The sequence below is a fragment of the Camelus dromedarius genome, unplaced genomic scaffold (assembly GCF_036321535.1).
Source record: "Camelus dromedarius isolate mCamDro1 unplaced genomic scaffold, mCamDro1.pat HAP1_SCAFFOLD_180, whole genome shotgun sequence".
Taxonomy (NCBI): domain Eukaryota; kingdom Metazoa; phylum Chordata; class Mammalia; order Artiodactyla; family Camelidae; genus Camelus; species Camelus dromedarius.
Genome location: NW_026989839.1, coordinates 11 through 264,267, shown reverse-complemented (window position 1 = coordinate 264,267; position 264,257 = coordinate 11). Strand labels below are relative to the sequence as shown.

Genomic DNA, 264,257 nt, shown 5'->3' with positions numbered 1-264,257 from the left:
AGCCCCTTATGGCAAGGGATGGACCCAGCATTGGGAAGAAAAGGGTCAGGCTAGTGATCAGAGTCTGGGAATCAGCTCTCCCCTCACGCTCACTTTCTTTGCAGGACTCCCCTGTGTCTGGGAATTCTAATTTTGAACCTGGCCTTCCTGCTTATAATAAATATATATTTGTAAAGGCAGGACTTTAGAACCTACTGCACTTAAAATGTTTAGATATATAGGATGTGAGCTCCCAGGTATGTTCTGGAACTGCACTTCCAAAGGTCCAGAGCATTTATGTTGGCTCTACTGAGACTGTAAGTGGCAAAGACCGTCTCCAGCGACGAAGGGCTCCTGCTTCACGCTCCGAAGTCAGGATCTTCTGAGCGGATAAAACAATGGACACTGAGACCCTCAATTGTAAATTGATTTAGAATAATGCCAAAGGAGGTTATGACGTGTGTGTGCGCTCGAATGCACCTGGGGAATTTTGTGGTACATGACTGTGAGTGTGTATGTGGCTGTGCACAGGCGCCCCTGGGGATATATGTGGTTGTGTGCATGCTATGTGTGTGTGTGGTACATGAGTCCATGTACGTGTGTGTGTAGGGATGTATGTGGATCAGAGTCAGTGTGTCTGCACGTGTATTTGTGTGTACGTTCATGCATTAGTTTTAACAGTAGAAGCTGTCCTTTAGAATTCTGAAGTAGTAAAATTTGTATGATGTCTTTCGCTGTATAATTCAAAATTTAGAAAATCTTCAGTCATCAGAAATTTATTCCGCCCCGATTCTGATTTTTTTTTTTACCATATTGATATGTCTTCATTTTACTGTTGAGGAAACTTAGCTTAGAGATGTTAACTGACTCAACCAAGGGCATGGAACTCGCGCGCCAAGGGCCAGGACGCAGTCCAAGCCACGCTGCTCCAGAGGCCTGGAGCCCTGCTCACGATCACGCGTGGCCTCATGGCAGGGGAACAGATTTTGATGGGCTGTGGCCAGCGTGCAGGCTGCCCAATCCGGGGACTCGGGAAGCCGGGCAGAGTACCAGACAGCAGACAAGAGTGAAGCCGTGCTCAGAAATCAGATAGGTTCCTAGGTCTTGGATGAGTAAGGAGGCTTACTGCTCATCCTTGATCCCTTTGCTGGTGGCCAAAATGGACCAAGGCCCACGAGAGCACTTCTGGGAGCTGTCTGCCAAGATCTGGAAAAGGACTGCTCAGGACTGGCTCTGCAGTAGGAGCAGAGGAAGGAAATGACGCCTCTTGGTGGACATTATTGGTGATGGCAGTAGGAGGCCTAGCAGCCTTGTTATGGGGGTGGCAGGACAGGGTCCTAGTGGATGATCGTTTCACCTCTCTTAAAAATCATTGCTTCATATATTGTATCCATTTTGTGGTTTAATTTAGGATGGTAAATACTCCATATTAGCTGGATTGATAATTTTTTTTATTGTTAATTTTCTCTTCAATGATTTGGAAGCTATATTGCCTTTTAATGAAAATTCTCTCTAAATTTTTATAAATCATTTCTAAGTTCATAACTTTCTATGTAATTGGACCAGTATTCCTATAACACTATCAAAAATGAAATATTCTATTAGATCCTGTTCCACAATAATGATAAATTTAGCATATTTTACCTCTCTGCTGCTCCAGATTGTGTGTGTGTGCGTTTGTGTGTGTGTGTGTGTGTGTGTAAGTGTCCTCCAGTTACTACTTTTTGACAGTTGCTTTCAGTTTGTTATATTAACAATGAAAATATAGGTATAAACTTCTTGGATTTCATTGCTCACTATCACTATTTAATACCATGTCTTTCCCACTTTTGAGTTATTTACTTATCGGGATTTTCAAATCAACTGGACACATGATTGGCTAAGTTTTCCGAGCGGTGGACTTGGAAACCATTCATGTCTATATGCAGCTTTATGTTCTCCTCCTCAACAACTCTCAGCGTGTTGTTGATGGCCCAAGCCTTGTTTTAAATTATGGCATTGTTTATCATCACCAAAAAACAAAAACAGTTTTCTTGATTTAAAGTGCTGTCTTTTTATGACTGGCTAGTCTTGTCTGCTGGATAGAGATTTCCTTAACCTTCCTCCTTCTTTTCGCCATAACTCAGATTCATTGAGATGCATGTTTTTACCATTTCTCAGATGGGCTTCCACTTTGACTTCCGCTTTAAACCATCACCCCACTCTTTTTCTCCATGCTTATTCCTGAAAAAGTGAGCTCTCTATTGGATTAAAGATGGTTCCCATCCGAGATGTGTGGCTCCCTGTCCAAAGGTCCAAATGAAGAGAAAAGGAAAGATTCCTGTTTCTGGTGGTTACATTTTGTCAGCTTAGAGATCTAGTTATCCGTGTGGCTGCGGTGGAATCTGCAATATCTTGGCACAGAGTTTCCTTTTTCTGGCTTACTAGGGGAGCCGCATTAGCTGGGGTCACGGCGTTGTGGCCGTTGTCAGGATCCCGGGGCTGAGGCAGCCCCTCTCCCTCCTTGTTATTTTGATCCTACAAACTGGGTCCCAGCTATGTGAACCCTGCACCTGGCGGCCAGGATCGCCCCCCATGCACCGTGTTCCCAGTTCCTCGTCGTCCCTCACTGCTATCAGCTAGTTCCAGTAAGAGTACGAGATGGCTTCTGCTGCGGTCCTTCCTCCTTCCTCTCCAGGCAGGCCCTCCTTTCCCACTAGTTGGCCCTAAGCCTTCTCTCCTGCGCTACATACGCTGACGGAATTCCTCAGGGTTTCCAGCAGGTAGATGGCGCTCTTCTATGTTTGGACCCCTTCAGTGCTTGCAGTGGAAATTTAGGAGGTGGGAAGGAGGAGCTTGGGGGTTCTCCGTATCTAGGGGCTCCCTATCCAGCAGATTCAACTAACTGTGGATTGAAAATCCTCGGGAAAAAAACACAAAGTTTCAAAAAGCAACACTTGAATTTGCCATACACTGGCAACTACTTACATAGCATTCATGTTGTATTAGATACCAGAAGTAACCTAGAGATAATTTAAAGTACACAGGAGGACACAGCAAAAGAGAAAGTGACAACAAATATACGTGTATATTCATGTATATCTGAAAACTTCTGCTCTATGCTGGAATTTGATACAATGTTTTAAAATGACTATATCTCAATAAAAAAAGTTTGTATATATATTGAAAAAGTACACGGGAGGGTGCACATAAGTTCCATGCAAGTCCTATGCCATTTTATACAAGAGGCGTCAGCATCCATGGATGTTGACGTCGGGGGAGTCCTGGAAACAATGCCCCATGATTACCAAGGGATGACTGGAAGTCCAGGCTCCTTATCCCAGCCTGTCATGTCCCCACGTGGTCTGAATCCTACCTGTACCACACTTCCCTTGTCACTCTCCTCCAGACCTGGCAGACTGCCCTCTTATTCTTGAACAGGCCACACTCACTGCGCTTCATGTCTGGCCCCTAGAAATACCAGTTACTTTCTGAGAATGGTCTGCTTTCACAAAATGGGCTGCATTTTCACTAGAGAAGACAGTGTGGAATTTCCTTTAAAAGCTGAAAATAGACTTAACTCATGATCCAGCCTTCTCACTCCCGGGTATATGTCAGAAGAAAACTCTAATTCAAAAAGTCACATGCACCTCAATGCTTACTGCAGCACTATTTATAATAGCCAGGACATGACAACAACCCAAATGTCCATCGACAGCTGACTGGATAAATATATTGTAGTATATTTATACAAAGGTATACTGCTCAGCCATTAAAAAGAACAAAATAATGCCATTTGCAGCAACAAGGATGGACGTAGAGATAGTCATTCTAAGTGAAGTAAGCCAGAAAAAGAGAAAAATGCCATATGATTTCAATTATATGTGGAATCAAAAAAGACACAAATGAACTTAACTACAAAAGAGAAACAGACCCACAGACATAGAGAAACAAACTTACGGTTACCAGGGAGAGAAGGGGATGGGAAGGGATAAATATGGGAATTGGAAAAGTGTCCCTCTTGGGGAGTTACGGAAATGTTAGCTATCTTGATTGTGGTGATGGTTTTCTGGGTGTAGACATCTATCAAATTCATCAAATAGTACATGTGAAATATGTGTAATTTACTATACAGGAAACATACCACAATAAAGGTGCCTGTTAAAAAAAAAAAAAAAAAAACAAGAAAAGATTGGGGCCATTGTGTCCTACGTTTTTATGTGTCTTTAGTGAGTGGGTCTTCAAGTTTCTGGTCTGCCATATTTTCTGAACCAGAAGTGCCCTCCTTCCCTTTTCTTTGATAAAATGTCAGTGGGTGGCATTTATTCCCGTGGCTTCAACTGCTCTCTGTCCACTGATTAACTGTCAAATCTTTTCCAGCAAGGACATCTCAGTTCAGTCCCAGAAATATACTTATAATTGACAAGTAGACATTCCCACTTGATTAGCCCATAAAAATCTCAAGCTCTGTGTGTTTGAATTTACACTCGCTCAGAAGTAGGTTTACTTCTTCAAACAATGGCATCACTATCCCATCTGTTTTCCGTGCCATACATCTGGGAGTTTTCCTTTACTTTTCCACTCCCTCACCCCCGTCAGTACTACAATTCTATTCCTTAATATCCCCCAACTAAGTCCACGCCCCTCACTCCCCAGTGCATTAATTCCCACCCCTTGCTAGTCTCCCCAGTGCTGTTCTTTAGAGTGAACAATCCACTTTGTTCACTTTTAATGGCTAATCTGTGTCACTCTCCTCCTTAAAACCCCAAAGAATTCCCCGCTGCATAAGTTAGGAAGTCCAAGCTCCCTGATTTAACGTCACACCTTCTCATAACCTAGTTGCTGCTTTTTTTCAGCCTCAGTTTCCGTTAGTTCCTCACAGCCTCTAGCCTCACTGATCTTCCTTCCCTAATTGCAAAGTGCTGTTAGACACGACCAGACCTCTGCACGAGACACACAAGCTGCTGAGAATCCCGTCCCCACCACGCACTCTCCTGGTCTGCAGATTTGCTGGAATCCTTCAGATGTCAGTGCAGAAAGCATTTCCTCTCTGACACCTTCCCTACCTTCTAGAACCCTGCCCCAGGCAGTGCAAAAGCCCCTCTGAACATACAGTATACATGATGCCAAGTGAATCTTAACACATTGTTTTGAAAACCTATTTAAATTTGTCTCTTCCATGCCACACTGTGATCTCCTTGAGGGATGGGGATCTGTGTGGTATTTGTCTAGACAGCTAATGTCTGGCACAGACCCCGGGCCATCGGAAACAGTCTGCTGACTCATCAAGAAGAATTGTTGCCTTTGCGACGTAAGAAAGACTACATGATCTCTGATCTTACACCATTCGGCAAGGGTCAATATAATTTCACATAGAGCTACACAGGAAAAATATGTGTATTCTTTTTCTCTCTGTGAGCCCAAGATCATAGGCAGCCTGGAACAGAGGTGTCACTCTAAGCTGTCTGTCCCCTAGGCTGTCACGTCCAACTTCAACATATTTTTTAGAAGTTGTAGGGATACGTGTACATCACCCCGTCATAGAGTAAACGGTGCTTCATCCTGACCCAGTTTAATGTCCATATGAAAATCAGAAATCTTCCAAACTGAAGCCTGAGGAAATATTTCCCATCTCTCCTTCCAGTCTGTCTGCCATCTTCATCCCACATCCCCACTGCTCACCTGCGTCAGACCACCTTCCATCTATAAACATTTTCAGTGGGACAATTGGATGAGAACTAATTACAGCAGTAATGAAAATGGTCCCATGAACGTAGGCTCTGCACAACAAGGATGCTTTGACCGGAGGCCTCAGCTGTGGCCTGCAGTGTCTGTTCACGTTTTCTGCCTGGCTTCCCTGCAGACGTTGTGCAGAAAATCAAGCCTGCAGTCAAAGTCATAGAATGCCCAAGAAATCCAGAAAAATAGAGTGAGAGTCATCTCCTTGGGAATATTTTTGAAAACCATCCACTAATAGGAAGAAGAGCTTTAAGACGGTCATTTCAGATCAGATGATGTCCAACTGCAGGTGGGTCAGTTTTGTCATTGTTTCTCGCTAGTTGGCTTTCTGCTGCTTCTAACACGTCTCTGTTTAGAGAAGTGGCCTGAGTCTACCCTCAGAGCAGAAAGGTGAGCTGGGCCTGGCGACAGCCTAGCTTCTGTGCTGTGTAGTACCCCACTGAGAATGAAGTGATGGCCCAGGGCTTCCTCTGACTCTCTCCCTCAGTTATAAACTCTCTGAAGGGAAAATGGAGTAAAAAATTCTTAATTCAGTATGGTATTGTCAAAGTATAAAAATAATTGTCTTTGGAGGGGAGGGTATAGTTCAAGGGGTAGAGTACGTGCTGGGTTCAATTCCCAGTACCTCAATGTAAAAAAATAATAAGGAAAATTCTGTTTTAACAAAAGAAAAAGAACAAAGAAGAAAAGAGATCTCAAACAATCCAACTTTAAAAGAAAAAAACATTTTTTACATAGTAATCAGCTCAGTCTTTTGCTAGATTAGGAGTTTGGGATTAACAGATACACACTACAATGAATAAAATAAATAACCAACTCCCACGTCCTTAATAACCTAGTTCAACCTGAATTCTTTCTCTTTTTTCCCCTAAGCAACCCGTGGAAACCTCTGAAATTCTCACCTTATAAAAGAATTCATTTAAAGGTGGCATGAAAGTTACTGGTTAAAACAGTTATTTGTGGTTCCATGAATATAAGTCTAGTAAGAAAGATAGACAATAAGCCAGTAAGCAAATAAATATATTATGTACTGCCAGGTGCTTATAATTGCCACAAAGAAACAAAACTTATTAGGAGAGAAAATGATTGAATAAGAAATATGTGTGTGCTATTTTAAATAATGTGGTCAGATAAGTCCTTTCTGTGGGTAAAATAATTTGAACAAAGTCCTGAATGAAGCAAAAGAATAAGCCACGTAGGTACCAGACAAGAAAAGCCTCCCAGGCGGGGAGAAGTGTAGGTACGAGACTTGGAGTTACAAACACAGCTGTCCCAGTGGGGACCATCTGGGCGGTGAAGATGGGCTGGAGCAGAACGGTGAGACCTGAGGCTGCAGAGACAGGTGAGGGACCGGATCACACAGGGCCTTGGTAGGGACTCCGGATATCCTTCTGAACACAACGGAAAATCACGAGAGTATTTTGCAAAGCAGAACAACTTGATCTGATTCATACTTTAATAAGACCGCTGTGGGTAACATATGGGGAATAAGCAATGGAAGCAGGGCAAGGTAAGCTGATGGGAAGGCACTGGGAAGAGTGCTGCTGACCTGGAGAGAGACACTGAGGTTGGGCTGGGATGATGGGGGGAGACGGGCTGAAATGGGGACACGATTTGACAGTAACGGTCACAGGCCTTAATGCTCGAGTTGGACACAGACACAGAGTGGTTCAGGGTGATGGGTATGTGATATTTGGGGCTGAGCCACAGTTTTTGTACAGAGACCTGACAGGAGAATAAAGTGGGGACTTTGACGTTGGTAAGAAGGGTTGGTGGGTGTTTAATTCCCCCTAGAGCCGCGTCTCTGTTTCTCTGTAGATGAAGTCAGCAGAGCAGGGATGGGTGTTCCTACTTCTGCAGAGAATTGCGTGTCTTCCTCATCGACAAATTCGAGAGGCCGACCTGCCCATCCAATTGCAACATCTTGAATCTGCTTCTTTCTATCCAGGAGGAGATTTCCAACTAAGATGCCTATCAAAATTCCCCGTGTCCACAGTTAGAGCTGTGTGCCTTTGGAATGATCTCAGAGATGCCTCCACAGAGGCTCCGTGTGCTCTCTCTCACTCAGAGCACACAGTTCCCTTCAGTCCACTGGGTCTCAGCAGAGAAGATTTCACAAGTAGCCCCTCTCAGGCCCTGGGGACCAACCTCCCGCTTGGCCGAGCTCTGAAAATGAGCATGAGTTCCGGGCAAAGGGCCTTCTCCAGGGCGCCATCTGGCAGATTACATGAGGACAGTGTAAAAAGAGTGGGAGGGTTGATGGTATAAATGGATATTAATTTTTGCTCTGAATCTGATTTTGTCCTTCCGTTTTATTAAGGAAGTGTTCTTAGGCCAGACATGATTCTCCTTTTTTCTTTCTATTTGATCATCCAAGAGGTTTAGATAGGGTATTTGTTTTAGGGTAAGAATCTTTAAAAAAAAAAAAAAAAAACCTTGCAAATAGCGTCTTGTTAGGCATTTGGACAAGACAACCAGTAAATTCTCCCAGCAGTATTGAACCCCATTGTTCCTCCAGGGGGTCTCCAAAGGTATACATGTTCCAAATCTGGCCCAAAACCAATGAGCTTTTCTTTTTTTTTTAATCACTTCACCATGGACAAAAGATATCACTAAAGAAGGTTAGAAAAGAGCAGGTCCCCAACATCCAGAGTCCCTCCCAAAGAGCCCACAGAAGTAAAGAGGAGATGAACGAGAGAAACGGTTTATTTATACACACGTAGGAGCCAACCAGAAAAGTAACTACCATGTTAAATGGTGAAATTTGAAGGCTTTTTTTATCAACCTAACTTAATAGGGCAAATGGAGAGGAGAAAATTGGTTTCCATGACAGGTTTTCTTCTACATCTATTGAATCTCAGGTATCTTCAGCTAAAGTGCTTTTGTATTAACCGTGGTTTCCATCTGACTTTCCATTCCTCGAAGTTTGTTCTTCTTTTTTAAGATTCACTCATGTATTCTGAGCCCCTGGGTTTTCCACGTGAATTTTATATTGATTGTCAATTCCTGCAAAACACCACCTGGGATTTGGGTAGGCATACTTTGAATCCTTACATCTATTCATGGACTACTGTCATCTTAGTAGAATGAAGCCTTCTGCTCCATGAATATGGGATTATTCTCTGTGAATGTAGGTCTTAATTTCTCTTGACAGAATCTCTCATCTATTGTAATCTTCAGTGTCCAAGTCTGGTACTTCTTCCTCACCTCTATTGGATGCTGATTCAGAAGAGACACGACCTCCTGGAGAACCTCTACTGCCATGGAGCTGACATGGAACTGAGTCCTGAGAAGACTTTATATTCTTTTAAAAATAGGATTAATGTACTTTAATTACTCCATAGATGAGCAATGAATGGGTCACATTAACATAGGATTTTAATCCTTTTAGAATTAGTAGAGTAATAAAGACACAGTATGAAAAATTGAAATACTGCCTAAAAGAGAAGAGATTTGTAATTCCCACCCACAGAGGTGACTGTCATGAATGATTTGGTGCTTATGTCTCAGTCTCTGTGTCTCTCAGTATGTCTTTCTCCATCTCTGTCTCTCGCACACTCACAATCAGATCAGTTTACATCTATACTGATTTCACACATATGTGGTCATGCAGATGGGACCCTGGATGCAGACAGTGGGTCTGCATACTTCCACCCTGAGGCCTCCCTTGACTTTGGGTTGAGACCAGACACCCACTTTTCCAACTGCACAGCATTCATTCATCCACATGAACCAGAACGAGTGGACCCAATCCCCTCTCCATCAACATTAGTGTTGCTTTAATTCCGACTGTTGCAACCAGTGCTGTGATGAATACCCTTGAAAAGGCATCTTTGAATAGGTGTGTAAGGATTTTAGTGGGATGAACTGTAAGGATCATAACTTCTGGGGAAGAGATGCGTCTGTGGCCCTTTGATGCGTCCTGCACCCTGTTCTCCTGAAGAGGAGCATCCCTTCACTCTTCCCTCCAGGGGATCTGCTGGAGCCTCTGCCTGCTTACATTGTCACCAGGGCTGGTTGTCACCTGACTAAAGACCCACCAGTGTTATGGTGACCGGTGTTGTCTCTGCAGTGTTTCTGTCTGCCTGTGTTCTCACCTGAGAGGTCAAGCATCTCTAACACACACAGGCCACCTGCATTGCCTCTCATTGGAACTGACCATGTCTGTTCTGTTTCCGTTTAGAACACTGCGTTTTGAAAGATTTTTGGACTACAGGGATGGGAAACCTTTCTCCAAACTTGAGTTATGAACAATGCTTTTTCCAGGTTGTGGTTTGTCTTTCAAGCAGTTTTTCTGGGCTTTTGCTAATTTTTTTGATTTGTTTGGTTTTGTTTTTGCCACAGGAAGAGCTAAGCATCTCCCTTCTGTATTCTGGCTGTGGTGTCACAGGGGGAACAGCAGTGTCTACCCTGAGATTATGCACAGAGTTACTAAAATGGCTTCATTTTGTACATCACATCTTTAATCCCCCTGTATATCCCCTTAAAATAATAAAAATGCTGTTTCAAGTGAAAACTGAAAAACCAGCAGCCCCTGCTGAAAACATGTGGGAAGGCACAAAAAGCCAACTATCATAAAGTTTCATTGAAAGGGAACACCCATCAGAGGTAAAGACACGCAGAAGGAAAGAGGACTTGGGGTTGTCAGGGGCTGGGCGAAGAGGGAGGGGAGTGCGCTCTCTGGATCCATGGTTTCACTTTGAGGAAAGAAATAGTGTGAAACTAGATGTTAGTGATGGTCTCACAACATTGTCAATGCCCATAATGCTCATGAATTGCACAATTTAAAAGGGGAAAAGTCTATATTTTATTACATGAAACTCTAAAAAGAAAAATAAAGGATGCCATAAATGATGTGAAACAAAGAAAGGAAACTAAAGAAAACCAAACAAAAACATCTCTAGCGGAAGGGACGGCAAGTTTGGGGGGGGGGGACAGACGGTGGGATTTTGGAATACATTTTGGAGAAGAAGGTGTTGGTGGGTGCAGAGGGGGCTCTGCCCCAGGGGGTGGTGATGCCTGAACTGGTTCTCCGTTGCCCAGCAGTCCAGGTGCAGATGCAGTTTCAGGAGGAGCTGCAGGAGTGGCAGGAGGGAGCTCGGGGTCTCCTGCTGGATCCAGATCGTCCTTTTTTTGGTCTCTGACATCTTCCCCTGCCCCTGCCTCCTCTGTAACTATTGGATGTGGAGAGAGTTTTAAGTCTTGTGGAAGAGCTTATGCTGTGAGAGGAAAAATTTATCCACCTGCCTCCTTTTCCATATGCCTCTTTAAAGACAGAAACCTTCCCAGAGCTTTCCAGACAGCTCCCACCCAGAAAGTGCCCACACGATGTGTTCTGTGACTGAATTCTTCCAGACAGGTGGTCTGAGGCCATTTTTTGCTCTGGTCTCAACGGTAACCTCTGGGGACACCTCCCTGTGTGGCCCAGCCCTCTACCCTCCCCCACCTGCACACATGCACCAGCCCTGTATTTCTGACCTTCGGGCTCTGCTTCGGGGGCTCCTGGTCCTCCACCTTACTTGCAGTGAGGTGGGCACGGTGCTCCAGGTCAGAGCCGGGTGTGCTGAGTAACCCGTCTGCTCCGGACAGGTCCCTGGGGGGAGCCCTGGGTGTTGTCTGGGTCGGAGGCCTGCCCCACTGATTACTGGGCCATGGTGGTGGGGACCCCTCATTATTCAGACCCACCTGGATCCTGCGCTGGCCCTCAGAAGAGTGGCACATCAGCCCTTCACTTGGGGAGGGGGCGTTGGTGTTCTTATTCATCAGCTGCTGTTCAATATATGGTATCTAGCTCTGCAATGACAGTGACCAGCAGCTGACCCGGCCTGGAAGTCTCAGAGCCCTGACCGGCCAGGAAAACTCCTGCTTCTGTCCACTCGACCCTCTGCTGCCAGATCAGACCGAAACCTTGTTCAGCTCAGACACCCGGGAGGGAAAAGACATACCCAGAATGCATGGGCTCCACCTTGGGCAGCAGGACCATTCCCTGGCTCTCCACATCCCAGCCAGCCAGCTTTGCCCTGGGCTGTGGATGTGACCGGCCCACCAGGCCTCTGAACTGCTCTTGCTTGAGGCAGAAACCCATCCCCAGCGTGACTGCTCCACCTCCACCAGCCAGGACGGGGCCGTGGGGATACCTGGGTGGGATCTGAGTGGTGGCCCGGCCTGGGCAGGCCTGCTGTGGGCCTCCCTGTGTTACCTTTGGGTCTCTCTGGCCAAAAGTCCAGAGGAACCTTGGGTGAGAGATGACCCAGCGCTGGCAGCGTTCGTACAGCCCCTCGCTGCGGGCTTTCCGGGAGCTGCAGCCTCGGGATAATGGGATGCAGCAGAACATGCCTCTGTCTCCAATCAAGTGAGCTGAGTAGGGACTTCTCTACAGAGTGGGTGCCTGGTGACTTTGGTTCCAAATTCTGTTGGGCTCTATTGCCAGGGAAGTGAGGTCACTTCCTGGGGTCCACTTACCCAAGCTTCCTCCTGACACATAGCTCCCCAAGGGCCTTTCTGGGCTGCCAATCTCTCATTTCTCACTCCATGCCATGTCCACACACAGTGACACCAACTCAGCCCCCCTCATAGCCCTGGGGAGGCCTGGATGCAGCCAAGGCTGCAGCTCTGAAGACACAGCTGGGTTCAGACATGGCTCCCCCCACTCAGCAGTGCTATCAACATGGAAAAGCCATGTGCCTCTCAGGGTCTCCCCAATCTCCCATCAGCACACTGGGGATCATTCTGGCCCCTGTTTCCTAGAGAAGCCATCCTGTCTCTAGACCTAGAAACACCTACTGCATCTGTCACACCCACGGGCTGGCATCACAGGGAGCTCATGCACAGACTCAGCAAATGAAGGACCCCACAGAGGGCTGGCGGAGCGCAGAGCAGATACCACACAGGCCTGGGTCTGCCCTGAGGTCTGGAGAAAGTCACTTTCCTTATTGCTTGCTTCCCAGCTCCCAGTCGTGCGACTAAATTTAAATACAACTCTGACATCATCCGCTCTGGCATACAACCTCCTAGGTCATTCTGTCATGTTGACATACAGGCCCAGTGTCCCATCTCGGCCTCTGTGGTGGGCTGCCCCACAATGGCTTCATATTTTTTGCCTTCTGTTCCCACGCCCTTGTGTGATCCCCACACTCTCCTCTGGAGGGTGGATGGACTTTGAGACCAGGTTCTGACCTGCAGACTGACTTGTGAAAATGTGCGTGAGTTCCACTCCTTCACAGCTCCAGTGTTCCTTCTATCTGTCTCTGTTTCTCAGTGCCACTCTCTCTGTTTTGTCTCTCTCTCTGTTTCTCTGTCTCCCCTGCTTCTCTGTGTTTCAGTCTGTCTGTCTCTTTTCCTGTATGTATGTGTGTATATATTTATGTGTATATGTGTGTATTTATGTGTGTGTATTTTTCGGGCCCAGGGCAGGTCACTTCTGAAAATCCCTTGATGACATATTGATTATTTTGAATTCATGTTACTAAAGAAAAATTATCTTTGAAAATTGTGCAAACACTTTGGTGGGATCTTATCTAAGGACCAGCACTGCTAGGGAAGGGATGTTCCTGTGGCACTTTGATGTATCCTGTACCTTGTTCTGCCGGAGAGGAGCGTCCATTTGATCTTCCCTCCAGGGGACCTCCTGGGGCCTCTGCCTGCTCACGTTGTCACCAGGGCTGGTTGTCACCGGGCTAAAGACCTACCAGTGTGATGGTGGCCAATGCTGTCTCTGCAGTCTGTCCATCTGCCTATGTCCTCACCTTACAGGTCGAGCATCTCTAGCACACACTGGCCACCTGCACTGCCTCTCGTTGGAACTGCCTGTGTGTGTTTTGTTTCTTTTCAGAACACTGGGCTTCAAGAGGTTTTTGCACCACAGCGATGTGAAGCTTTTCTCCGACCTTAGGTCTTGAGGAAAGCTTTTTCCAGGCTGTGTTTTTTCTTTCCAGCTGTCTTTCTTGGCCTTTGTTTTCTGCTTTAGTTTGGTTTTATTTTGCCACAAGAAGAGCTAAGCATCTCCCTTCTGGCTCTGGTTTCACACATAGAACAGCAGTGCCTACCACGAGATTATGCACAGAGTTACCAAAAGGGCGTCATTTGGTACGTCTCATCTTTAATCTATCTGGATTTTCCTCTCAAAATACAAAAATGCTAATTAACATGAAAACAAATAAACAAAAAATTCACCCGTCCCTACTTAAGATATGTGGGCAGCAAGAAAAAAAAAAACACCTTTTATATGATTTCATTGATTGGGAACCTCCAGGATAGGTAAAGAAATAGAGAGAGAAAGGGGATTAGTGCTTCTCATGGGCTGGGGGAGGTAGGATGTGGGGTGCGCTTTGTATACAAGCTTTTAGTTTGAGAAGGCAATTGTCTAAACCAGTGGTATTGGTCTCACAGCATTGTGAATGCACTTAATGCTCCTTAAAATTGCACAATTTAAAATGGGAAAAGGCTAAACTTTATTCTTATAAACTTAAAACAAAAATAGAATATAGTATAATAGAAAAGAAAAAAATCTGACTCCATAGAAGATCGGTCATTTTGGCTTTAACCCTGTGCCCTCTTTTCTAGGCTTAATCTTACTAGCTCTGCACCTTTTGTAAAACAATGTTGCCTTTAGCCTGAAATATACAGGAGAGCCTGTTTTCAAGGCTCTGATCTTTAAGGATATTAATACTTTTGCACTTATATAAAGATGACAAGTTGCAGAATAGAAAATAACTTTTGTTTTGTTAGAGGTTTTACAGAGGCACTATGACCTGGTCTACGTAGACAGCTTCAGACCAAGATAATGGCAGACTAATATCTTGGAGAACCATCTTCCCCAAGTCAGACTTTAGGCTCCTTTTCTAGTAAATAGGGGAGAGGCTGTGGTTGGTTGTTGCAAACTTGTTGGTGTAGGATTACTTTGTTCTTTGGAATCCTTTGCAGCTGTCCACGTGGGTCAGATCATGGTGTTCCTGTAAAACCTGCAACAAAACAAACTTTCTATTCTGCAACTTGTTATCTTTATAGGAGTGCAAAAGTGTTAATATCCTTAAAGGTCAGAGTTTTGAGAATAGGCTCTCCTGTTTATTTCAGGCTAAAGGCAACATTGTTTTACAAAAGGTGCAGAGCTAGCAAGAGTAAGCCTAGAAAACACGGCAGAGGTTTAAAGGAAAAGGCACAGATCCAATATGGAGTCAGATTTGTTCTTCTTTATTACAGTGCCTTTGGGTGAGAGCTAAGAGTATGATTCCTGGGTGGTTCCTCTACTGTCCCAGGATGGAGTTCAGGCAGGAACCCTGCCAGATTCACCATGACTTTGGACCTGATCTCCCGCAGAGAAAGTGACAATTATTGGATTAAAATTACCTGTCAAAATCCCTTCAATTGCCTGTAAACTATACCACAGCAGGGGATGTCCCATTGGCCAGTCAACTGCCAGTCTCCCCTGATGCAAGGGACCAGCGTCGCGGCGGGCTCCATGGTGGCCAGGCCAGTGCACCTTCCTACTTTTCTCTCCAGCCTTAGCTTCCTAACTTTGACGCTTTAAAATCTCCAGTCCCTCTTCCCTCTGGCCTGGTGTGAATGAACAATATCCCTGCACCCACCTGGGCTGAGGCCAGGCCACACACACAGCTCCATGCACACAGCCCACCATCTGCTGTCTACCCCTGGGCTCAAGTGCACCCTCTGAACTCCCCCACCCCAAAGGTCCGCATGCCCAGTGCCTCCGCCCTAGGGGTCCAGACCACCATCAGGACCATCAACCACCCAAGGCCCACAGGCCAGTGGCTGGCAGCCTGGGATCACCTTGACCCATCGGGTCAGATGAGACACAGGGTGCGGGGATCAGGGTGCCAGGGCAGGAATTGGAACCGCCTTCAGCCCAGCCTGCCTCGCCCTGTAGCCTCAGACATTAAATATGAAGGTGCACACTAGGCTGGATCCCCCAATTGTGGCAGTAGTCATCATTCCTGGAGCCCGGATTTCCCCACCCCAACCACAGGGTGAGGGGTGAGGGAGTGAGCTCAGGTTAGGGGTGTGCTCAGAGTGAAGGGGATCCCATGGTGAGGGGGTACAGGTTGTGGGGTGTGGGGCCCGCTTAGAATGGAACTGACCTGGCTGAGAGGTGAGGGTGACAATTTCATGATGTTGTGCGTCCTGTGGTGAGGCATGAGGGGTAAGATTGTGGGTGTAGGGGCCATAGGTTAGGACCTAGCAGGTTGGAGTGTCAGGGCAGGGACCTCGGTGTGAGGAGAAGGAGCCCTGTCTTCAAGGTCTGGTGGGAGACTGGGCCTGGCCAGGGGTGGGAGGGTAGTAACAGGGAGGGGAAGGTCAGCAGGGGAAGTGGGGCTGGCGGGGTGTGGCCTGGCTCAGGGCAGTCGTGGTTCTATTTCAGTGCCAGGACCCAGTCGGTGGCGGGGTGAAGGCTCTGGGGATGGAGACCCGGCGGGACGAGCAGGAGGGGCCCCACCTGGCTCCTCCCGGCCCCAGTGGCCTGGTCCGGTAAAGCAGGAGACCCACACGAGCAGTTTGCGCTGCAGGCGGGAGGAGGAGGCGCGCGCACGCGCAGACGCACAGATGCGCGGACGCCGGAAGCCGCCCAGAACGCGTGGAAGCTGGCGGGAGCCGGTTGTTCCTGGACCAGCTCCTGGAAGAGGAACACGGCCTGGGGTCTGGGCCGCCGCTTGCCCTCGGTTCGGCTGCCGCTGCTGGGCAGTTAAGGGGGCTCTGGTGGGGGCGCGCTGCTCGGGGAGCCGGCGGGTGACACCTGGGCTGTGCGGCTGGGGAGGCGTACAGGGAGGGGTGCGGAGGTGAAGTCCAGGCCGCGCGTCCCGTTAGGACCCTGAGGCGGGTCCCAGCCGCCGCTGTAGTTCGTAGTAATCCCGCTATTAGTAGTTCCTGAACCCCGCGTTTTTTGCCGCCGCTTATGTCCGTGTTTAGGAGAGCAGGCACAGCCCCGGGAGGTGGGAGGGCACCGGACGGCTCTGGAGCATCTCCGACTGGCCCTCAGACAATGGCCTGCTCCTGGAAGGCGGGTGCGGTGCGGTCGCGGGGCCTCGGATGGAATGGGGGCTGCCCCATGAGAGCCCCTGGATTTGCTCCCATCTTCCCCGCGGCCTGACCTTGGGGGCGGCCTCTAAATCCCCAGGATCTTGTGACTCAGGTTACAGGTCAGGCTGCTCCTGGGAGGTGGGCGCGGTGCGATCAGTGTGCTGGGATGGCTGCAGCAGCAGCGGGAAGTGGTTGCAACCCCTGCGCTTTCACAAGGCAGCCCCAATCCCGCCATCGCAGCCGCCGCCATTCCCTGACAGCACAGCACCCGACTTCCAGGAGCAGGCTGACCTGTAACCTGAGTTCCACGAACCTGGGGCAGCAGAGGCCAAGCTCAGGCCATGTGCTGGGGAGTTTGAAGCAAATCCACAGGCACACATGGGCGGACCCCATAACCAGCCACTGCCTTCGACCACACCGCGCCCTCCTCCCGGGAGCAGGCTGACCTGGGGACCGTGCCTGGAGCAGCAGAGGCCGAACCCTGGACAGGCCGTGGGGGAGATGGGGGCAAATCGACCAGTTTGCCAGGTCGCTGCCCATCTCCCTGCCGCTGCCCCAGGTTCGTGGACCACTTGTTTTCAAGTCAGTGGGTTCCTGAGAGGCAGGAGCGGTGCAGTCAGGAGGCGGGGTCTGCTGGGAGGGGTGCTGCCCCAGGGGGAGCAGGTGGACTTGCTCCCATCTCCCCCAGGGCCAGACCTGGATACGGCCTCTGCTGCCTCAGGTTTGCAGGACATATATCATGTCAGCCTGTCCCTGGGAGGAGGGTTCAGGTTACTTGGGGCAGCCTCAGTGGCTGAGAAGGATTTTAGAAGAGGGCTCTAGCCCAGCATAACTAACTCCTTTCTTGCTTCCTCAGTTGGTGGCTGTATCGGCTTTTTCATTATAGGTTATTGCTGGATAATGAACATAGGTTTCTGTGCTATACAGAAGAAACTTTATTTAAAATCTATTTTTATATATAGTGGCTAAAATTTGTAAATCTCCCAGATTTATCCCTTCCCATCCCCTTTCCCTGGTAACCTTAAGATTGTTTACTAAGTCTGCAAGTCTGTTTCTGTTTTGTAAATGTGTTCACAGTGTCTTTTTCTCTCTTTTTTTAGATTGCACATCTGAGTGGTATCATTTGGTATTTTTCTGTTTCTGGCTGCTTTCACTTAGAATGACGATCTCTAGATCCATCCATGTTGCTGCAAATGGTTTTATTTTGTCCTTTTCATGGTAGAGTAGTATTCCAGTATATAAATATACCACAACTTCTTTATCCAGTCATCTGTTGCTACATTTAGCTTGCCTCCATGTCTCAGCTATTGTATACAGTGGTGCTATGAATACTGGGGTGCAGGTATCTTTTCACATTGGAGTTCCTTCCAGTTATATACCCAGAAATGGGATTGCTGGGTCATAGGGTAAGTCTACTTTTAGTTTTTTGAGGGATTTCCATGCTTTCCATAATGAGTACACCAAACTGGATTCCCACCAGCAGTGTAAGAGGGTACCCTACACTCTTCTGCCTCTCTAGCATTTATCATTCATGAAATTCTGAGTGATGGCCATTCTGACTGGTGTGGGCTGATACCTCATTGTAGTTTTGATTTGCATTTCTCAGTTTATTAGTGATACTGAGCATTTTTTCATGTATCTATTGGACATTAGTGTCTTCATTGCAGAAATGCTTGTTTAGGTCTTCTGCCTATTTTTGGATTGAGTTTTTTTGTTGTTGTTGTTGTTGTTAAGTTGTATGAGCTGTTTATATATTCTGAAAATTAAGCCTTTGTTAGTCGTATCATTTGCAAATATTTTCTCCCATTCGTAGGTTTATGTTTTCTTTTACTTATGGTTGCCTTTGCTGTGAAGGAAATTATAAGTTTAATTACGTCCCATTTGTTTGTTTTTTTCTCTTATTTCCATTGCCTGGGTAGATTGCCCTAGGAGAACGTTGCTAAGATTTATGTCAGATAATGTTTTGCCTATGTTTTCTTTTAGGAGATTTATCAAGTCTTGTCCATCTGCAGCTTAAGCCTGTACTCTAGATCTGTGCTTCAGTTTTGAATTTTGAGCTTCTTAGAGAACACCTACTCTTAGCTCATATGTCAGATTCAACATGTCTAAAGCTGATTTCATAATCATTTTTCTTGCAGCGTATCCATTTATTCAGTGGCATAATCATTCTTCTGGTCTTGAATACCCAAAGGCTTGGAATGGTCTTTGATTTATATTTCTCTCACCACCCTCCACATATTCTTGGCTTCTGGAACTGTATGTTTTTGGTTTCAAATGTCTATTCTGATTGCTGATACTCTGATGAAGAGCGTTCATCCCTGATACATGAATTTTTCCTTCTGTTGAATTCTTGGATATTCTCTCCCCCCCTTTCAGTCAACCTTCAGTTTTGACCCTCCAACATCTAGAGTCAAGTCAAAGACTTACCATAACCAGATCTCAGCCAGGTAGTCTTGACACTTAATCACTTTGGCTTTACCTTATATGTTCCAATCATTATGTGACTTAGCCTCCTAGGGTAACCTGTGCCTTATTAAAAACCAGGAGTCACCAGCTTTTTCCTATCCAGTCCTCAGTTAAAACAGCTTAGAATTGCCCTGAGAACTAGTTGGATCCCCATCCCCTTCATTGAGTCTTCCCTATTTACTCCAAATACTTCTAGCTCCTCTTTGTATTTCTGCACTGTTCATGATCGGTAGCCTGTAATCTAGGCTTTGAGTACTGACTTGGTACCATTGCCGGTTGGTTTCCAATGTGTCTCCTCACTTAGCTGGTAACTGGAGAAGACTCCCTTGTTCAGCCTCCTTTATACCCTCACCCTGCTTAGCATCGGGCAATAGCAGGCATCCAGGCAGTGCTAACCTACTTTATTTATTCGCAGGGGTGGTGGTGTGGAGTATAGCTAATAACTATTAATTCAGTGTTGCAATTAAAAAAGAAAGCCAAGAAAATCCATAAAACTTTATCTCCATGTTCAGTTTAGCGCTTTACCTGAACAGTTTTCTTAACTCTGTGTTTACATTCACATAGTGTTCAGTGCTTGTACAGTTCCCTGAGGCAAGCAGGTGAGATGTCATTATGTTTGACTTTCACGTTACATTTCATATTGGATATATTTGTGCAATGACAGAACCTTCTTTTATAAGTAAACAGCCGGAAGCCCAGAGAGACTAACAGCCTAACCCAGGGTCACCTGGTTAGTGTTTGGCACAGGCCAGGACCGCGGTTCACATCTTCCAGCTGCTCCTCTTCCAGTGCCTTTTCATTCCAGTGCTGGGAAATGTAGCCCCATCAGCCAAACGGCCAAGTCTCATTGCTGCCCCTTTACCTGCCAGTGATGGCAGTGCTACAAAACGTGGCAAAGGAAAGGTCAGAGATAGGAGTGATAAAAGACATGGAAGTGCTGGAAATGGATCCTCAACCTCTTCCTCCCTATTTGAGCGCCTCAAAAGTGTCCCACTCTGACACTGCTGTTCATTGATTATAACACAGTCTTTAAAATCAGACTGATCTTTTGTAGGACATGCTTTTATCCTGGTCCCTTTCCTGCTAGTAGTCACCGTCATGGGCAGAAAGTGCCTGACTGTGCTCTGTTTGTCACGTAGGTGGGAGGGGAAGTGGGAGAGGAAGCGGGTTGAACTGAAGCCGAGCTTTTTACAGCTCTGTTGTTCTAGGACCAGAGCAGTTCCACTCCTGCTTTCATCACCTCTCCACATCTGAGTCCCAGCCACCCACTCCTGCCTGCTTCCCCACATGCCACGTCCTGGGGGAGGACAGTGTGTTTGGCAATGCCCCCTCCACCCTCCGCCTTCCGCCCTGGGAGGTGCAGGAGTCTGCTTCAACTTTTGAGCTGTTTTGGTAGTTGGGCTATTCCAGCCTTTCTAGGCATCTGCTTTCCAGCTCTGGGAAATTGGAGATGTAACTTAACCATACAAGTTCTATACTAATGTATTCAGTGGCATTAATGTGATGTTGTCTTTAAGGTGTTCTGGGACTGGATAGGAGGTTTTTAACACAGGATGCTTCACATCCAATTCTAAAGGCCTACAGGATGCAGGTGTAATTCAAGTTCTTACATGGCTGTAAGGCAGACATGGACATTATTTTATAATATGACCATATGTTCATAGATTACGGTTAGTCCGCCGGCTCTGTATCTAATAAAAGTTTAAATTCCAAACGCTTGAAGAAAATTTGCGGGCCATGTCTTTTTGCCTGTAACTAGTTGCAAAAACTGAATTCAAGACTCTACCACAAGCCAATGTTTCCCAGTAGAGAAACCCTCTACTTTTACAACCTCTAAGTAATGCGGTGGTTCTTTGGGTGAGATGAGGGATGCCAGAGTATTTTGTTGGGACACTAGAGTGGCATGACAAGTATTCTGGGACTGGTTACAGTTGAATCTCTGCTTCCTATATCCTGGACTGATTACAGAGTCAATGTTAGTGCGTTAACCAGCTTCTGAATGCAAGTGTAGCTAGGAAGACAACAGAGAAAATAGAAGGATATAAAGTAATGGAGAGACTTCAGAGCAGTACAAATGGTGACTTTGACACCACCAGCTGCTGACGTGAACTTGGCAGGAATTTGTGAGAAATGGTGGGTGTCACTGCAAGCAGGAGAGTCCTGCAGCTTTTGGGGTGAACAGGCAAAGGGGAGAGCAGATATGGTGACCAATCGGGGGCTGATTATTTGTGTCCTGAATGTGAAAATGTCTGGTCTTCTGTTCAATTTTGCAGCCACAACTTCACGTGACTCAGGGCATTATTTCCACCAGAAAACCATAAAAACGTAAACAACCTCTGTTTCCCAAAGTGTTTGTTCTCGATCTGAGATGATTGTCCTGTGGTGGGAGGTAAGTGGGCGGTGGGTCCTATTACATCACTCCCTTTCACTAAAAGTCTACCTCGCTGCTTTTCACCCTACTGCTAGAGGTGCTGCCATTCTGTTACACCTAGACCTATAAGACAGGCTTGACTGAATCCTCACGTGAGGAGGGATAGTTATGTGCAGTTTTAAATAATTGCTTGGGTCATGTGGTCCTTTGTTCCCTCCATTGGAAATCACTATTCCAGAGCAAATAGTATGAATCTTTATAAACTATATTGTTTGTAAGTTGTCTTCAGAAGTTTTGCAGTAGGTTTAAATATTTGCTTGGTGATGGCATCTTGATTGTTTCAAGGAGGCAACCCTCACTAGGGGCTTTGTTGGCTCCCTTAGATTTCCCTTACTGGCAGTAGAGTGTTCGTAGGCAGAGTTAGAAAGTTTACTGTGCTGAGAAGCCAAATTTGCCCTCAGCTGGGAATTGGCAGAAGAGTCAGTTATGGAAGGAAGGCTTTAGGATTATCTGGTAGCAGAGTTGTGGGATCCAAGCCCTGGGAAACCTCAGCTTTTTTAGAGTATGTTCTGTAACAATAGGCTATTGGATAATTTTAACACTTGTTATGGGATGTAGAGTTGGGGAAAGACTTAAAAGTGAAAGAACCTTAAAAAAGAATCTCCAAATATTTTAAAGAAAACAATACTCAGAATGAGAGCTTTTCTGGAAAAGACTAGTTCTTCACTTCACAGGGGAAGCAGGGAGAAGGTGTAACTGCACTTACGGTAACTTAAAAGGTAAACCTTACCCTCCCACTTAGCTGTTTCCTGGTGTAAGTTCATATTCCACATCTGTAGTTTTAGACATGATGTGTCATTTTCTGGTACTCCATTCTGCTTCTGAGTGAGAGACTGACGCAAAGTCACATAGCAATTGAAATATTGCACAAAAGTCTTTATCGTTAAAAATGTAGATATGTGGCAGGGTGCTGCATTTGCAAATGACTTTCAGTACAGAGAACACTTAAAAGAATGCAGTGTTATTTCTTTTTTTATTCCTTTAAGCCTTTGAATAGAAGGTTTTCTTTGCAGAGTTTCTGGAGTACATCAGAACAAGCAGGAACTAAAAATAGCTTTAAGAAAGCACCAGTATAGATGTTGCTTATAGTATGGTATCTGTCTTAAAGTTAACTCTTTAAAGCAGGAAGTTGTAACTCTCAATTTCTTAAGCAAATATAAACATTCTTGACTCATAATGACATTCTTTGTGGGGTGAAGCCGCTTTTGCTTCCATTCTGAGCATTGAAAGGCCTTCTAGGATAATTCTACCAGTCCTCAATATTTTATTTTCCCTCTGTTGTGAACTTGTTATTAAACTTGAAGCAGATATAAATATCATTAACTTGCTACATATGTAGATATTTAGTGTTACATAGTCAGAAAGTTTGTGTACATCACACGTATCTACATAATTCCCCAGTTTCCAACTGTGTTCCTGATGAAAGGATGGTGGGAAATGGCATTATGGGGATATGTATTACAGTACACAGTGTTTCCCCTGTTCCCTCTTCCAGATCTGGATGTTCTTTCATCTTTCGGCTTCTAGAATTTCTAGCTCTTTTTCTTATGACAGGTGTAACTCATCCCCCTGCTCACACAAACATGCGTACACACACACACACACACACACACAATCTGCCGTAGGGAGTAGCGTGCACCATCCCATTCTCCGACTCCAGCTCTGATCCCACCCACTGGAGGCAGTGTCTTGCACGAATTCATTTCTAAGTTCCTTTTTAAAACTCGAGTGGTCGGGAAATAGGACTTATATCCACACCTAGTAGGCAGGCCCTCAAGGATAACTTCTATGGTTAATGCAAGGTTATCTTAATGTTTGAGTACCTGGGTTTCATGGCTTCCTGTACCACCTGTGTGACCCATGATTCCCACAGTTCTGTCTCCCGTTAGACTTTTTCTCTCCAACTCTGGACTCTTATAATATTCTGCTGATTTGACATCTTCACTTGGAACTCTGATATCTTAAAACCAACGTGTGTAAAAACTGAGCTCTTGGTCCTCCTACCCCCCAAACTGGTTCTTTATGAAGCCTCCCCCATTCAGTTAGTGGAAACTTAATCCTTCCAGCTGCTTGGGTCAAAAATCTTGGAGTTATTTTGACTTTCACTGACATACCACATGAATTCTGTCAATAGATCTGGTTTAACACTGCCTTTAAAACATATCCAGAACCCAGCCACTTCTCACCATGGCTCCTGCCTCCACTGCTGCTTCCCTTCCCTGAGCCACTGTCCTCTCCTCCTCCATAGCCCTTCTCAGTAGCTTCCCACCTTTCATCTCTGACCCGTTTGCACTATTCTCACCCGGCAGTCAAGTGAGCCTTGAAAACCTAAGTTAGATTGTGTCGTCCTTCTGCAGTGCCTCCCCATTTCACTCCTGGTAAAAGCCACAGTCCTTACAATGTCCTCCAAGGCCATACAGGATCTGCACTGACCCTTCTCCGCAGCTCCAGCTGTGCCCCCATTCTGGAACATGCGAGGTCACGCTGGCCTTGGTGATGGTTATTCCGTCCACCTGGGACTTCTCACCTCCTAGTTTTAATTCTAACCTCAGTTCACAGTGTGCCCTGCTCTGGTATTTAATACAACATCACCCTCATCCTATACCCTCAACTCTCTTTACTTTGCCCTTTTTACTTTTTTCCATGGTTCCTCTTTCCTAGCATGCCACCTCCTCTGCTGCTCTGTTGTGTGAATTGTCATCTCCACCCCCCACCCCAGCTAGACTCCAACCAAGCTCCGTGAGGACAGGACTTTTGTTTTGTTTATTGATCTATTCCAAGTGCCTAGAGTAGTCCTGGGTACATAGTAGGCCGTCAAAAATTATTTGCTGAATAAATTAAAAGGCTATTTTAAAAATGAATCATCCTTTCAGGAACAGGTGAGGAAAGGAAGCTGCATGAAGGAAAATGGTGCAGTAAATAATGATATTTGCCTGTTGTACTATGTGTGATATATATATGTGTTTTAGTCTTAATTTGGTATCTCAGTTTCTTAATTTAATAGCTGTATTAAGGTGTAATTTACAGGCCATAAAATTCACATATTATAATTGTACAAGTCAGCCATTTTAGCTATTTCTAGAGTTGTGCAACTGTGTCCTCAAAAAGTCCCCTTGTGTCCATCCATATGCAGTTCGCCCTCCCCTCTGTGGCACCCTGATTTTTTTTGTTTTTGTTTTTTTGGCAATCACATCTCAAAAGAATAATTTACACAGCAGTACTAATATAGCTTTGCACTTTTAGAAATTACACACTTAAATATGAAATCAGCGGTCATTGCTGAATGTAGGCAGCAGTATCAGACATCGGTGAGAAGAATGGACTTGAGTGTCAGACTGGCTGCGATATTACCCAGCTCCACCATTTACCAAGTTACCCAAATTATTTTCTGCCTCAAGCTCTTTATCTGTTATATGGGGGTAATAATAGCAGCTTACAGAGTTGTTGTGAGGATTAAGCAAACAGGGAAACAAAATTTAGTATAGTGGCCAGCTTATGTTATTACCTAAGAAATAGCCTTGCAGGTAGAGAGCAAAATTCAAATCAGTTTCTAAAGTATGTGTAAAATATGATCCAGTTCCTGCCTGGTTTGTAAACACGTATGCCTACTGCAGAATATAAAAGCAGGCTAATTTCCAACAGAAAAGATCATTTCTCAGCATTTCTTTCAAAGGTAGTTGCAAAATAATTTTTACTAAATTTTCTGTGCCCATCTCTGACAGAGCTTTGACACCAGGGAAGTAATTATCTACATTTTTGTTAAAATAATGCTGACCATCAGGAAGTGTTCCAAATTATATTTTAGCCTTTATGTTGGGAAATATTGTGAAACTTCTTCTAAATTAATGGGGGAGGGGCATTCATTGTAGCTCTTGTAGCCTGATAAGGCTTCACTAAATTATCCTTTGTTAAATTTTAATTAAAATAATTAATTAATTTTTTGCAGGGTGTGGTAATAAGTTTTTATTTATTTTATTTTTATAAGAAGTTCTGGGGATTGAACCCAGGCCCTTGTGCATGCTAAGAATATGATCTTTCACTTGAGCTATACCCCCTAAATTATCTTTAATAAGGTCTTTTTCTCTGTTTTGTTATTTTCTTTTATGTACAGATGCACAAAGCAGGGTCATCAGAAGCCTCTCAATTCCAAAGATGATTATAGTGAAAAACATTGCACAGTGACAGTGAATCCTTGGAATATGAAGAAAGATTGTAAAGTCCTGAATGAATTAAGAAGGAATTGTTACATTAACTTACATGTAACCATGGCTCTCTTACCTTTATTTTTCACTTTATAATGAAGATATTCCTCACCCGTCAAGGTTGCTTTGTTAGATATAGGGAATATCTAAAGCCTTTTCTGCAAGTTTTTTAAATAAGTAAGAGCAGGTAATTTATGAGAAGTGTGAATGGTGTAATCTGCTCTGTCTAGTATGGTAGCCACCAGCCACATGTGGCTATTGTGAAATGAGATGTTGTATAAGTGGAAAATACATAATAGATTTTCAAGACTTTGTACAACAAAAATAATGTAAAATATTTATTAATAAGTTTTAAAAGTGTTAATCACAGTTTTGAAATGATAGTATATTGGATATTTTGGGATAAATATAATTATTCCTGGAATTAAGTACACTTGTTCCTTTTTATTGTCTAAATGGGATTACTGGAAAATCGTGACTTGCACTATGTTTCTATTGACAGTGCTGGCTTCTAACTTATTGCAAATAATATGAAAAAACTTTGATTAAATATTTTATAATTGAGTAGTTGATTTCCATCATATTATTTTCAGGTGTACAACACAGAGGCTCAACATCTTTATATATTATATTCCATTTAATGTCACCATAAAATAATGGCTATATTTCCCTGTGCTGTATGATACAGCCCTATAACCTATCCATTTTATACATAGTACTTTTTACTTCTCAATCCCTTACCCCCTTCCTGCCTCCCTCTCCTCCTTCTCCCCATTGGTAACCACCAGTCTGTTCTGTGTACCTGTGAGTCTATTTCTGTTTTATTATAGTAATTAATTTGTTTTATTTTTTAGATATACATATAAGTTAATACATAGAATATTTGTTTTTCTTTCTCTGACTTATTTCACTTAGCATAATACCCTGTAGGTCCATCCATGTTATTGCAAAAGACATTATTTAATTTTTTAATGGCTGAGCAGTATTCCATTGTGTGTGTGTGTTCATGTGTATATATGTGTGTGTATATGCGTGTATATATGTAAATATACATATATATATAATATACCACAACTTCTTTATCCAGTCATCTGCCAGTGAACATTTGGGTTGTTTCAGTGTGTTGGCTATTGTAAATAGTGCTGCTGTGAACACTGGGGTGCATGTGTCTTTTTGAATTATATTTTTCTCCAGACATATACCCATGAATGGGATTGCTGGATCACACGGAAGTATATTTTCAGTTTTTTAAGGAAACTCTATACTGTCCTCCATGGTGGCTGCAACATTTACATTCCCACCAACCGAGTAGGAGGGTTCCTTTTTCTCTTAAAAGGTCAAAAATTCTCTACATTTATATACTTTCCTTACAGTTTAGGACACAATTTGGCAAAAGCCAGATAGAATTTAATAGGAGTAAATACAGTATTTTTTCAAATGTCCATGCATTATGGATAGATATGTTATTGATGAGTTGGTTCCCTATTTTTGTAGATGCAGAAGTTTTTATAGCTTCACAGACATTTCAGTCTTGCAGAAAGAAAAATGTCTTTGCATTTTGCTGAACTTGTCCGGGTGGCTTTATCGAATTTGGTCCAGGCCTACAGAGGTGAATACACATCCAAACCTGAACCATTTGAATGTCTGCAAGATTTTAAGAGTCTAGAATGTCAGATCTGGACTATAACTCTGGTGAATGACATCAGTGAGTGGACTCAAGAAAACTCCATTTGAGTGCAAAGCCTTTCATAAGCCAAAAAAGGCTTTGAAATTGTGGCAAAGCCAGAGACTTTTGTGCACCACATATGGCCACAAACCCATGGGGATAACCACAGGCCTTCTGGAGTGCCAAGGGAATTCCATGTGAGGAGTCCAGCACTCACAGTAATCCAACAAGTCCCTGCCAGCCAGATCACCTTCATTGCTACTGTGGTATTTTGAGCAAATGTCTTTTCTTCAGGTTCAAATTGGTTTGTTGTTTTTTTTTTTAATAAAAGAAAATCAAACAACTTCTTGTTCCCTTGGTGAAAGTAAAAGCCTAACATTTTCTGATTTCTTTTGACAGAGAAAACTTGAGCCTATGAATCTAAACTCATCTGTGATGGCCTGCAGCTGGGAGCAAGCAGATCAGTGTCAGTCCCTTTGCAGCCGTTGGCTGGGAGCCTGCATGTTCCCTGGAATGATATTTGAAACATGTCACCCTAGCCGTGCCTTCACTCTGGACTGGGAGGCGAGTCAGTCAGAATATGTATTATGGAATGTATGTTTCAGATCCAAAGCTAGGAGATCTTTTTTTAATAGCCAGAGAATATAGTCATAAATATATCTATTAAAGTATTTATGCAAGAACAATTTTAAGGTTTTTTTATTATAAAAATTTCCCCCCAAAATTGAAAATGAAAGAACATTGGAATTAAAATCCAATGGAATTAAAAACAGTGGAATTAAAAATCATCTGTACCTTAGTTATACATAAAGAATCTTAAAATCCTTCTAAACATTTTTTTTTGTTGAAATGTAGATTTTTTCTCTTCCAAAAATGAAAATTATTATTTCACATTTTTTTCTTTTTCCTTTTATTATATATTCCATATCAATAAATATAATTCTTTTAAATCCCTTTTAATGACTGTTTAACATTATATTGAACAGATATGTAAATAGACCTAGGTTTAAGAAATTTAAAAAATTGTCATTACAATGCCCCTGCAAAGAATATTTTCGTGTTTCTATTTTTAGTTACTAATTTGGACTGAAAGTTAACAAGTTTACTTTTCTTCATCTAAAACATTGGTTATTTTATGAATGAATTGTAAGGATTTTAAATAACTTTTCAGTAATTTCAACAAAGAAATTAACTTTAAGGCAAAAATGTATGATGGTTTGCAAATCTATTTTTATTATATCTTCACTTTTACCAGTGTCATATCTGTATGTGTTTGCACAAGTGCTTTAACTACCAGCAATGTAAGAAAAATCTGTGTACTAAAAATGTGAAAATAGTTTCCTGGTTTGTGTTTTCATTCTCCCAATATAGGTTTTGGATGACAAGCTTGTATTTGCAAAAATACACACCCTGTGGGATGTGCTCTGTACATACGCTGAGATACTGTACATAAAATTGCCTCTGAATCCCAATCATCTGAAAACCCTGTTCTCAGCCTTTGATACCTTCAGCTGTTTTATGAAAGTCCTCCAAGTGGATGAAAGTATCAACAACCGGAACAAGAGTTTTTCATTGCCCTATTTGAGAAGAGCTGCGTGAACGACTTTTATATTCAGGATAGAGATACATTCATCAATCCAACCACCAGGAGCCGCACTGTAAGTCTAAACCGAGTTTAGCTGCTGTCTTGGGGGTGATTTAGAACCTGCTGTTGAATTATAAGTGATTTGGTTTTGTTGGTTTGGTTTGGTTTTTAAAAGCTGCCCATAAAAAGGAAAAAAGAGAAAGAAAAGAAATATGCCTACAGATTCCTGTTAGGATAGTAAACAGTGGCTGGTTATTTACCCTGTATAAACCACACGCTCTCTTAGAATCTATTTAGGTTTACTTCATCCTTTCTCAGATCAAGTATCAAGTAAGGGACAGTTTTAAAAAAAAATTCAGGATTAACAGGCTTGTGAGCTCCGGGATCTGCAAGGCAGCTTTCCCTTCCCATGGTGTAAGTCAAATGGCAGAAATAAAATAAAGCACTTCATGTATCCTCCGGTGTTAACAGGAAAAGGTGAGTCTTCTTGACCTTGTTTCTTCCTGGGTAAAATGAAGATAATATGTCAGGAGTCGACAAGCCCATTTAGGGCAGGAAACATGTTGTCTTGTTCACTGCTGAATCCCAGGCACCAGGAAGGCTGAGTTTAACAAGTGAGTGAATGAATGAACTGTAGTTCCCCCAGAGTTACCATGTGGGGCAGTGTGGATTAGCAGCTAAGAGCATAGACTCGAGAGGTGAGGGTACAGCTCAAGTGATGGGGCGCATGCTTAGCACGCATAAAGTCCTGGGTTCAGCCCCCAACACCTCCTCTAAAATAGACAAATAACCCTAATTACCTCCCCACCCCCCACCAGAATTAACTTATTATCTCCCTGCCACCAAAAAAAAAAAAAAAGGTAGAAGTGGCCAAGAGCGTAGACTCAGGCTGGAACACTTGTGCTGGTTTCTCGCTGTCTACCTTGTAAAAGTCATTTAGCCTCTGTGTTTATCAAGTTCCTCATCAATAAAATGGGGATAATAATAGTACCCACCTCGTAGAGATGCTATGGGGATTAATGAATCTGCTTGAATTTTAGAACAGCCCTGGCTAATAGTAAGTACTATGCATCTGCCAGCTCTTTTCATAATTACTGACAGATGTTATTATCAACCAAAGAAGTATTAGTTCTTTGTAAGGGAAATGCATGTTAGACAATTTCATTTATCATTTTCTGTAATTCAGGCTTTTTCCCTCTGAAATACCATTTTCTGTCTGTGCACTAGTAAATCACAGGGCTTTCCAAATTTCATCTGTCTGAGTTCTTGTCATGATGACAATACTGCAGAGTTTTGACATTTTTTAGGGACTCCATCTGAGATGACAGCAACCCCTCAAATTCAGAAGCACTTCTCTAACTGACAACATCTCACATGAAATGAAGTTTGTAAAATGTAAGAGCTTCAGACGCTAAATGATACCATAAATGCAAAGATGTTATATCTAAGCTCTTTAAATAAATCCTGTCATTGAGATAAAGGAAATACTATATTATAGCGCTCTATGACTTTGTTACCTTGCTATCCGTTTATCTGACTCTCTAAGACAAAAGAAAGCAAAGACTGAGATTGATCATTACTACTGTGTGGTACACGTATTTGTGGATGAAGACCATACTGAAATGCACTGTCTAAGATATTAAAATGGACACTAAACAGCTGCTTGATGCACATGCATGAACAGAACAGGGAGCTGGTTGCAGGGAGCAGACACTGAGCTTCCTGGATCAGAGACTCAGCATAGCAGTCCAGCCCAGCAGTCCACATGTTTTATATTTATATCCCAGCAAAATTAGCAGTGAGAGTCTGAAATGAACTTTGGGGACACTTGCAAACAGCTGTCATGATTACTAATGTGGGACACCAGGATTCTACAGTGTTTAGTTGGCATCTGCACACAACCATTTCTTTTCCACTAAAGCCTGTTGTAAATGCTGGTTCCACATCCAGGCTGAGGAATCATCTCATGTGGTGTTTGGGAGGGAGGTAAGTGGAGTCAGGACCCATGCTAAGGCTGTGTGGGTAATAATCTGGTTCTAGTACAGGAGAAAGGAAAGTAGGTCAGGTGGGAAGGAGAATGACTGGATTTAAATTTTGTTTCTTGAGTAAGCTAAATATATAACATCATGTCAAGTTTCTTTATTGTTTATATTCCATGTGCTGTCACCGAATAACTACTGAATTGTGGGGACAAAATAGCCTGGGTTTTAGAATTGACCCTGCCCCTAAACAGCCAGAGTCCAGGTTCCTCTGGGTGTCCAAGGAGGGGGCTGCTGCCTCCACTGAAGCAGTTTGGGCACTTGGGTGGCCTAGTTTTTTTTGCTGTGGAAGACTGGCCCGGTTGTAGGACATTAAGCATCTGCAAGGCCCTCACCCGGTACCCACGGTGGTCCCAGGACTGTAACATCCAAGTGTTCCTTTCCAGCCACGTTTGCAAATGACCCTCAAGGGGTTAGTATTAATCCTCGGTGAGAATTATGAAAAATTATATGGTACCTCCATCCCTTCTGGCAAAGGAGGGCCCCTTATTTACAAATGACCACAAAGTGTTAGCACCACATTTTATTAGCAGAACATGTGAACATGTGGTGACAGTGACACTCACCTGTTTGCTTCTGCTTCCCAGTGCAACTTCAGCCTCCATCAGAGGACCTCAGCTGCCCCAGCGAACAGGGCCTTCTGTACAGGGAATGTGCTCCTCCTCGAAGCATAGACAAGAAGCAGCCCTTAGATCTCATCAGGTGAGCTGTTGTGGAGAGCACTCCAGTGGGAAGGGCTCAGGGTTGCCCTCATGGCTTCTGAGTGTGACAGTTCTCAAAGAGTGTTATCAACCAGGAAGCTCACAGGAGCTCTGAGCTTTGTTGCCCCAAGTTGTTACTGGAGGCTTTATTAAAAGACATGATTTATTGGGTCACTACTGACATGGCTACCCCAAACACTAACTGTAAGTCAAAGCCCTAACATTTGAGCCCCTACCTCTCCTGATGGTCAGTCACTTGTAACAAAGCTCAAAGCCCCACTCCTCTAATCACATGGTTGGTGTCTCTGGCTGGCCAGTCCCCATCCTGAGTCATCTCATGAACACAAGCCATCCAAGGGTCCACCATGAATAGTAAAGACACCCCTATCTTGGGAAATTTCAAGGCTTTAGGGGTTGCCGTCCAGGAACTGGGAACAAAGACCTACCAAATTCTTCATTAAACAGGAGTAAATGTTAGGTTTCCCTTAAATTATAAAATAAGAGAAGTATTCTCACTGCTTAGCTGTATCTGCTGTTCAACACCGTTTCACTACACCAAGTGACTGTAATGTCGCGCTCAGCATGTGTATTCTCAGAGCATCAGCGCCGGCTGCTCCCCGGGAGCTTATGCTATTTGTGCAAGGCTGCTGGGAGGAGGGAGGCCAAGGACAACTAAGCAAACAAAAATAATCGGGCTAATAAGGAAACAATTTCAGATTGAAATGAAGGAAATAATACAGTGTTGAGATGGGAGACTTGGGGGGAAGTGAGTCAAGAAAGCTATCTTTGAGTAGGTTACATGTGAGCTGAGATGGTGATAAGGAGGCTGGACTTTGAGGATCTGGGATAAGTCACCCCAGGAATAGAGGCAGCTTGTCCATTGCCCCGAGGCACAAATGTGCTCAGCAGGTTTGAGGAGATCCTGGAGCCAGCGCTGGTGAGAGTGATGAGACGCGAGGTTTAGAAGGGCATCAGGAGCACGGAAAGTAGTGTAGACTCTAAGTGCAGTGAGAAGCAGTCATGATAGTTTAAGCACTAATGTAATTTTCTCTCACATGTTGCAAAGATAATGTGGAGAATGAATTGCAGGGACCCAGGAAGCAGGGAGGCCTGGTCGGAGGCTCTTGGAGTGGGCCAGATGAGAGATGGTGGGAGCCAGGGAGAATGCGTTTGGGGAGTGGAGCTGACAGGATGCAGTTATGGGCTGGCTGTGGATGGTGAGGAGAAGAGAAGGGTCAAGGTAGCCCCAGGTCGGCCTGGAGCCAGGTGCCTGATCTTCCTAATCTCAGTGCCCCATTCAGATGCCCACCTACTTGGGCAAACCGCTTAACCTTCCAAGTGAGGGTTTTAAATCACTGAAGTCTTTTTGTTTGTTTCACATTTTATGGAAAGATTCAAACACGTACAGAAGTAGAGAGAACAGCACAGCCAGCCTGTCTGTATCAGTCACCCATCTCCAGAATTATCAACTCAGAGTCACTGTTGTTGCATCTTTCATCTCCACCTCTTCCCCTCCCCCACTTCGGGATCATTTTGAAGGCAATCCTACATAGCTTAACCTTTCATTAGTGAAATAACAAGGTCTCTTTCTAATACAATTGGAATATTCTTTTTTTTTTAGGGTTACAAAATAATTCCCTGATTGTCACAAAAATACACTTTTAAGCAGTTTTGGGGTTGAAATCAGGATCCAGACTAAGTTCACACATTGCAGCTAGCATATCTCTCAAGTGGGTTCTAATCTATAATTTTCCTGTTTCTCATTTTCCTTGAAATTGCTGAGGGATTTCTCTATTTCCTGTTTGGTTGATTTCATTCTCCCCTGTGGTTAGACTTATTTCTCCATCCTATGTATTGGCTTTAGCTAAGTGATTTGATCCTCCCCTAAAAGCTTGATCTGATTGAGGTTCAACTCTGTGCAAGAATATTTGTTATATGAAGTTTTGTACTCCTGTCATAAGGTACATAATGTCCAGTTGACTCTCTTTTTTGTGATGACAGCAGCCAATAATGATTGTCACCCGGGATCATTATTTCATAAGGGGTTTTATTTCATGTGGTCATACTCTAATTTCCTCCCACAATTATCAGCAGGATCACAGTCATGAAGAGGCACTTTCTCATTAACCCAGATTATCCTGTAGAACAGTTTTAAAAGAGGAAGTTTATATATTTGTAAATATTTAAAGTTGATACATTTTTCTATTGTTTCTAATGTTTTTTTCTAATGGAGGTACTGAAGATTGAATCTAGGACCTTATGCTTGCTGAGCACACACTCTGCCACTGAGTGTACCCCATCCCCCTTGAGATTCATATTTATATGATATATTCCTTCTGTTATTTTTGTTTTATGTTATACAGAATTTGATGGCAGGGCAATGGGTTTGATGGCTATTTAATCATTCTTTATGGGCTTTTGGGGTTGGTGTGTGTGTTTGTGTTTGTAAAGAAAACAATTTTCCCACTGTTTTAAGTATGTTTTGTAAAGGAAATTATGTTGATCTGTTCCCTTCTCCTGGTCCATGTATTCCCTTGTTGCTTCCCACTAGTGGCCCCTTGAGCTCTGTGACAAGACTAGCATATCGTTAATCCAGGTTGAAGGAGATCTGAAGAGATTTATTCAAGGAGATGAAATTTGTAGACAATGAATTGGAAAGTATTGAGGAAGTTATTCATTAGGAGAAGGTATGGGGTTGAATTGTTAAGCGCAGAGAAATCTAAGCTATGAACCACCAAGACAATTATTAACTCCAGGAAAAACAAAGTAGGGAATAAAAAAGTAAGCCTAGCAGACAACTTGCTACAGCTGTGAACAGTCTGTACAGAGTCCTAATAATGTAAAGCAAGGATACTGAGCTGATCAAAATTATAATGTATTTGTATCAAAAGGTTGGAAGAATGAAGGTTTGGGTGTGTAGAAGAGATGTGGTTTGAAAGAGAGCTTAATATTCATTTTCCAAAATAGAAAGTTAAATAGGTGATACATAAAGCTGAAAAAGTCAGTAGGCTCTGTTACAAGGATATTAGTCAGAGATAGGGAGTTTTTATTCCAAGAGTCAGCAGTAGGAGCTGAACATTGTTGCTTCTGACCAGGAAATGGGGCGGTTGTTGGGAACTGCTCCTTTTTACAATCGGTGTTCGAGAACTGTTTGACTCTTTAATGAATGTATGGTATAAGTTTGATAAAAAGAAATCAAAGCTGAATTTTGAAAATTTGATGTTAAGAATTGGGGTGTTTTTGACAGAGATAACAATCAGACAAAACTACATTTGAAGGGATCCTCATTATTTCTAGCCTTTCAGCAAGGACTAGGGGGCAGACATCTGTTTAAGGTTCAAAAGTTCTTTCTGACATTCTTGCCGACATGTAACTTTTGGAAGTAATGAACTCTCCGTCATTGTAAATATGCAGGCAGAGGCTGCCTGACCAGCTCTCTAACTGTAGCAGGGTGTGTTTACCATTGGCCAGTTGGAGCAAGCAACTTCTAACATTCTTTCAGTTTTGAATGTGGCATTTTCAGGATGGATAGTTGATAAGAATATATTACAAAAAGCTTAACAAGAAAGAGTCCAAGACATCTCAAACCCATTGCCAGGGTTTTCTCTGCCAGACACCATCCTGAGCCTGCCATCTGTGAGCCAGGCCACAAAGACCAGTCACATGAGAATGAACACACTTTGTCCCTCCTATCTGATTTGGCATCGGGCTCAGCCATTTCCCCCATGGAATGGTCCACGCCCAGGTCTCTGACGATGGAGCTGGTCTCACAGCAGCCCTGTGAGCGCTGGTCCAGCCCTAGGGGTTCCTGCGTGAAGTTTCTCAGGACTCCAGGCTGTTCTCAGAGCTGAGTCCCCCCTAGGCTAAGCCCTCGGAGCTCATCTCAGCTCCAGACTGAGCCGGAAGCTTCCGAGAGAACTCAGAGCTGAGGAAAGTCACAGGTTTTACCCAGCACTGCCGTGTCAGCAGTGCTCCAGCTGAGGGAAGTAGCAGCAGCAGCAAACACACCTGAGCCGCCGCCTCATTGTTCCGCCTCATCCCTAAGCCCTCTGTGTCTGCCTGTCTGTGTCTGTGTCCCTTTCAGGACCAGCCTGGCACCGCTTCGTGCCCTGCCTCCTTTCTTCTAATCTTGCCTCCCTGGCCTGTTCCGTCTACTCCAGATTAACTGAGTAACATTGAAGGGTTTTTGAAACCTAGGAACAGCCGATGTGCTAGATACAAAGAATACAGGGCAGTTCCTTACTCAGCCACATCCCTCCTGCCCTCTCCCATTCCCACATGAGTTTTATAAATATTTTGTCAGAGGGACATTGCACTCCCAGTTGTTATCATTATCAGCCATTTCCTTATTATCTGTGGTTTACGATGCATTTGCTCCAGGGAAGTTCCCGAGATAAGGCAGACGCAGATGACTGAGCCAGTAGTTGAAGTCCACTTGTGTCAAGCCTGTTAAGAATGATCTTTGGTGGGATTTGTTGAATGTGCCAGACTGTCCAGTGAGTGGTGATGATCCCCTGCATCTGCTCCGGAGTCAGCCTCGTCCCCTCCTTTGCTCTGTTCTCATTTATCTCTCTTCAGCAGGTGAACCAGTGATCTGTATTTCTATGATACGTAAAATACTTCTTATTTCACGGTAGAATTTGGGGGCTGCTGTGAAAACGCATATGTTTTAAGTGTGAATTTAGTCAGAGGTTTAAACTTAAAGCCCCCTTGATTTAGAATCAGAAATTAGTATGATGGAAGGAGGGTATAACTCAGTGGTAGAGTGAATGCCTAGCATGCATGAGGTACTGGGTTCAATCCCCAATGCCTCCATTTAAAAAACAAATAAATAAACCTAATTATGCCCCACCAAAAAACAAAGAAAAAAGAAATTAACATGAGGATGAAGCTACAGAGTGAATATGTGTGTCTTCTGAAACTACCTTCTGTCTTTCTGCAGGAAATTCTACGGAGAGAAGGTCGGAATCTACTTTGCTTGGGCTGGGCTATTACATTCAGATGCTCCTCCTGGCAGCAGTCGTGGGGGTGACTTGCTTTCTGTATTTATATTTTAATCAAAATAACTGTACTTAGAGGTAACTTCTCTTTATTCCTTGTTACGGTGCTTACTTAACTTAGAATGACATTCTCCAGGAGCATCCACGTTGCTGCAAATGGCCCTATATTGTCAGTTTTTATAGCCGAGTAGTTTTCCATTGTATAAATATACCACTTCTTTAGCCAGTCATCCGTTGATGGACATTTAGGCTATCTCCATGTCTTGGCTATTGTAAATAGTGCTGCTATGTATATTGGGGTGCAGCTGTCATCCTGAAGTAGGGTTCCTTCAGGATATATGCACAGGAGTGGGATTCCTGTGTCATATGGCAATTCTATTCCTAGTCTTTTGAGGAAACTCAATACTGTTTCCACAGTGGCTGCACCAAACTGCATTCCCACCAGAAGTGTCGGAGGTTTCCCTTTGTCCACAGCCTCTCTAGCATATGTCATTTGTGGATTTTTGAATGATGGCCATTCTGACTGGTTTGAGGTGATACCTCATTGTAATTTTGATTTGCATTTCTCTGATAATTAGTGATATTGAGCATTTTTTCATGTGCCCATTGATCATTTGTATATCTTCCTTGGAGAATTGCTTGTTTTGGTCTTCTGCCCATGTTTGGATTGGGTTATTTGGTTGTTTCTTAGTAAGTCATATGAGCTGCTTATATATTCTGGAGATCAAGCCTTTGTTAGTTTCATTTGCAAAAATGTTCTCCCATTCTGTAGGTTGTCTTTTTGTTTTACTTAAGGTGTCCTTTGCTGTGCAGAAGCTTGTAAGTTTCATTAGGTCCCATTTGTTTATTCTTGCTTTTATTTCTATTGCTTGGGTAGACTGCCCTAGGGGAAGATTTCTGAGATGTATGTCAGATATTTTGCCTGTATTTTCTCCTAGGAGTTTTATTGTATCTTGTCTTATGTTTAACTTGCTGAAGAGACTATCTTTATTCCATTGTATATTCTTGCCTCCTTTGTTGAATATTAGTTGACCAAAAGTATTTGGGCTCATTTCTGGGCTCTCTATTCTGTTCCATTTGGCTGTATGTCTGTTTTTGTACTAATACCATGCTGTCTTGACGACTGTAAATCTATAGTATTGTCTCAAGTCTGGGACAGTTATTTTTCCAGCCTCTTTCTTTTTTTCTTCAGTAATGCCCTGGAAATTCTATGTCTTTGATGGTTCCATATAAATTTTATTGTGATTTGTTCTAGTTCTATGGAATATGTCCAGGATAATTTGGTAGGGATTGCATTAAATCTGTAGATTGCCTTGGGCAGTGTGACCATTTTAACAATATTGATTCTTGCAATCCAAGGGCATGGGATACCTTTCCATTTTTTAAAGTCTTCTTTAATTTCCTTCACCAATGGTTTATAGTTTTCTGTGTATAATTCTCTCACATCTGTGGTTAGATTTATTCCTAGATATTTTATTACTTTGGGTGCTATTTTAAAGGGGATTGTTTCTTTACTTTCTTTTTCTGTTGACTCATCATTTGTGTAAAGAAATGCAACTGATTTTTGAACATTAATCTTGTAACCTGCTACTTTGCTAAATTCTTCGATCAGCTCTAGTAGTTTTTGTGTGGACCTTTTATGGTTTTCTATATATATTGTCGTGTCATCTGCATATAGTGACACTTTTACCTCTTCTTTTCCAATTTAGACCCCTTTTACTTCTGTTACTTTCCTGATTGCTGTGGCCAGGACTTCCAAGACTATGTTGAATAGGAGTGGTGATAGTGGTCATCCTTGACTTGTCCCAGAATTTAGTGGGAAACTTTTGAGGTTTTCACCGTTGAGTGCTATGCTGGCTGTAGGTTTGTCATATATAGCTTTTATGATCTTGAGATTTGTTCCCTCAATACCCACTTTGGTGAGAATTTTTATCATAAATGGGTGTTGAATTTTATCAAAAGTTTTCTGCATCTATTGAGATGATCATGTGGTTTTTGTCCTTTCTCTTGTTGATGTGAAGTATTACATTGATTGATTTTCATATGTTGAACCACCCTTGTGTCCCTGAGATGAACCCCACTTGAGCATGATATATTATCTTTTTTATGTGCTGTTGGATTTTATTTACTAGTATTTTGGTAAGGACCTTTTTCATCTGTGTTCATCAGTGATATTGGTCTGTAATTCTCTTTTTTGGTGGTGTCTTTGCCTGGTTTTGGTATCAGGGTAATAGTGGCTTCATAGAATGAGTTTGGGAATATTCCTTCTTTTCAATCTTCTGGAAGAGTTTGAGAAGGACTGGTATGAGTTCTTCTTTGTATGTGTGGTAGAACTCCCCGGTGAAGCTGTCCAGTCCTGGACTTTTATTTGTAGGGAGGTTTTTTATTGTTAATTCAATTTCATTCCTAGTGATCCATTTGTTCAAGTGGATAGTTTCTTCTTGATTCAGTCTTAGTGGACTGTATGTTTCCAGAAACTTGTCCATCTCCACTAGGTTATCCATTTTTTTCCATGTAGTTCGTCATGATATTCTCATATGATATTCTGTATTTCTGTTATTTGTTGTAATTTCTCCATTTTCCTTTCTTATTTTGCAAATTTGTGCTCTCTCTTTATTCTTCTTTGTGAGTTTGGCCAGAGGATTGTCGATTTTATTTATTCTTTCAAAAAACTAGCTTTTGGTTTGATTGATTATTTTCTCTATTTTTTTAATCTTTATTTTATTTATTTCCTCCGTGATATTTATTATTTCCTTCCTTCTGCTGACTTTTGTGTGTTTTTGCTCTTCTGTTTCTAGTTCTTTCAGCTGGTGGGTTAGATTGTTTATTTGGTATTGTTCTTCTTTTTTGAGGAAGGCCTGCATTACCCTAAACTTTCCTCTTAGCACTGCTTTTGCTGTGTCCCATATGTTTTGTGTGGTTGTGTTTTCATTTTCATTTGTCTCAAGGTATTTTTTAATTTCAACTTTGATTACATCATTGACCCAATGGTTTTCTAATAGCATGTTGTTTAATCTCAATGCTTTCCTTCCTTTCTCCTTTGTTTCTCTGAAGTTGATTTCTAGTTTCCATGGCATTGTGGTCAGTAAAGATGCTTGAGATAATTTCTATCTTCTTAAAATTGTTGAGGCTTCTTTTGTGACTAAGTACATGATCAATCCTAGAAAATGTTCCACACATATTTTAAGAGATTGTTTATTCTGTTATGGGGGATTGTAATGCTCTGAAAATATCCACTAAATCCAATTATTCTCTTGCATCATTTAATTTCTCTGTTGCCTTATTTATTTTCTGTCTGGAAGATCTGTCTAGTGATGTTAATGTGGTGTTAAAATTTCTGACAATGATTGTATTCCCATCAATTTCCCCCTTTATCTCTGTTAGTAGTTGTTTAATGTACTTAGGTGCTCATGTTGGGTGCATATATATTAATGATTGTAATATCTTCATCTTGTATTGATCCTTTAATCATTATAAAATGTCTTTATTTATCTTTCTTTATGGCCCTTGTTTTAAAGTCTATTTTGTCTGAAATCAATACTGCTACACGTGCTTTTATGGCATTTCCATTTGCATGGAATATCCTTTTCCGTCCATTCACTCTCAATCTATATGTGTCCTTCTCCCTAAAGTGTGTCTCTTGTATGCAGTGTATTGAAGGTTCTTGTTTTATTATCCAGTCTGCTACTCTGTCTTTGACTGGAGCATTTAGACCATTAACATTTGCAGTAATTAATGATAGATGAGAGTTTATTGCTATTTTGAACTTATTTTTGCAGTTGATTTGGTATTTCTTCTTGGTTCCTTTCTTCTTCCTTTTGTGGTATGGTAATTTTCCTTTGTATTGTATTTAGTTTTTGTGACTCACTTGTAAGATTTTGGCTTGTGATTACACTTTTTTGTAAGTCTGTTAACCAATTACTGTAACTGTGTGTACTAAACAGATATTAATGTAATCTCAAACCCATCCTACTGAGAACAAGATTTAAAAAAAAAAAAAGAAAGGAAAAATACTCTCACAGTCATGAATTCTCATTTCTGTAGCATCCTGCTTCTTTACTATTTAGAGTAGACCTTTCAATATTTCTTTTAGCATGGGTTTAGTGTTGCTAAATTCTTTTAGTATTTGCTTCTCTGTGAAATTCTTTCTCTCTCCTTCTATTCTAAAGGATAGCCTTGCTGGAGCAAGTATCCTAGGCTGCATCTTTTTTTTTTTCATTCAGGACTTTGAATATATCTTGCCACTCCTTCTGGCCTGTAGTGTTTCTGTAGAGAAATCAGCTGAGAGCCTTCTCTTGTAACTCACTCTTTGTTTTTCTCTTGCTGCCTTTAGGATCATTTCTTTATCCTTCAGTCTGGCCATCTTGATTTATGATATATCTTGGCGTGTTTCTCTTTGGGCTCTTCCTGTTTGGGACCCTCTGAGCCTCCTGTGCTTGGGTGTCTGATTCCTTCTTTAGGTTTGGGAAGTTTTCAGTCATGATTTCTTTAATTACCTTTTCCATCCCCTTTGTTCTTTCTTCCCCTTCTGGAACCCCTATTATGCATAGATTGGCATGCTTTATATTATCCCATAGGTTCCTTATATTGTTTTCATTGTTTTATATTTGTTTTTCTCTCAGCTGTTCTGATTGGGTGCTTTCTGTTGTCCTGTCTTCTAGGTCACTTATTCGTTCTGCTGCATTATCTAGCCTGCTTTGTACAGCCTTTAGGTCAGATCTCATTTCAGCCAATGAATTTACCAATTCTACTTGGCTCTTCTTTATAGCTTCTATTTTGTTTTTGATATATTTTATGTCTCTAAAGACTATCTCTTTTAGTTCCTTCAGTAATTTGATCACTTCTTTTTTGAAATCTTGATCTAGTAGGCCATCAATGTCTATTTTATTGATCGTTCTTTGAGGGGATTTCTCTTGCTATTTTAATTGGCAGGACTTCCTCTGCTTCTTCATTCTGCTCATATCTCTCTGGCCCTGTGGCTTAAGGAGTATCAGTTATCTATTGTGGTCCTTAAAGGAGTTTATTTATCTATTTATTTATCTATCTAAAGCCTATGTGGGAATAATACTTAAAAGAGAGAGAGAGAGAATTTTAAAAGAATGGAGGAAAAGAAGGTTTGAAAACACTGTATAATCAATAATAGAAGAGCAAGTTGAAGCAGAATAGGAATCGAGTTGAGATATCTTTTAAGAATCTTAATAAAAAGAAGAGAAAATTCAAAATACAATATTTGAAACCTGTGACTAATAAATAACAGATCAAAACCAAGAGAATTAAAAATGAAATGAGAATTGTAAACATATAGGACTGTTTAAAAATAAAGATTAAAAATATAATAGGAATAAAACAGATATAAAAAGATTTTAAAAACAAAGATGTGTTCTCCTAGAGACTGTGCTCTTAATGGTTTTATTGAGAGGCCTTTGTGTCTTCGCCCTGTTTCACAAACTCACCTTGCTCTGTTTGCCCCCTTGTCTGTTCTGCTCACAGTGTCTGTCGGCAAGAAGATTGCACCCCTCCAACACTGGGTCAGGTGATCCTCTTCTTTGTGGTGAGTGGGTGGGTCACTCCCCCTCCAGATGCTGCAGTCAGTGCTGGGCCAGTTGCTCCATATGTGGGCTCAGCTTCAAAAGTAACAGCTTTATGGAGATATAATTCACAAACCATAAAATGCAGCCTTTGAAATTGTGCATTAGGGTTTTAAGTACATTTCAGGGTTTTGTAGTCATCACTCCCAAAAGGAACCAGTAACCTTTAGTAAGTCACTCCCTAAACTCCCATTCCCTTAGACCCCAGCAGCCACCACTCTACTTTCTGTCTCTACGGATTTGCCTGTTCTGGGCATTTCATATAAGTAGAACCATACAGTATGCTGCCTTTTTTGATTGTCGTCTTTCATTTAGTGTGACGTTGTCAAGGCTCATCCATGGTGTAGCACATATCAGTACCCAAAGTCCTTTTTGTGTTCAAATAATATGCCATTGTTATAAATACACCACTTTGCTTATCCATCCATCAGTTGATGATGAATAATTCTGCTGTAAATGCTCATGGACAAGTTTTTGTGTGAACACATATTTTCAGTTCTTCTCAGGATATATCAAAAAATGGAATTGCTGGGATGTATTCTACTTTTAACATTTTGAGGAATTGCTAAAGTAGTTTTTAAAGTGACTGCACCATTTTATATTTCCAGTAGTAATGTATGAGGAGTCCAGTTTCTCCACATCCTCATCAACACTTTTTATTACTGGGTTTATAGATACATATTTATATATCATATATCATATATATTTGTCATCCTATTTGGTATGAAGTGGCATGTCATTGTGCTTTTGATTTCTGTTTCCCTAATGCCTACTGATGTTGAACATCTTTTTATGTGCTTATTTCCCATTCGTATGTCTTCTTTGGAGAAACATCTATTCAAATTCTTTGCCCATTTTAATTGTATTTGTCTTTGTATTGTCATGTTTTAAGTCTCCTTTGTCTATTCTGGATAAAAAGTCCCTTATCAGGGAAAATATTGGAAATATTTTCACCCATTCTGTGGATTGTCTTCTTACTTTCTTGATGAAGTCCTTTGAAGCACAGAAGTGTTTAATTTTACTGAAGTCCAGTTTACTTGATATATTTTCTTTTGTTGTTTGTGCTTTTGCTGTCATATCTTAGAAGTATTTGTACTTCAAAATCCTGAAGATTTTCTCATTGTTCATTTTCTAAAAGTTTTATAATTTCAGGTCTGTGATTTATTTTGAGTTAATTTTCATAAATGGTGTTAAGATAAAAGTTCAGTTTTCTTTCTTTCCAGGTGTATGTTCAGGTGTCCCAGCATCATTTTTGTAAAAATTACTTTTTCCCCATTGGATTGTCATGGAACCTTTATGAAAAATTAACTGGCTACATGTAAGAGTTTGTTTATGGACTCTCAGTTCTTTTCTCTCAATCTATTTGTGTGTCCTTTATGCAAGTACCACACTGTATGGATTACCATTTTGTTACTGAGTTTTGAATTTGGAAACTTCAAAACTTTGTTCTTTTTCAAGATTGTTTTGACTATTCTGGGTATCTTGCATTTCCATAGTTTTAGGAACAGTTTGCTCATTTCTCCCAAAAAGCCAGATTTGCATTGAATCTATAGGTCATTTTGAGGACAAATGCCATCCTAACAATAATAAGGCTTCTGATCCATGAACACAGAAGAGCTTTCCATTTATTTTAGGTCATTTTTAACTTCTATCAGTAGTATTTTAGTTTTCAATATACAAGTTTCAGACATTTTCCTCAGTATTCCACATATTTTTCTTAATATTCCTAAGTATTTTATTCTTTTTGATGCTATTGTAAATGAAAATGTTTCCTACATTTTATTTTTAGATTATTCACTGCTGTTGTATAGAAATATAACTACTTTTTTATATATTGATTTGTGTCTTACAATTTTGGTCAAACTATGTTGTTAATTCTAATAGTTTTTTTTCTCTCTCTCTCTCTCTCTCTTTTCTTTGTGGATTCCTTGTGATTTCAATGTATAATATCATGTCATCTGGAATTGAAATTGTTTTATTTCTTTCTTTCTAATCTAGAGGCTTTATTTTCTTTGTCTGTTTGCTTTGACTAGAACCTCTAGTACAATGTTGATTTTGGGAGGAAATAATTCAGTCTTTCACCATTATGTATGATCTTTGCTCCAGGTTTTTCATAGATGTTCTCTGTCAAGTTGAGGAACTTCTCTTCTATTCCTAGTTTTTATCTATTATTCTATTAATATGGCATATTACATGAATTGACTTTTGTATGTTGAAGTGCCTTTGCATACCTGGATACATCCCACTGAATTGTGGTCTATTTTATATGTTACTGGATTGGATTTGCTTGTATTCTGTTGAGGACTTTTGCATTTATATCCATAAGAGATAGTCTTTAGTTTTCTTGTGATGCCTTTGTCTGGTTTTGGTATCAGTGTGATACTCGTGTCATTGAATGAATTGGGAAGTGTGCCTACCTCTTTATTTTTAGACGAGTTTGTGAAGCATTTTTTTGTTTGTTTGTTTTTTTGTTTTTGTTTTTTCTTTAAGTAGTTGATGGAATTCACCAGCAAAGCCATACTGGCCTAGCATTTCCTTGTGGGAATGTTTTGGATTACTATTTCAGTCACTTCTTATTGTAGGATTATTTGAGTTTTCTATCTCTCCTTGAATTAGATTTAGTCACATATCCTTCTAGGAATTTATCCATTTCATCTAGATTATCTCATTTATTGGCTATACAAGTATTCATGGTATTCCTTTATATTCCTTGTTATTTTTGTAAGGGCAGTAGTGACATCCTTCCTTTCATTTCTCATCTTAGTAATTTGAACCTTCTCTCTTTTTTTCTTCAGTACTAGCTAAAAATTTGTCAATTTTCTTGATCTTTTCAAAGAACCAACTTTTCTTTTTGTTGATTATACCCTGTTATTCATCTATTCTCTATTCCATTTATTTCTGCCTTTACTATTTTGATTAGAATATTTCATTCATTTACATTAATGTAATTTCTTATCAGGTTGAAGTTACATCTGCTATCTGCTTTCTATATGTCTTTTTATTTCCCCAATGCTCTATTACTACACTTTTTTGTACAAAGTAGGCATTTTCAAGTGTGCCATTTTAATTTGTTGTTTATTTTATCTTTTTCTTCTCCTCCTCCTCCTCCTCTTCCTCCTCCTCCTTCTCCTCCATTGCCCTGGAGATTATTATTAACATCTTGTTTTAAAGCAATCTAGTTCACATGAATGCCAACTTAATTTCAATAGTACGCAAAAACTTTGCTTTGATATCAATCTTTTCCCTCCCCCTCCTCATGCTGTCACTGTCATACAAGTTACAATTTTATGCATTTATAAGTGCATCTACACTGTTTCATAAGTATTGTTTTATGTAGTTGTCTTTTACATCAAATAGAAGAAAACACGTACATGTAATACTGTATTTATACTGTTTTATTTTCTTACTCATGTAGTAGTGCTCTTTATTTTTCAGGTGAGTGTCTTTTCATTTACACCTGCTGGACTATCCTTAGTATTTCTTGTAGGGCACGCCTGCTAGCAATGGATCCTTTCAGATTTTGTAGGAGTGTGTTAATTTCTTCTTTTTTTTTTTGAAGAATCATTTTGCTGGCTATAAAATACTTGGTGACAGTATTTTCCTTTTATCACTTTGACGATACCATCCCACTGCCTTCTGGTCTCCATGGTTTTTGATGAGAAATCAACTGTCTTACTGAGGAGCCTTTGAATATGTTGAGCCTCTTTTCTCTTTCTGCTGTCAAGATTCTTTGTTCTTCTCTTTTGACACACTTAGTCTGATGTGCCTATTTTCGATGTCTCTACGTTTATACCACGTGGAGTTTGTTGAGCTGCTGGGATGTACAAATTAATGTTTTCATCAAATTTGGGAAGTTTTCAGCCATTATTTCTTTATATACTTTTTCTACCCCTTTTTTTCTCTCCTTCCTTCTGGCGCTCACATTATATGTGTATTGGTATTGTTGATGGTGTCCAACCTATCTCTGACACAGTGTTCATTTTTTTCTTTCCTTTTTCTTTCTGTTCCACAGACAGGATAATCTCAGTAGTTTTAAATTAACTGACCTTTTCTTCAACAATTTCATATCTACAGAGAAATCTCTTAATGAATTTTTCATTTTAGTCATTATATTTGTATCTCTAGAATGTCCAGTTGGTTTTTAATGTAAATTTTATCTATTGATATTCTCTGTACAATGAGATGTTCACATACATAAATTCTTTAGGCATGGTTTCGGTTAGCTCTTTGATCACATGTGTAATTCCTTATTTATGTCTTTGTCTAGTAAGTCCAGTGTCTGGGTTTCCTCAGGGAGTTTCTATTGACTACTTTCTCCCCTGTGTTATGGCCAAACTTTTCTGTTTCTTTGTACATCTTGTAATTTTCTGTTGAAAACTGGACATTTAAAATATTACAAAATGGCAGATCTGAAAGCCAGATTTTCCTCATCTCCCGGGTTTATCGTTGTTTCCATTGTCATTGCTGCTGCAGCTATTTATTTAGTTACTTTCCTGAACAAATTCTGTAAAGTCTGTATTCTTTATCATGCATGGCCATGAGATCTGTATGTGTGCAGAAAGCCTAGTTGTCATCACTGTAATAATGATTGGACAGTGAATTCTTTCAATGCCTGGAGCCAATCGTTTGAGCTGTTGCCAGGTGGCTGTGTGCCTGCATGCTGAGGGATGCCCTCAGCACCGGCAGGCAGTCTGCAGCTATTCTGTAGCCTTTAGTTCTTGCTTATGCAGAACCTCAAGTTCAGCCAGAGTTGAAGGCTTAAGATTTTCTCAGATCTTTCCTTGCCATGTGCCACACATGTGTACGGCCTTCTACAATTCTCAGAATCTTTTGGAGCTATTTAACCCTACCTCCACCCCCAGAAAGTCTCAATACTCAATTTTGCCTTCTAAGTTTCCTAGTCAGCATCTAATTAGCCTGTACTGGTACCACTGCCTCAGGCAGTTGTAAAGTTACTCACTGCTGATTGTTTTCCACAAACACTCTGGGGACAGGCTGTTTGCACAGCATGAGTTTGAGATAGGTGAATTAGTGACAGCTCTCTGGGGGCGGATTTTTTGGGTAACTTCAAATCACTTCTGCCCCTTCCTTGATTGTGAGACTGTTGCTTTTAAAGGCCACCATTTAGGTGAGGATATGGGGATGGGGGTAGATCAATTTACGATATGACAAAACTGACTATCTTTATGGAGATTTAGCTGTTATTTTTTCTCAAATAAACATTCCCCGTATTGCTGGAAGCCTTGGTTAAATTTCCAGAGTTCTGCAGAGGTTAATTTTGACAAATTTTGCCATTGTCATTGCTTAACAGAGGAGTAAGTTTTCCAAGATTTTTACTCAGATATTGTAGAAGTGTATCCCATTTGCATTTGTTTTTAACTGAGTTACTTGCAAGAGTAACTAATTCTACAGCTCCAGCCCCATTCACATAAGAGTCCATCTGCATGGCTTCTCCTACAGGGAGAAGTGTGCAACCTGTTGTCCGTTTGTTGTTTTACTTATTAAAGTGTAGGGGTTTTAAGAATATGCTCATGAATAGCCCTTTGTCATTTTTACACGTTACAAATCTTCCATTAGTCTGTGGCTATTTTTTTCCCTTTCTTTTAGTTGTTTTAATGAAGTTCTCAGTTTTAAGGATTTTCAGTATAGCAATATGTGGATGCTGATTACACGGGTGAGGCATTTAACTACTGTCTAAACCTCAGTCTTTGCTCTGATTCACTGTCTAGAACATCTGAACATATCTACTGAACCCCATATACCAATGGACACTGACAGTCCTAATTAAAAAAATGCTTTTTAAGTAAAGCAAAAAATATTATCTTTGACACTGGAAAAGACAAATTTCAAATTTACTAGCTGATTTTGTTTTCTGTGATCATTAGCTACATCATGTTTATAGAGCCGAGAGGCATATTGAGCTACTGATTTTATTTCATCGGATTTTAGAATGTAGAACACATTTCAGGCCCACTTATAGCACCATATGTGTATCTTTAAGGATATGTACATATGATGATGTCTTTATTATAAGTACCTTATTTTATTTTAAGTACCAACTGCTGTGAACCTCATTAAGGAAACCTTGGAACTGCGGGACTGAAATTTTTCACACCACCACCATCCCGTAGCATCTCTTTTGCACTTAGATGTTGTGTGGCAGAGTATTTTTCTGCTCCCTAGAAATGATCAATGTTGAAGGGGGAAAAAATCCCTCCTCTAATAAATAAAGTCCAAATCACATATTTATCTGAACAATGGCCACCATTTTAGCCCACACCAATCCATCTACTCATACTGACTCAGAGTCCTTAACACAGACAATCCACCACTGTAGTCAGGGTCCTCAGCCCATGTTGTATCCCCTCCCCATTCTTTATTGATTCTGACCTACTTTTGTCCAACAAGTCCTGCCAGCCTCTTCGCTACCTTACTGCAGTTTTTAATTTTTACCTTTGAGTCCCAGGCTGTGCCTAGTGATTTCCAGAGAAACGCGAGACACCTGGCTCATCAGGAGGGGTGGGGAGGATTTCAGGAAGCTATTACCCTAACTCACTTGCAGATCGGTAAGTGGCTGTTGTAAGCATTCCTTCTAGATCTCTGCCATGCCCGCTGCATCCATCCCAGCAAAATAACGTAGCTCCTCCACCCACCTTTGCCTCCATTCATCTGGTTTTCTGCTTTAAGTGACACTCAGAAGCTGCTGATGGGCATTATATATATATATTTATATATATTTTTTTATTTGAAGTACAGTCAGTTACAATGTGTCAATTTCTGATGTACAGCACAATGTTCCAGTCATTCATATACACATATATATGTATGAATTCCTTTCCATATTATTTTTCATTAAAAGTTATTACAAGATATTAAATATAGTTCCCTGTGCTATACAGAAGAAATTCAGTTTTTTTAGCTATTTTTATATATAGTAGTTAATATTTGCAAATCTCAATCTCTGATGGGCATTTTTAAAGCCACATCTGGAACCCTTGCTGCAGAAGAGTCTGAGAAATATATTTTCAACCTCATAACATTTTGGTTAGGAAGTTGGAATAAAGGCTGAGCTGGGTCACCTAACTTGTCTGCCTTTGTGAGTAAAGAGGTCTGGAGATTCAAGGCCCAATGAAATGTCCCAGCCCTTCAGTAGCAAACTCTGAAAGCAACCAAAATGCTCCCATCTGCCAGAGCATGACTTGTCCTTAGATACTGCTGGCCATAACCACCAACGCTGTCTAATGCATCGTCTTCATCTGGTGCACACTTTCTTTAGATGTCGAATATCCTGATTAAGAGGACAAGCTGGTTTGGATTCCCAAGGTCACAGGCAGCCTTCTGCCTGACTTTGGTGTATATATGTTCATTGAAGAGTCCTCTCTCAGATCAGCTAGAGCTGCCTGGTGTGTGGTTTGCCAGAGAATGTGGGTATATTGCTCCCCACCAGAGTCCTACCAGTTGTTTTATTGCAGGAAGAGATAAAGCAATAGAGACAGAACAGAAAGTTCTTTTCCAGCCTCAAACACAGTCACCCCTGCCCAGGGCTCTTGCTCTGGGACACAAAGAAGTACAGGTCAGCAGCGACGTGGCCCTGGTGTACTCCAAAACATGGTGTGGTTTTACTGGGCTATCTGTGTCTTTCATGGACCCTGCAAAGTTCTCCCCATTTGTGAAATGGGGAACCAAGGAACTCCCATCCATGCCTGTAGCTCCCAGGGTTTGCACCCTTATGGGTTTTGAGGATTTGCTGGCAACTCATTCTTTTTCACCAGGTCATTTCTCTGTTACACAGCAGTCCTGTGACTTCCTCATCAGAACTACTCCTTAAGTTCGGGATTCAGTGAAAGATGCCATTCATGTTCAGGGAGGAGGAGGAAGACAGCACAGATCAGAATTGCTGTTTTGCTTTTTTTGTTGTTGTTGTTTTCATAAGCCGTCTCCAGTTGTCGAATAGACCCTGAGCAAATGAATGACTGTTACACTCCCATTTGAAGGATGAGGAAAATGACACTCAGGGAGAGGAGGCAAATATCCTGAGGTTCCAAAGACAAAAAGGGATGAGCACAGAATAAGATCCCTGAAAATTTCTTGGCTGTCATCAGCCTTTAGGTCAGTGACAGAGTGCCGTGTGTAGTAGTAAAGTTGTAGCGTGCATTTAGAAGGGTGCAGATGTTCTTGTTTTAGTTGATACAATCACACTGCTTTTTCTGGGACTCTGAAAAAGAGAAATGGGTTAGAAAATGTTGGTTTCTCATCCTTGGTCCTTCCTCACCCTCACAGATACGGACCCTTCCATCTGTAGCTGGAATAATACAGCCCCAGCCTTCCCGTCTCATGAGATCAGTACTCATTCATTTCATCCCTGCCCACCTGTAGGTGATAAAGCACAGCATGATTTTCATGTCCTGCTTCACTGATTCTTGTGAAATTAGGTGTTTGAAGATAGGAAGTCATGAAAGGAAGCTGCTTTTTTTAAATAAAATGCAGTAATTTTCTTAGCAGTGTAGGAAATTGAGGATTTTCTTCATTGAAAATCAATAGAGATTTCAAGAATATCTGTATTTCTGATGTGTAGATTAAAATGACAAAATCTAGAGGGATTACAGAAACACAAGGAAGATACAAAAAGTATCTTTAAAGAGCTTTCCTAAGACTGGGCTTGTAAAGAGACTGTTAGTTGACAGAGACCCTCTTCTCACCCATAGTCCCTCTCCTTAGGTTGCAAAGGGCCAGCGTTTCCCCTGTGTGCAGTCCTGGTGCTTCAAGTGAGTTGTGGGGTAGGGCGGTGCACATGGTGCTGCCTTCAGTTTGTCCATCCTAAGTAACCTCTAACAGTCAAGGGGCGAGTGTTGCAACGGCATGAACCATGCGCCATGCTCTCCGGGGTGTGTGCCCATCTCAGCTCATCCCAGCTCAGGTGATGGCAGAGCAGAGAGTGGTGGCAAGAGGTCAGCCATGAGTAGCAGGGAGCACCTGTAGTCAGCTGGGACCCAAGAGGCTAGGAGTTCCAGGTGGAAATCACAGGACTTCCCACAGCTCATTCATTCAGCTAATACTTCTCCAGCACCTGTGATGTGCTGGTGCTTCCTTTGTGAACAGAACCAAATCCCTGTCCTCCTGAAGTTGATGTTCTAGTGGAAATAAGAAATGATACACGCAGGAGCAGATCCTGGTCAGGACACATAAGTGCTGTCTATTTTGGAGTGCATAAGGTGAGATACTTTGGGAAGGAATGTATGATACAGGAAAATGTGGGGGAGAGGATGGCCATATCCCAGGTCGTATTTGGGTCCCTGGGATGCACCTCACCAAGTGTGGGTCCTTGGTTTGCCCAGCAACGAATTCGAGAGCCACAGTTCAGTAAAAGTAGATTTATTCAGAGAGATATATACACCATAGACAGAGTGGGCTGTTTCAGAAGGCAACAGAAAGGCCATGAGGCGTGGGGGTTGGGTGCTCCAGTTTAAAGTAAAAGTAGATACACACTCCACAGTGTGTGGGCTGTCTCTCTCAGCAGAGAGAGCAACCACGAGGTGTGGGATTGTTAGATTTTATGCACTCAGTATCTTCATATGCTAATAAGTGGGAGGAATATTCCAACTGCTTTGGGAAAGGTGTTGGGATTCCCAGAAATTGGGCCACCACTCACCCTTTGACATTTTATGGTCAGCCTTGAACCTGTCCTGGGACCTGTGGGAGTGCCATTTAGCATCCTGCTGTATTTCGGTGAGTGTGTATTGAAGCTCAAGATCTACTGGGAGTTGACTTTTCCACCATCTTGGTGCTAAAGGCTGTGCCATTCCTTTATTGGATTTGCCCGGCCCCTTCCTTCCTGTCTCATGAGGGAGCTCTGGACTGATTGCACAATTGCAGAGCAGGGGACACAGTGGAAAGAACTTCATAAGTGGAAGGTGGAAGGCAGTGTTGGCAGTAGAATTCTCAAGTCAATTACAAAGTAAGGGTCTTCTTTTTGCTGGGGGTACATGGTGTCACATGAGGGAACTGTGAGCCTTGGATACTGTAGTGAGTGGGTGGCTCACTGTGTATACTGTGTTGCTTCTTAGGCGGCCCGAGGACAGTTGGCTTATAGGTGACCCATTCCCTCAAGCAGGGGTCTCTTTGGGGATTTTCTGCATGTGAGGATAACATGGGTCACTTGGGGGGCAGGACCAGCCAGTCACAGCTTGGTCCACAGTCACCTAGTGCCCTCGAGGCTTTCACCCCATGGATGCATCACCTCCCCCTGGATGGGGACAAGGGCAGAAGTGGTGGGGCAGCTTCTCAGTGGTGGAGGCATTGCTCTCCAGACCCGACACTCAACAGCGTGGACCCCTGGTTTTGGCCACAGTCTTGGCTAGATGAGGCTGTTCGGTAGCTGAGCTCATGAGACGTGGGTGCCATGCTTCCATTCTCAGCAAGAGCTCTAGTTTTGAAGGTTCTCGTCAGACAGCCACAAATACTCCATAGCCCATAAACAAAGAACAGTCTCCTTCAATCGGGGAAGGGCACACAGAAGGAGAACGGATGATCCCGAGAGCAGGAGAGGACAAATCCGTCCTGCCATCAGGGATCTGACAGACGAGCCAGCTCAGTTCCTCTTTCTAGTTGTTTACTTGGAGGATCTGGGGTATTTGGGTGACCTGCAAGTGTCAGGAAATAGTACACGAGGGCTTTGTAGATTTTCTGGTCTGGTGTTAACTCACCCCTTTGTAGCTGTTGTGCAAGGAAACAAAACTTGGTGGACAACAGGCCATGGCCTCTGCTCCCTGGTGGAGCCAGGAGATTACAATGTTAAGTACGACTGCGGGGGCATCATTTCTATGTTGAGAGGCCAGATGGCCTTACATAACTCTCATGCTGGATGTCTAAGTTGCAGAGGGAAACTGGATTCCATCCAGCTCTCCAGCCAAGGAGGATACCAGAAGTGGCCTCCGCAACCAACTGTGAGCTCTTTGCCTCCATTGACAGCAGCATCTATAGCAAAAAGCTGGGCTGCCACCTGCGTTTCCGTGTAAACATCCGAGTACCCACAGCAATGGCCTCGTGAGGGTTGGTGTGCCCAAGGAAGCGGTGTGTGAGATGGAGGGAGCAGTGCCGGGGTCAGACACCGGGCGGGCAGGCAGGCAGTGACGACATCTGTGCAGTGCAGGCCCCATGGAACTGAGCCAAAGGGAGGCGGGTTTTGGAGCAGGGAACCTGGGCAGTGCCGTGTTATTCGTAAGAAGATCCTGGGCTCTGGATCCACGAAGTCATTGGCTTGATTCCTGACCCTAAACTTCATCTTGGGCAAATGTTTGAAGCTTTCTGTGACTCTGTTTCTTGGTGTCCCAAATGGGGACAATAGTAGCAATTACCTCTGAGAGTCAGGAGTGCCTTTATAGTTGTCATTTCATTACGCTCACAGCAGCCCACTAGCACGGTTCTAGGTCCCCCAGTTTACACGTGGCAGACCGGTAACCTTTTAATCAGTAATCACGCAGCTAAGAATGGTCAGAACCAGCATTTGAATTTGATCCCTGTGTCCAGATTATTTCTATTCTCACCCAGTATTACTGGAAAAGTAGTAAACTCAGAAGAAACACTGCTGGGAAGTGGGTGCTTGAAACATGTTTGTCATTGGGGAGTGTTGAGTTCACGTTCCTCACAGCCCATCCGAGGCTCCCTGCATCTCCGGCTGCCCCTGCTGGGGTCTGCAGGGCTCTGGGAAGCTTCTCCTTGATCTCTACCCCAAGGCTCTCTGCTCTCTACAGGTTGATCCTCAACCCTGACTGCTCAGTAGAGCTAATGTCTAAAAACACAAAAAAGGTGGGGAGGGTATGGCTCAGTGGCTGAGCACTTGCTTAGCATGCAAGAGATCCTGGGTTCAATTCCAAGTACCTCCATTAAAATAAATAAAGCTAACTACCCCCCCAAAAAAGGAAAGTATTTAAAAAACAATAAACAGTACAAAGGCCCCACACCAGGCTGGGGCGCACTATGTTTTAAAGGCTCCCAGATGCTTCCCATGTGCAGGACGGTGAGAGCTATCCCTCTACATCTCTTCTCGTGAGCTTGTCCACTCACACCCATTAGCCTCTTGAAGCAGGAAAACTACTTGGCTCAGCCTAGAACTTTCTCCCGATTTCTAGACTTTTATTTGCCTACTGGACATCTCTCCTGGAGCCCACAGGCACCCAGCCAGAACTGAATCAGTTGTCTCCTCTCACGACTTGCTCCTCTTCCTGCCCTTCTTGTTTTAGGAAATGGCACTATAATTTAGGACACTGCCAAAGTCAGAAAGCTGGCCGGCATCTTTGACCTCTTCCTGCCCTTCCATCACATCTGTGGCCAATCCGTCCACCTGCTGAAATGTTTTCTTCTCTCTCCTCCTGGCGGGGCCTCAGCAGGCCTTCACATGAACCTGCCAATAGTTCTCCCTGCCTCTATCTTTTTTCTTTCTAGATCACTTTGCATGTCTCCTCTACCTTGGAGGCACACAGAGTCCTGTGTGATGTGCACCTGTGATCTCTCCACCTGGTTGCCTCACCTGCCTCCCACACCCTGTGCTCACTTCTAGACTATTTGCAGTTCCTGGAAGTGACCTGGCTCTCTTTGGCCTCCCTCCTTTGCATGTGCAGCTCCCCAGGGAGAAATGGCCTTAACATTATACATTCACCTGATCACTTCTAGGGCATCTCAGAACTCACCACAGTGGTTCCCTCCTCTGGGAGAGCCTTGGCTACAGTTCCGGCTCTCTGCCCCGAGCACCCACTGCTGAACGTTATCCAAGCCCTCTTAACACGCCTCCTCAGACATCATTTCATGATGAGTCCTGTGCACCTAGGAGCTCCCAGAAGCAGGGACTGTGTCTTTTTTCTCTTTATTCTCAGAGCATGGTAGAGACTCAGGTATAATGGTGGAGGTAACAGTGGTTATTCTGGAATTTCTCTAGAGTTAGGGCCTAGAGGTAACAGTCTGGTTGGAAGAAGGGCTTAGGGGATTTACCATGAAGCCACATTTTTCAATAAACATTTCATGTTGTTTTTGTCTACTATTTGAAGTTACGAGTCTTAAAACAGATTGACGATTTCTAAAAATTACTTTACCGAAGATTGGGAAAAATGGCAGTTTTCCATATTTAAGAATATTATTTTAATTTTGTGTGACTGGGGTGGTGGAAAATAGAAATGCAAGGGTTACTAAAGCATTGTTATCCCCTTCCCCACCCTCAGGTCCTTTGGACAGAAGAGACAGGGATGTGAGGAGAAGGCTTGGAGGGTGGACCGTGCACTGCTTTTAAATTGTGACAGTTACTTTTACTTTTTTTAATTTTCTTTTTTAACGGAGGTACTGGGGTTGAACCCAGGACCTTGTACATGCTTAGCACGTGCTCTACCACTGAGCTATACCCATCCCCCTGATATTTGTGTTTTTAGTGGGCATAATGTGCTGGTAGCAGGTACTTTAGCATCAGACACAGTCACCTGCGTCTGACCATCACGTTAATACCTTTTTCATGAGCTAGAGAGCTAGTCTGTTTCCAAAAGTTCAATAAATAATCTACATTTTCTTTTTTCTTAAAAAAAGGCATTAACTCATGTTTCTCTTTAGTATCGCCTATAAATAAATGTGATTTTATTAACCGTTTACCAAAGTGTTAAGGGTAATAAATATTAAGTACAGGTTTCTGAAGCATCAGTCATCACTGAAGATCCACATTCTGCTGTTATCTCTCTCTGTTAGTCACCTTACTTCTGGAGTTCTGGAAGCGGCGCCAGGCAGAACTTGAGTACAAATGGGACACGGTTGAGCAGGAAGAACAAGTCCAGCCAGAATAGGAGGCGCGGTGTCCCCACGTGGAGACAAATGAGATTACCCAGGAAAAGCGGGCGCTGTTTAGATGCACTTTAGTCTGTTTACTTCTGGGCTTGTCAGCCTTGGCTGCATGTTGGAATCACCAAGGGATCTTAAAAAATGTTGGTGCCTGGATTCGATCACTGCTAACTCTGATGGTACTTAGTGGCCTGGGGTACATTCTGGCATAGGGAAGTTTTTAAAGTTCCTCTTGTTATTATAATGTGCAGCCAAGGTGAAGGAGCACTGCCTGGAATGGTGGACACAGAAGAGAACTGAGGTCCTACATTCATATTAACAGTAAAAAGGGGGAAAAGAAAAGGTCTGGTACAAGTGTATGAGAAAAGAGGCATTGGCTTGTATCCTCTCATAACACCAATAAATAGATGCAAAATATAAATTAGCTGCTATGACATAGATGTAGGAGGAAAGACACATTGGTTTTTATAGTTGAATCCCATTTTTTCACATGTGCCTTCATTATTGCCGCCTCCTTTTCATCGTAGACTAGGTGCCCCTTTGTCTTTAACTAAGTCGCGGTCACTGCTCCCCCTTCCGGTTGGGATGTGAACAAAGCAGCATGGCTCTCATCCTAAAGTCAGAGAAAGGGTAGAACAAGCAGGGAAACATTTGTTGAGGTGCCATCAGTGTTTGAGCAGTGTTTGAGCTAGGCATTTTACATAATTGGAAATGTAAATTTATTGCTGCCACTCCTGCTGCAAAATTAAAAAAATAAAACTATATATCTTTGTATCAACATTCCAGAGCTATGAAAAGATGATTTTTTGAGTCATCTGTATTATTGCTTCTTTCCATCAGCTGAGATAATTTAGAGCTAATGGTACTTGCAGTCAGCAGCAGCAGGACAGTAGGTTGTGAGCATGAATAACTCTTGGAAAGAAAATGCTTTTACTAGGAGCATCTGAAAATGTCTCCAACTATAGATTTAATAAATTGAATCACAGATCTACAGAATGTTGGCACTGAAAAGTTCTGGAAGGAGCAGGTCAAACACTTCTTTTTATAAATGGAAAGAAATGAGGTTCAGCTACCAATAGAAAGTGACATTTGTCTTTTACAATGTAATAAGCTTCTAATAATCCCCATTATGAATATTTCCCATTGTTTACAACTGAAGATGGGAGTCAAAGCATATGTTGGTAAAAGACTGTACATTCAGAGTTGAAAGCTGAAACTTAGACAAAATTAGATGTTCATAATGCTTTTGAGTCCTGAAAAACAAAAACATATCATATTGGCAGCATACAAAAAAATACTGAAGAAAAGTTTTTTGGTCATTTAAACTGCCAATTTTAAATTTAAAATTGCCAGCTAATAAGTTTAAATTTTCAGTAGAACATGCTTGTTGAAAAATTGAAGATGAAAACTCATTTCACTTTATTGTTCTTCCTTATTTAAAAAATTGCCTAATTTTTTTGTTTAGTTTTTTAATTGAAGCATTTTACTTTACTTGCGAAAGTATGCTCCATTGTTTAGAGAGGCCAGCGTTGTGGTAGTGAAAGCTTGGAAATGAAGTTGCCTAAATTCATATTTGAACACAGCAGCTTGCTTCCTGAGTGATCTTGGACAACTTAATTTCTCTGTACCATAGTTTCCTATAAAATCAGAATAAGAGAGTTGCTTCCTCATGACTATGGTAAGGACGGGTTGAATTTATGTGCAGAATATACTTGGAAGACTTCCTGGCACAGAGGAAAGGCCATGTACTTAGTGACAGCTATTATTATACTCTATCTGCTTTCATTATCCAGGTAAAACTTGAGTCTTACTGATTTCATATCTAAAAATGAAATATAAATATAAACTCTAAAATGGAAACTCTAAAACTTCATAGTTGTTGCCAATAAACACATAAAGCTCAACAAAGGAACACACAGTGGAGACCAGTTAGCTGCCGACACCTGTGAAACATTCTGTCCTGCACGGACTCTGCTGTCACTAGCGTCACTTCTGAAATCTAAGGCCAGCTCAGGAGTAGAGCTTTACAGCTTGGCCTCGTCAGGTACCCAGATCCCCAAGCTCAGACAATGGCAGGGAAACAGTTTACTGTTCACATATGCATTTTCAAAAAAGAGTATTAAAATGAACTCTGTACGTATTTTGTTGTTTGTTTGACATCGTTAACAGAAAAGAAAAGAAAAAAAAAACAGGAAAAAACCCATGCAATTACAAATAATGAGGCTAGGTCTGAAAATTATTTTTTTTAAATTATGTTTAGGATTTATTGACCAGTTAGGAGAAAAGTCATTTCATAGGTGTAATCCCTTGATTGACTTAACTTGTTTTTTTAATTAGGAAGAAGAGCGTGTTCCATTTACCACCTGGGGAAAGTGTATACATATAACCCTTTGTGCAAGTGCTCTTTTTCTGGGTAAGAACCTGCCACAGACTTTTTAAAATCTAATGTGAAATCCTGAGAAAACTGAAAATCAAGCTGGGAACTATGAAGTCTCATAGAGAAAACTTTTTCCAGAGAAAATCTGAACCAATGCAGGGCGCCACTCTGGAGGTTCCACAGGCTCTTCTGCTCACAGTGCTTGCCCCAATTCTTTTCACCTCATTTGTTCAAATCAGATCAGTGGTTTAGGATTCTCCAGGGTCTGATTAAGAGACCAGATGGAGGCATTAAGATTTCTAAAATTTTCCAAGAGTAACAACCAAGGTAAAATGTCTAAGAATAACCTAAGAAAAGGATAGTAGGAACTATCATAAAATAAAAGTAAAAACTACTGAAAGATATAAAAGAAGCTTTAATCACATGATTCTAGATTAAAATATCATATCTCCAAAATATCAGAAGTTATAAAATTGATTTGGGGTTTATTGTGAATAAAATCATATTAGTAATATAATAATTAATAAGATAATGAGACTTTTAGTAGTTCAAGAATAGCCAGATTAGAAAATAGGACAGGAAGTCCAGATATGGGCTCTGATATCAATAATAATTTAATATAAGAGATGGAAGGCATTACAAATCAGGGAGATAAATAAAGGTTATTCAGTGAATGGAACACTCGTTAGCTACTTGGGGGGAAAAGAAAAGATTGAAATCATACAGTGAACCATATATTGTGATAAATTCCAGAAACATTTAAAAATTAACACAATTAGAAAAAAACTAGAAATAAATATGGATGTTTACACAAACTCTAGATGAGCAGTAAGTTTCTGAGGAAAGTATACAAAGATTTCCATGCATCAGAAGCATCCTAATTTTAAACAAAACACCAGAGGATGTTATTTGTTTACAAATCCAACAAGGGGCTAATTCCTTCAATACATAGAGAGTTCAGATCACTTCAAAGGTAACATCAAAAAATCTCAGGAGCATAGAAGGCAGAGAAAAGGAACACACATTCACAAAGAAAAAATAGATGTCACACTCCAATGGTAATTCACTCAGTGCACATCAAAATGAAGTAGTTTTCCACCTCTCAAGTGACACAGCTCTGTTTATGAGGATGAAATGCCAGTGATCACCAATCCCATGCCTAGGTTACTGGATATTTTTTGTGAAGTATGGTTGATTTACAATGCTGTGTTAATTTCTGGTGTACTCCTCAAGCTTTCTTAGAAAGCAGTCTGGCAGTTGATATCAAGAGTCAAAAATATTCATATGCTTTAATCCACTAATTCAGCTTTGAAAAACTTTTAATCAGGAAGTATTTCAAAATGGCAGGGAAAAGTCAGTATGGATGCAAGTCACAGACATACTTTTATATGTATATATATATATATATATATAAAATCTCAGCCAAAATATTCTTCCAACCCTTCACAAAGTAGAACAATATTCAGCCATGAAAAAGTGTGTCCATGAAAATATTTTATGGCATGTCAAAGTGTTATGCTTACGATAGGCTTGAGAATAAAATTAATATATAAAATGATTTGTAATATACAAACAATGAACACTTCTGAAGGAATTATGTCTATAGGTAGAAGCATTTTTCTTATTTTATTTTTTATTCATTTTCAGAGTTGGAGTCTTTTCATTGTAGGTGACAAAATCAATTTCCAATGTGTTTAAACAACACCCAAAAAATGGGGATGCATGGGATTTATTGGTTCCTGTAAATGAAAACCTCAGATCTGAGGTCTGGCTTCAGTCAAGGAGAGATACTGTAGCCCAAATGATGTCAAGGGCTGGTCTTGTCCTGTCTTCATTCTGTGTCCAATGATGTCTCAGCATGCTGCTTCTAGGCACTCAGCATCCCAGATCATCCATCCAAACCGAGAGGTCTCTTTTGGCAGCTTCCTCTCTTGATAGAGGAAGCTTATCATTCACATGGGCACAAGTACGTATCTCCTCACATAATAGTGGCTCTTACTGGGTTATTTGCCAATTCTCCAATCATGTGCGAGGCCAATACAATGAGGGGTATTATTTGTCTTAAACCAACTGAGATCTACCTCTGGTGCTTCAGAAAGAGTGGGTTAATTGAGCTTAAATCACAGGACTAAAAACAAAAGGGAGGTTATTTATCCTAAAGCAAAATCTGGGTCCTCTTCTAAGACTGGGGACAGATCCAGGACAACAGTTCTGTCCACTACTGAGTACTTTCAAATTTTCTTTAATGAGCAAATGTTAAAGTTATGATCAGAAAAGATGATAAATACGAAGAAACTTGAGGAAGGAGAATGGAAAGCTTTCCTGTTTCATAAGAAATATTGAACCCATTAAGTGCTTGGAAGAAAAATGGAAATGTGTCAAGTTTGTAAAAGTTCTGAAATGAATTACAATTAATTTCACAGACCATGTAGGAGACAGTGCTATACAGTTAGTGTGTCTTTGGGCTCTTTGAGTATTTCAGTTCTTTCACTTAATAGTTGCTTCATTTGGGGAAATTGCATCATCTCCACATGGCTCTATTTCCTCATCTGTAAAAGAGATATAATATTACCTTCCCAACAGGGTGATTGTGAGGATTTAGAAAAACAGACGTGTGCTGAAGCAATAGTAAGCATTTAAAGAGTCTTAACTATTAAGATTACTTAATAAATAATTAAAAAATTATTATGCAGACTTTTTAAAAATGCATAGCATTTAAATGGCCTATATGTGCTGTACAAGTGGGAAAGGCTTTATATACCTTCTATAATACATTTTTCTCAGCCTTAACTAATTTTCACATTTAATCACACACACACCAAAAAGTTATACCTTTCACAATCATGAAGACTTACTGTGAAGAAAAGGATGATGAAAGAGAGTAGAGGAGAAAATAAAATGCTTTCTCTACAAACTGATGGCTTAAAAACTAAGAAAAACACCTTTTTAAGACTTTGGTCACCATATTCATAGCTAATACTTAGGTAGAGTTTTTCACATGCCTGTGGTTAATGTTCTAATTGTTTTCACAATTAGTAAATCATTGACTCATGACAATAGTCCTATAAATTGCTATTATTATCCCCCCATTATATGGGTGAGGAGATTGAAGCCTCTAGAAGTTAAGAAATTTACACAAGGCCCCACAGCTAGCATCGGAGCTGGGATCCAGATGCAGGAGTGTGGCTCCAGGAGGGGCTTGTAAACACTCCATCTGCTCTCCCTTGCAGGTGCAAGCCAGCCTCCCGCTGTTACTGTAAATAACATGATGTGGTTCACTTAGTCTTGAAATTCACATTCTTTGTAGCTTTCTCTCTGGGGCAGCCATCAGGAGCGGCCACGGACACTGAGTTCATGCTTCTGGACTATGACCAAGAACGTAGATGGAAGGAAAACAGTTTAAAAATGGGAACTTTAATGTGCATTCTTCAGTGGGCAGAAAAATACCTGCCTAGTGAGGAGCTGAAACACTATCAGCCACGTGCAAATTATGCTTCAGACACCCCCGTTGCCCTTGGGTCCACACAGTCAAACTACAATGGATCAGGGACATGAAACTTGTGCAAATGCAGGGAGTATGAATACCTGCCATTTTAAGATCTCAAGGAGTATGAAAAGCATGTGAAGCTTTCATCAGCAGAGACCTGCTGTCACTTCCACTATTTCCCTCAGGGCATGTCCACAGCTTCACTGGTCCTATTCAGAATGAAGATGACAGCTAGCACCTGCTGACCCCTGAATCAGTGATAGGTTCTCCCTTGAAAGGAAGCATATCCCCTTCATAGGTTACAACTAGTTCATAACCTAAGTAATTCTATAGATGTAGAAGGGATATTTTCATTGGTTCTGCTATCACAGACTTGTCTCCCAAAGAACATGCTACCAGTGACTCCATTTTCAGCCATTTAAAGATATACTTAACAGGCTTCCTTCTTTAGTGCAGTTTTAGGTTTACAGAAAAATTCACAGAAATTGGAGTCCCCATCTATTCCCTATGCCCTGCACACAGCTGCTCCTGCTGTCAGCATGTTACATTAGTGGATGCACTCATTCTTTTTGACATCCTTCATTCCTCCTCCCCTAAAGTTTAACATGCCGGATATTCACGTCTCTTGTGGCATTTATGTGAGATTTACATCACTTCTCACGTTTATGTGAGGTTTAGAGCACATGCATGTTGTCTGTTTAAGCGTGGGTTGTGGGCAGTTTTCTGTGTAAAATTATGGTCATTAGTGAGTCTCATGCTGCTGGGTTTTTGGGTTGTCAGGCCCTGTTGACCATTGCTTGTGTTATTGGGATCATTGTCTACGGACTTTCAGTGTTCATTGTATTTTCTGCAAAACTTCCCTAGAACCTGAATGGAGGCGACCAGTTCCGGAAGTACTTGACTGTGCAGGTGGGCCATGCCCATCACTGCTTCCCTCATCAGTTTTATCATCATCGTGACCCTGAACGCCATATATGAGAAAGTGGCAATCATGATGACTGACTCTGGTAAGCTCCTCCTGTGGCTGAGGTCATTTCTACACCAGTTTTAGAACCAAGTCAAAACAGAGACTGTATCTTTTAGGCACTTCAATTCCAGTACATTAGAGTCTTTAGAAAAGTTCAAGTGTAAACATATTTTCTCTAGCCTATGTGAGAATTGAATTAGCTCCAGTTTTGCATTAGTAAAAGGGACAAACGAAGCATTAGAATGTCCAAACTCTGTGTAAACAGGTCAGTGCTTAATAATAACTTCAATTACATTAGATCATGTACCCTATTGTTGAAAGTAAATAGTCTCTCTATTGCAAATAAGTGGAAGAGGGTCGTGGTTCCAGTGGCAGATTTGCTTGTGCGTTACGGAGAGGACAAGTAATCACACTGTTATGTGTCCTCCCCCCATGCTGTTCCTGTTAGTGTAGCTCCATTCTCATCAGCTGTGGCTTCTATAACAAATGTTTCTTCTCTCTGGCTTGTATCCCAGCCAGCGGCTTAGCGGCCCTAGTTAACTGCTTCCCACACGCTGCATGTGGCTGGGTCATTCTCCCAGTTGTCTGCTCAGTGGTCATCTTCTGAAAACACTAAGACCAATTCAAATTTTGAACTAGGAGGATGTTTTATGTTCCCCAAATGCTTCTAGCAAGTTGCCCCGTGTTTTGTTTGTTTTCTTCAATAGTCCTACCTTCCTGCCGTTCAGGGAAACAAGAGAATTTCATTTAGCAGGATGTTTAGAAGTAGCTTTCTTTCAACTTACACATGACAGAGGGCAGTTCTTGCCCATTGGATACTGTTGTGCTTATAAATTTTAAAGAATGGGTGACTTTGTTTTTTTTTTTTGCCTTGTGTGATATTGCATTCATAGTGGGAGAAACTCTTACAACAGTGTGTACAGTTGGAATTAACATAGTAGCTATGTTAAGGAATTCAAAACTGCTTATATGAAAAAAGTGTGAATTGTGTGTATATATATATATATATACATATTTAGCGTGTTAACTCATGTGTCCATGGCTTTGATTATGGTCTCAAAGCTGTTCACAGTTTTACAGACTTAACTTTTCTTTATTCTAGCTGCAGAGATCCCAAGGACCAGACTGACTGTGGGAACAACCTAGCCATGAAGGTGTTCTTCTTCCAGTTTGTCAACTACTACTCCTCGTGTTTCTACATCACATTCTTTAAGGGCAGATTTGTGACTTATCCTGGAGATCTGGTGTATTGGCTGTGAAAATACAGAAATGAAGACGTGTGAATACAGCTTTGTGTTCGGACAGTCTAACCTGTTTCATGTTTTCTCTTAGTTGCCCAATGAAGAGTGTCTTTACTCTCTGTTCCTTAGATATTTTTAGGCATAAAATAATGACTTTATTTCATGTTAGAGCTATCTAAAATTTAAATGAGATTTTCTTTCTAATATTCCAGTGTGACCCAGGTGGCTGTCTCCTTGAACTGATGATGCAGCTGACAATAATCATGGGAGGACAGTCCATCTGGAATAACATACAAGAGGTGTTACTTCCGTGAGTACTAAGTCATGTGATCTTGGGGTGAGAACGGCCCACCCATCCAAGTAATTTTCCTGCATGCCCATCTCTAAAACAGGGGAGACTCTCTGCTTATTAAAGCTCTCCAGATAAGATGATCCAGCCAACAGTGTAAACATACCTCCTGTTTAATAATTATGTTTAAATATCTTCCTTTTTATGTTTAAATTAAATCCTCAAGTGCTATAGTTTCTGCTTATTAGCCCATCACTGGGGACTGACTGATCAGAGCCCGTTGAGAGATGGCCCTTTTTGGGGCCGTGAACTAAGTTTTCCCACAACTTCCTGCAACTTTCTCCTCCTTTTATACATGCATTTAAAAATCCATAACAGGAATTTGTTGAGTGCCTAGTATGTGTTAGTCACTGTATTAAATGTTGTACATATATGTGTGTGTGTGTGTACAATTTAATCACCCAAACAATCCTTATTCTTATCTTCCTTTTCAAATGAAGATCCTGTGGCTTAAAGAGGGTAAATGATTTGCCCAAGTTCTCATTGCCAATAAGAGACCACTGTGGGACTCAGATGTAAGACCGTATCTCACGGAATTCATGTTCTTCTAAGAACAGAGACTCTCTTGGTGTCCTAAGGCACAGGGCTACATAATGTTTTAAGAGACACTTGTCTAAAATAATAACTACAGAGGTTTTGACTTACTGTTCTCTTCGTAAAAATGAGAAAAACAGATGTTAGCAAAGGTCACACTCTCCTTTGGATTTTCACATAAGCCCAATCCCATATCAAAGTGGACAGTCCAGTGTTATCTGCAATTTCTGAACATTTCAAGGAGCTTAGTGTATTCGCTTTCTGTTGTAACATGTATCCCCAAATGACATGGTAGTAGGAAGAAAAAAGAAATAGTCTCCACTAAACAACACAAATTTAACCTTGTAGGGTTCTTGAACGCAGGAGCCTGCTGAAGTAAAAATATTGGCACGGCTGTTTCTGAAGGCCTCAGGGGAAACTGTATCTTTGACTTTTCTGGCTTCCAGAGGCCACCTACGTCTCTTGGCCTGTGACCTCTTTTCCTTCTCTCAAGGTCAGCATGGTTGTGTGCCCCTGACTCTGATCCTGTGGTCAAATCTCCTCTCCTCTCTCCCCTCTTCTGTCTCCCTCTTCCTACTTTAATGACCCTGGTGATTACAATGGGCTCAACTCTATAATCCAGCTCGTCTCTCTTAGAGTAGGCTGGTTAGCAACGTTAACCGCATCTGAAACCATAGACCCCCTTTGCAAGGGAAACTGACCTCTTCCTATTTTCTGGTGATAAGGACATAGACATATTGGGGGGGAACATTTTTCTGCCCACCACACTAAGCTTTTTAAGATAATTTCTGGCTTTGAGTTTCTGTCCTCATGAAACTGTTGATCTCTCTTCTGTCTTGCCTTCCACAAAAGCATTCTGCTCCTGGCCAACCTAACTGCATTGCTCACCACTCTCTGTGGTGTCCCCCAAAACCAATTACACAAGCAATTCTTACTGTTGTTTGGAGCATGGAGGAGAAACTCAAACAACTTGAATTTTGAAATAAAAACCTCCATCATTTTAAAATCTTCCATGCCACTATAAAAAAAATTATTTTTTTAACTTCATTTTTTAATTTTTAAACTATATTAAACTTTGTAACTTTTTTTAAACTTTACTTTTTTTCTTATCATCCTTCATTGTAAGCTCCAGAAACCTGCTACTCTGCCCACCGCATCCAAGTTCCCTTTCACTGTTTCTCCTCCCTTCCCTAACTTTCCTTCACTCTCCCTTATTACCAATTTTCTGTCCATTCTCTTTATAGGGCAGTTAAATTATTTTTTCTTTCCTTCTTTCTGTTTTTGCAGAGTGAACACATTTGGGTGTCAGTGTGTCCTTCCACATTTCTTCACAAGGTCTTCATCTTTCAGCTTCAGGATGGATTACTGTGGTCTGTCTCTAAACAAAGGCATTTCCCTTGTCCCCCAGCTCACCATGCCCCTCAAAAAAAAGATTCTGATCTTTGCTGTGAAGTGAATCTTTTTTTCCCTACTGTGCAGTAGACAACTCTTACCCTGAGCTCACAGATTTCTCCAGAGGAGTAAAAGTAGCTCATGTGCAAGTAATACTACTTTTCTCTGTGAAAAGAAATAGATCAGATAGAGGAAATACTTAACTCAGATTACTCAAAAGCATTTCCTGAAGGAAATAGGTTAATTATTTAACACTAAATTTTGTTGAATCTGGTTATCAGTGAGCTATTTTTACCAATCAAGAAGGATATATTTCCTAAATTGGTACTGAGCAATTCATGTGAAATGAAACTTGCTCACATGAACTAGTTTAAAGTAAAGGATGCATTATAGTATCTGTGGTCTGTTTATACCTTCGCTTAAGTAAGCACATTGTTGTAGGTTCCAGTGAGCTGAACTTTGCCTACATGTATTTTTACTCTGGGCTAAAATATTTAGGGAAAATATTTTGAATTATGTTTCCCTTTTTTGAATACCAGAAATTCTGAATGGTAGCCAAGTTCGAGGGTGGCTTGTGTTTTCCTCACTGCCTCTTCTCTTTGTATAAGGTGTCAGTTTCCTTCTTAATTTTTCATAGAAAATCCTAACATACCAAAGATCTATCAATTACTCTTGCTGCACCAAAACTATACCCATCCTCAAAAATACATACGAAGGGAAAAGAAAACTTATCAAAGTTAGTGACTATTTTCATGCTATTTAAATATGTCTAAAGGAACATAATGAAATGAATTTTACCATATCTCACCTGCCTCCACCCCCCAATCCCATGTGGGTTTGTTGAGTAGGATTCTGGGAGCAAATGAAGAAGGACAGTGATGCCGTGATCCAGGCTCCCTCTGGGGTCTCCCCAGCACTTGGATCGGCACCTGGTATAAAGTAGGTCTCAGCCCGAGCCAGCTGAGTGAGTGAGTGACTCACAGGCATCTAATGCATAACATCAGTGAATTAACAGCATTCTTTGTAGGACTCAGAGAATAAGCTGAGTGCCCTATGGCCTTCCCAGCCTCACATACTATTTTGATGTTGGGGTCATTTCTGGGAATGTTATTCTGTACTTGACAAAAGTCTAGTACAATTCCAGGGTTAAGTAACTTGCCCTAGGGAAATTTTATGATAAAATATTAAGAAAAATGGTTAAAAGCCCAACATGACATAGCATTGTCCTTTGGTGTTTAGATAATGTATGGCTGTAATTTTCTTATATATGCTTTCTACATTTTCTACAGTGTGTACGCACTTCTATATAATAAGAAAAAACAAATGTTTAAAAGAGAAAATCTCTCTTCTCCAGATATGATTTGGTTAGAGGATGAGTCAGATAGATATAATAAGAGAATCTTAAATACATGTGTCCATAATTCACTCTTTAAATCCAGGTACAGGAAACTCAGGAATGAAATAGATTAAGAGAATCAAAGATAATTGAATTCAAGATTAGCAAGTAGGAGTGTCCTCAACAGAAATGGTGATTATCTATAATTCAGGGATTAAATGTGATAATGAACGTACAAAGACAACATGAAGTAGAAAATGCCACGTGGCAAGCACTGAGTAAAGGGCAATTTACCATGATTATGCCAATATGTGTGGTCAATTCCCAAGCAAATGATTGTGTAACCCCTGCTAGAGGGAGAAAGCTTCCAGCCTTGGCTGGAGAGTGGGGAGGATCCAGTGTCTGTATTTTTTAAAATGTCTACAGGTGCTTCTCATGTGTAAGTTGGTATCCCTGCACGAGAACCATAAATCAACAGAAAACCCAAAAGACCGAGGACAATGATGGGTAGACGACAGCCCAAGCTTTTCTGCCACAGAAGAGTGGTTCCACTCAGGAAGACTGAAAAAGAGGCTCAGAGCCTTAGCTAAGGACAAGCAAGTCGGGACTTCTAATACGACCTAATGCCATCGACGGGGGAGGGCAGTTCAGCACAAGAAGGGAGCACCGGGTGAGTTAACATGGAAGTTACATCCTGGATCCAAACCGTGATGGATTTGGGTCCCGGAGGGTTAAAGCCCTCCTTCCGTGGGGCTTGGACCGCATTCCACAAGAGGCTGAGACAGGAATTATGAGGCAGAGAAAAATTCCCCCAGGAGACTCCCGAGTCTGGGTGCCTGGAAGGGTGATGGACGAGCGCGGTCCCAGCTCCACCCGCACCGCAGGGCTCCGAGTGGCTGTGGAGCTGCGCGCTCCCTGCCGGACCTCAGACCTGACTGCAGCACTCCGGGCTGCGGCCTGGGGATCGGCGTCAGGAGCAGGCTGTCCCCGTCATTCCCGTAAGTGCTGCAGTGACCCCCACCCTTGTGGCCACGGTGTTCCCAAGCCAAGGGTCTAAGTGACTTCAACCTTATTTACAGGTGACCACAGCCGGTTAGCCTGTGCTGCTCAAAAAGAAGATCCCATATGGGGTTTTGATGTGTTAGGGGGTTTGCTAATACCTGGCCTGCTTTGAATCGTTTCATCCTGACAGCAGCCTGGGCAGGGGAAGTTTCATCTCCCAATTTTATTTCAACTTTTTTGTTGAAAGTATAGTTGGTGTACAAGATTGTGTTAATTCTTGGTGTACAGCATAGTGATTCACTTATACATACATATATATATATATATATATTCCTTGTCATATACTTTTCCACTATAGGCTATTAAAAGTTATTGAATGTAGTTCCCTGTGCTATACAGTAGGATCTTGTTGTTTGAAACAAAAATTACTAAACAAAGTAACAAAGGAAGCAGACTAAACCTAGCCATGTATACGGCACAGTTGAGTTTATCTCAGGATTTAAATGTGGTTTTGATCTCCAGGATCTCTTTATCAACTTATCATATGTAAAGTGCCTGTGGAACACTTCTCAGAAAAATGTTTAAAAATCATAAGATTTAGAGAATAAAGAAGGAAGATAATTATACTGAAAAGCAGGTATCAAAATATAGAAATGGGCATTTGTGATACAGTAATATCTGAATTATTGGAAGGACGTGTTGAATAAGAGGATCCAGTGGTGGGTCTACTGACCGCAACATTCTGCCACAGTAGTGAGTGTAAATCAACTTCTGAGATCTGCAACAATTGCATTTTGAATGTAAATAAAGTTAAATAACAAATAAGCCATGAAGTGTGGATTCAGATTCAGGGGTATCTCGAGTCCATATCCCCACCCCTTCACAGAGCTCCCTGCTCTTCCCCTAATGTCATTGAAAGAATTGGGGAAAGTTTGTGAAGCGAAGGGCATGTTCCATTGCAAAGAAATCTCGTAGCAACCCTGGGAGCATGGCCAGGGAAAGGTTAACGCTGAGATCAGAGGCAGTGGGAAACCTAGCAGGGGCAGCTCTTTAAAAGTCACATCATATACTCTGTATGTGTCCCGTGTGTGTGCATACAGACGTGTGGGCATGTATGATGTATACACCTGCCTTTCGTGTGAAGCCGCCTCACTGTCCAAATTTGAAATCCATCCAAACGTGCAGTGCAGTCAGCCGAAGCTCCGCCAGATGCTAAGTTGTCTGTTGTTGCTCTGTCTCTTCTGCTGAACTCCACGAGTAAACCACGCGCCAGCTGTTGCTTTCAGGGACAACAGCTCTGTAGGCTACAGGTCCATGCCTTGTTTCACTGCCAACTCCGAATTCCTTTCAGGACAAATTGCCATTTGAAAAAGGGGGAAGCATTCAGTTGTCCCACAAGCCTCTGAGTGAGGAAAAAATATAACCTTATAGACAGCTCTGTGAGACAACATCCAGAAGGGGGCAGAGCACTGGGCTGCAAGTCGAGGCTGTTTATTTCAAGCTCTGCACTGAATTTGAGGTGGCATGTCACTTCTTTGGCCCTTGATTTGTTCAGCTTAAATTAGGGTCTTGGACCTGTTCGATCCAACGTTTGACTATCACTTTTCTGCTCAGTGATCCTCCATGGCTCCACAATTCCTTCAGAGGGAAAAATGCCCACATCCTCACAGCAGCCTCTAAGGCTCCACCCCCCAAAACCACCACTTATTTCCTATTCACTCTGGCCCACACCAGCCTCCATGCTGTCTGTCCAGCGTGAGGGACCTCAAGGCCTGTGATCACTGTTCCCTCTGCCCACCCCTTTGCCTCCGTCTTTGCCTTATTCAAAGGTCACTTGCCCCATCCACACTCCTCCCTACCACACATTCCTCGCCCTCCTTTATTTTCCTCTGCAGCACTTATCACCAGCTCACAGACCCTGTATTTCTTTCTTTTACTTATTTTGTCTGACAATTAACAGACTGGAAAGGCCATGGTGGATAATAGCAGAGAAATGGGGGAAAAAACAAATGAGGGTAGGTATCTTCTAAAAGCTAAAGTGCCTACCTGAAAAGGAGGTAGGAGATAAAGTAGTAGTAGTCGTTACAATTTTGGTAAACCCAAGGTACGTATTCAGGGCTAGTTTTCACAATACTTGAGGGTAGGGAGGCAGCAATAAAAAGAAATTTATCCTGAAAACAAGAAATTAAATTCTTGGGAAGATGATGTGTTCAGCTTGAAATGTCAGTAATACTTTTATGACCTTGGTCTGATAATATCTTGCCTTATAATTTGATCTGTTTGGCAGCTGGGTCATGAATCTAATGATGCCACAGTTTCGGGAGCAGAACATACCACCCCACGATGGGAATGGGACAACAATCTGTATCCCACGGGCAAACTGGGGTTATTTTATGAATACCCTGAAATGAGTAAGTCATCAGTGGAGATTTCTGTGCTGTCGGTTATACTAGAATATGCTTTGGGTCTCAGAAGCATCGGTTACCAAGCCAAACAAAGACCTAGCATACCGAAACGGAGCCCGCTTTTCTCAATTAGATGCAATTATGCAGTCAGGCTTTCAAATAGGTTGCCTGTGTATATCTTTGTCAATATTTATGTTGTACAAAGCTGAAGGTTTACTGCCAAAGAATGAAATGGAATACTCATTCAGGTAAGTCTCCATCATTGATTCTCAGATCCTTCTGGTCATGTCGTCTAAGGATGAACTCAGAACCGTTACTAGATGTGACTCAGCTCGGGCTGCAGCCCGTGTGGCACAGCTGTTGGCTGATATCCTTCTAAACAGAGTCATGTGAGCCAGCCAGCCTGTGCAGAAAGCCCACAAGAGCATCCTGCCTCATGGCAGCAAGGGTCACAGGGTCAACCCTTCCACACCTCACACCTGCCTTTGACATTTTTTCTATTTCTTCTGGCAGATGGTTTCTGCCTGGTTCCTTGAGTGACCTCATGGCACATCACTGGCTTGAATTCAGGATGAATTTGCTGATTTGGAGTATTGGTAGAACACAGATCCCCTCCTTCTCCAATGTCTTTGTCCATTTCTGTACATTTGCTTGGCCTTTGTTTCTCTTTGTTTGAACTTGGTTTTGAGCTCTCGTTTGCCTTTAAATTGTTGCATCTCAAAATAGATTTCCATAGGAAACTTCATCTTTTCTATTATGCATGGTGCACTTTTATCTACTAGAAGGCTGATGATGTGCACGTTTTGTATCTGAGCCCTTTCAGCTCACCACTGCCTTGAATTACTTTTTTTTTTTAAGCTTAGGAGACAGGAAAGTATTTTGGTCAATAGGCTTTGCATTTATGCATGCGGGTTCATGTCTGCAAGACACCCCATTGGGCTTCCTGTTTATAAGTCTACAGAAAGAGGTAGTTTTCTTTTTCCTAAATTACATGCTATATATATAATAATTGCTTTTAAAATATATAATATACATAGAAACGCATCTGATTCCCTCGGTGAATGAAAGGTCATTTTGTGGCATCTTCAGTCAGCTATGTTTTGTGGCCTGGTGTCTGATTTGAGTTTCATCTTTGTTTTGTTGTGCTTAGTGACCAGGTTCGATTAAGGGTGCAGCTCCTGTCCCTGGTGTAGAAATTATGTTCGTTTTTTCTGCTTATTTTCAAAAGGACTTTAAGCCAATGACCTGTTATTCCAAAATGAGTTGTAATTGTTAATATTTCTTATTGGGGCTATTATCAGCATTAATAATAACAACAACATTCTGAGGGCAGCATATCATTTGGTATTTTAACACACACGAAAAAAGCCTTGGAAAATAGTTATTGTTCTATTTAAGTCAAATAAAGGTCATTGAAAGGAAAAGTTGTACGCTTTTGGGAGAAATGGATAAGACTTTTAGAACTTTATAGTCTCATTAAAATACTAATTAAATAATTCAGCCTAACTCTACCCTACATAACAGGATGGAGTAACAGCTATTCTAGAGAGATTGTTCAGATTTATTCGTTTTCCTATTCTCTAAATAATCCCTAACGAATTAGAAAATTCAATCCATTTCTGAGAGTACGCAGTCTGTTATTCTATATTCAACGCTGGATTGAAACTTATTTTGTGTTCTTTTCATTCATGGGAGATATAATTTCCAAGTGCTTTTTGAATTATTTTTGTTCCTCTCAAATAAAGTGCCTTTGATGGTGATCTCCTGACCTTAGTTTCCTCCTCCCAGTTTTCCCCATGATCATTAATGACACCCCACCTGCCTTTTTAGTTATGCCTCTTAGCTGCTGAAGGGGAACAGCTTCTGACAGATGACCCTGGAGCCCTCCACCCTTGCTTCTTTAGGCCTCACACCCAGCCACCATCCCTAGTCTCCTTCGCCAGAAGTATCTTTCTCTGCTTTTCTGCCAGGAAGGAATCTTGCCAAGCCTTGGCAGGAAACCCTCCACTTTTTAGAGATTTTCTGCTCTCCTCTCTAAACATGAATTACAGTTGATTCTTGCCTTGATGGTGCTTGATCGTGTCCGTGTCCATTGCGCTCCCCGGCTGGACTGATCCTGTCGGAGGCAGTAGTCAGGCTTTTCATCTTCCCGTGCATGTCTGGAGCACCACAGCCTGGACCCTGTTTGTCATACGTGTTTAAGTGACTTGAGCATGGAGTTTCAACACACTCACATACAACTGTTAGATGAGTTGGCGGTAACATTACCCCCAAGGCCCCCACAAGGTTCTATAGGGCATATGTTTTTTCTGAGTGAAATTTCTCTTTTATTTGTTTTAGTGATTTTCCCACTGTCCTTTTAGATTATTAGAGTAACCCTGAGTTATTAACCACAATAGCTCACCCCCAGAAGCAAAAGATCCTGCTGTTTGAGAACTCAGACACGGGACATAAGAGAAATAATCTATCAGTCTTAAAATCTGGAAGCCATAAGATACAGTTTTGTACTTAGAGCACCCACAGCACAAACACCAGTCTCTCAAGAACTTGGCACTGCCTTCCCAGAGGGCGGGTGCCGTAAGTGAAATGCAGTGAGTGATGAAGTGAGAGCTCTTCGTCTCTGGTACTGCCTTTTCCATCCTTGCTGTGTTAACTTGATCTTCCCTTCATTTATTATGTTCTCTATTTAATTTACTGCATTTAATATCAGTTGTTCTTCAACATCTCCTTGCACCGGCCCCCTCCATTCCCTCTCTCTCCAGTGCTCTCCCACCCACGCCTCTCCTGCGCTCTCCAGGACCACCTTTCTCTCCCACGCCCTCACCTCTGTTCTGTCTGCTCACCACCTGCACTGACATTTCCTTAACTCCGCAGAATGAACTTTCCAAAATGGCAGCTGAATAACTGGGGGGATTGTAGACCTCTCATCTCTTTACTGATTCATTCGTTTATCTATCCAACAAACACTGAGCACCTGCTATGCCAAACACTGTATCAACTGCTGGGGAGACCAAGACAGGCAAGACATGGTGTCTGCACTCCACAGGGCAGGCGAGACTTGGCGAGTAGTTGATGGATTGCTAAGCAGGTGAACACACATTGGACTTCATAGATCTGGAAATATTTGAACTGAATTTTGAAAGGTGAAAGGAAGTTAGCTCTCTAATGTGTGGTAGAGGGAGTGGACACTTCATGCAGAGAGGTAGAGACATATAAGAGTACACAGCATGAAGCGGCTTGGCCAGACTGAAGAACAACAAGTAGGGTTAGAACAAAGTATCCATAGGTGGCAATATCAGGTGCACAAGGCCTCTGTCACAATGGGTCTTGTGTGCTTAGACTTGAATGTATCCTTAAAGAAACAGCGCTATATTGGAATATAAGTAAGCAAGAGAATTGCATAATGATTATGTTAAAGAAGATCTGGTTATACTGGCAGCAGAATGGAAAATAATATTTTTGGGGGGAGGCCCATATTTTGGTGGGAAAGGATATTTCGGGGGCCACTCCAGGTAATCCAGACAAGTGGCACATGCCTGCAGAGAGGCCCTGGGCAGAGGGAGAGAGACGTGGGCGGCAGAAGTGGTGACTGCTGCAGAGGGGACTGCAGGGCCGCGGCGGCGGGCCGCAGAGCTGCTGAGGTGAATTTCCAGTGACCCATCTGGAGAGCGGATCTGCAGGGGGAGTGTAAGGGGAGGAGATGGTTTCAAGGAGATTGTTCTGTGTGTGGCATTTTGATTGCAAAGTGTCTATGGGACATCTGAGGAGTGATGCCCGTTGTTAAGCTGGATTCAACAGTCAGGAGCTCAGAGGAGCTGCGGGTGAGGCCGTGGGGGCGATTCATTCCTGCCAAGTGAAGGATTGAGGACGAGGCCCTGGGGAAAAGGGCCATGTACATGGCACATGGGAGAAGAGAAATCCAGCAAGAGAAAGAATAATATCAGAGCAGTTGGGAGAAACTAGTTGAGGCAACACAGAGAAGGCTGTAACCTGGCTTCAGAGGGATTTGAACACTGACTAAAAGGAGCATAGTGAGAAAGGGGGTGTGTGTGGGGCAAAAAATCAAGAGCTAAAACCCAGCTTTAATTGCCAAGACTGGGGAAAAGGCAGAGGAGGACTATACTTAGGTAGACTTTAAAAAACAGATCTGTGTGTATCTGTGTGTGTGCATATGTGCACACACAATTTTCTATCTGGGCTTTTTAAATTTATTTAAGTAAAACAAAAATTAAGGGGGGAAAATATTCCACTGAGAGGAAAATATTTGTCCACGACAAAAGCTAACTGGTAATCAAATAAATAGGAGCTGAAAGTGCCGACTAGTTTGAAACACGCAGCCACCGGCAGTGCAACTCCTGTCTCAGTGCTGCGATGAGGGCCGTGGGGAATGCAGGGCTCTGAGCCCTGGAGAAGTCTTCAGCGCAGGTACTTCTCCAAGAAACTGGACTTTAAAGGGAAGAAGAAAGTGTAGAAATTATCAGACAGCAACACAGGACCGTGAGAGATGGTTGGGCGAGGGTTAGTTTTGTTTTACAGTGGGCGTTTCTGGCCTTGCTGAGTTGCTGGGCCTTTGCTCTTTTTGGTCTTTGTTCCAAAAGCTTTTTAGAAAGTTCTTCTCGCTTGAAAATCTGAACAGATTAAATCATGTTGGGTTATTTCTGGTGTTTTATTTTTTAATTAAAAAATTATCTGGAATTTATTTTAATGTCATAAATGAGGACACTGTACCAGGGCTTCCAATGATTTAGCTAATTACTGCAGTACTTGAATCCACTGATTTGAAGTGTCAGTTTTATAATATTACTAAAATCTCATAAATATCCACGTCTATTCTTGAAATGTAATCTATTTCATTCATACTCTCAGTGCACTATTTCTATACTGTTTCCATGAACATAGATTAATACCTCCTAGAGTTGGTCCTGTTTTATCCTTTTCCAGAATGTCTCTAATACTACAAATTCAAACATCCCTCCTCATTATTTTATTTGTATATATGGGTATATTTCTGGAATACATTTAGGATCACCTTTCAGATTTTTTTCTTAAATCCATTTGGGATTAATAACTAAATTTGCATTCAGATACTAAATTTATTTTGGAGAAAAAATGTTCTATGTCCCCCAAATTTGAGTCTGCCCACTGAAGAGGGTGGTGCATTCTACTGTTCATTCAATCATCTTTTTTTTTCTTTTTTTAAATCATTTATCAGAATCTTCTTAATATTTTCATTAATTTATTTCTGAATAGTCTGTGCCTTCTTTGTCATTATAAAATGATATCTTTTCTGGGTTTTGATCTGGGTTGATTGCTAATAAACTCTTAATTTCTGGTTTCTCTTGAATAAGAAGGAGATCTGACACCATGAGGCCCTATTTCCAATATGGTGACGGTGAGCATTGCGTTTCCTTTGGATGCCCACTTGCCAATTTGCCAGTGGCTGCACCCACTCCACACATTTCTACTACTTACCTGCCCCCTTAGGCAGATGAACTCATGTAGGGTTAGGTGGGTTATGGGACGCAGATACTGACATCACAGCTGCCACGCTACTGACCCTGTGGCGTCACTAACTCTGGTTCTTGCTCTCTGACCTCCCTGAATATGACAGCTCCTTTTGGGCTGTGGACCTGCTGCATCTTTCCAGCACTATCGGCTTTTCTGCAACACAACCCTGCCTCTCAGGTCAGAAGCAAATGTCAGCTTCTCCTACCCATCCACAACATCCACGGTCTTGCCGTTCCTGGCCAGAGTGGTCCCTACCCCTTGACTGAGCACTAACACTAAAGGGACTATAAATTTGCCTCTCATCCACTCTCTTAGTTACATACATGTGCTAGTTTGCTTTAAAGGTCTGCCAGTTAGGAGGGGAGGGTCTAAAAGTCTTTTAGATCTCTGACCTTATCATTTCTAACTGCTCCACCACCCTATGGAACAGCTTACCACAGATCTCTGCTGCCCCATCTGTAGCATTGCCCTGTAAATTACACACAGAGAGAAAAGAACTTCTAAGCCACCACCATAACTTTGACTTCCTGTGACCTCACAGACCATAGAAATATCAAGATAAAAATTCCTGAAGAAGAATATTTTGCTTAGGAAGACACTTTAATTGCATACCTTTCTGTGACTTGTAATAACTTCATAGACCCTCTGAATGTGCTGCACTCACCTTCCCAGACTCAAGGGAGCTTGCTCACTTGCCTATATTCAGTGTATTTCTTCCAACGTTCTCTATGCATACCTTTCCCAAAGGTACATTTCTTATTTCTATTTAAATTGTTAGATACATCCACAATATTCTTTTTTTAATCCTCAAATAAAAATCATCTTCCAAGATTGTATTATTTCCACACTGAGAGTGAATAATATGCTTCAAGATTCCCAAGTTTATTATCAGCAAATAACTATGGTTGGTTGAAGATTTTTAAGTATGTTATTCCTACTAAGGGTATATATGTGAAAGAAACAGGTTGTAATGAGTCTTCTTCCCAGAGATTTTATATTTGCCTTTTGTTTGGATTCTTTCACTGTTGAACATTATTATTACCATGAATGTCTTTTCTCTTTGGGATTTAGTTCACCATTTCCCCCTCTCTCTTTACAGGAGTAAAAGAAGTTATTTTGTCCTTCCATCCTTCCACCACTCCATGTTGTGTGTCCATTCCTTCAACAGGTATTCAGTTTGGATTCACCACAGTATATGTGGCCTCTTTCCAGTGGCCCCTCTGTTGGCTCTGGAGAACAATATATTGGAAATCAGAGTGGGTACATGGAACCTTGACTACCCAGTATAGACGTATGGTGCCAGAAAAAGCCCAGAACATCTCAGCATGGCAGCCAACCATGCAAGGAACAGCAATTCTGGCTGTGGTGGACCAATGTGAATAAAATGGCTTCATTGGGTGAAGACTTAGAAAAGTCGAAAAATGCATTGGCGTTGCTTCCTACGGAATCCAGTGTTGGGTACTGTTTAATATGAGAGGGAGATGCTAACACTATCATCGTTATAAACAACATAGTTGTTGTAACTGTAATTGTTATTATTTTTAATATATTTTCTTTATAATTATTATTTGTGACTTACAAGACCCTTACAGAGGCAGTTGTTAAGGAGCGTGGCCGTTATACTCTTGCTGAAGTGTTAATTCAGTAGAAGCATGGTAATAGCATTAATAAGTACTCACTCTTTTGATCCTCACATGACTCTAAAAGTCACCCAGCAGTGCTTGTATAATGGAGATAGAAATCTATCCGTTTAATTGTTTGTAGAACCTAAAATAAGAGCAGTCATTCCACCGCATTTGACCATATATTCCAGACTATCAGTTTAAAGTAGGAACTACCTGATGAGGCCATAGAAACCCTTTGTGCCTCCCCAATCGTTCATTACCTTCCTGTCCCCTGGGGCAGAGTTTATTCCATAAGGTGGCCCCATCTCTCCTCCCCACCCCACTCTTGGCCTTTGCTACCCACTGTTGGTCATTAGCTAAGCATCCTCATGTTCTGCATGTGTCTGAGCTCTGAGGGAACAGAACTCAGCTGTTTACAAACTCTATTGACTATAAATAGTCTGAACAGCCTCTCTCCTTCCCTGCCCACAACCCCACAGGGCAACAGGGGGCTCACAACCACAGCGATTCCCATGCCAGCCCATCAGGGAACCTTTTTCCCTAGAAATATTCTTACAACCAGGGCTGTTTCCTCCCTTACTTCACTGCCAGTTTCACTCCCAAGTTACAGTCCCCAACAAAAGGCTATCCCAGTTTGAATTTCTTAATCAAGTCGCATTGACCCTGAGTACCTGGCATTTTCACATGAGCACTCATAGAAATAGAACAGGGCCTGGCAGTGGCTGTGGGCCAGGTTCCTGGGTGAGGGGACTTGGTTCTGTAGCCTGGCCCGAGCTGAGCTCCCAGCACGGCGTCTTCCCATCTGCATTATTTCGGGCCAGGCTTCAACAGTTCAGAGTTTCATTTTATCATCTGCAAACAGAATAATTCCCTGCTGCATATTTTAAGACTGTTATGTACCACAAAGGGTGCTTAGGGAATTCAGTGAGTCAATGCATAGAAGTCACATAACCTGGTCCTCAGGAAATGTTAGTTATCTTCATTATGCACCATCGATAAATTTGGCTCACAGACTCGGCCAGGTATCAAAGCTACAGGCACAGGAATTTGACAATGTTTTACTGTCTGGATCATAGTCACAATTTTACACAGTGAAACAAGCTACCTGGGACCACCCAGCTGTCAGCCCACCCGACTCCCCACCCCAGGATCCCTCAATTTATCTGATTTGCTTGCTACCCCTACTTTTTGGAGAAAGTTGGCAAATCACAGTCAATGGCTGCTAGGTTATGTCCATTCCCATTCACTCAAATTGCCCCATTTTCAGTATCCACTGTGCTGCAAAACATAGACTAATGTTCAGAAATATGACAGCAAGGCCTTTCCCGTTCCACAGTCAGAGAACTACGAATCTGTCATGTTTAATATGCCATGTGACACTAAGCAAGGCAGGAAAACAGGCTCCTGTGCTTTAAGAAAGTTTTTAACAATGACGTTTGAAACTAAAAGTGTTTTTGTTTGACCTTCAGCTAACCAGAATATTCAATTGACTCCTATTACCCATTACTCAGATGTCCTGGTTTGATTGTATTAGGCACTTTTTCCTCATCTCCCCAGCATGATTTGGCTCCATCAGCACAGATGGAGTGTCTCCAAGGCTGCTCCGTGTGCATGGGCGTGTGAGTGCACACATGTGCACCCACTGAATGGTGCCACTGATTCATATCCAGGAGTTGTTCTGTCTTATAACTCAAGCATTGCTTTATTATATCCTAGAAAACTGCTTTTAGATCATTGATTTAACTATAGACCATCCTCTTGCCCACATTAGGAATTGACATCTTCCAAGACACAGGTCCTATGTGTTTGTATATATGTATAAGTAAGAATTAAATATGTATGTCATCCCCTCACATATTTAATTTGTGCCTTCCCAATTGAATGTGCACAGTAAAGGCTAACTTCCCATAACAGGAGAACTTTTAGGAAGTAAGAAGAAGGAATTAGCCACCAGGGAGAAGACAGGTTATCAAGCAGGAGTTTGGTATAAAGTCATTTATTCTAAAGCTGCTCTGGCTCAATAAATAAGTGGAATTGACATTGTTGTATCATGGCAGAGCATCTGAAATTGAAGACCAATTTTAATTTACTTTGATATAAGTGGAAAATTGTGTCAGAACAGCATGGGAAATGAAGAACACTGCATCTATCTGTACTCCTGAAGTGTGTTTCAGAGCTGCTCAATTTTGAGGAAAATTATCTTTTCTGGAGACAATCGAATTATTTTCATTTTTGGAATTATTGTAGCTTCCAGAAGCACATCAGCAGGTGATTCTGTAAAAGTCTAGAGTTGACTTAAATAGCAGGAAATTTTAGCCTATTGAAATCAGGAGAAGTGAAATGTTTTTGCCTACCACCACCACTACAACCACCACCACCAGGCAAGCACTTGTACACCCAGAGAGATTTCACATCAGAGGGAATAACAAAGCTGGTTCTGTTACCGAGGCCAAACTTGTTCTGCTCACTGCACAACAGTGATAAATAAATAAATCAGGAGACAAGGTTTTGGGGCAAGGAATAGTAACTTTATTCAGAAAACTGGCAGACCAAGAAGATGGGGGACTAATATCCTGGAGAATCATCTTTCCCAAGTCAGAATTAAGGCTCCTTTTGAACTAAAAAGGGGAAGGGGTGTGGTTGGTTGTGCAAACTTCTTGCTGCCGGCATTCTTTGTTCTTGCAGCCATCCATGTGGCTCAGGCTATTGTGTCCCTGTAAGCCTGCAACAAAACAAAGGTTATTCTCTATTTTGCAACTTGCCATCTCTGCGTAAGTGCAGAAGTGCTAACATCCTTAAAGGTCAGAGCCCCGAGAATAGGCTTTCCTGTAGGTTTTAGGCTAAAGGAAACGTTGTTTTACAAAAGGTTCAGAGCCAGCAAGATTAAGCCTGGAAAACAGGTCACAGGGCTTCAAACTGAAGGAACAGATCCAATATGGCGTCAGATTTGTTCTCAATTACAGTTTTAGTTAGGGGAAATTTTGCAGCAGAAAATCCCCTCAGTTGTTTTTCTTGCTTTGCCTGAGATCTTGTTTGTTGGCTTGTGGTCTCATGGTGTCAAAACCGTATGTTAAGATGAGTACTATTAAAATCATATGGTGCAGAAAACATATCTATTCTGCTTCAAAAGATGACTGAAACATTTAGCTTTGTTTATTCCCATAGAATTTGGATTGAATCTATTCTCGACTTCCTTCTTCTTCAAACCAGTTTTTTACTGGAGGGTTTAAAGCCCAAATTAAAGAATTTTGGAGAAGACTCATGTAATTTATAAGACGTTTACTTCCGAATTTAAGACTGACCCATACTTGTACTTTTAATCAAGGAACACAATAAACTTTTTTAGTCGATCATTTATGACGTTTTATACTTTGTCCATGTAATCTTTTGGAAGTTGAGAGGCTTAGACAATTGATATAACAGAACAGGTATCATTGCTCAACACTGTGAATGAAAGAATCCCAGTATAGTTTCCTGAAAGTATATTTTATTAAAAATAATAAAGAATTCTTGCTCTCTAATAAAGCAACAGACAGAAGCACATACTGAGTGTTTAAAATAAATAATACTATGGGAAAAATTATCTAAGCAACTCAAGATAGTATAGAGAAAAAGTATAAACTTGAAGGAAAATACATATTGTGCAATTAATATCTTATTTTTAAGAAGCAAATGATAAAAAATACACAATTTTTAAATGATTTATCGAAAAAGGAGTTATATAAAGCCAACTTATTTTCATAAGTGTTACATAAAATGGGGCTATCTAAATCTATATTATTAAAGAATAAAATATATGCAATATATCTCCAAGGTTAATTGATTTTCATAATATTATAATTTTTCTAAATATAACTTACATATACATATCCAAGCAGCTCTTGAGATAAACACTGTACCCTAGTATACATTTATACCTATTCCACATAAAAAATGAAAAGGCAAGGATAATGCCCTTGCTTACGAACTGCCACTGGACTTCTGGATATTCCTTTAGGTTAAAGACCAAAAGCAAAGTAACTAGTCTACTTTGAAGCGGTCACTAAAGATTTTAAGATATTCAATATCTATATCCAGTTACAGGAAAGACTTAAGTTTTCTGAGGTTTAAAAAAAAAGAAATCAACTGCTGAAAACGAAATTCTGTAATGTCTCATGGCCATAACTATAAAAGCTCTAAATTAATGCTCCCTTAATTGTTTTTTTTACAAGCACAGGTCATGATCATCACTTTCAAATTCCATTTATGCTAGATGAACGAACGTCTCCCCACATGCTCAATTCTGAGAGTTAAGTGTGTGTGAAAGCCGTCAGTCACCTACCTTATTGGGAAAACACAGTTTCATTTAAGTGGGAAACAACACTACATACATACATATGGGGAGGAACAAGTTCAAACTGGGAATTACAGTGAAAACTGCAGGAACTTAAAATCGGCAGAGGAAACATACTGAGAATCCAGAGTAAGTGTTTTAACTGCAACCCACTTCCCTTAAGCTAGATGAACGAACGTCTTTCCACATGATCAATTCTGAGATTTAAGTGTGTGTGAAAAAAGTCAATCACGTAGCTTGTTGGGAACACAGCTTCTTTTCAGTGGGAAAATACACTACATACATATATATGAGGAAGTTCTAGCTGGAAATCTGTTTTACAGTAAAAACTGCATGAACTTCCAACAGGCACTAGGAAACATACTGAAACCAGTGTAAGTGATTCTACTGAATCTCACTTCATTTCAGCTAGATGAACGAATGTCTCTCCACATGCTATGGTCTGAGATATAAGTGTGTGTGAAAGCCGATATTCACTTAGCTCTTTAGGAACACAAATTTCTTTTCAGTTGGATTCTACACTACATAAACATATATTTATCGTTACTACCTCGAACTCGGGTTTACAGTGAAAATTGCATGAATTAAGAAACGGAATTTGGAAACAGAATGAGAAAACAGAGTAAGTGATCCTACAGCATTCAATTCCGTTTGTGCTACATGAAAGAACATCTCTACAAATGCTCAGTTCTCAGGTATAATTGTGTGTGTCGCCGTCCATCATCTAGCTTGTTGGGAACATAATTTTTCTTTAATTTGGAAGCTACACGACAGAGATATATGTGGGGAGGTGCAAGCTCCAACTCGGTTTTACACTGAAAACTGCATGAACTTCAAAACGGCACTAGGAAAAATACTGAGAAACCACAGTAAGGGATTTTAAAGCAACCCATTTCCTTTGAGCTAGATGAACGAACGTCTCGCCACATGATCAGTTCTAAGAGATAAGTATGTGTGAAAGACGACATTCACATAGTTGGATGGAAAAAAAAAGTTTCTTTTCAGTTGGAAAAAACAAAATATATATATGTGCGGAGGTACAAGATCCAACAGGGTTTTAAGGTGAAAACTGCATTAATTTCAAACCAGCACTAGGAAACATACTGAGAAAGCAGAATAAGTGTTTCTATGGCAACCACTTCCATTTCAGCTAAATTATCGAACGTCACTCCACAAGCTCAGTTTCGAAAGGTAAATTTGTGTGAAAGCCGTCCTTCACGTAGACTATAGGGAACATACAGCTCCATTTCAGTTGGAAATTACACTCCATAGCTATATATGGGTTGTTTCTACCTCCAACACGGTATTACAGTGAAAAATTTAAAGTTCAAACCGGAAATAGGAAACAGACTGAGTAACCAGAGTAAGTGTTTCTCAATCAAACCGTTCCCTCTGTGCTAGATGAACGAACGTTTCTACACATGCTCACTTGTAAGAGTTAAGTGTGTGTGAAAGCCGAACTTCACCTAGCTTGGTGGGAACACAGATTCTTTTCAGTTGCAAATTTCAATCCATACATATATATGGGGAGGTACTAGCTAGATCTCTGTTTTACAGTGAAAACTGCAGGAAATTCAAACCGGCACTAGGAAACAGCCTGAGAAACCAGAGTATTTCCTTCTCCTGCAAACCGTTCGCATTGTGCTACATGAAAGAAAGTCTCTCAACATACTCAGTTCTGAGAGATAATTGTGGGTGAAAGCCGTCCTTCAACTATCTTGTTGGGAACATAAAGTTTATTTCAGTAAGAAACTACATTATATACATAAATATGTTGTATTAGCTCCAACACGGGTTTACAGTGAAAACTGCAGGAACATCAAACCGGCAGTAGGAAACAGACTGAGAAAACAGAGTAAGTGTTTATCCTGAAAACAGTTCCATTTCTACTACATGAGCGAACGTCTCTCCACATGCTCAGTTCTGAAAGATAACTGTGTGTGAAAGCCGTCCTTCATCTATCTTGTTGGGAACACAAAGTTTCTTTTCAGTTGCTAAATACACTATACACATATATATGAGGAAGTACTACCCCCAACTCAGTTTTAAAGTGAAAACTGCAGGGATTTTAAACCGGCAATATGAAACAGACTGAGATACCATAGTAATTATTTCTTCTGTAAATGGTTCCCTTTGTGCTAGATGAACGAACGTCTCTCCACATGGTCTTTTCGTAGAGATAAGTGCATGTGAAAGCCGCCCTTCACATAACTTGTTGGCAACACAATGTTTCTTTTCATTTGAAAACTACACTACTTACACATATATGGGGAGGTAGTAGTTCCAACTCGGTTTTACAGTGAAAACTGCAGGAATTTCAAACTGACAGAATGAAAAAACTTAGAAAGCAAAGTGTTTCTCCTATAACACGTTCCCTTCGTGCTAGATGAACGAAAGTCTCTCAAAATGCTCAGTTCTGTGAGATAAGTATGTGTGAAATGCGCACTTTACCTAAGTTGTTGGGAAGACAAATGTTCTTTACAGTTAGAAATTACACTACATATATTTATATTTGTGGAGGTACTAGCTTCAACTCTGTTTTCAGTGAAAACTGCAGGAACTTGAAACAGGCACTAGGAAACTGAGAAACCAGAGAAAGTGTTTCACCTGCAAACCTTTACCTTTGTTCTCGGTGAAAGAACATCTCTCCACATGCTCAGTTGTGAGAGAAAATTGTGTGTGGAAGCCGTCCTTCACATAACTTGTTGGGAACTTAAAGTTTCCTTTCATTCGGAAACTACACTATATACATATATATGTTGAGGCACTAGCTCCAACTCGGTTTTACAGTGAATACTGCAGGAACCTCAAACCGGCACTAGGAAACTGACTGACAATACACAGTGGGTGTTTCTTGTGCACCTGTCCTGTTTGTACTATATGAAATAAGGTCTCTCGACATGCTCATGTCTGAGAGATATTTGTGTGTGTAATCCATCCTTCACCTAGCTTGTTGGGAAGACAAATATTCTTTTCAGTTGGAGAATACACTACATACATATATTTGGGGATGTAATAGCTCAAACTCGGATTTACAGTGAAAACTGCAGGAATATCAAACCGGAACTAGGAAACAGACTGAGAAAGCAGAGTAAGTGTTCCTCCTGCATCCAATTCCCTTTGTGCTAGATGAACGAACGTCTCTCCAAATGCTCATTTCTGAGAGATAAGTGTATGGGAAAGCCGTCCTTCACCTAGCTTGTCGGTAACACAAAGGTTCTTTTTAGTTGGAAACTACACTACATACATATATATGGGGAGTTAATAGCTCAAACTCAGATTTACAGTGAAATCTGCAGGAATTTCATTCCGGCACTACAAAACAGTCTGAGAAACCAGAGTAGTTGTTTGTCCTGCAATCCGTCCCCTTTGTTCTAGATGAAAGAACTTCTCTCCACATGCTCATTTCTCAGATAATGGTGTGTGAAAGCCGTCCTTCCCATAGCTTGTTGGAAACACAAATATTCTTTACAGTTGCAATCTATTCTCCATACATATATATGGGGAGGTACTAGCTCCAACTCGATTTTACATTGAAAACCGCATGAACTTCAAACAGGCACTAGGAGACAGACTGAGAAACCAGAATATTTCTTTCTTCTAGAAACCACTCCCTTTAAGCTAAATGAACAAACGTCTGTCTATATGTTTAATACTGAGTGTTAAGTGTGTGGGAAGTCTTCTATCTTCTAGCTCTTTTGGAACACATTTTCTTTTTACTGGGTAAATGCACTGCATAAATACATATGTGGAATTACTATCTCCAACTCGGCTTTACAGAGTAAACTTCATGAATTTCTAAAGGGCATTAGAGAAAGATTCTGAGAAACCAGTGTAATTTTTTCTGCTACAATCCATTCCATTATTGCTAGATGAAACATCGTCTCACCACATGCTCTATTCTGAGACATAAATGATTTTGCAAGCCATCAAAAACCTTACTTGTTTGGAACACATTTTGATTTCATTGGGTATCTACACTACATGCATACATGTGGGGAGGTATAGCTCCAACTCGGTTTTACAGGGAAACTGCATCAATTTCAAAGCGGCACTAGGAAACATAATGTGAGTCCAGGGTAAGTGTTTCTATTTCAACCCTTTACCTTTGTGTAGATGAACGAATGTCTCTCCACTTGCTCAATTATGAGAGTTAAGTGTGTGGGAAACCTTCAATCACCTAGCTTGTTGAGTTCACACAGTTTCGTTAGAGCCGGGAAATTCACTGCTTACGTATATAATGGGAGGTACTATCTCCAATTCGGTGTTACAGTGAAAACTTCATGAACTTCAATCTGGCACGAGGAAAACATACTGAAAACCCAGTAGAAATCTTTCTAGTAGAAACCATTCCATTTAAGCTAGATGAACGAACGTCTCTCCACATTCTCATTTATGAGATTTAATTGTGAAGTCATCAATCTCCTTGCTTGTTGGAAACACACAGTTTCTTTTATTTTGGGACTACACTACTTATATATGTATATGGATGTAGTAGCTCAAATTCGGTTTTACCGTGAAAACTGCATGAACTTCAAACTGGCAGTAGAAAACATACTGAGAAACCTGAGTACGTGTTTCTACACACCCATTCCCTTTATGCTAGATTATCGAACGTCTCTTCACATTTTCAATTCTGACACTTAAATGAGTATGAATGCCGTCAATCACGTAGCTTGTTGGGAACACACAGTTTCTTTTGTGTGGAAAACTAAGCTAAATAAATATATTTTGGGAGGTACAAGCTCCAACTCGGTTTTTCAGTGAGAACTGCATGAATCTCCAACCGGCACTAGGAAAACATACTGAGAAACCAGAGCAAGTGTTTCTACTGCAACCCATTCCCTTCATGCTAGATGAATGAACGTCTCTCCACTTGCACAATTCTGAGAGTTAAGTTGTGTGAAAGTCTTCAATCAGCTAGCTTGTTGGGAACACAGTTTCTTATGAGTGGGTAAATTCACTACATTTGTGTAAATGTGAAGGTACTAGTTCCAACTGGGATTTACAATGAAAACTGCATGAAATTCAAACCAGCACTAGGAAGCTTACTGAGAATCCAGTGTAGGTGTTTCTACTGCAAACCATTCCCTTTATTATAGACAAACGAATGTCTCTCCACATTCTCAATATTCAGAACTGAATGAGTGTTGAAGCCATACTTCACCTACCTTGTGGGAAACCCAGAGTTTCAGTCCAGTGGAAACTACGCTTCTTTCATATATATGGGGACTTTCTAGCACGGACTCGGTTTTACACTGCAAACAGCTTTTATTTGAAACCGGCTTTGAGAAACATGCTGACAAGTCAGAAAATGTGTTTCTGTATACCATTTAACCTTCAATGCTGGATGAAAAAATGCCTCTCCACAGGCTTACTTCTGACATCTGAATTTGTTTTGGAGACGTCCTTCAACTATCTTGTTGGAAAACCAGAGTTTCTGGTATAGGGGAACTACGCTACTTACATATCTAAGGGGAGGCACTCGCTCCAACGTGGTTTTCCACACTAAATCGCTTTTACATTGAAAACGGCATTAGGAAACTTGCTGAAATTTTAGAGAATGTGTGTCTATAATACCTCTGCATTTTATGCTACATGAAGGAACTCCTCTCAACATGCTCAATTTTCATAACTGTATGAGTGTGGAAGCCGCATTTCACCCAGCCTGTTGGAAACCCAGAGTTCCAGTCCAAGGTAAACTACGCTCCTTCCATATATATCGGGACGTACTAGTACGAAATCGATTTTACAGTGCAAACCGCCTTTACTTGAAACCGGCTATGAGAAACATGCATAGAAATCAGAGTATTTCTTTCTGTATGTCCCTTAACCTTCAATGCTGGATGAAGGAACGCCACTCCACAAGCTCACTTCGGATATCTGAATGTGTCTTGGAGCCATTCTTCAACTAATTTGTTGGAAACGCAGAGTTTGTAGTATAGAGGAATTAAGCTGCTTACATATCTAAGGGGAGGCACTTGCTCCAACTTGGTTTTCCACAGCAAACCGGTTTTACATTGAAAACGGCGGTAGGAAACCTGCTGAGATATCAGAGAGTGTGTGTGAAGAATACCTCTGCATTTTATGCTGCATGAAAGAACGTCTCTCCACATGCTCAATTTTCAGAGCTGTATGATTTTGGAAGCCGTACTTCACCTAGGTTGTTGGAAATCCTGAGTTACAGTTAAGGTAAACTAAGCTGCTTTCACATATATAGGGACGAACAAGCACGAACTCGGTTTTACACAGCAAACGGCTTTTAGTTGAAACCGGCCTTGAGAAGCATGCCGAGAAATCAGAGTAAATGTTTATGTAAGTCACGTAACCTTTAATGCTGGATAAAAGAACGCCTCTTCACAAGATCACCTCTGACATCTGTATTTGTGTTGGAGCCGTCCTTCACCTAACTAGTTGGAAACCCAAAGTTTCTTGTATAGGGGAACTACGCTTCTTACATATGGAAGGGGATGCACTCGCTCTAAAGCGGTTTTCCACAGCAAACCGCTTTTACATTGAAAACGGTGTTAGGAAACATGGTGAGACATCACAGATTGTGTGTGTAGACTATCTCTGCCTTTTATGCTGCATGAAGGAACGCCTCTCAACATGCTCAGTTTTGAGAAATGTATGAGTATGGAAGCCGTACTTCAACTAGCTTGTTGGAAACCCAGAGTTTCAGTCCAAGGTAAACTACGCTGCTTTCATATATATGGGGACGTACTGGCACCAACAAGGTTTTTCACTGTAAACCACTTTTATTTCAAACCGACTTTGAGAAATATGCTGAGAAATCAGAGTAATTATTTCTGTCACTTAACCTTCAATGCTGGATGAAAGAAAGCCTCCCCACAAGCTCACTTCTGACATCTGAGTTTGTGTTGGAGCCGTCCTTCAGCTAACTTGTTGGAAACCCAGAGTTTCTGTTATAGGGGAACTACGCCACTTACATAACTAAGGGGAGGCACTCGCTCCAACGCGGTTTTCCACAGCAAACTGGATTTACATTGAAAAAGGCGTTAGGAAACATGTTTAGAAATACAGAGAATTTGTGTCTAGAATACCTCTGCCTTTAATGCTGCATGAAGGAACGCCTCTCAACATAAACAATTATCAGATCTGTATGAGTGTGAAAGCCGTTCTTCACCTAGCTTTTTGGAAACCCAGTGTTTCAGTCCAAGGTAAACTACGCTGCTTTCCAATATATGGGGATGTACTAGCACGAACTAGATTTTTTCACTGCAAACGGCTTTTACTTGAAAACGGCTTTGAGAAACATGCTGAGAAATCAGAGTACTTGTTTCTGTATGTAACTTAACCTTCAAGGCTTGATGAAAGAAGCCTCTCCACAAGCTCACTTTTGACATCTGAATTTCTAGTGGAGCCGTCCTTCACCTAACTTGTTGGAACCCCTGAGTTTCTTGTATAGAGGAACTATGCTACTTACATATGTAAGGGGGGGCTCTCGCTCCAACTTCGTTTTCCAGATCAAACCACTTTTACATTGAAACCGGCGTAAAAACACGGTCAGAAATCAGAGAATGTGTGTCTAGAAGTCCCTCTGCCTTTTATGCTGAAGGAACGCCTCTCCACATGCTCAATTTTCAGGAATGTAGGAGTGTGGAAGCCGCATTTCACCTAGCTTGTTGGAAACCCAGATTTTCAGTCCAATGTAAACTTAGCTGCTTTCATATATATGGGGATGTACTAGCACGAACTCAGTTTTTCACTGCAAACCGCTTTTACTTGAAACCGGGTTTAAGAAACATACTGAGAAATCAGAGAACGTGTTTGTACATCTCACTCTGCCTTTTATGTTTACTGTGAAATGATGGTTTCAAAAAAATTACTTTGCTTTGGTAAACTGTTTTGAATCGTGTTCCTCTGCTTTGATATGTAAATTGGGTAGTTCCCGTATTCCAGAAACTCTGGTTTTCCAACATGTTAGGAGAAGGACGTCTCCAACACAAATTCAAATGTCAGAAGTGATGTTGTGGAGAGGCGTTCTTTCATCCAGCATTGAAGGTTAAGTGACATACAGAAATACTTATTCTGAATTCTCAGCATGTTTCCTAATGCCAGTTTCTAAGGAAGAGTGGTTTGCTGTGGAAAACCGCTTTGGAGCGAGAGCCTCTGCTTAGATAATGTAAGCAGCGTAGTTCCCCTAGACCAGAAACCCTTGTTCTCGAAGAAGTAATGTGAAGAATGGCTCCAACTCACATTTAGATGTCAGAAGTGAGCATGTAGGGAGGCGTTCCTTCTTCCACCATTGAGGGTTAAGTGACATACTGAAACACTCACTCTGATTTCTTAGCATGTTTCTGAAATCCGTTTCAAGTAAAAACGTTTTGCAGTGGAAATGTGAGTTGGTGCTAGGACGTCCCCAAATATAAGAAAGCAGCGTAGTTCCCCTAGTCCTGAAACTATGGTTCCCAACATGTTAGGTGAAAGACGGCTTCCATACATGTACAGATTTGAAAATAGAGCATGTGGAGTGGCGTTCTTTCATCCATCATAAAAGGCAGAGTGACATGTAGAAACACATTCTCTGATTTCTCAGCTTGTTTACTAACGCTGGTTTCAAAGTAAAAGTGGTTTGCTTAGGAAAACCACGTTGGAGCGAGTGCCTCCGGTTAGATATGTAAGTAGCGTAGTTCCCCTAGACCAGAAACTCTGGGTTTCCAACATGTTAGGAGAAGGACGTCTCCAACACAAATTCAAATGTCAGAAGTGATCTTGTGGAGAGGCGTTCTTTCATCCAGCATTGAAGGTTAAGTGACATACAGAAACACTTACTCTGATTTCTCAGTATGTTTTTCAGAGCCGGTTGCAAGTAATCGCGGTTTGCAGTGTAAAACCGTTTTGGTACTATAGATATGTATGTAGCGTAGTTTCCCTATCCCAGAAACTGTGGGGTCCCAATTAGCTAGTTGAATGATGGCTTCGAAACTCATACATATCTAAAAATAGATCATGTGGTGTGGAGTTCTTTCATACAGCATAAAAGGTGGAGTGACATATAGAAACACTAACTCTGATTTCTCAGCATGATTCTGAAAGCCGGTTTCAAGTGAAAGCTCTTTGGAATGGAAAAGCCTCCTGGAGATTGTGCCTCCCCTTATATATGTAAGTACCATAATCCCCCGAGGCCAGAAACTCTGGGTCCTCAAAAACCTAGGTGAAGGTAGGCTTCCACTCACATATGTTTCAAAAATGGAACAAGTGTAGAAGAATACCTTTATCTCACCTAAACAGCAAGGCTAAATCTCAAGCACTTACCATGATTTCTCTGCATGTTTACTTGAGTAGATTTAAAGCTAAAAGCATTTTTCGCTCAGAAACCTAGTTAGAGCTTATACCTGCTGTTATATATATCGGTCGGGCAGTGCCCCAACACCACAATTCTGTGTTTCCAGTAGTGTTGGTGAAGGATGGCTTCCACACACTTTCGGTTTTCTCTCCTCCTCACTCTTCTGCTTAGACATCAATGCAGGTTGTGTATTGTGGAAGCCAAGGATTTTTTTTTCATTTAGGATCATCCTCGGAGAAAACTGAGACCTGCTTCTGCTTCTTTTCCCTGCTAGATTTCCCCTTGGTGCATTTCAAATTCTCAAGATTGTGTTCCTTTAAACAAGTAATTATTTCAAAAAAAATGAGCAGGTTTCCATAGGGCCATTACTTCTTTTATATTCTTGCTTTTTAATACCTCTCTTCCATCTCTTTATCTCTAGGTGTCTTATTTCTATGTCCTTTGGTTTGGGCTGATGGCTAATCAGCATTAGTGTAGAAATTGTTGCTTGATATTACTGATCTATATTCTTTCCATGGATATTTGATTTATCATTGGATTTTAGGGAAGATAGTTTCTTTAAAAAAATTCTGGTAAGTAACTTGTGGGGGATTCTGATTCTCTTGGCCTAGAATTATAATGCTTAATTTCTGAATAAGTGATACTTTCATAGAGCTCAAAATTCCAAAGGTTTGAGTGCCACCACTGTCCCGAAGCCTTTTATAATTTTCTTTGGGGGCACCCAGAACTGAGTGTGTGTGTGTGTGTGTGTGTCCTTCTGGACTTAGTTTAGCCTGAAATGAGCAAAAGGAAGTACCCCTCTTTTTACACAGACGACTTTCACAAATTGATACCTTTTAAAAATTTATGAACTGTAATGTTGTAGAATTTTACAAGAGGCAGTGACCTTCAGGGCTGTCAGCAATGGAGGCAGAACAGTTGGAGGGACAGCAGGTGCTCGTGCTCAGTGGCTGAAGTCACACAACATCCACGGCCACCTCTGGTTAATCTTATAGAGTTGGTGCTGTCTGCAGGCATTCAGGGCTGTGCCCTCCTCCCCACCATACATATATATTAGGAAAAGTGGTGAGACTCAGTATAAGAAACAATAAAGAATGAGTAAGGGAAATTGAGTTTATTGTTTTTAAAAAGAAAAATTAGCATCCATGTAGTTTAATTTCAGCTCCTAATAGATTGATGTGTTGACATTCACAAGGATGCGTAAACACCTGCAAGATCTTGTGGCGGCACCGGAGACTCTGAAGCAGCAATCACCACACACAAAGTTCACTGCTGCCCTTGACAGCCTTATAGATTTACTTGATTAAGAAAAGGCCATAGATGTTAAATATCATCATTTTGAGAAACGAGTTCTTTTGAAATCTTATATACTAATGTAACTGAATTGGATAAAGAAATGCTAAATGTGTAATAAAGTATCCAAAGAGGAAATGATTACTGAAAACACCACAAATTGAAGAGGACCACAGCATAATGTGCATATATATTTTAATGATCTGGAAGATTCAGCTCAGCAGTGTATTCAAGACATCTAGATATGATGTCAAAAGGGGGTGTCTTTGGATAGCTTTTTGTGAATGTTAGAGTGAAGTCAGGGTCAGGTACACAAATTAGGTTTAAAAGCAAAAGGTGAACCAGATTTCTTTTCAAAAATCTATTGTGTCTGTTTAGAAATCATCAAATCCATGGGTCAAGGTAAGAAAAGAAAAAAAAAAAAACTAGTGACCACGTGACTGTTTCAGGAGCTGGTTGTAAAATGACAGTTGACAATTGTGTAAATTAGATATGATCTTGATGTCCAACTGACCCAAAGAATTTTAGTCCATGTGCCAAAAATATATCAAGGAATAAATAGTGATCTATGTTTTGTCAGATCTTTTATCCCCCCTTCAAGCCTGCATTGTGATTGGGAAACTAAGAACTTCTACTGCAGGGAGGGGGATTTTCAGAAATGGAATGTCCCCCAACCGAGAAAATAAAGAAAATGTAGCCATACAATGTAGAGACACAGGGAGATCTGTTGAGCCAGATGACACTTGCTTTACTGTCAACTAGTAGGAGGTGCAGGTTTTGATGAATTGGGTACAATGTTGCTGCCTTTCTCAAGGTATTGCCCAAGGCTCTTGAGAAGCGATGAATTGGGGCCAAGGAATTAGCCTCCGATTGCCCTTTGCCATGGATGTTGTCTGTATTCTCCACTTTTAAGCTTTAGCTTAGACAAGTTGTAGCGTTTTGCCAAGTGAGCTACAGACAGGAAGTGAGTCTTGAAGCACACGGCTCTTTCCTCCTCACTGCAGCAGAGAACCTCTGCATTGGAGCTTCCTGAGATGTCATCGATGGTCATTTTTCATGTTAGGAATCAGTAAGAATGCTATGTCCATATGGATGAGGAGGGTAAGATTTCAGTCTCTAAAGTGGTAATGATGGGTTGACATTTTCACTTAAAGAGACTCACATCAACAAATGCGTGTCTGTTCTGGACCAAGAAGAAGCAAGTGTTTGAAAAAGAATAGCTTGAAAGGTCAGTGGGACATGTCAGGCATCTTCTTCATGTCTTCAAGTTCGGGTATCAAAAATGCTTTTCCTATCCTGAGTGATACTGACAATTTGCCGTGCTCTGTGCCTCATGAATACCAAAGGCTTTCCTAAATAAAAATCTAGAAATGGTAACATTCTTGATATGTGTTAAACCAGGGGAGATGAAGTAATTAAAATTAGTTCCAAATTCTGATTTTTTTAAGGACATCAATTTTATAGAAACTTTTGAAGAATTAAAGTGACAGAAAATTACAAAGCACTTTTCCTTCTGGTAAGAAAGGGTTCTGTGTTCCTTTATTGATGAGTGTAACATAGAATCAGTACTAATATTGTTTGTATTGTACTTAGTGTTTACAGAGTGATTCACAGATATTCTCCTATTTCATCTGTGCAATGACCTCTGGAAGGTAAGATTTCCTAGTTATGCTTTTTAATGTCTATTTTTAGCTCTGTCTAAAAGCAGATTGATTGAGCTCCATTTGCTCAATTTAGAAGGCTGGACTGATTAATTGTGTCAGAAAATTCCAGGAGGCAGAGGAAAGGAAGAGACATGGGTTCTACACGATGGAAGCTGCTCCTGAAATGATTTGACCAGCAGTCTTATCCATTTTTCCCAAGGCTGGAAACAGAACACAACCCAAGACATGGATAACAGGGAGCCCATGTGACTCCAGCCTTGGCATGTATAGTCACGGCTGTACTCCTGTGCCTTGGAGAGGAGGATGCTTTGGGTCTCTGTTCTACAAAATCTGTTTTGCTTCATCTCCGCAGTGTCTTGTTTTATTGGCATATGCTGAAACTTGATTTACATTTCATAGCATTAAAACAAAAATCAAGATCTCTTTATAATTTATTAACTATTTGGTAAATAGTTTTTGGTGAATATTGAACTTTATTATTAGGTCTTACCATGGCAATGTACAACACCTAGTTCCCCAGATAACAGCAGTGGCTTAAACATGCTAAAATTGTATTTCCCTCTTACATAAAGAAGTCAAGCAATCGGTAGCCCAGGGCTGGTTTGCATGATGGCCCCTGGGTCAGAGAACAAGATGCCTGTTATCTTCAGCCCATCAACCTGATGGCTCAAAATGGCTGCCTGAGGGTCAACCATCAGGTCCACATTCCAGGAGCAGAAAGGAGGGAAGAAATGTGCTTCAGTTCCCTTTTGGGATAGTTCTGTAAAGTCCCTTGTAGCTTTCCTGCTTTTATTTTGCTTTAGACAGAGGGCTGAGAGACAGCTTTCTATGAGGTAAGATCAACTCACGACCAGCCATCTCCCTTGAGAGGAGTGGAGGGAGTGGGCGGGAAGGAACCGATCATCCTGCACATGGTGTAAGACACCACGATGAGCCGCCGGGGGCCTCTGCAGTCCGTCCATTGCTTCGGGCTGCACTGAGCAGTTGGTAACGGTTGAGATTTTCACGTAGAGGTGCGTGTATGCTGGAACAATTGCTCGGTTCATTTAAACTAGTGGCGACCAAAGCACGTTGGAGAACACATTTGTTCTCACCTTCTAGCCAGTGACCCTCCCGCCAGGTTTCTGTCCTGCTGTTCATTTCCACGTTATTTTCCAAGACTTCCGGAGGAAATGTAAGCAGCCTGATGCTCAAATGCTTTTCTGTGTGATTACACCCTTGTTCTTTGCAGGAACAATAATTTACCTAGAAAAGAGTGGACGAAATTCCAACCCTCCATTTCTTTAAAGCTCTGAGATTTGGTGTTAGGAAATAGAAGAAAATTCCAGAAACACCCTTAAGAAACATTATTCTTTCAAATGTGATATGGAACAGCAAAAGACAATATATTTTATAGAACAATTTTTAAGACAACTGAATTGGCAGTAAGTTCACATAATGAAACTTCCAACAATTCTTTATATTTCTCCTGGAAATTCCTTGGTACTTGGTGTAAATTATTAGTAATTAATATCAGCTTTCTATTCTTTCTCTTCCTGTAGTTGTAGAGTTAACATGAAAATAGCTTCTTGTGTAACTGAGAAAGCCTCCTGGTCAGTCTTCTAGTTAAACAGCATGTGTGCATTTCGGTGGCAGGTGTGCTAAATAGTAGTTTTCAGGCCCTTGAGGGATGCCCATCACACCAGCACTGCGGGAGCCTATTTCTCACCCACGACCAGGTGAGACCCTCCTTCCTTCCGCTGCCTTGCCCAGGCCCCAGCATTCTGGTTCTTTCTCATGACCCATTTTCATAAAGTTCAGCCCTGCACCAGCCGAGCAAGCCTTGGTTTCTCAAAGACCAGGGTCTTAGTTCTAGGCTTTCTGTTAAAGGACAGTGTATAAAATCAGGAAACTTTATATGTCTTTTGAGGCCTCAGGATCTCTGCAATTAAAACAAGAACTTGAGTTACAATACTATTCTTTTCCACTTCTGAATTTCTAAAACTCCACACAATAGCTTTTTTATTAATTAGCTAAAAATTTTTCCAGAATATATTTTTCGAAGGTTCACAAATATCTGTTAATTTATATTTAAAGATGCTATATTTAAGAAATGGAATAATTATTTACTTTTAAAAAGTAATTTAAGTCAAGAAATGTTTGATACTGAATGTTTACTATGAGTTCAAGTATGTAAGCTTAATTTTTGTGGTACTGTCAATAAACCACACAATGTGAGAGTTCTGGGTTAAGTTTTATCTGGGGCAAAATGAGGACCAGAACCCAGGTGACAGCATCTCAGAGAGCTCGGAGTAACTGCTCTGAAGATGAGGGGGATCTCAGCATAATATGAGATTTCATTGAAGTGGGATGTGCCGTCAACTATACATTAAGTCAGAGGCTGCTGCTAGTCGAGGAACAGGTGTCTCTGTTAATGATTTTAGTGCTTTTCTAGATAGGAGGAAATGCAAGAAATTGGGCTCTTAATGTTTCCTGAAAATGTCTATCTGAAAGTTTTCTGCCCATTTTCCCAGAGCACAGAGCGCCCCATTCCTGATCTCCACACAGATCTACTTTCAGAGGGTGTTGAAGGTCAGCAGCTGCAGTGGCTCATGACTTAATCAAATCAGAGGCAGATGGCAAGTGCCAATTTTTAGTTGACAATATGTATATATTGTAGGAAAAAATGTTACTTTCCAACCCTACCCGTGTTCTAGTTTTAGTTAGAGATCAACGGATAACTGTGTTTGATGACTTAGGTCAGACGAGGGGGCGACGGGGTCGTCTCGTGAGCCGGCCAGTGCTCTATGTCAGCCTCCTTGATCACATTCAATTTTCTTTCTCTTCAAACAGCATGCATCTGATTTTATGAAGTTTGGAGCCTGTCCTGAGCACATGGGGTCTGGAAGTGGCCCTGTTCCTGTGGTCTTTGTTTATTCTGTGAATTATGGTGTGAATCTTTATGTGCCCAAGCTTCATCATAATTTCAAACTTAAAGGATTTAAATATGGGAGATGGATGCCAAGTTCTGGGAATAGATTTTCAGGATAACAGCCAGGATTGGTAAAAAGTAGGGAGAATGGATACAGCCTTTAAAAAGAAATGTTATTTTACAATTTCTGGCAGATAAATTAAAGTGTTTGTTGGGATTCTGTCAGGAATGTTTAATTGGGAGACCTACCTCCCATTTTCATGAAATAAAATAATTTTATTATTTGTTTAGTGCCTACTGCCTAACAAATAAGTATCCCCTATGCATATAGTTTTATCGTTTAATCTCTACAAAGATTCCCTGGAGAACACAAGTGTCACAGGTGAGGGAACCAAGATCGTCCAGGGTATGTGGCTGGAAGGCAGATGGGCTGGATGGCTTACCCTCCAGGCTGAGACAGGGACACCAAGGTTTATTGACAAGCGTGTTGTTGAAGTGGTTTATTTAATACTTTGCTTCCTTGATGAAGTGGATCTCTTGAAATTGTTTATGTCTGGATTATCTTCCCCTCTCTCCTCTGCCTCAGGACTTCTCCTCATAAGTAGTATGAATTCAGCCTGAACTGATTCAGGAAAATCAGAAAATAAAAAATTAGCCCACACAAATGCCTGATAAGTCTTTGTATTTCAGTACTTCTTAAAACTCTTAGAAACGCAAGGAAGGTGTGTTACCTCGGGGACTGAGTGCATTTGAAGTGTGAGAAATGTAAGTGTGATCTGGTAAAGGCACAGGCTCTATAGACAGTGATCCGGGTTTGGATACTGGCTCCCCTAAGTACTGGAAACATGACCACCCAGAGCCTCAGTTTCTTCATGTGTTAAATGGGCTGATGGAGCTCACTTCCAAGTGGCTAGGTCAAAATGAGATGGTACGAGTGACTCTCAGGCAGAATGCTTGTAACAGTGCTAGTTGCTCTTGCTGCTTTATACTGTCTTCTTAGGTAATTCCGTTGTCCATTGGCTTGCAAATACCTCCTCATTTGCTTTAAAAAAATAGCGTGCCCTAAAAATTTTAAAAATAAGGAATGAAGATTCACTGATTAATGCTGGTTGTATTTTTATAGGTCATTTATTAAAAAAAAATTAGGAGTTCTCTAAAGAGAATTTATTCTGTGTGCCTAGAATATGATTCAGTTAAAAATGATTTTCCTTTAAATACTTTTCAGAAATTATCTGTGATATTTTTCTTGAATAGTAGTTTAAGCTTTCTGAGGAGGTTTTATATTTAGAAAAGTTTATTCTTGTAACAATTGACACGTTAAATAAATGTATCAAACCCTGGACAGCATAAAGCCCTTGCTTTTTTTTTAAATATATATAATTTTGGTGGTTAGTGCTATGACATATTATTATTTATTAACGGTTTTTATTTTGCTTCTGGGTTGTCCTAGATTTCGGCGCATGTTCCTGGGAAGGCCTCTCGGGCAAAGATGGTTATTTAAGAAGGTTGTCATTGTAAATGCTCTCAAGAGGATTAAACAAATTCCACAGCAAATAAATGAACATGTTTGGAAGGTTTTCCACCCTCATGTAATTTCCAGAAAACAGACATGATTCACTTGCTAAACCAAACACACAGGTACAGTAATGAGCCTGGCTCACATGACTGGACAGCACGGAGGGAGCCTCATCTATTGGCCTGGGTTACGCTGCAGGAAGCGCAACTGAAATTTTAATTAGAATTTATTTCCAGCGAGTGCTGCTTCCGTGTTTTTCTCCCCAATATAAGGAAGTGCCCTCTTTGCCTGGCCATCAGTCTGCAGAGCCCCTCGTCTCACACACTCCCCTGTTCATCAGAAGGCTGATGGAGCCAGTTTGCTTAGACACACTTAGCTACACTCGCAGCGGGGATCATCAGTCTCTTCTGTGTGTTCACCTCCACGTGCAGGGGAGAAAATCGACTTTTGCTGCCGACAAACGCTAATTGACTACCAGTTGTTTCAGAGGGACTGTGATGTTGAAAACTGGTGTCCCTTTCATTTTTATATGTTGGATGCTGACAAATTGCACGGCCACACCCCCACTGTAAGTACACCCACCAGGGAGGGTGTCGGAGCTTGAATCTGTGTGTTTTAGTATTCTGATTATGGCACTTGTCAGCTTTCAGTGTTCTCGCTGGGTTTGGGAGACTATTTCTCAAGCGATTTCTTTGGCTACCAATAAATTTGCAAAGCCGTCTCCTTCAGTGGAGTTCCGATGAGCTGAGTTGGGAGGGGCATGTGAAATTGAGGCTGGCAGAGAGGTGCAATGAAAACTAGCCACCATCTGGTTACCTCTCATTTTTTATGGGCCAAAGATGCTTGTCTTCTTTTCTTTCCTCCTCCATCCATCCCTTCAGGTCAGGGAGTCGTCTTCAAGAATTTCATCCTAAAATGTAAAGTAATGATGAAGGCATTGTGTTTCTGTTGTTGATTTCATTTGATTTGCATTCATTGTTAAAGATTTTCTGGTGAGGTTCTTATGAGCTCTTAAAAGCTGGAAGAGCAGCACAACCAAGGAGAGAAAGTCAGAGAAACGAGTCAGCGGCCCCTGTGAGATCTGCGGGACGAAGGCAGGAGGTGGGGCAGAGGCAGCACCGTGGCCTCCCCTGCAGCCCTGAAGGCAACGTGCGCATGTAAAGCCAGCGTCTCTTGTCACCATGTGTTCTAACAGGACTCCCACTAAAGGAATGCGAGGAGATTTGGGGAGGCCTTACCTTTTACCGTCTGGTCAAACATCTTTAATGCTGACTTTATTTATTCAAGATGACACAGAGATCACCTGCAGAGCGTGAGGGAGTGGTGCTTGCTTCCTGTCTTGCCCGCCCCAGGCTCACTCATCTGACACCTGATCCTCGTAGGCACTGCAGTGCCCGTGGGGGGAGCTCTGCTCCTCGAGGAGCTGGGCACGGGAGTGTGCACATTGGAGCCGGCTGCACCAGCGCTGATACATCTCTATATGTTGAGCCCTTTGTGTAAGTAGTAGAGGTGGGATCCAGAGTCTTCCTGTGTCTATGGAGTTCTCCAGCAAAGCCAACTTGGAGGAAAGAAAGAAAATGCCTACTGTTCCATGACTGTGTCCTAAGGGTTTAAAGCTCATGCGGAGCACACGTGAGATCTCATTCAGTAAATACTCTGGGGTCTTTACTCTGACTTGTCATGAATTTGGCATTCTCATAATGTTATTTCTCTTAAAACATGTCTAAGCAACCATTTTTGTGTGATGGTTATTGTGCGTAAGTGTCCTGAAGAAACTGTTGTGGATGGAAGTGTGGGCATCAGTGGTACAAGAATGTTTGGTGGCCCTGGGGGCTGCCCGAGCTCCACACCATTTGTTACCAGCAGTCTTTCAGATTGCATCTTATTCCAGAGCTCACCGGGGCTCCCATCTCTCACTACGTGTCTTGAGAGAATATTTGTTCAGAGGGGAGGGGACAGGATGCTTCCAAGTCTGGGTTCTGGGGTTCCCTGTCTAAAGGTGGCACTGGCACAAATCCTTTATTCATGGAGTAATGAAGCCCCCCAGTCTCGTGGCTAATTGGGACTCCCTGTCCTTCTTCATGTTAGGAGACTGAGGGCTTGGGTTAGGCCCCCAAACCTGTTTTTGGTGAGCTTTCAGCCCTATCACACCACCTGTGTTTTCCCATTTCAGTCACATGACTTTGATTTTTGCAGGTAGGTGTGAATCCTGGACATTACCTGGGACATCCAGGTTTCCCCTACAGTAGGGACAGTGAAGAAAGTTCACCCCGTATGGTGTGTTCGGTGTCCTCGAGGACAAGTAGGGACCCACAGATAGATGTCTGGATGGGTGGTGATCAGGCCCGAGTCTTGAAAGAACCGAGATTCCATTACTGTTTTAAAAGTGAAATTGAGGGATTAATTCTGGAAGGTCTGATGCAACTGAGATTAAAATTATTATATGGTTTTTATTGTTAGCAGAAGTGGTTTTTAACCCTTAGACCCAGTCCCCCCTATTTATAATAAATATTTTGTAACCTTTCTTTTCTGGTGCCCGGAAGTGAACGTCATAGAAAATGTAACCTAACTATAAGTATGATAAACAAATAGACAGGTAGATGGAAAGATGGGATACCCAAATTCTTATATTATGGGGTATTTTATATTCTACGCTAATTATTGACCTCTCAGGACAAAAGGCACATACAAAGGGAGTCACTTCTAATAAACTATTTTTCCAACCCTTACCTAACTGGGAAACAAGTGGCTTCACAATGAGCACCTCCCAGGTCCCCGGGGAAATCTTCTTGTCAGAGTTACACTTGCTTATGGTGTCCTGTGCCAAGTGCAAGCAGATGCGGTTTGGAAGCTGCCCGGAGGCTGACTCCGGGGATTCCTTCTCCATCGCAGCTGTGAGGGAGCCTTGCCTTTCCTGACCACAACAACAGAGGCGATTTTGAATCTCTTAAAACTGCCATACCAGTGTATATCACAACCCTCACAAGATACGTTGAATAAAGTAGAAAACTTTAAGTGTTTCCTTTAGGATAGAAATAGGGTATAAAAGAAATCATGAATTAAAAAATTCTAGTGCCCGAATAAGTGCTACATTACACTGGCTGCATCATAAGGTTAGAAAACTTCATTACCACTTTAAATACCACATCTTATAGTTAGATTTTATTAATGTTTTTTCCCTAAAGAAAAAAAAATCATTTCATGAGTTCTTGCGTCATAGATGACGAGCAGAGTGCAAGTGTAAAACCAGGAATCTTGATGCTGGTTAGTCTAGACCATCTCCGTCACTGCGCAGATCATCTTTACTCATTTTACTGCACTTTTTAGAATCACCTTCTCACTTGGAAAAACCCCTGTGACAGTTGGATTTTTTAGTAAAACAATTCTTTTTCTTACCTAGAACATCAGTGATGTTTTCAAGATGATAAAAAAAATTTGCCCATGGCATTTAAACAGTTGCTAGTTCTCGTAATTTATGGCTCACTGTCTCGTATTTATCACAATTGGAGAACTGTGTTTACTTTCTGCAAATTCTCATTGCTTTGGTGACGCAGGGACACGTGTCCTTACTGGATGGATTATGATAGTAGTTGTTTGCATTCTCTCCCTAAATTGGAGTCCTGTGTTATGTTTCCTGTTAACTTAAAAAATAGGAATATTGTTAATTACCTAAATATCTAACCTCACACCAGTGATGCATATCAAATTGGTCCAAATAGGAATTCCAACTTTAAATGAGGCAGTAATTTCACAACCCACTTTTCCAAAAATTTGGATTGATGGTTCAATTATACCAGGGACATTAGCTGTTTTAATTGAATCAATCATTGCTTTCTTCAATAAAATTTTCCATTCCATCTGCTCTTTTGGTTAATTGTTCTTCAGTGTTTCATTTGCTTTCTTTCCCAAAAATATATGATTTTGGCTTTTGTCATTGAAAATCCTTGCTGGTTTTGCTACCTCATGCTGGAGAGGAAGGCTTGTGACTGTTTTATAGTCACTGGTTTCATGTTTGTATGAGTGCTTAATGCCACGTTGCAGGGGTGTGGAGACCTAATGAAGTGTGTACATAAAAGGCTTATTCTACACTGAGTGCAGGGTTAGTGTTCACAGCCCATGTCATCAGTATCATAATTAATCCATTAAAATCATCATCTCTTAATCAGTGTTTTCCTTCTAACGTCTCCAGGAGAGGAAATGTAGTAGTCTAAATGCAAATCTTTGCCAAACTTTCAGTCAATTCAATACCTTTAAAGCTTTGCTTTCAATAGGACTGTGTGCCTTCTATCCCTAATTCTGCTCCTCCTGACCCAGGACGCAGTCCCCACAGCTGATGATCCATGAGGTACTGGATTCTTGATCTCATGGCTCTGTGTGTTCTGAGACATCTGGGGACTTCAGCACTGTTTTAGGGGCTTTGGGTCCCACCTGTTCATAGCATTGCTGAGATGAGATCTGTGGGTTCACCCTCATTCTTGACTGTATGGTGCATTTTTTCTAGAACCAACACACGCCACCGTGGCAGCACTACTTTGAACACGTGCTGGGGCAGCGTGTGCTTGTCAGTTCTTGGGTTTAAATTTTCTGTTCTAATTTCTATAATGGGGTATATTGACAGATAAACTCCATGTAAACAGAAGCTCTGTGGGGTTTTCAGCAACTTCTAAGAACATAAATATTCCTGAAGCAGCTAATCTTCCTCCCAACAAGTGAGGAGCAAGCCGGCAAGTCCTGGGGGCCTGTGGCGGCCAAGCTGTGCAGCCCAGGCTGCTCACCGAGGAACAAGGAGAAAATCTTAAAAACCTCCTTCCATGCTGTCTTTCACAGAATCTCAGAAATGAAAGTTTTAATATCTAAAGAGGGGTGATTTTTTAAAATAAATTTTTTATTTTTTTCCTTTTTCAGTTTTATTAGGTAGAATTTTTACAGTTCAACTTCACATAAACATATTGCATGTAAATACATGTATAGAGCATACTGCATTTTTTAGTTTACATATATGTACTAATTATTGTTTCTAAGAACAGATTAGAGCTTTAGATTTTTAAAATTAGTTACCAGAGGATTAAGGACATCTACAAAAGAATAAACAGAATATGGTAATCCAATCACAAAGGACAGTCAGATGTGCTTGCATATATTCAAAAAATCAAAACAATATTTAGTTCATTTGTGGTCTTATTATTATTGCTATTAATTTTAGATTACTCATAAATGAAATCATATGGAATTTTTCTTTCTCTTTCCACCCCACTTCACTTAGAATGACAGTCTTCAGGTCCATCCATATTGCTGCAAATGGTATCTTTTATGGCTGAGTAGTATTCCATTGTATATATGTATCACCTCGTCTTTATCCAGTCATGTGCTGATGGACATTTGTGTTGTTTACATGTTCCTTGTTCTATGTCTCTTCTGGCAACAATTACGGATTTTAAATATTTTCCACCTTAAAATCCTTCCTGAAGGAGATGTGGTAACTGGAATCAAAAACAGTTACAGCACAGGGTTGTGTGTGATGGGCCCTGGGGGCTTGGTAGAAAGGTTGGCAGAAAGGATTTCAGATTCTGATCAAATGAGTTCTCCTCTTGTAGCCCTGCTGACCGCCTCTCTCACGGCCTGCCCTACAAGTCTGACCAGTCCCTTCTGTGAATCCTACTGTATTGTGCACAAATTTTGTCCAATTGATGTCATCCAGAAGGGACCTTAAGTGAGGCACCCAAGCTCCTGTGTTGGTTTCTTCCATCAGCCCTTAACTTCCTTGGGAGCCAGGACTGTCTCATTGCCCCAAGGATCCCTAATGCCTAGTGAGATGCCTGATAAAGCTGATACTTAACGAGCACATGGGTCAAATGGAAAAACCTGATCAAAAAAAGGCCCTCATTTTTCAGACATGCCTACTTGAGCACATAGGGTAAAATGACATGTCTTCTTGGATTTGCTGTCAAGTACTTCAACAAAGGACAAATAAAAGAACAAAGGTCTGAATAAAGGAAATATGGAAAAGTTTGTGAATACCTTAATCTGGGTGATGGGCTGATTGTACTATACTTACTGATGTACACTTAATTTAGTTTATAATTTTACTGTCATTAGCTGAATAGCAAGTATTAATACGTATTAATTGAAATCCTTAGAACTGAATAAACTTACCCCACACAAAATCCTTAATATCCTAGTAGTTTGTCTTTCAGAAATCTTTTCCCATAAAGACAGGAAAAAAGGGAAATGCAGATCCGTGGACTATTTCCACGTTGTCAAAAAACCAAAGGCCGATACAAAAGAAGAGATTGTAAAAAAGATAAAGAGGCTGAAATCAATGTCCGGAAAACCTAGCTAACAATCCTAAATGGCCCAACTTAACTAACCTCAGCACTGCTGCATCAAGAATGGGGCAAATAGCACCTAGTGGATTTTTTTTTTTAATAAATAAATAATGATCCAGTTCCTACCACAGGCAATTACGATAAGACTGAGTATAAGTTCTAACACCAACTAGTGTACAAATCATAATTTCTACTTGATTCAAACTGCTTCTTCTATAAAATTTGAATCTTTTTATTCTTAAGACAGATTTGTGGCCTATGACCTAGTGATAGAATTTTCAACTGGCTTGTATTAAAAAAGTTCACCATAGTGAGAATTTATTACATCAAGTATTCCTTTTTGGGAAACCCATGTGCCTTGTCACTCTCTTTCATAAGATTTCCTGTGGAAAATTCAATCCTTCATTCAGGAAAAGGCTGAGCAATATATCTCATGGAAAACCTTCATAAACTGCAACACAAGAAAATGAAAATGAAAGTGAGCAGCCCGTGAAGCCAGCAGAAACACAGCGCACGGCTGTGTTCTCGCCTCGAATTTCTGTAACCAGCAGGGAAAATGTGCATTTCAAGAAATAGACATAAACAATTTTCAGGACCTGAGCACACAATTTCCCTTTCAGGGTTTAGTGGGCTTCCATTTAATTCTATGAGAAATGTTTAAAACAACAGAACAACACCTGAGATAGGGTTTAAAGTAACTTTTATGTCTTAGTGAAAATAAAGCCAACTGATAGTTATCATTTTTACTTTATTTGATCTCACTCTCTTACTTTACCTCCCCAACCTCCTCCACAAAATGATGGTGAACATCCCCTCCTGGGTCAGAAGGCTAAGTGGAAAGTACCAATCAAATGGAGGTGTGCTTTGTTGTTTATTTTTCAAAACAAACAAGTTTCATTCATGTGATTTAATAATTAAGATCAGAAACAAAGTCTACTCAATAAATGGTAGCCAACACATGTCATCATAGCTGCTCATCAGGTTTGGCCCCACGTTACACACTTTTACATGGACATGTGCCATGTGCTGTCATGGGAAACGGTGAGTGGGGACAGGGCCTCTGCTCTCACAGGGCACACAGCCTGGTGGGGGAGGTGGTGTTCAATCATTGCCCTTTTTTTTTAATGTACTTACAAATTATGGGAAATGCTATTTAAAAACAACAAAATGAGTCAATGAAAGTGAAAAATACAAGGACAGTATTTAGGCTGAGGGAAGACAGGGAACCTCTTTGAAGAGCTGACACTCCACTGAGACCCAAAGGACAACTCCGGTGCTGCAGGTGAAGGGCAGGGACACATTGATAAAGGGCTGATATCCAGAATATACCAAAATCTCTTTAAACTCAACAAGAAGGATGAACAACCTGATTAAAAAATGAGCAAAATGCCTGAACACACACCTCATCAAAGAAGAAATCTAGATGCCAAAGAAGTCTATGGAAAGATGCTCCACAGCATCTGTCATCAAGGGGATGCAGACTGAAACAGCGAGGTATCACTGCACACCTGTCAGAACTGCCAAAACGCAGAACACTGAAAGCACCGAATGCTGGTGAGGATGTGGAGCGTCAGGAATTCTCATGCATTGCTGGTGGGAATGTAAAATGGCCCAGATATTTTGGAAGACGGTCTGTCAATTTTTTACAAAACTAAACGTACTCCTAACATATGATCCGGCAACTGTGCTCCTTGGTGTTTACTCGACGAAATGGAAACTTATGTCCACAAAGAAATCTGCATACAGATGTTAATAGCAGCTTTATTCATAATCACCAGAACTCAGAAACAACTAAGCTGTTCTTCAGTAGGTGAATGGATAAACTGTGGTCCAGCCAGAAAATGGACTATTATTTGGTGCTAAAATGAAATGAGTTATCAAGGCATGGAAAAGACATGGAGGAACCTTAAATGCATATTACTAAGTGAAAGAAGCCAATCTGGGAAGGTTCCGCAAATGTCTGATTCCAACTGTATGGTGTTCTGGGAAAGGGAACACCAAAGAGACTAAAAGATCAGTGGCTGTCAGAGGCTAGAGGGGAAGGAGCAATGAATGAGGTGCAGCACGGAGCATTTTAAGGTCACTAAGACAGACTACTCTGTATGATGCTGTGACGGCGGATACATGTCATTGCACATCTGTCCAAACCCACAGAGTGCACACCACCAAGTGTAAATCCTAGTGTCAAGTCTGGGCTCTGGGTGATGATGACGTGTCAGTGCAGGTTCACCCATTGTCGCAAATGCACGCTCTGGTGCAGGCGTCAATAGTGAGGAGCTGTGGGGACAAACTGCAGTTCATACACCGAATCCAGCCCCAGCCAACGCTGTTAATAAAACTCTGTGTGTGTGTGGAATGTCCGGCTGCTCTGGCGTCTGAACAGCAGAGCTGAGCAGCTGCACCAGAGATCAGGAGGTTTGCAGACACTGAAATACTCCCAAGCCCTTGACAGAAAAAGTCTGCTAAGCCCTGTTCTAAACGAATCAGGATTCACCCTGATGAGGCAAGACAGCAGGGCCCAAACCAGGCATGGTTAATGGGACTGAAGCAATGTTTTAGTTCCAACACCTTTGCTGAAGTCCTGCAGATCCAGCGACAGACTGTAGCCAGGAAGCGTCTGCAGAAGGAGTCGGTAGCAGGCCTTCCCGCCAGGCTCCGTGATGCCGGGGGCCGCGCGCTGCACGGGGGCCACCCGCTTGCAGAAGGCGGACTTGCGGTGGAAGCCGATCAACTCATAGAACTCGGAGAGGATGCTGCACTGCTGAATTCTCTCCTAGGAATGCTGAAGCACAGGGAGAAAAGCAACAAGCATCTGAACGAAACATGTAAGTGAAAAAAACCCGTAAAAAATTTTCCCTTAAAACAGAGACCCAATGACACAGGAAGGAAGAGGAAGGCTGACTTCGTGCACTGATGGGACCGGATGCAGAAATGCAGGGAAGCAGCGCTGTGCAGACGCTCCAGACCCCCTCTGGGCCCCACCTTTCCGCGTTCCTCCTCTCCTTTTATTAGAAAGGCCCGTATTACCTGAAACAGAGGAATCTGCTACCTAAACATGGGACACAGAGAAGGGAAAGAGGAAAAGGACGGGAAAGTAAAGGAACAACAGTTCATCTAGACCCTAGGGTTTGGGCGGGAATTTCACCAAACACACAACCTCTCAAAACACAGAGCACACAGTGAGAGGCTGACAGAGTGACTGCGACTTCTGCTCCTTAAACACCAGCTACCTGCCAGCACACGCTGTGACCGTTACAGAATCATTACAATCATTTCAGAAAATATTACTACCCCGGCTCACAGGCAAGGAAATCTGAATCTCGGGGAGGATTTATTATCATCCTGGACAAATTCCCACTGCCCAGAAGTGTCAGAGCCTCCGGCAGACCCTGGACTAAAATGCTCCTCATCACCACGGGCACTGAGTCTCAGGCTGAGGCCACGTTAGGTCTGCACGGGCCCAGAGCATGAGTCTGTGGGACAGGGAGTGGTCCCACTCGAAGTGCCAGGCCAAGGCCCTCAGGAACCTATGTAATGAAACCAAATACCCAAACTCATTTCCAACCCGCTGCCCTGTCCGGGAGGACTGCTCGGCACATCTGTGCTGTCACCTGTGCACAGGCTGTGCAAGGGGCCCAGACAGTGACGTGACGTCCCAATGGAAGTGGCTCGGAGACCGCTTCATCACAGGACAGACTCTCCCGGCTTCCAACGTTAACTCTCCATTCCATTTCCAACTGGAAAGTAAGTTTAGACTTGTTTTCCTCTCCGGAAACAGAGTGGTAACATCAGCGGGAAACTCAAGACTGAGGAAGAGTCTCCTGGCCATTTGGAAGGATAGGCTGGGGAGGGAACAGAGACAGGGATCAGAAAGACCCGTGTTCCAGTCCAAAGTCTGCACGTCACTCGCTTTCACAGTTTCCTTATTAATACAGGTGATAAAATCTAATTATGATTGTTGGGAAAACTAAATGAAATAACGTATGCCCCTAGCATAGGTGTAAAATCCTAAATGAGTGTTCCAGAAATGGACGTGACCATGGTTAGATACTGTCTGCCAAGTCTTGTGTGCTAAGCTCACATCAGCCAGCCAGAGATGTGCCAGAGAATGCCTCAACAGCCAGCAGCCTTCTCCAACTTGGAAACTCACAGTGTCCGAAGAACAGGCAGTGGTGGATGCTTTGGGACACTCTGGAGGTAGCACTCCAGTGATGACTTTAAAAAGCTGGGGAGAATTTAGGGGACCATACAGTTCAAATACAGTAAACTCATTCCATGTCTACAAATATTCATCTCTAGCCATGATGATTCAGAGAGGAAATACATATTCAAACGTACATCATTTTCCCACATAAGTGCATCAAAACAATTTGGAAAGAATGTAACTTTCTTCTCTAGATCACACAGTGGGGATTACGAGGTTTGTACTGAAAGCCTTATGTGTAAATCATCTGCAAAAGTAACTGGGTCCATTATCAGTCATCATCATTCGAAGGGAAGGATGGAAAAAAACAAAGCCAAGCTAATACGCTCCGGTATTTTGTTGGGTTACGTTGTCACAGAGGAGACGGACAGGTCATCAAGGAACCACTCGGCCGTGATCACGGAACCAGGGAGCGGGATGGGAGGCAAGATGTAAGGCGCAGCCGTAGCTGTGCCCGCGCTTCTAGGCAGGTACAAGGTGTCAAAATAGTATGCCCACGTCCTCATCACCTGTCATGCATTAAAGAGAAATGGAAACCTATAAACGGCCAATAACCTCGGTGGGTACACCGTCCAAAGAGCAACGTCACAGTTTGACAACTGGCCATCCCGGTTCCCTGGTTCATTCTTGAAGAACCTTAAAAACCACTCCTCTGTCCTCAAGAAGTGCTGCCTACTTGTCCTATCTTTGGCTCAGGGATACAGCACGTTCACGTGGACTTTAATGTCTGCACAAATTTGACTGTCTTTTTCCAGGTTCACTTGTCCATTCTGAAGAGGCCTGAGTTAAGTCCAAACTCCATAAGATCAATTCCCTCCAGTGACAACTCAACGAGCCTGCAATTACAAACCAACTGAACAGGACTGTCCTCAGCTAAAAATGTCACCCGCCCTTCACTGCTTTCTTAATCTCCTATCCTGGCTAATTGCAACAGACTAACACCACCCTCCACCAAGTTCCCCAACTATGTCAAATAGAAAGTAAAGTCCATAAAAGAGGAGACAACTCCATAGTCACCTCTGAATTCCTAGCATATATTAATGTCAATAAATAGAACTATGATTATGGCTTCTTTCCTTTAAAACCTTTCTGGTTATTTAAATGAGACCATGGAAGGGAGGAGTTTGGGTCCAGTATCTTGATCCAGAAGACTCTGGAGATCTTTTTCGGAATGGCTGCCCACTGATTCATTCAAAACACAACTTCTCTTCCGGGAGAAGCTGTGATTTTCTGCCAGGAGTTTGTTGTCACTCTCATGCCAGAACAGATTTAAACTAAATACTTACATTGGATATGTTATTTTTCCCCGCTTCCAAAAAAATTGACTTTCCTTACTTCCTTGCCTTGAGGAATGCTTTTTTAATTTTCTTTCTAATTCACCCTTTTATAAAGCAGAATTCTCAGGATGTGCTTGGCCTTACATAAGAACAGCCATCCAACTCCCAGTGTGAGAGTCCTGGGGCTCACCTCCTGCCCTCCTGTCAAGGCAACTGAAACTCAGTTCAGGAGCCAACTGTTCCCCAGGGCTTCTAAGGCTCACGTATCTCCCAGAATCCCTGCTTTCTGGTTTGACTTGGCTTCTGAGGATTTCCCCTCACTTTCTTGACAATTAGCTGTGCAGCTTGAAAGATGAGGAAGGAAGGTATAATTTCTTAATCAGCATTTTAAGGAACTTATGTAATGAAGGTTTTCAAGAGTTTCTAGAACCCTCAAATGCCGAGACAGAAAACACACTAGATATATTCTAAATCTAGCTATCATGTGCATTTTTTATTTGCTTTTGTTTTCTAAACTGCTAACAGACATTTTTTAATTAAAAAATAAAATAAGGCCCCAAATAGGATAGAACATTGAAGAGGAAACAAAATTAAAGGACAAAGACAGAAAAATGATAAGTACTCTAGAAAGTTAATAGAAAAAATACACTATAGATCAGATCAGCAGTTCTCAGTAACAGCTAATTGAAACCTGACCATGAGGTAAAATGTCTCTCCTGTCAGGAGACGGCCAACAGAAAACAGAATTAAATCAACAAACTAAAATTCTAAGTCTGGCGAAGTAGAGAAGTCTACCAGCTAAATGTGTTTTCTTCTGGAAAAGAGGGAGACTCACAAGATCTTTTCTGTGGAGCCTGAGCCCAGGTGAGGATGGTGAAGTGAGCTCTGTAAGTACCCAATTAGCAAAGTGAGTGATGAATAAAGAGACCTGAGCTTTGATGACAGAGATGATACTTACTATTCACTTGTCCTGTAAGTATGTCTTCACGTTCAATGACCAATAACTTGGCGTCCTCAGGGATTGAGATTATAGGAAAATGCACAGCCCGGGCCTAGACCTCCTCTGTGATTGTGGAACTGCACTTAGATGTTTCAAGGGAACCTCCAACTCCACCTGCAAATAGCTGACTTCACGGTGCTCCTCCCATAGCGGTCCTGCCCAGGGCCTCTTGTCGGGGGGCAAGGTCTCTCTGCCTCTCCCAGCTCAGTCCCATCACTCACAGATGTGACTGGACCCCTCCTTCAGGGCCCAATTTCCTCAGTCAACGAGTCACACCACCCAAACCTCACCTACCAGGTTCTCACTGGCACTCCCTCAGCACTGACTCTGTGCTGGGGACTACGCTGCACATTGTGCACACGTTACCTCACTGGATCTCCACAGAAGTCCTGGGAAGTCGGTATATCACTGCTTCAATTAATAAGATAAATTGTTTCACTTCCTTGAGTGCGTCATCCAAAGTGACACGGCTACTGAGCCACAAACCTGGGACTGAAAACCACTTGAAAATTGAACACTGCTACACCAAAGAGCCACCCTACTCTGACTTATCACATCACCTCCTGCCGAGCCTTCTAAATGTTTCTAAGCATTCTACAAGACAAAAGTGATCTACGAGAGCACCTCTCTCCCCTACTTAAAATCTGACAATGACTTTCCACTTCCCTTAGGAGAAAGCACCACTGATCCTGAGCACAGACCAACGGCCCGGCATCCGCGTTCCCTGCGCGGCCTCGCTGCCTCACCCACCACGCAGCACTACACGTGCCTTGACCAGGACAGGGATGCTGACTCTGTACAACCCGTGGCTCGTCTTACTCAAACAATGATCACCCTCTTCAGTGCTGACTCTCAGAAAAATGTTTTCTCTGGATGAATCAGTATCTTTTTCCTTACAACTTCCCATCATTGATAATGAGCTCCCCCCAAAAGAGAGAAAACCTAATCCTCAGACTCCTTATCTGTAAAGTGTGAATAACAAGGAAATATGAGAGGTTTTAAGCGAAATAATATTCATGTGAAGCAAAGGGACAATTCCCAACATACAGTAAGCACTCAATATGTGCTTACTTAATATTAATAAAATAGATTCCATTCCAGCAACCTTAAATCAATGCTTTATGGCTTTGTCCAAAAGACTACCGACAAACTATTGGACAAACCCCTTTGAGCAGATCCGCCCAAGCGTACTGGGATAGGTAAGACTTGACTCCAGTTACAGCTGCAGCCAACCAGCACTACGGGGCAGGGGCAGTTTGCTCAAACTCTTACATTTTGTTTGTGCATTTAGTTGTAGTTATTGAATAAAGACAGGTATTATATAGTCAAAGCTCCTGAAACATAAATCTTCAAAGATTGATGCAAATTAGTTTCAAGTACAACACTCTCACTAGAAATTATTTGAAAATTATAGTCTTAGCTCCTCCACACATCGAAAGGGCATTTTCTTAATGTATCTGACTATATACACTGAAAGGATTGTTTAAAAGAAATTAAGATGAAGCCATAATGAATAAGCTTTCAGTATAATCTGCACAAAGCCCCAAACAAGGGTCTCACTTCTCACTTCCACATAGGTGTTCAGGTAGCTTAACCTGGGTCTTGGTTTCTTATGACACGGGGGTGGGAAGAATTGTGGATAGATTTATGTAGCAAATATAAATCTAGGGTATTTGCTGTGTGGGAATCCTAGAAATAAATAAATTGATATATAGTCCCACCCTTAGGAAGCTCAGCCTTTCCAATTACAACAGCATTAAAAATAAAATGAGAGATATATTTAACAAAATTTTACAAGATTTGCACATTGAACATTTTGAAGTATCACCAAAAAAATTTAAAAGATCTACATATATGGAAGGCATCCCATGTTCATGGAATGGTAGACAATATTGTTAAAAATGTTAAGACTCCCGAAAGTGATCTACAAATTTAATGGAATCCCTATCAAAATTCCAGCTGACTTCTTTGCAAAAATTGAAGAACTGATGCCAAAATTCATATGGAAGTGCAAGGGACCCAGGTCAGCCAAAACAATCTTGAAAAAGAAGAGCAAAGTTGGAGGACTCACTCAAAGGTTACTACAAATCTATAGTACTCAAGTCATTATGGTACTGGCATAAGTTTGGATGCATAAATCTATGAGACACAATAAAAAATCTAGGGGGGAAACTTACATTTACAGTCATTTTTCCAGAAATGTGCCAACAAAACTCCATTGAAAGAATAGTCTATTCAACAAATGGTGCAGAGACACCTGGGTATCTGAAGGCAAAAGAATTAATCTGGAATCTGGACCCCCGTATTTTATATAACAAATAAAATATTAATTCAAAATGGATCACAGACGGAAACGTAAAAACTAAATATATAAACTTTCTAATAAAGACATAGTTTAAATCCTTGTGGTTCAAGGATATGCTATGGCTTCCTAGATACAATACCAAGAGCACAAGTGAAAAACAAGAAAGATAAAATGGACTTCATCACAATTAAAACCATTTGTTACAAAGGACATCATCAAGAAAGTGAAATGAAGGGGAAGGGGGTAGCTCAAGTGATAGAGTGCGTGCTTAGCAAGAAAAATAAAATGAATAAATCTAATTACCTCCCCTAGAAAGAAATTGTTTTAATGTTTAAAAAAACTAAAGTGAAACGACAATCTGCAGAATAGGAGAAAAATTTTGCAAAGCCTATATCTAATAAGAGACTAGTATCCAGGATATAAAACAAATGCTTACAACTGACCAATACAAAGAAAATCGACCCAAATTTAAATATGCCAAGTATTTAAATAGATACACAATTGGCCAATAAGCATATGAAAAGATGCTCAGCATCACTAGCGAAATCAACATCAAAATGATATCTGATTTTACACTCACTAGGATGGTTATAATCAAAACATGGACAATAAAAAGTGTCGGTCAGGAGGCAGAGAAATGGGAACCCTCAATACGCAGCCATTGGAAAGGGGCAATGGTGCAGCTTCTTTGGAAAAGCCTGGTGTTTCCTCAAAAGGTTAGAATTATATGGCACAGCAATTCCACTCCTACATATAGAGTCATTCCTCAGTATCCTCGGGGGGTTCGTTTCAGGAAACCCCCACCCTGGATACCATAATCCAAGGATGTTCGAGTCCCTTTACAATCAGCCATCTGGATCCATAAAGTGGAAACTACAGATATGGCGGGCCAACTGTACAGCCAACAGAATGAAAATATATTCTCACAAAAAGTTGCACCTCAATATTCATGGCAGTATCATTCAGAGTAACCAAAGGTTACAAACAATATCCATCCATCAATGAACGGATAAACAAAATTACCAAGAATAGTCCCACAAACTTTTGGTCATTGAATCTTTGACAAAGGAGGTGAGAACATACAATGGAGTAAAGACAGCCTCTTCAGAAAATGGTGTAGGGAAAAGTGGACAGCTGCATGTAAATCAATGAAGTTAGTCTACTCCCTCACAGCATACACAAAAATAAATTTATAATGGCTTAAAGACTTAAACATGTAGACAAGACACTATAAACCTCTTAGAAGAAAACATAGGCAAAACATCTGACATACATCTCAACAATGTTTTCCTGGAGCAGTCTACTCAAGCAATAGAAATACAAGCAAAATAATACAAGTAGGATCTAATTAAACTTACAAGCTTTTGCACAGAAAAGGAAACAAAAAGCAAAACAAAAAGACAATCTATGGAATGAGAGAAAATAGTTGCAATAAATGAAATTGACAAGGGCTTAATTCCCAGAATATGTAAACAGCTTTTACACTTAATAAGAAAGAAAAACAAACAATTCAATTCAAAAATGGGCAGAAGTCCTAAAGAAACTTTTCTCCAATGAAGACATACAAATGGCCAATAGGCACATGAAAAAAATGCTCAATATCATTATCAAAGAAATGCAAATCAAAACTGCAATCAAGACTCACCTCTCACCAATCCGAATAGCCATCATTCAGAAGTTCACAGACAGTAAATGCTGGAGAGGCTACGGAGAATTGGGAACCCTCCTGCACTGTGGTGGGAATGCAGTTTGGTGGAGCCATTGGGGAAAACTGTACAGAGGTTCCTAAAAAGACAAAAAATTGACCTCCCATATGACCCAGCAATCCCACTCCTGGACATATATCCAGAAGGAACCCTAACTCAAAAAGACACTTTCACCCCAATGTTCACAGCAGCACTATTTACAATAGCAAGACATGGAAACAACCTAAATATCCACTGAAAGATGACTGGATAAAGAGACTGTAGTATATTTCTCCAATAAACTACTATTCAGCCATAAAATAATAATAAAGTAATGCCATTTGCAGCAACATGAATGGACCTGGAGAATGTCATTCAAAGAAAAGTAAGCCCGAAAGACAAAGAAAAATACCATATGAGATCGCTAACATGTGGAATCTTAAAAAAAAAAAAAATCAAAAAACAAAGACACAAAAAGATAAACTTATCTACAGAACAGAAACAGACACAGAGACATAGAAACCAAACTATGGTTACCAGAGGGGAGAGGGTGTGGGAAGGAATATATTGGGAGTTCAAGATTTGCAGATACTGAGTATGTATAGAATAAACCGCAAGTTTATACTGTATAGCACAGGAGAATATATTTAATATCTTATAGTAACTTATGTTTAAAAGAATATGAAAATGAATACAGGTATGTTCCTATTTAACTGAATTGTTGTGCTGTACACAAGAAACTGACACAACATTATAAACTGACTAGACTTCAATGAAAATATTTTTAAATAGACCAAAAACGAAAAAAAAGAAAAAGGATATTATGAAACCAAAAGAATAAAGTACTGACTCAGGCTACAATATGGATGAACCTTGAAACTTTATGTTAAAATAAGCCAGACACAAAAGGACAAATAGTGCCCTTTAAGGTGAACTGTATCTAAGCGTTTACTATACTACTCCTGTAAATTTTCCGGAGGTTTGAAGTTTATCAATATCAAAATAAAATGTATTATTCATTAAAATCATAAAACGCTTCCTCACAGGAGGGCTTTAATTATTAAATGCAGAAATGCATGTAAAGCTCCTGGAAAAACACTTTGCACGTCCACACACAGACACTGCTGTCACTGCCGCTCAGAGGGTGGTGCCAGCGCTGATGAGGGCTGCCTCCACTCGCTGCCCTGCAGACAGGAGTGAGGGCCTGGGCTCTGACAGGCAGGGTGAGCGTGACCCTGGGTCAGACACAGCCATGCCCCAGACTCTGCGTTACCCAACTTTCTTATACAAACTGCAACAAGTTATGTAAACACGCTACAGGGATGTATCTTACAACACAGGGAATACAGCCAATGTTTACAGTAACTATAAATGGAGCATCTATTGTACACCTGAAACATATCATATTTTAAATCAGCTATATCTTTGTAAAAAATTAAAAAATAACTTAAAAATGTTATCACTTTAATATTCAATTCGGTTTTTAAGTAACTACTAAACAGCTTAGAATGTATAAAAGCATTTAAGTGTGCTGTTTGTTTACATATTTATTTACTTTCAGCCTCCTGCTAAAAGAGAAATTAAACAATTTTTTAAACACACCTTAACAACCATAACAACAAAAAGGCAAAACTGAAAGTGAAGAGAAATTGGAGATTCAATACTTAAATGAAACCTGGGGGAGGTAAAGTCATAAAAATGGATTCCCTGGAGTCAGGGCAAGTGTTAAAGCCCGACTAGAAATTCAGCTGTAAGATTCTTGGCAGCTAAAGCAAAAAGAAAAGATCATGGGGGGGTGGTAGAGGGTGTGCTTAGCGTGCACGGGGTCCCGGGTTCAAGCCCCAGGGCTTCCACTAACAGATAAATACACCTAATTACCTACCCCCCAAAAAGAGTCCCAAAGAAAAGAAAAAGAGAAATTTCTTTCCAAAAAAACCTGATATTAAATTTGAATTAAATACTTAAAAAAAAAAAAAAAGAAATATAGAAAAGATGAATGACACTGTGAAGGAAAAGCCCAGCTGGGTTAACGAGCTAAGTCACAAATCTAAGTGTGATAAATGTCGGTTTACTGATCTAAGTATTGCTGGGCTAAATCGTAAATCTGAAGTTTAGTGTCAGTTGACTGGGCTAATAAGCTAACTCGTAAATCCAAGGTCAACAATTGTCAGTAAAGTGATCTGTTCCAAATTCATAAGCTTCAGTGTACTGATTCCTTGCTTTTTGTTGTTTGAGCCTTATTGGCTAATAGCCCCTTACTTGTAACTAACCCTATAGAACCTCATGTGCAGGTCTTGGAGGTGCTCAGAGCTTCGGAACAGAAGCCCCTCTGAGCCCGCCGGCGTAATAAATCTCAGTGCATGTTTCTTGGCTGGCCTGTTGTTTCCGTAACAACACAAGCGATAATGCCCTTGAGATAAATCTGTGATGGCTGCTGGCAGGTCCCCATGTCTCACGTGGCAAAATCTGAAACACCTTTCTAACTACTCAGAGTCATCATAAGCCCACTCCACACATCCTGCTGTTAAATGCAGGAGCACAGGCAGGGCCCTGCCTTTGCTCTCTCTGTGTCATCATAGTGAGACAGGATGGAAGAGGCAGAGCACAGCCATTCAAGGAAAGCCACAGCAATTAACATCAAAATGGTGAAGGATTCAAACCCCAGTAGGCCTTGAGGTTCAGGATGAAGAGATTTAACTTCTAGCAGAGCTTGAGCATCATTATACACCCATTGTAATAGTAACATGGTGAATAACATGCCCCAAGGCACCATGGCAGTCCCAAGGCTAGCCACAAAAGGTCAAAGGGTGGGAAATGGCCAACTCCCTGGGAATCCCAGCCCCTTGCCCTTAGGCTGCTTCTTCTATATATTAGCAAATGAAACCACCAAGCCCAAGAAAACGAGCAACACAGCGCCACCTCGCGGGCACCCCTCTCTCTCCCTCTTCGGAGAAAGCCCACACTCTGTGGAGTGTGTACCTAGTTTTAATCTGAGCACCCAAACCCCACACCTCGTGGCCTTTCTCTTGCCTTTCAATGTGTCTCTGTGAATAAATCTACCTTTCCTCAACACTGGCTTGCTCTTGAATACTTTACTGCACAAAGCCAAGGAACAAAATCTGGTGGGACACATCCCAGGGGCTCAACAAAAGCCTGGGAAACAGCCCTTCTCATGCCTCACGTTTTTTTCCTTGTATCAACAGGACTGGGTTGTGAAGGGAGCTCTGAGGCCCCAGCTAAGGGACAGAAGCTGCCCCCAGGGCTCGAATTGGAGGGCAGCCTCTTCCCCAGCAGGGGCCTTGGGGTCTGCACGGTTCTCTGTGTTTCTCTGTTGTGCTGACTCCCCAGCCACAGAGCGTTCTCCCTAGGCCTGTCCCCACAAAACCCTTCTCTCCAAAATACAAGCACATCATGTCACAATCCTCTTGTTCAACCAGGAAATGCTTAACCCACTTTTTCCCTCCACAGTAAAGTACCTAACTGTCCTCCCTCCCATCACAACTCTTCTTTCTTTGTGAGAACTCTGCACTCCCCACACACCACCCTGAACGCAGGTGCCTTGCTGGCTGGGAACGAGATGTTTCAGTCTCACACAGCCTGCATCCTTTCACTTTCCCCTTGTTACCATAAAAAAGCCTTTCCTGAGTCACCCACAAATCTGATTCTGAACTTCATAAAGTGCTGAGTTTGCAGTCACTGTGTGCATACCTCCCAGGTTTTGACTAAGTTTCCTTCACGAGATCTTCATTAAGGAGCTGCATCAAGAAGTCGAAAGAGGATATTCTTACATCTGAGCGGAGGAGCCTGCAAGAAATTTAAATGGCTTTCAAGACAGAGTTAACCAGGGACAGAGAGGTCGCAGGTCCTAGTCAACAATGTCATGAGGCAAAATGTTCTTCAAAGACTCAGAGTGGCTTCTGAACGTAGAGTCGGCAGGGAGGAGGTGACACGCAGTGAGTGGGGTGAGTGACACAGGGTACGCTCCCCCAGCTGGGGAAGAATTGGATTTTGTTCTAGTTTTCCAAACAATTTCTTAATAGCTTTTTCACCTATTGTCACATACCATTTCCTATGAATTAAGAATATCAATGTCAGTCATTTGGGCCGCTTGGGAGAGGCAACATGATGCCATTCACAGGGCTGGGACATGACAGCCACACCAGTCTAGGTTGAAAGACCAGTGGGGGTATTTCCATGGTGATCACGGGCATGCAGCAAACTCCCCAGCTTCAATGACCTCATCTCAAAGGTGGGGCAATAAAACTACCAAGAAAAGTGCGTGATGATTATGGAAGACATCTGTTTACTAGGTAAGTGCCCGTGACAGCTGCAGCTTAATGGGGAATGTGTATGATTAACAAGGCCCTGTCTACCTGGCCACACGCTCCCTGCCTTCCTGCCTTGGTGGAGCAGCAGAGTTTGTTTAGCTGAGATGAAAGCCCCCAGAGCAGCCCCGACGGGAAAGCTCACAGCTCTGCATTGTGAGGCGTGTTCCTTTCCTTCTCAGTGCTGATCACAGTTTGCTGTCATCTGTTTTTATGTTTATCCCTTTTGTAATTTCCTCTCCTCCGGAGTTTTTGCTCAAGCAGCGCAGGGCCAGGTGTGTCTTGCGGCCTGCCCGATATTCTGGGCTGGGAAAGAGCCGATCACACATCTGGCTTTGGTGCTGAACGGAGAGGGCAGAAGGCCCTGGGGCCCATGCTGAACCGAGGCCCATGCACCCAAAATTATGGTCTGACTTTGGGCAAATTACACAGTCTTCTTTACCCTGAGATTCCTCATCTGTCCATGAAAATAACTGCCCATGGCACACAGAGTTACCAAGATTAAAGGAAATCACCAAATTCACAACATATTCAAGGGGCTACCAGTGCATCCTCAACAGACAAATGCTGCCTTTACGGCTCTGACACACGCCAAGCGGGGCGGCCACACACAGTGAACACTGCTAAGTGCTTCATGTGTGCTACAATACACTTTAGAACTTACAACAATCCCAGGAAGAAACGAATATTATCATGCCCATTTCACAGATTCACCAACAGGTTAAGAGAGGTTGCATTCTAGTCCAAGGCCGTATGGTGAGGAAATGGCGATTTAAACCGGAATCTGGGCCCAGGCCTAGGCTCCATCTCTCTCCCATCCACCTGACCATTTGCCTATGAATTCCACCTGTCCAATACACAAGTTTGCAGCCGGCCAGCTCTTAAATGCAATGTGTGCCACCATTTGTAAATGTTGGTTAATTACCATAAACTGTTCTCAGAAACCACTACAGAAAAAAAAGGTGGACTTAAGGAATTCTGCATTGCGTTCTCCTGTAATGTGCAGAAACCCTTCCCTACACCACCAAATCCAAATGTATGCTTCCTCCATGTTTATGTTTGCACACGGCTTATTAAAGAAGAAGGTACCTGCAGTAATTCCATCTCGGTTCCTTTCCAAGGTTGCAGATTATCCATAATCTGTCCGTGAATGAAAATACTACAATGTGAATGAAAATACTGCAACCATGTCAGTAAACAAAGAGTGCTGAAACCAAGTCATTAGCGGCTGCCGCCAACTCCCAGCGAGGACAGGCCTGCAGCCCAGCAGCTGCAGCAACTCACAATGGTGCCCTCTGAGCAGACTCAGAATAAGAAAGGACAGGATACTGGCCCTAGGTAGCTAGGTGCTTGTTTAAAGAATGAATTCAGGGAGTCCAAAATATTTGCTTCCTCCCATACATAGAAAAGCACTAAATTCTTGAACTTGAGATACCTGGCTTTCTTTAGATAACAAGCAATCTTTTACTGTTCCAACAACCTGGTCTTTGTTGTAAAGCTCCTATATATCCTAGCTCCTCCTCAACCTCTTGGGAGCAGTCCCTCAGAGAGATCTGAGAGGCTGTCATCATGGCTCGAGTCGTCTCGCCAAATAAATCATAACTCTTAACCTTTAGGCTGCACATGTATTTCAGTCAACAGTTTTGGACATCATGAAGGGACCCAGAGCAGACTTTCTCCACCTGAACTCTCCGAGTATCTGGAGCCTTGGTACCATAAGTGGCCCTTTGTGCCCATCTGCCTCCTCGGGGAGTCCAGATGAATTTGGGTGAGTCTCTCTTGTTTCTTGGAAATCACATATTGTTTGATGATCCTGAGTTTTATTTGGCGGAGTTTCCAGGTAACTGGCCCTCCAGTTGAAAGATACTGGGGTGAATTACCCACCCAGTGGAGACATACTGGGTGGGGCCTGGTTGAAATATAATGGGAAATACCCACCTTGCAGAGACGTCCGAAGTGGGGCTGGTGGAAACATACCAGGAAAATACTCACCCAGTGGAGACGTCCCGAGTGTGTCCAAGTTGAAGGACACTGGGTTCAGGGCTGAGTGGTTAGGTAAGAGGTTGTTCTAATGTTTTCCTCAATTTGGTTACCTCCATTGAATTTTTCAGGATAAAAGTAAAACTCTTATGAGTAACCTTTCAACTCCAAAAATGGGACCCTCCTCCTGGCTGGTAACAGCTTTCTCTGGTGACAGAGAATCTTGCAGGAGTGGTAGAGGCAAAGACTTCATGCCATAGAGTTGTCCCTGAGGGAAATCTTACTAGCAAATTTATTCTGAGAACCCGAACTTACAATGTGGAATAGAACTTTCAAAAAAAATAAAAAACAGAAAAGAAAAGAAAAAATGACAGATTGCCAGCCTCCAACTATTACCCCAGCCAGGTTTATGTACATACAAAACTTACAGCATTAATTGGGAATTAGAAAAAAAAAAAAAAAAAAACTCACTATGAAAGTAACTAACCAGGCCTGATAAAAATATTTTTTGGAATTCTGAACTTATAAAAACAAAATCCCCGTTAGGGGGAACTTAGATTTCTCTTCCTGTGTCCTTGAAATGTAAATGTTTTATCTTTCTCTGGGTGTTTTATATGTGTGTATGTATGTATATATAAGTTTACTTTTTTTTAAAGGAAACCTTGGACTCTGCCATACAAAAGGTTCAAGTATTGTGTACATATGGTGGCCACGCAAATAAATTGGGATTCTAAGCAATTCTTTGTACCAATTGTCAGATATTTTGCCATCTTAAACTTTGTTTCATCAGCCTGGACCACAAAGGCCTTTAGCTTTTGAAGAGTAAACCTTTGAATTTTATTTAGGCAACACCCCCACTCTCATGTGGAAGAGCCTCTTCATCTTATTGGTTTAAAATCACTATATATATATTATATATATATTGTATAATAATAATATATATATTATTATATATATATATATAAAATGATGGCCATATGATGGATCCTTTAATTTGGAAAAACTTTTAAATTGGTGAAAGTTGAAAGAGATCTCATTATAAACAGCTGTTTTATTGGTATCTATTAAAATCAATTTTAAAGGTAGAAAAATATATCTAATGTTTAAGCTAAGAACTTAGTGAAAAAAATAAAACTGGTTTGAAAAGCTACATTTGTGTTTTTCCTTTCCGATAAATGGTTCTAGGGATGCTAATAAAATCTTAGAATAATTAATGTTAATTAGGTTGAATAACTGGAAAAAGGATTGTTAAAAGGTCGAAAAATAAAAGATAAGGGGCTTATCCCAAGTGGATAAATATTTTTATATGGTTATTTTGAATGAGATAAATAAAATGGACATTTTTGGATTTAGGTACAAGGTTTTGATACTACACTACATAAAGTAAAAAAAAGGGCCAAAGAGATCACCTACTGCCCCCCAACATTAAAGTTCAAACAAGTCCGTTTTATTTGCCGCAGTTTAAAATATATATATATATAGACTGAAATATTTGATCAATGATTGGGACAACAGACCAATTAATCAAAGTAAAAATTGAGAGGGGTCTAAGCTCTTTGGCTGAAACTTGGGCATCCTAGAGACTTTTCTATAAAATTAGATACAATGCACAAAAAAAAAAAAAAAAAAGGCTTCTGGCACTCCTTCTAGAAATAAGAATTATTGATTAAAACATAAATATAAAAATTAAAGGTATAAGATTTAATAAAATTGAGATAAAAGTTTGTAAAATTGGTATATTTAAATGGTCTTTATATAAAACTTTTGCTTAATTATGTTGTGGGATAGATATGTTTCAATGGAAAAACGCGTCCCCTTCTTGGTGTTGTAAGTCTGGGCACAAATCTGTCCCTCAGAAAATATTAATTGAACAAAGTAAAAGAAACCAACAGAGTTACATGAGCTGTCCAGTATAACGTAAAACTAAAAACTAATATTCAGTGGCTAATAAAAAAATATATTAAGAGGTTTACCCTGGGTTTAACTTATAACTCAAGAAAAAGAGACCTTACTAAATGCCTTATGCAAGCTTTGGAAAACATGATAAATTAAACCTTAAGGTTTTAAAACACGGAATTCTTTGTTTACAGCTCTTCTCACTGATAAAAAATGCCAATTAAGGAGGGAAAATTGGGTCTGGGTGACAGAGCAGTTCTCTGGGGAATTGGAAGATTGTGTCTTTGTCTTGCAGATCAGAAATGTAAATACAGCAAACAATGACCTAAGACTGAGCCTAATTAGCTCAACGAAATAAAATTTAAGGCCAAGAAATTTTTGGCATTTTAAAACTTAGAACTCAGAACTCTGACGTGTCCTTCAGACTTTGTCAAGAAATCTTAAATGTCTGTTTCATAAATAGCAAGCCTTAGTGATTTGAGCAAGCAAATTCACTTTACTCCAACTATTATTATACCTATCTTATAAGTAAGTTTTAAAGTGAAGCTATGAGATCTCTAGCTTTTGTCTGTTTATAAGACTGTGTACACATTATTGATGTGAGATATTTCTACAGGTAAAAAAATCAAAGTCAAAGAGATCTGCTTAATTGACGTAAAAAATAGGAGCTTGAAAATTAAGTATTTTTAAAATAAAAACTGAACAAATTGACTTTCAGCGTCACGTGAACTGGAAAATATTCAATATTAAGATAATATTTGATACTGTTTAGTTTAAGAATGTCCTAATTAATATAGACATCTTTAAAGTCATCAATATTAAGTATAATGCTTTTACTGTACCTAGGTTTAATGAAAGTCAAATAAGATCCTGTTATATCTGTTGCAGATATGTCAAGAAAAAAAAACAGTAATGTGGTGTGGTAAAATTTTAAGTAAATTAAATGCAAATGAGATGAGAGCTTTGGGTAAATTTTTAAAATATATTTTTAAAATGTATGCTTAAGATAATCTCTAAATGTTTGGTAACTTTAAATTCTAGAGTTGTGCTAAATTAAGTCAAATGATAGGATTTTATTAAATAGCTATGCCATTTTCAGATAAAATAAGATTGAAATATGAATTACTTAACATGTAACTTCCTCTTACAGAGAAAATAAAGGTGTTTAGAAATACTAATAAATGGATGATGCCACCCTGAAATAGTCTCTATTATTAAGGGAATGATCTCAGTATCCTAGGAAAGTAAGATAAATGTGTAAAGGAAGATATAAGAATGGAATTATATTTTGTTAATGAAAAATAGTGGATTTCTCCTGAAGCTGGTTACTTCTGAATGGAAGAGAAAATAAGGGACACACTAATATGAGTATAGAAAGCTATGGAAGGCTTGTGGAAGTGGAACCCTGAGGAAAGAGTTTCATACGTGGTCAGAATTGGCTAAGTTTAGAATCAACTTGGGCAAAGTAAATGAATCTTAGAAGTAAGCAGGTACAAGACTAGATTTGGTTTTCTCGCTGTTAAGAGGAAAAAATTTTCTTAAAATGTTAATCCACCTTCAGTAACAGATTGTAAAACTTCTTATACCACTTAACTGATCTGTTCTGCCATTACCTTTGACGCATTTTCTTGTTAATGAATTAGTTCTACGTTACAGTGATCTATATGTTTATCTGACCAAGTGTTCTGAAATCTTTAAACAAGCTCCCCAAATATCAATTTCTAATTAAAGTTATTTTAATCTCCAGTTAAGTTTGGGATGCTACAGAGGGCCCCTGAAACATCCCAAAGAGAGATTTTAATCTAGTAAATTTCATTTGGCATGTTAAATAACATGGTATTGTCAAATGAATAATAAAACTTCTAAGGTTATATTGTATGAGAAAATGTTATTAATATAGATATTGTAGAAATTATATGGACTCCCTAACATTCTGGTATATCTGAAATGTTACCAGTGATAATTCTGGGTATAGTGACCAGGTTCCTTTATCGATTATAGTGTAACGGTGTTTAACCATGATTTTAAATCTTTTGTCATTTATAGACAGTTAATGGTTGTCTTCTGATGGTTTTGCAAAATGCTTGCTCTTCAAGGAGATTTACTGATTTCTAAAAAATTTCAAACTATAGCAGTGAAATAAACTGGGTAAGAAATTTTAAATTTCCAATGAAAACTGTGATTAAAAGAATTAATTACATGGGACTGAGTAAACTGGTGAATATGGTTATAATTTTTGATTTTGTTTAAAATACTACTGGCTTTTAACCTGTTTCCCAGACATAAAGAATCTCTTCTCTTTAAGCTAGCTATGATTCACAGCAATTTGATAAATTATACCTATGTAATCAGACTTGGAACAGTTATCTTTTCTCTCAATCTGATCCCTCAATAGACTAAAAACTCTTAGGTCCCCAGTGGCTCTATCAGACAAATGAGGAAGTTCATCTCCTAACAGATATAGGAATCTCAAGGTATTTTAAGGATTTTAAAGAGAAAAGAATTTACCTAAATCTGTAAGGCAGAAATCCATGACAAGCCCTTGACGGGTCTTTCCTGGCCTTAGCAAACCTTATTAACATTCTACCCTGAGACTCCTAATTAAAAGTTCCAACACAGCCAATTTAAAAAAGCTTATATGATCAAATAATCAGACAACTTGTAAAGCAATTAATCTTGACATGGCTTTATTTGAGAAAAATGAGGGTAACTTTAGAGAGAAAAAAGATTATATTTTAGTGGATATTAAATTCTAGTTTTGTTGACGTCCGTATTTACTAACACACTTCCCAACCATTCCTTGCTGTTATGTCACATTGCTGTACAGTTTAACTGAATTATTAATAGGATACTCTAGCTTTGTTTCTGAAGCTCACTAATCTATCCTTGGGTAAAATTCCAATGCCCCATGACCTGCAGCCAGGGGATTATACAAACTGGAACAGGCATGACTTAAAGAACTGTCTCCAACCTGAATGGAAGGACCCTTTATCAGGTACTCTTAAATAGACCATACACACCAAAGCTGAAGGAAACGGACTTTCGGGTTCATTTCCTATCAGAAATAGCCCCTGCAATGCACTGGCCTATAGAGCACTGCTCACCTTAAAACAATGCCCAAATGGAGAAAAAGCTACCAGGCCAGGATGACAAGAAGACGATATCTGAGGTAGACAGCTGACCCAAGACACCGTACCAGGCCTGCATAAAAATTACTGTGATAATTTCTCCTACCTTTGATTATGAACTACTCCAATTGTTAAGTTTATGGTAAATTACCTATGTCTAGTTCTTCTGTGTTACCTTGGTGGGTTTCCCTACTCCAAGTCTCTAACTAGATAGCCCTCAGAAACGTTATTCTAAAAAGAAATTATAGTTCTGTTTAGACCTCTGTTGATCTTACAAGGTGGGAGACGTCACCTGACCAATTAATACCTGCTCTGAGACTGACCATAAATATGAATTTTCCCATAAGATCACTCAAACTCAATCAGAAACACAAGCAAAATTTTAACCCCAAAATACAACTTCCCGATTATTAAATTCTTAATCATGACTTTATTAACGTTACTAGCTGTATTACTTATATCCTGTCTATTTTATAAAATTGTCTGTTACATTTCCCAAAGTGTAACTAGGCCTACAAAATTGATGATGGCTAAACATCTTGAAGAAATAGAAAAAATTTATAACCCTGAATAAAGTAATTGTAATAGTGTGATTCTAGTTATGGGAATGAGCAATGAAGGGAAAACACTTCCTGGATCATAACAAACAAGTAAGACAGGTGATCCAGAGAATTTTTAGTATCAACAGGGCATCCCCGCCCCTTTTTAGTATAAAAGTGGACTGATTTCTGACTTGGGGGAGACGGTTCTCCAGCATGTCATTCAGCCATCTTCTGGGTCTGCCAGCTTTTCAAATAAAGTCACTATTCCTTGCTCCAACACCTCAATCTCCCGATTTATTGGCCTGTCATACAGCAAGCAGTACGAGTTTCGACTTGGTAACAAGATGACTGCATTGGAGGTAGTATGTCTCCACTTTTTCCTCGTTTCCAATATGTAACATGCACATCATTTATGATCTAGTGCAAATAATTCATCAAAGACAACCACAAAAAGAAACTACACTCACCTAGCTATCAACACTGAAGTCACAACCTATCAATTTTATATGCTGTTTAACAACACAACTAAAAAACCTAACATAGGGAATTGATTCCACAGAAATAAAATTATTTCTACTCCTTCAAAACCTTTTTTTCTTTTTTATTTTCTTTTGTTTTGCATATTGAAAAGAAAATAAAAGACAAATCATTTTATTTCACGTATTTTGTTATAGCTACATAATATAAATACTACAAAGATATTTAAATTGCAATAAAAATTGTTCATATATTGTACAAAGATATATACACAATCAATGTGGATAAGGAAAGGAATGGATATTTACTAAAAATCCACTGCACATCCAGTCTTTTACAAGCATATCCTGGAATATAAGCTCTATGATCCAGGGGTCCACCACCTGCATTCTCACTGTTGAGTCCCTTAGTAATCTTCTACCAAGGCACCAGCATAGAACCACGCGATCAGTATTTTAGGTATAAATGAGGAAATTAGCTCATTCAGTTCTAAAACAAAAACCCTAAAGTAAATACTGAACTTATTTACAGATAAAGAAAATTGGACACAAACAAGTACAGTTTCTTCCCCAAGTTCACAAAGCTAATAACTGGTAAAGGCAAGATTTGAACTCATCTGTCTGATTCCAAAAACTAAGTTTGAAATCCCTTTCGAATGGGAAGGGTCCAGCAGCACAGCCTATCACCCTATCTTTGTTCAGATCTAGCCTTAGACAGCCTGAGACAGCACCCCATTCCTATGGAACTTGAGGGCAAATGATAACAATAAGGATTTTATATCCAGTAGTTTCTTAGGTATCATTTATATAAACTGTCAGCAGGACAGCAGAAAAACTCTGGGAAATATGAGTGGGTCCAGGGCTTTTTGCTGATTAGAAACTCAGTCTTTCAGGACAGAGTGACCTTCCCATGAGAGGCCACACGGACCTAAACTAAAGGCAGCTGAGCAATGAAAACTAGCAAGACCCTGGAACTCAAGCAAGAAGGATCCCTGCCATCTCCCGCCCTGTTGCCTCTTCATCTACGTGGACACGAAGACAGAAGACCCAGGTTCTTGTCCAAGTTACACCATCATGGATTCTCACCCATAAAAAGTTACGACTCTATGCTGTCCTAAGTCCTTTCCAACTCAAATATGTTGACACCAATATCACAGCAGAATGTCCACAAACTCTCTTCTATAAGAATAGTTCTATGGCCACAAAGCAGAAATCCAATTAAAAACACCATGCACTAAGCAAGGTGAAAGTCTGCGTAAGAGACTTTGCTCTCACGCTCAGTGAATGAAAACTCAGAAAAATTGGTCCTTCTCCCTCAGCAAGTTGTAGGTAGGCTGATTGTGTGTGTGTGTGGGTGTGCATGTGTGTGTGTAAATCAAATACAATGACGTCTGGGATCTGTACAGATTTTTTTTATGTTACTGTCATATCATGAGGATGAGACACCCTTTAAAGTAATTTGAATCTAGTTTTCTGAGAGAGTCTCAGGATCTTTTGGTGGAGGAGGGAAAAGGAAAGGAGGAAAGAAGTAAATGAAGCAAAGGAGTAAGAATACTGCAAGGGAAAGGCAAGACATTAATTTTGTTCCTCATTGCATCACAAACAAATTACGGACTGGCTTTGCCCCGATGTCCTGTCGAGCACTGAGTTGCAGATGAAGAGGTGACAGCCCATTTCTCACTGAGCTTGTGACTGTACGTGGCATCTTATAGAAACAAATCACTTACCCTGATCAAACACTCTAGCAGCAGGCCGTAATTCTCCTATTTTGAGAGATAAGAAAATAGGAGTTCAAAGAGGGTAGATAACTTGACAAAAGTCAGAGGACCAGTAAATAAGAGAGGATGAATTCAAACTCAGATCTGAATGCAGAGTCTGATCTTCCCACTCCAAGGACTGGAAAATCCTTAACACACAGACTCCCCAGCTCCCCTGCAGTGTTCCTGGCGCCAAGCATTTCCCATGGTGATGGACTCCAGTTCTCACAGACACAGCGCTCTGTGCAGCCAATGACCTTGATCAGACCTTGATCATCTACCTGCCACGCCCACCAGGCTTCACCATACAGGTAGGAAAGCTGGCTTTCAAGTGCATACAAAGCCACCCCTGGTCTAACCTGGGCTCTTCTGGGGCTTCTCCAGCCTAAAGGCAGCCATGAAAGTGCTCACAGTTTGTACATGAGCCACACTACCTCTCTCCATCTGTCTCCACACCTATACTTCTTAGCTATGACCATTTTGATAATATTGGAAACAAATTTTTAAAAACACAAAAGAAAGGATCCTCGAACAATTACTTAATACTTACAATTTTAAATGATTTGTTACAAAGTGAGTATTTACAAACCGAATCTGCCTTCCTAGGTGTCAGTTTAAACAGTTAAAAAATATAATAGCAAAAAATTCTCACTTACAAAATTAACAAAAACATCAACAATAATCTGGAATAAACTCAAAATTAATGCCCATGTTGTACATGGAGAAAACTACAGGACTGTACTGAGGGGTAAATAAGAGGTATGAATGTAGAGACATCAACATATTGCATGGAGGAAAACAGTTTTGTAAAGATGTAAGTTCTCCTAAAAATAATTCAAAACTTAATAAAAATCCCATGAATACTCTTATCTGACTTTTTTTTAACTTGAACAAAATATTTTAGAATTCTTCAGGAATAATAAAGTCATAATAATAGCCAAGAAATTTTGGGATGGAAGAAAAGAACAAAAAAATATCACACTGTCAGATAATAATTAATTTTTACAATATGTAAGATATGGCGCTGGATTAAGGAAGTAAGATTGACAGAAATATAGCCTGAGCTCAAAAAGAGACTCTAGTGTACATAAGTATTTTGTGCATGTGGGATTTCAAATCAAAGAGCAAAGTATGAATTCAATAATTCTCCTGGGACAATCAGAGAATCACCTGGAAAGAACAAATTCTATTCCTGTCATAATGACCACAAAAAAAATTACAGATAGTTGTTTAAATATTAAAATACTAATAACAGCAAATACAACTCTTTGCTCACATTAATTCAAGTTCTCCTCACTATAACAAGTACTATTATCATCTCCATCTTAGACATTAAATAAACCTACATAAGAGATTTATACCATTATAAGAAAGTATTTCTAAGAATAATAACAAAGATAAAACCCAAAAGGAAGACATTTACTATCTTAAGAATATTTTGAGCCACAACGAAAATAAAAAACCTACTGAACAAAATGAAAGGCAAGAAATGACAAGATAAAGCTCTGTGATACATGTTGATGAAGACAAGGGGTTAATGTTCATAACATACAAAGAGCTGTCACAAAGCAACAAGAAGCTCCCTCACTTAAATGTGTGCAAAGGACAAAAGGGATCATTCACTTTTAAAAAGTCAGATGACTAATGAGTGAAAAATGCTCAATAACTCACTGGTCATCAAATAGAAACTAAAACAATGAAAAAGCAATTTTGCTCATCATATCGGCAAATATTTGTAAAAGATATTCTAGCTAGTGTCCATCTGTGAGAGAACAAACTGTGAGCGACATTTTGGAGGACGACATGTCAATGGATATGTAAACTCTGAAAAACGTGTGTACACACAGACTCAACTCAACTTCTAGGAATCATTTCATTTAGAAAAAAAATCAGTTCAAAAGATGTACTCATCAGAGCATTTACACAGCACTGTTTACAATGGTGGGATGAAAAGCTGAAGTGAAATCATATCCTGTGATAGAGAATTGGTTACATAAGTTATTCTACAGATTTTCATTCCCCACTGGAGAAGCAATTTCTAGTCACTTGAAAGGAGCCTGTGATGAATGTAAATATCACATCCAGGGACAAAATTTCCAGAAGCCTTAACTAAAGGAATACTCATACAAGATCACAGGTATGTTTGTACAAGAGGGATGCCAGTCAAACATCCTTTCTGAAAGTGGAAAATGGAGAAAACTTAAGGGTCCAACATCAAGAAAATGATGCGGTAAATCACGGCGAGACGTGGGCTCTGAAGGGGCCGGCGATTCGGCATTGTCCAGGGCCTTGTCCACATCACTCTCCCACCAAAAGTGTCCTTGCACAAGAGACCACACCTGCACATCAGGAGACCCCTCCATTCTATCTGAAAGGACCGGGTGAGTCTGGAGTGGGAGGACGTCTATGATATACCCGTGAGTGAATAAAGCGAGCTGCAGAACACATATAGTACGGTCTTATTTTTCAATAAAGCATATATATACACACATATACATAGATTTCTCATATACGTGTATGTATGTAGGTATGTATGTATTTATGTGTATATATATATATGTCATAGGCATAAAGGTCATGAAATATATACACCACATTGTCAACAGCTTTTACACTCAGGAAATAAGGGGAAGGGAGTTAGGGGCCTTTAAGTACCACCACAGTTCCCTTTTCAGTATTTCAGTTAAGTATACTTGAATTTAAAAGTTTATTTAAGTCCGAAGTAAAATGGACGATGCCTCCACAAGACAAAATGCTATACTGGTCATTAAAAATTATGCCAGGGGAGATAGAATATTGCAGAAAAACATGTAATAAGCCGAATGGAAAATGGAGGTCTCCACACAGTAAACAGGCACAGAGTGATCGCTGGTTTTTATGACAGAGGTGATACACACTGATGAAAAGAACAGAAAATAGAAGTTAAAGTGTTAATTACTGTCTCTGAGTAGTGGGACAAGGATACCCTATTTTGCCCCTTTTTTCAGACTTATTATATTAAATACACATTATTTTTCATCTGAAAAAATCATTTTTAGATGTCTAGTACCATGCATTGGAGAAAATACATGAGTACTTACATAAATAAATAACTAGGAGACACCGCAGCAGCGTCACACAACGTAGAATGGGCGATCCTGAATAACAACGCACAGTTACATAAGGACCCACAAAGTGAGAGCACCTGCTGTAACAGGGCATGGCCCCCTTCTATTTGTCAGTTGTATCTTCAGGGCTGAGGCAGTTCTGAGCACGGCCAGTGTCAGTGCTGGTGTCTGGATGGATGCCACTGGAGGTGAGGGCACCTGCAAGCCGAGAGGAAGAACAGAAATCATCCTCTGCTTTTTCTGTCTTGTTTCTTTGTTACTTTTAAAGAGAGGCATAAATAAGATAAACTAAATCTTCCCTGCTGAAATTTAAGTAATGAAACATTTTTTAAAGTCTTCACAGCTTATATTCTGCCTATAACTGTCTTTACAACAAAGCATCATATTTATTACATGTTAATTAACTCAATTAACTCCCTGTTGAAGCCTATTAAAGAACATGAAATGCACTACGTGAAAGCACCACGCCTGCAGTGACTACCTCAGCTGTCTTGAAGGCAGTGCAGTCAGCCCCCACCATCCCGTGGCCCTGAGCTCCTGATGCTGCTAAGAGAGCATGCTGCCGCCTCAGATGGAGAGGAACTGTGAAAGCATATTCTGAAGTCATCAGCACTGACAAAACATAACTGACAAATCCCAGGCTTCTTGGAGGATGTCATTTTCGGTTTCTGGCCAACACCCGTCAATGAGCAGAACCACCCCATTCCGAGCCATGGGACACACGTGGGAAGCAGTTTTGGAGAAATTTCCATGTATAGAATGTAACCAACTATACATAGAACTCTGAAAAAGGAAAAGATGAAATACTCTGATTTTGGAAGACACTCAAAATATTCTCCTAAACCTTAGTAGCTGGAAAGGCTGGGCTTCTCCTCAGCCACTTATTTATTTCACAGCCAGTGAGCATCTCCCACACACCCTGTTTCCCTGTGTCTGCTGGGAGCCTCAGGCACACTGTTGCTGTCGATCTTATAAGTCACAGGGCAGACGCGTGTCTCTCATGCCTGCCACCCTCACACAGGCTCGCCTCCTAGCCTCACTGTCTGAACTTGGCCCCATTTTCTCACCTGCTTATTTGGTATCTGTTCTTCTGTAAGCTGCCTGAAATGCTTTTTGGAACAAGTCAGAAGAATGAGTGGGTAGAGAAATGGACAGTTGGACAGGTGAGAGGTGGGCAGACAGACAGAGAGACTCCAAGAAAAGGGGAACAAAGAAAATTCCCTATGCAGAACCCTCTTCTAGTCAGGGAAGAAAACCGCCACGGAGACGTGTGAAGAGGCAGGTGGCTTAGGGCTGTTTCCTGGATTCCATGAAAAGTCCCACCAAGAGAGAGGGTAGAACTATAAAGAATAAAAGAAAAAAGCATGCATGCTTGAAAAATATATCTACAATATGTACTTTCTAAAGAATAGATTCAAATCAGCAGGGCCCAATAACACAATCCTTGGGTATTTACAGAAGTGAGAATCCCATCTCCAAACCACAAGGCATCCCTTAGGAGCACTGAGAGTCTTCACGGGGCGGTCATAAAGCCGTCACCGCAAAAGCTATGCTCTCCTGCACTTACGAGGAACGAGCAGCTGTGCTAGGGCTGCCCACGTGCGTCACTTACACCCCCCAGCACCTCTACGGGGGGGACGCCTAGCGAGCCCCATCTCTGCAGGACAGAAAACTAGTCCGAGAGACGCTAAGCCGGCCTACCAGTTCTCCATCTCACAGGACTGGTCATTCCAGAGCAGGACTCGAACTAGGACCCACGTTTTTAATCACGGTTCTACCGTGATTTGTGTGCTTATTTTGTGTATAATACATTTGTTTCTGGCATGAAAGGATATTTAATAAATGATCGGTTGTCTTGTCTATCTCATTAGCTCACAATCTTTATATTTTTGAATTGTACTCTTTTCCCCTGGAGAAAGGAACGGAAAGAACAGTGGTCAGAATGTGCTGGGGCTCCATTCTTTATCTGTTACCTCATCTCATCCAAGTCCCCAACCAGGGAGAAGGATCAAATGTCCTCCTCATCTTTAAAAGCGTGGTCTCCAGTGATGGTGACTTACTCAATTCCAAAACCAAGTCTGGGGGAAGGGCACATGCAGCAACCAGAGCAGTATCATGTGTAGGAAGGTGAAAAGAGCTCAGGGGGTCAGCCTGATTTAATTTCAATAGATAAAAGAATACCACACACTAAAAATACTAGCATGCAATGGATTGGTTCTTTCTTGACATCTAGCAAGTTTCCACAGCCCACATGTAACATTATCGTGAACTAGTGAAAGGAAGAGTCCACAGATAGGGAAAATCAATGCCACAGGCAGGCTGAAACCCAGGCTGGAGGAAAGGAAGAGAAAGGGCATAGTTAAGAAAAGGGGAATGTCTGGGAAAACGATATCATCACAAGGACTCTCAAGCATCATTCAACAATCATAAAATCATTCATTCAAGAAAGAGTTACTTAGGTCCTATTTTGTGCAAGATTTTACAGAGGGCAAAGAAAGACCGCAGCGTCCATTGTAGCAGCAAATGTTGGGGCTATAATACAGTTCTGATTCCGGTACGTTGCACACTTTTACTCAGTATAAAGGGAAAAAATAAATAAAATAATACTATGTAAACTCTACACATTGTTGAAAAAAAATTAAAGAAGACCTAAATACCTGGACAGACACACCACGCACATTCCTGGATCAGATGACAGCGCTCTTGGAATGTCAGTGCTCCACAGAGCGATCCACATATTCAACGTGGTCTCGATCACAATCCCAGTGGGCTCCTCTGCAGTAACTGGCTAGCTGCTGCTACAATTCATATGGGAATTCGAGTGTCTCAGTAACCAAAACGTACTTGAAAAAGAAGAAAAACGTGAGAGGACTTGTAATTCTCAATTTCAAACCTTACAACTGTATCTCCAGGTGAGATTAGAGGCCATTTTAAGTTATTACTGTGTTTATCCTTATTTTATAAATTCTCTACAACGAATATAACTGTTAGAATAAGAAAAGTAAAAAGTAAGGTTTTTTAAAACATGCACAACGATTCATTCATTGGGAAAAAATTTATTTTAACTATAAAGAGATAAACTAATATCTAGTGAAAAAGGACTACTTAAAAACAAGGGTGCATTTACATTTTTCATAAATTGAAAACTGAAAAGCACAAACACATCAAGTTTCTAGGGAGACCTGTGAAACATATTAGTAGTTATTTTCAAAAATTCTAATTGAAGAATGAAAACTCAAGAAAGGGAAAATCGTGATTGACAGCCAACTGCAAACACATGGAGAGCAAAGGCCTAGAAATCACAGTTCCTTTAAATCTGCTACTAACTCAATAGGAGTGGAAATTCCTCCCTGAGGGGACAGTGGAATCCCATGCATAAGAAAGGATACACAGTACAAACTGCAGTAGTATTGGGAGTGAATTTCTTAGAAGAATTCTAAAGTTACAACATTGCTGAAAAACTATAAAAACACTGGCAGACAGATTAAAACACACAGTCATATGTATTATAAAGAAACATATGAAGTCTGCTCCCATGTTGCATAGAAATACAAACATATTTGTGCATTTATAGGCACTGATTACTTTATCTCAGATAGAATATTTCAACTAAAACAAAAAATCAATAATACACACCTCTTGTCAAATCTACTTGATAAGTTACTCTGCTATGTAACCATAATGTGTCTAAGATATATCTAAAATTAGTGAAAAAGATCTTTGTATGGTTTCTTGAATTCTTCTCAAAATTCCAAGCTTAATTTTAAAATAGATCTGAGCAGTATTTCTATATTATCTTTTCCCTTGGGAAATGAACAACATAGTCTGTTGTCAAAATTCTGTCCTTACAATGATTCACGAGCACCGTATCCTCACAAAACTGCTGGACAGCAAGGCGCTATCCAGACACTGTGACCAAACAAATGAAACACAAGGAAGACAGTGACCCTATTCTGGAGGGCTTATAATCTGTGTCAACACCGGGTTTTCATTTGATTGGTTTGATTGGGTAGCAAGATGAAATCAATCAAGTACTTTCTTCTTTAAGCATTCTTTAAGTCATGACACTTTTCAGTGTCATGAGCAGGAAAGAGTTAAGCATGACTTGATTAGGTTAAATAGCAACAATCATCATCGGAGAGTGAGTAATAAAGAAGTTAACTGATAGCAATACTTCTGCCTACATGAGACCTAAAATAAATCTACACTGATATCCGAAAGGAAAATGAGGAGATGAGGTCACCAAAGAGAAAACAAACTAACAAGAAATCAAAAACGGAAAAACTTTTTCATTAACGATTCCAGGAAGGAGTGGAGCATGTTGGTGAAAAGCACAGATGTTGGGGACAAACATGAGGGTCTGAACACCCACAGCACTGGGTAGCTGTGACACTGATATGTCAGTGAAATTTTCTACATCTCAGTCTCCTATCCATACACTGGGGACAACAACCGCACCCATCTCCTAGAACGGTCCTACGAATTAAGTTATTTTATATATAAAATTTTAAATAAAATACCTCAGATTTTAAATAATACCCCAAAAGCACAAGGAACAAAGAAAACAGAGATAAATTGGAGTTCCTCAAAATTTAAAACTTTGCTTCAAAGAGCACCATAAAGAAAGTGAAAAACCAATACACAGGAGAAAATTTTTTCAAATCATTTATCTCATTAGGAATTTGTATCTCCAAATGAAAAAAAAAAAAAACCCTACAACTCAACAATAAAAAGGCAACTCAATTAAAAGGTCAATAAAGGATCTGAAAAGGTATTTTTCAAGGAAAATATACAAATGGCCAATAAGCACAAAGAAACGATGTTCAATATCATTAGCTCTAAGGGAAATCAAGTCAAAACCACTAGAAGAAACCACTTCACACCCACAACAATAGGTTATAATAAAAAAAAAAAATAACAAGCACTAATGAGGACACAGAGGAAGCGGAGCTCGCAGCAGTTGCTGGTGAGGACGTAACATATAGTGGCCACTTTGGTAAACAGACTGGCAGGTCCTCAGGGTGTTGAACATTTGGTTTCTGAATGACCCAGCAATTCTGCTGTCTGGGCACACACGTAAGAGAACTGAAAACAAATGTCCACATAAAAACTCCTAAAGGAATGTTCGCGGCGACACTACTCATCACAGCCAAAAAGCAGAAACAACACAAATGCCTATCACGTGATGAATGGGTAAAAAGTGGGGCCCAGCCATACAGTGGAATATTATTCAGCAATAGCAAAGCATAGAGTACTGACCCAGGCCACAACGTGGACAAACATTGAAAACGTTACTCAGTGTGAAAGAAGTCAGTCACAATAGACGGTTCCACTTACATGAAGTGACTCGATTTAAATGAAATGTCCAGTACAGGCAAATCCACAGAGAGAGAAGAGTGGCTCATTGGGGAAGGGGGAGGATGGGGAAGATGGGAATATCTGCTTATGCATACGGGGCTTCCTGTTGGGGGGAAGAAAATGTTCTAAGATTGAATGGGATGCACAATTCTGGGCATAGAGTAAAAACCGCTGTACATTTTAATGGGTGAATTGTATTAAAATTGTTAAGAAAAAAAGCACCTCGGGCCAGTACCTTCCCATAGTAAATGCAAATTGCTAAATTTTATTACAGGAAGAAGAAACTGCCCTCAGCATGAAAGCAGGAGATCAGCAAATGTGAGTTAACCGAAATTGGACAAGAGCATTTCACTTGAAACAGTTGCTGAGTGTACACAAAATATTAAGACATGACAAGGAAAATCAGTTTGACATCACGAAGAAGCATTCTGCTTCAAATGCAGATCAAGGATTCGGCAAGCCCAGCTGCTAGAAATGACCAGAGAAGAAACCTGGCTCTTTAAACAAGCACCAGAGCCAACAAGGAAATAGTGGTGAGGAAAGCAGGCGGCCGAAAATCTGGAACAATTTGCTACAAATAATTTCTCCACTGAAAATTCAAAAATAAAATGAAAGTTATGTAATGCTCTGTTGACCTCACGTGAATGGGCTTCCTTCGGTTCTCGACTGTTCTGTAACCCCGATTGAGAGACTCAGGAGAATCAGCATGGCTCCTGGGAGTCCCCAAATGACTGCCCACCAGCACGCTGACCACAATCACATCTGCCAGGGTTGAATTGCAGAGAACAGACCAAATTCTGAAAGGAAATGTTGACAAGGGAAGGAAAGGCTGCAGTCAGTCCTGGGACAGAGACCCTCTGAGCAGAAGCCAGAAGGCTTCAGGTGAGCTGCAGTGGCCCTTGGGCAGGAAGGGACCACGGGGGAGCATATCTCAATTCTCTCCTCTCTCTCCCTCGGGTAGGAGAGATAAAGCCTGCATACTTCTCACCTTGAACTGTGGCATCTGGCTGGCAGAAGTCTTACCAGCACGGAATGATTATTCAAGACTCTGTGTAAAAAGTCAAGAAATCGAGAGGGAGTCGGGAGTCAACTCCACGAGCCTCTCAAATGCTCCCATATTTATTGTGTATAATCAAAGGAAAAATTCATCAACAGTTGTGAGATAGTAAGGAGGAACTTCGGGAAAGACGGGATGAGGCAGAGATTGTAAAATCCACAATGAGTACAAAGGATTAGTGTATCTTTAGGGAAGTCATGGGGTGAGGGGAACAAGATACATTTTTAGATATGTGAATTACAAAGCAGACCACCAGACCAGCCAGGTCCTTGTTTTGGGGATAATAGGCTATCTAACAGCACACAAGCCCAGCCTTTATAGCTGAGGGCCACGGTCCTTGCTTTGCAACCAGCAGAGTGCTATCTAAAACCTCAACTATGCAAGCAAAGCATTGTCTCTGCTTTTTAAGGCAAGGAGACTGGTGTGAGGATGCACAGGCACTTGCTTACAAAGCAGTTTCTAAGCATATTTTTTTCTTATCAAAGTTCACAGGCGGCTGGGGTGTGTTACAGTTTGTTAAACCAGTCATGGGCTTTCACATGGAACCATTATGGAGGACACCCTAGGATGACAAATCCTGCCTCTGGGTCTTTTCCTGCCATCTTCAGCTACTCTAGCAGGGTCTAGGCACATCCGTGAATAACGATCCTACAGAACCATCCACACTCTTAAATCCTGGTTCTTGAAACTTAATTTTAGCTCTACACAACTTACCGTAGAAAAGTTTCAGAAATAAAAGATATGATATCCCTTTTATATCTCATCATATTACTGATTTTTCTGATTGCTCTAAGCTGCTTCTACTTGGTAAAGCACATAATTCTACAGGTGAACTCAGTAATTTCCATTGGGCATATCTATCCATTTTGGGCTCGCTAACTACTATTGGTAAAATATCGATACACTTAATTGATTTATTTATTTATCAGGAGGAGAGGGAGTGTCACTCTTTTCCTCAGCCCACCCTCAACTCTTTTCTCATCAACTCAGGACTCCTGAAAACAAAACAAAGTATTTGTTTCCCTTCTACTCTTTCCACAAACACAACAGGAAACATCAGCCTGGAGAAAGAATTCAACACAAATGTTAAAACAAAAATCTACAAACCTGAAGCAACTCCATCTACGAATCATGATACACAATGAAATGAGAGTAAGTGTGTCAGGCACAAAGCATGCGTGAGCCTGACCACCTCATTTCTATTCTTCAAAGAAGGAAGGTTTTTGTATTTTTTTTATCATTCTTTGTCTTTGTTTCTGAATATGCCAAAAATAGTTTATGAAATAATTATGCACTGCAATAACTGATTTTTATTGTATCAATTATAGATGGCATTCAGAGGGGATAGGAAAACCCAGCTCTGTAAAAAATGCAAAATTTCTTCCCCTGTTAAGAACACGTATACAAAATGCAACAGAGTATTCAAATTCTTGTGGAGAGGAGCAAAAGCCACAGAACAAAAGCAAAGTCATTACAATGAGTCGATTCAAAATTCACTGGACAAACATGATCAATGCATTCAAAGAATTTTAAAGGCACACTGCAAACCATTCACTTAATGATCTGCAGGCTAGAGGAAGCATTTCCCTCTTTAACAGACAACAGAAATCAATAAGGTGCCCCAACAAACAAGGACCAAAGAACAATCAGGTTTTTAACGGTTCTCATATATCAGCATGTTCTAAACATCAAAATCCAGAAATTTTAAACATTCATTCAAACCACAATGAAACAAGCATTTCAAAAAAAAAAAAAAAAAAACTAAGCACACAGATCATATACATAGATTAATAAGCATGTCTTGTACCGCTGGAAGAAAGAACAGGCTATAGCTTTTACTTGAAAAATAAAACAACTTTTAAAGATAACTGCTAAAACACATTTCATCATTCAAGTTGCCTTCAAAAATCTGAGGCACTTGTATCTGATCAGAATAGCAATTCTGAGTAATAGTATGTTACAATTCAGCGCCAGTTTGCTTTAGAAGAAAAAAGAAAAGCTACTGTTCCTCAAATCCTTCACAGAGTGTGAAGTGCCTCCCGGCCTCTTTCTCCTCCCGTTTTCTAAGCTCATGCTCCCCAACTCTTCTGAAACAAGTATGACAACCTCTTATTCCCAAAATGCCAAATGACAAAAGAATATCAATTTATTTGTGTAAATATATGCCTACACCTTGAACTGGAGGAAAAAGGTATCAGAAGTCTATATGGAACTTATTTCTACTTTCCTGAAATCACACACACAAACGTTCACACAGACACAGACACATACCCCCTGGATTACTGGACACTTCAAAAGCTTAGGAATTCCAACTTCTAGAAGATAACTTTGTAGTTAGTTTAAAATACAATTCTGTCAGCTTTTGAAAGCCTTGATCATCTGCTAAACCATCCAAATATCAAAGAGACCCAATTAGACTTCTCTGTAGAATGTAATTTCCATTGATGGCAAAACAGACCCTAAGAAGTACTGGATCAAAGACTCGTGTTTATCACTACCTATGATCGTTTTTAAGCACATTAACAGATTCAGAAATGTATGTCTCAACATTTATTCTTATTGAAATAGCATACGTGTTCAATTGTCTATAAATAGACTAGGTCCCATGATGGTGTTTAAGATCTGTTTTGTGTATTGCAATATTTATTTTCAAGTGCAGACAAGGAGGGTGTGTATTACTCAGTTGTAGAGCACCTACTTAGCATGCACAATGTCCTGGATTCAGTCCCCAGTACCTCCAAAATAATAAATAAAAATAAGTGCATATTTAAAAATAAGAATAAAGTTATAAAAAAATACAGACTAAAAACCACTGCAATCTAGCTGCTACAATTATACTAAAAAAACAAGGGTTTCTATCAAACACTGACTATATGCCAATCACAGAGACAATCACAAATCACACCTGACAACCATCACGTGTGATTCTCAGCAAACCTACTAAGTAGACACGGATGAGCAACCCGGCACTGCGGATGAGGAGACGGATCTCGGAGGAGCCGTGGACGCTGACCGTCCTGCTCCCCGTGACACCACGTCAGCCCAGGATGAGCGCTGACAGAGCTGCTCTGATGGGACACCCAGCTGCATGGAGCCTTGGGGCACTGGGGAGTCCCAGAAAACACTAAAAATTGTTCAGTGATAAACCAGCTCAAATATACTACATTGTGCCACATACTTTAAACAGGGAATATGACTGAGACTTTTTGATGCCTCCGTGTCCTTTCCGCCATCATCAATTATTTGCCCTCTCAGCGTGACCAGTGATGAACTGGACCCCATATGAAGTGCACTCAGATGGCAGAGCATTTAAAGCTGTTTTATGAAGTTTGTAAGACTCTGTCTATGCCTCACACAGGCGGTCATCCATCACTTCTCACCGGTGGGGACGTACCACCTGAAATCACTCCTTTCTCCTTTTTAAAATCCCTTCATCTAATCCAGACTTTTCAACAGCAAAGCACACGTCGAGCGCTGCGTGACAGCTTCTCACCAAATGGACTCGAACAGCCCATCGGACTACCTGGAAGCCCTTTTCTTCTATTAAGCCCACTTCCGGGTACTTCATCATTTTCTGATTGGTGGACTTGGCCACCGACTGGCCAACTCATAGAGCTCCCAGCCTCACATCTGGGGGTGGGAGAGGACCCTGCTGTTTGGAGAAATCAGTGAGGAAGGCGGACATACTCCAGCCAGGTCTGCACGGGTAGAAGTGCGACAGTGTGCTCAGAAATTATACCTTTAGCTTCCCTGGGCTCCCATGGACTGGTTTCACATTAACCAAACTTATGACACACTGATGCAAGAAAACCAGAAACTTATTAATGTAACAGAAGAAGTGAAACTATAAACCAGACTGAAATATCAGAGTTCAACCATGAGTATATTTTCTCCTCCACAGCCCAATCACGGGCAGGCAGTCACATGGCAACCATGGACAGAAGCAGAGCAGGAAGGGTTTGTAGATTAACTGAATGGACTAAATTTCTGTTATACGAACAGATCTACTGCCTAGAAAATAATTAACGCTAATCACAGTGCACACTTCGTGGACAGTGGCCGAGACATGACAGTGAGCACCTGTGTAACTCTCCTTTCCCTGTCCTTTCTGAGCTAACTGATGCAAAGTGGTACAAAGATTCAGGGATGCAGATACCTCTAAACACCCAAAGCCCATCTCTGGGAGCCTCAAAACCAGACAGCCAGGGTTTAAATACCAGCTCTGCCACTTACTAGCTCTGTGACCTTGGCCAACTTACTTACCCTCTCCGTGCTGAAATTTCCACACTATAAAACTGGGATAACAATCAAACCTTCCTTACTCGCTTGTTGAGAAGATTGAAGGATTCATTTCTGTAAAACTCTCAGAAAAGAATGTAGCACATTTTTGTTGTTCAACAAATGTCAACTTAATATAAAAGTGATTTACAAGTCTCCCTTCTAATAATATTATGTGTTTCCTGGCTAGAATAAGTCCCAAAGAAAATCCTTATTTCTCCTTTTATAAACTCTTGGGGAGCACCCTCCCATTCCATTCCACCACCTGTTTAAACTAGGTAGGGGATGCCTCCTCCTCATTCCTCTGGGCCATGGAGAGTGCTTCTCCCTTCATACCCCTGGCCGCTGGATCACAGCTAGCCCTCGTCACACTAACAGGGTGAGGTGTGAATCCGGGGAGACAAGCAGGGAATGTGAAACCCTATCTTTCCCTCCAGTGTTGGTCACCATTGGGAAGCACCTGGGATGCTCAGCTCCATGTCAGGACAGCCCTGTGCATGAAGGGGCAGGTCCTCTCAAGGGAAGGCTCGCTGTGGCCCAGAGCTACCTGGGACAGGGTGAGTCTCTAATTCTGGGACACAGTATCATGACACACATTTTCCCACAGCCCTGAAGTTCATGGAGAACGTGGCTTCATCAGTAACAAAGAAGACATTTATCGCCTGCACACACTTTTGTGTCATCTCTCAGTTGGCTGCTGGAGACAACATGCATATAAGTATTGAATCCCCTTAGGCCCCAACATATATGAAGTAACAAAAAATTCTGTGGCTTAATGTTGATTCAGGGTGACTGTGTAACACTTCTGACTCTGCTGATGCTTAATTATGGGTATAGGAACTATGGAACCTCCTCAAATATCTTTCATCATAAACCAGCTTTTCTTGTTTTCCTGTTTCTTAGTAATTGACAAAGACTATAAAATGATGGCTTCACACCAAACAGCAGCTAAAGATTATGAGCCCTCTTGACATACCCACTGTGGTAAACAATTTACATAATTTCTAATTCTCACAATTCTACAAAGCAGATACCAACGTCCCAAACTCACAGACGAGGGAAAAACTCAGAACGAACTGACTCAGGCTCACATGGCTCAGTGGCAGCGCGTGCACGCAAACCCAAGTCAAAGAACTACACCCCTTCCTATATGTACCAAATGTCCTACCACCAATTAACACACAGCAGCGGGGTCAATACTCAGGGAACTCAGTACACTTTTCAGCTATAAGGTTCTCCAGAGGCCGCTACTGGCTGTTTTATAAGTTCCCGGCTCACTGGTTTCTAACACTGGAAGAAAGTCCAATTTTGCCACTGTTCACACAGCAAGTCTGAGATGTTCACAGCGAGATGACAGAATAAAACTAAAATATAAGCAGAACAATTTTTCCACGTAGACAGACATAATGGACATTGTGCTATTCTGAAGCATCAAGCAAAGAAATCAAAACAAAATAACGTTGTTTAAGCCTTCTTTAACAAACAGGAAAATTAAGACGGTAAGAAGGGGCAACAAGCGCCACCTATGGCTAAAAAGACCTTCCAGGTTGCCAGGAAGCATGCAACACAAAAATTGCCTGTAGGATAAGAAACGAGAATCAGATAACTAAAAGCTTCTGTAGCACATACTGCACTTTGCTTCGGGGGAAGCGAGGGTAACTCAGTATTTAATCTGATATTGCTAATACTCCTGAATATAAACAAAAGACACAGGCTCATGGAAACTCATCTTAGAAGAGGAAAGAATCCAGTCCAGCCACTTCATTTTACAGGAGGGGAGACTGAGACATGGGATCTGTCCTCCTTGCAATCGGCAACAAATCTCTCCTAGGCCTCATGTCTTGCACTGTAGCAAAAATGAACAGATCTGTACTAGGCCTATATTCATAAAAGTCGCGTCTGTATTTTTCCAAAATTAGGATATCTAAGTATCTTGCAACATACTTCTCAAAATCCAGGAAATCATACGTTTGTTAAAATACAAAAACATTTATTTACATAATAAAACATCATGAGCTTTATTGTCTCTATTAAAAAAGTTACATGTCAAATCAATGTTTTGATATTTTACACCTGTTAAGAGTGCAGGAAAAAAGATCAAAATTTTCTTAAATCACAAAAGGGAGAAGCTTATTCCCTGAAAATGATCAATGTGGATGTCAGAATCCAACGAATTTAAATGTCTGAGTGGATGGTTACACGGCAACATGACATCTGAGTTCTAACAATACAAATTCTGTGTAAATAATCTTCAAGGTCGTCTGCTTAAAGCAATTTAACTAGTCCCTGTCTCACTAGAATGATACAGATTTCATTAAAACTTCATAGTGCACTAAAAAATAAATGAATCCTTGTTACTTTAAGCCATATTCATATATATCATATATATACATATTAAATATGCATCAGTAATAAGCCACCCCCTTTAGTATTCAGAGTTGATCCTTCTAAAATATCTGTCATTTTGACAGCACATTTTTACTAAACACCTCTTGGGTTCTTTGTATACATGGCTACTAACTATCACAGTCAGACAAGTTAAACGATATTACTCAAATTTCACAAATGAGGAAATGTACTTAAGCCATGAAAACAACTTATATATACATCATCAGGAAAGAAAAGAATAAAGATTTTCTTAAAATATTCACTGACAATCTTTTCTTCCATATTAAGACTACATAAAACCAATTCAGACTTTGTAAGTATTTCTGTCAATAAGGGCCACTAGAGAAAAACAAGTAATATCATCAGCAGTGGTTGGACTTTCAAAGCCCCCTTCTCATTTGCACTATAATTATTTTTAATGTTTTGTTTTTAGTGCTTACAGAGCACTAAAATACATAAAAATTAACTTTTTATGCCACTATCTGAGAATTAAACATCTGTGAAAATGTACAATTTTAATTTATGCCACTCTGTCTCACATTCTCACTGGTGTCTCCCCTTTGAAGGCCTCATCAGGCTGAGATCACTAAAATCGGCCATTTATGGAGTCACAGGAGTTCGGGTAACCACTAAACGGGAGGCTGATTAGAGGAGCAATTAAGAATGCATCCTGTGCAGCCTGGGTTCCAGCACCGAGCTAGCCACCGCCAGCTGCGTGTGATTTGGGACAAGCTGCTCCATCTCTCAATCCCTCAGCTGCAAAAAAGGAGACACTGATACCTACCGTCAAACACCTGCTATGAAGTAAAACATGAGGAAAGTATTTTAGCCTTAGGTAGGTGTCCACTCAGAGCGAGTTTGGTCATTATGATGATGAGGATATCTGTTAATAAATTGAGCTAGACCAAAAAGGAGAAATCACATTAAAGGAGAAATATTTTAAGCCAATGAACATTTCCTTTTGGGTGGATTGCAGAATATACTATTCATTTTTTTAATAAACCAAGTTTCGTCCATTAATAATAGATTTACAGGTTCATGGACAAGTCTCCAGAAAAAAATTAGAGGCCTCTAACCTCTGAATACTAAGAAAGTAAATTTAAAAAAAAATCAGGGGGGAGATTATACCTCATTTGGGAGAGTATGTGCTTAGCATGCATGAGGCCCGCAGTTCAGTCCCCACTAACTCAATTTAAAAACTTTTTTTTTTAAGAAATGGAGAATTAAAGCAAAAAGATGGAGGGATACGGAAATTTTTTAGAGACTCATCTCAGATTTAAGATGGGGAAAAAACCATCCATTTCTCAGAGGAAATCTTGAGAACTATGTAAACTGAATCTGAGATGTCCAGTCTTCTAACATTATTCATGAATTCATATTACCAAGTCTTAAAACTACTTGATAACCCACAGTTGTGATACTGACCATAACAGCTGCCAACACGGATCTAGCTCTGGCTAGGAATGCTCTGTTCTGACATCTCTGCCCCTGAGGCCTCACCAGGCTGAGAGCACTAAATTCAGTCATTCGTGAGCATCTCCTGTAAGTCCTTCCTTTGTGCTCCTCACTCTCCCCTCACCAGCCCCTCTGAGGGAAACACTGTTATCATCATCCCCACCCGAAGATAAGGCCACTGAGGCACAGAGACTAAACCTGCTCCAGGTCATATTGGCATTAAAGGACGTCTGTATTTCTGCTGTTTTGCTTTTGACAAAGGAATCTGAGATATCAATTCAAGGGAGACTGTTAAATAATAAACTCTGTCAGGTCTTCACCTCAAAGAGCAGATAATATAAATTCCCGATGTAGGATGAGGCTGCCGCCACAAAATGACTCAGCTTGAAATTAATATCCAAGATGAAGCAGCGGATACACGTAAATTCTCACTATTGTCAACTCCGCTCACGGGTCTGGGCCCTTCACTGCCTGAACTGGGGTGAATAGTCCACCCGTGTCAGGGAGGGAAGCGCGGCTTTTCCAGGTCTCCCCAAGGCTTCACGGGCTATTTCCCCCCACAGACTGTCCTCAACAATTAAAAAGCTCTCAAGATTTTTACACCATGCAAAACTGAAATACATTTCTGCAGATGGAGCACTTTCTCAGGCTTAAAATTATTTTGCCTACACTCAGCAGGGGGGGAAAAAGAAACAAGTCTCTGCAAAGTCTCTGATTCTCACCACTCACACTAGTAGAAAGGCAACTGCACAAGATGTCTCTTCAGAGTGCAGGGTGAGAAGAAAATAAAGCCGCCCCCAACCACAGGCACTCCCAGAGACAGAGCTCAGCAGTCTTCTGCACACTCACGGTTGTGCAGCCCTCATCACCATCTATTTCCAGAACACTTCATCACCCCAGAAGAACACCCCTGTCACTAGCAGTCACTCCCTAACCCCCCTCCACCTAGCCCTTTGCAACCATCACCTGGTCTCCGCCTCTGCATGTGCCTATTCTGGGCATTTCAGATCACTGAAGTCAATATGTGGCCGTGTGTGTCTGCTTCCTTTCACTTAACATGCTCTTGTCAAGTCTCGTCCATGTTGAAGTGGTATCAGCATCTCTTTTTTTTTTGAAAACGTTAAAGTTTATTAGAGGGTTTTAAGTACTATCAAAAAGAGTAGAGTGGAGCATAAGTGATTGTGTTTCAAAGGGAAAAGGGCGGGTTGAGCAGTCAGAGTGGACTTCCCAGAAGAGGTGGCCTTTTTCATTTTCCTCTTTTTCTTTTTTATTCACTCTTACGTCTGAATAATGTTTCACTAAATGGAGATTCTACATTCTGTTCATCCATTCAGCAGCTATGTATGGACGAGGTCCAGAAGGATGAGTGTAAGAGGCGACTTGCAGGGATGGCATTTAAGCAAAGGGCAAGATGTGCTTTCAAAAAAAAGCCAACAGAGGCGCAAGGAAATTCAGTGCGTTTCTGAACAAAGTGCATGCTTGCTTCGGCAGGACAACCGTGCAGGGCTGGGGTGGATATTGGCAGGAATCACGGCGTGGGAGTCACCTGAGGAGACTCCCCACTGCACGCAGCTCAGCCAAATCTCCTCCCTCATCCTGTATTGTTAGAGCCATGTTTCTAGGTTTATCTTATTTCAAGTAATAGCACTTTAACTACATATCTGATCATCTGCATCAGACCACTTTACCTCCAAGGCACAGAAAATTATTCACTAACCGGAGCAGCTCCAGGACATAACGGTGATGGATTAGGGAGTCCTGCAGCATCCCAGCCTGCATGCACAAACCCCACATGTGCCCTGGTGATGTCCGGAAAATTAAACGCATTGGAAATATCTCACTGCTGGTACACGACATCTGCCTTCAAATTGCCCCAAACTCATGCTGGAAAAGCACTACTCAGCCCTCTTACTACAAAAGAAAAAAAAATGCTAAGAAGGCAAATTTAGGCTCTTCCATTGAAAACCAGCAACCATCAATTCCAGTATCTGAGCTGGAATGCTCCTGACTTCTAAAACCACTGCACCGTTACTTTTCAAATGAGGAAGTCATATATGTATACCACGTAGATGATATTACAGTAGGATTTTTCTTTTCAAAATTTCCAGTTGCAACATTAGCACAAGAAAGTTTATGTTTCTGCTTTAATAAAATCAATTATCTTCCACTTTCTTAATTTTGAACCTATTATTATTTTATAAATGGAGCTATGCTGCATAATATAAACAAACTGTTTGAAATCTGCAAACAAGACCTTTATGACCTCACTATTTCAGAGCAAACTTTAATGATGTTTTGAGAGGTGGGGCCTGGGGTGCTCACTAACACCTCTTTAAATACTGACAAGGATGTGCTATTAAGTAATGCAAAGGCTCTAACTCCACATTAGCTCAGAAACCAAAGAAACTACACCAAAGCCTTACTTTATAATTTTTAAATTTGGTATTCTTTGGAATATTAAATTTCTTTAAAGATATGATTTTTTTTTTGAGAAAGACAACAGCTGTATTAAATTTCCTCTCACCAAGAAAGCAAACTTTATCAAGAATAAATACCCCATGGAAATCGAAATGACGGGAGGTTTCTAGCTAAGTGAACATGCAGATCTGAACAGAAATCTAAATCCTATCAGATCTCACTCGAAAGAGCTCAACAAACTCCTGGGCTACCCTGGAACTTAGCTCTTCTGTTCCAAAAGTTGGCTGAGCTAAGATCATCACACAAGGCAGGGAAGGAGAGAAGAGGAAAGTCCACTTGGCAGCCTCCATCTCTTTTCTTCCAGCCAAAAGTCGCCTCTCGGGCGACCCCGATAACAAGCCATCCCCATAAGGAAATCCGGCATCCACACTGCCCCTGCCGTCCCCAAGCAGACCTGATGCCCCTCTCCCAGCCTGTGAATGGTCTTCTAGTGGCCCCCCAGTTGGTGGCACCCTCCCCTTCTTCCCCGCTACACACACACACACACACCCAGAGCAACGGCAGCCTTCCCAAATCACAAAGTTGACTACATCACCCCACTTCAAACCCTTCAGAGGCTCCCTGGTGGAATTCTAGCTCCGCCCCCGACACTGCTCACCCAGCCTCACCCCAGTTCCCAGGTCCCCAGTGACCTCAGGGACCCCCTGTCCTGCTCCTACTTCCCACTTGCCTCCAGGCTCATTTTGATTGTTTCCCAAGGAAGACTTCCCTCCCTCCAACCTCCGCAACTTTTTCCTCTATTCCTAGAACATTCTAGGCTAAGTCAACTTCTGACACTGCTAAGCTCACAAGAAGCAAATACATTTTGCTTACTAATGTGGGTCCACCCACTCTCCCTTAGACACACAGAAGTGCGCGTGTTATGAATAAATGAATGACGGGGTGGGTCTCAAAGGGACAGACAGACCTGCTCTCGCCCGTCCCGACCCTTCTGTCTGTAGAATATCAGAAGCAAAACCAGAAGTACCTTTCCTGAGGGTCACTTCCTGCTGACACCCTTCACTGCCTCCAGTGTCTGTTCAAATAAAACCCAACGTCTTCCAAAGCCCTTCACCCCAGGCTCTCTCCAGGGTCCTCCCAAGCAGGGGAACACTCCACCCTGGACCACACAGGGCACTCTTCCCAGGTCCCCAACCCGCAAGCCTCCAGGCCTCTGCCCGGGCTACACCTGCCACATGAGCCACACTCTTGACTCCTTTTCCTGGCTGACACTTACTCTGTCCTCACGATTGAATGTAGAGCCCATTTCTTCCAGGAAGTCCTCTCTGATAATGTCCTTTAGGTCTTGGCAGGGCTCCATCTATAGCAACAGTACATGGTGACCAACTGGGTGTTTGCCCACTCCTTTGAAACCACAAACTCTTGGGGGCCACGTGGGAAGGAGTGAGAGATTACAAGAGGGGTGGGGGAAGCAAAAAGCAAAAATCACAGCCCAAGTCCCAAATTCAAGGATTCTTTCTCAGAAAAAATTATAAACTTTCACACCTGTGCAATTTGGCTACTATTTTTGTGGCTTGTGAACAGCAAGAGCTTGGTGTTCTAGTCCAAAACCCAGATTACATGCAAAGAAATGTATATATTCATATCCAAAGGAAACCAGAGCTGTTCAAAAACAGTTTGCAGTTAGAATAGAAAGGAACTTTGATAAAGGCAATCTCTCTCTCCCTCTTCTTTCTTTTCTGGCATCATATAATTTTAGAAGTATTTGCGTGACTAAGAGATGGCTACAGCCCGTGATTCTGCACTGGAGTGTTTGGGGCTGAGGAAGCCGAGATTACATTCACTGCGTAAATGCAATCACACCAACACACTGATAGTTGCCGTGGTGGTGGAGCTGATGTTCCAAAGCAGGCAACCTTACTCTGTAAGAGAACTCTAAATAAAAAGTAAGAATTGCAATGTTCTGTACTCAATTTCATTCAACATATGGGTCATTAACTGATAGAATATCTTCACTAATGTAACCCAAAAACAAATTGTCAAAGTCGATTTTCTTCATCTGACCGTTTTATGCTAACTTTGGATATCAAACCCTCACTCCATATGGAAAGCTCAGGCCTACGCTGCAGCAGTTACATCCCGTGGAAGAAAGTCGATCAAGGGAGAACTGGAGAGTTTCCCTTCAGAAGCTGCTAAGTCTGGTTTTGCACCTGTACGTCATTTGCAACCACGTCAGCGTCAAAGGAGTAAGACCTTACCACTGTGGGGCGAAAAGCACTGCGGTGCTTCTGAACCATTAAAGAACACTGAGCTTTGTGAAACAGTCCTGAGGCACTTAAATCGTATTTTTTATGAAAGGCTCAAAAACTGACCCAATTCACCAATCCAGGTACAACAGGGAGGTACCGGAATTAGTAGAGAGAACATGCACTTGAAGTCTGACAAGGCCCTGCTTGAATCCTGCTACAGCATTTACTAGCCGCTAAACGGACCAATTCCTTAACCCCTCTAAGAAGGCTTCCCAATCCGCAAAAGGGGGCTGCCACCGCCCACCTGGGAGGCATGGATGAGAATGCAACACGCAAGTAGGGCTGCCGACTGGTATCTGACACGGGGCCTGACTAGCTTCCCTCCGCTGCCCTTCTTCCCCATTAAACTTTCACTGTTCCCCCTGGTAAGGATCAAACCCCTGGATAAGACTGCCCGAATCTTCTGTGTATCCCTGAATACATGCATTACCCTTAGGAGGCCAGAAAAACAACTGCCTCCTCCCCAGTCACTATCAAAGTTCTTAAGAGTCTGGGTATTTTTAACTCAATTTTTCAGGGAGACTATTCCAGAACTTTGGAAGCACCATTCTCCAGGTTGGCTCCCCTCCCAGTACCCATCTCTTCTCACCTCAGATCCTCTGTCTGATTGCCTTCTGTTCATTGGAAAGCGAGTCCAGTAAGGTGGCGACTCCCAAAGACGCCCTCCCTCCCTCACAGGTGAGTGTGACTACTTTCTCACCACTACAACTCCAGCTTCTTATAAGTCTACCTTCCCGGACCCTGCAGACTCTGCATCATCCCAAGACACACACGTGGCCACGACCATCCTTTCAGATTTCTTCCAGGCTGGTCCTGCCCAACCCCAGGCCCCTTAAGGATAAATGGCATTAGTCTGAAAATCGCAAACGCCGCAGACTGACACACCAAAGTTGCATGGTCTGGGCATTCCTCCAACCCAGGCACAGCCCTGTCCCGCCTCAGCCTCAGTCTGCAGCTCTCCAGATGATCTAATTCACATGCGCGTCTGTGAACACCAGCTAAGAATGACGACTCCCAACGTGTATCTCTAGTCCGGCTCCTTCACCTGAGCCCCAGGGCCATAGACCCGAGTGCCTCTTTGAAGTCCTAACTTGGATGACAAATGGAATCTTAAAAATGCCTCATGTCCGCCATTTACTCTGGAATTCGATTCCTGGCAGGTACCTCCCAGACACCCCATTTTAGTAACAGCCCCAGCACCCACCTATGTGTTTGAGGTCACATTCAATTTCCACTGTTCCCTCCCCCAAGCCCTGCCCTGGAATCAGTCCTGTTATATCCGTCACTAAGCCCATCTCAAGTCTGGTTCTGCAGGGACCACGGCCGGAAACCCACAAGCTCACAGCATGGTGCACTGAGTCACAGTCCTCCAAAGGGTGCTCCCTGGAGGGGGAGGCATCTCCTGCCACTGGTCACCTCAGAAGGCACTGTATTCTCACAAAGGAGGCCCAGGAGAAGGGACTCAAGGTTCTCCCGTGGTCTGAGTTTTGAAGGGCCCGAGGTGTGGGGGAGCTCCTAATTAGCAGACACAGTTGTCAGTAAGCAGACGAGGATGGAGGAACCCAGGCAAGGCTGTTCTCACTCCGACCCCTGGGCTCTCGGGAGCCACAGGAAAGGCCTGTGTCCAGGGCATAGCCCGGCCATCACAGATCCCAGCCTGCATTTGCCAACCCGGACAGACTAGACTCCTTCTACTTACGACATTTACTTCTGATCTGTTCCCCACCCACAATGTGATGGACTCCTTCAGATATTCTCTCCTGTCTGAAGCGAGACAAATTCAGTGAAAAATGAAGTGTCCACATTTGGACCAGAGCATGAAAGGAGAAACAAGGCCTCATGGTCAGCATGATGGTGGTGGCCGAACACTTTCACCGGGTGAGATGAACCATGGTGGGGGTGAGAATCCAAGGTCCTAGGTCGGCCAAAGCATCTTCCTTCACAGTTGACTGGGGTGTTGGAGACTCACTCCCGCAAACTAACGACAAGGCCGAAAGAGGTGGACGTCAGCTGCAACAGACACGGAGTCAGCTATTTACTGCCAACATGGGTTAAAAGTAAAGGCCGGTGCAGGGAGGCCTGCACGGCTGCTGAGGCAAACCACAGACCCGGCTCTGAATGCCCACTGGCTGGAGCAGGGTGGAAGCTACGGTCCCCTTTAGCAGTCCCTATGTCCACCAGATCCAGGTGAACCAGCTACTTAGGAGAAGGACATGTTGCCCTGATACTCAGATAAACCAGCCTCGTAAAGGGAACAAAAGTGTGGCATGGATTTTAGACCAAATTCTGCCTCTTTGTGAAGGCAAAGTAAAGTAAATGGCACGGGAAGTAAAATGCAAAAAAAAAAAATTAAATAACAAAACGGTGACTGCTTCCTCCAACAGCTGCTCACCCCCGAGCCTGCCACTTCCTCACCAGTGACCGCCGGCCAGGCAGCGCCGTCACGCGCGTCACACAGCGACAGCCAGGAACCGAGTGCCAAGCACGTTTGTGTAAAAGAAGGAATGGAGCAAGATGCTGCAGAATTTGACTTTACAAGATTAAATACTCCATGAAAAATATCCCTCAGCAGCCGCCTAAATGAATTCGCATCTCACTTCTTCAAAACAATCAAACAAATTTAATAAGGGCGCATTTGTCACCAAATATAAGGAGGACCAAACTGGTTCCTTAAAGCAAGGATTTTAAGAGGTATCAAACAACAGTGGGTGATGTGCTAAAAAAAATTAGAAAATAAAAAGATGACAAGGATAATACATGGATTAAGGCAGCTGTTAAGTTTTTGCTTTTTAAAGCAATGGAGACAGCACGGAGGGCGATCTAGCTATTTCCAATGCAGGGTGTGCACAGCCCACATTTTCAGACGCAACAACATGCTCACAGGGCAGTACAAGAGAAAAAGGAATAAAGAAAAAGGAAAAGAGGAACAAGAGAAAATTAGAAACACACAAGAACAAAAATGGCTTTGACAGCACGTACAAGAATTTACGTGAGTGTGTGAGGCCAGGGACGCGGGGATGGTGAGACCCACCCTCACCTCCTGCTCCAGGGAGAGCAGGTGCCTGAGGGGAGCGGCGCTGCCGGGGGACCCCAACGTGGTCAGCGCCCCTAACCAAAACTCCACATACATGGGTCTAGGCAGGTCTTAAGCTACAAATTGTGGTCACATTTCAGGCTGGACAGTTTTACGCACTTCCACCAAGAGTAGCAGGAGAAAATTAGGCTCTGTTCCTGCACCAAAGCATTGTTTAAAAAATTAATGTCTGCGGAATAGTAAAAGCAACAATGGAGTAAAAGTGACTGGAGGAGAACGTGCTTGACCCTAGCTCACTGGCCGGTTTATCTCACTGACGTTAAGATGCTGGCTGAGACCTTACGGTACCAAAACAGACAGACGCACCAGGAGGGAGGTTTAATGCGCTGCTATATTTTGATGCCGGGAGCCATGCCTGGTACACGAGGTTCTGGGTAAACAATGGTGACTGTGTCAACCACTATGGGCTAAGCACATATCCAGCTACTCCTCCAAATCCCAAGGGCAGACTTCAAAAGGCAAAAACAAGCAGGAATTCTCTGGTGGGTCCGCAGACCCAGAGCCAAGCAGTTGCTGAGCAATAATGTCACCAGTGCCTCCTGTGACAAAAGAGGAGGCACTGGCCTGAGGGCTTGGGCAGGGCTCCAGGCTTCCACTGCTCACCCACCAGTCTGTCCAGGGGGAGAAGGTGGTCCCTGCTTACGTTGCACCGATGCACCTACGTTGACTGACGCCTGGGGGATCAGCAGGCGGTGACATGTGAGGTTTACGGAGCCAGCTTCTGTGTAGCCCGGTGCTGGCAGCTGTGCCCTCAGCAGTGCCCAGGCTCCTAAACCTGACACCTCATCTCCAAGGAGCAGATGGGAGCGCGGGCTTGTAGATCACAGGGCCCTGTGAGGACAAGAACAGATCATGGCCACGACATGCCTTGCCCCTTCCTTAAGCATGTCCGGGAGAAACAGGAAATTCATCCAGAGCCCGCTAGGCACCTCACGCAGGTGGGACTCGGGTCCTCTTGCCTATCACTCACAGGGCTGATCTGGATATTCGTTTTATCAATTCTCTGGCATCTTCTCCTCCAACTTCCCAACAACCAGAAAGTAGAATCTGATCTTAATTAAGTTCAAGAATCACAGAGCACCGCCTCCACAGCGGGCCAGGCAGCAAGTGCAAGGTCGTCCGACCATCACCTGTGGGACCGCCATGAGCCCTCTCCAGACTCAAGGACCGAGGCCGTAGGCCGGGGGTACAAAGATTCCCTCACTCTCCCCAGCAAAGGGGGACCACCTCTCGGCAAAGGCATCTCACCCTCTTCTGCCCGAGGGACAGCACAATAGATACACGGGGAAACAGAGCAGAAGTTGGGGGGTTAGGCAGCCCAGAAGAGCTCGTCTGTAATTCCGAGGCAAAGTGGGGACGTTGACTTAATCACAGGGACAAAGTGAGGATGAACATTTCTCTGCTCTTTCCCATCCTCCGTGATACGCCTTTCCCTGCATAAGGAGTTCATTCGGAGTTCCCTGGCGGTGTTTCTGATATCCTAACATGGCATGCTGCCTGTCGGGCAGGAAGAGAGGGCCTGAGCCGAACAGGTGCTGAGCCTGGGAGGCAGGAGACACTGGCTCCAAGCCAGCTCAACCAGCGCCTCGTTCTGCCTCTCGGGATTCAGCATCTCATCTATAAGCAAAGGGATGAGACTGTCCCAGGAAACGCTGCCCAACAGAAATGAAATGAGAGCCATGTAAAGAAAGTTTCCCAGTTGCCACATTTAAAACGGTAAACAAAGAAACAAACCAACAAACAAAAAACAAGTACTAGAAACTGATTTTAAGAACATATATTACATAATCTACTGTATGTAAAATACTATCATTTTGACATGTAATCAATAGAGGAAGTAACAAGATAGTTTATATGCTTTTAGTAGACAAGCCTCAGCGTCTCATGTGCATTTGAACTACAGCACATCTCAGCTCAGACCAGCCTCCTCCCCAGTGCTCCTAGCATCAGTGGCTGTGGCTACTCTATTGAACAGCAACTCCAGGGGTCCCACCAGGGTCCTGGCTGAAAAGCAGGAGTAAGTGCTCTAAAACTATCACTAAAAGGATCTCTCTGAAACAAAGGCGGATTCACTTTTAAATGTCTGTAAACCGGCGGGCTGCACCTCCCTCCCCCCTTGGATACAAAAGAGTCCTATTCCTTGCTGATCCCTTTCTGGATGGAGAGAAGAAACCCGGCACACAGCCAGGGTGGACTGGCCTCCAGGTAAACTTACCTGCTGTCTGTGTCCAGTCCCATGAAGTCCTCCTTCTCAAACGGCATGCAGAGGAGTGGGATATGGTCCCCAGGCTTGTCAGGGGCCCCATCCAGCCACTTGGACTTGAGCAAGATGAAGAGTGACTCAGTGAAGTCCTCGATCCTCTTCTCCACCACCCTGCAGTCCTCGTAGATTGAAGGCCACGTCGGTGCGCGGCTGCTTGGCTTACCTCCCCATGCAGCACAAAGACAAAGAGCTGAGAGTCATTAAGCGTGATGCCATACAGCTCCTCTGCACGTGGAGCTTCTCGAAGGCCTTGGCCGAGAGGCAGTCGGTAATGGTGACAAGGCCCACAACCATGCGGTGGGTCTGGAAGACGCTCCATCCATTCTTGGGCGCATAGTGGTGCCTGTAGTGCGTACAGAGTGCGCCCTGGGAGCTGCACGGGCTGATCTGGCTCACCAAGGAGATTCGCTTATAGATGCAAAAGAAATTCTCCTCTGAGATGATCCCCACTGGTTTGACCACCACGGGAAGAGCCTCATAGTCCTCAGCACACTGCACGTAGTCAGGAATGCTCATGTTGCAGGCCCTGCCGAGAGGGGAGAGGAGATAGTGGTAAATATTGTGCTGTGTGCTGTGGGCGCCTCTGGGTTGCGGTGACCTGGTGTGTACCAGCCAGAAGGCAGGGGAAGCCCAAGCAAATCCAGGGGTACAGTTTGTCCTTCAGAGCCTGCACATGGCTACCGTAGCTCGGATCACTTTACCCAGCTTTTGGTCTAGGCTTCCTGCCCCTGCAGAGAAGGGTCATTTCTTGTTTTCTGTTTCAAAGCACCTAGCAAGTCTAGCAAGGACCTGATGCAAAGTCACTGCTCAAAAATGCGGAATAAAGAAATGAAAAAAGGAACTGCTTTCCGCAACCCCCTTCAGCAGAATATAAAGAAAAGGACAACAGTAGGAGCAAAAGATGTGGATTTCAATTCCAATTTAATTGAACCCCTAAGCTGCAGAATAATGGATAAGAAAACTTGCCTTGGGGAGGAGGGTACAGTTCAGTGGTAGAGCACATGCTTATCATGTACGAGGTCCCAGTACCTCATTTTAATAAATGAAACAAATAAATAAACCTAATTACCCTCCTCAAAAAATACTTTTTAATTCAAAATTCAAAAAACACCTTGCAATTGACACAACACTGTAAACTTGACTATACTTCAATTAAAAAAATAAATCCTTGCCTTACAAGAATATATCTGGATTACGGAAGTGCGCAAATGTAAAATGCCTAGGGTACCACCTGCATAAAAACGGGTGACGACAAATTTACTATCCCTCCTTTATGAGCTATATTTCCTTCGGGGGGGGGTAATAAACTCTCTGAGCTAATTTTCTCAGATTTAAAAAAGCGTAAATATTACCTGATTCTCAGTACTGCTGAAGAATCAGATAACCCTATGAAAGCATCTGACCCACAGAGGTTACTCAATAAATGTTTGTTGAATGAATGAATAAACAAGCAAAATGAATGCTGCTCCCTGCCACAGACCATCATAATGGTACTGCTTGGAAATCCCAAGCCCACGTTCCACCCGTCTCTACACTAACCATGTGGGTGACCTGGGCAGGCATGTGTGCTTCTCTAAGCCCCAGTTTAATCGTGAATAGAAATGATGGCAATAACACAAACCTCAAATTGTTAGTGAGTCAGTAATTAATCGTACCCCAACTTTGCAAGATGGAACCATTAAGGAAAACTGGGAAAAGGGTCCATAGGCCCTCTCCATATTATCTCTTACAACTACATGGGAATCTACATTATATCTCAAAATAAAATTTCTACTTTTTTAAAGAAGGTATTGAGGTTAAATGTGCTCACTGTCTCAAAAAAGGAACACACAGAAAAAATAGGACAATGCCCAGCACATGAGATACACTCAGTTAACATTCCCACTGAACCCACAGGTCCCTCCAAATTCAGAGCAAGAGGATGGGTCCTCGTGGCAAGAGGCCACTGCACCTGAAGCTAACAAAGCTAATGGTGCTCACTTCCAAGAGTCCCTGTCACCACCCTTGTTCTAATTTTCTATTTGTAATTTTTTTCCTTTTTATTACATAGAAACTCCCAATTGCATAGCCTTCACCTGACTAGACATCAAGATGGCATCCCTTCAAAACCTGACCACAGAGATCATGATGGCAGCCCTTCTTGGTGAAACAATAAAATGAAAAGCCATTTCCACAAGACCTCTGTGTAAATCTACTAGGGAACTTCATCCTGGACTGAGGAAGAGGACTGGGGAGGAGGGGGCAATCTGGGGCATAGAGAACTATGGGCCACCTGTCCCACGATGGACTTTAGACTCAACCATCACCGTCCAGGAAATTTAAAATACACAGCGACATAGTGCTATGGGCAAGATTTTTTTTTTTAAATCCCTGAATCCCTTGCAGGTCTTGTTTCTACTGAGACACAAATAGATTATGTGTATATTGTTTCACAAAAGCCTTAAAATATTATCACCCCAACTTGACACATCAAGAAACTGAGGTAGAGAGGTTTGTCACATTGTGCAAGATTAAAGAGAGGCCACGACAGACACCATATTTAAATCCAAGCCCCTGCTCCAGTGCTCACACTACAAAGTGTGACATACTGCCCCTTTTCTGCCCTCTCCCTGCAATAAATCTCTGAAGAGTATTTTCTGTGCAACCTGGAATCACAATCACATCAATTTTCCACAAAGAGCTATGTGACTCCTTGCAGGAAGTAACAAAATCTAAAGTGTTGGGATGGGAGGAGAGATTTGCATTTTCTGTTTCTCAAAGGAAACATGGCTTTAAAAGAAACTGAAAAGCACTTATCTAGTCTAAGCCCTCATTGTGCAGAGAAAGAAACGGAGGGTCAGAAGAGATGAGGAAAGTGCTTTATTAACAAATATTTCCTCAGCACAACAACAAGCCAGCGCTGGGAACTACTGGGGGAGGATCTGGGAGGCCCAGGAGAATGAGTGTTAGAAAACGGAAAGAGAAGAAGCATACAAGGCCCTGTCTCTACACCACCATACCATGAAATTCCACCAAATTACCCAGTATGGGGGCAGCCAATAATAAGGTGGGGTAAACAGGTTACAGAAACCTGGAAGTCTCAACCATAGTGGAAATTCCAACATTTACTATGTTTTTTTTCCCAGTTCAAGCATCAACTCAGTGGGCACTCTGTACCAGGGACTACACGAGGCCTGGAGTTCTCCCAAATACAGATCTCTATTACCACGTGTGCAAAGCACATAAAGGCCACCAGAAGAAAAGCGCTCACAGATAACATGGAATTACTGAAACTGAAAGCAGCCAAAGAGCATAGATTACTAGGAAAAATGGTGCTGCTACAAATGGACTCATGGACATAGAAAGCAAACTGTGCTTAGCAGGCAGGAAAGGGGAGATTAACAGATACACGTTAATAAATATAAAATAAATGACAAGAGCCTACTATATAGCACAGGGAACTATATTCAATTTCTTGTAATGAGTTCTACTAAAAACAATATAATACATATGTATATACATATGCATATGTTTATAACTGAATCTCTGCTGTACACCTGAAACTAACATTGTAAATTGACTACACTTCAATAAAAAATAAATTAAAAAAATAATTAAAAATAAAAGCAACGCCATTAAGAAAAAAAAAAGAATACTGTAATCCCCTTAGCTGTAGGTGCTGGAGAATCCTGGTTGCAAGCACCAAGTCCACTGGATCACTCCAGCACTGGCTGTCACTCTTTCTGACCATTAGAGAGTCACTTGGCTTCACTGAGGTTACTTTTCTCTTCTGTGAAAGGCTACAGTAGCAACTAACGATGTATAGAATCTCATCATTCACAAGCCCAACAATTAGTGAGGACTTCCCATGGGCCAGGCTCTGGAGAGATGAAAAGATACAGTCCCAGATATATTCATGGGTAGAAGAAATTTATGCCATAAAGACATTAATTCTTCCTGTTTTGATAAACAGATTCATTGCAATTCTGATTAGAATTCCTACCAGATATTTCATGGAATGTAACAAGTTATTTTATGGTCAGGAATAGGCATGAAACTTCTTTAGAAACACCACTGAGGAGGGGTGGGTATGTCACTCATTTTCACTGGTCTTTCTGATGTGATGAAAACGTTCTGGAATAATAATTGTTGCACCACTGTGAATATGCTAAAAGTTGCTGAATTGTACCATTTAAATGGATGGACTTCATGGTGTGTGAACAATATCACAATAAAGCTGTTATATGAAAAAATATTTCTTGACAATTATTTTTCCCTCTATACTACTAGTCTGCCCCACGATTTAAGAAAAACAAAAAACCAAAACAAACCAAACTGTGCCAGGAGCTCTTTAGGACTGCAATGTTCCTGGGTCTCCAACGCCTCTGGTGGTGCTGTTCCTGTTAACGCACCCTAGCTGGGCTGGGCTAGTTAGGGACTGTAACTATCTTTTTAAAATCGACGGTTACACGTTTCACCCTGGGAGTGGGAAGGAAGGAGCATGTCACAGCCTCATGCCTTCAGCTCATTTTTAAATGAACCAAGCCCTGCTTTCAACACTGTAATCCCTGGCACTATAAAAACACGTGACATCAACAAGCACCGCCATCATTACACCTGAAAGTGTTCAAGGTACTTACCTGGGGCAGAAACACTGAGGGAGGAGACAGAAGCTCGCTCAGCACTGAGGATCCACTTTCCCGACCCCACCAGATGCTGCGCTTTACAGCCGGAGGCTCTCAGCCCAGGGAGCAGCGCCCACGCCGCTGAGCTTGTCCTCAGGGAGCAGGAAAGGAAGAGCAGGGCAGCCCCGGGGTCGCGGGGCAGGGAAAGCGGGGGGGGGGGGGGTTGGTGGAAACGCGGGCTGCAGCCCCGCTCGGAGGCCAGCCCCAGCCCCAGCCGCCTGCCCCCGTTCGGGTCCGCAGACCCCACCCGCCCGGGACACAGCCCGCCCAGGGGCGAGGACGGGCCGGCGGCCGAGGAGAGGCAGCCCGGGAGGAGAGGACTCACGGGCGGGAGAGGGGAAGGGGACGCCAGCCACGGACTGAGGGGTTCCCGGCTGGGTGAGATGCTGCAGGTGCACACCTGGCCATGGACAGGTGTGGCCGGGGCGCCGGGGTAGGTGGCGCGGGCAGAGGGGTCTGGCCAGAGCAATTCAGCTGAACACAGGCTGACTGGCGCCCTGGGGGGCTGTGACATGCCGACCGCCCTCCCGCAGCCGCCTGACCCCTTTCCCGGGAGCCCCCCACCTTGCACTTCCACAGCCAGAGGCCCCGGCCCCGTGCAGGATCTAAAGGCCTACCGGTCGACAGAGCTGAGAAGCCTTTGGGGCCGATCCCCGGCTCGGAGCTGGAGCTTCCAACCCGCGGTCCAGCTGGCACCGACTGCCCATGAGCAAGAGGGCCAGCGATCCACTCTGGGTTCTGCGAGAGAAGGTGGGGCAGCGAGGGAGGAAGAAGATGGGAGGGGGAGGAGAGGAGGGGAAAAGTGGAGGGAGACAGATGGACCGGAAGAGCAGAGAAAAGGGATGGATCTGGAGAGGGGAGGGTCGTAGCGGAGATGGAGAGAAAAAGCTTTACCTCTGGGGGCACCCCGAAGGAGGCGGCAGTCTTGCCTCTGTACCATTCTGTTACCCTTCACGGCCCGCAGCTCATGTTTTAACTCTCGGATCCAGCCCTCCATCCGATGCTTCTGCAGAAACCCTATGGGTATCACACCCGTTGCCCCCACGCGGAGCTGGGTTTTCTGTTGCTCTGGGAACCAAGCACCCGCAGGTGTTGTCGCTCAGAACTACCTTGGGAAGAGTACCTATTCCCCTTTTACACGCTGGGAAACAGGCAGGCATGATCTCTGCCTTAGTTCCACTCTCCCAGGTGTTGGGCTGGGGGGGAGCGGGGTGGTACAAGATCAGAGCCCCAGACAGAGCAGACTGCCTGAGTGTTGGTGCACAGTCCCCATCCCTCCTGGGTAAACCACACCCCACCCTAGTGGAACCATCAAGGGCTCACAGTAGTTCCCTGGGTGTGGGAGAGCTATCCTCATGTAAAGGAAAAGCCCAGCTGGGCTAACAAGCTAAGTCACAAATCTAAGTGTGATAAGTGTCGATTTACTGATCTAAATTCTGCTGGGCTAACTCGTAAATCTGAAGTTTAGTGTCAGTTTACTGGGCTAACAAGCTAACTCGTAAATCCAACCTCAACATGTGTCAGTAACGTGATCTATTACAAGTTGATAAGCTCCAGTGTACTGATTCCTTGCTTTATGTTGTTTGAGCCTTATTGGCTAATACCCCTTACTTGTAATTAACCCTTTAAAACCTCATGTGCATGTCTTGGAGTTGCTCAGAACTTCGGAGCAGAAGCCCCTCTGAGCCCGCCGGCATAATAAATCTGAGTACTCCAACCCTCCCAGTGGTGCTTGTTTCTTGGCTGGCCTGTTGTTTCCATAACACTCAGTTCCAGTGCCCTGCTTGCTAGGTAGATAGGAGTGTTACCGAGTCCAAAATAATTCTTCTCAGTGCAGGACAGGCCAATAAGTTGGGAGACCAGGTGTTGGGGCAAGGAATAGCAAGTCTCTGTAGACCTAGATGGCAAACTAATGTCCTGGAAAACCATCTCCCCAAGTCAGAATTCAGGCTCCTTTCCTACGTGCTTGGTTGTTGCAATCTTCCTGGTGTAGGAATTCCTTGTTGTTAGAATCCTTTGTTCTTGCAGCTATCTGCCTGGGTCAAATCTCTGTAAACCTTGAACAAAACAAACGTTATTTTCTATTCTGTAATTTGTTATCTTTTTATGAATGAAAAAGTGTTAAATATCCTTAAAGTTCAGAGCCTTCAGAATAGGCTCTCCTGTATATTTCAGGCTCTAAGCAACATTGTTTTACAAGCAAGATGAAGCCTAGGAGACAGAGCATAGTGTTTAAGTCAAATGAAAAGATCTAATATGGAGTCAGATTTGTTCTGTTCTATTACCCGGGCAGAAGCCACTTGAGGATTTAAATCCCTTTAAGTTAAAAATAACTAAAACTTTAAAGGAATTTACATACATATTTGGGAATGTGCATAGCATATCTGGAAAATCATCCAAAGGATAGTAAACAGTGGCATCTCCAGGGAGGGCTGGAAGAACAGAGGATGAGGGAAAACTTCTTTCACTTGTGTAGTTTTGTGCTCTGTTTGAATTTTTTTTAACCATTTGCATGTATTTCTTTTTCAGTTAAAAAAATGTGTAATGGAGGAAAGGAGTAATTAGCTCAGCAAATACAGCAGCCATGGAATCACTGAGTCATCACTTTTGACTTAAGCCAGGAAGCATTTATTGACTCTCTCCAATGTGCCCAGTGCTGTTTTAAGAATTCTTTTATTAATATTATTTATTATTATTATTACTATTATTATTATTATTGTTATTTTTATTTTATGAAATAATAACAAGGTATCCCCCACCCCTGGCAATGGCTGGTGGAAAACCAACTGAGTTTTTATTGAGTTGTTTTCCAAGGAGTAGATATGAGTTATAAACTGAACACATCTTCAGGGCAAAACAGGCGGAGTGGTTTTACAGCACTCCAGACAGCTATGAAGGGTTTTCAATAAAGGTGCCCAGAGCCTGAGAGAGAAAGCCTCTAGGGCCCTAGAAAAAGCTGCCCAAACTGCCTTCTCCATGGCACTACTGAAGTAGGAAAAAACAAATCTGACTCCATATTTGATCTGTTCCTTTGAATTTAAGAAAACCACGTTAATATGCTCCGGTATTTTCATGGGTAATGATGTCACAGAGGAGACGGACAGGTAAACAAGGGACCACTCTGCCGTGATCACTGAGCCGGGGAACGGGATGGGCGGCAAGATGTATGACGCAGCCATAGTAGTGCCCGTGCTTCTAGGCAGGTAACCAAAGTCGCCTCGACAAGGTGTCAGATACTTGTGCCCACGTCCTAATCACCTGACGTGTATTAAAGAGAAATGGAAACTTATAAAAGTCCAATACCCTTGGTGGGTACACCGTCCAAAGAGCAAAGTCACAGTTTGACAACTGGCCATCCCGGTTCCCTGGGATTCATTCTTGGAGAATCTTAGAAACCACTCCTCTGTCCTTAAGAAGTGCTGCATATTTGTCCTATCTTTGGCTCAGGGATGGAGCATGTTCAAGTGAACTTTAATGTCTGCACAGATTTGACTGTCTTTCTCCAGTTTCACGTGTCCATTCTAAAGAGGCCTGAGCTAAGTCCATCCTCCGAAATATCTATTCCCTCCAGTGACAGCTCATTGAACCTGCAATTAAAAGCCAACTGAACAAGACTGTCTGTCCTCAGCTAAAAAGTTCACCCACCCTTCACTGCTTTCTTAATCTCCTCTCCTGGCTAATTGCAACAGACTAACACCTCCCTCTACCAAGCTCCCCAACTATGTCAGTTTTTCTCCCCAAAGAGAAAGTAAGGTCCATAAATGAGGAGTCAACTCCATAGTCACCTCTGAATTCCTAGCATATAGTAATGTTAATAAATAGAACTATGATTATGGCTTCTTTCCTTTAAAACATTTCTGGTTATTTGAATGAGACCTTGGAAGAGAGGTGTTTGCCGTCCAGTATCTTGATCCACAAGACTCTGGAGGCCTTTTTCGGAATGGCTGCTCACTGATTCATTCAAACCACAGCTTCTCATTCCAGGAGTAGCTGTGCTTCTCTGCCAGGAGTTTGTGGTCACTCTCATGCCAGAAGAGCTTTAAACTATATCCTTACTTTGGATTTGTAATTTTTCCCCTCTTCCAACAAAATTGACTTTCCTTACTGTCTTGCCTTGAGGAATTTTTTTTTCCTAGTTCACCCTTAAGTAAACCATGCTTCTCGGAATGGGCTTGGCCTTACATATGATCAGTCATCCAACTCCCAGTGTGAGAGGCTTCGGGCTCACCTCCTGCCCTACTGTCAAGGCAACTGAAACTCAGTACAGGAGCCAACAGACACCCCAGGGCTTCTAAGGCTCATGTATCACCCAGAATCCCTGCTTTCTGGTTTGTCTTGGCTTCTGAGGATTTCCCCTCAGTTTCTTGACAATTAGCTGTGCAGCTTGAAAGATGAGGAAGGAAGGTTTTATTTCTTAATCCGCATTTTAAGAAACTTGTGTAATGAAGGTTTTCACAAGTTTCTACAACCCTCCATTGCCGAGACAGAAAACACACTAGATATTTTCTATGTTTAGCTATCATGTGTATTTTTTCTTTTGTTTTCTTAACTGCAAACAGACATCTTTTAATTAAAAAAAATTAAGGCCCCAAATAGGATAGAGAAAGGGCATACAAAATTAAAGGGCAAAGACAGAAAAATGATAAGTACTCTACAAGGTTAATATAATACTTACTCTATGGATCAGATCAGCAATTCTCAGTAACAGCTATTTGAATTATTACCATGAGGTAAAAGGTCTCCCTTGTCAGGAGATGGCTAATAGAAAATAGAATTAAATCAACAAACTAAAATTCTAAGTCTGGCGAGGTACAGAAGGCTACCAGCTAAATGTGTCGTCTTCTGGAAAGGAGGGAGGCTCACCAGCTCTTTACTGTGGAGCCTGAGCCCATGGGAGGACGGTGAAGTGAGCTCTGTAAGTACCCAATTAGCAAAGTGGGTGATGAATAAAGAGACGTGAGCTTTGATGACAGAGATGATACTACTATTCACTTGTCCTGTAAAGTATGTCTTCACGTTCAGTGATCACTACCTCAGCGTCCTCAGGGATTAAGTTTATAGGAAAATTCACAGCCTGGGCCCAGACCTCCTCTTTGAGCTCGTGACGCTGCACTTAGATGTCGCAAGGGCAACTCCAACTCCACCTGCAAAGAGCTGACTTCATGATTCTCCTCTCATAGCCGTCCTGCCTAGGGCCCCTGGTCGGGGGGCAAGGTGTCTCTGCCTCTCCGAGCTCAGGCCCATCACTCACAGGTGTGACTGGACCCCTCCTTCAGGGCCCAGATTTCCTCAGTCACCGAGTCCAACCACCCACACCTGTCCTACCAGATACTCACTGGCACTCACTCAGCACTGACTCTGTGCTGGGTACCATGCTGCACACTGTGGACACGTTATCTCACTGGATCTCCACAGCAGTCCTGGGAGGTCGGTACATCACTGCATTTATTGATTAGATAAATTGTTTCTCTTCCTTGAGTGCATCATCCAAAGTGACACGGCTACTGAGCCACAAAACTGGGACTGAAAACCACTTGAAAATTCTACACTCCTACACCTGGCAGCCACCCTAATCTGACTCATCACATCACCTCCAGCTGAGCCTTCTAAATGTTTCTAAGCATTCTACAAGACAAAAGTGATCTACGAGAGCACCCCACTCCCCTACTTAAAATCTGTCAATGACTGTCCACTGCCCTTAGGAGAAAGCCCCACCGGGCCTGAGCACAGCCCAATGGCCCGGCATCTGCGTTCCCTGCGCGGCATCGCCCCCTCACCCACCACACAGCTCTACACTGGCTGTGTCCAGGACAGGGATGCTGACTCCGTACAACCCGGGGCTCGTCTCAATCGAACAATGATCACCTTCTTCAGTGTCCACCTTCTTCACTGCTGACTCTCAGAAAAATGTTTTCTCAGGATGAATCAATATCTTTTACCTTACAACTTCCCGTCATTGATAATGAGCTCCACCCAAAGAGAGAAGACTTAATTCTCAGTCTCCTTATCTGTAAAGTGAGAATAACAAGAAAATATGTGAGGTTTTAAGAGAAATAATATTCATGTGAGGCTGAGGGACAATTCCCGACATACAGTAAGCACTCAATATGTGCTTACTTATTATTAATAAGAATATAATGCATTCCAGCAACCTTAACTCAATGTTTTATGGCTATGTCCAACAGACTACAGACACACTGTTGGACGAACCGCTTTGAGCGGATCAGCACAAGCATACTGGGAAAGGTAAGCGCTGACTCCGGTTACAGCTGCAGCCACCCAGCACTACGGGGCGGGGGCAGTTTCTCAGACTATTACATGTTGCTTGAGCATTTAATTGTCACTAATGAATAAAGACAGGTGTTCTTCAGTCAAAGCTCCTGAAACATAAATCTTCAAAGATTGATGCAAATTAGATTTCAAGTACAACACTCTCTCTAGAAATTATTTGATAATAGTCTTAGCTCCTCTGCACATCAAAAGGGCATGTTCTTAATATATCTGACTACACCGAAAGTGTTGTTTAAAAGAAATTAAGATGAAGCCATCCTAAATAAGCTCTCAGTATCATCTTCACAAAGCCCCACCCAAGGGTCTCATTTCTCACTTCCACATAGGTGTTCAGGTAGCTTAACCTGGGTCTTGGTTTCTTATAACATGGGGGTGGGAAGAGTTGTGGATAGATTTATGTTGCAAATATAAACCTAGGGTAGTTGCTGCATAGAAATCCTAGAAATAAACAAAATGATATATAGTCCTACCTCAAGAAGCTCAGACTTTCCATTTACAACAGCATTAAAAATTAAATGAGAGATACATTTAACAAAAATTTACAAGATTTGTACATTGAATATTTTGAAGTATCACCAAAACATTTTAAAAGATCTACATATATGGAAGACATCTCATGTTGATGGAATGGTAGACAATATTGTTAAAAATGTTAAGACTCCCCAAAGTGATTTACAAATTCAGTGGAATCCCTATCAAAATTCCAGCTGACTTCTTTGCAAAAATTTAAAAACTTAACCCAAAATTCATATGGAAGTGCAAGGGGCCCAGGACAGCCAAAGCAATCTTGAAGAAGCAGAGCAAAGTGGGATGACTCACTTTAAAGTGTACTAAAAAGCTATAGTACTAAGTCAGTATGGTACTGGCATAAGTTTGGATAAATAAATCTATGAGACACAATAAAATCCCAGGGGGAAAAAACTTACATTTACAGTCAGTTTTCCACAAGGGTGCCAACAACACTCCATGGAAAGAATTGTCTATTCAACAAATGGTGCAGGGAAAGCTGGGTATCTGCAGGCAAAAGAATGAATCTGGAATCTGGACCCCCATATTTTATATAACAAATAAAAATTAATTCAAAATGGATCAGAGACAGAAACGTAAAAATTAAACCTATAAACTTTCTAAAAGAAGACACAGTATAAATCTTTGAGGTCCTAGGATAGGCTTTGGTTTCCTAGATACAATACGAAGAGCACAATTGATAGAAGAAAAAAGCAGATAAACTGGGCTTCATCAAAATTAAAACCTTTTTGTTACAGAGGACATCATCAAGAAAGGGAAATGACAGGGGAAGGGGGTATCTCAACTGATAGAGGGCGTGCTTAGCAAGAAAAATAAAATAAATCACTACATCTAATTACCTCACCTGTAAAGAAATTGTTTTAATGTTTAAAAGAACTAAAGTGAAAGCACAATCTGCAGAATAGGAGAAAAATTTTACAAAGCATGTATCTAATAAGAGACTAGTATTCAGGATATATAACAAATGCTTACACCTGAACAATACAAAGAAAATCGACCCAATTTTTAAAATTTCCAAGGATTTAAAAAAATACACAAATGGCCAATAAGCATATGAAAAGAAGCTCAGCATCACTAGCCATATCAAAATGAAAATGAGATCTTATTTTACAACCACCAGGATGGTTATAATCAAAACATGCACAATAACAAGTGTTGTTCAGGAAGCAGAGATACCTCATATGCGGCCAGTGGAAAGGGACAATGGTGCAGCTTCTTTGGAGAAGTCTGTTGTTTCCTCAAAAGGTTAGAGTTATATGGCTCAGCAATTTCACTCCTACATGTAGAGTCATCCCTTAGTATCCTCGAGGGGTTGGTTTCAGGAACCCTCCATCCTGGATTCCATAATCCAAGGATGTTCGAGTCCCTTTACAATCAGCCATCTGGATCCATGAAGTGGAAACTGCAGATATGGCGGGCCAACTGTACAGCCAACAGAATGAAAACATATTCTCACAAAAACTTGCACATCAATATTCATGGCAGTATCATTCAGAGTAGCCAAAGGTTACAAACAATATCCATCCATCAATGAACGGATAAACAAAATTACCAAGAATAGTCCCACAAACTTTTGGTCATTGAATCTTTGACAAAGGAGGTGAGAACATACAATGGAATAAAGACAGCCTCTTCAGAAAATGGTGTAGGGAAAACTGGACAGCTGCATGTAAATCAATGAAGTTAGACTACTCCCTCACAGCATACACAAAAATAAATTCAAAATGGCTTAAAGACTTAAACATGTAGACAAGACACTATAAACCTCTTAGAAGAAAACATAGGCAAAACATCAGGCATACATCTCAGCAATGTTCTCCTAGAGCAGTCTACTCAAGCAATAGAAATACAAGCAAAAATATACAAGTGGGATGTAATTAAACTTACAAGCTTTTTCACAGCAAAGGAAACAGTAAGCAAAACAAAAAGACAACCTATGGAATGAGAGAAAATATTTGCAATAAATGAGACTGACAAGGGCTTAATTCCCAGAATATATAAACAGCTTTTACACTTCATAAGAAAGAAAAACAAACAACTCAATCCAAAAATGGGCAGAAGACCTAAAGAGACTTTTCTCCAATGAAGACATACAAATGGCCGATAGGCACATGAAAAAATGCTCAATATCATTATCAGAGAAATGCAAATCAAAACTGCAATCAAATATCACATCTCGCCAGTCCGAATAGCCATCATTCAGAAGTTCACAAACAATAAATGCTGGAGAGTCTGTGGAGAATAGGGAACCCTCCTACACTGTGGTGGGAATGTAGTTTGGTGGAGCCATTGTGGAAAACAGTATAGAGGTTCCTCAAAAGACAAAAAATTGACCTCCCATATGACCCAGCAATCCCACTCCTAGGCACATATCCAGAAGGAACCCTAATTCAAAAAGACACCTACACCCCAATGTTCACAGCAGCACTGTTTACAATAGCAAGACATGGAAACAACCTAAATGTCCACTGACAGATGACTGGATAAAGAGGTTGTAGTATATTTGTACAATAGACTACTATTCACCATAAAAAAAAATAATAAAATAATGCCATTTGTAGCAACATGAATGGACCTGGAGAATGTCATTCTAATTGAAGTAACCCAGGAAGAGAGAGAAAAATACCATATGAGATCGCTCACATGTGGAATCTAAAAAAAAAAAAACAAAAAATGAAAAAACAACCAAACAAAAAGATAAACTTATCTACAGAACAGAAACAGACACAGAGACATCGAAACCTAACTATGGTTACCAGAGGAGAAAGGGTGTGGGAAGGAATAAATTGGGAGTTCAAAATTTGCAGATAGTATGTATACAGTAAACAGCAAGTTTATACTGTATAGCACAGGAGAATATATTTAGTATCTTATAGTAACTTATGTTGAAAAAGAATATGAAAAAGAATACAGGTATGTTTCTATATAAATGAAGTGTTGTGCTGTACACAAGAAACTGATGCAACATTATAAACTGACTAGAATTCAATGAAAATATTTTTAAATAGACAAAAACGAGAAAAAGAAAAAAGATACTATCAAATCAAAAGAATAAATTACTGATTGAGGCTACAACATGGGTGGACCTTGAAAGTTTATACTAAAATAAGCCACACACAAAAGGGCAAATAGTGCCCTTTTAGGTGAACTGTCTCTAAGCGTTTATTGTACTATTCCAGTACATTTTCTGGAGGTTTGAAGTCTATCAAAATCAAAATAAAATGTATTATTCATTAAAAACATAAAATGATTCCTCACAGGAGGGCTTTAATTATTAAATGCAGAAATGCATGTAAAGATCCTGGAACAACAATTTGCATGTCCACAGAGAGTCAGTGTTGTCACTTCCACTCAGAGGGTGGTGCCAGCGCTGATGAGGGCTGCCTCCACTCGCTGCCCTGCAGAGAGGAGTGAGGGCCTGGGCTCTGACAGGAAGGTTGACCATGAACATGGGTTAGACAGAGCCACTCCCCAGACTCTGCGTTACCCAGCTTTCTTATACAAACTGCTCCATCTAACATAAACAAGCTACAGGGATGGATCTTACAACACAGGGAATATAGCCAATGTTTTACAATAACTATAAATGGAACATAAAAATAAAAATTGTGCAACTATTGTACACCTGAAACTTATATCATATTGTAAATCAGCTATACCTTTATAAAAAATTAAAAAATAATTTAAAAATTTTATCACTTTAGTATTCAATTCGGTTTTTAAGTAACTACTAAACAGCTTAGAAAGTATAAAATATTTAAGTGTGATAAGTTTGTTTACATATTTATTTACTTTCAGCCTCCTGCTAAAAGAGAAATTAAACAATTTTTTTAAACACGGCTTAACAACCATAACAAAAAGACAAAAGTGAGAGTGAAGACAAAATGGAGATTGAATACTTAAATGAAACCAGGGGAAGGTAAATTCATAAAAATGAATGCCATGAATTTAGGGTAAGTGTTAAAGGCCGACTAGAAATTCAGCTGTAAGATTCTTGGCAGCTAAAGCAAAAAGTAAAAGATGATGGGACTGGTGGTAGAGCTCAGTGGTAGAGCGTGTGCTTAGCGTGCACGGTTTCCTGGGTTCAAGTGCCAGGGCCTCCACGAACAGATAAATACACCTAATTACCTACTCCCTAAAGAGCCCCAAGGAAAAGAAAAAGAGAAATTTCTTTACTAAAAAAACCTGATATTAAATTTAGATTAAATACTAGAAAACAATAAAAGAAAAATAGAAACGATGAGTGACACAAGCGATAATGCCCGTGAGATAAATCTGCAGTGGCTGCTGGCAGGTACCCATGTCCCACGAGGGAAAATCTGAAACATCCTTCTCACCACTCAGAGTCATCCTCAGCCCACACCACCCCTCCCCCTGTTAAATACAGGAGCACGGGTAGGGCCCGGCCTTTGCTCTCTCTGTGTCATCACAGTGAGACAGGATGGAAGGGGGCAGAGCACAGCCATTCAAGGAAGGCCACAACAATTAACATCAAAATGGTGAAGGATTCAATCCCCAATAGGCCTTGAGGCTCAAGATGAAGAGATATAACTTCTAGCAGAGCTTGAGCTTCATTATACACCCATTGTAATAGTAACATGGTGAATTTACATGCCCCAAGGCACCATGGCCATCCCAAGGCTAGCCACAAAAGGTCACAGGGTGGGAAATGGCCAACTCCCTGGGAATCCCAGCCCCTTGCCCTTAGGCTGCTCAGTCTACTTATTAGCATATGAAACAACCAAGCCCAAGAAAACGAGAAACACAGCGCCACCTCGCGGTCACCACTCTCTCTCCCTCTTCCGAGAAGGCCCACACTCTGTCTGTGGAGTGTGTACCTACTTTTAATCTGAGCACCCGAACCCCACAACTCGTGGCCTTTCTCTTGCCTTTCAATGTGTCTCTGTGAATAAATCTACCATTACTCAACAGTGGCTTGCTCTTGAAATCTTTCCTGCAGGAAGCCAAGGACCCATGCCTGGTGGGGCACATTCCAGGGGTTCAACCAAAGCCTGGGACACAGCCCTTCTCATGCCCCACATCTGTTTTCTTGTATCAACAGGACTGGGATATGAAGGGAGTTCTGAGGCCCCAGGTAAGGGACAGAAGCAGCCCCCAGGGCTCAAAATGGCGGGAAGGCCCTCCCCCAGCAGGGGCCCTGAGGTCGGCCCTGTTCTCTGTGGTTCCCTGTTGTGCTGACCCCCTAGCCAGACAGCGTTCTCCTAGGCCTGTCCCCACAAAACCCTTCTCTCCAAAATACAAGCACATCATGTCACAGTCCTCTTATTCAACCAGGAAGTTTTCAGCGCACTTTTTCCTTCCCTAGTAAAGAATCTATCTGTCCTCCATCCCATCCCACCACTTCTTTCTTTGTGAGAACTCTGTACTCCTCACATACCATCCTGAACGCAGCTGCCTTGCTAGCTGGGACCGAGATGCTTCAGTCTCACACAGCCTGCGTCCTTTCACTTTCCCCTTTCTACCTTAAAAAGCCTTTCCTGAGTCTCCCACCCCTCTGATTCTGAACTTCACAAAGTGCTGAGTTTGCAGTCACTGTGTGCATACCTCCCAGGTTTTGGCTAGTTTTCCTTCGAAAGATCTTCACTAAGGAGCTGCATCAAGAGTTTAAAGAGGCTATTCTTACATCTGAGCTGAGGAGCCTGCATAAAATTTAAATGGCTTTGAAGAGAGAGTTAACCAGGGACAGAGAGGCCGCAGGTCCTAGTCAACAGTGTCATGAGGCAAAATGTTCTTCAAAGGCTCAGAGTGGCTTCTGAACACGGAGTCGGCAGGGAGGAGATGCCAGGCAGTGAGTGGGGTGAGTGACACTGGGTACGCTTCCCCAGCTGGGGAAGAATTGGATTTTGTTCTAGTTTTCCAAACAATTTCTGACTACCTTTTTCTCTTATTGTCACATACCATTTCCTACGAATTAAGAAAAATCAATGTCAGTCATTTGTGCCACTTGGTAGAAGTTACACGATGCCATTCACAGGGCTGGGATATAACAGCCACACCAGTCTAGGTTGAAAGACCAGTGGGGTTATTTCCAAGGTAATCCCGGGCATGCAACAAACTCCCCAGCTTCAATTACCTCATCTCAAATGTGAGGCCAATAAAACTACCAAGCAAAGTGCGTGATGATTATGGCCGAAATCTGTTTACTAGGTAAGTGCCCGTAAGAGCTGCCGCTGAATGGGGAATGAGTATGATCAACGAGGCCAAGTCAACCTGGTCACACGCGCCCTGCCTTCCTGCGTTGGTGCAGGACCGGAGTTTGTTTAGCTGAGATGAACGCCCCCAGAGCAGCCCCGAAGGGAAAGCTCCCAGCTCTGCGTGGCGAGGCGTGTTCCTTTCCTTCTCAGAGCTGATCACACTTTGCAGTCGTCTGTTTTTACATTTTTTCCCTTAGTACCTGCCTCCCCTCCGGAGTTTTGCTTAAGCAGCACAGGTCCAGGTTTGTGTTGCTGCCTACTGGATATTCTGGGCTGGGAGACAGGCGACCCCACGTCTGTCTCTGGGGCTGAACGGAGAGGGCAGAAGGCCCAGGGGCCCATGCTGAACCGAGGCCCCAGCACCCAAAATTATGGTCTAACTTTGGGCAAATTACACAGTCTTCTTTACCCTGAGATTCCTCATCTGTCCATGAAAATAACTGCCCATGGCATATAGAGTTTCAAGGATTAAAGGAAATCACCAAATTCACAACCTATTCAAGGGGCTACCAGTGCATCCTCAACAGGCACATGCTACCTTTATGGCTGTGACACACGCTAAGCGGGGCGGACAGACACAGTGAACACTGCTAAGTGCCTGTTTGTTAAGTGTTTCATGAGTGTTATAATACTGTTTACGACTTACAACAAACCCAGGAAGAAACGAATATTATAATGCACATTTCACAGATTCACCAACAGATTAAGGGAGGTTACACTCTAGTCCAAGGCCCTTTGGTGAGGAAATGGCGATTTAAACCTGTATCTGAGCCCAGGCCTGGGCTACATCTCTCTCCAATCCACCTGTCCAATACACAAGTTTGCACAGGCCAGCTCTTAAATGCAATGTGTGCCACCGTTTGTCAATATTTGTTAATTACCATAAACTGCTCTCAGAAACTGCTACAGAAAAGACAGGTGGACCCACATCCCTGCCAACAAAGTAGAGGAATTCTGCCTTGCCTTCTCCTGTAATGTGCAGAAACCCTTCCCTACACCACCAAATTCAAATGTATGCTTCATCCGTGTTTATGTTTGCACACGGAATATTAAAGTAGAAGGTACCTGCAGTAATTCTATCTCGGTTCCTTTCCACGTATCCAGATTATCCACAATCAGTCTGTGAATGAAAATACTACAATGTGAATGAAAATACTGCAACCATGTCAGGAAACAAATAATGCTGAAACCAAGTCATCAGCGGCTGCCGCCATCCCCCAGCGAGGACAGGCCTGAAGACCAGCCTCTACAGCCACTCACAACAGTGCCCTCTGAACAGACTGAGAATAAGACAAGACAGGATACTTGCCCTAGATAGCTAGGTGCTTGTCTAAAGAATGAATCCAGTGAGCCCAAATGATACATAGAAAATCACTAAACTCTTTAACTTGACATACCTGGCTTTCTTTAGATAACAATGTTTTATTGTTCCTACTACCTGGTCTTTGTTGTAAAGCTCCTATATATCCTAGCTCCTCCCCAACCTCTTGGGAGCAGTCCCTCAGAGCGATCTGAGAGGCTGTCATCCCGGCTCGAGTCCTCCCGCCAAATAAACATAACTCTTAACTTTTAGGCTGCACATGTATTTCAGTCAACAGTTTTGGACACCATGAAGGGACCCAGAGCAGACTTTCTCCACCTGAACTCTCCGAGTATCCAGAGCCTTGGTACCAGCAGTGGCCCTTTGTTCCCATCCACCTCCTCGGGGAGTCCAGATGAATTTGGGTGAGTCTATCTTGGTTCTCAGATCTCCCATATTGGGTGATAATCCTGAGTTTTATTTGGCGGTGTATCCAGGTACCTGGCCCTCCAGTTGAAAGATACTGGGGGGGAATAACCCACCCAGTGGAGACATACTGGGTGGGTTCTGGTTGAAAGATAATGGGAAACACCCATCTTTTGGAGACGTCAAAGGTGGGGCTGGTTGAAAGATACCAGGAAAATACCCAGTGGAGACATCCAGAGTGGGTCCATGTTGAAAGACACTGGGGTCAGGACTGAGTGGTTAGGTAAGAGGCTGGTCTAATGTTTTCCTCAATTTGGTTACCTCCATTGAATTTTTCGGTATAAAAGTAAAACTCTTATGAGGAACCTTTCAACTCCAAAAATGGGACCCTCTTCCTGGCTGGTAACAGTTTTCTTGGATGACTGAGAAACTTGCAGCAGTGGTATAGGCAAAGACTTCATGCCATAGAGTTGTCCCTGCGGGAAAACCTACTAGCAATTTTATTCTGACAACCCTACCTTAGAATGGGGAATAGAACTTTCAAAAGAAAAAAAAGAAAAAAAAGAAAGGAAGAAAGGAAGAAAGAAAAGGAAAAAAAGAAAAATAAATGACAGATTGCCAGCCTCCAACTAATTCCCCAGCCAGGTTTATATACATACAAAACTTACAAATTTAATTGGGAATTAAAAATATTCTCACTCTTAAAGTAACTAACCAGGCCTGATAAAAACATTTTTTGGAATTCTGGACTTATAAAAACCAAAACCCTTTTAGGGGGAACTTGGATTTCTCTTCATGTGTCCTTGAAATATAAACGTTTTATCTTTCGCTGGGTGTTTTATGTGTGTGTATGTATGTATATATGTGTTTCCTTTATGTTTTTAATGGAAAATTTGGACTCTGCCATGCAAAAGGTACAAGTATTTTGTACATATGGTGGCCACACAAATAAATTGGGATTCTCAACAATCCTTTGTACCAATTTTCAGGCATTTTACCATCTTAACCTTTGTTGCATCAGTCTGGACCATGAATTGCTTTACCTTTTGGAGAGTAAACTTTTGAATTTTATTTAGGCAGCACCCCTACTCTCATTTGGAAAAGCCACTTCATCTTATTCGTTTAAAATCATTATATATATATATAAATTGATGGCCATATGATGGATCCCTTAATTTGGAAAATCTTTTAAATTGGTGAGAGTTGAAAGAGCTCTCATTATAAACAGCCGTTTTATTGGTATCTATTAAAATCAAGTTTAAAGGTAGAAAATATATCTAATGGTTAATCTAAGAACTTAATTTAAAAAAACTGGTTTAAATAGCTACATTTATGTTTTTCCTTTCCCATTAATGGTTTTAGAGATGTTAATAAAATCTAAGAATAATTAATGTTAATTAGGTTGAGTAACTGGAAAAAAGAATGTAAAAATGTCGAAAGATTTTTTTCTTAACGGAAAAAAAAAAAAGATAAGGGGCTTATCCAAAATGGGTAAATTTTTTTGATGGTTATTTTGAATGAGATAAATAAAATGGACATTTTTGGATTTAGAGACAAGGTTTTAATACTACACTACGTAAAGTTAAAAAAAAAAGTGGCCAAAGAGGTCACCTACTGCCCCCCAAAATTAAAGTTCAAACAAGTCCGTTTTATTTACCCCAGTTTAAAATGTATGTATTTATAGGGATAGATACATATAATATATTTAGACTGTGATATTTGATCAATGACTGGGGCAACAGACCAATTAATCAAATTAAAAGTTGAGAAGGGCCTAAGTTCTTTGGCTCAAACTTGGGGATCCCAGAGACTTTTCTATAAAATTAGATACAGTGAAAAAAAAAAAAAAAGAAAGAAAAGAAGTAAAAGGCTTCTGGCATTCCTTCTAGAAATAAAAATTATTGATTAAACCTAATAAATATTAAAATTAAAGGTATAAGATTTAATAAAATTGAGATAAAAGTTTGTAAAATTGGTATGTTTAAATGGGCTTTATATAAACTTTTTGCTTAATTATGTTGTGGGATAGATATGTTTCAATGGAAAAACGCTTCCTCTTCTTGGTATTACAAGGCTGGGCACATTTCTGTCCCTCAGAAAATATTAATTGAACAAAATAAAGGAAACCAATAGAGTTACATGAGCCGTCCAATATAATGTAAAACTAAAAACTAATATTTAGTGGCTAATAGAAAAATACAATAAGAGGTTTACCCTGGGTTTAACTTATAACTCAAGGAAAAGAGACCTTACTAAATGCCTTATGCAAGCTGTGGAAGACAAGATAAATTGAACCTTAAAGTTTTAAAACATGGAATTCTTTGTTTACAGCTCTTCTCACTGATACAAAAAAGCCAAATAAGGAGATACAATTGGGCCTGCGTGACAGAGCAGTTCTCTGGGGAACTGGAAGTGTCTGTCATTTTCTTGCAGATCAGAAATGTATATACAGCAAACACTGACCTAGGACTGAGCCTAATTAGCTCAATGAGAGAAAACTTAAGGCCAAAGAAATTTTCGGCATTTTAGAGCTCAGAACTCTGATGGGTCCGTCAGACTTTGTCAAGAAATCTTAAATGTCTTTTTCATAAATAGTAAGCCTTAGTGATTTGAGCAAGCAAATTAAGCTTACTCCAACTATTATTATACCTATCTTATAAGTAAGTTTTAAAGTGAAGCTATGAGATCTCTAACTTTGGTCTGTTTATAAGCCTGAGTACACATTATAGATGTGAGATATTTCTACAGCTAAAAAAAAAAAAAAAAAAAAAGTCAAAGAGCTCTTCTTAATTGACGTAAAAAGTAATAGCTTACAAATTAAGTATTTTTAAAATAAAAACTGACTAAGTTGACCTTCAGTTTCACGTGAACTGGAAAATATTCAATATTAAGGTAACACTTGGTATTGTTTAGTTTAAGTATGTTCTAATTAATATAGACATCTTTAAAGTCATCAATATTAAGTATAATACCTTTACTGTACCTAGGTTTAATGAAAGTCAAATAAGATCCTGTTATATATGTTACAGATTTGACAAAAAAATAATAGTAATGTGGTGTGATAAAATTTGAAGTAAATTAAATGCAAATGAGATGAGAGTTTTGGGTAAATTTTTTAAAATATATATTTAAAATGTATGCTTAAGATAATCTATAAATGTTTGGTATCTAAATTCTAGAGTTGTGCTAAATTAAGTTAAATGATAGGATTTTATTTAATAGCTATACCATTTTCAGATAAAATAAGATTGATATATGAATTACTTAACATATGACTTCCTCTTACAGAGAAACTAAAGGTGTTTAGAAATATTAATAAATGCTTGGTGCCACTCTGAAATAGTCTCTATTATTAAGGGAAAGATTTCAGTAACCTAGGAAGGTAAGATAAATGTGTAAGGGAAGATATAAGGAATGGAATTATATTTTGTTAATGAAAAATAGTGACTTTGTCCTGAATCTGGTTACTTCTGAATGGAAGAAAAAATAAGGGACACACTAATACGAGTATAGAAATCTGGGGAAGGCTTGTGGAAGAGGAACCCTGAGGAAAGAGTTTTGTACGTGGTCAGAATTGGCTAAGTTTAGAATCAATTTGGGCAAAGTAAATGAATCTTAGAAGTAAGCTGGTACAAGACTACATTTGGTTTTCTCTCTGTTAAGGGGACAAAATTTTCTTAAAATATTAATCCACCTTCAGTAACAAATTGTAAAGCTTCTTATGCGAATTAAGTGATCTGTTGTGTCTTTACCTTTGAAATATTTTCTTGTTAATGAGTAAGTACTACTTTACAGTGATCTATACATTTATCTGATCAAGTGTTTTCAAAACTTTTAACAAGCTCCCCAAGTATCAATTTCTCATTAAAATTCTTTTAGTCTCCAGTTAACTATGGGATGCTACAAAGGGTCCCTGAAACATCTCAAAGAGAGATTTTAAAGTAGTAAGTTTCATTTGGCATGTTAACTAACATGGGAAGTATTGTCAAATGAATAATAAATCTTCCTAGGTTGTATTGTATGAGAAAATATTATTAATATAGATATTCTAGAAATTATATGGACTCCCTAACATTCTGGTATATCTGAAATGTTACCAGTCATAATTCTGGTTATTGTGACCAGGTTTCTTTATAGATTACAGTGTAATGTTGTTTAACCATGCTGTTAATTCTGTTGTCATTTATAGGCAGGTAATTGTTTTCTTCTGATGATTTTGCAAGATACTCTCTCTTCAAGGAGATTTACTGATTTCTAATAAATTTCAAACTATAGCACTGAAATAAACTGGGTAAGAAATTTTAAAGGTCTAATGAAAACTCTGATTAAAAGAATTAGTTACGTGGGACCGAATAAACTGATGAATATGGTTACAATTTTTGATTTTGTCTGAAATACTACTGGCTTTTAACCTGTTTATCAGACATAAAGAAACTCTTCTCCTTAAACTAGTTATGATTCACGTCAATTTGATAAATTATACCTATGTAAGCAGACTTAGAACAGTTATCTTTTCTCTCTATCTGATCCCTCAAGAGACTAAAATCTTTAAGGTCCCCAGTGGCTCTATGAGATAAATTAGGAAGATCGTCTCCTAACAGGTATAGGAACATCAAGGTATTTTAAGGACTTCAAAAAGAAAAGAATTTACCTAAATCTGTTAGGCAGAAATCTATGACAAGCCCTTGACGGGGCTTTCCTGGCCTTAGCAAACCTTATTAACATTCTAGCTTAAAAGTCCTTATTAAAAGTTCCAACACAGCCAATTTAAAAGAGCCTATATGATCAAATAATCAGACTTAACTTGTAAACAAATTCACCTTGATTTGACTATATTTGATAAAAATGAGGGAACTTTAGAGAGAAAAAGATTATATTTTAGTGGATATTAAATTCTCATTTTGTTAATTGAGGTCTATATTTATTAAGACACTTCCCAGATCATTCCTTGCTGTCATGTAACATTGCTGCAAAGTTTAATTGAATTATTAAAAGGACACTGTATGTTTCTTTCTGAAGCTTAGTAATATATCCTTGGGTAGAGATCCAATGCCCCATGACATGCGGCCAGGGGATTATACATACTGGAACAGGCATGACTTTAAAAACTGTCTCCAACATGAATGGAAGGACTCTATCAGGTACTCTTAACTAGACCATACACAGCAAAGCTGAAGGAAACTGACTTTCAGATTCATTTCCAATCAGAAAGAGCCCCTGCAGTGCACTGGCCTATAGAGCACTGCTCACCTTAAAACAAGGCCCAAATGGAGAAAAAGCTACCAGGCCAGGATGAGAAGACGACGACATATGAGGTAGACAGCTGACCCAAGACACCAGATCAGGCCTGTATACCAATTACTTTGATAATTTCTCCTACCTTTGATTATGAACTACTCCAATTGTTAAGTTTATGGTAAATTACCTATGTCTAGTACTTCTGTGTTACCTTGGTGGGTTTCCCTACTCCAAGGCTCTAACTAGATAGCCCTCAGAAACATTATTCTAAAAAGGAAATTATAGTTCTGTTTAGGCCACTGTTGATCTTACAAGGTGGGAGACCTCACCTGGCCAATTAATACCTGTTCGAAGCCTGACCATAAATACGAACTTTCTCGTAAGATCACTCAAACTCAGTCAGAAACACAAGAAAAATTTTAACCCAAAAATATAACTTCTTGACTATTAAATTCTTAATCGTGACTTTATTAACGTTACTAGCTGTATTACTTATATCCTGTCTATTTTTATAAGATTGTTTTCTCTTACATTTCCCAAAGTGTAGCTAGGCCTACAACAAGATTGATGATGGCAAATCATATTGAAGAAATACATAAAATTTATAACCCTGCATAAAATAATTATAACAGTGTGATTCTAGGTATGGGAATGAGCAACGAAGGGTAAACATTTCCTGGATCATAACAGACTAGTAAGACAGGCCATCCAGAGAACTTTTAGTATCAACAGGGCCTGATAAAAACACCTAACACCTTGAATGGCAGGTCAGAAGTTTCTTCAACCTGAACTAGGAATGAGCCTTCATAGCACCCTGGGACAAAATTGGTCATGAAATGTCTCTCAAAATATTGGTCGAATTTAGGACCAAGGGGGAGCACTGTGAATGAAAATACTACAATGTGAATGAAAATACGGCAACCATGTCAGTAAACAAAGAATGCTGAAACCAAGTCATCAGCAGCTGCCACCATCTCCCAGGGAGGACAGGCCTGTGCATCCAGCACCCTGCTCAGAGGCTCTTCCTCCCCTGCTCAGCCTAGGCAGCCACTCAGAATGGTGCCCTCTGAGGGGACTCAGAATAAGAAAGGACAGAATACTGGCCCTAGATAACTAGGTGCTTGTAAAAGGAATGAATTCAATGAGCCAAAATGTTTACTTCTTCCCATAAAAAGAAAATCACTAAATTCTTGAACTTGAGATGCCTGGATTTCTTTAGATAACAAGCAATATTTTATCCTTCCAACTCCCTGGTCTTTGTTGTAAAGTTCCTATATAATCCTAGCTCCTCCCCTACTTCTTGGGAGCAGTCCCTCAGACAGATTTGAAGGCTGTCATCCCGCCTCGAGTCCTCCCGCCAAATAAAGCATAACTCTAAACTTTCAGGCTACACATTTCTTTCAGTCGACAAGTCCCAGAATAGACACAACTCATCAATTCTGTAATGGAACACACTGGATCAGGAACCAAAAGCATGTTCTAGTCCAGAAAATCTACGGGACCCTCTTTCTTCCTGTCATTATACAATCCCACCAGAACTCATTAATTTGCTGTCTGCTCATCTGGCAATCAAACTCAGAAAAGAGTCAACTCAGCAGAGTGCCGAGCTGGGGAGAACACCCCGCAGCAGCATGGCGGGCTGCCTGCCCTCCCGCACGCTCTGCTGACCCCTAGTGTCCTCCGTGGAGACCAGGCCAACAGAGCTGTTCCCAACAGCTGCAAAGTCCCACACATTAAATAAAAGCGTTTTATTTTATACGATATGTTACGTATATAACCATCTCTGAAGACAGCTTTGCAAGAAGCCCAAATCTTCAACATTAATCTGCAAAGGCAAATGCTGCCCCCAACGGAAAACAAGTCTTAAAACGATGCTAAGGCCTCCAAACTCCTCTCCAGGACCATCAATCAAACTGTCTGCAGGCCTGAAGCTGCAGGCGGCTACATGTCTGTTTTTAGAGCAACCCCTTCCTGCCGTCAGGTGCTACAATGTCCCTCTACGCCCTCCCATCTGAGGGTAAGAGCAGCCAATGCAGAACATTGCAGGTAAGCACTGACAAGACTGGACACAGAGGATCAGAGCTAAACTAAGCCTTCTGATGACACGAGCTTGTCACTGTGTCATTTTAAAGATGAAGATATATAGAGAGAGGTGGGGTGATCTTGCTCAAAGTCACACAGCTAATAAGTGGCAAAGTCTGTAACCCAGCTACACCCTCCGGTGTGATGCCCCCGCTGGGACTCCCACAGGGTTCTCTCGTGCCTGCCGGACCAGTCCTTTACTGTCACTCATAAAACACCACAGGGTCTGACACTAGCCTGCCTTTTCAGCCACTTCTCCCTCTAGTTTCTCAGGAACAAGGCTGCTCGGGACACTGTGTGACTTCCGGCTCCCCAAACCCTCCGTGCTCAGGGTGGTCTTGCCTGTGCATCCAGCACCCTGCTCAGAGGCTCTTCCTCCCCTGCAGGAACACGTTCCCACTCTCCGCAGGGACACCCCCACAGGGAAGCCCTCTATTCACCCTCAGCACAGCAAGTGTCCCAGGCCACATCCCGAGCTGCCCCATTAGGACTGCGGGTGCCCAGGTTTGCTAGTCAGACCAGCAGCCTCAGAGCCAGGGTTTATGCCCGGGTCACCCTGCAAAACTACTGCCCGCCATACAGCCCCCAGCCAGCAGGTCACCTGGAAGTCGCAGCAAGTGCCCCACCCAATCCCGAAGTCTCTTCATTTGCCAGCACCGCTGATGACTGGTCTCCAAACTTTGGTCAGTTTTGCACAAAACAGCAGCTTCCACTGTGAAGCAGGGGGTTTTCTCTTCTGCTCCCCATCCTTACTGGACACGTCAAGGGAAACCAAAAGGCCTTTTCTCAACCCTTTTCTGATGACACCCTCCCACCCACAATATTCACATGCTCAAGAGCTTTGGGTCCACGTGGTTTTGTTTCCCATACGCTAAGTGGCTCAAAACACTGCGGGATTCTTCCTCTTTTGAGAGTATTAGTTTGTACTGAGTTTATCGGCTTTAATCACTTTTTGTGTCTCTCTTCAGTGTCCCCAGCAGTTGCCACTTTTTACTCCCTTCAGCAGCCTCCCTCCCAACATCTAGTCTAGGAAATCAGCTGTGATGAGGGGTCCGGGGGCAGTCACAGAAGATGGAACTAAGGCACAGACAGGCGACATAATTTGCCTGAGAAGATCAGCTTCAAGCCCCAACACTGTGTGTCACGTCCCTCTGTTTAACACTTATGCTAAACTATTTAACTATTTATAGATTATGGTTATAAACAGATGAGGTATCAAAATACATACAAGGACACACATCAACCCTATGATGTTCATTAACTCCACTATTTTGTTTCTATTTTTTTATTTCTGTTAAAAAAAATTAGGAACCTCTGCAGTCAATATAGCAAAATGTTAATGGGTTTTAAATCCAGAATGTAGAGACGTAAGGGTATCATTAATCATAATTATTTGTATGCTCACAAAATGATTTGACAGTCCCTCTCCCCTCCCGCTACTCGCTACTGGCTCTCACCTGAGCTCCCAGACCACACATCGAACAGCCTTTCACTTTACACACAGCTGAACTCATCAGTTTTCCCCCAGAGCTCCCTCTGCAGCTTTCCCTCCTCACAGCACAGCAGGACCATCACTTACCTCATTAATCCACCCAGAAACCTGGGCCTAACTCCATCCTACCTTCACAGACATCATTCATCCTTTCCTTTTTACCATCTAAACATGCCTAAAGTCTGTTCGTTTTTTCCCAGTGACTGTCCCACTGACTGTCCCACCGCTCAGGTGGAAGCCACCAACACTGCACACCTGGACTCACGAGTCTCACATGTGGCCCCACAGCCGCTCTCCAATACTAGACACAAAAGGGATATTGTCACTCATGTGCTTTTATGACTCTTTTCAAACCTACTGTTCTAAGAAGAAACTCCAAGTTTTTCACCTGGTGAAGGTGTTTGCCATGAAACTTTGAGCTCAGGAACGGCAGGACACCCCTCCTTCTTGGCGCTCCCATTTCCCCAAGGCCCAGCCCTCACCCCCTCAGCTCCGCCCTCTGGCACAGCGCTGGCTCAGGAGGACCTGCTGAGCTACACCAGCCTGTATTCTAACCCTGGTCTTGAGTTCTTAGCAAACTGCTTCACTTATCCATACAAATCCAAGGTAGATTAGAAAGATTTTAGATGTTGAGCTAGACTATTGATTTGGGGATTTTGCACTAGCAACCTGCAAGTACATGTTCTAATGATTCTGTCTTCTTAAAACCACACCCAGGTTTTAGTAGTATTTGTGGAATGTCTTCGGAGTAAAAGGGACTGTACTTTAACAGACTATATGTTTTATAACATGAACAACACGGACAGGGTCACAAATGGAATCGCCTCACAAGTGACAGAAGACAGGTGAGAGGCAGAAAGCAACAGGTCTTAAAGATGGTAAGAGCAAAGTTGTTTCGCCAACCCCCCAAAAATTCCTGAAAGAACCAAAAATTCTGAATTTTGAAAGTAAAAGGCTATCATATATAGAAATAAAATAAATGATCCTCTTCATCAGTGTTTCAAGATCTGACTCCAGATATTTTAGCAGGCCATACTGAATCCTAGCACAGAAAAATCAGATGGACTAGTGGTGAGTAAGTTCCAGGAAAACGGCAGTAATTCCTCCACTTGTGTAAAGACATACACTCACTTGCCGAAGGTGAATGTAGAACGCATTCTGGAGAAATTTGGAAGCTTCCAGGGTCCGCTTCTTAATGGCAAGGACGTGGACAGCTTGGGAGTATGTTTCTAACTCAGTCACCGGCATTCTTACACTGCAGGGAGAAAAGGAGGCCCTCAGTCGAGAGCAGAGATATTCCTGACGTGTCTCCCAGGCCGCGCCTCGGGGACTCAGTGCCCTGCAGCAGCCCGGCCCCAGGCGAGGACACGCAGCGTGGCCCACCCAAGCAGGAGGGGCACTGTGCTTGAGAAATCCCATCCCCGATGGGGGCAAGAAGGGCTGGTGGGGTTGAGTGAACCTATAAATGCCCACAGAAATATGCCTGCATTCATTCAAGTGATACAAACAACAGTAGCAGGCTATTTAACAAAATTTCAATTTTCAGCGGAAATTTTGCCATTCCTTTCCACTTGTCCCCTGCACTCTGAGACAGGCTTAGGCTTTCTCACACCTGCAACTCTGAAGCAATAGTTGTGAAGTCATTTTAATTTGCTGCAAGTGTCCTCGCTCCCCGTGTCACTGTGTCTGTCCTCTCTTAACACAGTCGGATATCTTCCTGGATCTATACCTGAGTTCCTTTCTCCTCCTCCTCAGATCCTGAGATAAAGGACAAGTGAAGACACATGACCAGGAAAGGCACTGTGGACTTGACCGAAATCCACAGTGACCCCCTATGTGAGTGCTGCCCACCCCTTACCTTCGATTCTCAAGGTTCTGCCCAGGGTGACATCCAGCCCAGAGAGGTGGCCCAATTAAAACTATGTGGCTTGGGCACGGGGACAGGTGCAGGAGCTGGTTCCGGGGCCAGGCCCCTCCCCACGTCTGCTCCCCTCTCCACCGAAGCCACGCTGCCAAGCACTCAGGCTCCGTGATCTGATGTCCTTCTCTTCTACTCTACTCCAAACCCTTTTCCTTTTCCTTTTTTCCCTAATTATCCCCAGCTGGAGTGATTTATCAATCGCAGTATCTAAAAAATTTTCTGCAGCCGAAAATGAGGTCTCCAGATATCAATGCCCATATGCTGGCTCCTGAAGAGAGCCGCTGGCTAGGGGGACCCTCACCAACACTCACGGGGCATCAGACATGTTCCAGGGTCGGCCACCCCCAACAAGAGTTTGCTGTGACCCCTATGCCCGCACAGCATCCCTGCTCACAAAAATATAGTTGGCCCACTTATCGGTTATTAAGGAGCAAAAATACAAAATTGCTCATGTTTCTTACTAAAATTATCTATGAAGCGGAAAAGGGAATTGTAATAGAAAAGAACAATTTTGACCCCATGTTAGGTCTGTTCCTTTGGCTTTAACCCTGTGCCCTGTTTTCTAGGCTCAGACTTGCTATCTCTGCACCATTTGTAAAAGAAAGTTGCCTTTAGACTGAAATATCCAGGACAGCCTCTACTCCTGGCCGTGATCTTGAAGGATGCTAACTAATCTGCACTTATGTAGAGATGGCAAGTTGCAAAATAGAGAATAACTTTGTTTTATTTTTGGAGGTTTTACAGGGGCAACATGATTTGATCCACATGGACAGCTGCAAGAACAGCGGATTCAAAGGACAAGCAATTCATACAACAAGAAGTTTCCAACAACCAACTGCAGCCCCGCCCCTTTTTAGTATAAAAGGAGACTCAATTCTGACTTGGGGAAGATGGTTCTCCAGGACATCAGTCTGCCATCTTTTGGGTCTGCCAGCTTTGCAAATAAAGTCACTATTCCTTGCTCCAACACCTCATCTCCAAGTTTATTGGCCTGTCATTTGGTGAGCAGAATGAGTTTGGACTCGGTAACAAAATGACTGCATTGGAGGTAGTATGTCTCCACTCTTTCCTCGTTTCCAATATGTAACATGCACATTATTTATGATCTAGTGCAAATAATTCATCAAAGACAACGACAAAAAGAAACTATACTCACCCAGCTATCAACACTGAAGTCAAAACCTGTCAATTTTATATGCTGTTTAAGAACACAACGGAAAAACCTAACATAGAGAGTCGATTCCACGGAAATATAATTATATCTACTCCTTCAAAACTTTTTCTTTTCTTTTCTACTTTATTTTGTTTTGCTTATTGAAAAGAAAATAAAAGTCAAATCATTTTATTTCACGTATTTTTGTTATAGCTACATACTTTAAATACTACAAAAAGACTTAAATTGCAATAAAAAATTGTTCATATATTAGTATAAAGATATATACACAATCAATGGGGATTAGGAAAGGAATGGACATTTACTAAAAATCCACTGCAATCCAGTCTTTTACAAGCATATCATGGAATATAAGCTCTTTTATCCAGGGAGCCTCACCCACATTCTCACTACTGAGTCCCTTAGTAATCAACCACTAAGTCACCAGCATAGAACCATGTGATCAGTATTTTAGGAATAAATGAGGGAATTAGCTCATTCAATTCTAAAACAAAAACCCTAAAATAAATACTGAACTTATTTACAGATAAAGAAAATTTGTCCCCAAAAAAGTAAAGTTTCTTCCTCAAGGTCACAAAGCTAATAACTGGTAAAGGTAAGATTTGAACTCATCTGCCTGATTCTAAAAACTAAGGTGGAAATCCCATTCTACTGGGGAGTGTCCAGCTGCACAGCCTATCACCCTATCTTTGTTCAGAGCTGGCCTTAGACAGCCTGAGACAGCACCCCATTCCTGTGGAACTCGAGGGCAAATGATAACAATAAGGATTTTATATCCAGCAGTTTCTTAGATCTCATGTATATAAAGTGTCAGCAGGTCAGCAGAAAATCTCTGGGAAACATGAGTGGGTCCAGACCTTTTTGCTGATTAGAAACTCAATCTATCAGGATAGAGTGACCTTCCCATGAGAGGCCACATGGACATAAATTAAAGGCAGCTGAACAATGGAAACTAGCAAGACCCCGGAACTCAAGCAAGGATCCCTGCCCCCACCCAGTTGCCTCTTCATCTGCGTGGACATGAAGACAGAAGACCCGGGTTCTTGTCCAAGTTACACTATCATGGATTCTCACCCATAAAAAGGTACGACTCTATGCTGTCGTAAGTCCTTTCCAACTCAAATATGATGACACCAATATCTCAGCAGAATATCTATGTCTCCACTTCCCCTCTTCTAATAGGAGTCTATTTCTGTGGACACAAAGCAGAAATCCAATTTAAAAAACCATGCAAGAAGCCAGGCGAATTTCTGCTTAAGAGACTTTGCTCTCACGCTCAGTGAATGAAAACTCAGAAAAAGTGGTCCTTCTCCCTCAGCAAATGGGAGGTAGCCTGATTGTGTGTGTGTGTGTGTGTGTGTGTGTGTGTGTTTGTGTGTGTAAATCAAATATAATCATGTCTGGGACGTGTACAGATTATTTTTAATTTCACTGTAATTTCATGGGGATGAGCCAACATTTAAAGTAATTTGAATGTAGTGTCCTGAGACAGACTCAGTCTCTTTTGGTGGAGGAGGTGAAAGGGGAGAGTAAAGGAGGAAAGAGGTAAATGAAGCAAAGAAATAAGAATACTGCTAGGGAAAGGCAAGACGTTAATTTTGTTCCTCATTGCATCACATACAAATTAGGGACTGGCTTTCCCCCGATGTCTTATCGAGCACTGAGTTGCAGAAGAGGCGACAGCCCATTTCTCACTGAGATTGTGACTGTACGTGGCATCTTATAGACACAAATCATTTACCCTGATCAAACACTCTAGCAGCAGGCTGTAATTCTCCTGTTTTGAGAGACAAGAAAACAGGAGTTCAAAGCGGGTAGATAACTTGACAAAAGTCAGAGGACCAGTAAACAAGAGAGGATGAATTCAAACTCAGATCTGAATGCAGAGTCTCATCTTCCCACTCCCAGGGCTGGAAAATCCTTAACACACAGGCTCCCCAGCTCCCCTGCAGTGTTCCTGGCGCCAAGCATTTCCCATGGTAATGGTCTCCAGTTCTCACAGACACAGTGCTCTGTGCAGCCAATGATCTTGATCAGGCCTTGATCATCTACCTGCCACGCCCACCAGGCTTCACCATACAGGCAGGAAAGCTGGCTTTCAAGTGCATACAAAGCCACCCTTGGTCTAACCTGGGCTCTTCTGTGGCTTCTCCAGCCTAAAGGCAGCCATGAAAGTGCTCACAGTTTGTTCGTGAGCCACACTTCCTCTCTCCATCTGTGTCCCCACCTATACTACTTAGCTATGAACATTTTGAGAATCTTGGAAACAAATTTTAAAAAACAGAAAAGAAAGGATTCTGGAACAAGTACTTAATACTTACAATTTTAAATGACAAGTTACAAAGTGACTATTGACAAACCGAATCTTCCTTTCTAAATGTCAGTTTTAAACATTTAAAAATATAATAGCAAAAAATTCTCACAAAATTAACAAAAACATAAACAATAATCTGGAATAAATTCAAAAATAATGCCCATATTCTAAATGGAGAAACTTCAGGACTGTACTGAGGGTTAAAGAAAGAGGTATGAATGTAGAGACATAAACATATTGCATGGAGAAAAGCAGTTTTGTAAAGATGTAAGTTCTCCTAAGAATAATTCAAAACTTACTAAAAAATCCCATGAAAATTCCAATCTGATTTTTTATAGCTTGAACAAAATATTTTGGAATTCTTCAGGAATAATAAAGTCATAATACTTGACAAGAAAATTTGGGATGGAAGAAAAGAATCAAAAAAAATCAGACTGCCAGTTATTAAATAAATTTTTACAACATGTAAGATATGGTGCTGGAGTAAGGAAAGGAGATTGACAGAAGGGAACCATGAGCTCAAAAAAGACTCTAGTGTATGTAAGTATTTTGTACAGGTGGGATTTCAAATCAAAGAGAAAATTATGAATTCGATAATTGTCCTGGGACAGAGAATCACCTGGAAAGAATAAATTCTACTCCTGTCATAATGACCACAAGATAAATTGCAGATAGCGATGTAAATATTAAAAAGTACTAGTAACAGCAAATAGAACTCTTTGCTCTTATTAACTCAACTTCTCCTCACTATAACATGTACTATTATAATCTCCATCTTAGAGATTAAAAAAACCTACAGAAGAGATTTATTCCATTATAAGAGAGTATTTCTAAGAATAATGTGAAAGATAAAACCCATAAGGAAGACATTTACTATCCTAAGAATAGTTTGAGCCACAACAAAAATCAGAAAACTTCCTGAACAAAATGAAAGGAAAGAAATGACAAGAAAAAGCTCTGTGATACATGTTGATGAATTCACGAAGTTAATTTTCATAACATACAAAAAGCTGTCACAAAGCAACAAGAAGCTCCCTCACTTAAATGTGGGCAAAGGACAAAAGGAATCATTCATTTTAAAAAAGTCAAATGGCTAATGAGTGAAAAATGCTCAAAACTTCACTGGTCATCAAATGCAAACAAAAACAATGAAAAAGCATTTTTGCTTATCATATTGGCAAATATTTTTAAGATATTCTAGCTAGTGTCCATCTGTGGGAGAACAAATCATGAGCGACTTTTTCAGAGGATGACATATCAATGGACTTGTAAGCTCTGAAAAACGTACATACACACTGACTCAACTCCACTTCTAGGAATCGTTTCCTTTAGGAAAAAAAATCAGTCCAAAAAGATGTACCCATCATGGCATTTACACAGCACTGTTTACAAAGGTGGGAAGAAAAACTGAAGTGAAATCATATCCAGCGATAGAGAATTGGTTACATAAGTAATTGTGCATTTTTTCATTCCCCAATGGAGAAGGAATTTCTAGTCACTTGAAAGGAGTCTGTGATGAATGTAAATGTCACATCCAGGGACTAAATTTCCAGAAGCCTTAACTAAAGGAATACACATACAAGATCACAGGAAGTTCTGTACAAGAAGGATGCAACTCAAACATTCTTTCTGACAGTGGAAAATGGAGAAAACTTAACTGTCCACCATCAAGACAATGATGCGGTAAATCAAGGCGAGCTGCGGGCGCTGAGGGAGCCGGCGTTTCGCCGTGGTCCAGGGCCTTGTCCACAGCACTCTCCCACCAAATGTGTCCGTGGACAAGAGACGACACCCACACATCAGGAGACCCCTCCAATATATCTGAAAGGGCCGGGTGAGTCTGGAGTGGGAGGATGTCCATGATATACCCCTGAGTGAATAAAGCGAGCTGCAGAAAAACATATAGTATGGTCTCATTTTTAAATAAAGCATATATACACACACCTATACATTGATTTCTCATATGTGTATATATATGTATCTCATAGGCCTAAAGGTCGTGAAATATATATACCAAATTTTCAACAGCTTTTACTCTCAGGAAATAATGGGAAGGGAGTTAGGGGCCTTCCTGTACCACCACAGTTCTCTTTTCAGTATTTCAGTTAAGTATACTTGGAATTTAAAAGTTTATTTAAGTCCGAAGTAAAATGGACGATGCCTCCATAAGACAGAATGCTACACTAGTCTTTAAAAATCATGCCAGGGGAGATAGAATATTGTAGAAAAACATGTAATAAGCCGAATGGAAAATGGAGGTCTCCGAACAGTAAACAGGGACGGAGTGCTCACTGGTTTTTATGACAGAGATGCTACACACTGATGAAAAGAACAGAAAATAAATGTTAAATTGTTAATTATTATCTCTGAGTAGCGGGACCAGGATAGAATCTTTTGCCCCCTTTTTCAGACATATTATATTAAATGCACATTATTTTTCATCTGAAAAAAGCATTTTTAGACGTGTAGTACCACGCATTGGGGAATAATACATGAATACTTACAGAAACAAATAACTAGGAGACACCGCAGCAGCGCCACACAATGTAAAACGGGCAATCCTGATTGACACCGCTCAGTTACATAAGGATCCAGAAAGTGAGAGCACCTGCTGTAACAGGGCGTGGTCCCCTTCTATTTGTCAGTTGTGTCTTCAGGGCTGAGGCAGTTCTGAGCACGGCCAGTGTCAGTTCCGGTGTCTGGATGGATGCTACTGGAGGTGAGGGCACCTGCAAGCAGAAAGGAAGAACAGAAACCATCCTCTGCATTTTCTGTCTTGTTTCTTTGTTACTTTAAAAGAGAGGCATAAATAAGATAAACTGTGTATCTCCCCTACTGAAATTTCAGAAATGAAACCGTTTTTAAAGGCTTCAGAGCTTATATTCTGTCTATAACTGTCTTTACAACAAAGCATCATATTCATTAAATGTTAATTGACTCAGTTAATTAACTCCCTGTTGAAACATTCAAGTAAAGAACATGAAAGGCCTTACGTAAAAGAACCACACCTGCAGTGACTAGCTCAGCTGTCTTGACGGCAAAGCAGTCAGCCCCCACCATCCCGTGGCCCTGAGCTCCTGATGCTGGTAAGAGAGCACGCTGCCGCCTCAGATGGAGAGATACTGTGAAAGCATTTTTTGAACTCTACAGTACTGACAAAACATAACTGACAAATCCCAGGCTCCTTTGAAGCTGTCATTTTCGGTTTCTGGCCATCCCCAGTCAATGAGCAGAACCACCCCATTCCCGAGTCATGGGACTCACGTGGGAAGAAATTTTGTAGAAATTTCAAGGTACAGAATGTAACCAACTATATGTAGAACTCTGACAAAAGAAAAGATGAAATAATCTGATGTTGAAGACACTCAAAATATTCTCCTAAGCCTTAGTAGCTGGAAAGGCTGGGCTTCTCCTCAGCCACTTATTTATTTCACAGCCAGTGAGCATCTCCCACACACCCTGTTTCCCTGTGTCTGCTGGGAGCCTCAGGCACACTGTTGCTGTCGATCTTATAAGTCACAGGGCAGACGAGTGTCTCTCATGCCTGCCACTCTCACACAGGCTCGCCTCCTAGCCTCACTGTCTGAACTTGGCCCCACTTTCTCACCTGTTTATTTGGTATCTGTTCTTCTGTAAGCTGCCTGAAATGCTTTTTGGAACAAGTCAGAAGAATGAGTGGGTAGAGAAATGGACAGTTGGACAGGTGAGAGGTGGGCAGACAGACAGAGAGACTCCAAGAAAAGGGGAACAAAGAAAATTTCCTATGCAGAACCCTCTTCTAGTCAGGGAAGAAAACCGCCACGGAGACGTGTGAAGAGGCAGGTGGCTTAGGGCTTTATCCTGGATTCCATGAAAAGTCCCACCAAGGGAGAGGGTTGAACTATAAATAATAAAAGAAAAAAGCATGCATGCTTGAAAAATATATCTACAATATGTACTTTCTAAAGAATAGATTCAAATCAGCAGGGCCCAATAACACAATCTTTGGGTATTTACAGAAATGAGAATCCCATCTCCAAACCACAAGGCATCCCTTCGGAGCACTGAGAGTCTACACGGGGCTGTTATAAAGCCTTCACCACAAAAGCTATGGTCTCCTGCACTTACAAGGAACGAGCAGCTGTGCTCGAGCTGCCCACGCGCATTATTTGCACCCTACAGCACCTCTAAGGGGGAGGGACGCCTAGCGAGCCCCATCTCTGCAGGACAGAATACAAGCCCGAGAGAGGCTAAGCCGACCTACCAGTTCTCCATCTCACAGGATTGGTCACTCCAGAGCTGGACTCGAATTCGGACCCACGTTTGTAATCACGGTACTACCGTGCTTTGTGTGCTTTTTGTGTGTATAATACATTTGTTTCTGGCATGAAAGTATATTTAATAAATGATATGTAGACCTGTCTATCTCATTTACTCACAATCAATCTTTATAGTGTTGAATTGTACTCTTTTTCCGTGGAGAAAGGAAAGGAACGAGTGGGTGTTAGAATGAGGTGGGGCTCCATTCTTTATCTGGTACCTCATCTCATCCAAGTCCCCAACCAGGGAGAAGGAGCAAATGTTTTCTTCATCTTTTAAAGAGAGGGCTCCACTGATGGTGACTTAACTCCAAAACCAAGTCTGGGGAAAGGGCACATTCAGCAACCAGAGCTTTATCACATGTAGGAAGGCAAAAACAGCTCACGGGAGGGCTCAGGGGGTCACCCTGATTTAATTGCAATCGATAAAACAATAATGCACTCTAAAAATACTAGCATGCAATGGATTGGCTCTTTCTTGACATCTAGCAAGTTTCCACAGCCCACATGTAAAATTATCGTGAACCAGTGAAAGGAATTGTCTACAGACAAGAAAAATCAATGCCACAGGTAAACTGAAACCCAGGCTGGAGGAAAGGAAGAGAAAGGGCATAGTAAAGAAGTGGGGAAAGGCTGGGGAAAAAAAATCATCACACGGACTCTCAAGCATCATCCAACAAGCATATAATCATTCGAGAGAGAGAGTTACTGAGGTCCTATTCTGTGCAAGATTGTAGAGCGGGTGAAGCAAGAGCACAGCGACAATGGTGGCAGCAAGTGGCGGGGCTCAAATACACTTCTGATCCCGGTACCTGGCACACTTGTCCTCAGTATAAAGGCAAAAAAAAAAAAAAAGTAAAATAACTCTGTAAACTCAAAGCATTGTTAAAAAAAAAAAAAAATGAACAAAACCTAAATACCTGGACAGAAAAACCAAGCACATTGCTGGATCAGAAGACAGCGCTCTTGGAATGGCAGTGCTCCCCAGAACGATCCGTATATTCAACGTGGTCTCGATCACAATCCCTGCGGTCTCCTCTGCAGAAACTGACTAGCTGCTGCTACAATTCATATGGGAATTCGAGGGTCTCAGTAACCAAAACGTACTTGAAAAAGAAGAACAATGTGAGAGGACTTGTAATTCTCAATTTCAAACCTTACAACTGTATGTCTAGGTGAGATTAGAGGCCATTTTAAGTTATTAATGTGTTTATCCGTATTTTCTAAATTCTCTACAATGAATATAACTGTTACAATAAGAAAAATAAAAAGTAAGGTATCTTTTAAAACATGCACACCGATTCATTCATTGGGAAAAAATATTTTAACTATAAAGAGGTAACCAAATATCTAGTGAAAAAGGACTACTTAAAAACAAGTGTGTATTTACATTTTTCATAGATTGAAAACTGAAAAGCACAAACACATCAAGTTTCTAGGGAGATCGATGCAACATATTAATAGTTATTTACAAAAATTCTAATTGAACAATGAAAACTCAAGAAAGGGAAAATCGCGATTGACAGCCAACTGCAAACACATGGAGAGCAAAGGCCTAGAAATCACAGTTCCTTTAACTCTGATACTAACTCAATAGAAGAGGAAATTCCTCCCTGTGGGGACAGTGGAATCCCATGCATAAGACAGGATACACAGTACAAACTGCACTAGAATCTGGGGTGATTTTCTTAGAAGAATTCTAAAGTTACAACATTGCTGAAAAACTATAAAAACACTGAAAGACAGATTAAAACACACAGTCATATATATTATATAGAAACATATGAAGTCTGCTCCCTTGTTGCATAGAAATACAAACATATTTGTTCATTTATGGGCACTGAATATTTTATCCCAGGTAGAATATTTCAACTAAAACAAATAATCAATAATACACACCTCTTGTCAAATCTACTTGATAAGGTACTCTGCTACGTAACCATAATGTGTCTAAGATAGATCTAAAATTAGTGAAAAAGATCTTTGTATGGTTTCTTGAACTCTTCTCAAAATTCCAAGCTTAATTTTAAAATAGATCTGAGCAGTATTTCTATATTAACTTTTCCCTCGTGAAATGAACAGCACAGTCTGTTGTCAAAATTCTGTCCTTACAATGATTCACGAGCACTGTATCCTAACAAAACTGCTGGACAGCAAGGCACTATCCAGACACTGTGACCAAACAAATGAAACACAATGAAGACAGTGACCCTATTCTGGAGGTCTTACCGTCTGTGTCAACTCTGGGGTTTTTATTTGATTGGTTTGATTGGGTAGCAAAATAAAATCAATCAAGTACTTTCTTCTTTAAGCATTCTGTAAGTCATGACTCTGTTGTTAGTGTCATGAGAAGGAAAGACTAAAGCAAGACTTCATTAGGTCAATTAGCAACAGCCATCACTGGGGAGTGAGTAATAAAGAAGTTAACTGATAGCAATGCTTCTGCCTACATGAGACCTAAAATAAACCTACACTGATCTCTTAAAGGAAAATGAGGAGATGAGGCCCCAATGAGAAAAACAAAAACTAATAAGAAATCAAAAAGTAAAGAATTTTTCATTAACGATTCCAGGAAGGAGTGGAGCATGGTGGTGAAGAGCACAGATGCTGGGGACAAAAATGAGGGTCTGAACTCCCACAGCACTGGGTAGCTTTGACACTGATAAGTCAGTGAAATTTTCTGCATCCCAGTCTCCTATCCATAGACTGGGGACAACAACAGCACCCGTCTCCTAGAACGGTCCTAATAATTAAGTTATTTTATATATAAAAGTTTAAATAAAATACCTCAGATATTAAATATTACCCCAAAAGGACAAGGAAAAAGAAAACAGAGATAAATTGGAGTTCATCAAATTTCAAAACTTTGCTTCAAAGACACCATCCAGAAAGTGAAAAAACAACACACAGCAGAAATTTTTTCAAATCATTTATCTGATAAGGAATTTGTATCTACCAAAAAAAAAAAAAAAAAAAAAAAAAAAAAAAAAAAAAAAAAGAACCTCCTACAACTCAACAATAAAAAGGCAACTCAATTAAAAAATGAATAGAGGATCTGAAAAACATTTATCAAGGAAAATATACAAATGACCAATAAGCACAACGAAACGATGTTCAATATCATTAGCTGTAAGGGAAATCAAGTCAAAACCACTAGGAGAAACTGCTTCACACTCACTACAATAGGTTATAATCAAAAAAAGAGTAACAAGCACTAATGAGGACACAGAAGATGCAGAGGTCGCAGCCGTTGCTGGTGAGGATGTAACACAGCCTGGCCACTTTGGAAAAACGCCTGGCAGGTCCTTAGAGAGTTGAACATTTGGTTTCTTAATAACCAGGCAATTTTGCTTCCTGGGCACACACGTAAGAGAACTGAAAATAAAAGTTCACATAAAAACTCCTACAGGAATATTCACAGTGCCATTACTCATCACAGAAAAAAGCAGAAACAACACAAATGCCTATCACGTGATGAATGGGTAAACAGAGGGGCCCAGCCATACAGAGGAATATTATTCAGCAATAGCAAAGCATATTGTACTGACCCAGGCCACAACGTGGACAAATATTGAAAACGTTACTCAGTGTGAAAGAAGTCAGTCACAATAGATGCTTCCACTTACATGAAGTAACTCGATTTACATGAAATTTCCAGCAGAGGCAAACCCACAGAGAGAGAAAAGTGGCTCCCTGGGGCTGTGGGAGGATGGGGAAGATGGGGATGTCTGCTTATGCGTAAGGAGCTTCCTGTTGGGGGGATGAAAATGTTCTAAGATTGAATGGGATGCACAATTCTGGGCATAGAGTAAAAACCACTGTACATTTTAATGGGTGAATTGTTATTAAAACTGTTAAGAACGAGAGCACCTCGGGCCAGTACCTTCCCATAGTAAATGCAAATTGCTAAATTTTATTACAGGAAGAAGAAACTGCCCTCAGCATGAAAGCAGGAGATCAGCAAATGTGAGTTAACCGAAATTGGACAAGAGCATTTCACTTGAAACAGTTGCTGAGTGTACACAAAATATTAAGACATGACAAGGAAAATCAGTTTGACATCACGAAGAAGCATTCTGCTTCAAATGCAGATCAAGGATTCGGCAAGCCCAGCTGCTAGAAATGACCAGAGAAGAAACCTGGCTCTTTAAACAAGCACCAGAGCCAACAAGGAAATAGTGGTGAGGAAAGCAGGCGGCCGAAAATCTGGAAAAGTTTGTTACAAATAATTTCTCCACTGAAAATTCAAAAATAAAATGAAAGTGATGTAATATTGTGTTGACCTCACGTGAATGGGCTTCCTCCGGTTCTCGACAGTTTTGTAACCCCGAATGAGAGACTCAGGAGAATCAGAATGGCTCCTGGGAGTCCCCAAATGACGGCCCACCAGCACGCTGACCACCATCACATCTGCCAGGGTGGAATTGCAGAGAAGATACCAACTCCTGAAAGGCACAGGAAATATTGACAAGGGAAAAAAAGGCTGATGTCAGTCTTGGGACAGAGGCCCTGAGATCAGAGGCAGAAGGCTGCAGGTGAACTGGAGTGGCCCTGGGGCAGGAAGGGACCACGGGGGAGCAGATCTCAATTCTCTTCTCTCTCTCCCTCGGGTAGGAGAGATAAAGTCTGCATCCTTCTCACCTGGAACTGTGGGTTCTGGCTGGCAGAAGTCTTACCGACATGGAATGAATGACTCAAGACTGTGGAAAAAGGAAAGAAAGCGAGAGGGAGTAGGGAGCCAACTCCAAGAGCCTCTCAAATGCTCCCATATTTATTGTGTATAATCAAAGAAAATAGTCTTTAACAGTTGTGTGATAGTAAACAGGAACTTGGGGAAAGACAGGATGAGACAGAGATTGTAGAATCCACAATGAGTAAAAAGGCTTAGTTTACTTTAGGGGAGTCATGGGGAGAGGGGAACAAGATAAATTCTTTAGATATTCATTACAAAGCAGACCACCAGTCCAGCCAGGTCCGTGTTTTGGGGATAATAGACTATCTAACAGCACGCACGCCCAGCATTTATAGCTGAGGGCCTGGGTCATTGCTGTGCAATGAACAGAGTGCTATCTAAAACCTCAAATATGCAAGCAAGGCATTGTCTCTGCTTTTTATGGCAAGGAGACAGGAGTGAGGATGCACAGGTGCTTGCTTGAAAGCAGTTACTAAGCACACTTTTTCTTCTTAAGGTTCACATGCGTCTGGAGTCTGTTAAATTTGTTAACCCAATCATGGGCTATCACATGGAACCATTATGGAGGACACCCTAGGATGACAAATCCTGGCTCTGGGTCTTTTCCTGCCAGCTTCGGCCATTCCAGCAGGGTCTAGACACATCCCTGAATAACGATCCCACAGAACCACCCAGACTCTTAACTCCTGGTGCTTGGAACTTAATTTTAGCTCTACACAACTTAACATAGAAAAGTTTCAGAAATAATAGATATTATATTCTTTTTATATCTCATCATAGAACTGATTTTTCTGATTGCTCTAAGCTGCTTCTACTTGGTAAATCACCTAATTCTGCAGGTGAATTCAGTACTATCCATTGCACATAACTAGACAGTCTGGGCCCTCTGACTTCTATTGGTCAAATAAATACCGATACACCTAATTGATTTCATTGTTCATCAATTTCAGCCTGGAGGTGAGGGAGTGTCACTCTGTTCCTCAGCCCACCCTCTACTCTATTCTCTTCAGCAACTCAGGCCTCCTGAATACAAAACGTAGCATCTGTTTCCCTTCACCTACACTTTCCACAAACGCAACAGGAAACATCAGCCTAGAGAATGAATTCAACACAAATGTTAAAACAAAAATCTACAAACCTGAAGCAACTCCATCTCCGAATCATGAAACACAATGACATGAAATTAAGGGTGTCAGGTACAAAGCACGCGTGAGCCTGACCACCTCATTTCTATTCTTCAAAGGAAGGAAGTTTTTCATGTTTTTTATTATCATTTTTTGTCATTGTTTCTGATTAAGCCAAAAAATAGTTTATGAAATAATTAAGCACTGCAATAACAGATTTTCGCTGTATCAATTACAGAAGGCATTCAGAGGGGATAGGAAAACCGACCTATGTAAAAAATGCAAAATTTCTTCCCCTGTTAAGAACACGTATACAAAATGCAACAGAGAATTCAAATTCATGTGGTGAGAAGCAAAAGCCACAGAATCAAACAAAGTCATTACTATGAGTCAATTCAAAATTCACTGGACAAACATGCTCAATGCATTCAAAGAATTTTAAAGGCACACTGCAAACCATTCACTTAATGATCTACAGGCTAGAGGAAGAATTTCCCTCTTTAACAGACAACAGAAATCAATAGGTGGCCCCACCAAACGAGGACCAAACAGCAATCAGTTTTTTAACAGTTCTGATAAATCAGCATGTTCTAAACATCAAAATCCAGAAATTTTAAACATTCATTCACACCACAATGAAACAAGCACTTAAAAAAAAACAATAACCCGGAGAAACTAAGCACAATTTTCATGTACCTGGATCAATGGGAACTTCTTGTAACGCTGGAAGAAAGAACAGGCTATAGCCTTTTACTTAAAAAATAAAACTACATATAAAGATAACTGCTAAAACACATTTCATCATTCATGTTGCCTTGAAAAATCTGAGGCACTCGTATCTGATCAGAAAAGCAATTCTGAGTAATAGTATTTTACAATTCAGTGCCAGTTTGCTTTAGTAGAAAAAAGAAAAGCTACTGTTTCTCATCCTGCACAAAGTGTAAAGAACCTTCCTGCCTCTATCTCCTCCTATTTTCTAAGCTCATTCTCCCCAACTCTTCTGAAACAAATATGAGATCCTTTTATTCCCACCAATATGCCAAATGACAAAAGAGTATCAATTTATTTGTATAAATATATGCCTACACCTTGAACTGGAAGAGAGAGGTATCAGAAGGCTATATGGAACTTATTTCTACCTTCCTGAAATCACACACAAACACACACACGTTCACAGAGACACAGACATGTACACACTGAATTACTGGGCAATTCACAAGCTGAGGACTTCCAATTTATAGAAGATAACTTTGTAGTTAATTTAAAATACAAAACTGTTAGCTTTTGAAAGCCTTCATCATCTGCTAAATCATCCAAATTACAACGAGACCCAATTAGCCTTCTCTGTAGAATATAATTTCCCATGATGGAAAAACAGACCCTAATTAGTGGATCCAAGACTCGTGTTTATCACTACCTATGATCGTTTTTAAACACGTAAACAGATTCAGAAAGTATGACCCAACAACATTTATTCTTATTGAAATAGCATATGTATTCAATTGTCTATACAGAAAATAGGTCCCATGATGGTGTTTAAGAGCTAATTTGTGTATTGAAATATTTATTTTTAAGTTCAGACAAGGAGGGTCTGTATTACTCAGTTGTAGAACACCTGCTTAGCATGCACAATGTGCTGGCTTCAGTCCCCAGTACCTTCATAAAAATAAATAAAAATAAGTGCTTATTTAAAAATAAGAATAAATTTATAAAAAGAGTAAATGCAGACTAAAAACCACTGCAATCTAGGAGCCATAATTTTAATAAAAACAAGAGTTTCTATCAAATATTCACTGTATGACAATCAAAGAGACAACCACAAATCGCCCCTGACAACCATCACGTGTGATTCTCAGCAACCCTACTAAGTAGACACTGAAGAGAAACCCAGCATTGCGGATGAAGAAACGGAGCTCGGAGGAGCCGGGGACGCTGACCGTCCTGCTCCCCGTGACACCACATCAGCCCAGGATGAGCGCTGACAGAGCTGCACTGAGGGGACACCCAGTTGCACGGAACCTTGGTGCACTGGGGAGTCCCAGAAAACACTCAAAACTGTTCAGTGAAGAACCAGCTCAAATATATTACATTGTGCCACATCCTTTAAACAGGGAATATGACTGAGACCTTTTTGATGCCTCCGTGTCCTTTCTGCCATTATCAATTATTTGCCCTCTCAGCATGCCCAGTCATGAATTGGACCCCATATGAAGTGCACTCAGATGGCAGAGCTTTTAAAGCTGTTTTATGAAGTTTGTAAGACTGTGTGCCTCACACAGGCGGTCATCCATAACTTCTCACCGGTGTGGATGTACCACATGAAATCACACCTTTCTGCTTTTTAAAATCCCTCCATGTAATCCAGACTTTTCAACAACAAAGAAGCAGCTCAACCAGAAACAGTGGATAGCTTTTCACCAAATGGACTCCAACAGCCCATCGGACTACCTGGAAGCCCTTTTTTTCTATTAAACCCACTTCCAACGACTTCATTATTTTCTGATTGGTGGACTTGGCCTCTGACTGGCCTACTCTGAGAGCTCCCAGCCTCACATCCGGGGGTGGGAGAGGACCCTGCTGTTTGGAGAAATCAGTGCAGAAGGCGGAAATCTTCCACCCAGGTCCGCACGGGTAGAAGTGCCACGACGTGCTCGGAAAATATACCGTCAACAACCCTGGGCTCCCATGGACTGATGTCACATTAACCAAACTCATGAGAGACTGATGCAAGAAAACCAGAAATTGAATTTATTAATGTAACAGGAGATGTGAAACTACGAACCAGACTGAAATATCAGAGTTCAACTATGAGTACAGATTCTCCTCAACGGCCCAATCACGGGCAGGCAGTCACATGGCAACCATGGACAGAAGCAGAGCAGGAAGGGTTTCTAGATTAACTCAATGGACTAAATTTCTGTTATACGAACAGATCTGCTGCCCAGAAGACATTTAACGCCAATCACGGTGCACTGTCCGTGGACAGTGGCTGAGGCACGACTGTGAGCACCTGTGTAACTCTCCTTTCCCTGTCCTTTCTGGGCTAAGTGATGCACAGAGGTACAGAGATCCAGGGATGCAGATACCTCTAAACACCCAAAGCCCATCCCTGGGAGCCTGGAAACCAGACAGCCAGGGTTTAAATACCAGCTCTGCCACTTACTAGCTCTGTGACCTTGGCCAACTTACTTACTCTCTCCGTGCCTCAATGTCCACATTGTAAACCTGGGATAACAATCAAATCTCCCTTACTCACTTGTTGTGAAGATTGAAGGATTCATTTCTGTAAAACGCTCAGAAAAGAATGTAGCACATTTTTGGTGCTCAACAAATGTCAACTTAATATTAAAGTGATTTACAAGTCTCCCTACTAATCATCTTCTGTGTTTCATGGCTAGTCTGAGTCCCAAATGAAATCTTTATTTCCCCTCTTATAAACTCTTGGAGAGCACCCTTCTCTTGCATCTCACCACCTGTTTAAACTGAGAGAAGGGATGCCTCCTCCACACTCCTCTGGTCCATGGAGAGTGCTTCCCCCTTCACACCCCTGACCCCTGGCCAACGGCTAGCACTCTTCACAATAACAGATTGAGGTGTGAGTCCGGAGAGACAAGCAGGGCATATGAAACCTTTCCTTTCCCTCCAGTGTTGGCCACCCTTGGGAAGCACCCGGGATGCTCAGCTCCATGGCAGGGCAGCCCTGTGCAGGATGGGGCTGATCATCTTAAGGGAAGGCTCGCTGTGGCCCAGAGTTACCTGGGACTGCGTGAGTCTCTAATTCTGGGACACAGTATCATGACACGCATTTTCCCACAGCCCTGAATTTCATGGAGAACGTGGCTTCATCAGTAATAAAGGAGACATTTATCGCCTGTCTGTTCTTCTGTGTCATCTCTCAGTTGGCTGCTGGAGAAAACATGTGTATAAGTATTGGGTCCACTTAAGCCCCAATATATATGAAGTACCAAAAAATTCTGTGGCTTAACATTGGTTCAGGGCGACTGTGTAACGGTCCTGACTTTGCTGATGCTAAATTATGGGTATAGGAACTATGGAACCTCCTCAAATATCTTTCATCATAAAACCAGCTTTTCTTATTTTCCTGTTTCTTAGTAATTGCCAAAGACTCTAAAATGATGGCTTCATACAAAACAGGAGCTAAACTTTATGAGCCCTTTGACATTCCCACTGTGCTAAACAATTTACATAATTTCTAATTCTCACAATTCTGCAAAGCATATACGAGCATCCCCATCTCACAGACGAGGGAGAAACTCAGAACAAACTGACTCAGGCTCACGTGGCTCAGTGGCAGCGCGTGCACGCAAACCCAAGTCAAATCACTACACCCCTTCTTCTATGTACAAAATCACCTCCCACCAAATGACACACAGCGGCTGGGTCAATACTCAGGGAACTCAGTACACTTTTCAGCTTTAAGGTGCTCAAGAGGCCGCTTCTAGTTGCTTTATAAAATCCCGGCTCACTGGTTGCTAACACTGGAATAAAAGACCGATTTTGCCATTGTTTGCACAGCAAGTCTGAAATGTTCACAGCGAGATGACAGAATAAAACAAAGACATAAGCAGAATAATTTTTCCAGGTAGACAGACATAATGGACATTGTGCTATTCTGAAGCACTAAGCAAAGGAATCAAAGCAAAAAAATATTTGTTAAGCCTTCTTTTACAAACAGGAAAATTAAGACTGTATGAAGGTGCAACAGCGCCTCCTATGGCTAAAAAGACCTTCCAGGTTGCCGGGAAAGATGCAACACAAAAATTGCCTGTTGAATCAGAAACAAGAATCAGATAACTAAAAGCTTATGTAGCACATACTGCAGTTTGCTTCGGGGAAGGGAGGGGTATTCAGTATTTAATCTGACATTGCTAATACTCTTGAATATAAACAAAAGACACAGGCTCATGGAAACTCATCTTAGAAGAGGAAAGAATCCAGTCCAGCCACTTCATTTTACAGGAGGGGAGACTGAGATCTGGGATCTGTCCTTCCGGCAATCAGCAGCAAAGCTCTCTCTCCTAGGCCTCATGTCATGCACTGTAGCAAAAACCAACAGATCTGTACTAGACCTCTATTCATAAAAGTCACGTCTGTATTTTTCCAACAGTAGGTAATCTAAGTATCTTGCAAAATACTTCTCAAAGAGCCAGGAAATCATACAAGTGTATTGAAATACAAAAACATTTATTTGCACATTAAAACAGCATGAGCTTTATTCTATTAAAAAAAGTGACATGTCAAATCAATGTTTTGATATTTTAAAACCTATTAAGCATGCAGAAAAATAAATCAAAATTTCTTTAATCACAAAAGAAAGAAGCTTATTCCCTTAAATTGATCAATGTGGATTTTTCTAAACTTAATAGTTCTGGTCAGATTTCTACGAATTTAAATGTCTGAGTGGATGGTTACACGGCAACATGAATTCTGAGTTGTAACAACACACATTCTGTGTAAATAATCTTCAAGGCCGTCTGCTTAAGGTGATTTAACAAGTCCCTGTCTCACTAGAATGATACAGAATTCATTAAACCTTCATACTGCACACACACACAAAACCCTGAATCCTTGTTACTTTAAGCCATATTCATATATTCATATATATGCATATTGAATATGCATCAGAAACAAGCCACCCTCTTTAGTATTCAGAGTTGATCCTTCTAAACTATCTGTCCTTGTGACAGCATATATTTACTAAGCAGCTCTTGGGTGCTTCGTATACAAGGCGTCTACATCTCACAGTCAAACAAGGTAAACGGCATCACTCAAATTTCACAAATGAGGAAATGTACTTAAGCCATGAAAACAACTTACATATTCATCATCAGGAAAGAAAAGAGTAAAGATTTTACTTACAATATTCACTGACAAAACTTTCCTCCATACAAAGACTACATAGAACAAATTCAGTCTTTGTAAATTTTTCTGTCAATAAGCACCACTAGAGAAAAACAAGCAACATCATTAGCAATGGTTGGACTTTCAAAGCCCACTCCTATTTTGCACTATAATCATTTGTAATGTTTTGTTTTTAGTGTTTACAGAGCACTAAAATAAAAAAATATAAACTTTTTAAGTCATTGCCTGAGAATGCAACATTTGTGAAAATGTACAATTTCAATTTATGCCACTCTGTCTCACATTCTCACTGGTGTGTCTCCTTTGAAGGCTTCATCAAACTGAGACCGCTAAAATCGTTCATTTATGGACTCACAGAATTTCGGGAAACCACTCAACACGGGGCTGATCAGAGGAGCCATTGAGAAAGCATCCTGTACAGCCTGGGTTCCAGCCCTGAGTCTGCAAGCGCCAGCTGTGTGAGATTTTGGACAAGCTGCCCCATCTCTCAATCCCTCAGCTGCAAAAAAGGAGACACTGATACCTACCCTTAAACACTTGCTATGAGGTAAATCATGAGGAAAGCATTTTAGCCTTAGGGAGGTGTCCACTCAGAGCAAGCTTGGTCATTATGATGATGAGGATTACTTTTAATAAGTTAAGGCAGACAAAAAATTAGAAATCACCATAAAGGAGAAACATTTTATGTCAATGAGCATTTCCTTTTGAATGGATTGCAGAAAGATTTATAGAATTTTTTCATAAACCAAATTTTGTCCACTAATTATAGATTTACAGGTTCATGGACATGTCTCCAGAAAAAGAATTAGAGGCCTCTAACCTCTGAATACTAAGAAAGAAAAGTTTAAAAAAAATCACAGGGGGGATTATACCTCACTTGAGAGAGTATGTGCTCAGCATGCATGAGACCCTCAGTTCAGACACCAGTAACTCCATTTAAAGACTTTTTTTTTCAAGAAATGGAGAATTAAATAAAAAAGATGGAGGAATACAGAAGTTTTTTAGAGACACAACTCAGATTAAAGATGGGGGAAAAATATCCATTTCTCATAGGAAATCTTGAGAACTAAGTAAACCGGATCTGAGTTGTCTAATCTTTAACATTATACATGAATTCCTATTACCAAGTCTTAAAACTGCCTGATAACCCACAGTGGTGATACTGATCATAACAGCTGCCAACACGGATCGAGGTCCGGCTAGGACTGCTCTGTTCGGCCATCTCGGCCCCTGAGGCCTCACCAGGCTGAGAGCACTAAATTTTGTCATTCATGAGCATCTCGTGTAAGTCCTCCCTTTGTGCTCCTCACTCTCCCCTCACCAGCCCATCTGAGGGAAGCACTGTTATCATCTTCCCCACCCGCAGATAAGGCCACTGAGGCACAGAGACTAAACCTGCTCCAGGTCACATCGGCATTAAAGGACGTCTATATTTCTGCTGTTTTACTATTGACAAAGGAATCTGAGATATCAATTCAAGGGAGACTGTTAAATAATCAAGTCTGTCAGGTCTTCACCTCAAAGAGCAGATAGTATAGATTCCTGATTTAGGATGAGGCTGCCGCCACAAACTGACTCAGCTTGAAATTAATATCCAAGATGAAGCAGCGGATACACGTAAATATTCACGATTGTCAACTCCGCTCACGGGTCTGGGCCCTTCACTGCCTGAACGGGGGTGAAATCCCCACCCCTGTCAGGGATGGAAGCGCGGCTCTTCCCAGTGTCACCCAGGCTTCACGGGCTGTTTCCCCCCACAGGCTGTCCTCAACGATTAAAAATCTCTCAAGATTTTTACACCATGCAAAACTGAAAGACATTTCTGCAGATGGAGCACTTTCTCAGGCTTAAAAATTTTTTGCTTACACTCAGCAAGGGGGAAAATAACACATGACTCTGCAAAGTCTCTGAGCCTCACCACTCACAGGAGTAGAATGGCCTCAGCACAAGATGATTCTTCACGGATGAGAACAAAATAAATCCGCCCCCAACCACAGGCACTCCCAGAGACAGCGCTCAGCAGTCTTCTGCACACTCACGGTTGTGCAGCCCTCACCACCATCTATTTCCAGAACACTTCATCACCCCAGAAGAACACCCCTGTCACTAGCAGTCAATCCCCAACCCCCCTCCACCCAGCCCCTTGCAACCATCACCTGCTCCCTGCCTCTGCATGTGCCTATTCTGAGCATTTCAGATCACTGAAGTCAACAATATGTGGCCGTTTGTGTCTGCTTCCTTTCACTTAACGTGCTGTTATGAAGGCTCGTCCATGTTGAAGTGGTATCAGCATCTCTTTTTTTTTTTTTGAAAGTGTTAAAGTTTATTAGAAGTTGGTAAGTACTATGAAAAAGAGTAGAGAGGAGCATAAGTGATTGGGTTTCAAAGGGAAAAGGGCGGGTTGAGCAGTCAGGGTGGACTTCCCAGAGCAGGTGGCCTTTTTCATATTCCCCTTTATTTATTTTTTCTTTTTTATTCACTCTTACATCTGAATAATGTTCCACTACATGGAGATACTACATTCTGTTCATCCATTCAGCAGCTATGTACGGACGAGGTCCAGAAGAATGAGTGTAAGAGGTGACTAGGCAGGGATGGCATTTAAGCAAAGGGCAAGATGTGCTTTGAAAAAAAAAAGCCAACAAACAGAGGCACAAGGAAATTCAGCGTGTTTCTGAGAAAGTGCATGCTTGCTTCAGCATGACTGCCGTGCAGGGCTGGGGGGTTGGGGAGTGACAGGAGTCACAATGAGGGAGTCACCTGAGAATATTCCCCATGCAAGCAGCTCAGCCATTTCTCCTCCTTCATCCTGTATTTTAGAGCCATTTTTGATAGGTTTTCTATTTCAAGTAACAGTACTTTGTTACACATCTGATCATCTGCATCAGATCACCTTACCTCCAAGGCACAGAAAGTCATTCACTGACTGGAGCAGCTCCAAGACATAACGGTGATGGACCAGGGAGTCCTGCAGCATCCCGGCCTGCAGGCACAAACCCCCACATGTTCCATGGTGATGTCCGGAAAGTAAAATGCATGGAAATATCTCACTGCTTGTGCACGATATCTGCCCCCAAATTGCCCCAAAATCATGCTGGCAAAGCACTACTGAGCCCTCTCACTACAAAAAAAAAAAAAAAAGATAGGGAGAGAGAGAACAGAAAAGTAAAGAATAAAACTAAGTAGGCAAATTTAGGGTCTTCCATTGAAAACCAGCAAGCATCACTGCCAGTATCTCAGCTGGAATGGTCCTGTCTTCAAAAACCACTGCGCAGTTACATTGCAAACGTGATAGACATATATGTATTCCACGTAGATGATATTACAGTAGGATTTTTCTTTTCGAAATTTCCAGTTGCAACATTAACACAAGAGAGTTTATGTTTCAGCTATAAAAAAATCAATTATCTTCCACTTTCTTAATTTTGAACCTATTATTATTTTATAAAGGGTGCTATGCTGCAAATTATAAACCAACTGTTTGGCTTCTGCCAACAAGAACTTTATGACTTCACTATTTCAGAGCAAGATTTAATGATGCTTTGAGAAGTGGGGCCTGGGACGCTCACTAACAGCTCTTTAAATACTGACAAGGATGTGCTATTTAAGTAATGCAGAGGCTCTAACTCTACATTAACTCAGAATCCAAAGAAACTACACCAAAGCCTTACTTTATCATTTTTAAATTTTGCTATTGTTTTGAATATTAAATTTCTTAAAAGATAAGATTTTTTTTTGAGAAAGACAGCAGCTGTATTAAATTTCCTCTCACCAAGAAAGCAATCTTTATCAAGAATAAATACCCCTATGGAAATCCAAAAGACGGGACGTTTCTAGCTAAGTGAACATGCAGATCTCAACACAAGCCTAAATCCTATCAGATCTCACTCGAACGAGCTCAATAAAGTCCTGGACTACCCTGAAACTTAGCTCTTCTGTTCCAAATGTTGGCTGAGCTAAGATCATCACACAAGGCAGGGAAGAAGAGAAAAGTCCACCTGGCTGCATCCGTTTTCTTCCAGCCACAAGGTGCCGCTAGGGGGTCCCCGTTAATAAGCCCTCCCCATGAGGAAATCCGGCATCCACACTGCCCCTGCCGTCCCTAAGCAGCCCCGACGCCCCTCTCCCACTGGTGGCCCCCCAGCCTGTCAATGGTCTTCTAATGACCCTCCCAGTTGGTGGCACTCTCCCCCTCTTCCCCGCTTCACACACACACACACACACACACACACACACACACACAGCCAGGACAGCCTTCCCAAAGCACAAATTTGATTACATCACCCCCACTTCAAACCCTTCAGAGGCTCCCTGGTAGAGTTCTAGCCCCACCCCCGACCCTGCTCGCCCAGCCTCACCTCAGTACCCAGGTCCCCAATGACCTCAGGTGCCTCCTGACCTGCTGCTACTTCCCACTTGCCTCCAGGCTCATTTTGACGGTTTGTCAAGGAAGCCTTCCTTCCCTCGAACCTCTGCACTTTGGGTTAGGTGCCCCTGCTGTGTTCCTAGAACATTCTACGCTAAGACAACTTCTGACACTGCTAAGCTCTCAAGAAGCAATACATTTTGCTTACTACTGTGAGTCCACCCTCTCTCCCCTGGACACTCAGAATTGCATGTGTTATGAATAAATGAATGAAGGGGTGGGTCTCAAAGGGACGGGCAGAGCTGCTCTCGCCCACCCCGACCCCTTCTTTCTGTAGAACATCAGAAGCAAAACCAGGAGTACCTCTCCTGAGGGTCACTTTCTGCTGACACCCTTCACTGCCTCTTCTGTGTCAGTTCTAGTAAAAAACCAAGCTCCCCCAAAGCCCTCCATCCCTAGGCCCACTGCAGGGTCCTTCCAAGCAGGGGCACCCTCCACCCTGGACCACACAGTGCACTCTCCCCGAGTCCCCACCCCACAAGCCTCCAGGCCTCTACCCGGGCTGCTCCTGCCACCTGAGTCACCCTCTTGATTCCTTCTCCTGGCTGACTCTTACTCTGCCCTCATAACTGAATGTAGAGCTCATTTCTTCAAGGAAGCCCTCTCTGATGATGTCCTTTAGCTCTTGGCTGGGCTCCCTCTACAGCAGGACTGCTTGGCGACCAACTGGTGTTTGTCCACCTGCTCCTCGGAGACCATGACCTCTTGGAGGCCACGTGGGAAAAAGGAGTGAGACAACAAGAGGGGTGGGAAGAGCAAAAAGCAAAATCACAGCCCAAGTCCCAGATTGAAGGATTCTGTCTCAGAAGAAAAGAATAAAATGTTTCATACGTATGTCATTTGGCTATGAGTTTTGTGGCTCATGGAAAGCAAGAGGTTGGTGTTCTAGTCTAAAATCCAAGTTACATGCAAAGAAATGTACATATTCATATCCAAAGGAAACCAGAGCTGCTCAATAACTGTTTGCAGTTAAAATCAAAGGAACTTTGATAAAGGCAATCTCTCTCTCTCTCTCTTTTTTTTTTTTTTTGTATCATATAGTTGTAGAAGTATTTGTGTAACTAAGTGATGGCTACAGCCTATGATTCTGCACTGGAGTGTTTGGGGCTGAGGAAGCCCAGATTACATGCACTGTGTAAATACAATCACACCAACACACTGAACAGGCGCCCTAGTGGCTGTGCTGAAGTTCCAAAGCAGACAACCTTACGTTGCAAGACATCTCTCATTAGAAAGTAAGGAATGCTATTCTGTATTCAATTACATACGTTATATGGGCCATTAAGCGATAGTGCATCTTGTCTAATGAAACCCCAAAATAAATTGTTAACGTCGATTTTCTCCATCTGACCCTTCTTTGCTAACTTTGGATATCAAACCCTCACTCCATACGGAAAGCTCAGATCTACGCTGCAGCAGGTTACATCCCGTGGAAGAAAGCCTATCAAGGGAGAACTGGAGAGTTTCCCTTCAGAAGCTGCTAAGTCTGGTTTTGCACCTGTACGTCATTTGCAACCACGTCAGCGTCAAAGGAGTAAGACCTTACCTCTGTGGGGCGAAAATCACTGCGGTGCTTCTGAACCATTAAAGAACACTGAGCTTTGTGAAACAGTCCTGAGGCACTTAAATCATACTTTTTGAGAAAGGCTCCAAAACTGACCCAATTCACCAATCCAGGTACAACAGTGAGGTACCGGAATTAGTAGATAGAACATGCCCTTGAAGTCTGACAAGGCCCTGCTTGAATCCTGCTACAGCATTGACTAGCCGCTAAACGGACCAATCCCTTAACCCCTCTGAGAAGGCTTCCCAATCTGCAAAAGGGGGCTGCCACCGCCCACCTGGGAGACATGGATGTGAATGCAACACGCAAGTAGTGCGGCAGACTGGTACCTGACACGAGGCCTGGCTAGTTTCCCTCCGCTGCCCTTCTCCCCCTTTAAACTTGCATTGTTCCCCCTGGTAAGGGTCAAGCCCCAGGACCAGACTGCCCGATTCTTCTGTGTATCCCCGGATACATGCCTTAACTTTAGGAGGCCAGAAAAAGAACTATCTCCTCCAACGTCACTATCAATGTTCTTAAGAGTCTGGGTTTTTTTAACTCTATTTTGCAGGGAGACTATTCCAGAACTGTCCAACCACCATTCTCCACTTTGGCTCCTCTCCCAGTGCCCGTCCCTTCTCACCTCAAATCTTCTGTCTGCTGGCCTTTTGTTCGTGGGAAAGAGAGTCCGCTAGGGTGGAGACTCCCTAGGCCTCTGTTACTCCCTCACAGGTGAGTGTGACTACCTTCTCCCCACTCCCCACTCCGACTCCAGCTCCCGAGGAGGTTCCCCTCCCGGACCATGCAGCCTCTGCATCATCCCAAGACGCGCACGTGTGGCCACAACCCTCCCTTCAGATTTCTTCCTGGGTGGCCCTGCCCACCCCCAGGACCCTTAAGGATAAATGCCATTGCTCTGAAAATCCCAAACGCCACTGACTGACACACCAAAGCTGCATGGTCTGGGCTTTCCTCCAACCCAGGCACAGCCCTGCCCCGCCTCAGCCTCAGTCTGCACCTCTCGAGATGAGCTCATCCACCTGCACGGCTGTGAACACCAGCTAAGAATGACGACTCCCAACGTGTGTCTGTGGTCCGGCTCCTTCACCTGAGCCCCAGGGCCATAGACCCGAGTGCCTCTTTGAAGTCCTAACTTGGATGACAAATGGAATCTTAAAAATGCCTCATGTCCACCATTTACTCTAGAGTTCGATTCCTGGCAGGTACCTCCCAGGCTCCCGATTTTAGTAACAGACCCAGAACCCACCTAGGTGTTTGAGGTCACATTCAATTTCCCCTGTTCCTCCCCCCGGCCCTGCCCTGGAATCAGTCCTGTAATTTCTATCGCTAAGCCAGTCTCAAGTCTGGTTCTGCAAGGACCACGGATGGAACCCCACAAGCTCATAGCAAGGAACAGTGCCTCACAGTCCTCCGAAGAGAGCTCCCTGGAGGGGGAGGCATCTCCTGCCGCTGGTCACCTCAGAAGGCACTGGATTCTCACAAAGGAGGCCCAGGAGAAGGGACTCAAGGTTCTCCTGTGGTCTGAACTTTGAAGGGCCCGAGGTTTGGGGCAGTTCCGAGTTAGCAGACACACCTGCCAGTGAGCAGATGAGGATGGGGGAACCCAGGCAAGGATGTTCTCACTCCGACCCCTGGGCTATCGGAAGCCACGGGAAAGGCCTGTGTCCAAGGCACAGCCCAGCCTTCACAGATCCCAGCCTGCATTTGCCAACCCAGATAGCCTAGACACCTACTTGCTACTCTTACTTCTGTTCTGTTCCCCCCCAGAATGTGATGGACTCTTTCAGAAAGTCTGGCCTGTCTCAAGCGAGACCAAGTCAGTGAAGGATGAAGTGTCCACAATTGGACCAGGGCATGAAAGGAGAAACAAGGTCTCATGGCCAGCATGACGGTTGTGGCCAAACCCTTTCCCCGGGTGAGATGAACCAGGGTGTGGGTGAGAATGCAAGGTCACTTCACGGCTGACTGGGGTGTTGGAGACTCACTACCGCAAACTAACGACACGGCCGTCAGTGGTGGACGTCAGCTGCAACAGACACGGGGTCAGCTATTTACTGCCAACATGGGTTAATAGTAAAGGCTGGTACAGGGAGGCCTGCATGGCTGCTGAGGCAAACCACAGACCCGGATCTGAATGCCCACTGGCTGGAGCAGAGAGGAAGCTACGGTCCCCTTTAGCGGTCCCTGTGTCCACCAGATCCAAGTGAGCCAGCTACTTAGGAGAAGGCCATGTTGTTCTGATACTCAGAAAATCCAGCCTCGTAAAGGGAAAATAAGAGTGGCATGGAGTTTAGACCCACTCCTGCCTCTCTATGAAGGCAAAGTAAAGTAAATGGCACGGGGAAGGTGAATGCAAAAACAAAAAACAAAAAACAAAAAAACATAAAACCGGTGACTGCTTCCTCCAACAGCATCCCCTGCAGCTGCTCATCTCCGAGCCTGCCACTTTCTCACCAGTGACCACAGGCCAGGAAGCTCCGTCACGCACGTCACACAGCAACAGCCCGGAACCGCGTGCCAAGCACGTTTGTGTGAAAGCCAGAATCAAGGAAGATGCTGTAGATTTTGACTTTCCAAGTTTAAATACTCCATGAAAAAAATCCCTCAGCAGCCACCTAAATCAATTCGCATCTCACTTCTTCAAAACAATCAAACAAATTTAATAAGGGCGCATTTGTCACCAAACATAAGGAGGACCAAACTGGTTCCTCAAAGCAAGGATTTTAACAGGTATCAAACACCAGTGGGTGATGTGCTAACAAAGCAAAAATTCCAAAAAACTAGAAAATAAAAAGATGACTAGGATAATATATGGATCAAGGCAACTGTTAAGGTTTTTGCTTTTTAAAGCGATGGGGACAGCACGGAGGACAATCTGGCTATTTCCAATGCAGGGTGTGCACAGTCCACTTTTCAGACGCAACAACATGCTCACAGGGCGGTACAAGATAGAAAGGGAAATAGAAAAAGGAAAAGAGGAACAGCGAAAATTAGAAACACATGAGAACAAAAATAACTGACAGCAATTACAAGAATTTAGGTGAGTTTGGTGAGGACAGGGACGAGGGGACGGTGAGACCCACCCTCACCTATTGTTCCAGGGAAGGCAGGGGCCTGAGGCGAGCGGCGCTGCCGGGGGACCCCAACGTGGTCAGCGCCCCAAACCTAAACTTCACCTAGATGCGTGTAGACAGCTTTTGAGCTACAAAATGTGGTCGCATTTCAAGCTGGACAATTTTACTCACTCCCACCAAGAGTAACAGGAGAGAATTAGGCTCTGTTCCTGCACCAAAGCATTGTTTAAAAAAGTAATGACTGTGGAATAGTAAAAGCAACAATGGAGTAAAAGTGACTGGAGGAGAGCGTACTTGACCCGAGCTCACTGGCCGCGTTATCTCACTGACGTTCAGATGCTGGCTGAGCCCTTATGGTACCAAAACAGACAGACCCACCAGGAGGGAGGTTTAATGCGCTGCTGTATTTTGATGCCGAGAGCCATGCCTGGTACACGAGGTTCTGGGTAAACAATGGTGACAGTGTCAACCACTATGGGCTAAGCACACAACCAGCTACTCCGCCAAATCCCAAGGACACACTTCAAAAGGCAAAAACAAGCTGGCATTCTCTGGTGGGTCTGCAGACTCAGAGCCAAGCAGTTGCTGAGCAAACATATCACCAGTGCCTCCTGTGACAAAAGAGGAGGCACTGGCCAGGGGACTGGGGCAGGGCTCCAGGCTTCCAATGCTCACCCACCATTCTGTCCAGGGGGAGAAGGTGGTCCCTGCTTACGTTTCACCGATGCACCTACATTCACTGACGCCTGGGGACTGAGCAGGAGGTGACAGGTGACGGGAATGGAGCCAGCCTGGGAGTGGCACGGTGCTGGCATCTGTGCCCTCAGCTTTGCCCAGACCACTACATCTGCCAGCTCATCTACAAGAAACAGAAGGGGAGAAAGCCGTGTAGATCACAGCGACCTGCGAGGACAAGTACAGGTCATGGCCACGATATGCCTCGCCCCTTCCTTAAGCCATAGAGGTATGTCCGGGGAGGAAGTGAAAATTCATCCAGAGCCCGCCAGGCACCACAAGCAGGTGGGACTCGGGTCCCCTGTGCCTGTCACTCACAGGACTGGTCTGGACTATCTTTTTATCAATTCTCTGGCATCTTCTCCTCCAACTTACCAACAACCAGAAAGTAGAATCTGATTTTAGACTCACAGAGAATCGCAGAACACCTCCTCCACTTCGGGCCCGGCAGCACGTGCCAGGTCCTCCGACCGTCACCTGTGGGACCACCATGAGCCCTCTCCAGAGTCAAGGCCCGAGGCCGTAGGCCGGGGGGACACAGATTCCCACAATCTCCCCAGCAAAGGGGGACCACCTCTCGGCAAAGACATCTCACCCTCTTCTACTCGAGGGATATCTCAATAGATACACAGGGAAACAGAGCAGAAGTTGGGGGGGTAGGCAGCCCAGAAGAACTCGTCTGCACTTCCAAGGCAAAGTGGGTCCGTTGACCTAATCACAGGGACAAAGTGAGGACGAATCTTTCCCTGCTGTGCCCCATACTCCGTGACACGCCTTTCCCTGCGTAAGGAGCTCATTTGGAAGCCCCTGGCAGTGTTTCTGTTGTCCTAAATTGGCATGGTGGTTGTCAGGCAGGGAGAGAGGGCCTGAGCCGTGCAGTTGCTGGACCTGGGAAGCAGGAGACACTGGCTCCACCCCCAGCTCAACCAGCGCCTCATTCTGCATCTCAGGATTCAGCATGACATCTATAAGCACAGGGATGAGACTGTCCCAGGACATGCTGTCCAACAGGAATGAAATGTGAGCCATGTAAAGAAAGTTTCCCAGTTGCCACATTTAAAGAGGTAACCCCCCCAAAAAAACCCCTAGAAACTGATTTTAAGAACATATCTTACTTATTCTACTGTATGTAAAATACTATCATTTTGACATGTAATCAATAAAGAAAGTAACAAGATAGTTTACATTCTTTTTACTAGACAAGTCTCAGCGTCTGATGTGCATTTGACCTAGAGCACATCTCAGCTCAGAGCAGCCTCCTCCCCAGCTCTCCTAGCATCAGTGGCTTTGGCTACTCTATTGGACAGCAACTCCAGGGGTCACACCAGGGTAATTGGCTGAAAAGCGGGAGTAAGTGTCCATAATAACCCTAAAAGAATCTCTCCGAAACAAAGGTGGATTCACTTTTAAACGTCTGAAAACCGGCGGGTTGCTCCTCCCTCACGCCTTGGCTACAAGACAGCCCTCCTCCTTGCTGATCCCTTTCTGGATGTAGGGAAGCAACCCTTCACATAGCCAGGGTGGCCGGGCATCCAGGTAGACTTTCCTGCTCTCTGTGTCCAGTCCCACGAAGTCCTCATTCTCAAACAGGATGTAGAGCAGGAGGATCTTTTCCCCAGACTTGTCGGATGCACCGTCCAGCCACTTGGACTGGAGCATGATGAAGAGAGACTCAGTGAAGTCCTCGATCCTCTTCTCCACCACCCTGCAGTCCTCGTAAATTGAAGGCCACGTCGGTGCGCGGCTGCTCGGCCACCTCCCCATGCAGCACAAAGACAAAGAGCCGAGAGTCATAGAGCGTGGTGCCATACAGCTCCTCTGCACGTGGAGCTTCCCGAAGGTCTTGGCCAAGAGGCAGTCGGTAATGGTGACAAGGCCCACGACCTTGTGGTGGGTCTGGAAGTCGCTCCACCCATTCTCGGGCGCATAGTGGTGACTTTAGTGGATACAGAGTGCCCACTGCGAGCCGCACGGGCTGATCTGCCTCACGAAGGAGATTCGCTTATAGATGCACAACAAATTCTGCTCTGAGATGATCCCCACGGGTTGGACCACCACGGGGAGAGTCTGGTGGTCCTCAGCATACTGCACGTAGTCAGGGATGTTCATGTTGCAGGCCCTGACGAGAGGGAAGAGGAGACCGAGGTACATACTGTGCTGCGGGCTGCGGGCCTCACTGGGTTGCGGTGACCTGGTGTGTACCAGTCAGAAGGCAGGGGAAGCCCAAGCAAAGCTGGGGGTACAGTTTGTCCTCAGCGTCTGCACATGGCTACTGCAGCTCAGATAACATTACGCAGCTTTTGGTCTAGGCCTCCGCCCTCTGCAGAAAAGGGTCATTTCTTGTTTTCTGTTTCCAAGCACCTAGCCAGGCCCTGATGCAAAGTCAGTGCTCAAAACTGCTGAATAAAGGAATGAATAAAGGAACTGCTTCCACACCCCTCAGCAGGATATAATGCAAAGAAACACAGTAGGATCAAAAGACCTGGATTTCAACTCCAATTTATTTGAACTCCTAAGCTGCAGAATACTTGATAAGAAAACTTGCTTTGGGGAGGAGGGTACAGTGCAGTGGTAGAGCACATGCTTAGCATGTATGAGGTCCTAGGTTGAATCCTCAGTACCTCATTTTAAAAAAAATGAAACAAATAAATAAACCTATTTACCCCCCTCAAAAAATATTTTTTGAATTCCAAATTCAAGAAAAAAAAAAAACACCTTGCAATTGACACAACATTGTAAACATGAGTATACTTCAATTAAAAAAAGAATCCTTGCCTTACAAGAATATATCTGGATTATGGAAGTTTACAAATGTAAAATGCCTAGGGTCCCACCTGCATAAGAAGAAGGAACTGTATAAATTTACTATCCCTCATTTATGAGCTACATTTCCTTTGGGGGGTTTATAACCTCTCAGAGCTAATTTTCTCAGATTAAAAAAAAGAAGGAAACATTACCGGATTCTCCATACTGCTGAAGAATCAGATAAACCTATGATAGCATCTGACCCACAGAGTTTACTCAATAAATGCTTGTTGAATGAATGAATAAACAAGCAAAGTGAATGCTGCTCCCTGCCACAGAGCATCATGATGGTACTGCCTGGAAATCCCAAGCCCACGTTTCACCCGACTCTACACTAACCATGGGTGACCTGGGCAGGCCTGTGTGCTCCTCTTAACCCCAGTTTAATCATGAATAGAAATGAGGGCAATAACACAAACCTCAAAGTGTTAGTGAGTCATTACTGAATTGTATCCCAACTTTGCAAGATGGAACCTTTAAAGAAACTTGGGCAAAATGTCCGTAGGCCCTCTCCATATTATCTCTTACAACTACATGGGAATCTACATTATATCTCAAAATAAAAAGTCCAATTTATTAAAGAGGCTATTGAGGTTAAATGAGCTCACTGTCTCAAATAAGGAACACACAGTACAAATAGGTCAATGCCCAGCCCATGAGATACACTCAGTAAACATTCCCACTGAGCCCACTGGTCCCTCCAACTTCAGAGCACGATGATGTGTCCTCATGGCCAGAGGCCCCTGCACCTGAAACTAACGAAGCTAATGGTCCCCACTTTCAAGAGCCCCTGCCACCACCGTAGTTCTAATTTTGTACTTGTAATTTTTTTTTAATTTTATTAAATAGAAAAACGTAATTGCATAGCCTTCAGGTCACCAAAAGCTGACTACAGAGATCATGAGGGCAGCCCTTCTTCATGAAACAATAAAATGAAAAGCCATTTCCACAAGATCTCTGTGTAAATCTACTAGGGAACTTCATCCTGGACTGAGAGGAAGAGGACTGGGGAGGAGGGGGCAATCTGCGGCACACAGACCCATGGGCCACCTGTCCCACGATGGACTTTAGACCCAACACTCACCCTCAAGGAACTTCAAAATAGACACAGACAGAGTTCTGTGGACAAGATTTTTTTTTTTTTAAAGAAATCCCAGATTCTCTCGCAGGTTTTGTTTCTACCGAGAAACAAATGTCTTATGTGTATAATGTTTCACAAAAGACTTAAATTATTATCACCCCAACTTGACGCATTAAGAAACTGAGGGAGAGAGGTTTATCACATTGTGCAAGATTAGAGAGAGGCAAAAAAAAAAAAAAAAGATTAGAGAGAGGCCACGTCGTACACTGTATTTAAACCCAAGCCCCTGTTCCAGTGCTCACACTAGAAAGAGGGATATACTGCCCCTTTCCTGCCCTCTCCCTGCAATAAATGTCTGAAGAGTCTTTTCTGTGCCACCTGGAATCACAATCACTTCAATTTTCCACAAAGAGCTATGTCACTCCTTGGAGGATGTGTCAAAATCTGTATGTTGAATGGGAGGAGAGATTTGTATATTCGGTTTCTCAAAGGAAACATGGCTTAAAAGAAACTGAAAAGCACTTTTCTAGTCTAAGTCTTCATTGTGCAGAGAAGGAAACGGAGGCTCAGAAGAGATGAGGAAAGGGCCTTATTAACAAATATTGCCTCAGCGCAGCACCAAGCCAGCCTTGGGCACTTCTGGGGGAGGATCTGGAAGGCCCAGGAGAATGAGCCTTAGAAAACGGAAAGAGAAGAAGCATACAAGGCCCCGTCTCTACACCACCATACCATGAAGTTCCACCAAATTACCCAGTATGGGTGCAGCCAACATTAAGGTGGGCTAAACAGGTTATGGAAACCTGGAAGTCTCAACCATAGTGGAAATTCCAACGTTTACTATGTTTTTTTTCCCAGTTCAAGCATCAGCTCAGTGGGCACTCTGTACCAGGCACTACATGAGGCCTGGAGTTCTCCCAAATACACAACTCTTATATCACGTGTGCAAACCACACACAGGCCCACCAGAAGGAAAATGCCCACAGATAAGGTGGAATTATTGAAACTGAAAGCAGCCAACCAGCATATATTACTAGCAAATACGGTGCTGCTAGAAATAGACTCATGGACATAGAAAGCAAACTGTGGTTAGCAGGCAGGAAAAGGGGGATTAACAGATACACATTAATAAATATAAAATAAATGACAAGGACCTACTATATAGCACAGGGAACTATATTCAATTTCTTGTAATGAGTTGTACTAAAAACAATCTAAAACATATGTAGATACATATGCATATGTTTATAACTGAATCTCTGCTGTACATCTGAAACTAACATTCTAAATTGACTACACTTCAATAAAAATAATTTTAAAAAATAAGTAAAAATAAAAGCAACGCCATTTAGAAAAAATAAAAGAATACTCTGATCCCCTTAGCTGTAGGTGCTGGAGAATTCTGGTTACAAACACCAAGTCCACTGGATCACTCCAGCACTGGCTGTCACTCTTTCTGACCATCAGAGAGTCACTTGGCTTCAGTGAGTTTACTTTTCTCTTCTGTGAAAGGCTACAGTTGCAACTAACGATGTATAGAATCTCATCATTCACAAACCCAACAATTAAAGAGGACTTCCCATGGGCCAGGCTCTGGAAATATGAAAATATAGGGTCCGAGATATATTCATGGGTAGAAGAAATTTATGCCATAAAGACATTAATTCTTCTTGCTTTGATAGACAGATTCAATACAATTCTGTTTAGATTTCCTACCAGATTTTTTATGGGTAACAAGATAATTTATGGTCAGGAACAACCAAGAAAATTCTTTAGAACCAGCACTGGGAAGGGGTGGATAGGTCATTCATTTCCACTGGTCTTTCTGAAGTGATGAAAACGTTCTGGAATATTAATGGTTGCACCACTGTGAATATGCTAAAGCTGCTGAATTGTAGCATTTAAGTGGGTGGACTTCATGGTGTGTGAACAATATCACAATAAAGATGTTAAATGAAAAAATATTTCTTGACAATTATTTTTCCCTCTATACTACTAGTCTGCCCCACAATTTAAGAAGAACAAAAAAACCAAAACAAACCAAATTTTGCCAGGAGCTCTTTAGGACTGCAAAGTCCCTGAGTCTCCAACGCCTCTGGTGGTGCTGTTCCTGTTAACACACCCTAGCTGGGCTGGGCTAGTTAGGGACTGTAACTACCTTTTTAAGATCGACGGCCACACGTTTCACCCTGGGAGAGGGAAGGATGGAGGACGTCACAGCCTCATGCCTTCAGCTCATTTTTAACTGAACCAAGCCTTGCTTTCAACACTGTAATCCCTCTCACTATAAAAACAGTGACATCATCAAGCACCGCCATCAAAACACGTGAAAGTGTTCAAGGTACTTACCTGGGGCAGAAACACTGAGGGAGGAGACGGAAGCTCGCTCAGCACTGACGCTCCCTTTTCCCGACTCCACCAGGAGAAGCTGGGGTTCACAGCCGGAGGCTCTCAGCCCGGGGAGCAGCGCCCACACCACTGAGCTGGTCCCCAGGGAGCGGGAAAGGGAGAGGAGGGCAGCCCCGGGGTCGCGGGGCAGGGAAAGCGGGGGGGGGGGGGACGCGGGCTGTAGCCCCGCTCGGAGGCCAGCCCCAGCCCCAGCCCCAGCCGCCCGCCCCCGTCCGGGTCCGCAGAACCCGCCCGCCCGGGACACAGCCCGCCAAGGGGCGGGGACGGGCCGGCGCCCGAGGAGAGGCAGCCCGGGAGGAGAGGACTCGCGGGCGGGAGAGGGGAAGGGGACGCCAGCCGCGGACTGAGGGGAGCCCGGCTGGGGCGAGAGGCGGCAGGTGCACACCTGGCCCTGGACAGCTGTGGCCGGGGCGCCAGGGCAGGAGCCAAAGTCCTACCGGGCGAAAGAGCTGAGAAGCCTTTGGGGCCGATCCCCGGCTCGGAGTTGCAGCTTCCAACCCTCGGTCCAGCTGGCACAGCCTGCGCATGCGCAGGAGGGCCAGCGATCCTCTCTGGGTTCTGCAAGAGAAGGTGGGGAAGCGAGGGACGGAGAAGATGGGAGGAGGAGGGGAGAAGGGGAAAAGTGGAGGGAGAGACATGGACAGGAGGAGCAGAGAGAAGGCAGGGATCTGGAGGGTGGAGGAGAGTAGCAGAGATGGAGAGAAATAGTTTTAACTCTGGGGGCATCCTGAAGGAGGCAGCAGTCCTGCCTCTGCACACTTCTCTAACCCTTCAAGGCCCGCAGCTCATATTTTACCTCCCTGGCCCAGCCCTCCACCCAAGGCCTCTGCAGGACCCCTACGGGGATCACACCCATTGCCCCCAAGCGGAGCTGGGTTTCCTTTTGCTCTGGGAACCAAGCACCCGCAGGTGTTGTCGCTCAGAACTACCTTGGAAAGAGTACATATTCCCCTTTTACACGCTGGGACACAGGCAGGCAAGATCTCTGCCTTACCTCCACTGTCCCAGGTGTTGTGCTGGCGGGGAGCGGGAGGTACAAGGTCAGATCCCAAAAGGAGCATACTGCCTGAGTTTTGGTGCATAGTCCCCATCCTTCCTGGGTAAACCACTCCCCACCCTCGGGGAACCATCAAGGGCACACAGTATGTCCCTGGGAGTGGGATAGCTGCCCTCAATTCCAGTGCCCAGCTTGCTAGGAAGATAGGAGTGTTACTGAGTCCAAATTCATTCTCCTTAATGCAGGACAGGCCAGTAAGTTGGGAGACCAGGTGTTGGGGCATGAAATAGCAACTTTCTGTAGACCTAGATGGCAAACTAATGTCCTGGAAAACCATCTCCCCAAGTCAGAATTCAGGCTCCTTTCCTACGAGCTTGGTTTTTGCAATCTTCTTGATGTAGTAATTCTTTGTTGTTAGAATCCTTTGTTCTTGCAGCTATCTGCCTGGGTCAGATCCCTGTAAACCTCCAACAAAACAAACGTTATTTTCTATTATGTAACTTGTTATCTTTATATGAATGGAAAAGTGTTAAATATCCTTAAAGGTCAGAGCATTCAAAATAGGCTCTCCTGTATATTTTAGGCTCTAGGCAACATTGTTTTACAAGCAAGATGAAGCCTAGGAGACAGAGCACAGGGTTTAGTCAAAGGAACAGATCTAATATGGAGTCAGATTTGTTCTTTTCTATTACCAGGGCAGAAGACACTTGAGGATTTAAATCCCTTTAAGTTAAAAATAAGTAATACTTTAAAGGAATTTACATAAATAGGTCGGAATGTGCATAGCATATCTGGAAAACACACAAAGGATTGTAAACAGTGGCATCTCCAGGGAGGGCTGAAAGAAGAGAGGATGAGGGAAAACTTCTTTCACTTGTGTATTTTTGTGCTCTGTTTGAAATTTTTTAACCACATGCATGTATTTCTTTTTCAGTTAAAAAAAATGTGTAATGGAGCAAAGGAGTAGCAAGCTCAGCAAATACAGCAGCCATGGAATCACTGAGCCATCACTTTTGATTTCAGCCAGGAAGCATTTATTGACTCTCTCCTATGTGCCCAGTGCTGTTTTAAGACTTCTTTTATTTTTTTTCATAAAATAATAAAGTGCTATTCCTCACCCCTGCCCATGGCTGGTGGAAAACCAACTGAGTTTTTATTGAGTTGTTTTCCAAGAAGTAGAGATCAGTTATAAACAGAACACATCTTCAGGGCAAAACAGGCGGAGTGGTTTTCCAGCAGGCCAGATAGCTATGAAGGGTTTTCAACAGAGGCACACAGAGGCTGAGAGAGAAAGCCTCCAGGACCCTACAAAAAGCTGCCCAAACTGCCTTCTCCATGGCACTACTGAAATAGGAAAGAAAAAATCTGACTCCATATTAGATCTGTTCCTTTGACTTTAACCCTGTGCCCTGTTTCCTAGGCTTAGTCTTGTTGGTTCTGCACCTTTTGTAAAACAATGTTGCCTAGAGCCTGAAATATACAGGAGACCCTATTCTCAAGGCTCTGACTTTGAAGGATATTAACACTTTTCTATTCACATAAAGATAACAAGTTACAGAATAGAAAACAACATTTGTTTGTTGGAGGTTTACAGGGATCTGACCCAGGTGAAGAGCTGCAAGAACAAAGGATTCTAACAACAAAGAATTCATACACCAAGTTTGCAACAACCAAGCATTCCCACTTCCCATTTTTAATATAAGAAGAGCCTGAAATCTGACTTGGGGTGATGGTTCCCCAGGACATTATTCTACCATTTCTCAGCTGGCTTTCCAAATTAAAGTCGCTATTTCTTGCCCCCAAAACCTGGTCTCCTGATTTATTGGCCTGTAATGCACGAGCAGAACAAGCCTGGACTCGGAAACACAGACATTGAGAGTACCCATTTGGTATATTAAATGACCTGCTTCTAGTCATCTTCCTGACGTTTTATTCTCTTGACCACTCCTGCTATGTTTATGAAAAACCTGTCATGTGGACACATTTCCACCTCTAGCCACTACCCTTCCAGGTAAGAACTGATGCCAAGAAGGCAATGGAAGTTGCTAGAAGGTATTACCTGGACAAAATAGAGCAGAAGTGGGTTCTGGCTGATGTTCAGGGGCAGGCTGGAACACCTGACAAGATGTTATAAGTACGGATAGACAGCTGGGCACCAAAGGAGAAGCTTCTAAACTTCCATGAGGGACTTGTTGGATAGGAAGGAAAATCCCAGACTATAGCTCGGATCCCACCACGAGCTTCCTGGGCGAATCTGGGCAAGTAATTTAAAATCTCTAGGCCCGTGCTGTCCAACATGGGAGCCACCAGCAACATGCAGGATTATGAAGTTATTCTGTAGCCAGACAGAATTATAAAAAGACATTTTATTGCAAAGGCCCAGCAGGTATAATATTTAAAAACGTTATTGGTTATCTTGACCTAACGAGTTATTTTTGTATGTGTAGGTTTCTGTGGTTTGTAAGGCCTGTGACTAATGATTCCGTTACAGTGAAGTATTTTGAAATTATAAGTTACTGGACACAGTACCCTCATATCACAGTTGAAAAAAACTGATCCACATAAGCAAGGTGATCTGACTTATTAGTTATGAGCAGGGGCTCTGGGGCCAGCCTGCCTGAGTATAAATTCTCACTCTGCCTCCAGGGGGTTCTGTGTGAATCTTGGACAAATTATTGTTGTTTTTGTTGTCGTTGTTATTATTTGTGCCTCTTTTTCCTTACCTTTTAAGTAGCGAGGAATATGTAGACTCTATCTCCTACTGTGTTGGCAGGATTAAATGAGTAAACGTCTGTGCTGCCCACTTCCCTGGGTTTCAGCATTCTCCAGGCAATCAGTGCCAAACTCAGAGGCATTCTCCACTGTCTTCGTCAGTCTGGGATGCTGTAACAAATTACCGTGGGTCGGGTGGCTTAAACAACCAGCATATTCCTTATGGTTTGGAGGCTGAGACTTTCAAGGTCAATGTATCCTTGAGAGGATTGCCAGCTCGAAGATGGCTGTCTTCCCAATATCTTCATATCCCAGAGAGCAGAGAGAAGCAAGCACTGTGGGGGCTTGTATAAGAACACTAATCCCATTCATGAGGGCTCTACTCTCATGACCTCATTTTATCCTACTAATCACCTCCCAAAGGCCCCACCTCCCAATACCATCACCCTGGGAGATGGGGTTTCGACATATGGATTTTGAGGGGATGCAAACATTCAGTCCACACATCGGCTAAGTCTCCCCAACATGCAGTCATCAAACCTGTAGCTAATTTCAAAGTAATATTTATGTCTCTCTGCCCATTTCCATTCCTACATCCACTATCACTGAAGCCCTGTTACATTTTATTCCTTATTTTTCCGGTAGAGATTTAATTGATTCCTCTAACTCCAATGCTCCCCTCGCTCCAGTCTGCTTAACAGCCCTGCCAGGTAGGTCTTCCTTAAAACACCTTCCCACTTCACCTGGTTGTTTTTCAGTTGTAAATGTCAGAATCCTCTCCACACCCCATCCTATACTTTTAATCCGTTACACTACGGCTCACTATGTTATTTTCCTCTTACCAATGTATGAAATTTCCATAAGCTTAAGAGCTTAAACCAGCACAGATTTATCAGCTTATGGCTGTGGAGGTGAGAGATCCAACACAGTTCTCATTGGGCTAAATTCAAGGTAGCAGCAGGGTTCCATCCTTCTAGAGGGTCTAGAAGAGAATGTTTCCTTGTTGTTGTTGTTTTTTTCCAGTTTCCAGAGGTCACCCACCTTCCTTAGCTTGTGCCCCACGACTTCCTCCATTTTCATGGTCAGCAGCCTTTCTGAACATTGCTCTATGGCTACACCTCCCTCTGATTTTAAACTCAGCTGGGAAATGTCCTCCATTTCAAGGACCCCTGTGATTACATTCGGCCCACCTGGACAATCCAGGCTACTCACCCTATTGTCTCATCTCAGGATCCCCTTGTCCCATCCCATTCAGGCATTATGAATGTGGCTGTGACACTCACCTTGTGTAACATTTCCTCTCATGAGCTTTTTATGGTTCAAGGCACATATGAATGACTTTTTGTTTTTCTTCCTTAGCCTTTCTACATTCAGTATGTCTGGTGAGATTATATGAATCCTTTTTATTTGTCCCCCTGCACTAATCTTTAATAATGTATCATGGGTTTAAAATGCTAACTGATAGACAATTTAGAAGACAGAAATCCTCTAAGATTTTTGTCCTAAAATATCTGTCATGCATTTTGCCATGTACAGTAACGTCACAGGTGGCTACCCTGTGGCCGGGGAGGGACATGATTCTGCCATCACACTCCCCTCATTCTCACCAATGTGCTGATCACCTAACCAAGGACCTATGCTCCCCGATTCGCTCACTTCCTCCTCCTTTCCATTGACTACCCTGTTCCCATCGCTTCCTTCATTCAGCACATCAGGATTTCATGACCACATTCTTCTCTAAATGGAACGGGTATCTTGAATCTAATGTCTGACAACTGTTCTTACTGTATATGCACACACTGACCTGCACATAACCCCGTCCAGCTCTTTATTTTCCTAGAATCTCCCAGAGGAATCAGTTCCATGATGATGGTGATGATGATGATGATACTGACAATGATGACAGGGACCTCTCAAGGATTCTGATAAAGAGGGAATCAATAAAGGGAGGGAATCATTGCAAAATTGCCCCAGAGACAGGCTTAAAAGTAAATAACTGCTATAGTGTTTAATGAAATTGACTAATATTTAACTATTTTTAAAACTTTATATCACTGAATTTAAATTTTTAACGGGAATTCTCATTCACCAGTAACCAAGATTCAACTCTAGGACCAAAGTCTAAGGATTTCAATCTTCTAACAAATTGTCCACTAGCCTTTTAAACACGTGATCTTTTAAAAAGCTTAGTGCTGGGCTGAAAATAAGCAGGATTCATATAATCTCACCAGACACAGTGAATGTGGAAAGACTAAGGAAGAAAAACAAAAAGCCATTCATAACATCTTGAACTTCACGTTGCTCACAGGAGAAAATGTTAGCCAAGGTGAGCGTCACATCAACATGACACCTGTGTGGGATGGGGAAGCTGATCTTCCTCAACAGACATTTATCCTGATTTGTTAGATGCCAACACAGTTTCCTCATTGGATTTGCTTCTAACAAGTATGGAAGAATTTACGTTCTACCAAAAGCAGTCTAAACATTTTCCCCTGCTGTCAGGTCTCTGGACTGAATGTCCCCACAAGAAGGACATGAATATGTTTCATAGGGAATTCTTCCTGAGAAGCAACAGGATTTTCGAGGGAAGAACTGCAGGCCCCCCATGGAGGGCTGGAGGAGGGCTAGAGGGGGCACTGGAAAAACAGCAGGAGTTCAGATACTACCGCTCAGGTTGCCAAAGACAGCATTGCTATCTCTGAGGATATGACATTCTCCCAAAAGTTCCATGAGTGAAGGTACCTGTGAACACTAAGCAGGTTGTTAAGAAACAGCAGCACATAATTTGCGTCACAGCTCAATTACAGTATGTTTTGATATTTGGAAAATAATTAGCCCATTTTCCTTTGAAACTGCAGCAGTAGCAATAGAAATAAAAAAGGCTGAGCCGTCTTGGAGACAACAATCAATAAACAATTCTAAATCTGCAGGATTCCTTGACGATATGCAAGCAATGAGCTAGATGTGTGCTGCAGATACCTCTTACTGCAGGGCTCACTCCTGCAAAGCATAGAACTAGTTTTCTCAGCAGACAGAGGGAACCAAGTCAAGATTCCAAATCTTGAGAGATTTACTATACGGCAGGAAATATCACACAAGTACATCCAGCCAAATATGAATAAAGGTAATCAAATATTATCAAATGTGATTGGAGCACAGATGAAACAGAAATTCCTTTCACCTGGGATCTAGAGAGAATTCTTCAGAAAATGTGGCTTTGGAGATGGCCAAAGACATGGGTGGAAATTTGGCAGAACAGGATGTAAGGAATTTTAAAACTGATTCTAAAATTCATATAAAAATTCAAAGGATCCCAAATATCCAAAACAATTTTGAACAAGAAAAACAAAGTTGGAAGACTTGCACTATCTGATTTTCAGCCTTTTTTTTTTTTTTTTAAACTACAGTAATCAGAAAGTATGGTGTTGGTGTAAAACAGGAAAATAGAATAATGGAGCAGAATAGAATGTTCAGAACTAAACCAACACTTATATAGACAATTGATTCTCAAAAAGGATGCAGTGGAGAAAGGATCTTTTCAACAAGTAGTGCTGGAAGAATTAGATAGTGATATGCAAAAAAAAAAAATGAACTTTGATCCACACCTCACAAAATATACAAAAATTAAGTCACAATGGATCATAGATCTTAATAGGAAATCTAAAACTATAAAACAGCTAGGAGAAAAAGCATAGGCTTAAGCTTTATGACCTTGGGTTTGGCAAATATTTCTTTGCTATGACACCAAAAGTATAATCTATTTTAAAAAGAAAGTGATAGAGTGAACTTTATCAAAATGAAGACTCTTCAAAGCTGTTCTAAACACTGCTAAGCAAATGAAAAGACAAGCCATAGACAGAAGCTATTTGCAGATCATATATCTGATAAAGGTCTCTCTTTGTATCTGATCCAGAATAAAGTGGTCTCAAAACTCAATAATAATGCAAACACCTGAATGAATGAATGAGGCCAGAAAACACACTTCAGTAAAGATATCCAGATGCATAATAAGCATATGAAAAGATGCTGATTAAAGATGCCATTAGTCATTAGAGAAATGCTTTTAAAAACCACAGTGAGATACTAGTACACATACATACAAGAATGAATACGATTAGAAAGACCGACCTTACAAAGTGCTGGTAAGGAAGTAGAGCAACCAGAGCTGATACACACCACAAGGAATTTACAATAGTACAACCATTTTGGAAAAGTCTTTAACAGTTTCTTTAAAAAAGGTAAATACCTATCTACCATATAACCCAGATATTCCTCATCTGGTGCTTTAGAAAAGAAAAGCATATGTCCATATAAAGACTTGTAACCAAATATTCACTGCAATTTTATTTATAATAGCTCAAGTTGTAAATAACCCATGCATCCATCAAGAAGTAAATGGAGAAACAAATGATGGTCTATCCAAACACTGCTCACAACAAACTCTTCAGTAAAAACTCAGCACTAAACAATACTCTGCTATAAGAAAAATAAGCTATTAATACAGCAACACAGATGACTCTCAAAATAATTACACTGAATGAAAGAAGTCAGACAACATAGAGTAGATACTGCATTAATCCATTCATACAAGGATCTTGAAAATGCAGACCAATATGTTGTGATGGAAAGCAGATCAATGGTTTCCAGGGGAAGAGATGGGGAGGGAGGGAGGGACAACAAATGGCAGGAGAGAAGCTTTGTGGGTGATGGGTATGTTCACTCTCTTGAATGTGGTCATGGTTTCTTGGGGATATACTTATGTCAAAACGTATTAGCTGTACACTTTATACGTGTGAAAATTACTTTGCCAAGTATACCTCAAAGCTGTTTTAAGAAAAAAGGCACTTCAGTCCTGATCCACCTCAGCGCCTGATTGGAGCGACATGATCAGTCCCTCACCCTGTTTGCCTAACAGGAAGGTAGAAAACCTCTCACGGAAAATAACATATGGATTTTTCATTTGCAATGTCTGCCATGTAATAAAGAATTTCAAGACATGCAACATGTCAAGACTATATAACGGATAATATGAGAATAAGAAACATTAGACAAAGGATGCAAACCCCCAGGTGATGTAGGCATCAGAGTTACCAATAAAGGCTATAAAATACTTTTAATATATTCAAGAAAATAAGGAAATTATGGGAGAATAGACAACAGGGTAAAGACTTTCACCAGAGAAATATACTGGAATGTATTTTTAAGAGAAATCAAACAGATACTCTAGAACTGAAGCTTTCAGCTCTGGAAACAGGTAAACAGAGCTAATTAGGATCCCTTTTAAGTAAAACTTTCAGTAATGCCGGGTAAAATACAACAACAAATGTAACACAGAGCTAACTATGGAAAGAGAAGTTCCCAGGTGACAATACAAAGAGGACACTTAAAGCCCAGAGTGGTAACCTTGTGAGCTGATGCCACCACACCCTGGAGGGAAGGGGTTTTAATCTGCACATAAATAGAGATACAATGTCCATTTAGGGAAAAGGGTCCATACCAGATGTAGAAGAGTCTTCCTTTATATCTATATAGTCAGAGACAGAGATGTAAAGTGGCAGCAGAGGTCACAGTGACACAGGGCCCTGGGCCAAGGAGTGTGAACACCTCTGCAAGCTGGGAAAGGTAGGAAGACGAATCCCTCCCTAGAGCCTCGGTGTGGAACGTAGCCTCGGCCACACGTTGGTTTTAGCCCACTGACAATGACTTTGCACTTCTGCACAATAGAACAGTGAGATGATGAATGTGTATTGCTTTAAGCCACTGAGTCTGTGGTCCTTTGTTACAACAGCAAAAGGAAAGAAACTCAGGAACCAACATGAACATGAACCCCAAGCTGCCTGCTGTGCTGGCAAGAAGTTCTTTGTCTCTGAACCTGGGGGAGTCTCCTGTCTTCTGGCAGCATCCACAAACTACCTCATGCTAACTTGACAGCTTGCAGAGGGTTAAATCTTAACCCTGCACAGTTCTTGATATTTAGTTAATAAAAATGATGGTGTCATCATGGGTATTTTTCCATCTTTTAAATACCCTTCAGTCTTCTAATAAAGCTACCTCTAATTGAGAGACAGTGTAAATAGTTTTCAAACTTCATAATAAATAACTGGTTTTATTTGGTTACTTAAATTATGAGTAATAATATTCACATTAGTAAAAGTTATTAAAATCAACATTGTTTAATGAAAATATCATTTCTTTTTGCATGAACATGTATTAACTACAATAAATGTTCCATGCTTTGTTCTACGATTTACTGTTAGAGCCTTAAAGAATAATATTTTCCTCAAAAGATATTATGGCAAAGGGATTTCTTTTGGTGGAACAGTTCCTACATCAAATCTGGTGCATGGCTCAGGCCACTGGGAACCTAGAGATGATCGATATTAGGAGGCATTATAAACACAAAATGATTTTTAAAGGAATTAAACAACTGGATGTGTGAAAACAAAGAATCTGAGAATATTCTAGTGAAATAAATGTATTTTTCAGCTTAAGCAAGACACTGGGTGAATAAATCTAAAATGAAAATACCACCCAGAGATCAGCAGTGAGTCATGCATGCAGTGTGACTGATCAAAACCAAGTTGTTTCCAAACCAGTGTGCAGGCTTGATGCCTTCATGAATCAAGTCTGTGTGGCACCAGGCCATCTCGAATACATGTTGATGAGGTATTTATAAGCCCTTCACCATCCCAGCACAAAGCCCACACATGAGCCACAAGACCATCACCTACACATCTGCAAAACACACAGCATGGTGAATAGCACTTTTCTTGTTCAGTAGCCGGTGGCAGGGCACTGTGAGCAGACAGAGATACAGGGACACAGAGACACAGAGGCACTTCCCCTCACTCAGCTGATAACCTTCCGTGCATTCCTGGGGACAGGATTGTCATAAAATGCACCATGGATTGATCCTCCTCCTAGGAAAGGAACGGTAGGTCTGTCCTCAGGTTGGGGCAAGGGTGGCCGGAGGATCTCAGAAGAGCTGTTTCAGCACAACCAATAGAAATGTCTGCCACCGTGACCACGAGAGACAGGTCTCCTGCCATCCCGGTAGGCACTAGGGCTCCTGACAAAAGCTGGGCTCAGTAAAGGCTTGAGTAGAAGGCACAGACCTGAGGGATGCCCCAGCAAGAGACAGGAGGTAGGGCCTGGTTTATACTGCTCTGGGTGTATCCCAGCCTCATCCGAATACGAAATCAGAAATTTGCAAAACAGCAGAGCTGGGATGGATCATCTACTCCAGACTCCTCACCTTACAGTTTAAAGGGTGGCAGCCCTGGGAGGCAAAGCAACGTGCTAAAGGCAGAGCGTGGAAGTGGCAGCGCCAGATGAAAAGCACCATGGCAACCCCCGTTCAAGGCCGCTGACACTGAGGACGGGGCCAAGGTTTCCAACGAGGAGAATGAGACAGTGTAAATACTTTGTTCCCCCCAAAACCCCAAATGTTTACTAAGGCACAAAAACTCACCTTAACTAGCTCTCTTCTGAGGGGGCTCTCTTCTGTCTCCGTCTTTCTGTCTGTCTCCATTTCTCTCTCTCAGACACAAACACATACAATTTTGTGAAAGGGGACTTCCTGCCATACAAAGACAGACTTCACATCTTCAGAGAAACACTTGACAAAGCACATTTCCAATTCAAGTCTTTGTGTGAGGTCTGGGCAACTGGCTTATTTTCTAGAACAATAGGTGGTTCCAAAATCAGGAGATCATCTTCCCCAAAGGAAGAGTTCTGGTCCGTGTTGATGAAGCTGAGGGTGTCACATTTCATGAGCCCGTTCGGCTCCTCCTCTGGCCACCTGCTGCATCTGATGGCTTCCTGGAGCCGAACAACACTGTCAAGGGCTATGGTTGGGATACCAGCTTTGGCCTTGTCCAAGCGGTCCACTTCATTGACGTAGCAGTGAAAGAGGGACCTAGATTCGTCATTGTGCTGCCAGAGAACCCCTTGGGCACCAGCGGTCTTCCAAAGTCCGACACAAAGCTGTTCAGTCTGAATCTCTTCTCGGGAGACTCCGCATTGCAATAAAGAAAACCAAAATAAAAGATCGCTCACACTCTAGCTCGGTGACCTGAAGACTTATAGTTTTTGATATCTGCTGAGAGCAAATCCCTGCACAGAGCATGCTGACAAGCACTGGAAGTGAGAGACATCACTTTCGAACACATACAATTACACCCAAGGCAAAAGTCTCGTGAGGGCCCTTGGACCATCCTGAAAAGACATCGCTCCCTGAGAATCCTCAATACTGGTGCATCGCACACCAGTGTTTCTCAGTGGGACACTCAGATCATCTTCATCAGAATTAGTTAAAGTGCTTCTTAAAATGCAGAATTCTGGGGTGCACACCCTCAGAGTCTCCAGAATTAGGGACCGGCAGTCTGTATTTTCATAGCCACCAAGATCACTAAACATGCTCAGGTTTAGCACCGCGGTCTACATCGGGTCACCTGAGCATCGACAATGCTGTCTCATGGGGTGGGGGGGTGCCATATGTGTCAGTGTGCTGTCCTACCCACGTGTCTCCCCTGATTCTGAGAACTGACAGTGCAGTCCCATTGGGCAAGAAATACCACCATTTCACAATGCATACGCAGGGCGCCTGACTGACAGATACAATCAGTGCTAGGAAAGGGGACAAAACTCAGGTTCCTCATCGCTTGTTTCACTTACTGTGGGACAAATGATCAATTCAAGGGTAATAAATCAGTGTATGAGTGAATAACATGACTCTCGTTAGTCCCACGAGTGCCTGGAAGAGCGAGCCGGGGCACACTGAGAATCATAACAGCCCATCTACTTAATTGTCATCCTCCCCAGATTTATGTAAAGGTTACTTCCACCCAGGCAGTGACCCCTGAAGGGCAAGAATCATGTCTGAACACACTCTCAAATCCAGAACATAACCTGACAACAATTAGGCTCTGGGGTCTGTGTTTAGCGAGTGTGGAATCTCAGTGATGCCAGCTCTTAGGCCTTGCCTTCCCATCCCACCCCTCACGATATGGCCCTTATGACCAGCTCTCCCGGGGCTGGGGCCACGGAACCCATTTACAGGACTGGAAGAATCTGATCATGTAAACCATCCCCCAGATTATCACCAAGAGTCACCTGCATTTCAGGGAACAGTAATCCCAGAAGCTTTGCAGTTCAGGCAGGTGAGGGATTTTTATATCAGCTCTGTCTTCTACTGTGACTGCCTGGGTGACATCAGACAAGGAATTCTCAAAAGCCTGAGCTTTTCCTTTCAGGAATAATCTAAATAACAAATCTCGTTGACCACTCAACAAGTGTGATGTGAAGATCAATGATTTACACAGGAGTACAACATTCACTAGGTCATGGATTTAGAATCAGAGAAAAATCATTTGAGAAAGATTGACAGAATGTAGCTTTAATGCAAATTTAAGTATTCTTACCTTTCAGTAAATCATCTTCTTCCCCAACTTATCACTTCACCCAAGTTTAAAAGATGTTTGAGAACAGGGATGAGTGTGCCAGCAATCTGGGACCCAATAACCTAAAATGTCACCTAGGAAAAAGAGGAGAGTAACACATTTTTAAAAAGCATGGTGAGGATGGCGGGGCCATCCCCCAACTCCAGACTAAGAAGCTCTAAGCAATAGATTTCCTGCCTGCCTGGGGCATCAGCTGATGTGAAAACCCACCCAGAAACCTCACTGTCCAGCAGCTCCTCCGTAACACAGGCTACACTTTCTCAGAATTAAGAATTGGGGCCAGTAACCACTTCGCTGAAGAATAAAGTCAAAGAAGAAGAAGAGAGTTCTGCTCCTCCCCAGGGGAGAGCCCAGACCTTGGGCTGCATGCACTGAGCCTACCTCCCAGGAGAAGGATAAACTGGAGAAGGGCGTCCTGCGAAACTGGGACAGCAAATGTTGAGATGGGAACAAATTGACCGGCTGGCCAGGGACAGCCCCCTCCGTCGCTGCCTTGGCGGCTGCCTCCGCCCCCTCAGCACATCCTGCCCACTTCCGGTGGTTAAGCTGTCAGGGAAACAGTGCTTTGCGACCTGGGGCAACAGAGGCTGCCCCCAGGCCAAGCTGCGGGGGAAATGGGATCTAAACCACCAGCTCCCAAGCGGCAAGCTCCATACCCCCGCCAACAACCCGCCGCCCCCGCAGCCTACAGCACCCCCGGGGCAATATGTCCTGGAGAAGGGTGACCCGGGAATGAGGGGCAGCAGAGGCCACCCCCACGTCAGGCCTCCAGAGAGATGGGAGCTTATCCTCCAGCCCGCCAGGGGCAGACCCCCCTCCTCTCCAACCCCTGATGTCACCGCGCCCACCTCCCAGGAGCAACCTGACCGGGTGTGGGGTTTCAGGCTAATCTTGGGCGGGAGAGGCCGTCCCCAGGCCAGGTCAGGGGAGAGGAGAAGAAGTGGCCCCATTAGGCGGGGCAGCCGGCCGTCGCAGCTGCCTCTGCCCCTCGACAGCATCGCGCCCGCCTCCCAGGAGCAAGCTGACCTGGAGACGGGCATCCGGCTTCTTGGGCAGCAGAGTACGCCCCCAGGTTTGGCCGTGGGGAAGAGGAGAGCAAATTGACAGGCTCCGCGCTGCAGGTCCTCTACCCCTGCCGTCGCCTCCCCCACACTTTAAAGGCACTTCCCAGGGCGCCCCTCCCCCAGCAGGCTAAATGGGACAGGTGTGTCTGGTGATCTGAGGCAGGAGAGGCCACTCCCACACCAGGCCATCGGGGAGACGGGAGCCAATCCACCAGCTCCCCAAGGCAGCCCCCTACCCCCACAGCAGCCACCGCTCCTGCCCCCTGACCTCACGGTGGCGGCCTCTAGGGAGCAGGCTGACCTGGAGATGGACGTCCGGCGAACTAGGGACAACAGGGACCGCCCCCAGGGCAAACCATGGGGAGAAATGGGAGCAAATGGACCGGCTCCATGGGAAAACCTGCCGCTGCTGCCACCACCCCCAACGTAACACGCCCGCCTCCTGGGGCCAGGCTGACTAGGATACACGTGTCTCTTAACCCAGGGCAAGAGACACCGCCCCCAGGACAAGCCTCGGGGAAGATGGGAGCAAATGTGCCCGCTCCCCCGCTGCAGGCCCCCGAACCCCGCCACCCGTGCACCCTGACTACCCTGCCTCCCGCCCCCAGCAGGCAAAGTGGGAAAGGGTTGTCCTGGGACCTGGCGCAGCAGAGGCCGCCTGCAGGCCACGCGGCACAGACATGGGAGCTAATCCTCAAGCTCCCCCGGGGCAGCCTCCCTATCCCCGCAGCCACCACCTTCCCAGCCCCCTGACTGCACCGCACCCATCTCCCAGGAGCAAGCTCACCTGGAGTCGGACCTCAGGCAAATCTCTGGCGGCAGAGGTCGCCCCCAGGCCAGGCCGCGGGGGAGAGAAGAAATGGAGCAGCTCCCTGGAACGGACCCCAACCCCCAGCCGCCGCCGCCGCCGCCGCCGCCTCCCAGGACCAAGCTCACCTGGAGACCGGCGTCCCGCCTCTACAGCAGCAGAAGCCGCCCCTGGCTCCGCCGCGGGGGAGAGCGGAGCGAATTGACCGGCTTCCGTGCGGCAGCCCCCCTATCCCCGTGGGCCCTGCACCTTAACGACACCGCCTCCACTCCCCACTCAGCTTGCTGAGTGGGACAGGTGTGTGCAGCGACCTGGGGCAGCAGAGGCCGCTCCCAGGCCCGGCAGCCGGGAGAAGGCAGCTATTCCAACAGTTCGCCAGGGGCAGCCCCGCTCCGCCCCCTTGCCGCTGCCACCGCCCCCTGACCTAACCGCCCCACCACCCAGGAGCAAGCTTACCTGGAGTCCAACATCTGGCGAATCTCCGGCGGCCAACGCCCCCCCAGGCCAGGCTGCAGGGAAGAGAAGAAATCGACCGGCTTGCCCGGGCAGCCTCCCACCCACCGCCGCCGCCGCCGCCCCCTCCGCCACCCCAGACCATTGCACTAATCTCCCGGGGTCAGGCTGACTGCGAGGATGTGCACTTGCCTTCTGACCCTGGCCACGTGCCTGAGCACCTTCCTGCACCCCTACACTCCCTGTACCTCTGCACCCCTGCCACTCTCTGCCCTTCCGCACTGCCTGCACCCCCACATGCCCTGAACTGCCTGCACCCTCCACAGCCCCTGCACCCCTGCCACCACTTACACCTTTGCACTGCGTACACTCCTGCACCCCTGCTTGTCCCACACACCACCTCTTGGGCCTGTGGCAGAGTCTCTGCTGTTAGACCAATGCACAGGAACTCACATCTTTGCCAGTATATGATGCATCAGTGGACGTCTGGGGTTGGCTGCAGGAAGGTACATGTTCCCGGTCACTAGCCTGGGCCACTAGGGTGATCTCTGTGAGGTCACCCAGGACGGGCTCAGAGATGCTGTTCTCTGGGAAGAGAGGAGTTGAAACCGGTCTTGAGGGCAGAGCTGTGCTCACCAGGTCGTCCACGCTTCATGTTTTACACAGGGTTTCGGAGAAGTGGAATTGATCCGGCCAAGAAAGACCGGCCTGCTGTGCGCCCACCTCAGTCCTGGGCTCTGAGGCAGACCGACTGGCTCCCACCATCAGGACACAGTTTGGGCACCTGAATGGTCCCTTGGAGGCATCCTATCACTTCTCAGAAAGAAGTCTGGCTGCTTCCACCCTATGGCCCTCCCTCCCACTGTGCTGGCCTCAGGAAGGTTCCTTATTTGGGGAAGAAGGCAGCCCACCCCCTACCCCACCCCTCACCTTTCTCTAACCCAGGCTGGTGCTTTCTCTGCCCTTCAGAGTCTGGAAAGCCATTTCTCTTCAGGTATGTCCCTTCTGAGATGGACTTGCTTCCACTCAATTCTAGGCGAGGATGCACCATGGAATGCACTGGGTAAGAGAACCAAAATAAATAGTTTCTTCTGTGAGGTTTTCTGTTTATCTACTGGGGCTGGGCTGTGTGTAGTTTGCTACAGCTATTCGTGCGAGAGGCTAAAGCCACCCGTGTGTCCTTGTTTTCATCTCCCCGCTGCCTTTGGGTTTTCCCTAGACACTCCTGAGACATTTACTTCTTTTAATTTTATTCCTGTTATTACACAGGGGCCCTACTGACATGGAGGTAAGGTGTTGGGGGAGCGGGACAGAGCAGGGCATCTGTAGTCCTGTGATTAGTTCTCATTGAGCCTGTGCCCTGAGCTGTGACCTCCACAAGTGTGTCTCTTTCCCCCACCCCAATTTGGGTGACACAGAAGGTATTTCCCTTCCCCCAGGTAGGTTAGGCTCGGGTAAAATAATTTCTCATAAAAAAAAAAAAAAAAACACAACCCCCCACAATGGAAGAGAATGTTCTGGGTGTATTTCAATAGAGCTATTTTTTCCTTTCCTGGCAGGAACCATGAGGAGTTTTCCTATGATCTTCACTCTGAGAACAGGATACGGTCCTGGAGGTAAAATGCATGTAAAAGAGCAGGGGGCCCCTCTGACTGGCCCCCTGGAGTTGTCACACTCGGACTTCCCCACGCTGAGCCTCCAGCTGGCCTCAGGGACCTGTTAAATCTGCCTGCCCCCGGGGTTCTTACAAAAGCGGGTTCTGCCCTGGGAGCTGTGACTCTCCAAGCCTGCCCGGCTGCCTCTCTGTGTTGGGAGCAGCTTTCCCCCTCAGTTTTCTTGTGGATCTAAGAAGAGCAGTGGGTTTGCAGCTCCCTCAGCTCTGGTGTTGTTTTCAGGACAGAAGGAGCAACTTCTGAGCTCCACACGAGCTGGACCAGAGGCTGGAAGCCTCCCCTCCTCTGCCTCCATGCAGACAATCAGTGGCTGTGGTTCTGGCCGAGTTTCTGAAGATGTGGATTTAAACACACACATCCCAGCCCCCACAGGAGCACACAGTCCCATAAATCCCGACAACTTCCACTGGTAACTGTGGAACTGATGAGGACACGGGTTTCGGGGCTGCAGAGGCCTGACTGCATGACTTTCTCCGTGGCCTATTAATGTGGTTGTTATGGGCCTTGTCTGAAGTGGCTTGCTTACCGCACCTGGTACATGGGAAATATAAAATAAGTACTAGAACCTCCACTTTTTCTCCCTCTTGGGCCTTCCAACCTTAAAAGTAATACGTGAACTCAGACGGCCTAGTCACCACAATGAGGTCCGACCAGCCCGGCTCTCCTGAGTGATGGACACTGACTTGCGCATTAACTTGGAACAGTAGGGGAACCGCCTTCCTCTAACTGGGCCTCTCCCCACACCAGGCACGCCCTCAGCTGAGAAGGGGGCAACTCCCCCATTGAGGTGTGTGCTGGTGGCTTCAGTGTGACCTGGCCCTGCCGGGACATGAACCTGCAGTGAGGTGGAGTGTCAGGAGGAGGGGGGGTCCCTGCTGGGGCAGCAGGGGGCCCGGTAGCACCCTGCGCAGCCTGGTGCCTGGGGCTCCCCAACATCTCCTACGGCCCCCGGGTCGGCTCTGGTCTGGGCCACTCCATGCACCCTCCCAGTATCTTTTCATTAAGTCCCTTTTTGGCTTTTATCAGCCAGAGGTGGCTTCTGTTGCTTGTTCAGTGAAACAGTGCATCAGGAAAGCAGACTATTTCTAAGATCAGTAAAATACGAACTTTGGTCAGCTAGCCGGGCAGACCGTGCAGCACAAATTCCCGCACAGGGCTGTGCAAATGCCTTACGTGAAGGGTCCTCATCATCTGTCTTCAGAGATACAGAAGCTCGTGGTTCAGGTAAAACCTCAGGGAGGGATTGAGGAATCCAAAGCTGGTTGGTTTCAAAGACTAACCGGTCAGACCAGACCCCTGAGCTGTGGTCAGAAGTCTGGCTCATTGTCACGCAGACTCAGCATCCTAAGTGTCCGGTGGGGCCAGTGCTGTTTCCTTTACAGGCTCTCGTTGGGGAGTCACTGTAGCCCCTTACACTCAGCAGGGAATCCAGCCCTCTTAGCCCCCACCCTGAGTGTTCCATGACACAAATCTCGGGAGTGTTTAATTTTCATCTTTGTTTAGGAGGATGAAGGTGGGGCAAGAGGAGTGATAAATTCACACTTAGTGACACCAAGTCACAGCCAGTACCTCCTCCTCGGAGAGCTATGTGCTCCCACAGTGGTGGCTGGGGGGCTGGGCAGAGCCCCTCCTCTGGTCACAGAGGGACTCACTCCTCTGACTGCAACTGATGGGTTGGACAACCAATCCAGAGGGGACAGAGCATCTTTCCCGGGAATTTGGAACTGACACACAGAAATTAATTTCACTCATCTGGGGATTGGGAGGAGGGTGGGAATCAAATGAAACCAGAGCAGGAGAGAAAGTTACAAGTGAATGAGAGAGAGACAGAGAGACTGAACTTGTGAGAGTAAATAGTGTGAAGGAAGGATTACAATCAGGGCACAGAGGAATTCCAGCTCCTGGCAGTCTAGTGTGTCCCAGCCCATCAACAAACCTGCGGGATGGTTAACATCATTCCAGTTTTGCAGATTAGGAAACAGGCTGAAAGAGACGGGGGTTGGCTTTGGGTGCACAGTTAATTTAATTGCCACTGGACCCCTCACTTCCCACTGCCTGAAGGCACCATGATCCTCACAGGGACCCTGCAGTGCTGACAGCCTAGCACCCTGATCAAAGGGACCCTGCGGGAGTGGGAACCTCTCTGAGTTTGGAGAGTTCCCTGCACCGAGATTCCATGCATCAGCCGGCTCCCGCTCACCCCAGGTTAACGTCTCCCCAGCTGTGTAGTCCCCCGACCCGCTTCCCTCCCTGCCAGGCACCCCCGTTCTTACCACCGAGTGTACTGCAGGAATTCAGGCACAGGGATGCCCAAAGCAACACGAGCCCACCGGCTGTACAAACAGCAGACTCCCAGCCCCACCTGGGCTCCATGGGGATAGTAGGTGTCCTCACCTTTCATGTACCTAAGGCAATCTGTTTCTTCAGCTGGAGGCTATAGAGAAAAATAAAAGGTCCAAAACATTGTTCAGTGAGGAATTCCTCCAAGGACCTGACTACAGAGTCTACAAACAGTTGTGCTGGCCGCTCTTACCCCCGGACTTTGGGTGAGGTGGATTATTGATCAGCACAATCGCCGGTGGCCCAGCTCCTGGGCTTGGCTGCCCAGAGGGGGCTGGGGGAATGGGTAAAGCCAGGGCACTCAGGAAGAGCACAGAGGGCCTGACAGCTCGCCTCCGCAGTTGTGAAACCTTCCCCAAATCTCAAGGCATCGGACAGAGTGCAGCCACCACAATTATGAGATGTTCCCATCTCTTCACTCACTCCTGTTGGTTCACTTACGTGCTGAGCATCCACTGGGTCACAGGACATGACACACAGGATGGCCGATGGGACAGGCTTGGTACTTCCCCCTGGATCCTGTTCAATCTGATGGGAGAATGATCACTCATAAACGGTTTCTCAAAAGGATACATAGACAGGAGACAAACTGCAGAGTGAATCAAATTTTAAAATATAAATGAAGATCCCCCAGTCTCCCCGCCTAAGGTTAACAGCATAAAGAAAATAGATCTTGCCTTTGATCACCAAGGAAGTGGTCACCCTCTCTCAGGAGGAAAGGAGAGTTAATCTTTGAGCAGGACACAGAAGTGCTCCATCGAATTGGACCAGGACCTCTGCATTCATTCAGCAAATCTGTATAAGCTCCTACTACTTATGGGAATCTAGTAACTATACCCATTCCCAAGGCTCTTGGGCTTTATTAGTCAACAAAATAGACACGACTCCCCATCACTGGGGGCTCAGAGTTTTAGCAGAGAAAACAGGCAACATGATGGGGGTAGCAAGAGCTTGGGGAAAAATAAGAGTGATATGAGCAAACTCAGGTGATGGTGGTGGGGTGGGAGTCAGGCAGGAGGGAATAAGGCAATCCTGGCAGATCTCAAGGAGTAATGAACTTGAAGCAGAATAGATCCGGAGGAAGAAGGAAGAGCCGGAGCCAGAGGCCCCCAGAGTGATGGGGAGAGTGTGGGCGGAGAGGCAGAGCAGGCCGTGTCCTCGAAGACTTTGGGACGACTTTGGCTCCTAATGGAATGTTGACCCTTTTAGTGAGTTTTGATGGGATGGGTGATGTCCAATTTATGCTTTTGTTTTGGGTTTTCTTGGGAGGAGGTTAATTTATTTATTTTAGTGAAGGTGCTGTAGTTTGAACCCAGGATCTCATGCATGCTAAGCATGCACTGTATCACTGAGCTACACCCACCCCCTCAATGTATGCTTTTATAAGCTCCCTCTGAATCTGTGTGGATGAGATTGTAGAAAAGCAAAGATGGAAGAAGTAGGCTAATTGGTGTCCAACAAGGGGTTGAAGGTGGCTCCTAGGAGGGTGGGGAACAGGGAGTACGTGGTTAATGAATTCAGAGTAGCCAGAATTTTCTAACAAGCTGGATTTGCTGTCTGTGTGTGTGTAAGAGAAAGAGAGAGAGAGAACATGGTTCCAACATCTGGACCTGGAAAATGGGATGGATGTCCTCTCCATCCACAGGGGATGGGACAAGATGGGGCTGAGCAGGTGGAAAGGGGCTGGAATCAGCTCAGTTCTTCAATGTCATGATTAAGGAGTCTATTAGATATTGCCACAGAAATGCCTAATAGGTAGAGGAGTCTGGTTTTTTTTTTCTTTCTTTTTAACATTAAAAAATATAATTTAAATGTATTAATTTTATTATGTGAGTGGATTTGGAATTTTATTTCATGCCAAGGTATATGTTATAATAGCCAAATGGAAAATATATCAGAAAAGGGGAGAAATGAGGGCTTTCACATAAACTGACTGTCCATAACGTAGGTAAAATTTCAATGAAACAGTCTTCAGTGCAAAAACCTCATCTTGGTGTTACATAAAATTAAATGAAAAAGGACTATGTTGATGTATCATTATTTCATGTTACATAGTAGCCCCAAACAAACACACTGTTTAACTATGAGGCTTGTAGAAATACTATTCACTTTATTGACATAAATACAGAAATGCAGAAAGGTTCTAAGGTAGAATAAGCATCTTAGTGGAAATAATAGAGATCTGAGCATTTCACATGATATGTATGGACTGATTCAAAATTTGGAAAAGTAATTTACACAGTAGAACATATGTATGAATGTGAAAGCAAGATGAATGAAAGAAAAAGAATATGAGTATCAGGGAGAGAGTTCCAAATGGAAAAGCCCAATCAGGGAGTTTTGGACAAATCGAGAAATTGATGGCATGTCAATTTCCAAGTCTGGTTGCTTCCACCAAAAGTATAGCAGTGAGATAGAGGAGAGACCCAGGACCCAACTCCGAGGCACATTCGCAGTAAATATTTGGAAAAAAGAGGAGACGTTGGCAAAAGACCAGCCAGTGGATCGAAAGCAGAGCGATGGGCTGGAGGCCAAGTGAAGCAGGAACACGGGGGAGGAGAAATGGAAGAGCTGGGTCAAATGCTGCCAAAGGGCCACGCATGATGAAGACTAAAAACTGACCACTATATTTAGCAACGTGGGGTCACTGATGGCCTTGACAGAGCAGTTTCCATAGAGCGAGGGATCAGGGGAAAAGCCAGAGTGGGTGCAAAAGGGAATGGCTCAAGAGAATATGCAGACAGTGAGTTTAAACGACTCATTAAAGATTTGCTGCAAAGACATGGGGTGGCAATTGGTGGGGGCCAATTAGAGTCAAGGAGTGCTGTTTGTTTCTTTTAAGAGGATGGACTTTTATATACTGATAGGAGCCAACTAGCAGGAGAACAAAATAGATGAGGTAGTGACAGAGAGGATGGATGTGGGAGTGACAGCCCGGAGAAGATTGTATGGATGGGCCCCCTGGTGACTTTTGGATGATCTGGCTTTCGATGTCACCTGTAATAAGAGGTGGGGCAGCGAGAGTGAGGTCACAGACATCAGAAGGCGAGCGGATGTGCTGGGAGTTGCTGGTGAAAGTTCTCTTCTGTTGGCTTCAGTTTGCTTGGTCAAAGTAGAAAAGTAAACTTACCAGCTGAGGGACGAGAAGGAAGAGTTACTGGAGTCATGAGCAGAAGATACAAAAGAGCCTTCAGGGACAATGGGACAGTGAAAAGAGCAGAGGGAGACGGGGGGAGTGTGCTCCCAGAAAGTTACGTTTTATCTTTGAGGTCCCCAAGTGTTGGATGTGTGATTGCCCTTCCTGCTGTCTACGAAATAAAAATTGAGTATGGTTCAGGGGAAATGCTATTTCATTCTAAGAGGCTGCCTGTTTCTCAGGAACGGTCATCTTAAACTGCAAACACTACAAAAATGTTGAAAAGAAGAACTTATGTATCCAATGACCCACTATTTTCTATAAATTTGGTTGCTATTTAGTTCCCCTATCAATACCACAGAACCGATACTGCCTAGGATGGAGATACATCGATGCTTAAATGGAAATGAAATCTGTATCTTTTTCCTAAACTCCATGGCTTCCTTAACATCCCATTCCCCTTGGAATTTAGGGGTGTCCGGTATAAGAAATAAGAAACAGTTTGAGAAAATCCCGGCTCAGAATTACACAGCACAACCTCAGCTCAGAAGTATACAGCCATAAAAATGTTTAGAAGCAAAACTCCATAACTACTCTTAAAGAATTTTGCAAACCTGGGCCTGCCCAGATGTTTCCAAACTGGAAAGGTACTCCAATCAGTTGACCGGTACGGGAACCAGAGGCTGGTCAGCCTTTTCTGTAAAAGCCAGAGAGTAAATATTTTCAGTTTTGCACATCATTTTGTTGTAACCATGCAGGTCTGCAATAAGAAAGCGAAGAGCACTGGGAGACACGAAACAAATGGGCATGCCCACACCCTCCCTTCCACTCAGGGCAGCTTCTCTGTGGTGGGGAGCTTTGCCACAATGACTTGTTTCTTTGTTTCCACCTTACTGCTCAAACTCAGAACTTCAAGTGAGCCTGGTCCTTCAGCATCCATGCAGAAAGAAGGCTGAGCGGGGGTGGGGATCCCACCTGACAGAGAAGAGAGATGGCTTGTCACCATGACATGAGACAATCACACCTTCCGGGGTGAAAGGGAACAAAGATAAGGGAGGGGCACAGCAGTGGGACCCCTGGGTCACCTGCATGGCTTGCTCTCCCTCCACGGCCACCCTGGGGGCCTGGGTGGTGTTGGAACTCAGCTACAGTGGTTAGGCTGAGGGGACTCAGGATAAAGGACCCTCCGTCTCCACACCGGGTTCCAAACGCAGCCTCTCTAAGTCTACCCTCTGAATTTCTGGAACTCAGCTGGAAGAATACATGATCAGGCCAGACCCAGAGCCCAAGCCAAACACGACAAGGGTCACGTGGGGTTGTAACCCGGTGCTCAGCGGTCGGGGTCTCCTTGCAAATCTGCAGAAATCCCTGTTCTGCCTCATTCCTGGGAGAAACCCCACATCTCTTCCTGCTCTGTCTGTTCTTCTCTTGAGGCTATTGTCCTGGAGGGATGCAGAGTCCTTGAACCTGGCCCTCCAAACGTACATAAGCAGCCTGTTCAATAAAACAAATTATGCACTTTTTCACATTTGCCAGTTTTTTGATTCCAGAAAGGCCGCGGGACTCTTTCTCACTGTCTCCTGTGCCCCCACCACTTGGTGGCCCTCTCCTCATGGAAACACGATTTCCCACAACTGCACCCTGCCTCCCAGCTTGTCAGAGGGGAGTGACCCACAAAGACACAGGTGTTTGTGAGGATCCTGTCCCCCAGCAGAAAGCCTACTCCTGGAGCCACGGACAGGGATCTGGCCTCCTGAGCCGCTCAGCTCTAATTGAAAGCCTAAACTGGGGACCCCGAACATTGCTGACTGACTTTCTGAGTCACCTGGGCTGGAAGGGCCTGATTTTTCTTTCCAAGAATGGATGTAGCGCAGCCTCCATTTTCAGGGCTGACATTCATGACGTATCTAGTTCCCCCAAATGCACCCCAGGAAGGAAAGGCCCTTCCATCCCACTGGTTAGAAACCCAGCCCAGGGGAGTTCCGAAGCACTGCATTGCTGTCAGGTCCAGCATCCCTGCAGAGTGGCCCCTGCCCCTGAATGAGCCCCTTCCCTGGGCCTTCCCTGCCTCGACATGACCACACCCCAGGTGGTGCTGGGGAAGGCAGGGAGTGCAGTGAGGGGAGGGGGGAAGCAGAGCCCCTTGCTCTGGAGTGAGGAGACCACAGAGAAAGGCACACACCACCCCGACCCTATACCCCAAACTCTTAGCCCCTCCAACACAGGGGCCGCTCTGCGCCCTCTCACTGTGGCTCTCCTGTGAGACTGCACCCAACCCGACATCTGGCACCCAAGCCCTACCTCCCCTCTTATGACAGATCCCGTCTTCTTGGAAACTGCCTAGCAGCGCGTATTCAAGGCCGGCAGCGGGCCTGGCGGATCTGCACTTCAGGTGCCCTACCTGGCCAGCCGTGCGTGCCTGGGCTCAGTCCTCTATCTTGCCCACCGGTAGCCTGGGTCCACGTCCGGTGCAAGCGGAGGCCACGGAGCCCAGGCTGATCCCCACACACGGACAGGTGAGGGTGCCCCCGCCCCGCTGCCCCGCTGCCCCGCCCACTGGTGGCAGCAACGCCCCAGCCTCCGGCCGGCGCCACCTGCAGGTCAGGACTTCCGCGCGGCCCTGCCCTCCCCGGCCCCGCCCAGCTGTCCCATAAGCCTCCCCCCACCCCCGTCCTGGCTGCGCCCTGGCTCCCATTGGCTCCGCAAGTTCTGCCCTCGCACAACTAGACTCGGGAGGACGCACGACGCAAGCGCTAGGGGAGGGCCCCGCGGAGTTGCCATGGTTACAGGCGCCACGCTCTGCGCGGGCCGGCGTGCGCTTCTGGGGCGGGTAGCGGGCTCCGGAAGTGTGCAGCTGCCCGGGACCATGGCGGTGCTTGCTGCTGGGGATGGCGGCTTGCTCGGCCGGGCGACTAGTTCTGGCCTGGTCAGTCGGCGGCCGACATCCTGTCTGGGGCGGCGTCCCACAGACGGTAAACGTACGTCCGCGCCGTCGGCGGGGCCGGCGGACATGAACCGGGGTGGGATCGGGGTTGGGGCGGTGGCCGGGGAGGGCTGTGGTGCCGGGGAGCGTGTTGGGGCGGGGCGGGGCAGGGCTTGGGCACAGCCTCAAGCTTTCCTCCCCCTCAGGCCCTGGGGCTGGGGCCGCGAGTCTGGGTCGCCCTTGGTGGCCGCGGCCTCCCAGAACCCCCCGGGAAGGGCAGGCGGAGGACCCATCTTAGATGAAGCGGGGCCTTACCCGGGTTTTGAAGAGCCCCAGAATCAGATGTTGGAATGGGGTGGCTTATCAGCCTTGTTTATCTGCAGGGAAATTTCAGTTCCATCCAGATGTTGGTTCCTTCAGTCAACCTCAGGAAAAAGACACAAGGGTCAGTGCCGATAAGCAGTTATCTAGGGCTTGACACAAAATAAACTATGCGGGGTGTAGGGATGGTAGATGGGACCCTCCCTCTTGAAGTTAGCAGTCTTCTGGGATTAGAGGCCCCAGTTGAGGATTACATCCTCATCTGCAGTAATGGAGCTTGTGAGAAACACACAGAGAAGGGAGGGGTGTGGTGGCGGTAACTCATTACAGAATCCAGGACCCTTGCCTGGCTCTTGTGTAGAAGAGTCTCGCCTTGGATAGGGCAACAGTTATCAAAGTGTATCCAAGGCCGCTGAGGTGCAAGACCATTTTCATAGAAACGCCGGGATGTCACCTGCCTTTTGCACACTCTTGCTCTCCCGAGTTCCTGCGGGGTTTTCCAGGGAAAACCTGGCCTGCGATATCACAAAACAGGGAATACAGAGGCAGATAGGAGAATTCAGCTCTCACCAGTCCAAAAGAGATTTGCAGAAATTAAAATCACTGCTATTCTTCTCACTAATGATTTTTCTTTTGAAAAATAGAATTATATTTTGTTTAAGAGTATTAATGGTAACATACAGTAGATTGTTAATATTTTTAAGTGAATTCATACACTTTTTCTAACTTCTTATTTAACTTCTAACACAGGAAATAGTGATAGATTAAACTCACATAAATAGCAGCCTTTTGGAGTTCTCAGTAATTGTTAAGAGTGTATAGGGTTCTGTAGAACAAGAAGTTTGAGAGCCCCTGGAGAACGGGTGCTCAGATGCTAGTCGGGTGCTTAGTGGTGTTAGACGGATGCCAAGATGTCTTCCGCAACTGCTCCCGGACTTGAAGTAATTGGCCACATGGAGATGGGTGGGCAGTGCCTCCACTTTACAAACCAGAAGCTGCTGAATGTGTCTGGAGTCTAGGCCATGGGCTGTGCAGGGATTCCCGTTGTATCTGTTCTATCTAAGCCGGGATTCCTGTGCAGAGGCCTGGCCCTGAAGACCCGCTCTCCTTTGCTCCCAGCCAGGTACCTTCTGTGTGACTTCAACCCTCCAGAGGGCTTCAACCTCCGTAGGAACGTCTGCATCCACATTGCCTTCCTCCTGAAGACCCTGCTGAAGATGGAGGAGCCGGTACTGGTGCTATTCCCTTGGGGCCACCTCTACCACTGGCAGAGCCCCGATCCCTGGTCCGACTCCTTTGACCTCCCAAGTCTCAACAGAAACATCCCTGACATTGAGTACGAGCAGTTCATTGCAGGTGAGGTGGTGGTCATTTAACTGGGGCCAGGTGGTCTTTGTTCTGGTTCCGATCTGAACATCGGGCCATCTTACTTTGGGCTTGTCGGTCTGCTTAGGGGCCCTGCTCATGTTTCCTACACTGCAGGTGAACTTGGTTTTTCCATAGTTTTTTCGGGAAGTCAATTTGAAGTGTATGAGCTCTATGTCCCCTCCCCTCTGAAAACCCTGGCCTCCTGGTGAGATGCAGCGGTGACAAGGAGGCCACTGCCACAGAGGCCCTTGTCCCAGAAAGAGTCGCTCGCTGTGCAGTCAGGGCTGTTCTTACCTGTAGGAAAACACGATGTGTGTGTAGCATGGGCCACGTGCTGGAGAAGATATGTAACTGCCCATCCAGTATAATTTGGCCCTGCTCAAGCTACCCATTTTAAATTTTGTAAGAGGGAAGAGTTCAAGATTTTCTTTGAATAAAGGTATTTAGAGCTTATCAATTTTTTTTAAATTGAAATGTGTTTGATTTACAATGTTTTGTTAGTTTCAGTTATACAGCTGTTTTGTTAGTTTCAGGTATGCAGCATAGTGATTCAGTTGTACATATACATAGTCTATTCTTTTTCATGTTCTTTTCCATTATAGGTTGCAAGATACTGAATATTCTTCCCTGTGTTCTACAGTGAATCCTTGTCGTTTGTCTGTTTTACATATAGTAATTTGTATCTGTTAATCCCGAACTCCTAAGTTTGTTTTATAAGTCTGTGAGTCTGTTTTTTGTTTTATAGATAAGTCCATTTGTATCATTTTTTTAAAATTCCACATATAAATGATATCATATGATACTTGTCTTTGTCTAACTTATTTCACTTAGTGAGATAATCTCCAGTTCCATCCATGTTGCTGTAAATGGCCTTATTTCCTTCTTTGTTATGACTGAGTAATATTCTGTTATATCTAAATACCGCATCTATATCCAGTCATCTGTCAGTGAATGTTTAGGTTGCTTCTATGTCTTGGCCATTGTAAACAGTGCTCCTGTGAAAATTGGGGTGCAGGTATCTTTTGGAATGAAGGTTCCCTCTGGATATATGCCCAGGAGTGGGATTGCTGGATTAGGTGATAAGCCTTTTTTTTTTTTTTTTTTGTCTTTTGAGGAATCTCCATACTGTTTTCCACAGTGGCTGCAACAAACTACATTCCCACCAAAAATGTAGGAGGGTTTCCTTTTCTCCACAGCCTCTCCGGCATTTATGGTTTGTGGACTTTTGAATGATGGCCATTCTGACTGGTGTGAGATGATAACATTGTAGTTTTGAGTTGCATTTCTCTGATAATTGAACGATATTAAGCATTTTTTATATGCCTAATGGCCATCTGTGTGTCTTCATTGGAGAATTGCTTGTTTAGTTGTTCTGCCCATTTTTGGATTTGGTTGTTTATTTTTTTCTTATTAAGTTGTATGGACTATTTATATAGTCTAGAAATTAAGCCATGGTCAGTCTCATCTTTTGCAAATATTTTCTCCCATTCCATAGGTTGTCTTTTAGTTTTACTTATGGTTTCTATTGCTGTGTAAAAGTTTATAAGTTTAATTAGGTCTCATTTATTTATTTTGGCTTTTATTTCTGTTGCTTGGGTTGCTTAGATTGCCCTACGAAAACATTGCTGAGATGTATGTCAAATAATGTTTTGCCTATGTTTTCTTGTGAGAAGTTTATAGTGTCGTGTGTAATATTTAAGTCTTTAAGCCATTTTGAGTTTGTTTCTTTTTGGTTTTTTTGCGACTCTATTGTATGCTTTTGATTTGTGGTTACCTTATTCTTCAAATATATCAGCCCATTACTATATCTATTTCCTTTAGACTGATAATCACGTAGGCTCCAACACATCCTAAGAATAACGAAGAAAAAAAAGAAAGAAAAAAATCTACATTTTCTTGCTCCCCTCTCCCATTCCCAACTTTTTTTATTTTGATGTCCTTTTTCATTTTTACATCTTTATGTTTATTCTCTTGCAACTCGTTTTTGCATTTCCAACTATGGTTTTCCTGTTTCTATAGCATCCTGCTTCCTTTCTGTTTAGAATAGAACCTTTCAATGTCTCTGTTAGGTTCAATATTGCTGAGTTATCTCACCTCCCCCTCCCCCCTTCCCCCCAGGCCTCTGAATCCTCAGTCCAGGGAAGCTAAACCATTCTAGCCTTCATCGGTTCTGGGAAAGCAATCTTCAGAGTGGGAAAAGACATTGAAAAATAATATTCTGTGAGTTGCATTCTACCCTTGCCCAGAGATGAGAAACATCTGAAGGTGGAGGAAAACAGTTGGAGGTGGGGAACACAAAGTCTTTTCTCCTTTTGCTACTGAAGAAATGATTGCTTTTGTGATTAGTGATGATGCCCTTTAAATTGGTGAGATCGAGATTCCACAGCTTCAGCGCCTGTGAATAACCAGCTGGGAGAAAGCTCTCTAGGGCCCCTGCAGCAGTGGGAAAGGCAGCCCCTCTGAGCACCTGTTGTTCTGTATTCTTCCTGCCTCCACACGGGTTCCCTAGGCACCGTGCAGGACGATGCAGTTACCCAAGGTGGAGGACGGGGAGACCCCTGCTGTGTGGCGAGCCACAGAAGCCCACACTTGAAGGACAAAATGTAGAGTAGTGGGGCGGTCATAGGAACAGGGGATGGTTGAGACCCAGGATGGTGTCCTGGAGTCCAGCAGCCAAGGCTGGTGGGGCAGATGGGGCCCTGGGGCATGGGCAGTCCTTGAGGGATCTGAAGCAAAGATAGGAACCAAGAGACTGGATTCGTGTGGGGGTACGGCACCCCTTGGAGGCTGCGGGGCAGCTCAGTGGGCCCAGGGGGAGCGGGCACTTCCCCAAAGCTGGGTTGACAGGTCACAACCAACTCACTGGGGACCGAGAGGCACTGAGTCATTTTTAACTTTTTGTCCCTCTTCCTGGAAAAGAAACTGCTGCCTGTTAAATAGCCTGTGTCGTTAGTGAGAATTAAAGACATGAAGCAAGATTGCCTCAAAAGTCATCCATTGTTTAGTTGTTAATAAGGGTCAAATGAAAACTTGAATAGATGAAATGAAGCATTCATCAGAGGATTTGAAACTCCTTTAAAATAAAAATTCTTGCTGCCTTTGTTCTTCATTTCAGGGTTCACTTGGTGATAATAATCATAACCAAAGCAACAGCAAACCCTTACAGAACTCTGTCCTGCTGTTCCAGGAACGCTGTGTTCATGACAACCCAATGAGTTGGCACCACTATGAGTTCCACTTTAAAGGTAAGGACATTCATTAATCACACGGCTAATAAATGGCAGAGCTGGGACTTGAACCCGAGCTCTCTGGCCCCAGAGACCCCTCTCAGCCCCTTCACTGCAGCTCATCACTTGGCATGCCCGACACAGGCCAGCATTTACGAGCAGCGTGACCTTGGCCAAGGCTGCTTCACTGCTTGGTCTCTGATTCCTCATCTGTAGAATGGGGGTGTGGGCAGTGAACTCTGTGAGCTCAGTGGTCACTTCCTCCAGCTCTGCAATTCTACTGCTTTGAGTTAGTATAGTAAGTATCCGAGCCCCTACATGGCCCACACATGGGCTGGCGCTTTGCTAGGCCCTGGGTTACGGAGCAAAGTAAGATCCGCCTGCTCCTCCGAGGAGCCTGTGTCCCTCCACGGCAAACAGCTGCGAGGCCCAGGCTCCCTCGCTGGCGGTCGGGGGCTGGGCAGGAAAGTCTGATAAGAGAAGATGGAGGCAGAGCCCCTCCGGGAACAGTGGTGGCCACACAGCTCTCAGGAGCGAGAGCCTCTGTCCAGGCTGCTGAGAGGGGGATCCTCATGAGGCCAGTAGTCCCCCCAACCTAAGCCCTCAGGACAAAGATCCAGCCATCCCTGCAGTGTCACCATAGAGCCAGTCCATCCTCATCACTGTGCCTCTGTGCTCCTTTGTCCTGGGGCCTCTCTTCCCCCTACACCCAGAAGACTCTTCTCCCTCTCTTCTCTGAGTGCCTCCTCACTTCACCCGTGGTCCCTGCTTCCTGGGCCACCATCACTGGAGTTGACGCTTTGCACCTTCACAACCCCCGTTTGATCAGGTGCCTGGGTTGGCCTCCTTGTGCTCACTTTCCACCTTCAGATGATTGCTCCTCCCCTCGTGGGAGCACATGGAAAACCCAGATCCTTTCCTAGCAGTGCCTGCCACCCTGGCCTCCCTGCTCATCTGCCTCAGTCAGGAGCACCTGGACCACCAGCTCTGTATTGCCTCGCCTCCTACCATCAAGACGTCAAAGTTCATTCTCCTTCCACCACCCAGTATGGTCATTGTAGGGTCTTCTTCTCTGTCAGCCTGAGCCAGCCACCCCCCATTCACCCTCCCCCCGGGCTCATACCCGGGCGTGTCTCCACCCCAGGTCCAGCCTCTCTCCTTTAAGTGCCCACCTCTAGCCGTCCAGCTTCTTCTCCACCAGCCTCCCTGGCCCTCCTTCACCCTCACTGGGGCATCATGCGCTGACTCCTCTGCTTTCCTGCCTGTCCACGTTCCTCTTACTTCCACTTCCCCACCTTCCAGCTCTGCATCCACAGTCAGCACTCTCTTTATGACAGACAAAACCCCCTTGAGCCTTGACCTTTTCAGTTCCTCACCAGGCCGACTTCCATCTCGGTTCACCCAGCTCTACTTGTTCTGAGCCTGCAGGCAGCAGGCTCTCCCAGCACAGATTTCCAAGACTACAAATCAATGCCCACCATGTTGCCGCTGCCAGGCAATCCTCCAGGATTTCTCTAGTGAGCACATTTCCCCACTTATCACTCAGTGGTGTCAACATTCTCTGCTCTCTGCACACCTCTAACCTTCCCTCTGTCTCTTCCCTGACTCCCAGCAGATGGCCTTGCCTCCTGCTTCAGAGAGAATGACATATCACTGGAAAGGAACTCGCTCACCTGCAGCAAACCTGCTCACCTCACCTTTTATCTGTCCCTCTCCCACCTGGACTCTAGCTGTAGTTGTTCTTAATTCAGTGAGTTTAGTTGACATATATATACACAGTTAAAAGCATAGCACACTATCGGCTACCTTCTAGGGGTTACTTTTTCAATTTAACATGGAGTGTGCGATTCATCCACTTCATTGCATGTACCTGCAGTTCATTTGTTTTAATTGATCTTAAATGTTGTGTGTGTGAAAGTAACACAAGGCAAGGGTAAGCCAGGATTCAGGATGCTGGTTACTTCCTGTGAGAAAAGGCCAAGAGCAGGATAGGGAAAGAGGACACAGTATGTCACTGTCAATATTCCTGTTATGATGCTGGGTGATAGGTTCATAACTGTGTCTTATAATATTAATTTTAATACATAAATACCTCTGACAGGCACCTAAGATGAGAATGTGTCATGAACCAAGACATACAATGGGTAATATTACATCATTATTGTTATGTAATCTTGTTATATTATATATTAATCATAATCTTACATTATTTGTTATGGGTTATATATTATATAGATGCATGAATTATATATTATGTGTATAAACACCTACATATGTATTATATACTATCTGCTAATAAATAAACAGAAGATAATATGCTAGTATATCTTCTATTATGTATTATTTAATAAATAATAACATACTCTATCCTGTTATATGACATGGAACATAATCTTTAATAAAATAAGAAATCTGTCAATATATATTGGTAATTAATAAAATTTAAAAAAACAGCCCGCAGCTTTTAACGCCGACACCGCTCCAGCTGTCACTGTGATTTCTCTTCCCTTTCATGGCCGAGGCCCTCACAGTGCTGTCCGTTCCCCCTTTCATCTCCTTATCCTGAACCTTCCTCCTCCTCCCATCCCATGCTGCCTTCTGCCCCGTGGCCCCTCTAGTCACCAGCGGCCTCTGGGGCACTGATCTGCGGGCACGGTCTCAGGCCCCAGCTCACCTGCCTGTCCGCCGCCTCTGCCACCGCTGGTGGGGGCGGGGCGGGGGTCAGAGTGCACCCCTTGTCCTGGAAGAGAACACAGCACAGACTGTGACCAGCAGCAGGTGTGGCCGGGAACTGCAGGACTTGGGGGAGAGCCAGACTGTCTGCATCCAGACCTGGGGCACTTGGAGTGTGAAGAAGCCCCGTCCTCACTGCCCCTGAAGTGAGGAAAACACCCTCAGGTGAGTTAAAGTGCTTATGACCTAGGTCTGTTGGCTGGAAAGGACAAACGGGCCCCTAAGGGGAGGGTAGTTGATGTTCCAGGCCCCACCAAAGCCCTAAGGGCTGGCGGGGAACCAGGCTGGACGCTCCACTGGACCCAGTGCCCCCTCGGGGGTGGGGCCTTCGGGAACAAGCAGAAAGCCCTCTGTCTCTGGAGGGGAACGGGGCAGTGTGGGAGCATCCCTGCAGCGAGTCAAGTGAAGTCAGGGCCTGTGGGATCCATTTGTATGGCCACATCGAGCCTCAGCAGAAGCCACAGCAGGAGTGGATTCCTGTCTCTCCAGCTGTCATCCTCGTGTCTGAGTGCCAGGCTTCAGACCCGATCCCCTGGGGCGCTAGGACAGTTATAGACAGAGGCGGCTCGGGGAGGCCTCAAGAGGGTGGTACTGGCCTTCCTGCCAACACGATTACATGAAGATCAAACAGTCCATCGATGGGAAGAAAATAAGAACCATGGTCACCTCTGGACCCCAAGCTTAGACGTGGTGCATGGGGGACATTTATCGACAATTCAGCGAGGTTCTGGTCAGAGCTAGAGGCCAGGGCAGCAAGCCGGGAGTGACACTGAGGAGCATCATTGTGCAGAGGCTGGACTGGGTGTCTGCAGGCTCCTCCCAGGAGAAGCCTCAGAGTTTGGGAGGTGGCTAACATGGTTCCTTCATGTCACCAGCAAGTGGTGCCACCTGTGGAAAATCAGCTGTGATCCTGAGATGGGTCAGCCCTGGGTGATGTGATAAAGGCTCCTACAAGAGGGGGCGCCAGATGGACAGTGAACCAACCAACAGGCTGATGAGATTCCCACCTGTGTTTATCGTGCTTTCGTAGCCAAGAATGAGGAGAGAGTTGAATGGCTCACCATGAATATTTTAACAACTTTAGAGAGTTCCATGTCTCACTGCATTTAAGTGTCACCTGGAAGAATTCAAGCAGTGTCTAGACCCAGGGGAGGCAAACGGCCTCTCGGTTCCTCTTCAACCTGGCAAACCCAGCAGCCCTCTATGGCCAGACCTTGGCAAGTGCCTTCCCTTGTTATAACAAAACCCTTCCCCCGCACGCCTGTGGTAAGCTTTTGTTTTTTTTAATTAATGGGAATGAAGGTACCTTACAGCCTCCACAGACTTTTCCTTAGGGCTTCTCTCCTTAGACCCGGGCCCCCCGCTGCCCTGGGTCCTGCACTGCAGAAGGTTCCCCTGGCCCTGACACTTCCTCTGGCCACGCCCTCCATCGGGTGGAGTCAGCAAGGCCAAGGGGACATGGTCATTGGCTCCATCCCATGCTCTAGAAACCCAGGACGCCGAATGCCCTGCCTCAGCAGCCCCTGACCCATTTCTAGTGCCTGCACCGGCTCTCCCCAGAGTTCAGATTCCCAGGACTCACAGAGAGGCCAAAGGGCAGCTGTTTGCATGGAGGTTATAGGCAGAGCCCGGACGTGAAATCTGAGTGTCCCCCTGTGCACATCCAAGGCCACTTATGGCAAGGGATGGACCCAGCATTGGGAAGAAAAGGGTCAGGCTAGTGATCAGAGTCTGGGAATCAGCTCTCCCCACACACTCACTTTCTTTGCAGGACTCCCCTGGGTCTGGTTGTTCTAATTTTGAACCTGGCCTTCTCCCTTATAATGAATGTATATTTGTAAAGGCAGGACTTTAGAACCTACTGCACTTAAAATGTTTAGATATATAGAATGTGAGCTCCCAGGTATGCTCTGGCCCTGCACTTCCAAGGGTTCAGAGCATTTATGTTGGCTCTACTGAGACTGTAAGTGGCAAAGACCATCTCCAGAGAGGAGGGGCTCCTGCTTCACAGTCCGAAGTCAGGATCTTCTGAGCGGATAAAACAATGGACACTGAGACCCTCAATTGTAAATTGATTTAGAATAACGCCAAAGGTGTGTATGACGTGTGTGTGCGCACGCACGCACCTGGGGAATTGTGTGGTACATGACTGTGAGTGTGTGTGTGGCTGTGCGTGCACGCGCCTGGGGATGTGTGTGGTTGTGTGTATGCTATGTGTGTGTGTGCGTCTGAGGACGTGTATGGTTGTGTGTATGGTATGTGTGTGTGTGGTACATGAGTCCATGTACGTGTGTGTGTAGGGAATGTATGTGGGCCAGAGTCAGTGCGTCTGCACGTGTGTTTGTGTGTATGTGCATGCATTAGTATTAACAGTAGAAGCTGTCCTTTAGAATTATGAAGTAGTAAAATTTGTATGATGTCTTTTGCTGTATAATTCAAAATTAAAAAAATCTTCAGTCACTAGAAATTTATTCCCCCCCGATTCTGACTTTATTTTTCCATATTGATATGTCTTCATTTTACTGATGAAGAAACTTAGCTTAGAGATGTTAACTGACTCAACCAAGGACATGGAGCTCGCACACCCAGGGCCAGGACGCAGTCCAAGCCACGCTGCTCCAGAGGCCTGGAGCCCTACTCAAGATCACGCGTTGCCTCTTGGCGGGGGAACAGATTCTGATGGGCTGTGGCCAGCGTGCAGGCTGCCCAAACTGGGGACACGGGAAGCCGGGCAGAGAGTACCAGACAGCAGAGAATAGTGAAGCCCTGCTCAGAAATTAGATAGGTTCCTAGGTCTTGGATGAGTAAGGAGGCTCACTGCTCATCCTTGATCCCTTTGCTGGTGGCCAAAAGGGACCAAGGTCCACGAGAGCACTTCTGGGAGCTGCCTGCCAAAACCTGCAAAAGGACTGCTCAGGACTGGCTCTGCAGTAGGAGCAGAGGAAGGAAATGTCACCTCTTGGTGGACATTATTGGTGATGGCAGTAGGAGGCCTAGCAGCCTCGGTATAGTGGTGGCAGGACAGGGTCCTAGCGGATGATCGTTTTCACCTCTCTTAAAAATCATTGCTTCATATATTGTATCCATTTTGTGGTTTATTTTACGGTGGTAAATATGGTCTCTGTTACTCCATATTAGCTGGATTGATTAATTTTTTTATTGTTAATTTTCTCTTCAATGATTGGAAGCTATATTGCCTTTTAATGAAAATTCTCTCTAAATTTTTATAAATCATCTCTAAGTTCATAACTTTATATGTAATTGGACCAGTATTCCTATAACACTATCAAAACTGAAATAACCTATTAGATCCTGTTCCTCAATAATGATAAATTTAGCATATTTTACATCTCTGCTGTTCCAGATTGTGTGTGTGTGCGTGTGTGTGTGTGTGTGTGTGTGTGTGTGTGTGTGTGTATGTGTCCTCCAGTTACTATGTTTAGACAGTTGCTTCCAGTTTGTTATATTAACAATGAAATATAGCTATAAACTTCCTGGATTTCATTGCTCACTACCACTATTTAATACCATGTCTTTCCCACTTTTGAGTTATTTACTTATCGGGATTTTCAAATCAACTGGACACATGATTGGCTAAGTTTTTTCGAGAAGTGGACTTGGAACACTTTCATGTCTATATGAAGCTTTATGTTCTCCTCCTCAACAACTCTCAGGGTGTTGTTGATGGTCCAAGCCTTGTTTTAAAATATGGCATTGTTTTTCATCACCAAAAAAACAAAAAAGTTTTCTTGATTTAAATTGCTGTCTTTTTATGACTGGCTAGTCTTTTCTGGTGGATAGAGATTTACTTAACCTTCTCCCTTCTTTTCGCCATAACTCGGATTCATTGAGATGCATGTTTTTACCATTTCTCAGATGGGCTTCTGCTTTGACTTCCACTTTAAACCATCACCCCACTCTTTTTCTCCATGCTTATTCCTGAAAAAGTGAGCTCTCTATCGGATTAAAGGTGGTTCCCGTCAGAGATGTGTGGCTCCCTGTCCAAAGGTCCAAATGAAGAGAAAAGGAAAGATTCCTGTTTCTGGTGGTTACGTTTTGTCAGCTTAGAGATCTAGTTATCCGTGTGGCTGCGGTGGAATCTGCAATATCTTGGCTCAGAGTTTCCTTTTTCTGGCTTACTAGGGGAGCCGCAATAGCTGGGGTCACGGCGCTGTGGCCGTTGTCAGGATCCCGGGACTGAGGCAGCCCCTCTCCCCCCTTGTTATTTTGATCTTGCAAACTGGGCCCCAGCTATGCGAACCCTGCATCTGGCGGCCAGGATCGCCCCCCACGTGACGTGTCCCCAGTTCCTCGGCGTCCCTCACTGCTATCAGCTAGCTCCAGTAAGGGTGCGAGCTGGCTTCCACTGCGGTCTTTCCTCCTTCCTCTCCAGGCAGGCCGTCCTTTCCCACTAGATGTCCCTATACTTTCTCTCCTGTGCTACATAAGCTGAAGGAATTCCTCAGGGTTTCCAGCAGGTACATGGCGCTCTTCTATGTTTGGACCCCTTCAGTGCTTGTAGTGGAAATTTAGGAGGTGGAAAGGAAGAGCTTGGGGGTTCTCCGTATCTAGGGGCTCCCTATCCAGCAGATTCAACTAACTGTGGTTTGAAAATATTCGTGAAAAAACAGTTTCAAAAAGCAACACTTGAATTTGCCATCATTGACAACTACTTACATAGCATTCATGTTGTATTAGATACAGTGAGTAATCCAGAGATGATTTGAAGATATATATAAAGTACATGGGAGGGTGCACATAAGTTCCATGCAAGTCCTATGCCATTTTATACAAGAGGCGTCAGCATCCATGGATGTTGACTTCAGGGGGGAGTCCTGGAACCAGTGCCCCATGGTTACCAAGGGATGACTAGAAGTCCAGGCTCCTTATCCCAGCCTGTCAGGTCCCCATGTGGTCTGAAACCTACCTGTACCACACTTCCCTTGTCACTCTCCTCCAGCCCTGGCAGACTGTCCTTTGATTTTTGAACAGGCCACACTCACTGTGCTTCATATCTGGCCCCTAGAAATACCCGTTACTTTCTGAGCATGGCTCTGCTTTCACAAAAAGGGCTGCATTGTCACTAGAGAAGACACTGTGGAATTTCCTTTAAAAACTGAAAATAGACTTAACTCATGATCCAGCCTTCCCACTCCCGGGCATATGTCAGAAGAAAACTCTAATTCAAAAAGTCACATGCACCTCAATGCTCACAGCAGCACTATTTATAATAGCCAGGACATGGCAAAAACGCAAATGTCCGTCGACAGCTGACTAGATAAAGATGTAGTAGTATATTTTTACAAAGGAATACTACTCAACCATTAAGAAGAACAAAATAATGTCATTTGCAGCAACATAGATGGATGTAGAGATAGTCATTCTAAGTGAAGTAAGCCAGAAAAAGAGAAGAATGCCATATAATATCACTTATATGTGGAATCTAAAAAAAGACACAAATGAACTTAACTACAAAAGTGAAACAGACCCACAGACATAGAGAAACAAACTTACAGTTACCAGGGAGAGAAGGGGATGGGAAGGGATAAATATGGTAATTGGAAAAGTGTCCCTCTTGGAGAGTTATGGAAATGTTAGCTATCTTGATTGCGATGATGGTTTTCTGGGTGTAGACATCTATCAAATTCATCAAATAGTACATGTGAAATATGTGTAATTTACTATACAGGAATCGTGCCACAATAAATATGCCTGTTAAAAAAAAACAAGAAAATATTGGCGGCATTGTGTCCTACGTTTTTATGTGTCTTTAGTGAGTGGGTCTTCAATTTTCCGGTCTGCCATATTTTCTGAACCAGAAGTGCCCTCCTTCCCTTTTCTTTGATAAACTGTCAGTGGGTGGCATTTATTCCCGTGGCTTCAACTGCTCTCTGTCCACTGATTAACTGTCAAATCTTTTCCAGCAAGGACATTTCATTTCAGTCCCAGAAATATACTTATAATTGACAAGTAGACATGCCATTGTTTGAAGAAGTAAACCTAGTTCTGAACAAGTGTAAATTCAAACACACAGAGCTTGAGATTTTTATGGGATAATCAAGTGGGAATGTCTACTTGTCAATTATAAGTATATTTCTGGGACTGAAATGAAATGTCCTTGCTGGAAAAGATTTGACAGTTAATCAGTGGACAGAGAGCAGTTGAAGCCACGGGAATAAATGCCACCCACTGACAGTTTATCAAAGAAAAGGGAAGGAGGGCACTTCTGGTTCAGAAAATATGGCAGACCGGAAAATTGAAGACCCACTCACTAAAGACACATAAAAACGTAGGACACAATGCCGCCAATATTTTCTTGTTTTTTTTTAACAGGCATATTTATTGTGGCACGATTCCTGTATAGTAAATTACACATATTTCACATGTACTATTTGATGAATTTGATAGATGTCTACACCCAGAAAACCATCATCGCAATCAAGATAGCTAACATTTCCATAACTCTCCAAGAGGGACACTTTTCCAATTACCATATTTATCCCTTCCCATCCCCTTCTCTCCCTGGTAACTGTAAGTTTGTTTCTCTATGTCTGTGGGTCTGTTTCACTTTTGTAGTTAAGTTCATTTGTGTCTTTTTTTAGATTCCACATATAAGTGATATTATATGGCATTCTTCTCTTTTTCTGGCTTACTTCACTTAGAATGACTATCTCTACATCCATCTATGTTGCTGCAAATGACATTATTTTGTTCTTCTTAATGGTTGAGTAGTATTCCTTTGTAAAAATATACTACTACATCTTTATCTAGTCAGCTGTCGACGGACATTTGCGTTTTTGCCATGTCCTGGCTATTATAAATAGTGCTGCTGTGAGCATTGAGGTGCATGTGACTTTTTGAATTAGAGTTTTCTTCTGACATATGCCCGGGAGTGGGAAGGCTGGATCATGAGTTAAGTCTATTTTCAGTTTTTAAAGGAAATTCCACAGTGTCTTCTCTAGTGACAATGCAGCCCTTTTTGTGAAAGCAGAGCCATGCTCAGAAAGTAACGGGTATTTCTAGGGGCCAGATATGAAGCACAGTGAGTGTGGCCTGTTCAAAAATCAAAGGACAGTCTGCCAGGGCTGGAGGAGAGTGACAAGGGAAGTGTGGTACAGGTAGGTTTCAGACCACATGGGGACCTGACAGGCTGGGATAAGGAGCCTGGACTTCTAGTCATCCCTTGGTAACCATGGGGCACTGGTTCCAGG

General features: G+C 42.8%; 2 protein-coding genes and 1 long non-coding RNA gene across 24 annotated transcripts; 2 read left to right on the top strand and 1 right to left on the bottom strand.

The window, feature by feature from the left end:
* Nucleotides 1–28,788: 28,788 nt before the first annotated feature.
* Nucleotides 28,789–68,688, top strand: LOC135320899 (uncharacterized). Of its 4 annotated transcripts, XR_010380244.1 has the most exons (6): nt 28,789–29,151; nt 31,705–31,819; nt 36,761–36,860; nt 58,556–58,631; nt 62,947–63,089; nt 64,152–64,381. It is a non-coding gene; the product is annotated as an uncharacterized LOC135320899 (long non-coding RNA). The 4 variants fall into 4 exon arrangements; XR_010380242.1 differs by lacking the exons at nt 58,556–58,631; nt 62,947–63,089; nt 64,152–64,381 and adding exons at nt 64,503–64,600; nt 68,328–68,688; XR_010380241.1 differs by lacking the exons at nt 58,556–58,631; nt 62,947–63,089; nt 64,152–64,381 and adding an exon at nt 64,503–65,153.
* A 37,789-nt stretch (nt 68,689–106,477) lies between these two features.
* LOC135320895 (uncharacterized) lies at nt 106,478–249,142 on the bottom strand. Of its 5 annotated transcripts, XM_064484092.1 has the most exons (30): nt 248,876–249,142; nt 247,364–247,449; nt 247,089–247,171; nt 246,336–246,471; nt 243,780–243,866; nt 243,272–243,432; nt 242,935–242,981; nt 240,256–240,384; nt 239,779–239,912; nt 239,329–239,381; nt 237,382–237,546; nt 236,962–237,074; nt 235,011–235,554; nt 227,551–227,710; nt 224,268–224,498; nt 223,771–223,904; nt 210,638–210,860; nt 196,981–197,145; nt 194,246–194,470; nt 190,502–193,629; nt 187,464–187,587; nt 170,756–171,001; nt 169,978–170,065; nt 162,716–168,768; nt 158,049–158,622; nt 156,477–156,664; nt 136,134–136,319; nt 133,450–133,674; nt 119,974–120,069; nt 106,478–108,576 (listed from the first exon to the last, which is right to left on the bottom strand). In XM_064484092.1, exons 4-12 carry the CDS (start codon nt 246,375–246,377, stop codon nt 237,071–237,073), a joined length of 822 nt encoding a protein of 273 aa, XP_064340162.1. In that variant the 5' UTR covers nt 246,378–246,471; nt 247,089–247,171; nt 247,364–247,449; nt 248,876–249,142; the 3' UTR covers nt 106,478–108,576; nt 119,974–120,069; nt 133,450–133,674; nt 136,134–136,319; nt 156,477–156,664; nt 158,049–158,622; nt 162,716–168,768; nt 169,978–170,065; nt 170,756–171,001; nt 187,464–187,587; nt 190,502–193,629; nt 194,246–194,470; nt 196,981–197,145; nt 210,638–210,860; nt 223,771–223,904; nt 224,268–224,498; nt 227,551–227,710; nt 235,011–235,554; nt 236,962–237,070. The 5 variants fall into 5 exon arrangements, with proteins under 5 accessions (XP_064340162.1, XP_064340163.1, XP_064340164.1 ...); XM_064484093.1 differs by lacking the exons at nt 106,478–108,576; nt 119,974–120,069; nt 133,450–133,674; ... (15 more) ...; nt 247,364–247,449; nt 248,876–249,142 and adding exons at nt 232,102–233,903; nt 234,271–234,459 and having other exon boundaries at nt 246,336–246,687; XM_064484094.1 differs by lacking the exons at nt 106,478–108,576; nt 119,974–120,069; nt 133,450–133,674; ... (15 more) ...; nt 247,364–247,449; nt 248,876–249,142 and adding an exon at nt 232,102–233,903 and having other exon boundaries at nt 246,336–246,687.
* Nucleotides 249,143–249,238: 96 nt separating this feature from the next.
* On the top strand, nt 249,239–256,736 carry LOC135320896 (GDP-fucose protein O-fucosyltransferase 2-like). Of its 15 annotated transcripts, none has more exons than XR_010380239.1 (4): nt 249,251–249,452; nt 250,842–251,074; nt 253,205–253,371; nt 254,202–256,736. XR_010380239.1 is itself a non-coding variant. In XM_064484110.1 (4 exons), exons 1-3 carry the CDS (start codon nt 249,254–249,256, stop codon nt 253,210–253,212), a joined length of 444 nt encoding a protein of 147 aa, XP_064340180.1. In that variant the 5' UTR covers nt 249,252–249,253; the 3' UTR covers nt 253,213–253,306; nt 254,202–256,736. The 15 variants fall into 15 exon arrangements, 14 of the variants coding, with proteins under 14 accessions (XP_064340178.1, XP_064340180.1, XP_064340179.1 ...); XM_064484110.1 differs by having other exon boundaries at nt 249,252–249,452; nt 250,838–251,074; nt 253,205–253,306; XM_064484109.1 differs by having other exon boundaries at nt 249,252–249,452; nt 250,838–251,074.
* The last annotated feature ends 7,521 nt before the right edge of the window (nt 256,737–264,257 follow it).

What these genes read in the sequence shown, in the direction of transcription:
- LOC135320895 (XM_064484092.1), bottom strand. Translation starts at nt 246,377, where the DNA reads ATGTCTGTGACCTCACTCTCGCTGCCCCACCTCTTATTACAG. An exon ending in TGATGTTAACCATCCCGCAG is followed by an intron (nt 240,385 to 242,934) that starts GTTTGTTGATGG and finishes TCTCTTACCCAG; the next exon opens with TGCATTCCATGGTGCATCCT. An exon ending in CATCATATACTGGCAAAGAT is followed by an intron (nt 239,382 to 239,778) that starts GTGAGTTCCTGT and finishes TCTTCCCTGCAG; the next exon opens with CCTGGCCTGGGGGGGCGTTG.
- LOC135320896 (XM_064484100.1), top strand. Translation starts at nt 249,254, where the DNA reads ATGGTTACAGGCGCCACGCTCTGCGCGGGCCGGCGTGCGCTTCTGGGG. An exon ending in GCGTCCCACAGACGGTAAAC is followed by an intron (nt 249,453 to 250,837) that starts GTACGTCCGCGC and finishes CTTTGCTCCCAG; the next exon opens with CCAGGTACCTTCTGTGTGAC.